The sequence below is a fragment of the Symphalangus syndactylus genome, chromosome 3 (genome assembly GCF_028878055.3).
Source record: "Symphalangus syndactylus isolate Jambi chromosome 3, NHGRI_mSymSyn1-v2.1_pri, whole genome shotgun sequence".
Taxonomy (NCBI): Eukaryota; Metazoa; Chordata; class Mammalia; order Primates; family Hylobatidae; genus Symphalangus; species Symphalangus syndactylus.
Window position 1 is genome coordinate 119,065,228 of NC_072425.2, and position 248,986 is coordinate 119,314,213.

General features: G+C 40.5%; 2 protein-coding genes, 1 non-coding gene and 1 pseudogene across 15 annotated transcripts; 2 read left to right on the forward strand and 2 right to left on the reverse strand.

Moving 5' to 3' along the window:
- Positions 1 to 7,250: 7,250 nt before the first annotated feature.
- Positions 7,251 to 46,112, forward strand: CFAP300 (cilia and flagella associated protein 300). Of its 2 annotated transcripts, none has more exons than XM_055272907.2 (7): positions 7,251 to 7,568; positions 7,803 to 7,884; positions 18,849 to 18,924; positions 28,690 to 28,856; positions 38,381 to 38,553; positions 43,729 to 43,795; positions 45,596 to 46,112. In XM_055272907.2, exons 1-7 carry the CDS (start codon positions 7,459 to 7,461, stop codon positions 45,722 to 45,724), a joined length of 804 nt encoding a protein of 267 aa, XP_055128882.1. In that variant the 5' UTR covers positions 7,251 to 7,458; the 3' UTR covers positions 45,725 to 46,112. The 2 variants fall into 2 exon arrangements, with proteins under 2 accessions (XP_055128882.1, XP_055128883.1); XM_055272908.2 differs by lacking the exon at positions 43,729 to 43,795 and adding an exon at position 39,869 and having other exon boundaries at positions 38,381 to 38,547.
- On the reverse strand, positions 18,275 to 18,378 carry LOC129479988 (small nucleolar RNA U13). Its single transcript, XR_008656902.1, has one exon. It is a non-coding gene; the product is annotated as a small nucleolar RNA U13 (small nucleolar RNA).
- A 10,622-nt stretch (positions 46,113 to 56,734) lies between the features above and the next one.
- Positions 56,735 to 56,862, reverse strand: LOC129480020 (uncharacterized; annotated as a pseudogene).
- A 15,697-nt stretch (positions 56,863 to 72,559) lies between these two features.
- YAP1 (Yes1 associated transcriptional regulator) lies at positions 72,560 to 197,518 on the forward strand. Of its 12 annotated transcripts, none has more exons than XM_055272894.1 (9): positions 72,560 to 73,302; positions 76,277 to 76,527; positions 128,836 to 128,951; positions 149,994 to 150,107; positions 170,019 to 170,212; positions 173,641 to 173,688; positions 187,713 to 187,843; positions 191,562 to 191,674; positions 193,793 to 197,518. In XM_055272894.1, the coding sequence occupies exons 1-9, from the start codon at positions 72,982 to 72,984 to the stop codon at positions 194,029 to 194,031; spliced, it is 1,527 nt and encodes a 508-aa protein (XP_055128869.1). In that variant the 5' UTR covers positions 72,560 to 72,981; the 3' UTR covers positions 194,032 to 197,518. The 12 variants fall into 12 exon arrangements, with proteins under 12 accessions (XP_055128869.1, XP_055128871.1, XP_055128873.1 ...); XM_055272896.1 differs by having other exon boundaries at positions 170,019 to 170,200; XM_055272893.2 differs by having other exon boundaries at positions 72,852 to 73,302; positions 149,994 to 150,113.
- Positions 197,519 to 248,986: the final 51,468 nt, after the last annotated feature.

Below are 248,986 nucleotides of genomic sequence, written 5' to 3' on the forward strand. Positions count from 1 at the left end.
AAGATTCTTGGCCGGGTGCGGTGGCTCACACCTGTAATCCCAACACTTTGGGAGGCTGAGGCAGGCGGATCACAAGGTCAGGGGTTTGAGACCAGCCTAGCCAACATGGCAAAACCCCATCTCTACTAAAAACACAAAAATTAGGCCAGGCGCAGTGGCTCACACCTGTAATCCAGCACTTTGAGAGGCCAAGGTGGGTGGATCACAAGGTCAGGAGTTCAAGACTAGCCTGGCCAACATGGTGAAACCCCATCTCCACTAAAAATACAAAATTAGCTGGGTGTGGTGGCACATGCCTGTAATCCCAGCTACTTGGGAGGCTGAGGCAGAATCGCTTGAACCCAGGAGGCAGAGGTTGCGGTGAGCCGAGATCGTGCCATTGCACTCCAGCCTGGGCAACAACAGTGAAACTCTGTCTCAAAAAAAAAAAAAAAAAAAAAAAGATATCTGTTTACTTGAAATATGGTAAGTATGCTAATTTAAGATGGACTATAATAAATCAAGGAGGCATACTGTAATCTCTAGGGTAACCATAAAAAGTTACAATAAAATGTTAAATAAAAACCTAAGAGGAGAAAAATGGAATAATAAAAGTACTTTATTATTCCTTCGATTTTGCCTACTTTTGGATAAAAGGAGAAAAGAATTAGAAAACCATGAGCAAAATGATAAGCTTAAACCTAACCATGTCAGTAACATAAATGGACTAAACAATCTACTTAAAAGACAAATGCTTGCTAAAGAATAATAAGCCCCAAATATGTGCCATTTAGAAGAAAGACTCTATAAATATAAAGATACAGAAAGGCTGAAAGTTAAAGGATGGAAGGACATATCATGAAAATACTAATCAAAAAAGGCTGTAGTAACTATATTAATACAGGTAGGTTTTCAAGCACAACTGTTACAATAGGCAAAGAGGGGTATTTCATATTGATAAAAGGTTAATTGCAATAGAAAGAAATGACTAACATTTTTATTGATTGATTGATTGATTGATTGACTGAGACACACACCTAAGCTGGAGTGTAGTGGTTTGATTGCAACTCAGTGCAACCTTGACTTCCTGGGCTCAAGCAGTCCTCTCACCTCAGCCTCCAGAATAGCTGGGACTACAGGTATGCCCCACCATGCCCTGCTAATTTTTTATGTTTTGTAGAGACAGGGTTTCGCCATGTTACCTAGGCTGGTCTCCAACTTCTGAGCTCAAGAGATCCTCTTACTTCGGCCTTGAAAAGAGTTGAGATTACGGGGCTAAGCCTCACACCTGGCCTATTTATAAATTTTTGTAAACAAAAAGTACACAAATCCGCAATAACCACTACAGATTTTAAACTTCCTCTCTCAGTAACTGTTAAGAAAAGCAAACTTAATACCTATGAAAACATAAAATATTTGAACAGAACAATTACCATATATATGACACCAAATTTAACTACAGAATATATATCTTTTTCAAGTGTACATAGATTAGTCATCAAAATAAACCATATGCAAAACCATAAGTCTCAATAAATTTGAAAGAACTGAAATCATACAGATTATGTTTTACGTTTTCTGACCACAGTAGAATTAAAGTAGAAATAAGTAACAAAATGAAAAATAGAAATCTCTAAATGCTTAAGATTAAACATATTTGAAATAACTCATCAAATAAGAAACTCTATTAGAAAGTAGAAAATATTTTGAACTGAATGTTGAAGAAAATATGTCATGTCAAAACATACAGGATGTAACTAAAATAATGTAAGCTATTTATTTATATCTTTTGTTTTGTTTTGTTTTGTTTTGAGACAGGGTCTCACTCTGGTTGCCCACTCTCGTTGCTGGAGTGCAGTGGCATGATCATGGCTCACTGCAGCCTTGACTTCCCACGCTCAAGCAATCCTCCTACCTCAGCCGCCCCAGTAGCTGGGACTACAGGTGCACACCAGCACACCCGGCTACTTTTTTGAAATTTTAGTAGAGTTGGGATCTCACCATTTTATACAGGCTGGTCTCCAACTCCTGGGCTCAAGAGATCCACCTGCATCGGCCTCCCAAAGTGCTGAGATTACAGGTGTATGCCACCTCGCCCAGCCTATTTATATCTTTAAAGGCATATATCATTTAAAATGTCAAAAATTGGCCAGGCATGGTGGCTCACGCCTGTAATCCCAGCAGTTTGGGAGGCTGAGACAGATGGATCATTTGAGATCAGGAGTTCGAGACCAGCCTGACCAACATGGTGAAATTTTATCTCTACTAAAAATACAAAAATTAGCCAGGTGTTGTGGCACGCACCTGTAATCTCAGGTACTTGGGAGGCTGAGGCAGGAGAGGCGCTTGAACTCAGGAGGCGGAGGTTGCAGTAAGCCGAGATCACACCACTGCATGCCAGCCTGGGCAATAGAGTGAGACTGTCTCAAAAAAAAAAAAAAAAAAGTCAAAAATGAATGATCCCAGCTTAGAAATTAATAACCTAGAAAAAGGTCAGCAAATTAAACTCAACAGAAGGATAAAACAATAAAGATAACTGAAATCAACTAAGTAGAAAGCAAACATGCAATACAGAAATTCAACAAAGCCAAAGTTGGTTGGTTGTCAAGAATAACATCAAGGCCACGGCCGGGCACAGTGGCTCATGCCTGTTATCCCAGCACTTTGGGAGTCCAAGGCGGGTGGATCACCTGGGGCCAGGAGTTCGAGACCAGCCTGACCAACATGGTGAAACCGTGTGTCTACTAAAAATACAAAAATTAGCCGGCGTGGGGGCGCATGCCTGTAATCCCAGCTACTCGGGAGGCTGAGGCAGGAGAATCACTTGAACCTGGGAAGCAGAGGTTGTGGTGAGCTAAGGTCGCCCCATTGCACTCCAGCCTGGGCAACCAGAGCTAAACTCCATCTGAAAAAAAAAAAAGAATAACATCAATAAACCACTGGCAAGGCTGGACAAGAAAAAAAGAAAATATATAAAGCATCAATATTAAAACTAAAAAAAATGCCATCATAGATTTCACAAACATTTAAAAGATAAGTGTTTAAATGTTAAGAAATAATATTATGCTAATAAAATTGAAAATCTAGATGAGGTGTTCAAATTCCTTAAAAACTATAACAGTCATAGATGGAGTTTTATTTTTGGCACAATTTTAAAAAGCATTTAAGAAATACATATTACCAATATTATAGAAAGTTTAGGCTGGGCACGGTGGTTCACGCCTGTAATCCCAGCACTTTGGGAGGCCGACGCAGGCGGATCACTTGAGGTCAGGAGTTCAAGACCAGCCTGGTCAACATGGAGAAACCCAGTCTCTACTAAAAATACAGAAACTAGCCAGGCATGGTAACGTACACCAGTAATCCCAGCTACTCAGGAGACTGAGATAGGAGAATTGCTTGAACCCAGGAGGCGGAGGTTGCAGTGAGCCGAAATCGTGCCACTGCACTCCAGCCTGGGCGACAGAGGAAGACTTCATCTCAAAACAAAAAAAAAAGTTTAGCAATAGAAAATTAGACAAAACTTTTCAACTCATTTTAGGAGGTCAGAAAAACATTAATAGTAGTAAAACTTAACAAGCATATAACAGGTAAGGAAAATCACAAACCAGTATCTCTCATGAACATAAAATCAAACATCTTAAACATGGTATTATCACATTTAATAATGTGCTTTATAAAAAGAAAAATATAACAAACTGGGGCTTATTATATAAATGCAAAGTTGGCTTCACAGTAACAAAAAAAATTAGTTTACTACATTAACAGAATAAAGAAGAAAAAACATATGGTCAATTTGGTAAATGTGAAAAAAATTAACACTTTTACATAATTTTTTAAATCTCAAAAAAAATTGATGGAAATTTTCTCAATTTGATAACAGGTATCAACTAAAACACCTACAGTTTATACGCTATGTAATGGTAAAAAAATTTTTTTAATCAAAAAATAAACATAAACACAAAAATAACCCAAAACCGAACATTTTTTGCTATGATGTTGTAAACAAAGCAAGAATGTCCACTTCTTTTTTAACATTATCCTGGACATCATAGCCAGCACCCTAAAGTAATTGGCGGCAGCTGGGTGGGTGGCACAAATATTAAACAAAATGAAATAAAGCTCTTCTTATAACCAGATACCACAATTGTGTATATAGAAGCTCCAAAAAAAACTAACAATCCATGAGAAATAAAAAGATAATTTAGCAAGGTGTCCGGATACAAGATCAATATACAAGATAAATTGTGTAACTATATAATACAACAGGAAGAAAATAAGCATTTTAAAGTATCGCTTATAATAGCACCAAAAAGATGCAGTTTTTTTTTTTTGAGACAGAGTCTCACTTCGTCACCCAGACTAGAGTGCAGTGGTGTGATCTCAGCTCACTGGAACCTCCACCTCTAGGTTCAAGTGATTCCCATGCCTCAGCCTAGTATCTGGGATTACAGGCATGTGCCACCACACCCAGCTAATGTTTTTGTATTTCCAGTAGAGACAGAGTTTCACCATGTTGCCCAGGCTGGTCTTGATTCCTGGCCTCAAGTGATCTGCCTGCCTCAGCCTCCCAACATGCTGGGATTACAGGCATAAGCTACCACTTCCGGCCTAACACAGGGTTTTTCAACCTTGGTACTATCAACATTTTGAGCCAGATCAGTCTTTGTTGTGGGGGCCTATCCTGTACATTGCAGGATGTTTAGCAGGATAGTTGATCTCTACCCACTAGATGCCAACAGCACTCCTCACCTCAGTTGGGACATATCTCGACATTGTTGAGTGTCCCTGAGGGAAGCCAAATTAACCTTGGTTGAGAATCATTGATATAATGAAAGATATCAATACTCATCCACTCAATACTATAAAACATTGTTGACAGAAATTAAAGATCTAAATACATAGATATTTATTATAGCTTGGAAGACAATATCGTTACAAGTTAATTCTCCTTAAATTCATCTAGATAGTCAATGCAATTCCAATTAAAATCCCATCAGATTGGCAGGGAGAGGTGGCTCACGCCTGTAATCCCAGCACTTTGGGAGGCTGAGGCAGGTGGATCACCTGAGGTCAGGAGTTCAAGACCAGCCTGGCCAACGTGGTGAAACACCGTCTCTACTAAAAATACAAAAATTAGCCGGGCGTGGTGGCGGGCGCCTGTAATCCCAGCTACTCCGGAGGCTGAGGCAGGAGAATCGCTTGACCCTGGGAGGCAGAGGTTGCCGTGAGCCGAGATCAGGCCATTGCACTCCAGCCTGGGTGACAAGAGTGAAACTCCGTCTCAAAAAAAAAAAAAAATCCCATCAGGTTTCTTTGATGGAAAATGATAAACCCAATTTAAAATTTATACAGAAATTTATACAGCCTGTGCAATCTTGAAGAAAAAGAGTAACAAAGCTAGACAACTTATACCATCAGATATCACTTCTTTATATAATCCTACAGTAATTAACATAATGTGGCATTTGTGTAAGGACAGTCCAATAAACTGACTAGAAAGAACAAAAACAGTCACTTGATTTTTTTTTTAAGTGCCACAGCAATTCACTGGATTAGAAATAGTCTTACCAACATATAGAGCTGGGTCTACTGAAAAACCACAGGGAAAGAAGTAATCTTCAGCTTTAAAAAATTATTTTGAGATGGATTATGGACATAAATGCAAGACTATCTTCTTGACTTTGTTTAGGCAGAAATCAAACCTGACACATAAAAAATTGATAAACTCAACTTCATTAAAATTAAGAATTTCTGAGCATCAAAGCTACAGGCAAGCTACAAGCAAAGAGAATGTTCGCCATATGTATACCTGGCAATGGGGTCTTATCCATATTATATAAAAACTTCCTAAACATTAGTAAGAAAAAGACTGACAACCCTTCTTCTTCCTAATGGACAAAACACTCAAATAGGCATTTCACTAAAGAAGATATACAAATGACCCAGCATATTGCAAAGTTGCTCAGCAACATTAACTATCAAGGAAATGCAAACTGAAATCACAATAAAAAATTAATACAACCTCCTTAGAATGGCTAAAATTTTAAAAGACTGGCAATACTATGTGTTAGCAAGGATGTTGAACAATGGGAAATCTCATTCATTGCTGGTTGGGAGGTAAACTGATCTTTAGAAAACTTTTTGACAGTGTGTAGTAAAGCTAGACATACTTATGCCATGTAACTGAGCAATTCCAATCCTGGATGTATTTCCAACAGAAATGGTGCATAAGTCCATCTAAAGGCATACACAGGAATCTTCATAGCTGCTTTCATAATAACCTCAAAGAGGAAACAGCCCAAAAGGATAAACTGTAGTATAGTCAAGTAACAGAATACTAAACATCAATGAAAAGGAATAATCTATCTATCTCTCCCTCTGTTTCTCTTTTTTGTCTTTGTTCCCTGTCTTTTCTTCTGCTAATGCTGTTAAAAAATAATCAAGGTCAGTTCTTAAGGGCTAGGGGAAAAGGAGAGAAAGCAACGACATGGAAAAGAACTATCCCTCCATTCTGAAGTCCAAATGCACAGCTATAAGGCAAAAATAAAAACTATAGAAACAGGCCGGGCGCGGTGGCTCAAACCTGTAATCCCAACACCTTGGGAGGCCGAGGCGGGCGGATCACTCGAGGTCAGGAGTTCGAGACCAGCCTGGCCAACATGGGGAAACCCTGTCTCTACTAAAAATACAAAAACTTAGCCTGTAATCCCAGGTACTCGGGAGGCTGAAGCAGGAGAATCACTTGAATCCGGGAGGCGGAGGTTGCAGTGAGCCGAGATCGCGCCACTGCACTCCAGCCTGAGCAACAGAGCGAGACACCATCTCAAAAAAAAAAAAAAAAAAAAGTAGAAACGAAGATAATTTTCAATAGAAAATAAGAAAAGTGTGTTTTCTATTAAACAGCACGCATACCAGAACAAAAGTGGTCTAAAAAAACAAAAATAAATAAACAGCATGTTGTACTGTGTATGGAAACTTTTTTTTTGGTCTTCAAATGTACATTTTAAGGAAAAAAAAAAAAACAGATGGTAAAACAGAATAGTTTCCTAAGTAGTCACGTAGACATTTGTCTTCCAAAATAGATAAACCTAATTAATTCAGAATAATCTTTTCTTCAGAAACGTTTGAGTCATCAAACGTAGATAACTGTAAATCTGAGGTTATAGCTCTTGAGACTAGAACATTAACCCATGCTGAGTAATTATTATTAAAAGTTAATGTCAACAAGTATCGATTGGCAATTTGTCTCCATTCCCGACCCCTAGTTTCCCTGACCGCCAAGCCCGGGGTGGGGGAGTGGAGTGGCACAAGCTCCTGCGAAAGACAGGCTGACCTCCCTCCCTGCACCCGTTGCGGCAAGGCCGGAACCCCTGGGTCCCTAGAGACGTGTGGCCCCGCCCCCGCAGCGTCGCTCCGACCCGACGGCCGCCGCGTCTCCATGGAAACGGCCCAGGCATCTACGCAGCCGAGAGCACTATGGCTACTGGGGAGCTCGGGGACTTGGGCGGCTATTACTTCAGGTTCTTGCCTCAGAAAACCTTCCAGTCTCTGAGCTCTAAGGAGATCACCAGCCGGCTCCGCCAGTGGTGAGGAACCGAGGCGCAGGGAGAGAAGAGGCCCTTCGTCTTCGCGGCTGTGGAGGCGCCGGCCGGGCGTCGAGGGGCCCGCGCGGGTCGGCGCCATTCTGAGTGAACCCTGAGGCTTCCTGAGTGAACCCCGAACCACCCGGGCAGGGCGGATACTGTGGGTGGGATCGGTTATCGGTGCGCTCTGAGGGGGTGCCAGCCCCCAGATGATTTCTTTTTCCTCCTCTGCCCCAGGTCCATGCTGGGCAGAATCAAGGCGCAGGCATTCGGCTTTGACCAGACCTTTCAGGCCTATCGGAAGGATGATTTCGTTATGGTTAGTATGGGGGTCGGAGAGTTCCCTGGGTCTCTGCCATTTTTAAACTTCCCCCCACGTTGGCATAGATACTTGTGAACACGCCATTCCTTAGTGACGTCGTTTTCTTGGCTTTTGGGAGTAATAAAAGGTGCAAATGATTTTTTTTCGAATCACCCATCATAAATTTGTCATTTAGTTCATTCTTTCTCTACTTTCAGCATCTTGTATCTTGCTTCAGGGAACTTTGCAGTTCTGGAAGATCGCGCGCTCTCTAGAAGATTAGTTTCTCCCTTTGTTTATTTTTGTTTCATTTTATTTTGTTTTATTTACTTATTTTTTGAAACAGGGTCTTTCTCTGTCACCCAGGCTGAATGAAGTGCAGTAGCACCATCTCAGCTCACTGCAGCCTCGACCTCCCGGGCTCAAGCTTCCTGGGTAGCTGGGACTTCAGGTGCAGGCCACCACGTCCAGCTAATTAAAAAAAAATTTTTTAGAGGCAGAGTCTCACTATGTTACCCAGGCTAGTCTTGAATCCCCGGGCTCAAGCAATTCGCTCACCCTGGCCTCCCAAAGTGCTGGGGATTACAGGCGTAAGCCACCACCCCCAGCCTCTCTTTTTAAATAGGCACACCTCATTTTAAAATACTTTAAATATTATCACACAGCTTTATCACCGCTTTATTTACTAGCTCCAAATTACTTTTGATTTTTTTCTCAACATCACACCCACTCTGAGAACTGGGCTTCAGGCTCTACCAGCAGTTCCAAATGAGGAATTCCCCCAAAAAAGTTTGAAGCCGTAGCACAGTGATTTGAATAAGTCTTTTGACTACTAGAGGTGACTACTTTGAGAGAGGTAAAACTCACTTGAGAGTTTTAAGTTTTGGTGTGTTTGTTAAAATTTAGTCCATTATTTTCAATCCTGTTTTTTTTTTCTCCTCAGTCAAATGGAAAATACTGTTATGGTTTATGAAATTATCTTCATTCTCTGCCATTCATGTCCTTCATGCATTGACTGTGGTTTATAGTTTGGCATAACAAACAATTCCTGAGGGCCTATCATGTGCTAGGAATTCCTTCCAGTGCTGGGGATACAAGGAGGAACAAGACAAGAGCCCAGCTGTCAAAGATTGTACAGGCCTTGGCAAGACTACAATAAATGAAAAAAAAAATCTGGTTATTTCATATAGTGATAAGGGCAGTAAAGAAAATAGGAGGAAATGGAGAAAGGAGAACATTAGGTAGGATTGCGTCATAGTTCTGGAGGCTGGAAGTCTTAAATCAAGGTGCTGGCAGGGCCATCATTCCTCTGAAACCTGTAGGGGAGAATCCATCCTTGCCTCTTCCTGGCTTCTGGCGGTTGCCACCCACACTTGGCATCCTTTAGTTTGCAGCTGCAGCACTTTCTTCTCTTCCTGTCAGTCCCATAGCCTTTTCCCTTCATGTGTCTACATCTCTTCTTCTTATAGAGACACCAGTCATATTGAATTAAGGGCCCAGCATAACCTAATCTTAATTAATTACATCAGCAACAACCCTAATTCCAACTAAGGTCACTTTGTGATATTTCAGGAAGGATGTAAATTTTGGGGGGACACTATCAACCCATAACAGAGAGTAAATTGGTTAAATCTATCTCCCTTTCCCTAAGATAGTGTTATAGTGCCATTAATAATGCTACTGATAATGACATTAATAACATTTCTCAAATACTCATGGTTAGATTATTGTGTAGTTTTTTATATTTTTTATTTATACCAGTACTGGCTGTCTATAATTTTTTTTAAAGATGAGGATTCGAGGTCACTGAATTTTAGAATACTGTAAAACTTTTAATATAATTCATTTATTCAATAAATAGTTGTTGAATATTTACTGTGTCCCTCTAGAGGGTATTAAAAATATGAAGAGACCTGATCCCAGCTTACAAGGCATGTATAGTTTGGGGAGCTAGAAATGTTAAGAAAAAAAAAAAGTCTGAGGCAGGGCATGGTGGCTCACAACTGTAATCCCAGCACTTTGGGAGGCTGAGGCAGGAGGATCACTTGAGCCCAGGAGTTTGAGACCAGCCTGGGCAACATAGTGAGACCCTGTGGCTGTTTTTTTAAAAATTTTTAATTAGCTGGGTGCAGTGGCACACACCTGTAGCCCTAGCTACTTGGGGGGCTGAGGTGGGAGGATTGCTTGAGCTGTGATCGCACCACTGCACCCTAGCCTGGGTGACAAAGTAAGAACCTGTCTCAAAAAAAAAAATTTCTATATTACTTTATGAAGTATTTTTCTATAGCAGTAGTGACTCCAGTGTGCACAGATTCAGCTTTCAGCACTTTTTATATTACATTTATCATTAATCTTTACAACAATCTGCCAAGTTTGGTGTTCTGACTTCCATTTTATAGCTTAAAATTCAGAAAGGTTACGTAATTTATGCAAAAACATTCAGCAAAGGGCAGAACCCAGGCATTTTGACTCTAGAAACCATGCTGTTTCTACTACAAAAACTCATTACTGAACAGAGGGTATTGTTTAAACTAGAATTCCAGATTTTGAATTTTCCCTTTCAATTTAAAAACAAATTATGTTCCAAAAATGTATTTGTGAGATGATAAATGGATGGAAGGAAACATTTATCTGGCAAACATTTCTTTAGTTCCTAGGTCTATATTAGATGAATAGACACAAAGCGAGGGAAATACCAAAATTTGCATTGCAGAGAGAGAAGTGATACAATACATACCAGAGGCATAAGGTACTTTGGTGGCACAAAAGAGAAAGTGATCATTTTTGACTGAGGTGGTCAGAAGAGCATTTATAAAAGACAGGACTCTTAAGGCGGGGCCTGAAAGATGAGTAGGAATTCATCAGGTAGATGAAGTGGCAAGGATAATGTTGGAGAGATGAGTGGGATAATATTTCAGAAGACCTTTTGTGCCATGCAAAGAAATTTTGACTTTATCTGGCTAAGAAGGAGAAGGTTTTAAGAAAGACTTTAAATGTTAAAATATTGAGATCACCTTGGCAGAAGTGTGGAGGGTGAGTTGTTAGGACTGAGTCAGGAAGTAGTGACACTAAATTGGAAACTGTTGTCCTCTAGACAGTTACATGATAATGTTGAGTACCAGTATGGCCCAGATTTAGGAGAAAGGCTTAAGGAATGGTAAGATATTGAGAGTAAAGGAGAGGGGGACATGTAGTATGACTCCCAAGTTTGTGGCTTGGTTGACTTGAGTGGCTGATGATGCCATTAAATGTGTAGAAAACACGGAAGAATTACAAGGAAAATGAGTTCAGTTTTAGGCGTGCTGAATTTGAGGTACATACAAGTGGCAGTATTCTAGATAGTTGAATATAACATTTAACTTTGGATTTCAAGAAAGCTCTGGGCTCAGTATATAGTGTTGACATCTTCACCATGGGACTGGGGATGATAAGGAGAATTTTCCACATAAACAACTGCAAGGAAGCGCCTTAATTTATAGAGCTTTCCTGGAAGCCTGCGCAACGCTTCTGCTTACATCTCATGATGAGAACTTAGGCATGTGACCAGAATTTAGGCCTCCCACATCCCAGGGAGGCTGGAAATGCAGACTAAGCTGAGCACATTGCTGTCCCAAATAAAAATGGGATTCCTTAAGGAAGAAAGAATTGATATTGAACTAGAAACCATCAGTCTGCCAGATAGATAATATAGTCAAATATATACTTAAATAATTTAGAAATATTGTCTGTCCAGTATGCATGCTGGATGTAAAAATTAAATTAATAAGAAAATTAAAAATAGAGAAACTTATCTTTTTTCCACTTTCACATTTTTATTTATTTATTTGTTTATTTTTAATAGAGACAGGGTTTCACTATGTTGCCCAGGCTGGTCTCAAACTCCCAGGCTCAAGCAATTCTCCTGCCTCAGCCTCCCAAAGTGCTGGGATTACAGGTGTGAGTTATCACACCCAGCCTACTTTCACATTTTATGAAACAAGTTTATTTAACATTTTCACATGCATTTTGACATCAGTATCTTTGTTATTACTGTAACTAGTTTAGGAATCATCTTATATTTTTCCAAAGCACAGTCAGCTTTCCTAAAGTTGAGATACAGAAAATCTCTTCTAATGCCTTACTGGAAATTCCATAACAAGCCAGAAATGCAATTTACATGTATTAGGACATTTTTTAAAAATTCACTTATTAGACATATAATTGTAATCTCAATAACGTAACTTGCATTGCCTTATTTGAGGGTCCCTTATAAAGACTCATTTCCTTTGGTTCTAGGTCAATTCACTGCAGGCCAGTTGACCTGCTGCTCCATTTATAATGACATCTAACATGTAACTGTTAAGTTAATAACCTCCAGGAATAATTACTAAATCTGAATTAAATTTTCTTTTTTTAATAGATTCTATCAGAAGGCGTAAAATGCATTCAAAACCAATATTAATTGAGGTTAATTCCAGTTTATGTGTCTTTTTCAAAATGTACCATTATATAAATTAAAATACTTGCGTGAATATTCTTTTATTTGAAAGACTAAAATGTCATAAGGCAACTTGCTTTTTGTCTAGAAATAACTTTGGGGAAAATTTATCTTTTTACAATTAAGTATATATGATACCTTTTTGAAAAAAAATGTGTTTACCTTTAATTCTTCACCACTAGAATGTAAATTCCATAAGAACAGGGACTGTGTCTGGCTTGGCATAATGTAGACATTTGTAAATAATCCTCAGCTCACATCTCTTCTCTGTTCTCTTTCTTGTTAAATAGCATTTATTAAATGTTTTTTCATGAAGAGAAATCCCAGGAGTCATCTTCCTTCTCCATTTGTTTCTTCCTCCTAAATAACATTAAATCCATCTACTTCTCTACCTCCCCACTTGGTATCTCCTTGACTGATGAGGACATCAGCTCTTCCATGATTACAACAGTAACCTTCCTCCTAGCCAGTGTTTTTCCAGCCCTTCAATTCATTCTCCACACTGCAGCCAGAATGAACTTTAAAGAAAAATAGATGATTCTGATAACTCTTTCCTCTGCTTAAAAACCTTCAGTCTGGCCAGCCTCACTGGCTCAAGCCTGTAATCCCAGCACTTTGGGAGCCTGAGGCGGGTGGATCACCTGAGGTCAAGAGTTCGAGACCAGCCTGACCAACATGGTGAAACCCCATCTCTGCTAAAAAACACAAAAATTAGGTGGCCATGGTGGCAGATGTCTGTAATCACAGCTACTCAGGAGGCTTAGGCAGGAGAATCACTTGAACCTGGGAGGTGGAGGTTGCAGTGAGCTGAGATTGCGCCATTGCACTCCAACCTGGGTGACAGAGTGAAACTCCTTCTCAAAAAAAAAATAATAATAATTAATTAAAAAATAAAATTTAAAAAAAGGCTGGGCACAGTGGCTCTCATGGCTGTAATCCCAGCACTTTGGGAGGCTGAGGTGGGTAGATCACCTGAGGTCGGGAGTTCAAGACCAGCCTGACAAACATGGAGAAACCCAATCTCTACTGAAAATACAAAATTAGCTGGGCATGGTGGCGGGCGCCTGTAATCCCAGCTACTTGGGAAGCTGAGGCAGGACAATCGCTTGAACCCGGGAGGCGGAGGCTGCAATGAGGCGAGATCACACGATTATACTCCAGCCTGGGCAACAAGAGCAAAACTCTGTAAAAAAAAAAAAAAAACAAAACAAAAAAAAAAACTTTCAGTGTGGCTGGTGCCATGGCTCATGCCTGTAATCCCAGCTCTTTGGGAAGCCAAGGCAAGAGGATCACTTGAAGCCAGGGGTCTGAGACCAGCTTGGGCAACAAAGTGAGACTCTGTCCGTATTATAAAATTGTAAAAGAAAAAAGAAAAAGAACTTCAGTGTTTTCCCACTGCCCTTAGATCAAAATACTGATCAAGATCTAGATCAATTTTAGATCAAGATTAAAATTCTTCACTTGACTACAAGGTCAATTTAACTCGCCAGCCTTATCTGACCATTGCTGCTTCTGGGTCACACCAAACCTCTTCACTTTCCTTGAACGGAATGTATCATCCCTTCTCACCTTACAGCCTTCACACTTACCATTTTCTCTCCCTTAAAAAATGGTAATTCCAGTGGCATACTGGAACCAGTTTAGGAGAGCCTGATTGCTAGACTGTCAGGAATCTTTGTTTGCTGGTTGTTACACTGTTGGCAACTTGAAATCCACCACGGAAACAGGCAAACGCTATAATCAGGGCTTTTTGGGGGAGGAAGAGTGGCCAGTTGTTAAACATTTACCAGTATACCCCTTTGCCCAGCTAACTCCTACTCAACTTTCTGATCTAAACCTAAATGTTCTTTCTATGTTAACATTTCTTCCCAATGCCATTAGATTATGTCTGCCCATTTTGTACTTTGATAGCACCTGCACTTTTTTGTAGTGTACATGGCATGTTACTGTGTCCTCTCTTACTATCTGCCTGCCCATGAGGGCAAGCACTGTCCATTGGATTTTAGTATTAGGAAGTCAAAGGTACTATTCATTACGTGATAGGAGCCGGAACCAGATAGAGAGGAATGAGAAGTAGATAAGAGAAGTGAGGCTGGGCTTGGTGGCTCACGCCTGTAATCCCAGCACTTTGGGAGCCTGAGATGGATGGATCACCTGAGGTCAGGAGTTCAAGACCAGCCTGGCCAACATGGCAAAACCCTGTCTCTACTAAAAATACAAAAATTAGCTGGGTGTGTTGGCGCACTTCTGTAGTCCCAGCTACTCGGGAGGCTGAGCCAGGAGAATCTATTGAACCCAGGAGGTGGAGGCTGCAGTGAGCTGAGATCGCACCATTGCACTCCAGCCTGAATGACAGAGCGAGACTTGGTCTCAAAAAAAAAAAAAAAAAGTGAGACAGTTTAGATTCCTCTCTCAAGAAGGTATTCCTCTCTCAAGAAGGAAAAGTGAGTGATCACTTGAAGGGAATGTTGAGAAAATGAAAGTATTTATTGTAACAATTTAAACAACAAAGAATAATTCATAGAAAATGTCAGTCTTATCCCAGTCTACTCCTACTCCCTACCCTCTCAACCCTCCTCTTACCACGAGTCTGTAACCACCACTTCCGAAGCAAGTAGTTTGATATTCTTCTTTTTTTTTTGGAGACAGAGTCTCGCTGTGTCGCCCAGGCTGGAGTGCAGTGGTGTGATCTCAGCTCACTGCAACCTCCACCTCCGGGGTTCAAGCAATTCTCCTGCCTTAGCCTCCTGAGTAGCTGGGATTACAGGCACGTGCCACCACGCCTAGCTAATTTTTGTGTTTTTAGTAGAGACAAGGTTTGAACATGTTGGTCAGGCTAGTCTTGAACTCCTGACCTCGTGATCCGCCTGCCTTGGCCTCCCAAAGTGCTAGGATTACAGGTATGAGTCAGCGCACCCGGCCTATGATACATATTCTTACATACTTTTCTTTATGCTCACATAAATGTATAGAGGTTTTATTTTGTTTTATCACATGCGTTACTCTTTTTTTTTTTTTTTGAGATGGGGTCTCACTCTGTCACCCAGGCTGGAGTGCAATGGTGCGATCTCAGCTCGCTGCAACCTCCACTCCCCTGGGCTTTAGCAGTCCTCCCAACTCAGCCTTCAGAGTAGCTGGGGCAACAGGTGCACACCACCATGCCCAGCTAAGTTTTTGTATTTTTAGTAGAGATGGGGTTTCACCAGGTTGCTCAGACTGGTCTTGAACTCCTGACCTCAAGTGATCTGCCTCAGCCTCCCAAAGTGCTGGGACCATAGGTGTGAGGCACCACACCTGGCCATACGCATTACTCTTAAACTACCCTTTTTTTTTGAGATGGAGTCTCGCTCTGTCGCCCAGGCTGGAGTGCAGTGGCACGATCTTGGCTCATTGCAAGCTCTGCCTCCCAGGTTCATGCCATTCTCCTGCCTCAGCCTCCCAAGTAGCTGGGACTACAGGTACCCGCCACCACGCCCGGCTAATTTTTTGTATTTTTAGTAGAGACAGGGTTTCACCATGTTATCCAGGATGGTCTTGATCTCCTGACCTCGTGATCCGCCCGCCTCGGCCTACCAAAGTGCTGGGATTACAAGCATAAGCCACCGCGCCTGGCCCTAAAACTACCCTTTTTTAACTGAAAGTATTTATAGTTTTTCCTCAAAATCAATACATAGTCTGTTCAGGGGATGTTTATTTAGTAAGTGCTATATGTTAGGCCCTGTTCTAAGTCCTGGGAGATAGCAGTGAATAAGAAAAACAGGACCCCTCCTCTTAGGGAGCTTACATTCTATTCTAATACTTCCTTTCCAATAGCTGCATTCTGTCTGATACAGATGGACTATATTTAATTCAACTGTTTTTCTACTGCTAGACATTGAAATTGTTTCCAAGTTTTGACACTACAAACAATACTATATTAAAACAAAAAACTCCTTATACCTAAATCTTATCCACTGGTGGTTTCAGAACCCAAAAGTAGAGTTTGTTGGATGAGATATGCATGTTTTTATTGTTCAAGATAATAGCAAATTACTTTCCCAAAGGGTTATAAAGATTCACACTTCTGCCAGCAGCTTGTGAAAGTGCATGTCTTCTGGTGCTCTCACCAAAAGTTACCAGTCTTTTTAAATCTTAGCAATGTAATGGATAAAAGTGGTATCTTCTGGATTTTATTTTCATGTCTTTCGCTGCTCTTGAAATTGAGCATCTTTTCCTAAAGTTTATTGGCTATTTGTGGGGTTTTTTTGTTTGTTTTTTGAGCTTTTGTTTTTGTTTTTGTTTTTAAGATAGTCTCACTCTGTTACCCAGGCTGGAGTGCAGTGACACAATCTCAGCTCACTACAACCTCCACCTCCCAGGTTCAAGCAATTCTCATGCCTCAGCCTCCCGGGTAGCTGGAATTACAGGAGTGTGCCACCATGCCCAGCTAATTTTTGTATTTTTTCAGTACAGACGGAGTTCGCCATGTTAGCCAGGCTGATCTTGAACTCCTGGCCTCAAGTGATCCACCCACCTTGGCCTCCCAAAGTCCTGGGATTATAGGCCTGAGCCACCACGCCTAGCCCTATTTTTATTTTTTATATGCCTATTTTTATCCTTTGGTGACATGTGCCACACTCAAATCTTGTGATGGTGTCAGCACATTACCCTTCTGACATGAAAAAAGAAAAAAATTATAAAATAAAAAAGAGCTAGGCTGGGTGCGGTGGCTCACGCCTGTAATCCCAGCACTTTGGGAGGCCAAGGCAGTCAGATCACCTGTGGTCAGGAGTTCGAGACTAGCCTAGCCAACATGGTGAAACCCCTTGTCTACTAAAAATACAAAAAATTAGCCGGGCATGGTGGCACACACCTGTAATCCCAGCAACTCAGGAGGCTGAGACAGGAAAATCGCTTGAACCCAGGAGGCAGAGGTTGCAGTAAGCCAAGATCGCACCACTGCACTCCAGCCTGGGCAACAAGAGCGAAACTCCATCTCAAAAAAAAAAAAAAAACTTTCATTCCAAGCACCAGCAGCTGACTCAAGCTGAAAAGGCAAAAGAAAATTTAGGTTTGTCAGTTTTTCTTACATTTGGTTTTTTTTTTAATCACTAGGATGTCAGTTTCTCCATTTTAACATATGTGTTGCAAATATCTTCTCTCAGTCTATTATTTTTCTTTTATTTATTGCTCTTCACAGACATTATGTTTTCTGGCTGTCCAGCACCTTTTGAACAACCATGCAATTTGGGGGTAACTTTTGGGAAGTCCAAGTGAAACCTCCCAAAATGCAAGGAACCCCCTTGCATCCAGATCGTAAGCGTGGGACCTAGGTTTACAGACAGACTCATCAGTGCAAGACTGGAATTTTGAAGTGAGCAACTTAAAGAAGGAGGCACACACAGAATTCATTTCTTTGGCAAAGGTAGTGGCAGAGACCACTTTCAGGCCAGACAGACCTGGCACAGCAATGGCCTAGGTTAGAAGGGAGTGATGGTGATGTCTACGGCCATACCACCCTGAATGTTGGAAGCTAAGCAGGATTGGGCCTGGTTAGTACTTGATGTTTATGGCCATACCACCCTGAATGTACCTGATATTGAAAGCTAAGTAGGGTTGGGCCTGGTTAGTACTTGAATAGGAGAAAGGGGTGATGGTGGCTTTCTCTAGTGTTTGATGGGGCTATCGCTTCTCAGCCTTTTGGCTAAGATCAACTGTAGTGCTTGGTGGGGCTGCAGCAAGGGTGACAGCTTCCTCATGAGGGCAGTTCTGCATATGATTTTGGATTGTTCCCGGGTCCAGCCTTCAACCTGATGCCCTCCACCTCCGGAACATTTTGTGGACTCCCTGAGATGCTTCTAATAAATTTTCTTCTGCCTTTTCAGCTTGAGTCAGCTGCTGGTGCCTAGAACTAAAGCTCTTTTTTATTTTATATATTTTTTTCTTCTTTCATGTCAGACTGACAATATGCCGGCATCATAACAAGGTTCGAGGATGGCACATCTCACACATACCTGCGAAAACCCAGTCATCATGCTCATAAACTACAAAAGGATCTGGAACTAAAACTCTTACCTGCTTTGTTGTCATTTGCCGTACAGAAAACGTTTCATTTTTAGGAAGTTAGATTTTTCACTTTTTTACATGCCTTTTGGAAAGAATTAAAGTGACAGTTACTTTTGGATTTAGATCTAGTATGTGAGTTGTTACTAAGGCAATTCAGTAAGCAAGATTGAAGGAAAACAAAGTTTTCAAAATTATATAACCCCCTAATGTTTACTGTATATCATTATTTTCTAAATTAAGTTCCAAAGACTTCTGTACTTGGACACACAATGTTCATACTGTTCCAACTCGAATGTAATAAAACTTCATTTATTTATAAACTCTTTATTACTCAGACATTTTACCAATTTAAAATTGTCCTTTCTATTTGAATTAAACGAGATTATAGTTATCTTATGTTAATTTTTACTATCCTTTATAATAAAATATCTAACTTATTCCCCTCAAATTTGTATTTTAGGCTTTTTTCAAAGACCCAAATGTTATTCCCAATTTGAAGTTACTTTCAGATTCTTCTGGACAATGGATCACATTAGGTAAATAAAATTTTCGTCTTTTCAGATACTATTTTACTATTATAACAAAATTTTGCCTCAGGAATTTTCATTATTAAAATATAAATTGTGAATGACTCATCTGTTTGATACATCAAGATCAAGTATGACTAGCTGTGCCAGTCCTGCCCTGCATCTCTTTCCTGGGAGTCTACTGCTACTATCCTGGCTTAACACATAAGAGAAATTTTTCTCTCTTTTTATTCATATAAAAGTATTGTGTATTTTCCATGTACTCTGCTAGATATAGGGAACATTAAGGTAAATAAGAAAACCTGTACTAAAGGAACTTGATATGTTAAAATGTGTGTGTGTGTGTGTGTGTGTACTAATGTGTCAAAGGTGCTACCATAGAAGTGTAGCCAAGGGCCGGGCATGGTGGCTCACGTCTGTAATCCCAGCACTTTGGGAGGCTGAGGCGGGCGGATCACTTGAGTATAGGAGTTCAAGACCAGCCTGGCCAACATGGTGAAAACCCATCTCTACTAAAAATACAAAAATTAGCCAGGCGTGGTGGCGAGCACCTGTAATACTAGCTACTTGGTCGCTGAGGAAGGAGAATTGATTGGACCTGGGAGGTGGAGGGTTGCTGTGAGCTGAGATTGTGTCACTGCCCTCTACCCTGGGTGACAGAGCTAGACTGCCTCAAAAACTAAGAAAAAATTAAAAAGTGTGGGCAAGAGTGGTCAGTTCTGCCCAGAGGGAAAAGATCAGGAAAGAGTCCACTGATATGGGGATATTTGGGCAAAATCTAAATTGAGATGGGTACATGGGTACATGGATTTCTCACAGAGGAATCAGCCAACCACAGGATTTTTTTTTTTTTTTTTTTTTTTTGAGACAGGGTCTCACTCTGTCACCCAGGCTGGAGTGCAGTGGTGCCTCCTGGGTTCAAGCAGTTCTCATGCCTCAGCGTCCCCAGTAGCTGGGATTACAGTCGTGGGCCCCCACACCCGGCTAATTCCCAGCTAATTTTTGGTTTTTTGCTTGCTTGTTTTTTGAGAGAGTCTCACTGTCACCCAGGCTGGAGTGCAGTGGCGTGATCTCAGCTTACGGCAACTTTCGTCTCCCAGGTTCAAGCGATTCTCCTGCCTTAGCCTCCCAGGTAGCTGGGATTACAGGTGTGTGCCACCACACCCAGCTAATTTTTGTGTTTTTAATAGAGATGGGATTTCGCCATGTTGGCCAGGCTGGTCTTGAACTCCTGACCGCAAGTAAATCTGCCAACCTTGGCCTCCCACAGTGCTGGGATTACAGGTGTGAACCACCGTGCTCAGCCTAATTTTTTTTTTTTTTTTTTTTTTTTTAAGTAGTGATAGGGTTTCGCCATGTTGGCCAGGCTGGTCTCGAACTCCTGGCCTCAAGTGATCCACCTGCCTCGGCCTCCGAAAGTGTTGGGATTATGGGTGTGAGCCACCGCGCCCAGCTAGATTATATTTTCATAATGTATTATTTCATAATACATTGAAAGAGCCAGAATTTTTTTTAAGAAAATTACCCAAACACTTAAACACTTAATAACACTCACTTAAGTCCCTTCCATAACTCTTGGGCCAAGGAAGAAAGCGGAGAGTTAATATAAGACTATTTTGGAAAAAAAAATATGAAAGCTTATATTTTAAATTTAGGTTGAGGTATCTTAGCAACAGAATGAATAAAAGCAACGTTCCATTTAGAAGGAGAATCTGATTGGTGATATGGATTTATATTCAATAAAATGCATTTTAAATTAGATTTTTTTTGTTTAGGAATGTATTTTGGTAAATTACACAAAAGTAACTTAAAGTATTAGTCAAGAACAAGATTACAAACAGTTCATGATGTTAGACTTAGTAGGTCAGATTTTATTGCTTTTGGCTAAAGACTACTGCAAAATTTATAGAGCAAAAAGCTGGTACAGACTACTCACAAAATTAAACTGAGTATCTGAGAGAATATATTTGCCCAACTCAAAATTTTCAAAAGGAAATAATCAGAGCCATGTATCACAGTGTTTATAAAACATGTTTACAGTAACTTCAGTCAATCTATTTGAAAAAATAAGGCTCACTGAAATAAGTGCTCAACCCTCTCCCCATGTTAGTATATACACAAAATAGCATTAACTTTTTACTAATTTTTGAAAAAATCATTGCAAAAAGAGGTTCTCAAATGTCTCATGTGCCTGACTTGATGAATTATAAATACTCTGAAAAATAGGACAGAAGAATAATAACACTATTTCAGAAGCAGAAGTTCTAGTGGAGTGTTAGTACTCTTCCACTAGCTCATTTTTATCTCCTTTTACTTTTTCTGCTATATTTCTTTTTCTGATATACCCCCCTCTTATTTTCCTCTGGGGCCCTTTTAAAGCAAAAGAAGCAGCTTTTTAAAATAGGTGAAGAGACATTCTTTTGGGAAGTGAACCAGTTCTAAAGAAAGTGATGATGGTTTGTCAAAGATCAGATAGTTGTAGATATGCGACATTATTTCTGAGGGCTCTGTTCTATTTCATTGATCTATGTCTCTGTTATGGTACCAGTACCATGCTGTTTTGGTTACTGTAGCCTTGTAGTGTAGTTTGAAGTCAGGTAGCGTGATGCCTCCAGCTTTGTTCTTTTGGCTTAGGATTGACTTGGTGATGCGGGCTCTTTTTTGGTTCCATATGAACTTTAAAGTAGTTTTTTTCCAATTCTGTGAAGAAAGTCATTGGTAGCTTGATGGGGATGGCATTGAATCTATAAATTACCTTGGGCAGTATGGCCATTTTCACGATATTGATTCTTCCAACCCATGAGCATGGAATGTTCTTCCATTTGTTTGTATCCTCTTTTATTTCATTGAGCAGTGGTTTGTAGTTCTCCTTGAAGAGGTCCTTCACGTCCCTTGTAAGTTGGATTCCTAGGTATTTTTTTCTCTTTGAAGCAATTGTGAATGGGAGTTCACTCATGATTTGGCTCTCTGTTTGTCTGTTATTGGTGTACAAGAATGCTTGTGATTTTTGTACATTGATTTTGTATCCTGAGACTTTGCTGAAGTTGCTTATCAGCTTAAGGAGATTTTGGGCTGAGACAATGGAGTTTTCTAGATATACGGTCATGTCATCTGCAAACAGGGACAATTTGACTTCCTCTTTTCCTAATTGAACACCCTTTATTTCCTTCTCCTGCCTGATTGCCCTGGCCAGAACTTCCAGCACTATGTTGAATAGGAGCGGTGAGAGAGGGCATCCCTGTCTTGTGCCAGTTTTCAAAGGGAATGCTTCCAGTTTTTGTCCATTCAGTATGATATTGGCTGTGGGCTTGTCATAGATAGCTCTTATTATTTTGAGATACGTCCCATCAATACCTAATTTATTGAGAGTTTTTAGCATGAAGCGTTGTCGAATTTTGTCAAAGGCCTTTTCTGCATCTATTGAGATAATCATGTGGTTTTTGTCTTTGGTTCTGTTTGTATGCTGGATTCAATGGGAAAAGGATTCCCTATTTAATAAATGGTGCTGGGAAAACTGGCTAGCCATATGTAGAAAGCTGAAACTGGATCCCTTCCTTACATCTTATACAAAAATTAATTCAAGATGGATTAAAGACTTACATGTTAGACCTAAAACCATAAAAACCCTAGAAGAAAACCTAGGCAATACCATTCAGGACACAGGCATGGGCAAGGACTTCATGTCTAAAACACCAAAAGCAATGGCAACAAAAGCCAAAATTGACAAATGGGATCTAATTAAACTAAAGAGCTTCTGCACACCAAAAGAAACTACCATCAGAGTGAACAGGCAACCTACAAAATGGGAGAAAATTTTCGCAACCTACTCATCTGACAAAGGGCTAATATCCAGAATCTACAATGAACTCAAACAAATTTACAAGAAAAAAACAAACAACCCCATCAAAAAGTGGGCAAAGGACATGAACAGACACTTCTCAAAAGAAGACATTTATGCAGCCAAAAAACGCATGAAAAAATGCTCATCATCACTGGCCATCAGAGAAGTGCAAATCAAAACCACAATGAGATACCATCTCACACCAGTTACAATGGCCATCATTAAAAAGTCAGGAAACAACAGGTGCTGGAGAGGATGTGGAGAAACAGGAACACTTTTACACTTTTGGTGGGACTGTAAGCTAGTTCAACCATTGTGGAAGTCAGTGTGGCGATTCCTCAGGGATCTAGAACTAGAAATACCATTTGACCCAGCCATCCCATTACTGGGTATATACCCAAAGGACTAAATGATGCTGCTATAAAGACACATGCACACGTTATGTTTATTGTGGCACTATTAACAATAGCAAAGAATTGGAACCAACCCAAATGTCCAACAACGATAGACTGGATTAAGAAAATGTGGCACATATACACCATGGAATACTATGCAGCCATAAAAAATGATGAGTTCGTGTCCTTTGTAGGGACATGGATGAAACTGGAAAACATTCTCAGTAAACTGTCGCAAGGACAAAAAACCAAACACCGCATGTTCTCACTCATAGGTGGGAATTGAACAATGAGAACTCATGGACACAGGAAGGGGAACATCACACTCCGGGGACTGTTGTGGAGTGGGAGGAGAGGGGAGGGACAGCATTAGGAGATATACCTAATGTTAAATGACAAGTTAATGGGTGCAGCACACCAACACGGCACATGGATACATATGTAACAAACCTGCACATTGTGCACATGTACCCTAAAACTTAAAGTATAATAATAATAAAAAAGAAAAAAAAAGAAAGCGATGATGGAACCTCCTTCACTGTGCTGCACTCCCTGGAGATTGCCAGTTGTCGGTGCTGTTTTATCCTCTCAGCCAGCCGCCATAGCTCCTATGTTTAGATACACTTTGTCTTTTTTTAATAACATTAATGGATGCTTCCTGTGTGCTCAGCTAAGGGCATCATACACATTACCTCCTTTCATTCATGAAACAATGCAAGAAAGGTAGTATTATATATCACTATTTTACAAATGAATAGAGGCATAAGCTAAGTAATGTGTGCAGTTTTACTCAACTGAGTGAGCAGAGGACCCAGAATTGAAGAGGTTCACCACTTCACTCTCCTGCCTCTGTCACTTCCACATTGATGGGGTTGCCATAAAAGTACTAACTTAAGACACCAAATGATAAGGAGGCACCCAGTGTTTGATAATGCTAGTACTAGGGGAAAACTATATTCTTTCTGTATGTGATCATAGTGATGCATTACATGTCTTATAAATGCTGGGGACATAATTTAATGAAATTCCTACAAAAAAAATGTGTTATGGAGTGAGTTGTGTCCCCACCCCCAAATTCATATGTTTAATCCCTAACCCTTCAATGTGATGGTTTTTGGAGATGGGGCCTTTGGAAAATAAATTAGGTTTAGATGAGGGCACAAGGGTGGGGCCCTCCTGATGGGATTAATGCCTTTATAATAAGAAGTAAAAGCACTAGAGCCATCTAAGTACACAGAGAGAAGACAGTTTTCTGCAAGCCAAGAAGAGTGCCTTCACCAGGAACTGAATCATCTGGACCTTGACCTTGGACCTTCTAGCCTCTAAAACTTTGAGAAATACATGTCTATTGTTTAAGCCACCCAGAATGGCATTTTGTTATAGCAGCCCAAGCTGGCTAAGACGGATCTTGGTACTGAGAAGTGAGGTGCTGCTGTAACAAATACCTAAGAATGTGGAAGTGGCTTTGGAACTGAATGATGGATGGAAGCTTGAGGTGCATGTATACGGACACTATGGGCAATTCTGGTGATAGCTCCCAAGGAAATAAGGGACATGTTATTGGAAACTGGGGTAAAGGTGATCTTTGTTATAAAGTGGCAAATAACTTGGATGAACTGTTTTCTATTGTTTTATGGAAGGTAGAACTTATAAGTGATGAAATTGGAGATTTAGCTGACGAGATTTCTAAGCAAAGTCTTAAAGTAATGTCTTGCTTAAAGTATGAAAGAAGAGAGATGAATTGCAGAAAGAATTGTTAACCAAAAATGAACCAACATTTGAAGATTTGGAAAGTTTTCAACCTATCCTTATTGTAAAAAATGAGAAAGTTTGTTCTGAAGAGAAGACTGTTCAGAACACTGAACAGCCATTTGATAAAGAGATCATGGGTATGACTCATAGACTTAATCAGCCATTTCAACAGAAGTCAGGAATAGAGATGGAATTATATCAGCAGCAAAAACTCTGCTAGTTTGAACAATGAGATGAGATGAAGGAAGGCTGTTGGACTTCTTAGATCCTGCAAGACTGTACCATAGAGCTATTGGGCTGTGAACACGCGCTGTTCTTCAAGAAAAGGTTAGAAAGACCCCGAAGCAATTCAGAGATCTTTAGGGCCATCAGGGCCACTGCCTCCATTTCAACAGGCCAGATGGCCTCCAACCAAAGCCTTGGAGGCAGGGCCACGCTGCAGAGCATACGGGCTAAGTTGACCCTGTGGAACCTTGGAGATTGGGCCACCCAGAGCCTTCAGGGCTCTACCGCCACCAGGGTAGAAGCAAGACTGCCACCTCAGTGGGTCCAGAGGCAGAGTATCAAGCCAAAGAAGATTATCCTTGAGCATTTAAGATCTAAAGGAATTTGCCTTTCTAAGTTAAGGGCTTGCTTGACACCTGTCACCGCTTTCTTATTTCCTGTTTCTCCCTTCTGGAATGGAAATGACTAGCCTATGGCTGTCCCACCTATGTATTTTGGAAACACATACCTTGTCCTTCTTCACAGGTTTACAGCTGGAGAGGAATTTTGCCTTGGGATGAATCATACCTCAAGTCTACCCATATCCAATTTTTATGATATTTAGAAGAAACTTTGTACTTTAGAGTTGATACTGGAGTGAGTGAAAATTTTGGGAGCAGGACAAGGTGGCTCACCCCTGTAATCCCAACACTTTGAGAGGCCAAGGTGGGCGGATCACTTGAACCCAGGCATTTGAGACTAGCCTGGGCAACGCAGCAGACGCTATCTCTACAAAAAATTATCTGGCTGTGGTGGCACACACCTGTAGTCCCAGCTATTCAGAAGGCTGAGGCAGAAGAATCACTTGAGTCCAGGAATTTGAGGCCACAATGAGCCATGATCACATCACCACACTCCAGCCTGGGTGACAGAGTGAGACCTTGTCTGAGAAAAAAAAAAGTTTGTGGCGCTGTTGGAATGGAATGAGTGTATTTTGCATGTGAGAAGAACATGAATTTGGGGTCCTAGTGGTTACATGTTACAGACTCAATGACTGAACTATGTCCTTCTTAATTCATATTTTGAAGTCCCATGACCATCCCTCCTTCTACCTCATTGAAACCCAATTATTTCCCAAAGGCCCCATCTCCAACTACCATCACGTTGAGGGTTAGAGCTTCAATATATGAATATTTGGCCATACAGTTCAGTCCATAGAAAATGCTATTTTTTATGTCTCAATATATGAATTTTGAAGGGATAGAAATCAGTCCACAGCAAATGCTATTTTCATATCTCTTATTAAGTGGTTTGAGTTTAATCATACTTTTTCACCATCCAAACCCTCCTTCCACTCCCCAAATCAGAGCTAGGGTAGGCTAATTAAAATGGCATGCCCGATGTCAGTCCCTTCTCCTGTGTCCACTGACCAGTCTTCAGAAACTATCGGGCTCTACACTGCTCTTGTTTTTTTGGTCTTTCAACATCACCTAGAACTCCTTTTATCATTTCCTATGGTCTCCTTTTTTCTTTATCTAATCCCTCAGAGGATCTTACCTCTAAACAAAGGAAGCTTCTTAGCAGCATAGCTTTTGCAATTACTGAGGCATACACAGTTCCTGGCTCCAGGCATCCTTCATGCCTCCACATGAGCCCAGCTCAGGACATAGAATAACAGGTCCTAGCATGACTCTCAAGTGGACAGCCAAAATAGCTAGTGTAAACATTCACCAGCATTACTTACTCTTCTTAAGCACAAGCTACTTCTCAGGTCAGAGATCCAGCAAATATATCCAGGGTAGGGATACACCGAGGGCCACCACACCTAGGTCTACAATGTTAGGACTTTGAACAAAAGAACACCACCCATCTTCTATCAGAATGAGAGTGTGTGTATATGTGTCTACATAGAGACTGATTCAGTGATCAATGGAGGTAATAATAAAAATATTCATTTTAATCTTTATGACTTTCTGTAATTTAATGGGACCTCTGGTAGCAGAAAATCCATTCCTGAATGATAAATTCAGGAAATAAGTGTGGGATAGGGGATGGAGGATAGGGGCAAAACTATGTCTACAAGAGAAAAATAGACGAAATGCTGTTATTTCAGTTTTCTGTAATTCTTAATTTGGGATAATTTGATTAGGGCCTGATTTGAAATTTACCTTCACTTAGAAAACCGTCTTTTGTAGTAAATACTATAAATGAGATCCCAAGGGAGAAATTTTTTGTTTGTTTGTTTGAGATGGAGTCTCATTGGGTCACCCAGGCTGGAGTGCAGTGGCGCCATCTCGGCTCACTGCAAACTCCACTTCCCAGCCTCCCGAGTAGCTGGGATTACAGGAGCCTGCCACCACATGCAGCTAATTTTTGTATTTTTAGTAGAGATGGGGTTTCACTGTGTTAGCCAGGCTGGTCTCAAACTCCTGACTTGGCTGGTCTCGAACTCCTGACCTCAAGTGATCCACCTGCCTCGGCTGTCCATAGTGCTGGAATTACAGGCGTGACCCACCACGCCAGCTAAGAAATTTTTAAATGAAGAGAAAATGTTTTCAAGATACAGTCAAGGACTTTACAAATGCTCATCAATTAAAATTTTTGTGGCCAGGTGCGGTTGCTCATGCCTGTAATTCCAGCACTTTGGGAAGCCGAGGCGGGCGGATCACCTGAGGTCGAGAGTTCAAGACCAGCCTTACCAACATGGAGAAACCCCGTCTCTACTAAAAAATACAAAATTAGCCAGGCATGGTGGCGCATGCCTGTAATCCCAGATACTCAGGAGGCTGAAGCAGGAGAATCGCTTGAACCAGGCTGGCAGAGGTTGTGGTGAGCCGAGATCACGCCATTGCACTCTAGCATGGGAAATAAGAGCAAAATTCCATCTCAAAGGAAAAAAAACTGAGTTATAAAGCATTAAGCTTAATAGGAATAAAAAATCATACGAAGCAATTCCTATGCTTTTGTAGGCAATTCTGATAATATATGCATTAAGAATCCTCTACTGCATTTTTTTATAAATGTATTTCATTTTTAAGTATCCTCTAATTTATATTCATCTAGTCCTGAAATGGTGAGATTTTGTTGTAAACTTTTTTTTTTTTTTTTGAGATGCAGCCTAGGCTGGAGTGCAGTGTCGCAATCTTGGCTCACTGCAACCTCTGCCCACCAGGTTCAAGCAGTTCTCCTGCCTCAGCCTCCCTAGTAGCTGGGATTACAGGTGTGTGCTACCACGCATGGCTAATTTTTGTATTTTTAGTGAGAGGAGGTTTTGCCATGTTGGCCAGGCTAGTCTGGAACTCCTGACCTCAAGTGATCCGCCCTCCTTTGCTTCCAAAAGTGCTGGGATTATAGGCATGAGCAACCATGCCTGGCCTTGTTATAAACTCTAAATGATTAACAGAAATGAAGAAGCTACAAAATAAGAATTTAATAAAATTCATAACCTAATATATATTTTAAATATATCAAAAATGTCATATTTGTTAACTTCTTAGAATTTCTGCATAGCGATTTATTTTGGAAATAGTTGAGAATACTAAATTTTTCTATCTCCATTCTTTTTAAAATATCTTTTTTCAGGAACTGAAGTGAAAAAAATTGAAGCTATAAATGTTCCTTGCACACAGCTTTCAATGTCATTTTTTCATCGGTTATATGATGAAGATATTGTACGAGACAGTGGACATATTGTTAAATGTTTAGATTCTTTTTGTGATCCATTTCTCATTTCTGATGAGTTACGAAGAGTAAGTACAGAATTTTAAAATTTTGCAGTGAAATTTTATTTCAGGAAATGCAAAAATGTCAAAAACTTTGCCTGCTTAAAGCATGAAATACCTTGTCATAAAATACCACTTATTTATAAGTAATGATCAGTAATAATCCTAACATTGGTAGATTTCTACTTAGATGGCACTTTAACCGTCAATTAATTATTTGTGTATTTTAGTAATTCTCAAATAGGTGCTACTAACATCTGATGGGTAGAGATGCTGCAAAACGTCATATAACTCACAGGACAGTCACAACAAAGTTATCTGGCTCAAAATATCTATAGTGCTGAAGCAGGGAAATCCTGGCCTATTTAATAAGGCCATTTTTGCTCAATGTGGGCCTTTTAACTTATCAAATGAATATTAAAAACATCCCGGGGCTGGGCACAGTAGCTCACGCTTGTAATTCCAGCACTTTGGGAGGCTGAGGCGGATGGATGGTTTGAGCCCAGGAGTTCAAGACCAGCTTGGGCAACATAGCAAAACCCTGTCCATAAAAACTACAAAAGTTAGCCAAGGCTAGTGGCTCACACCTGTATTCCCAGCTGCCCGGAAGACTGAAGTCCCAGCTCGGAAGGCTGAAGTGAGAAGATTGCTTGAGCCTGGGAAGTCAAGGCTGCAATGAGCTGTGATCATGCCAGTGCACTGCAACCTGGGTGACAGAACAAGACCTTTTCTCAAAAATAAACTTAGATAAATAAATAAAAACATCCCAGGAGTAAAAGAATCTTTTTATCTCATTGCTAATATCAACAAAGCCATTGTATTAACTAAATTCAATTTTGTTTTAGTGAAAAGTATACTGAACTTGGAATTAAAATATATAGATCATTTACCTGATTCCTGATTTATTATTTAGAAGATAATAATCTTAGGCAAATTTCTCAATCTTTTGAGCCTCAAGATCTTATCTATACAACATGAAGGTGAAAGTGCCCATTCTACCTTCTTCCTAAAATCATTGAGAAAATTAATTGAGGAAGCATTTACATGTTACCTTTTAGAAATATCAAATGCTGTTAAAATGAAATGTCAGCTTGGGCAACAGAGCAAGACCCCCATCTCTACAAAAATATGAAGAAATAAGCCAGGTGCAGTGGAGTGCACCTGTAGTTCCAGCTACTTGGGGAGCTGAGGTGGGAGGATTGCTTGAGCCCAGGAGTTTGAGGCTGCTGTGAGCTATGATTGTGCCACTGCATTCCAGTCTGGGCAACAAAGTGAGACCTTGTCTCTAAAAAACAGAAAAAAGAAATGTATTATTGATATTATCATTGTTCCAATTATTGAGAGTATTAAAGTAGTTAAAAATGAGGGCTTTCATGTCAAATAGCCGTATGTTCAAATCCAGTCTTTGTCACTTAGTAGCTGATTCTTAACTTCTCTAAGCTTCAGTTTCTTCATCTATAAAGTAGGCATAATTTGAGAATTATGTGAGATAATGCACTTACTTTGCTTAGCACAATGGCTGGAGCTTAGTAAGTTTTCCAAAATATTAGCAACTACTATTAATTACCACTGTTATTATTATCCTCAATTAAGAGAGAAGGGAGATGTACAAGTCTGATGTATTACAAATCCAGATAGCAGTGAACTAGGGAAGCTACTGATCCATCATTCCGGACACAGGAATCTTGTCTGTAGGAGAAAGGGAGGCATCCAACCAGTCTACACTAAGGCAATACCTAAAAGCACTCATTAACTTAGTTAAAGAAGAAAATAAAATTAACTTACTGAGAATACCCAAACACACACAATTGAATGAGACTACATATAGTTTGCTCTTAGGTAAATGAAGTATATCTAACATGAGATAATATAAATAATGTACATGGCCGGGCATGGTGGCTCACTCCTGTAATCCCAGCACTTTGGGAGGCCACGGTGGACAGATCACCTGAGGTCAGGAGTTCGAGACCAGTATAGCCAATATGGCAAAATCCTGTCTCTACTAAAAACACAAACATTAGCCAGGTATGGTGGTGGGTGCCTGTAATCTCAGCTACTTGGGAGGCTGAGGCACAAGAATTCCTTGAACCTGGGAGGCAGAGGTTGCGGTGAGCCGAGATCACACCACTGCACTCCAGCCTGGGTGAAAGAGCAAGATTTCATCTCAAAAGAAAAAATTAAACAAAACAAAACAAAAAATACTATGCAGTAGGGATCTCATATTAATTTCTACTTCTCCTTACCAAGGATTGGAAATTACTAATGAGGAAATGTTTGGTCTGGGCTTCCCTCCTTTTGGGTACTATTGGCAGCTCTTTTCTCTCACACTTCTTCTCTGGCATAAGGGTCTAAAGACCCTTACCTCTAATTTTAGATAATTCACTGTCACTTCTACAGAAAGAGCATCATCAGTGGACATTGTTTTTAAAAAAGAAGTATTAGTTTTCCAACAGAATACTCTGCAAAACTGCTTGCTGTCTGTCTTATTTATTGCCATGAATAACACCTCTATTCATGAAATGCTGGAGCTCAGTGTTTTTCTACTAGTTGCCTGTATGGCTTGCTCTTGGGTTCATTGCTACTCTGTGGCAATAGGGAGGAAAGGCTTTTAACTTGGTTGCTTTCTGGCTGATAAAAAATAAAACTAACATCCAGCTTTAGCCTGAACTAAAAAGGGTCCCTCATTGTGCAGCACTACAGATTGTATTGGCTCACTGTAATGTAAGTACTAATAACTACCACTTTCCTGACTGTGGCTCAGAAGTGTGACCTCTGTCTAAGAGCTACATAGCTGAAGAGATCTGTATGTGAATGGAGAGGGAGAAAAGCCATAGAATATTGTTTTCACATTCATTCCAAAAAATTTTTAAAAATTATTATATTTTTTAAAATTACACAGCCTAGCTGGGCATGGTAGCTCATGCTTGTAATCCCAGCACTTTGGGAGGCAGAGGCAGGTGGATCACTTGAGACCAGGAGTATAAGACTAGCCTGGCCAACATGGTGAAAACCCGTCTCTATTAAAAATACAAAAATTAGCCAGGCATGGTGGCACGCGCCTGTAATCCCAGCTACTAGGGAGGCTGAGGCAGGAGAATTGCTTAAACCCAGGAGGCAGAGGTTGCAATGAGCTGAGATTGCGCCACTGCACCCCAGCCTGGGCGACAGAGCGAGACTCCATCTAAAACAAGAAAAAAAATTACCTGGTCATGGTGGTGTGTACCTGTAGTCTCAGCTTCTTGGAAGGCTGGGGTGGGAGGCTTGTTTGAACTCAGGAAGTTGAGGCTGCAGTGAGCCAAGATGGCACCATCGCACTCCAGCCTGAGTGACAGAGTGGGACCCTGTCTCCTCCACCCCCAAAAAATTGCACAGTCTAATCAGTTCAATATATGAGAGTATTCACGTAAGAAATGTGTTAACTACTCATTCGTAAGTACTTTATTCACCTTTCTCTTAAGCCAGATCTTCAGATAGTTGCAAACATGGGCCTCAATAACACATCATCATTTTCTTACAGAGGAAGGGAGGGAAGGAGGGAGGAAGGAAGGAAGTGGAGATGTGCAAGTGTTGCATGTGGCACACCCAGAGAGCAATTAAGTATGGACTGCTTTCCCTTACCTGTATTTTCCTAGACATACCTAACCTTGGTTTTCATCAAGGCATTATAAATAAACTGTGTATGGACAACACCATAGAGTTGAGTTTTTTAAATACTTCTTATATGCAATGACCTGTTGGTAAGTTTTCGGTAGAGACTGTGAATGAGCTTAATCAATTTTCATAATTAAGTGCACTTGCTACTAGACAGTGATTGTTGTATAATTCATTGTATTTTCCTCTTTCCCTTGTATGGTAGTGTTAAGTGTAATGTACAATTTTGATAGCCTTTCTCCATCTAGAGTTCCTTTCTGTTTGTTTATTTATTTTTGTCTCTATTTTGTTTATTCGTGCTCTGGTATTTATTTCCTTATACTAACTTAGGTTTGTTCTTGCTTTTTTAGTTTCTTGAGGTGCATCATTAGATTATTTGAAGTCTTAGTACTTTTTTGATATAGGCATTTATTGCTGTAAACTTCTCTTTTAGCACTAATTTTGCTGTATTCCATAGGCATGGGTATGTTATATTTCCATTTTTATTTGTTCAAGAAAGTTTAAATTTTTCTTCTGAATTTGTTCATTGACTCACTGGTCATTCAGGAATGTGTTGTTGGTTCTCATGTATTTGTATCGTTTCCAAAATTTCTTTTGTTATTGATTTCTAGTTTTATTCCCTTGTGGTATAAGAAGATACTTGGTATGTTTTCAATTTTTTAAGTGTGTTGAGACTTGTTTTGTGACCCAGCATATGGTCTATCCTGAAGACTGTTCCATGTGCTGATGAAAATAGATATTCTGTAACTGTTGGATAAAATGTTCTGTAGGCGTCTATTTCGTCTAGAGTGCAGTTTAAATCCAGTGTTTCTTTATTAATTTTCTGTCTAGATGATCTGTCTGATGTGGAGAGTGGGGTGTTGAATTTCCCAACTATTACTGTATTAGAGTCTATTTCTTCTGTTAGCTCTAATAATATTTGCTTTATATATTTATGTCTGCTGGTGTTGGATGCATATATATTTAGAATAGTATATCCTCTGCCTGAATTGGCCCCATTAGCATTATATAATGAGTTTCTTTGTCCCTTTTTACTGTTTTATTTACAGGTCAAGTGAGTTTGCTATAGGCAACATATAGTTAGTTGGATCATGTTTTTTTTTTTTAATCCACTCAGCCAGTTTACACATTTTAAGTGAAAAATTTAATCTGTTTATATTCAAGGTTATTATTGATATGTGAGGGCATACTTCTGTCATTTTGTTAATTTTTTTGGTTATTTTGTATATCTTTTGTTCCTTTTTCTCTTTTTGTTTATCTTTGGGGTTTGATGGTTTTCTTTAGTGGCAATATTTGAATCCTTCTGTGTTTTCAAATTTTGCTTTCAGGTGTAGGTCTCCCTCAACCATTTCTTACAGGGCAGGCCTAATGATGATGAATTCCTCCATTTTGGCTTGTCTAGGAAATACTTTCTCTTTCATTTATGAAGGATAATTTTGCTGGGTATAGTATTTTTGGCTGCTAGTTTTTTTCTTTGTTTGTTTTCTCTCTCAGCACTTTGAATCATCCCATCCCCTACTGGCCTGTAAGGTTTCTTCTGAGAAATCCATTGTGAGTCTATTGAGGATTTCCTTATATGTGACTAGATACTGTTCTCTTGCTGTTTTTAGAATTCTTTTTCTTTAACTTTTGATGATCTGATGATAATGTGCCTTCAAGAAGACCTTTTTGAGTTGTACTTATTTGGGGATCTTTAAGGTTCCTGTATCTGGTCATCTAAATCTCTTGTTAGAATTGAAAAGTTTTCAGCTATTATTTTGTTAAATAGATTTTGTTTTATGCCTTTGGGCTTCTCTTCACCTTCTGGAACACCCATAATTCAAAACTGTGTTTGCTTTATGGTATCCTATATGTAATGTACGTTTTGTTCGTTCTTTTTCTCTTTTTTTTTTTTTGTCTGACTGGGTTACTTCAAAAGACCTGTCTTCAAGTTCTGAAACTCTTTCTTTGGCTTTATGTAGTCTATTGTTGAAACTCTCAATTGAATCTTTTATTTCATTCATTGAATTATTCAGTTCTAGGATTTCTGTTTGGTGCTTTTTAATGATATCTATCTTTTTGGTGAATTTCTCATTCATATCCTGAATTGTTTTTCTGATTTCTTTGTATCCTTTATCTGTGCTTTCTTGTATCTCACTGAGCTTCTTTAATATCATTAATTTTTTGAGAGAATTTTTTTTTAGGACTAGAGACAGGGTTTCACCATGTTGCCCAGGCTGCTCTCAAACTCTTGGGCTCAAGCGATCCGCCCACCTCAGCCTCCCAAAGTTTTGGGATTACAGGTGTGAGGTACCATGCCTGGCCATATCATTATTTTGAATTTTTTTCTTATAGCTCATAAATGTATTTTCTATTAAATCTGTTGCTGGAGAATTATTGTGTTCCTTTGGAGGTGTCATCTTTTCTTGCCTTTTCGTATTTCTTGTGTCCTTATATTAATATCTGTGCATCTAGTTTAACGGTCACTTCTTTGAATTTATTGGATTGCCTTTTTTAGGAGAAGACTTTTTCCCGAAGATGTACTTATGGTGTTGGTTGGGTAGAGCACTTTGGTTTTGTTTCTGGGTGTATGCAGTAGTGTAGTCTCCATATGATTTATTCAGGTGTACTCAGCATCACTGGTGTCTGTGGTTTCCTCAGTGGCTTAGGTTGCAATTATTAGTAGAGGCTGGAGTGAGGTTTTGCTGGGGACAGTTAGGCCAGTATTTGGGCCCCAGTAGTGGCAGCAGCTGGCCAAAGCACACCTGTCCTTGGGCCCCTGAGCAGTGTAGGCAGGCAGTGGTGTTAGCAGGTCCAAGCAGGCTGATTCTTGGGCCTCCACGCAGCTTGCTCATATGCCAGCAGTGTTAGTGGTGGGCTGGGTGTGTGGATGTGTGTTTGGGTCCTCAGGCAGTGTGCATTAAATGGATGATGGCTGTAGCAGTGGTGGCACAACCTTTGGGTTCCCAAGCAGTACACACTTATATTAGTGGTGGCTGTGACATGCTAGGCAGGCCAATCCCCAGGCCCCCAGGGAGCAAGTATGGGTGGGTGCCAGCTGCTGTGGTGGTGGCCAGTTGAGTAGGCCTGTGCTCAGGTCCCCAAGAGGAGTGCACAGATGTCAGCAGTGGTGGTGGTGGATGGGATGGGGAAAACCCCAGAGTCCTGGGTGTGCTTGGGCACTGGATGGGGGACAGTGCCAGGCCAGAGGGGCTGTCCTCAGGTCCTCCAGTGGTGCATACAGGTGGAGTCTCTTGTGAGTTGGGCAGGGTGATCCTCAAGCCCCCTAGCAAAGTGCTCAGATGGAAGCAGCAGGGGCAATGAGTGGAGAAAGCTCATCCTGAGGGCATGTGCAAGGGAGCTGTGGCCCTGCTGCAGGGGGTGGGGTGGGGTTGCTGTCAGTGGCTGCAGCCACTGGCAGGTGGCTCTTGGGTTCTGGAGAGCACACATTTCAGCCCCCAGCAACAGTGGCCATGGCAGTAGTGGCAGCAACAGTAGGGAGAGCCAGGCTTCAGGGCACATGCAAGCGTGTAGTGGCCCTGCTACCAAGGGAATGGGAGGTACAAGGTCGCTGCCAGTAGTGTATGCTTCAGCCCCTCAGCTGTGGGTGGGAGACCCCATCTTTAGGGAACATGCAAGTGCGTGGTAGACCTGCTGCTTGTGGTGGCAAGGTTGCTATCAGTGACAGCGGCCCCAGGTAAGTGGGTTTCAGGTTCTGGGGAACACACACTTTGTCTCCCTTTGTCTCAAGGGCAGCCTCCTCAGTGTACTGCATCACTCATTCCCCAGGGTACAAGACACCATGCAGAGTCCAGGTGGACATTTGGGGATGTCACTGGGGCTCTAGGGATGTGGAGATGCAAGGACTGTTGGGCCCCAAAGAAGGATGCGGTCTGGTAGGAGTTGGATTCTCAAAATGGTGCCATCCTGCAGCTGCTTAGAAGTTGGAGGTGGGGGAGGGGTGGTGGGTGGTGGGAGGCAGCATGAGCTCCTCCCTGGAGCAGTGCCATCGTGTGGTCTCCAGGCAGCAGCCTATTACTAGTCTCTGGGCCCATGAGGGTTGAGGAGCTCTCCCATGGTGAGGATTGCAGGAGTCCACAGTAGAAATGTAGACTGCTGGGGTCTTTCACTTACCATTTCCCTGCATTGGGAAGCCTCTCCAGACTCCCAGCCAATCCCAGCTCCTTCTGTGCTTGTGTGTTTCCTGTCACCTCTCTGTTGAATTCCAGTGTTCTCTCTTAGATGCCCTCTTTTTTTTTTTTTTTTTTTTTTGAGACGGAGTCTTGCTCTGTCGCCCAGGCTGGAGTGCAGTGGCGCAATCTCGGCTCACTGCAAGCTCTGCCTTTCGGGTTCACGCCATTCTCCTGCCTCAGCCTTTCCAAGTAGCTGGGACTACAGGCGCCTGCCACCACGCCCGGCTAACTTTTTTTGTATTTTTAATAGAGTCGGGGTTTCACCGTGGTCTCGATCTCCTGACCTCGTGATCCGCCCGCCTCGGCCTCCCAAAGTGCTGGGATTACAAGCATGAGCCACCACGCCTGGCCTTAGATGCCCTCTTTGAAGTGTGATTATCTACTTGCTATTTTGGTTCTACTTTGTTCAGGAAGTGAGTGCCAGATGCCTCTAGTCAACCATCTTGACATCCCTCCCATCTAAAGTTGTTTGTATGTATTTTTTTTTCTACTTTATTTCTTGACCATAGTTTATTTGTCTTTTATTATTTGGGTCTTATTATATCTATATTTTATTTTTAGCTATTTCACTTTTTTTTTTTCTCTGTCACCCAGGCTGGAGTGCAGTGGTGCAGTCATGGCTCACTGTAGCTTCAATCATCTTCTGAGCTCAAGCAATCCTCCCACCTCAACCTCCTGATTCACTAGGGCTACAGGCATTCACCACCACGTCCAGCTTATTTTGGGGGATGGTTTTAGTAGAGATGAGGTCTCACTATGTTGCTCAGGCTGGCCTCAAGCTCCTGGCCTCAAGCGATCCTCCTGCCATGGCCTCCCAAAGTGCTGGGATTATAGGCATGAACCACCATGCCCAGCCTTCACATTCTTTTTTTAAAATAGGGAGGCTGAGGCAAGAAGGTCACTTGAGCCCAGGAGTTTGACACCAGCCTGGGCAACATAGTGAGACTCCATCTCTAAAAAAAGAAAAAATAAACAAAGTAGGTAGGATATAAACAATCCAGTGGAAAAAATATATGTTATATCTTACATTGGTCACCTTTTTATACCCACTACAATTGATAAATGAATCAGTGGTCTGTATTTCCCAATGGCATAAGAAAATCCCCTACATCGGATCTAGTTTTCTGCTTTCTGTATGAGGTAGCAAGACCTCAGAAGAGCAAGAGTCGTTGTCAATAGGTGGTGTGTGAATTGATCTTACTAGAGGACAGCAGGAAAGTGAGAGCTGGATATGAGGCTCCAGCACCTGAATGGTTCAAAAAGGAGTACTTGTGGGAGTAAGAACAATAGTGATACAAAATCCATAAGAGGAGAGAGCTTAGAAAATGACCGTTTAGTCTCTGGGTAGAAGCCAAGATGGAGGCCTTATGGGATGGAGAAGTGTCCTCATTTATTTATGCTCCTATTTATTTCCAAATAATATTTGAGGTGACATAACACTAAAACAATTACTAAAAATATAAACTATAATAAAGAAATAAAGTGGAAGGAGGGAAGACTTAGCCAATGTGTTTTAAATTTTGATTTGTTCTTTTCATTGAATGTCAGTTCCTAGTGATAAAATAGAGGCAAATAAATGTAGATTACAGGTTACTCTCTTCAGTTGACTCAAGATTGGTTCTTAAAATAGGTGTAAGATTATTTTTAGGTATATAAAATGAAACCTTTGAAAACATAAAAGTTAAAATCTTGAGTTATGTTACATTAAGATGAATTTTATCATCTTAGGTTTTGCTAGTGGAAGACTCAGAAAAATATGAAATATTCAGCCAACCAGATAGAGAAGAGTTCCTGTTTTGTCTTTTCAAACATCTTTGCCTTGGCGGAGCCCTTTGTCAGTATGAAGATGTGATTAGCCCATATCTGGAAACAACAAAACTTATCTATAAGGATCTGTTGAGGTAATGTTGCTAGATCACAATATGTAAATCTCTAGTTAATAGAATAAATTATTTGTTTAACCATGATGGAATTACACAACATCATTCAGTGGTCATATTAACAACCAAAGCATATAAAAAGCTCTACCCTCACCCCCCTCTCATAACCTTCCCCCTCTCTTCCAGAATAGAAAGATTTCTGGATTGCTCTGTCATTTAGTTCTCAGTCCCCTCATTCTTCATCTAGCTCTTCTGCTTTTTTCCTCATTCAGACCTGTTACCAACTGCCATCTTCCAAGCCTTCTTTTTTTCTTACCAAGCCTCCTTTTAAATCTGAAGGGAACACAGGAGATCCCTCCAGATGTTTGAGTTTGCTTAACTAATAGTAAAAACAATTATTACCTTTGTTCCAAAGAAGTGGAAGAATTTTCATGTAGGTGTAATCTTTACCTTTTCAAATTAATCCCAGTGCTTATACAGTTTGAGGTATTCTAGTAGCATTTTTCTTTTTGAAGATCAAATGAGAATTAAAACCTTACAAATTTCTTATTCGTACCTTTCTTTTAACTGAAGTGAATGTTCTTTGGTTGGGTTTTTCAGTTATGAAGATGTTGGATCTTCTTAATAAGCAAAACAACAGAAAGCAAAAGGTCTTAAAAGTTAGTTATATAATTTTACTTTAATAGGAGAAAAACAGAATTAGCTTCTCATTGGACTCATAATTGTTTCTTTACTTATACTCAACACCTTAATTCTCATATCCATTCCATGTGTCATATAGCTATACAGCAAACTGCATAATTTAGTTATGCAATTATTTTATGGTTTTTAAAAACAAAAATGTTTCTATAATCTCTCTGTGATTTTAGTGAACAAGTTATTGTCAACACATACAGATTATTGGAAGAAGATATGTTAGAAACAGAATTTCAGAAAAAGCATACACATACTTATTAATATATCAAACATACTGTCCTAATTATTTGAAGTTCATGTAAACCTGCTAGACTGCTTCTAGCACTCCCTGAAGAGACTTCTCTGTATACCCTACACACACACACACACACACACACACGCACTCATGCATGTACACACCTACTACTACCACTACTACCACAACGCATTGTACCCCATCAGCCACATGAACCTGTGGAATTCCTCACTACTGTGTGCTATGGAGGAGGAGATTGTGTTGGAGATACTTGAAGTAGAAATAGGTTTAGAACCTACACATTGAAGAAACTGCTATTTTTCCCAACATTCCCTTCTCCAGATTCTCACCTGCGATTCTCTTCTACATTTTTGGATGCTAAGAAAAAGTATGACTGCTTTACAGTGTCTAACCTGCCCTTGCAGATAAATATTATTGCTAATCCATTCTAGCACAGTCCATCCCTTATGTTTGTACATGTTGGGAGCACACTACAGGGTATGATTTTAGGAGTCTCTAACTCAAACAAAAGGGTAAAAATGTTATTAAAATATTTTCTTCCTCATCCATTATAACAGGTCCTATAAAACACACCTTTTTTTATTTTTTAAATTTTATTTATTTATTTTTTGAGATGGAGTCTCACCGTGTCACCCAGGCCAGGCTGGAGTGCAGTGGCGCAATCTCAGCTCACTGCAACCTCCACCTCCTGGGTTCAAGGGATTCTCCTGCCTCAGTCTCCCAAGTAGCTGGGATTATAGGCACACGCCACCATGCCTGGCTAATTTCTTTATTTTTCGTAGAGACGGGGTTTTACCATGTTGGCCAGGCTGGTCTCAAAACACCTGACCTCGGGTGATCTGCCCACCTCAGCCTCCCAAAGAGCTGGGATCACAGGCGTGAGCCACTGCGCCCGGCCTATTTTATTTATTTTTTATCTTTTTATTTTTTTTGAGACAGGGTATCTCTCTGTTGCCCAGGCTGGAGTACAGTGGCACAATCTCGACTCACTGCAACCTCTGCCTCCTGGGCTCAGGTAGTCCTCCCACCTTAGCCTCCCGAATAGCTGGGATCACAAGCATGCACCACTACACCTGGCTAAGTTTTTCATATTTTTTGTAGAGACAGGGTTTCACCATATTACCCAGGCTGGACTCAGGTGATCCACCTGCCTCAGCCTCCCAAAGTGCTGGGATTACAGGTATGAGCCACTGCGCCCAGTCAGGTCCTTGTTTTTTAAAGTGTGCAGAGTTACTTAGAATAGTCTGGACACCCCGGAGTTTAGAGTCAATATGGGACTGATCCTCAGAAATAATCGCAAATGACATTGACAAGAAACAACTATATTATGTCCAAACCATTAATATAATTACACTTTAAAGAATATTATATGGATATTATGTTTCTTTATCCTTAAAAACCATGGTTTTCAGAGGATGGAGTTAGTGATGGATAAAGATCTGATATAATGCAATTATTAGTAGAATGCCATAGAGCACTATCACTTGAAATATCAGTATCACTTTATATTTCCTGTTCCTTTTTTCTTAAGAGATACAGGACAAGTGATAACTGTACTTTCTTGCTAGGCCTATAAAAAATTAGACAAATGATTTTAGAGATATTTTAAAGTAATACTAATATAGGATCAGAGGTAATAGAATAATATGATTTCTTTCTATTAGTAACTAACATCTAATAATGTACAAATGGTGGTTTCTTTCTAAAACAATACACTTGTTTTTGTTTTTGTTTTTGAGATGGGAGTCTCACTCTATCACCCAGGCTGGAATGCAGTGGTGCAATCTTGGCTCACTGCAACCTCCGCCTACCAAGTTCAAGCGATTCTCGTGCCTCAGCTTCCCAAGTAGCTGGGACTACAGGCGCATGCCACCACAGCCCAGCTAATTTTTGTATTTTTAGTAGAGGCGGAGTTTCACCATGTTGGCCAGGCCGGTCTGGAACTCCTAACCTCAGGCGATCTGCCTACCTCGGCTACCCAAAGTGCTGGGATTACAGGTGTGAGCCATGTGAGCCACCATGCCCGGCCAATATACTTGTGGCACATGTTTATATGTGTTAAGTGATTGTTCTAGTATCAAATACCAAATTTTCCTCTAAACTGATTTGATAAACACTTTTACAAAGTTTTTTCTTTCTTCAGATTTTTAAATGGAAATAATTTATGTATAGTAAAATGAATAAATCATAAATATACACACAATTTGGTGAATCTTTATGTATGTTTATACCAGATAACCACCCACAGATCAATACTTAGAATTAGATATAACCATAGATATGTTCTTTATATTGACCTAGGTGATTATGTAGGTGCATGCAAAGTATTTTATGTATAGTGGTTATAGTCATCCCTTGGGTAAGCACAAAATCTTAAAAGTAGTATTCAACTTTTAAGCAGTATGTTGAGCAATAGAGAAATCAAAAGAAAATGAACTTCACCTATGTCATAGAAATATTTGGAAATCAATTTAATCCTGGGTTTAAGTCTAAATGAAATATCTAGTAGAGATGAAAACCACCTAAGATTCTTGAACCCTGAAATGGCTATGGCTGGTCATCCCCAAAAGATACACAAGCTCAACCACACATACACACACACCGCTCAAACTGAGTCTTCCTTTTTCCTCCTCCTCCTCCTTCTTCTCTCCCTCTCCCAATTACTTTTACATATGTAGTAGATGGAGAAGCAATACTTACACCTAAAAAAGTAGAGAAGAGGGTATCTTCCTTTAAATTTTACCTATACATGTCACACATTAATAATACCTTTGATACATATGTATTAAATATTTATAGAGTGTATAGGTCTGGGATAAGGAGCTGAGGTGTAACAGAAAGATGACTGGACTCTGAGTCACCTGTATTCTATTCCCAGAAATACCACTTTTATTTAGCTTATCTTAATTATAGCATTTAGCTTCTTTAGTTATATTGTCCATAAAATTGACAAAATAATGCCTACCTCAATGAGTTGTGTGATCTTTAAATGAGATAATGTATATAAGGGTATTTTGGAGGCAGGGTGCAGTGGCCATCACCTGTAATCCCAGGACTTTGGGAGGCCAAAGCAGAAGGATCTCTTGAGGCCAGGGTTTCAAGACCAGCTTGGGCAATATAGCAAGACTTTGTCTCTACAAAAATAAAAAATAATAAAGTTAAAAATTGTGTAAAAAATGTTTTACAAACTGTAAGGCATTATAAATATAAGGTGTGTGTATATTTATTTATATGTCTGTAACAAATTATAAATATATATCTGTAGCTTATTTTCTCAATCCTTAGTTTGCTTTCTCACTACACATTGCCATAGGAAATCTTTTGTGGGGAGAGTAACTGAAAGAAAGCTACTGAAAAAAAAATATTTTTAATATGATATAACTTAGCAATATATGATTTAACAAATAGTTGTTTGGGTTTTTGGGGGGTTTTTTGTTTGTTTGTTTGTTTTTGAGATAGAGTTTCACTCTTGTTGCCCAGACTGGAGTGCAATGATGCAATCTTGGCTCATCGCAACCTCCGCCTCCTGGGTTCAAGCGATTCTCCTGCCTCAGCCTCCCGGGTACCTGGGATTACAAGCTACGTTTTTGTATTTTTAGTAGAGACAGGGTTTCTCCATGTTGGTCAGGCTGGTCTCGAACTCCCGACCTCAGGTGATCCACCTGCCTAGGCCTCCCAAAGTGCTGAGATTACAGCCATGAGCCAGCGCGACTGGCCAACAAATAGTTTTTATATACATTATCTCATTTGATTTTCATATACTGAAAGGAACATATTATTCCCAATTTACATGTGAGAAAATTGAGGCTCAGAAAGGTTAATCCTACTCAAAGTGAAAGAATAGGTCAGTGGCAGAACTAGCATTTGTATTTACATTAAGTCTTCAGTCTAGCATGCTTTTATCTACCCCATATGGCTGTTTACACTTCAGTCTGATTTTTACAAATCCCTATTTGTCCAATAATTGTCTCTGTAGCCTGGGAAGGTAATTTCATCATCTGAGTCTCAGACTGACCTTAAACCTTCTAACTGTAAGATTCAATTTTCTGCTATTTCAATTCAGTTGACCTTGCCCATTCTTGGATGAAGCCTCAGATGCCATTTTTTCAAACCACTTAGTTGGGTAGTATGTATTTCCATGTTCTATATGAAGAAGAACACTTAAATACTAAAAGGGATCACTACTGAAATGTATATGCCAATGCCTATTATATATTAAAAGCACTTTTTCTTCCTTTTTTTAGTGTTCGAAAGAATCCTCAAACCAAGAAAATACAAATTACCTCTTCTGTCTTTAAAGTTTCAGCCTATGTAAGTGTGAGAGAACTTTTGCAACCAAAGAATTTAATTACTTTTTATTAATAGAGTTGTTACAACTGGAGTTAACAATCAGGACAATGTTATGCCTAGGAGAAAAGACAATGTTATTTAGAGTTTTGTTAAAATTAAAAGTTGATAGAGTATGCTTTTGTTTGGAGAACAGTTTGAACTTTTTTCCCTGGCTTCCTTTCTGTCATCTGTATCTAATAACATTGCCTACTTATTTTAGAGCTAAATCTGTGACTCAGATGGAGTAGAACACTGTTCTCTTAGTCTGTCAAACCATCATTTATAGGGCAGATAAATAAGAATGCCATAAATGTCGCCAGGCCTGGTGGCTCACACCTGTAATCCCATTTTGGGGGGCCGAGGCAGGCAGATCACGAGCTCAGGAGATCGAGACCATTCTGGCTAACACTGTGAAACCCCGTCTCTACTAAAAATACAAAAAATTAGCTGGGTGTGGCGGCACGCACCTGTAGTCCCAGCTATTAGGGAGGCTGAGGCAGGAGAATCGCTTGAACCTGGGAGGTGGAGGTTGCAGTGAGCTGAGATCGTGCCACTGCACTCCAGCCTGGGCGACAGAGCGAGACTCCATCAAAAAAAAAAAAAAAGAATGCCATAAATGTGTCTTTATACATAGAATCTGGTACTTGAATTTCAGTATTATACAAAAGATATTATTACATTCAAAGCAGTTTCTAAGTATCTTCATTCGATCACTTAACAAGTATTTATTAAACATATACTGTGTATCAGCTATTGTGCTGGGCTAAGTCACAGTGATAAACAAAAGAAACATAGTCCCCACCCCGTGCAGTGGCTCATGCCTGTAATCCCAGCACTTTGAGAGGGCAGATCACTTGAGGTCAGGAGTTCGAAACCAGCCTGGCCAACATGGTAAAACCCCATCTCTACAAAAAATACAAAAAATTAACCAGGTGTGGTGGCAGACGGCTGTAATCCCAGCTACTTGGAGCCTGAGGTATGAGAATTGCTTGAACCCAGGAAGCGAAAGTTGCAGTGAGCCGTGATGGTACCAATACTGTACTCCAGACTGGGCAACAGAGTAAGACTCCAACTCCAAAAACAGTTAAAAAAAAAAAAAAAAGAGAGAAAACAAAGATAGAAAATTGCTAAATATAAAATTTTTGCAATATTAGCACTTTAAAAGCACTTTTTTTAAATGATGGGATTTGTCTTGGGACTATAAATTCCTTAAAGACAAAAATTATGCATGTAAGTATAGTACATATGTATTCCTATCATAGTAGACTGTGCTGTCCATAAATATTTTAAATCATTAGTTAACTGCCAATTTATTGTCAAAGATTTTATCCATGTTTCCTGTTTTGACAGAAAATACATAATAGGCAAATATGTTGATTATCACTTAAATGTAGTTGTATACTAACTAATTTAGGATTGGCCGGGCGGGGTGGCTCACACCTGTAATCCCAGCCTTTTGGGAGGCCGAGACGGGTGGATCACAAAGTCAGGAGTTCAAGACTAGCCTGGCTAAGATGCTGAAACCCCGTCTCTACTAAAAACACAAAAATTAGCTAGGCATGGTGGCACATGCCTGTAATCCCAGCTACTCGGGAAGCTGAGGCAGGAGAATCACTTGAACCCGGGTGGCAGAGGTCACCGTGAACCAAGATCGCACTACTGCACTCCAGCCTGGGCGACGTAGCAAGACTCCATCTCAAAATAAATAAATAAATAAATTAATTAATTAATTAATTAAATAAAATAAAAATAAAAATAGTAATTTAGGTTTGTCTTTTTCAGGATTCTGCTGGTATGTGCTATCCTTCAGCAAAGAATCATGAACAGACATTTTCTTACTTTATTGTGGATCCTATCAGGCGTCACCTTCATGTTTTATACCACTGTTATGGTGTGGGAGACATGTCTTAATGCTCTTTCAGATTATGTACCTCTACTATTTTTTATTTATCATTTTTCTATCTTAATACTAACTCATAGATAGACATATACTTTGCAAATTAATTCAAGAAAAATGTAAGGAGCCTACTTAGAGCAGAAGAAAGCAAACACCAAGATGCCGTTTTAAAAATTTGTGTGGAATACTAACTGGGGATCAAATTTCATCCATAATAAAATCTATACCAAAAAAGTTATGGAATTTTTACAAAAAGTTACAAGGAATTAGAAATCTAGTTCATATTTGTTGCATTGTGATTCAAGTGAATCCTCACCTTTCCGTGTATTTTAGTTTATAAGCTAATTAATTCTGGATTGAAAATGTAGCAGAAAACTAAACATTTCTACCACTGATCATTAATATGAATTGTTAGTTTATTTAACTTCTTTCATTTAATTACATTTCTTCATTGCACAAGCGTTTACATCTCTAAAGCTAGGCAAAGCATAACAATTCTTTTGCTTCATTTGTTCCATTTAAAAGCCTCAATAAAAAAGTAATGTTCTGGGGCCTGGCACAGTGGCTCACGCCTGTAATCTCAGCACTTTGGGAGGCCAAGGCAGGCGGATCACGAGGTCAAGAGATCGAGACCATCCTGGCCAACATGGTGAAACCCCGTCTCTACCAAAAGTACAAAAATTAGCTGGCTGTGGTGGCGTGTGCCTGTAGTCCCAGCTACTCAGGAGGCTGAGGCAAGAGAATCACTTGAACCCAGGAAGCAGAGGTTGCAGTGAGCCGAGGCTGCGCCACTGTACTCTAGCTCTGGCAACAGAGCAAGACTCCGTCTCAGAAAAAAAAAAAAAAAAAAGATTCTGAAAGTAGTCGTAAACTCTTTTATCACATAATAAATTAAAACTGCAGCTGTCCCACAGCTAATACAAGAGCTACATGTAAACAAAGAAAGTTGCCTGATGGCATTAATAAGTTGTTCAAAGAGTGAGAAGCAGATTATCTTAGTACTGTTCCTTATTTCATTCATAGAATGAATGTATAACCTAGATTGTTTTTGGTTTTTTTGGATGGCAAAAATCATTGACATATATCCCATGGGTCATGGGAAGCCTGTAAGAAATGTTGAGGCTTGAGGAGGAGCAAGTTTGAAAGATGTGTTTCTGTGTTGTGGGATAAAGATGATAATCTTGGACTTGAACCTGGATTTGAATCTGGAATGCAGCTGCCAATTTGGGTATAGAGCTCAGGAGAAAGAGTATGTTTTACTTCTAATACCTAACACAATGCCTTGGCATATTAAATGTTTATTGAATGAATAACTACTTTCCAGATATCCTCATAATACCCATAGATTTTTTTAAATTACATAAAAACATAAAATCAAGAACTGAAATGTCTGTTTGCTACCAGCTTTGCTGCTTACCTCACAGTTCCCTATGACCTGGAGACCCTTTCGATCAATCAAATGGCCAATCAGTAATTCTTTTTGAATACCAATTCTATGCAAGGCACTGGGCAGTTTACTTTGGGGAAACATACACTCCCTATAAACCTATTTAGGAAGGTAATCTTTAAGAGTGTGACTACCAATAGTGATTGTTGCATGAATTCAGAGATAGAAGAGATCACTCTGAACTAAGATAGGCTTAGTCTGGCTTCTATGGAAAGACTGGTGGGATATCAGCAACGGAAGAGAACAGCAGTTGAAGGGAGTGCATGATGTGGCAAGGTACTCTGGGCTTGGCCCTGGGATGAACATCCAGAGGCAAAAGATGGGAAAGTGATTCTGAGGAATTGCCACTATTTTTTCTCAGCTCTAAAGGTGGAGGTAGATAGGACCTTTGAGGAAAGATTGCTCCATTGTTTTGGAAAAATCATTTGATGACTCATTTGTGATTATGCAAATTATCAGTATTATAAGGCATAATAGAGTAGTGATAAAGAGTTTGGGCTGGGCTGTCAGGTTGCCGGGATTTTTTAATTTGCCATTACTTGCTGTGTGACCTTGAGCTGGTTACTTAACTCTCTGCGCCTTAATTGTCTTTTCTATAAAATGGAAAAAAATAATAGGACTACCTCGCAGGGCACGGTGGCTCACGCCTATAATCCCAGCACTTTGGGAGGCCGAGGCGGGCAGATCACGAGGTCAGGAGATCGAGACTATCCTGGCTAACACAGTGAAACCCCAGCTCTACAACAAAATAACAAAAAAAAATGAGCTAGGCGTAGTGGTGGGTGCGTGTAGTCCCAGCTACTCGGGAGGCTGAGGCAGGAGAATGGCATGAACCCAGCAGGCGGAGGTTGCAGTGAGCTGAGACCGCGCCACTGCACTCCAGCCTGGGTGAGAGAGCAGACTCTGTCTCAAAAAAAAAAATAAAGATAAATAATAATAATAATAATAGGACTACCTCATAAGTTCCCTTTTTTTGGAAAATTGTATTAATGAATACATATGTTGGTCTTTGAATGATGCCAGGCACATAGTTTAAGTGCTCATGAATTTTGGCTGCATTCTCTACTAAGGAAATATGAAGAAAAAAAAGAGAAACAGTTAAGTGTCTGCATAATAATGTAAAAAGCTGTCTTCTTGGGGCCAGAATTGCTTTTATATAGATTATTATCAATTTGACTGGAGAGATGGGAAAATTGGTTTTTCCTCTTTGGAGGCCCCAGAGAATGTAGAGGTCCTGAGCACAGACTCCAGGTATTTCTTTGGCAGCATTTGCACACTTGGAACTATTTGCTCAGCTATTTGTTATAATTTGTTTAATATCTTTCATGAAAACAAGTACTGTGTCCATTTTGTTTACCTTTGTGTCCACAATGCCTAGAACTTGAAAGACAATACATACCCATTCTCTGACTGACAAAGTACTGTTGGTAGAGAGAAACTGGCCTTTGAAGTACAACACTGGAGAGTGTGGAAAGTGAGGGAGGGGGAAAGGTTGGTGCTGAGGGTTATAGATCATCAGCATGGAAGCCTCCTCTGCAGGGGCTGAGCTGGTGGACTCTAGCAGCCTTTATACCTACGTGCCCACCTTAAATTTACTGTACAGTCGTCCCTCTAGTTATATTTCAACCTTTTGTTAAATTTTGCCAACTATTATAGTCTGGATTCATACTGTAGTCTGGATTTAGCTGCCCAGCATGGGATTAGATATGCAGCCCAGGAACATGCCTGTGGCAAAAATTGTCCCTAGAGAGCAGCAGCCGCAGCCTGTAGAAGCCAGCTTTGTAAAAGCAAACTGTGACCAACTGAGAGAAGAGGGGTTGTCTGGAGTGAGACAACTGGCCATGGTGACAAGTGACCACAGAATGGCTTTCTGAGACTTTCTGAGAGCATTCTTCAAAAATTTCAAAAGTAACTTAAAGAAGAGGGGTCTTGCAGAATTGTAATTTGGACATTAAAAAGAGGAACCTAGAGAAGTTGGGATATTTAGATCACATGAGCAAAAATAAATTCAAAGATACAAAAACATAAGGTGATTTGGGGGGACATGAGTACATTTGAGTAGTTAAAACTAATAAGTTCTGTTCCGGAGTTCTGGATAATAACAGGGAAGATAGATTACTGGGGACTTGGTCACTGAGAGCTGTGGGCACAAAGCTAAGAAATTTAAATCTTTTAAGTAGGTGATGTATAGCAATCATTAAGGACTTTTAAATAGGGGTAGTAGCATCATGAAAGTGATACTCTAGAAAGATTAGTCTGGCAGTGATAAATTGGGGTGAAAAAAGTCCAAAGTCCAAAGATCAAAAGAGGTACATAGTAGTTGTCAAAGCACAGAATTAACTGAACTGAGCTCATAGCAATTGTAACATCTCAAGGCATCATGAAGTATGGGACAACAGAATGCTCGATAGAAAAAAAAAAAATCAAATATGGCCCAAAAAAGGGTAGCTGACTGTGTGAATTATTAAATTTTAGTGTTTGAGGTACTAAGAACTGGGAAGTGGAAACTGTGGTAGGAAGCTGTGGTCAGAGAAGGAAGCTCCCTTGTCCGGAGTTCTCCTTGTATTCAGATTCACAGGTCTGTCATCCTTGTTCCAACTCATCTGCAACCAGCATTGGTCCTTAAAACTTTGAAAACTGGTCTGAAGGTTCTGGAAACTCACTGAAGGCTTCTTAAGGAAAACTATCTACCCTGAAGGCTTCTCAGTCATCCAGTAATCAACAAGAATTTGTAAAGAAGTGCCGTTCATTCTCATGCATGCTACAGGTGCTTTTTTTTTAAGTCGGAGTCTCGCTCCATCACCCAGGCCGGTGGCACGATCTCAGCTCACTGCAACCTTCGCCTCCTGGGCTTAACCCATTCTCAGGCCTCAGCCTCCCGAGTAGCTGGGGCTACATGTGCGCGCTACCATGCCTGGCTAATTTTTGTATTTTTAGTAGAGATGGAATTTCGCAGTGTTGGCCAGGCTGGTCTTGAACTCCTGACCTCAAGTGATCTGCCCACCTTGGCCTCCCAAAGTGCTGGGATTACAGGTGTGAGCCAGTATGCCCGGCCCCACAGATGCTTATTGATTACCTATTATGTCCTGGCCACTTTTGAGGCACTGCAAATACACCAATTAACAAAAATTTCTAAATTAGGGAGGTTACATTCTAGTGCCCATAACTGTGTTAGGTGCAATGAGAAAGAGAAAGACTCAATTACTCAAGAAAGTTGGTCTTGTTGGAGACATAAGGCATTCATATATGTTAGTATTACCAATAGTGCAAGACAGCATGTAAGTATCGGATGCCTAGCAGAGACCGTAATTGCAAAAAAACTTCAGGAGAAGAAATCATGCCTGCGCGAAGTAGTCAGGAAATTCTTCAAAATACATCTGGGAGTCCTATTAGATAATGTTTGTGAAGAAACCAAGAATGGGGAAAGGTACCTTGAAGAAAGGCAAAAGTTAAGGAAGATTAAACCCACAGGCAGAAGTATATTTCCAAAGAAACCTAAAATAAAGTTTTGTAGGGATTTCCTTGTCTTTTTCTCCCTTGTATTAACCGAATGGTTAAAATATTATTTGGCGACAAATCAGATTACCTATTTATTTCTATTTTATACTAGCAGCATTGTCTGACATTAATAACAGGAACAATCTAGCACCCCTTGTAAGTCAAAGGGTGTGCTTATAATTCTGGAAGTAGAAAGACAGTATTATTGGGTTTTTTTTTTTTTTTTGAGACGGAGTCTTGCCCTGTCACCCAGGCTGGAGTGCAATGGCATAATCTCGGCTCACTGCCACCTCCGCCTCCCAGGTTCAAGCGATTCTCTTGCCTCAGCCTCCCAAGTAGCTGGGATTACAGGCACCTGCCACTGCGCCTGGCTAATTTTTGTAGCTTTAGTAGAGACAGGATTTCACCATGTTCGTCAGGCTGGTCTTGAACTCCTGACCTCAGGTGATCCACCCGCTTCAGCCTCCCAAAGTGCTGGGATTACAGGTGTGAGCCACCACACCTAGCCTGTTGTTATGTTTGTTTCTAGTCAAAGTTAGTGCTTGACATGTCTTACTTTATTTAATCTTCTCAACTACCCTTTCAAAGTAGGTTAAGTCAGTAGAATCTTTGGGGTTATAAGTGAAAGAAAATTTGATCCAAATTGTCTTAAGCAAAAAGTGAATGTATTAGCCCACATAACTGAAAATCCCATAGTAGTTTGGCTTGCTTTTTGGCCTGATTTAATGCAAGACCCGTTTTCTCTCTCGGTTCATATTCTCTCTGTTGACTCCATTCTTAGTGTCTTTCCATGTACAAAAATGTTAGTATACCTGGCGGGGCACAGTGGCTCACGCCTGTAATCCCAGCACTTTGGGAGGCCAAGGTGGGCGGATCACAAGGTCAGGAGATCGACACCATCCTGGCTAACACGGTGAAACCCCGTCTCTACTAAAAATGCAAAAAACTAGCCGGGCATGGTGGCGGGTGCCTGTAGTCCCAGCTACTCGGGAGGCTGAGGCAGGAGAATGGCGTGAACTCAGGAGGCGGAGCTTGCAGTGAGCCAAGATGGTGCCACTGCACTCCAGCCCAGGCAACAGTGCGAGACTCTGTCTCAAAAAAAAAAAAAAAAAAAAAAAATAGTGTACCTAGCATACATCCTGTCAGTTCAAAAAACCAGTGGGAAAATAACACCTATCTCAAGATTCCCAAGAATCTCAACAAAAATCCCATCTTGTCCCAGTGGCTTAAGTGGGGTACCTTGACCATCTGTTAACTAATCCCTGTAGCCTTAGAAATGCTATTGGCCACATCTGAGATACATACTACTCAGCCAGAGGTGGAATCAACAACATGACAACCAGATGAAAGGAGTAGTGAGAACCCTAAACTCAAAATGAGGAACAGTTACTAGAATTAGAGGAGCAGCACTGTATATGAGCAGCATTGCCTGACATTAGAAAAGGAGTAAGCTAGCTTCCTGCATCAGTCAAGGGTGTGCTTATAGTTATGGAAGCAGAAAATATGCTATACATCCAAAAAAGTGGATTACCAAGGTTCTATTACATTTCCACTTTATATGAGGAGGCTAAAACTTAAAGAGGTTAAGTAATTTGCCGTAGGTCACAGGACAAGTGATTGCTGGGTCCAGGATTTGAACCCAATTTGGTCTCACTCCAAAGTAACAAATGGTTTACAATCCTGGCTTTGCTTGAGAATAATGAGGGAAGCTTTTTACAAACTGAGATGCTCCTCAACTTATGAGGGGGTTATGTCCCAATAAACACATTGTAAGCTGAAAATACCAGAAGTCAAAAATGCATTTAAGACACCTAACATACCAAACATCATAGTTTAATCGAGCCTGCCTTAAATGTGCTTAGAACACATATGTTAGCCTACAGTTGGACAAAATCATCTAACACAAAGCCTATTTTACAATAAAGTGTTGAATGTCTCATGTAATTTATTGAAAACTGTACTAAAAGTGAAAAAATGATGGTTCCATGGCTGCTTGAAGTACAGTCCCTTGGCCGGACACGGTGGCTCACGCTTGTAATCCCAGCACTTTGGGAGGCCGAGGCAGGTGGATCACGAGGTCAAGAGATCGAGACCACGGTGAAACCCCGTCTCTACTAAAAATACAAAAAAAAAAATTAGCCGGGCGTGGTGGCGGGCACCTGTAGTCCCAGCTACTCGGAGAGGCTGAGGCAGGAGAATGGCGTGAACCGGGGAGGAGGAGCTTGCAGTGAGCCGACATTGCGCCACTGCACTCCAGCCTGGGCGACAGAGCGAGACTCCGTCTCAAAAAAAAAAAAAAAAAAAAAAAAAAAAAGAAGTACAGTCCCTATGGAATGTGTATCACTTTTGCACCATTGTAGTCAAAAGATCTCAAGTTGAACCATCATAAGTTGGGGACTGTCTGTATAGATGACTGATCTCTACTTCTACCTCTGGTGATTGAATCAGTTCTGTAGTGGGTTCCAGATATTGCTTTTTTCTTTTAAATATGAAAAAAGTGCAGGGAATACATAACATACCCTCCACCCAGATTTGACAGTTAAAATGTTACCATATTTAACATTTTTAAATTAAAATTCTTGAGATAAATGTAGATTCACATGCAATTGTATGAAGTAATACAGAGAGATCCTTTGTACACTTTGCCCAGTTTCCCCCTTAATGGTAACATTGTACAAAACTGTAGTGTAATATCATAACTAGAATACTTACATTGATACTCACTGATCTTATTCAGATTTCTCCAGTTTTACTTATACTCATTTGTGCGTGTGTGTGTGTGTGGTATGTATATTACTTTCTATTCAGTTTTATTACCTGTGTAAGTTTCTCTATTCACTAGCACAGTCGAGATAATGAACAGAGGCTGGGCACAGTGACTTACACCTATAATCCCAGCACTTTGGGAGGCCAAGGCGGGAGGATCACTTGAGCCCAGGAGTTCAATACCAGCCTGGGCAACGTAGAAAGACCCCACCTTTACAAAAAATAACATTTAGCCAGGCATGGTGCTGTGTGCCACTAGTCCCAACTCCTCGGGAGGCTGAGGTAGGAATATCACTTGAGCCCAGGATGTTGAGGCTGCAGTTAGCCTTCTTCGTGTCACTGCACTCAGCCTGGGCAATAGAATGAGACCCTGTCTCCAAAACAAATAAAAATTTTTTTTAAAAAGGCAGGGTGCAGTGGCTCATGCCTGTAATCCCAGCACTTCAGGAGGCAGAGGCGGGTGGATCACTTAAGGCCAGGAGTTTGAGACCAGCCTGGCCAACATGGTGAAACCCTGTTTCTACTAAAAATACAAAAATTAGGCATAGTGGTGGGTGCCTGTAATCCCAGCTACTAGGGAGGTTGACACAGGAGAATTGCTTGAACCCAAGAGGTGGAGATTTCAGTGAGCCGTGATGGCACCACTGCACTCCAGCCTGGGCAATGGAATGAGACTCCGTCTCAAAAAAATAAATAAATAAAATATAAATAAATAAATAAATGAAAATAAAAAGATAATGAGCAATTCTAACACCACAATGATATCTCACATTACCTTGTTATAACCACAGTGACCTTGCTCCTGGCCTTACTTCAGATTTTCTTGAAGTTTTTACTCACAAACCATCTTCCTCCTTCCCTTTCTGGAAATAACCAATATCCTGAAGCCAGTGGGCATCCTTCTCCTGCATATATATATATATATATATATATATATAGCTGATATTTGTTATATTTATTTATTTATTTGAGACAGGGTCTCACTCTGTCAACCAGGCTGGAGTGCAGTGGTGCGAACACTGCTCACTGCAGTCTCAAACTCCCAGTCTCAAATAATCCTTCAACCTCCCGAATAGCTGGTACTACCTGACTAAACCTCCCGAGTAGCTGGGACTACCTGGCTAATTTTTTTTTTTTTTTTTTTGAGACGGAGTCTCACTCTGTCGTGGGATCTCGGCTCACTGCAACCTCTGTCCCCGGGTTCAAGCGATTCTCCTGCCTCAGCCTCCCGAGTAGCTGGGTTACAGGCACCTGCCGCTGCGCCTGGCTAATTTTTGTATTTTTGGTAGAGACGAGGTTTCACCATCTTGGCCAGGCTGGTCTTGAACTTCTGACCTCATGATCCATCTGCCTCAGCCTCCCAAAGTGCTGGGATTACAGGCATGAGCCACTGCACCTGGCCTTTTTAAAATTTTTCAAAGAGCGAAGTCTTCCTATATTGCCCAGGCTGGTCTTGAACTCCTGGCCTCAAGAGATTCTCCTGCCTCAGCCTCCCAAAGTACTAGGATTGTAGGTGTGAGCTACTGTGCCCAGCCCTTCTGTATATTTTATACTTTTACTACATATGTTTCTATTAACATTATATACTGTTATATATATTATATATTATACTGTTTTAAGATTTTTGCAAACTTTTATTACTCAGCATTTTTTCAGATTTTGTCTGTGTTGTTACAAATAACTCCTGTTTATCCTTTCTTTTTTTTTTTTTTTGAGACGGAATTTCGCTCTTGTTGCCCAGGCTGGAGTGCGATGGCGTAACCTCGGCTCACTGCAACCTCCGCCTCCCAGCTTCAAGTGATTCTCCCGCCTCAGCCTCCGAGTAGCTGGGATTACAGGCACCTGCCACCACACCCGGCTAATTTTGTATTTTTAGCAGAGACAGGGTTTCTCCATGTTGGTCAGGCTGGTCTCAAACTCCCAACCTCAGGTGATCTGCCCGCCTCAGCTTCCCAAAGTGCTGGGATTACAGGTGTGAGCCACAGCTCCCAGCCTGTTTATCCGTTTTAACTGGATGGCCTTACCATATCTATCCATCTCCCTGTTGTTAGACATGTTGGTTGCATGAATAACACTGGAATAAATATCCTTGGGCATATCTTCCTCTGAAGTGTTCTCTTTTTTCTTTTTTTACAGATGAGGGCTTTCTGTGTTGCTCAGGCTGGGCTTGAGCTCCTGGATCTCTAGGCTTCTATCTGATAGAACTGTTGGTTAGTAGGGTATATTCAGCCTTACTAGATATTTACAACTTGCTCTTCAAAATGATTGCACAAATTTATGCTCCCACTACTGATGTAAGAACTCCCATTTTACAACTTTCTAGATAACATTTAGTATATGTCAAATCTGCAATTTTTTTCAATATGATGAATGTGAAATGGTATTGTTTTTATTTTTATTTTCATTTTGAGACAGGGTCTCACTATGTCACCCAGGCTGGAGTGCAGTGGCACGATCTTAGCTCGCTACAGCCTCGAACTCCAGGGCTCAATCAATCCTCCCATCTCAGCCTCTTGAGTAGACCACAGACACACACCACCATGCCTGGCTAATTTTTGTATTTTTGGTAGAGATGGGGTTTTACCATGTTGCCCAGGCTGATATCAAACTCCTGAGCTCAGGCGATCCGCTCACCTCAGCCTCCCAAAGTGCTGGGCATGAGCCACCATGCCCAGTCTGAAATGTTTTTTGTTTGTTTGTTTGTTTTTGAGACAGAGTTTCACTCTTGTTGCCCAGGCTGGAGTGCAATGGCGTGATCTCGGCTCACTGCAACATCCACCTCCCGGGTTCAAGGAATTCTCCTGCCTCAGCCTCTCCAGTAGCTGAGATTACAGGCATTTGCCACCACACCTGGCTAATTTTGTATTTTTAGTAGAGACGAGGCTTCTCCATATTGGTCAGGCTGGTCTCGAACTCCTGACCTCAGGTGAACTGCCTGCCTCGGCCTCCCAAAGTGCTAAGATTACAGGCATGAGCCACTGCGCCCGGCCAAAATAGTATTATTTTAATTGCTCTAACTTGTTTATGAGATAGCGCATTGTTTTGTATATTGCCCTTTAAAATGTGTATTCATTCTTGTTGGCAACTGCAGGGTTGGGAATGACTGCTCTACTCTCTACTCCTTCTCTGGTTTAAAAAACCAGAGAGAAAGAGAAAGAAAAGAATAGATGAAAACAAAAGAACAAAGGAAAGAATAAAAGGGAAGTATTCTTTTACAGTGAAAGCTGCATTAATTAGCTACATTTAGTGCCATATTTAGCAGTGTCCCAATTGGTAAATTCTAGTAGCTGGTAAACCTGATATCCTCTAATGTAAGTCTTCAATCTGACTTGGTACACATGCCAAGTTCATTGGAATAAGCAGGCTGAACTTGGTTTAAGTAAGGTTGAAACTTAACCATTCCTGCTACACTTGATCTTAGCCAAAAGGCCGAGAAGCGATACCATTCCTGCTTATGTTTCTTTTCTCATGCTTCCTCTTTCTCTCTCTTTCTCTTTTTTTTTTTTTTTTTTTTGGCAAAGAGAAAAAAATAACCTCATGGGGCTTTAACAAACACTATGGATCTGTAAATTATATTCTTTATCACCTTTGCTGTTAGAAAGGTATGAGAGGGATATAGTAATGTAGAAACCATGTATGATAAGTTAACTTTTAAATTAACCTTTACTCAGCCAATTTTTTTTTTAATCAACTAGCACCCTTTATTCCCTTAACATATTGTAGAATAAAACATTTTGTAGAAAAAACTGGCCGGGCATGGTGGCTCACACCTGTAATCCCAGCACTTTGGGAGTCCCGGTTGGGTGGATCACCGGACGTCAGGAGTTCGGGACCAGCCTGGCCAACATGGTGAAACCCCATCTCCACTAAAAATACAAAAATCAGCTGAGCGTGCTGGTGGGTGCCTATAATCCCAGCTACTCGGGAGATTGAGGCAAGAGAATTGCTTGAACCTGGAAGGTAGAAGTTGCAGTGAGCTGCAATAGCACCACTGCACTCCAGCCTGAGTGACAGAGCCAGACTCCATCTCAAAAAATAAAAAGAAAAAGAAAAAGAAAAAACTATGTTTTTAAGTACTTAATAAATATAAATTTAAGGATATCACTGAAGTTCTAAGGGAACCAAGAGAGAGAGGTAACAGTCAAGGATGATCCATAGTCAAAGTCTTCCTTGGGAAGGGAATTGAGGTTTATTTTAAAAGAAATGACAGCCATGGATTGGCTTAGAGGGGGAAAGATTTCTAGGTAGAAAGAATGTTCCATGCTGTGGTGCAGAGAGGCAGGAAATACATGTGCAATTACAAACTTTCTTGAATAGAGCAAGAGATCTGCCGAAAGAGTAGATTGTTCAAAGAATGTTTATTGTGTGCCAGGCACAATGCTGAGCTTAGAGAAACAGTGGTGAACAAAACACATTATCATGGCTCAAAGAAACGTACAATCTAGTGACCAAAAACATAGTAAAATACATAAAGTAATTATAAATTATTATTTTACTAGGAAATAATAGTGGTAAGTCTGAGAAGATTCTTCTGAGGAGGTTAACATTTAAATTGAGACTTAAGCGTATGAATGTTCTCAAAAACAATTATAGCATATGCAAAGGCTCCAAGATGGAATTAATTTGTTATGTTCTAGGACCTGACAGAAGTCATTGTGGATGGAACAAGTCGGCAAGAAAGAAAGTGCCATGAATTGAAGTTGGAAAGATAGAAAGATAGATCACATACCTCTTGTAAGCCAATGAGGGGAGTTTGAAATTTAACTTAAGTGCAGTGGGAAACCAGTACAAGATTTTAAGCAAGAGAGTGCTATACATTTTTGAAAGATCAAAAGATCACTGTGGCTGTTATGTGGTAAATGGATTCAAGAGGACATGTAGAAGTAAGGAAACTAGCATCATGGTCTAATGACAAATGAGGGCAGCTTGGGCAAGGATGGTTTCGGTGACGATGGAGTGTCGTGAGCTGAACTGTGTGCCCCTGTCCCCCATATTCGTAGGTTGAAATCTTAATCCCCAGTACCTTTGAATGGGACTGTACTTGGAGATAGGGCCTTTGAAAAGGTAACAAAGGCAAAATGAGGTCATTTGGGTGGGCCCTAATTAAATCTGACTGCTGTCCTTATAAGAGGAAGAAGTTAGAACACAGCACAGAAGAACGATCATGTGAAGAAACCGGAAGAAGATGGTCATCTACAGGCCAAGGAGAGAAGTCTTAGAATAAACCAATCCTGCTGGAACCTCGATCTTGGACTTCTAGCCTCCAGGACTGTGAGAAAATAACTTTCTAATGTTTAAGGCACCGAACCTGTGGTACTTAGTTATGACAGCCTAAAGCAAACTAATATATATGGAAGGAAGTAGGTGTATCCAGATGTGCTTTTGGACCTGAAACCAATGTTACTTGCTGATGGATTGAATTGGGAAAGTCAAGGAGACTGTCAGCTTCCTAGTTATAAAACTTTTAGAATAGATCTACTTGACCTTTTTTGTTTGTTTTTTGTTTTTTTGTGAGACAGGGTCTCGCTCTGTCACCCAGGCTGGAGGGCAGTGGCACTATCTCAGCTCATTGCAACCTTCGCCTCCCGGGTTCAAGCAATTCTCATGTCTCAGCCTCACGAGTAGCTGGAATTACAGGTGTGCATCACCACATCCATCTAATTTTTGTATTTTTAGTAGAGATGGGTTTCACCATGTTGGCCAGGCTGATCTCAAACTCCTGACCTCAAGTGATCCTCCTGCCTTGGCCTCCCAAAGTGCTAGGATTTCAGGCATGAGCCACTACATCCAGCCTTGATGTACTTGAAATATTTAACAAGAAACAGTCTTGTGAAATAAAAGAGCAACAGTTGATTGAAGGCTTTGAAATCCAGAGAGAAGTACAGGAATTAAATGAAACAGGATGATGTGTGGAAGCCTTGAGAAAAGTGTGTCACACAAATGTAAGTCATTGCCGTTAACTTCATCGTGGTTGTTTTTAGTGTATGATACACTATATTGATCAAATACAGTTTTGAGTGAGTGAGCAAGGGTGAAAATGGTACTTGAGGGAAATGGCTGTAGAATTGAAGAAGATTGATAGAAACAGGAAAGGATGTATGCAGCCTGGGAAACCAGCCAGGAATTGGCTGCAGAAATTGAGGTATGAGCTGAGAAGTATCTGATGTCCCAGGGAAGGTCAAAGGGATTGGAGATATTTCAGTAAAACACATACACACGTACACATTTATACACATAAATGCATTAAATAGCTAGAGGCCAAAAGGAAAAATGTGACCAAACCGTATGTCATTTTCTGTATAGGCAGCAATCCTATTTAAAGTAATTTTCTTTTTTTTGAGACGGAGTCTCACTCTGTCGCCCAGGCTGGGTGCAGTGGCACCATCTCTGCTCACTGCAAGCTCCACCTCCCGGGTTTACAAAAAGTTTAGTCAGGCGTGGTGGCCGGCCCTGTAGTCCCAGCTACTCGGGAGGCTGAGGCAGGAGAATGGAGTAATTTTCTTTCTTTTTTTTTTTTTTTTTGAGACAGAGTCCCACTCTTGCCCAGGCTGGAGTGCAGTGGCACGATCTCGGCTCACTGCAACTTCCGCCTCCTGGGTTCAAGTGATTCTCCTGCCTCAGCCTCCTGAGTAGCTGGGACTACAGGTTCCCGCCACCATGCCTGGCTAATTTTTGTATTTTTAGTAGAGACAAGGTTTCACTGTGTTGCTCAGGCTGGTCTCGAACTCCTGACCTCGTGATCCCCCTGCCTTGGCCTCCCAAAGTGCCGGGATTACAGGCGTGAACCACTGCGCCTGGCTTTTTTTTTTTTTGAGACAGAGTCTCACTCTGTCGTCCAGGCTGGAGTACAGTGGCACAATCTTGGCTCACTGCAACCTCTGCCTCCTGGGTTCAAGCGATTTTCCTGCCTCAGCCTCCTGAGTAGCTGGGATTACAGGTGCATGCCACCATGGTTGGCTAATTTTTGCATTTTTGGTAGAGACGAGGTTTCACCATGTTGGCCAGGCTAGTCTCGTACTCCTGGCCTCAGGTGATCTGCCCACCTCAGCCGCCCAAGTTTCTGGGATTACAGGCGTGAGCCACTGTGCCTGGCCTAAAGTAATTTTCTTTTTAAAACCTTTTTGGAGCTAGGCAAGTGGCTTGTGCCTGTACTGTCAGCTACTGAGGAGGCTGAGGCAGGAAGATCACTTGACCCCAGGAGTTTGAGGCTTTAATGCACTCTGATCATGCCTGTGAATGGCCATTGCACTCTAGCCTGGGCAACATAGTGAGACCCTGTCTATAAAACCAAAAAAAAAGGCCAGGCACGGTGGTTCACGCCTGTAATCCCAGCACTTTCTTTGGGAGGCTGAGGCGGGTGGATCACGAGGTCAGGAGATCGAGACCATCCTAACACGGTGAAACCCCATCTCTACTAAAAATACAAAAAATTAGCTGGGCGTGGTGGCGGGCACCTGTAGTCCCAGCTACTCAGGGGGCTGAGGCAGGAGAATGGCGTGAACCCAGGAGGCGGAGCTTGCAGTGAGCTGAGGTCTCGCCACTGCACTCCAGCCTGGGCAACAGAACAAGGCTTTGTGTGAAAACAAAACAAAAACAACCTCTTTGGGGTCAGGATCCGTACCTACCACAATGCTTTGTACATAAATGTAATAAATGCTTGTATATTAGAGACGTAATCGCTCATATTTCATCTTATTTTAAAAGGTAGTAGATAGTACGGTGGGATATCTCTAGACCAGGAACTGGAAGTTCTGGCTCTGCCACTGGTTAATGATTTGCTTTGGGCAAATCATTTAAACCAGCACAGTCCAAGAGAAATATCTGTGATGAAGAGACAATTATCTATATCTGTGCTATCTACCATAGCTACTAGCCACATGTGTGGCTACTGAGCACTTGAAAAGTGGCTAGTGTTACTAAAGAACTGAATTTTTTGTTAAAATATGAGTAGTGGCTGCCATATTGGATGATGCAGATTAACCTCCCAAGCCCTTGAGTTCTTCTGTAAAATGAAGAAGTTGAGTTAAGTGATCTCCTTTGCCTTTTAGTTCTAAAGTGTTCTTTTTTGAATTCAGCACAACAAATACGTGGGCACAAGATAAGAACTTAAATTTTTATTTCCTAACCAAAAAAATATTTTTAAAGAATGTTAAATTATACACTTTTGACATATAGAAAATCTTCATAAGTTTTAATCAATTGTATACACAAAAATGATGTTTTGGACTGTCTGTAGCATATATCATGACATTAGTAAGTAGAGAAGAGGCCAGGTGTGGTGGCTCACGCCTGTAATACCAGCACTTTGGGAGGCCAAGGTGGGCAGATCACCTGAGGTCAGGGGTTCGAGACCAGCCTGACCAACATGGAGAAATCCCATCTCTACTGAAAATACAAAATTAGCTGCGCATGGTGGTGCATGCGTGTAATCTCAGCTACTCAGGAGACTGAGGCAGAAGAATCGCTTGAACCCAGGAGGCAGAGGTTGGAGTGAGCCGAGATCACGCGATTGCACTCCAGCCTTGGCAACAAGAGTGAAACTCCATCTCAATAAATAAATAAGAACGTGGACTGCTTGGAGAGGCTTCAGAGGTCTGTGAGATGATTAAAGAGTTGAGAAACAGACTGAGTAAAGGTTAAGGGACCCAGATTGTTCAGAAAAAAAGACTGAGAGAATAATGACTACATTCAAGTATATGAAGGGTTATTAGACAGAAATGGTATCCAGCTGTTCTCCACTTATTAGACAAAACACTAGGAACTTAGATCAAAGAGGAAATAGGTGGGTATTAGAAGGCACTTCCAGAGAGTTGAGAGTTGATATATTAAATTCTCAACAGAAATTTAGTGTTTTCTTTTTTTTTTTTTTTTGAGATGGAGTCTTCTCTGTCACCCTGGCTGTAGTGCAGTGGCATGATCTTAGCTCACTACAACCTCCACCTCCTGAGTTCAACTGATTCTCCTGCCTCAGCCTCCCGAGTAGCTAGGATTACAGGTGCCCACCACCACACCCGGCTAATTTTTATATTTTTAGTAGAGACAGAGTCTCACCATGTTGGCCAGGCTGGTCTTGAACTACTGACCTCAGGTGATCCGCCCTCCTTGGCCTCCCAAGGTGCTGGGATTACAGGCGTGAGCCACTGCGTCAGTGTAGTAGTTTCTACTTAATAGTTTTTTTGTTTTGCTTTTTTGATACAGGGTCTCTGTCTGTTGCCCGGGCTGGAGTGCAGTGGCACGATCTCAGCTCACTGCAACCTCCATCCCCTGGGTTCAAGTGATCCTCCCACCTCAGCCTCCCAAGTATGTTAGACTACAGGCATGCCCCACCATGCTTGGCCAATTTTTATATTTTTTTGTGGAGATGGGGTTTTGCCATGTAGCTCAGGCTTGTCTCGAACCCCTGAGCTCAAGAGATCCATCAGCCCCAGCCTCCCAAAGTGCTGAGATTACAGGCCTGAGCCACTGCATCGGCCTACTTAATGGTTTTTAAAACGTATTTGTGCAGCCGGCACGGTGGCTCACATCTATAATCCCAGCACTTTGGGAGGCCCAGGCAGGCAGATCACGAGGTCAAGAGTTTGAGACCAGCTTGGCCAACGTAGTGAAACCCCATCTCTACTAAAAATACAAAAATTAGCTGGGAATGGTGGCACGCACCTGTAGTCCCAGCTACTCGGGAGGCTAAGGCAGGATAATCGCTTGAACCTGGGAGACAGAAGTTGTGATGAGCCAAGATCGCACCACTGCACTCCAGCCTGGGCAACAGAGTGAGACTATGTCTAAAAAAAAAAAAAAAAGCTACATTATGTTGAAGATACATGTATGACAAAGCAGCAGTCACAGAATGCTAAAACTATAAACATGGCTGGGTGTGGTGGCTCACGCCTGTAATGCCAGCACTCTGGGAGGCCAAGGCAGGTGGATCACTTGAGGTCAGGAGTTCAAGACCAGCCTGGCCAACATGGTGAAACCTCATCTCTACAAAAATAGAAAAATTAGTCAGGCATGATGGCACATGCCTGTAGTCCCAGCTACTCAGAAGGCTGAGGCAGAAGAATCGCTTGAACCCAGGAGGTGGAGGTTGCAGTGAGCCGAGATCACACCACTGCACTCCAGCCTGGGTGACAGACTCCACATCAAAAAAAAAAAAAATTACAAACGAATTGGAGTCACTGCTTAAGAGATTGTCAGCTTTCAGGTAGGAGTCAAGACATCAGTTTGTAAGATCCTTTACAACATGAATATGTTACGAATGAGATAGATATTTTCAATTATCAATTAAATACATATTATACGCTAGATATAGATATTTGTGGGGAAAATGAGATTAAAGGATTTGTCTATAAAATGAAGACATTTACTTTGATATATAATGTTTACAAAGGATGATATTTAATATTAATAGAACAAAAACAGAATGTAGAAGATAATATACAGCAGTGGATCTCAAATGCCAGCATGCACCAGAACCACCTAGAGGACTGGTTAAAACCCAGATTGCGCCCGGCACAGTGGCTCATGCCTGTTATCCCAGCACTTTGGGAGGCGGAGGTGGGTGGATCACCTGAGGTCAGGAGTTTAAGACCAGCCTGACAAATATGGAGAAACTCCATCTCTACTGAAAAAACAAAATCAGCTGGGTGTGGTGGCACATGCCTATAATTCCATCTACTCGGGAGGCTGAGGCAGGAGAATGGCTTGAACCCAGGAGGCGGAGGTGGCGGTAAGCCAAGATTGCGCCATTGCACTCCAGCCTAGGCAACAAGAGTGAAACTTCATCTCAAAAAATAAATGAATAAATAAAAATGAAACCCCCCCCCAAAAAAAAATTACTGTGTGCACCTCCAGAGTCCCTGATTTCGTTGGTCTGGGTTATGGCCAGAGATTTTACATTTCTAACAAGTTAGTGATGCTGATGCTGCTGGTTTAGGGACCACACTGTGAGAACCACTGACAGATAATCATATATTTAGTATATTTAGAAGACATCTTTCCATTTTTAGTATAATTTAGTAAAGTATAGTAAATAATGAGATCTAGTAACCTTTATTTTCAAGCCAGGATGTGGAAAAGTACAAGCAGGAATTTGATAACTGGTATTGTATCTAGCATTTGAGAGGCTATTTAGGGGGCCTATTTGGTGCATGCCACACCCAGTTCTGCCCTAAGCCTGAAGGGCCTCATACTGCAAAATTCTTCACACCCGGCTATTCGGCCCAAATTTAATTTCTCTCATAAGGAAAACTTCAGCTAGATTTTAGAAGAAAAATAAATCTAATTGAAAAATAATTTTTACTGTAGCACATATGACTTTATATTTTTAAAAAAGAAGCTGATTAACCAAAATGCATCTATGGTTGGAATAATATGAAAATGACATATATATTTGAAAGGAGTAAGCCTTTCTGGAATAGGCCTAACATCTCCAACATACCAAACAAACAAGCAAAAAGTATTGAACAAATTAGCTCAATATACAAAGCAGTGTCAGAGAAGCCAAGTAAATGTTGGCTTTTCTTTTTCTTTCTTTCTTTTTGTTTTTTGAGACAGAGTCTTGCCCTGTCACCCAGGCTGGTGTGCAGTGGCACAATCTTGGCTCACTGCAACCTCCGTCTCTGGGGTTCAAGCGATTCTCCTGCCCCAGCCTTGTGAGTAGCTGGGATTACAGGCACGCGCCACCACGCCCAGCTAATTTTTTGTATCTTTAGTAGAGATGCGGTTTCACCATGTTGGCCAGGTTGGTCTCAAACTCCTGGCCTCGTGATCCGCCTGCCTCTGCCTCCCAAAGTGCTGGGATTACAGGCGTGAGACATCGCGCCTGGCCAACTGTTACTTTTATTCCATCAAAAACATTTGAGCATACAGACAAATGCATTAGCATTTAGTCAATTTTGTGATGCCTTGGAGATATATGGTATAGAAACATCTGTCTGGTCTGTGGAGGCTGAATTTTCAAAATTAGAGTCATGGCAGCAAGTTAGTTGTTTGAGATTCAACCGTATCTTCACTTTTGGACTCTAACATCTCTCTCCTTACCTCTCTCCCCTCCCTCTTTTGTACATTTCTTGAACACCTATTATTTGTTGAGCGTTGCTGTCATGGGGATATAAAGATGGGAGGTACTGTTGCAGAAGCACTCAGAGGAGTGCTGGGACACAAACATGCATATAAACTATTACAACAAACTCTGGTTAATGCCATGATGGAGGCAATAGCTAGATTCTTTGAGAGCCCAGAGGTGAAGCCCCTTGCCTACTCTGGGGTGGGGACCGATGAGCAGGGGAGAACCATGAGGGCTCTCTGTTAGAGGTTAAGTCTTGAAGGTTGAGTTTCAGGGGAAAGTATGTGAAAAGGAGGCAAGTGAGTTCCAAGCAGCAGTAAAAACATCTGCAGTGGCAAAAGGATGAGAGGAAAAATGGCTCACTCAGGAAACCACAAGTGGTTTAATATGTCTGGAAAACAAAGCAGACATAGATGAGGAGTGGCAAAAGATGGGTTGAGGAGAGCAGCAAGGACCAGAATGGTTAAAAGCCTCATAGGCCATTCTAAGGGGGCTGAATTTGTCCTGAATGGTATCACACCTTGATCAGACTTACATGTTGGGAAGCTCACTCTGACATCAGAATAGAAGTCTGATGGAGCCAGGTACAACTAGAAGCAGGAGGCCAGAAGCAGTAGCTCACATCTGTAATCCCAGCACTTTGGGAGGCTGAGGTGGGTGGATCACCTAAGATCAGGAGTTGGAGACCAGCATGACAAACATGGTGAAACCCCATGTCTACAAAAAAAATACAAAAATTAGCCAGGCGTAGTGGTATGCGCCTGTAGTCTCAGCTATTTGGGAGGCTGAGGCAGAAGAATCGCTTCAACCTGGGAGGCGGAGGTAGCAGTGAGCCGAGATCGCGCTACTACACTCCAGCCTGGGTGACAGAGCGACCCTCTGTCTCAAAAAAAAAACAAAAAACTAGAAGCAGGAACACGAGTTTGGTGGTTCTGCAAAAAAAAAAAAAAAAAAAAAAAAAAAGTGAAGTATTATAGACGTGAAAATGGGCATGTGGTTGGGTGGTAGACTTTCAGATATCCGAAAGAAAATTAACACAAATGAGTAATAAGTAAGTTGTAAGTGATGGTGAGAAGGTGATTAAGGGGACACCCAGTTTTCTGGCTTAAACAAGCATGTGGACCATGATGCCATTAACTGAACTGGTGAATCAGAAGAAGGATGTGGCTTGCGAGGTTGTGTACATGGCTGGTGATGGAGGAGGGTAGAGGTAAAGAGTTCACTTTTAATTAATTAATTAATTTCTTGAGACAGAGTCTCACTCTGTCGCCCAGGCTGGAGGGCAGTGGTGTGATCTCAGCTCACTGCAACCTCCACCTCCCATGTTCAAGTGATTCTCAGTGCCTCAGCTTCCCAAGTAGCTGGGACCACAGGTGTATGCCACCATGCCTGGCTAATATTTGTATTTTTAGTAGAGACAGGGTTTCACTCTGTGGGCCAGGCGGGTCTCGAACTCCTGACCTCAGTGATCTGCCTGCCTTGGGCTCCCAAAATGTTGGGATTACAGGTGTGAGCCACTACACCTGGCCAAGAGTTCACTTTTAGATGTGTTGAGTCAAAGGTAAATGAACAAAAAGTGAAGTGAACAGGCATGTGGATTGCTCTTTCCAAAAATGTACCTGTGAAGGGAAGAACTTGTGAGGATGTAGATATGTTTATGTAGGTCAGGGAAAGATTTTTGTTTGTTTTTTTTTTTTAGATGGAGTTTCGCTCTTGTTGCCCAGGCTGGAGTGCAATGGTGCGATCTCGACTCACCACAACCTCCACCTTCTGGGTTCAAGCGATTCTCCTGCCTCAGCCTCCTGAGTAGCTGGGATTACAGACATGCGCCACCATACCCAGCTAATTTTTGAATTCTTAGTAGAGACGGGGTTTCTCCATGTTGGTCAGGCTGGTCTTGAACTCCCGACCTCAGGTGATCCGCCTGCCTTAGCCTCCCAAAGTGCTGGGATTACAGGCGTGAGCCGCCATGACCAGCCAGGGAAAGACTTTCAAGGCTTTTGTGTATGGTGGCCTCCATATCTCTGAGCAACTGGAGAAGACGTCGTTTTCTGAGGGGCAGGGGGATAATGAATAAATGTGATGAGTTGCGTGACTAAGTTTAGAATAGCCATATCATACAAGAAAAGGCTCATTACAGATGCAAGGAAACATGGTTTGGTTAGAGACTATAAATGTGGAAGGACACTAATCCATTCACCTGTGAGATTCCTTTCCGCTGGCCCCAGAAACCAAGGTGTTAGCCAGGCTTCTTGGAGGCTGGAAGAGAGCTGACCACTTCTTGCAAGTTCCCAGTGTACTTAGCATGCCAGAATGCCAAGAGAAGGTTCTAAAACATGGGTATGTTTCAAATGTTTACACTTAACAAGTTAATACTTTTAACATGGGATAATTACAAAGAAAAATAATTGTGATATTCACCAGATAATTATAGAATGTACTTAAACGATTTTTTTTTTTTTTTTTAAATGGAGTCTCACTCTGTCAGCCAGGCTGGAGTTCAGTGGCGCCATCTCGGCTCACTGCAACTTCTGCCTCCCGTGTTCAAGTGATTCTCTTGCCTCAGCCTCCAGAGTAGCTGGGATTACAGGTGTGTGCCACCACACCCTGCTAATTTTTGTATTTTTAGTGCAGACAGGGTTTCACCATGTTGGCCAGGCTGCTGTCAAACTCCTGACCTTAGGTGATCCACCTGCCTCGGCCTCCCAAAGTGCTGGGATTACAGGTGTGAGCCACAGTGCCCGGCCTTTTTTTTCTTTTTTTTTGAGATGGAGTTTCGCTCGTTGCCCAGGCTGGAGTGCAATGGCTCCATCTTGGCTCACTGCAACCTCCGCCTCCCAGGTACGAGTGATTCTCCTGTCTCAGCCTCCCAAGTAGCTCGGATTACAGGCATGCGCCACCACACCCGTCTAATTTTTTTGTATTTAGTAGAGACAGGGTTTTACCACATTAGTCAGGCTGGTCACAAACTCATGACTTCAGGTGATCCACCCCCCTTGGCATCCCAAAGTGGTGGGACCACAGGCGTGCACCACCACACTTGGCCTACTTAAACTATTAATTCATAATGCATTATAGATAGTGTCATTTGGTGATGAGACAAAGCTTAAAGTTCTACAAAGAATGCCTCCTTGTAATTGTATAGTGTAGGCATATATTTGGGAAGGTAGTGTAACCTTATTTGGACAAAACATCAAAAGCTTTGATTGAAGCTTCTCATGAATGTGGGGCTAGGGCCCCATAAGCTTAGGTGTTGGAATAAAACACAAATAACTGGATTAAAACAGTTTAACAGATTCGGTTCATTAAAATCCATGAGAGAATGGGATTGAAGACATAGATAATTGTGACAAATTTATTTATTATTATTGTTTTTTGAGACGGAGTTTCGCTCTTTTGCCCGGGCTGGAGTGCAATGGCACAATCTCGGCTCACTGTGACCTCCGCCTCCTGGATTCAAGTGATTCTCCTGCCTCAGCCTACCAAATAGCTGGGATTACAGGCATGTGCCACCAAGCCCGGCTAATTTTTGTATTTTTAGTAGAGACAGGGTTTTGCCATGTTGGCCAGGCTGGTCTTAAACTCCTGACCTCAGGTGATCCACCCACAGCCTCCCAAAGTGCTGGGATTATAGGTGTAAGCCACCATGCCCAGCATGGGAAGTTTAAACAATGAATTATGATTTCCAAACTGAATGGCAAGAATGTTATCTTAGTCTGTTTGTGCTGCTATAAAGAATACCACAGACTGGATAATTTACAAATACTAGAATTTTATTTCTCACAGTTCTGGAACCTGGGAAGTCCCAGATCAAGGCAGCAGCAGGTTTGCTGTCTGGTGACAGCTGCTTTCTGCTTCCAAGATGGTGCCTTGTTGCTGCATCCTCTTAAAGGGATGAAGGCTGTGTCCTCACACAGCAGACAGATGCAAGGGCAAAACAGCTGAATGCTGTGTGAAGCCTCTTGTATAAAGTTCTTAATCCCATTTAGGAGGGAGGAACTTTTGTGACCTAATCACCTCCTAAAGGCCCCACCTCTTTAATACTGATGCACTAGAGACGTTTCAACATGAATTTTGGAGAGACAGAAACATCCAAACCATAACAGAAATAAAAAGGGAAGGGAGTGATAGGTTGCAGAAAAGGGAGAGGTTAAGGATAAATGAGGTGTGAGTAATGAAATAAGAGAACCAGATGATTATTAAGAATATGGTATACCATAGTCTGACTTCACTACTAGAGTATTTCTGGATGATGCAGAGTACAGACGAAGGGGCAGGTGGCTAAAGTGAAGTAGAGATGAGGGTCCATTTTAGTTGAGAGGTCAAGTAATCGGGATACGCGTGTTTTGAGATAGTGATCTACCTGGACATTGAAAACGATCCTGGATAAGGGTGGATCTTTATATGAAGAAGGTGACTCCCTATTTTAAGATGCTGTCAACGGATAATTGCTCCACAAAATGGGCAGAAGAGGAAGGGAGTAGACAAAGGATTGAATATGTTATCTTTATCCCCTACTACACTGTGGCTGAAATTGTATAAACGAGGAATAGTAAGTTACAAAATCTTGGTTGATGATACAGAAGTGCTTACAGAACATAGTCACTCCAAAGACCCTTTCACTCCACTTATCAAAGTAATGTTGTCCTCAGTTCAATGGCAGGTGAAACAAGAACAAAGCAGCCTCTGCTGTATCTGAAGCCCTCTAATTAGTGTTCATAGTAGTAAATGCTCTAGTAAAGGGACAGCTTCCATTCCAATCCCAGGTTTTCAATCACTTTGGTTCTTTTTTTGAGACAGAGTCTCGCTGTGTTGCCCAGGCTGGAGTGCAGTGGTGTGATCTCAGCTCACTGCAACCTCCACCTCCTGGGTTCAAGTGATTCTCATGCCTCAGCCACCTGAGTAGCTGGGACTACAGGAACATGCCACCACATCTGGCTAATTTTTATATATTTTTTTGTAGAGACAGGGTTTCACCATTTTGGCCAGACTCGTCTCAAACTTCTGACCTCAAGTGATTCCCCTGCCTTGGCCTCCCAAAGTGCTGGGACTACAGGCACGAACCACCGCATCCGGCCCACTTTGGTTCCTGAAGTTTTCTTTCAGGTACAGTTTTTAATGCATAGTTTCTGCCCAAAGGTTTTGTTTGTGTGGATTGATTATTGGATATGAGAGGAAGGGACTACCAACAGGGTCCCTGAGGCTGTGCTTAGAAAGAGAGGGCTGCTGCAAGGAGAGGCTATGTTACTACCTGTGAAGTAATCTGTGAATATGGGACAACAATGACAACTGACATTGATGTGGAACTCACTGCACGTCCCAAACTGGGCTAAGGACTTTATATCCATTGACTCATTTAATGCCCCAACAACTATGAGGTAGGTGTTATTACCCGATGCTAATATTAAAGAACAGGAAATAAATAACTTGTCCAAAACCTCACAGCTAGTAAATGGCAGAACTGGGACCTGAACTCAAAACTCTGTTAACTCCAGAACCTACAAGTTTGTCGTTAAATGTACTTGACATTTAGGAGTGGAAACAAATCCAAGAACTAGTCATGGGTGTCATTTACTCTGATCCTTTTTTTCAGACAGGAAACTGGGGGTTCAGAGTAGTTGATTGGAATCTTCTGTTAGAATTTTGAGTGTCTGAGGCCTGCTCCTTTGGCCGAGCCCTACCACACCAAGTGATACAGATCCTTCAGAATTCTCCTGGGCATGTTCTGGCTGGAGGAAGAGATTATCTTTTTGCTCACAGACTTTTTCCTTGCTTAATCCTACTTATACCTTTGTTTCACTAGCATTGTAGACAAAATCATTAAAACAAGAAAGCCAGATTTCCTTAGAATGGGCTTGTGCATTTAAAATTAGACTGATGCTGCACAATCCTATGAATATATTTAAAAAAAACACTGAATTGCTTAAATATACAAATATGTACAACTATTACAAAAACTGTATGGTATATGAATTATATCTCAACCAGGATGCTTTAAAAAAAAAACAAAACAGCAGAGTGTATGACTTAAAAAACATTTCTATTGTTTTTGAGTGGCTTCCAGAAGGGCTCCTTGTACATCAGGTGCCTGGGGTGACCTCCTTGCCCATTCATTTCTTATTCAGTCCACATTAACGGAGTCCACCCTCGGGCCAGGCATAGCAGGGGTAGGGACCCAGCTCCCCGAGGATGAAAGACAGGTACAGAGGAATGAATGCTTGCACCTGAAGAAGCACTGATTTTTTGGATTGCGGCTTCCAGTAACTATGTTGCAAATTCGAGTACTAAAAAAGTTGATGTGATTTCACTATTTGGAAAATGTAGTGTTTTTGTTTCTTTTAATAAGTTACACTGAGTCACAGACCTGGTCTCAAAGGTTCAATTACAGTAACCGTTTATCCCTTTCAAGTGAGTTTTTGCATACTAACAGATAAGTAAAACAGAATTACAAAATAAAGTTAATGCTGAAAACAATGGACCTTTATTAACATCAGTGCCGGCTCACGGTATCTATTTTAACTCCAATCTATCCTCGCAGCTTTAAGCTCGCACTGGCGCTCCGCTCGGTCAAGCCGGGGTAACGCGAGGAGGAGGAGGTGGGTTCGCATATCCTCTCTCCACTTCTTTCGGCCTTGGCCCTTTCGCAGGTCCAGGCGAGCTGGAAGCGCCTTTCCCGAGCACGGGCGGGGAAAAGGGGCCGAGCGGGGCGGAAGGACTTCCTGCAAGCCAAGGGCGCCCGCGTTCTCCGCAGACACCACAGTTCGGTCCGGGATTGGACCCATCGTTTGTGGTTCGCGGGGCAGAATACGGGGCACACTTCTGGCCCCTGCCTGGCTGAGCGCGGGCGAAGGGCGGACCGGGCCCGGGCGAGCGGGTCACGTGCGGCCGGGAGAGGCGCCGCGGGCCGGGAGTGTGCAGGAATGTAGCAACTTGCAGAGAAGTTTCCCTGCGCTGCCGGCCGGGCCGCGGTGCGGGCGGGCGCGCAGAGGAAGGAAGAGCCGAGAGGAGGCGGGGCCGCGGCGGCGCGGGCGGGCGCTTCTCCTAACTTTAGTTTTGGCGTCTGAGGCGAGTTTCTGTCTCAGTCGGGCGCAGCCGCCGCCAGGGAAAAGAAAGGGAGGAAGGAAGGAACAAGAAAAGGAAATAAAGAGAAAGGGGAGGCGGGGAAAGGCAACCAGCCGTCCGGCCTCCGTCAAGGGAGTTGGAGGGAAAAACTTCTCAGGCGCCGCAGGTCCGAGTCCCTCGCAGCCCCTCCCGAGGCGCAGCCGCCAGACCAGTGGAGCCGGGGCGCAGGGCGGGGGCGGAGGCGCCGGGGCGGAGGATGCGGGGCCGCGCCGCAGCCCCCCGGCCCTGAGAGCGAGGACAGCGCCGCTCCCGCCGCCCAGCGCCGCCCGGCCCGCAAGCCGTCGCCGCTTCTCCACCTCGGCCCGTGGAGCCGGGGCGTCCGGGCGTAGCCCTCGCTCGCCTGGGTTACGGGGTGCGCGTCGGGGGAGGCCGAAGCCATGGATCCGGGGCAGCAGCCGCCGCCTCAACCGGCCCCCCAGGGCCAAGGGCAGCCGCCTTCGCAGCCCCCACAGGGACAGGGCCCGCCGTCCGGACCCGGGCAGCCGGCACCCGCGGCGACCCAGGCGGCGCCGCAGGCACCCCCCGCCGGGCATCAGATCGTGCACGTCCGCGGGGACTCGGAGACCGACCTGGAGGCGCTCTTCAACGCCGTCATGAACCCCAAGACGGCCAACGTGCCCCAGACCGTGCCCATGAGGCTCCGGAAGCTGCCCGACTCCTTCTTCAAGCCGCCGGAGCCCAAATCCCACTCCCGACAGGTAACCTCGTCGCCCCTCTCCCCGCTTTCCCGTCGGGCGGGCCTCAGACCGGGGGGGCGCTCGGGAGCCGCGGCCGCCAGCTCTGGCCAGGGGAGGGGGGTTGCGGGAACTCTAGCTGGGGTGGGGGTCCGGAGGCGAAGTGGAGGAACTGGAGTCGTCCGCTCCGCCGCGGTGACCAGCTCTCCACTCCTCCCAGAGTCCGGGGCTGAGATTTGTTTTTCCCTTCTGAGTTTTTCTCTGCGGTTGCAGTCCCGGGGGGCGTGCTTTCCCTCCTTCCTTTCTTTCTTCCCGGGGTTCCCGGGAGGTTGGCGGGAGTGGAGGAGGGGTGGGGAGGAAGGAAGGGGGTGGGGAAAGTCGGGCCTGGGCCGCGGTGGGCTTGCACAATGCGCGCGCCTCCGCGCGCTCCGCACCTTCGCTCCCGCCGGGGCCGGGCTGGGAAAGGGGGAGGGGGGCCTCTGGCATTTGTGTGTGGGTGTGTTGCCAGCGGCGGCCGAGTTTGTGAAGTTGAGCCCTGGGCCCCTTTCCTTTGCGGCCTCTCGGTCCACTTCAGTCTCCTGGGGGAGTCAGATAATTGTTCTCGTTTTCCAGTGTTGATTAGAGGTGGGGGTAGAACCGGTCCATTTAGTTTCTTGCTCTTTCTTTCCTTCCCGTGTCCCGTTTCCCTTCCCCCTCTTCCTCCCGTTAGCGTTTATTTTCCTCGCGGCTCAGGCGATTTCAGAATACAGGTTTCGGGCTTCCCCTGCCCAGACTTTCCTGGAAGTTGTTTATGGAGTTCTTTCACCCCTGCGCTTTCCTTGTGTCTTGGAACTTGGGCCGGCTCGCTCTTATCAAACTTAGTAGGTCGCGTGTTGGTTTCCCAGTTGTAGACTATTATTTACAGTCGGCTGAAACGCTTTTGAATTAGCCACATCTGTACGTTGCGCAGGAACTGAGCTGCGCTTTACAGTACCGAGGTTTTAACACAAGCCTTTGATAACACACTGCAGGTTGACTCATAGGCTAAGTCCTGCCTAGTTCAACTGTGATTAAAAGTTAATGTTTGGGAAGCGATGACTAATTCTAGGATCGCCATTGCTTTTTAATTCTTATTGCGGATATGAACATGGCTGCTATTCCACATACACAATGTTCGATTATTTTGCCAACTTGATTCAGCATAGAAGTGAAACTATTTATAATGAGAGTGTTAACATTCCGATAGGTCCCAGTGGATTTGTTTAGTGTAGGGTTCTCTCTTTTTCTTTTTTATTTCTTCTTTTTTTTTTTTTTTTTAAGAACTTGCTTCAGGATAAACTTCAGCATAGAAACTTTGCCCAAAAGTTAATAGGTTTTCCAAATACTGCAATGTAGTTAGCCCACTCGGGCTGTAACTTGAGTGGAAAGAAGAGTTACCGCCCCCACTCCCATTCCCCCTCCTATTTGCAGGCCTGTTGTATAGTCTCCTGTCGGAGACCAAAGGGTTTTGGAACTCAGAAAAATTCACTTAACCTGATGACAAAAACCCGGGTTAAGGAGGAGGAAAGAAGGAAAAACAATTTAGCTGCTTGCTTAAACACTTCAATTTGTCAGAAGTAGACTTAGGTATGCTTTTTTCTCTTACCCCCCGAAGTGGGTTTATGGACTCATTGTGGGTAAATGTATGTTGGCATGCACCCTACAGACGGCACAGTATGTTTTCAAAGTATAATACACATAGATTGGATCCCCCATTTTGTGGCATCAGCCACAAAGAATCACAACTGGAAAGTGTACTTTTTCTTCTAGTAAATAATTTTTACAAGAATTTATATCCAGCAGTTCTAAAATTCATAAACTATTATAGTTTTGTTTGTTTCAAATAAGTTTTTAAGTGTTTTGCATCTGTAAATTCGACTTTTATTTCTGCTAATGATTTCCTAAATCATACTTATTCTGATGGGAAACTCAAAAAGGTATATCACTTTAAGGTATTAATGACTCCACTGAGTCCTTCCAGTTTCCTTACCTTTGTGAATCTAGAAATTCTAACTTTTTGATAATCAAACTCTAATTCTAATTAAAAACATTTTAAAAACTATGCAAGATTATGAATAGTACAAATCTAAGTTGTAAATACTGTTCACAACACAAACTGGTGACTGTAAGTTCTTTTATATACATCCATTTTTCCGTCATGAAAACTATTTTACAAACGAGAAAACAGGCATATGGAAGTTAAGATACTTGTTCAGTGTCACACTAGCCACCTTAGACTGGAACTCAGATCTTTGGGGTCTGAATGAAGAATTTTTTTTGCTTGTATAGAGTTGTGGATGTGTGTGAGTTCTTAAGTTATAATTGGATTGATAACATCTTTATTTTCTACATACAAAGATATAGTTGGGTTATTTTCCTCCTGTTCATTGTAGATGGCTTTTAAGAACATTTGGGCAGTTCAAATTTGTTGCTCTCATTAAAATTTGTGTAATTTGTTATGATTTCTTTATTGATGGCATTTTATCATGGTGGGAATAAATGACAAGGGCTTGTTTTTTCTTGGGCTTGACCTAGAAAAAAAATTAATTACTTAAAACCTAGTAAAAAATGTATATTCTTTGTGTTGTGTTTATACTTAGAACATTTTAGAACTTGTAAAAGCACCCATAACTACACTGACCTCTTAAAAATTAGGTTTTAAAATTCACTATTATCTTTGAAATGTTTTATTCATTCAGTACTAGTTGCCCTTACATGTCTAGTGTGGAGTAGGTGGAAATTCATTAGATGGACTGCTCATCAATAAAATTACAAACACTTATAAAATTTATATTAAAATTATATAATATTAAAAGTATCCATTTGAAAACCTGTGTTCTCCAGTGTTGAATATTAAGTGTTGAAATTTTCCTTTTACTTAGATATTCGGCTGTAATTAAGTGCTGACTGAGAAATTTAAAGGGACTCAGTTGTGTTTTTTTTTTTTTTTTTTAATTTTTCATCTTAATATTCCTAATAGGCCAGCACTGATGCAGGCACTGCAGGAGCCCTGACTCCACAGCATGTTCGAGCTCATTCCTCTCCAGCTTCTCTGCAGTTGGGAGCTGTTTCTCCTGGGACACTGACCCCCACTGGAGTAGTCTCTGGCCCAGCAGCTACACCCACAGCTCAGCATCTTCGACAGTCTTCTTTTGAGATACCTGATGATGTACCTCTGCCAGCAGGTTGGGAGATGGCAAAGACATCTTCTGGTCAGAGATACTTCTTAAAGTAAGTGAAATAATGGTGGGAGACAGTTATCTAAGAAAAATATGTATTGGAAAACACAGTAAAGTGGTGTCAAGATACAGAATATCATTTGTTTTTATGTTTAATATTTATGTTAAGCTCTGTAGCTCTGTTATATCTTCCATGTATATGTTTCAGTTTGGTATGACCTAAATACCTTTGTTAGTATGGGTAATATTTTGAAAGCTTTACTGAGTCTTGGTTCTGAGCCTCCTTATAATCTTTTCTTTTGTGGAAGTTTGGTTATTCTCATTTTGAGCTTGTGCCAAGCCTGTTAATTAGCCTAGCACAAAACAGAAAGAATACCATGAAAATTTTCAAATTCTGGGAATTACAGGGCTAGCAACGTCTTACGAAGTACGTATGGTGCTACTTGTATCTTTTTAAATAAATATTTTATTGGTAGAGAACTACAAAATAAGTAGGGCTTTTTGGGGAGTCTAATTTTACAGTATTTTGAATTGTGAAATGACAAGCACTACAGCCGAAGCTTGATGTGACTTACCAATATTTCCCCCAAAAATGTAAGGGGAAATATAAATTTTTAGGTTTCATATGCAGTCGCTCAGTGACAAACTTCTTTCAAGCTAATAGGTCTTCACAACAGAAACCCTCCTCTCTGGGAAAACAAAAACATGACCATTGGGTCATTTATTTTTTTTTCAGTCTTTCTGTGTTTAACAAAATGGCAAAATTGCACTAGGCTGAAAAGACCTAAATAGAATTTTCTCTCCCCTAATTTTGAAATTACAGATAAGCCCTCAATTTTTTTCTGGCTTGTTTGGATCAAGTATATATAAAATGTTGACTAAAACTAATTATGATAGACTGAAATTGATGTCTTTTAAAAAGCTCACTTAATAGTGTTTAATCAGGTTGAGATAATAAAGTGAAAAACAGTGTAAGTTTTGATTCAGATATGTCTTGACAGTCTACTCCTAAGGCAAATGTAACATTTATTTATCATATCAGATAATACCATTAAGGATGTTTGGTTGTGTGAATCCTAATATGTGTTTTATATTGTCTTCCAGGGTGGGTTGCTACTTTGTAATGTAAGATAGAAAGTTTTGTGACAGACTTACAGAAGAGCAAAGGAAAAGGTTTGATCGTGAAAAGTTCGTACAGTTTTTTTTGCCCCCTTTCCTGCAACTTTTTCTTTTCTTTTCTTTTCTTTTTTTTTTAATTCATTTTCTGGTGTCCTGGTATCCATTTCAAAGGATCAGGTTTCAACCAGAACAGTAAAGGGCCTGAGACTGGAAAGTACACACAAGTCTGGCAAACTCATCTGCATGAGCAAGATCATTTGTTCTCAAGCAGACATCCAAAGTAAATGATTGAAAGAGCTGCTAGCTGTGAAGGATGTGTCTTGAAGGGGAAGGGAGTGGAAACAAACCAGGTTGTTAGGAAGAAAAAGAAAGGCTGCACTTTTTTGAACCTCTCCCTGCTGGGTCACATGCTGACCTGGGGAGGTTTTTAAACAGCTTAATAGCCTGCTTGCCTTCTTTCTTTGGTTGATGCTGTGGCTAAAAGTATAAGGTTAAAGAGCAACATTTATGCTCTTCTTCTTAGTTCTTTGTATCTTGTAATAATTGCTTGTAGGTGATATCTGCCTACGATTTCATTATTTTGAATGAATGATCTTTTTTTGAGCTGTAATCAGTATTCTAGATATGGTTGGCCTTCCATATCTGTGGGTTCAGCATTCGTGGATTCAACCAACCTCTGATTGAAAATATTTGGAAAAAAATTACATCTGTATTGACTAATGTACAAACTTTTTTCCTTGTCATTATTTCCTAAATAATGTAACAACTATTTAGCCTTTACATTGTATTATTATAAGTAATCTAGAGGTGATATTAAGTATATGGGAGAATATGTGTAGGTTATATGCAAATATTATGCCACCTTATATGAAAGACCAGAGTGTCTGTGGATTTTAGTACATGTGGGAGGTCCTGGAACCAGTCCTTGACCACAGATGCTAAGGAATGACTATTCATTTTTCAAAGTTTCCAATGATTCTTCCTTTGTGAAGAAATGTTTCTCTTAAAGGTATTGATATATGTGGATGGATTAATGAAGGATATATACCTTCCAGCCCCAGTCACCTCAGTTCACCCCTGTCAACTATGGGCCTGTAAGGAAGATAAACCAGGCCAAAATAAATAAATCTCAAATTATGTCATAGGAGAAAAGGTTGCAAGGGTAGAGAGATATTTACCTGGAAAAGAAAAAACTGGGAGGAGGAGAGATAAGACATGATTGTTGTTTCAGTGTTTCTGGGGAGCTTTCATGTGGGATTAGGATTAGTCTTACTATATAAGAAATGTGAGGAATTTTGATTCCATGGAAGAATTTTCTTATATAAAACTTTTAAGAACTAGAAGAGTTTTCCTGGACAGGTAAATCTTGCTCAATAAATGTAGGTAAAATCATGGTTACTTGGTATCTGTCAGGGATTCTATGGAGGCCCCTAAACATTGGAAGTGGGAGAAGAATGCTGTGGGCTTATAAAATTTTGTATTTTAAGGAGTATCTGCTTTATGAACAATATGCAATTTGGAGAAATGTTATGAAATACGATTATTTCACCTTCTCCAGTTGGCTACTTCCATGATGTTATGGGCTGTATAGTTGTTACAACTTCTTTTTGTGTGCTGAACAGATAAATGAGATTAATATCCTAACCATTAGTCAAAGATGATGATAAACTAAGCTTTTGATGCCAAGTTTCTGTTGTCAAAGTTCATTTTTAGCCTGGTTTTGATGTTTTAAACTAGGGCTGTCTTTGTAATCAATATTTATATACTTTCTTCTTGTATCTAAAGAAGAGTGTTGTTGTCATCAGATGTAGAATAAAGATTTAAATTAGTTGCATATTTTACACTTGTTTTCGCAGTGAAACATTTTATTTTAATGCACCTTTTTAGATATTTGTTGGAACTGACTTTTAAGTTACAAAATCTGTAACTTATTGAGATTTGTATTTGGCATGAAGAGCCTGACTATAAATGGTCCAGACAGGCAAGACGATGTAATTTGAGAAAAAACTTAGAAATGTTGAGTTAAGAAACAACCCAGTTGTTGCCTTGTGACCATAGATGATTGAGTTTTTGAAGTTAGTTGGCCTATCATCTAGTTTCCAGGCAGCATGATTACTGAAAGATTATAGGCAGGCAATCATTTGTCGTTTTAAAGCCCTCCTTAGGTCAGTGAGATCTTGTGGAGAAGACTTGTACCTTACTTTGGCAAGTGATACGGTGGAAGTATGGTGCTAGCTACATTTATCAGTGGCTTGTTTTCAAGTTGTGGGATGAATGTGAAGTATGTAAACAAGGCTTAGCCATATAATATTTGTTCTACTGCATTTACTATTCAAAACTAATTTCTTTACCATTGCATTGAGCTTTCATTTTAAAAGAATTCATTCTCTTTATGACTCTGGGAGTTATTACCTTCTTCAGCTGTCTTACGGTTTTCCTACAGGAAATAGTTCTTCAAGTAGTTGGTCAACAACTTCCTATTTCTTTATAAGCTGCTGAATAACTTCCTGACTCAGTGTTCTATAATATCTCTGGTTTCAAGGAGTGTTTTTACTTGCAAGGTTATTTTATTGACTCTGATGCCTTGTAACTATTACCATGTTCAAGGATATATGTTCTTATATGTAATGTACCATGTAGGACCTTATAATTTGATCTAAGGAATCTGGATCAGTGATTTTAAAAGTTGGTACATTTGCATTGTTTTAATAATGTTCTAATAATTTTTAAATCATAGTTTTGTTTCATTTCCATTGTTAGTCATTTTCTGAATAACTGGCCGCAATGTTTTTAGTCTGCGAAGATTCAAGGTTTTTTGTGGCTGTGATTTGATTAAGTTATATTGAGTATCTTGGTGTACAATTTAAAAAGGATATGTTTTTCAGAGATTTTTGACATTGCATGGCATAAAACTTACCCATATTCCTATATTAATTTGCCTTGTAGATGTGATTGATCGCTATACATAGGCTGATTCTTTCTTTTTTCTTTCTTTCCTTTTTTTTTTTTTTTGGAGACAGAGTCTTGTTCTGTTGTCCAAGCTGCAGTCCAGTGGCGCAATCTTAACTCACGGCAACCTCTGCATCCTGGGTTCAAGTGATACTTCTACCCCGTCTCTACAAAAATACAAAAATTAGCCCAGTGTGTTGGCGCACACCTGTAGTCCCAGCTACTCAGGAGACTGAGGCCGGAGAATTGCTTGAACTTGGCAGGTGGAGGCTGCAGTGAGTTGAGATTACGCCACTCCACCCCAGCCTGGGCGCCAGAGCCAGACTCTGTCTCAAAAAAAAAAAAAAAAGACTATGAACATACACAGTGTATGTTGTTATCATATACAGTGTACCTGATATGTATACAGTGTATACGGAACATATACAGTGTATCTTCGTAATAAAGATTAGGTGTTTTTAAAAGGAAGTTTCACAAAGAATAAGACTATGCTGTTTCTTTCTGTATCAAGTATAACCCAGTTTCCCTTTAAAACTGAAAAGCTTGTAATTTTGCCATTAAATGTTAAGTTGCACACGTGCACATGTATACACAAACAAAAAACCAGTTCAAATTGCAATCACGAAGTATTTCCCTATTTGAGGGAAGGCCAGTCTCTGCTTGTTTGTCTTGCTATTGAGGCTGAGTGGAGAGAGAAGATGAAAGTACGCCCTCAGCTCTGGGGGGTGGGGGAGAGCTTACTTCTGCTCAGTGGGTGGGCATCCCGGGGAAGAATGGCACACAGTGCCACAGTGATTTAGGGAGAAAACCCTGGAGAAACTGTATTCACCAGTGGCAGGAGAAAAACAGTTGGAAGATAGTAGATGTGACAGAGTAAATAGAACATAGAGATTATTAACATATTCCCTGGGAAAAATAATGGAGCTTTTTTTAGTGTGAACTAAGAAGTTCACTAGAACTTCTTTGCATTATTTAATTTGCAACATCATTCAAAGAACAGACTATCACTTGGTGTGTTTAAAAAATTATGATTCTTAGTTCTAGAAAGAATTCCAGAATTATCTCTAGAAGTTTAAATGTAGCAGAATCAATTGACTGCAAGATGGTAGGCTAATTTTCTTTTTAAAGTCACATTAAAAAAAAATACCCTTTCCTAAAGCTTTATCTTAGCCATTTAAAAAAAAACCCAGACATCTAGGTAGCATTTAAATAGTCGAAACTTGGAAAAAAAAAAACCCAGGTTTTTACAACCCTAAGATCAGTCCTCTTTAGTTATGTAGAGAAATATTTTACTTTGTAGTTAGAAAAATAATGTGAATTCACAGCTTAAAATACTCATGCTATCATGACTCTGCATTGCCTTGTACCTTAAAGCTTTGAGGGGAGGTAAACTCTAAACCTTTTTATTGCCAAAATATATATAGAAATTTAGGCTTAGGACCAATCAAAGTGAAGTCATTTTAAAAATCAGTTGCTAAGATTTAAGATTATTCAAACTTAATGCTACCCTCTGTAATAGCATAATTTAGCCATTAATTGTGGCTTGAAAGTTTTTAATAATAGCTGAGTAGCATTGTATAAAGGGTGGTCTTAAAGAGCTGTGTCGTTCTATAACTGTGGTTACTAAGTGATGCACTTCTTACAAAAAGGGCTTCTGATTCTAGGATTAATCAGAACTTCAAACCATGAAAGGGACATTGCTGTTTCTATGAAGAAGAATTGCTTCATGCTTCTGGTTGCTCAAGTGCTGTAGCACCAAGTTTCCTGGGAACAAGTACTGCCACCGTGGAAGCACTTTTATTTACGTAGGGCTTGACCCCTTCTAAATGCAAACAAAGAAGTTTGGTTTAAATCACAGCAGTCCTCCCCACCTCCCCTTTAATATTCTAGACAAGGAAAATGGTCAGTATTTAATCCTCATTTCGCTCCTAGCATGAGAAGAATCATAATTTTTAAACACACCAACCAAGTGATAGTCTGTTGTTTCTTTGAATGATGTTGCAAATTAATAAAATAATGGAAATGGCAGTATCTATTATTTGGGTTTTCTTCCACCAAATATTTCCAATGCTTTATTTGTGATTAGTGCCATTACTTCATTTGCTGTCACTTTAATTTGTGTCTCTATCTCTTTATGGGATGTTAGTCACTCGACTATCAAATTCTTCAGCAGGATTCTCAGTTGGGGGTGGGCGAGGGGACATTTTATTAAAAGCTCCTTCCTTTCTCTTCTTGCAATTGATTACTTAACCTAAAGGGAGGAGGATTTTTGTTTGTTTTTAAAGTAAGGTATTTATTTGGCCAGTAAGTATGTTTAGAGAGTTGATATTTGCATGAAAGTTGCTGCAGATTTGATTTGGGATTTGGAGTAAAGATAGTGTGTTTGTTAAAGTGCTACTGTGTGCTTTGACAAAATGGAATGTAGTATAGAAAGTTGCTTGAAATTCAACCTGTATACCTTGCCACCTAGGAGGTGAAGCAAGATGTGGATTTTTGTTTCCTGTATATGGAAATAGATGTGGGGGTTCTTTTGTTTTATATTTATTAAACAGTCCTCCCTCACTCTTATTCCTTCATGTACGGTAGTCCCTCCCCACCATCCATGAGTTTCCTTTCCAAAGTTTCAGTTACCTGCCATCAACTGTGGTGTAAAAATATTAAAATGAAGAATTCTAGAAATAATTCATGGCCAGGAGTTGTAGCTCACACCTGTAATCCCAGCACTTTGAGAGGCTGAGGTGGGCGTATCATTTGAGCTCAGGAGTTCAAGACCAGCCTGGGCAATGTAGCAAGGTCTCGTCTCTACTAAAAATACACAAAAGTTAGCCGAGCATGGTGGCACCTGCCTGTAGTCCCAGCTACTCGGGAGGCTGAGGTGGGAGAATCACCTGAGCCTGGGAAATTGAGGCTGCAGTGATTGTACCACTGCACTTCAGCCTAGCCTGGGCAATGGGAGTGAGACCTTGTCTCAAAAAAAGCCAAAAACAAAAAACCAGTTCATAAGTTTTAAATTGCAGTGTTCTGAGTAGCGTGATGCAATCCTGCAATCTTGTGCTGTCCATTCTGGGATGTGAATCCTCTCTTTGGCCAATGCATCCACACCGTCTTTGCTACCTCCCACCCCACCACCCCATTGGTCACTTAGTAGCCACCTCAGTTGTCAGATCAAAGACTATAGTATATATATAGGATATAGGGTTTTGTACTATCCACTGTTTCAAGCATCCACTGTGGGGCTTGGAACATTTCCCCTGAGGATAAGTGGGGGACTGCTGCCTCTGATTTTAGGCATTTCTTTTAATAAGGTATATGATTTTTTTGTATTTGTTTGGTTTGAGACAGAGTCTTACTCTGTCACCCAGACTTGGAGTGCAGTCGCATGATCACTGCTCACAGCAGCTTCTACCTCCCAGACTTGTGTGATCCTCCCACCTCAGCCTCCTGAGTAGCTGGGGCTACAGGCATCCACCACCGTGCCTGGCTAATTTTTAAATTTTTTGTAGAGACGGGGTTTTACCATGTTGCCCAGACTGATCTCAAACTCCTGGACTCAAGTGAACCTTAGGCATGAACCACCACACCTGGCCAGGCATATGGTTTTTATTATAAAACTAACATTTATTAGAGAGAATCAGAAAATTCAGGAAAAGAGAAAGGGGGCCTGGTGGCTCATGCCTGCAATCCTAGTCTTTTGGGAGGCTGAGGTGGGCAGATAACTTGAGGCTAGGAGTTCAAGACCAGCCTGGTGAACAGTAAAAACTGGTCTCTACTAAAAATAGAAGGAAAAAAAATGGGCGTGGTAGTGCATGCCTGTAATCCCAGCTACACCTTTTGGGAGGCTGAGGCATGAGAATCGTTTGAGCCCAGGAGGCAGAGGTTGCAGTGAGCCAACATCACGCCACTGCACTCCAGCCTGGGCGACAGAGCCAGACTCTTTTCTCAAAAAAAAAAAAAAAAAAAAAAAAAAAAAAAACAGAAGGAAAAAAAAAAGAGAAAGGGAAGGAAGCACCAGATTCTACCAATGAGAGGTGTTTGAAGAACCTTGTTTTCATAGCCTGTGTATAAATGTATATTTTGAAATTTAATTTTTAGGGAAGCAACCTGTACATTGATTTAGAAAAATCCCTTAATACTGTAAGGTTTATAAAGAAAAAGAGCAGGCTGGGTATGGTGGCTCACACCTGTAATCCCAGCCCTTTGGGAGGCCAAGGCGGGTGGATCACCTGAAGTCAGGGGTTCGATACCAGCCTGGCCAACGTGGTGAAACCCCGTCTCTACTAAAAAATACAAAAATTAGCCAGGCATGGTGGCAGGCACCTTAATCCCAGCTACTTGGGAGGCAGAGGCAGGATAATCGTTTGTACCTGGGTGGCGGAGGTTGCAGCAGTGAGCCGAGGTCGAGACATTGCACTCCAGCCCTGGGGGACAAGAGTGAGACTTCTCTCAAAAAAAAAAAAAAAAAAAAGCAGTGACTGTCTATCTCTGGCTTGCAGCTTGCATTCTTCAGAGGCAAGCACTTTCCACTCCTTTTAGGTGTTTTTTCCCCGGTACTTTTAAAAATTCCATATTTATAAAATATATTAAATTGCTATTTCTTGAATTTTCATCACCCCTCAAAATCCTTCTTTTCTTAATCCTCCCATTATAATGACTATAATTATTTTGTTAAATATTTTTTACATTATGACAATTCATGTTGTGCCTGCAGCAGAGTCATATAATGTACTATGATTTTCTGGAAAATTCTATATTTCCTTGCCTGGCCAATTGTTAATTGCCATGATTTTTTGTTTTTACTTTTGTTGCTTTTTGCCCACCTTGGAGGTATCCTTAGAGTCCTTTGTCTTCCTGCTCTGTGCTAGACTTGTTGCTTCAGAATTGTCATATTAGGATGTTCCTTGGCTTTCATCCTAGGGAGTCTCTGGATCACTCTTATGGGTTGAGTACCCTATTTTTCTCTTTCTTTATTTGCTCACTCTTTTGAGTTTGTTCATCCCCTAGAAATTTGCAGAGGAAAGGGGTATGTGGGAGGTAGCTGTGTTGAAATCTCTTGTCTCTAAAACTATCTTTCTCTGTTAACATTTAGTGGGCAGTTTGGTTGTAGCATTTAAGGTTATTTTCTCATGAAATTTTGATGGCATTACTCCATTTTCTTTCTTTTTTTTTTTTTTTTTAGACAGAGTTTCACTCTGCCGCCCAGGCTGGAGTGCAGTGGCTCGATCTCGGCTCACTGCAAGCTCTGCCTCCAGGGTTCACGCCATTCTCCAGCCTCAGCCTCCCGAGTGCCTGGGACTACAGGCACCCGCCACGTCGCCCGGCTAATTTTTTTGTATTTTTAGTAGAGACAGGGTTTCACCGTGTTCTCGATCTCCTGACCTCGTGATCCGCCCGCCTCAGCCTCCCAAAGTGCTGGGATTACAGGTGTGAGCCACCACGCCCGGCCACTCCATTTTCTTTTTCTTTTCTTTTTTTTTTTGTTTTTTTGTTTTTTTGAGATGGAGTCTTGCTTTGTCACCCAGGCTGGAGTGCAGGAGTGCGATCTCAGCTTACCGCAACCTCTGCCTCCCAGGTTCAAGCGATTCTCCTGCCTTAGCTTCTCGAGTAGCTGGGATTATAGGTGTGTGCCACCACGCCCCAGCTAATTTTTGTATTTTTAGTAGAGATAGGGTTTCACCAGGTTGGCCAGGCTGGTCTCGAACTCCTGACCTCAAGTGATCCGCCCGCCTTGGCCTCCCAAAGGGCTGGGATTACAGGCGTGAGCCACCGCGCCTGGCACTCCATGCTCTTCTAGCTTCCAGTTTGCTAATTGAGTGTTTGCTTTCCTTGGGGATTTTAGTATTTTGTTCTTTATATTGGGGGTCTGAAATTTCATGATGTCTTTTGATATGCTCTTTTAAAATTCATTGTAAACAATGCCTGGTCATGTATCGGTTCATGTAAAGAAACTCGGTCTTCAATATGGATGATGCCCCTCAAGATTTTGCAGTACAGTTGCCCTAAAGTACAATGTCCAGGACTGTCTTTCAGGCATGGAATCTTTCAGTCCTGGAAAATGTTTCTTTTATTAGTTCCCGGGTAATTTCTTCCAGCCTGTTTTATCTGTTCTTTTTTTTTCTGGAATTCTTGCTAGTCAGAATAACTCTTTAATTTTCTTATCTTATCCCACTATTTTCTTTCACTTAGCATTTTGTTATGTTTTCTGGGAGATCCCTTCAACTTTAAATTTTTCTGTTGATTTTTGTTTTGTTTTGTTTCTGAGATGATGGGGGGGTCTCACTCTGCTGCCCAGGCTCAAGTGCAGTGGTGCGATCTCAGCTTACTGCAACCTCTGCTCCTGAAGCTCAAGCGATCCTCCCTCCTTAGTGTCCTAAGTAGCTGGGACCACAGATTGCGCATCGCCATGCCTGGCTAAGTATTTGTGTTTCAGGTAGAAATGGGGTTTCACCATGTTTCCCAAACTTCTGAGCTCAAGTGATCCACCCGTGTCTGCCTTCAGAAGTGCTGGGATTACAGGGATGAGCCACTGTGCCTAGCCAGATTTTTTTTTTTTTTTTTTTTTTGAGACAAGGTCTTCCTCTGTTGCCCAGGCTGGAATGCAGTGGCACGCTCAGGGCTCACTGCAGCCTCAATTTCTGAACCTCAGGTGATCCTCCTGCCTGAGCCTCCCCAAGTAGCTGGGACCGGCTAATTTTTGTGTGTGTATGTGTTGTAGAGACAGGGTTTTACCATGTTGCCCAGGCTGGTGTTGAACTCCTGGGGTCAAATGATCCACACACCTTGGCCTCCCAAAGTGCTGGGGTTACAGATGTGAGCCAGTGCGCCTGGCCTGATTTTCTTTTTTCCCCAAAAAGCTATTTCTCATTCTTTTACTTATTTATTTTTTTTTTTTTTTGAGACAGAGCCTTGCACTGTCACCCAGTCCTGGAGTGCAATGGCACAGTTTCGGCTCACTGCAGCCTCCGCCTCCTGGGTTCAAGTGATTCTCCTGCTTCAGCCTCCCGAGTAGCTGGGATTACAGGCATGCGCCACCATGCCTGGCTAATTTTTTTATGTTTTTAGTAGAGATGGAGATTCATCATGTTAGCCAGGCTGGTCTCGAACTCCTGACCTCAAGTGATCTGCCCACCTCAGCCTCCCAAAGTGCTGTGATTACAGATGTCAGCTATATCATGCCTGGCCTGTTTATCATTCTAAATTTCCAGTGAGTCTTTTCTGAGCTCATTGTTTGTTGTTTTTAATAACATGCTGTTCTTATTTTATGGTTGTAGTAATACAATATCTCCCTTAGGATATACTGTTTCTTTTTATATTTTGTGCTGATGCCTTCGTTGTCTAGGTAGGCTTCATTGGAGAGTAATACAACAGGAGGCAAGCCCTGAAGTTGCAGGGACTGCGAATGCCACTGTCTTAGTAATTTCCTCTTTTAGCGGCCATCACGTCTAGCTAAAAGTCTGCCAGTCTGGAGAGCACCAGTGGTGATGGGGGTTAGGACTCAATACCAGTGTTCTTGGGCTTGACAGTGTGGGGCCTCATCCCTGCTCTCAGCTATGTCATGTGTTTGAATCCAGAGTCCCCAGGTCTATTTTTCTGAAATCTGAATAATCAATTTCCTCCTTGGTCCGAGCAGAGAGGTGTGCAGTAGGTTTTTAAAAAGTTGTATGTAAGCTGAATTTTTGTGAATCCAGTTTATAATTACAGGTTGACTATAGAAAGTTGCCAATTTTCTAACCTCAAAACAGTGACTATTAGCCATTTTTTATGATTTGGTTTAAACATTACAACATCACTTTTTACTGAATCCTTGATATGGTTTGGCTGTGCTCCCACTGAAATCTCAACTTGAATTTTATCTCCCAGAATTCCCACATGTTGTGGGAGGAACCCAGGGGGAGGTAATTGAATCATGGGGGCCGGTCTTTCCCGTGCTATTCTTGTGATAGTCAATAAGTCTCAAGAGATCTAATGGGTTTATCAGGGGTTTCTGCTTTTGCTTCCTCCCCATTTCTCTCTTGCCCCTGCCACGTGAGAACTGCCTCTCACCTCCTGCCATGATTCTGAGGCCTCCCCAGCCATGTGGAGCTGTAAGTCCAATTAAAACCTCTTTTTCTTCCAGTCTTGGGTATGTCTTTATCAGTAGCATGAAAATGAGCTAATACAGTACATTGATACCAAGTAGAGTGGGGCATTGCTGAAAAATACCCCAAAAATGTGGAAGTGACTTTGGAACTGGGTAACAGAGGTTGGAACAGTTTGGAAGACTCAGAAGAAGACAAGAAAATGTGGGAAAGTTTGGAACTTCCTAGAGACTTGTTGAATGGCTTTGACAAAAATGCTGATAGTGATATGAACAGTTAGGTCCAGGCTGAGGTGGTCTCAGATGGAAATGAGGAACTTGTTGGGAACTAGAGCAAAGGTGACTCTTGTTACGTTTTAGCAAAGGGACTGGTGGCAGTTTGCCCTTGCCCTAGAGATTTGTAGAACTTTGAACTTCAGACAGATGATTTAGGTATCTGGTCGAAGAAATTTCTAAGCAGCAAAGCATTCAAAAGGTGACTTGGGTGCTGTTAAAAGCATTTAGTTTTATATAGGAAGCAGAGCATAAAAGTTCAGAAAATTTGCAGCTTGACAATGCAGTAGAAAATAAAAACCCATTTTTTGAGGAGAAATTCAAGCCAGTTGCAGAAACTTACATAAGTAGCAAGGAGCCTAATGTTAATCCCCAAGACCATGGGGAAGATGTCTCCAGGCCATGCCAGAGACCTTCATGGCAGCCTGTCCCAACACAGGCCTGGAGGCCCAGGAGGAAAAAGTGATTTTGTAGGCTGGGCCCAGGGTCCCTGTGCTGTGTGCAGTCTAGGGACTTGGTGCCCTGTGTCTCAGCCACTCCAGCTGTGGCTGAAAGGGGCCAACGTACGAATCAGGCTGTGGCTTCAGAGGGTGGAAGCCCCAAGCCTTGGCAGTTTCCACTTGGTGTTGAGTGTGCAGTTGCACAGAAGTCAAGAATTCAGGTTTGGGAACCTCTGCCTAGATTTCAGATGTATGGAAATGCCTGGATGTATAAGTAGCAAGGAGCCTAATGTTAATCCCCAAGACCATGGGGAAGATGTCTCCAGGCCATGCCAGAGACCTTCATGGCAGCCTGTCCCAACACAGGCCTGGAGGCCCAGGAGGAAAAAGTGATTTTGTAGGCTGGGCCCAGGGTCCCTGTGCTGTGTGCAGTCTAGGGACTTGGTGCCCTGTGTCTCAGCCACTCCAGCTGTGGCTGAAAGGGGCCAACGTACGAATCAGGCTGTGGCTTCAGAGGGTGGAAGCCCCAAGCCTTGGCAGTTTCCACTTGGTGTTGAGTGTGCAGTTGCACAGAAGTCAAGAATTCAGGTTTGGGAACCTCTGCCTAGATTTCAGATGTATGGAAATGCCTGGATGTTCAGGCAAAAGCTTGCTGCAGGGGTGGGGCCCTGATGGAGAACCTCTGCTAGGGTAGTGCAGAAGGGAACTGTGGGATTGGAGCTCCCACACAGAGTCCCCACTGGGGCACTGCCTAGTGGAGCTGTGAGAAGAGGGCTACCATCCTCCAGACCCCAGAATGGTAGATCCACTGATAGCTTGCATCGTGCTCCTGGAAAAGCTGCAGACACTCAATGCCAGCCTGTGAAAGCAGCTGGGAGGGAGGCTGTACCCTGTAAAGCCACAGGGGTGGAGCTGCCCAAGACCATGGTAATCCATCTCTTGTATCAGTGAGACCTGGAGTCACAGGAGATCATTTTGGAGCTTTAAAATGTGACTGTCCCACTGGATTTCGGACTCGCATAGGCCCTGTAACCCCTTTGTTTTGGCCAATTTCTTCCATTCGAAACGGTTGTATTTACCCAGTATCTGTACCCGCATTGTATCTAGGAAGTAACTAGCTTGCTTTTGATTTTACAGGCCCATAGGTGGAAGGGACTTGCCTTGTCTCAGATGAGACTTTGGACTGTGGACTTTTGGGTTAATGCTGAAATGAGTTAAGACTTTGGGGGAACTGTTGGGAAGGTATGATTGGTTTTGAAATGTGAGGACATGAGATTTGGAGGGGCCAACTGCAGCATAATATGATTTGGCTGTGTCCCCACTGAAATCTCAACTTGAGTTATATCTCCCAGAATTCCCATGTGTTGTGGGAGGGACCCAGTGGGAGGTAATTGAATCATGGGGGCTAGTCTTTCCTGTGCTATTCTCATGATAATGAATAAGTCTCATGAGATCTGATGGGTTTATCAGGGGTTTCTGCTTTTGCTTCTTCCTCATTTCTCTCTTGCCACTGCCATGTAAGAGGTGCCTCTCACCTTCCACCATGATTCTAAGGCCTCCCCAGCCATGTGGAACTGTAAGTCCAATTAAACCTCTTTTTATTCCCAGTCTCAGGTATATCTTTATCAGCATTGTGAAAATGAACTAATACAATCCTTGAGTGCTTTTAACAAGCAAATGCTTACTTCAGTTATATTTGTCCTTATCAGTATCACTTTTGCTAGCTTAACTTTTTGCATGTTAGATTTTCTTAAAGGGAGAATTAGACTGTGACACGAGAGTGGTTGTTAACATTGAATGGACAATCTAAGAATTTTTTTCAGAAGGTTTGGATTCTGGTCAGAGAGCCTGGAGACATAATTCCTATTCTTATATATGATAAGGGAGGTAGTCCTATCTGTTCGTATGCCATTTCCAAGTTCTTTGTCTAGTTAATATGCACAGCTTTAAAAATTAGGGCTTTAAAGTAAAACAGCCTTATAGAATTATTGGCTCTCTCTCTCTTCGTCTCTCCCTCTCTTCCTTTTTTACTTCCCTCCCTCCCTCTCTGTTTCCCTCTCCCCAAACCCTGTGTCCCCTCCTCAGTTTCCTGACACTGTCTCTCTTTCTCTCATCAGTATAGATGGTGGTAGGAAAAATGTTTATACATATCTAAATTGATCAGTAATTGTAAATATGGAGTATACTGTATAGGTTAACCCTGAGATGTATTTAACTGTTTTTTATCTCAGTTTCTGTCTGGCAAGTGGTGTTCATTTAATAGAGAACTCAAAAAAGTAGCCTGTGTTCAGTCCTTAATAGACCACTGTTGATGTCATAGAATAATTTTTTTTTTTCTATATACTATCATATGGTCAGGTAAGCATTTTTAGAGAATCAGTTTGAATTTCATGAAGACTGGGTTTAGGTTAAAATACATTCATCTGGGCCGGGTGCGGTGGCTCACGCCTGTAATCCCAGCACTTTGGGAGGCTGAGGTGGGCGGATCACGAGGTCAGGAGTTCAAGACTAGCCTGACCAACATTGTGAAATCCCGTCTCTACAAAAACACAAAAATTAGCAGTGCATGATGGTGAGTGCCTGTAATCCCAGCCACTCGGGAGGCTGAGGCACGAGAATCTCTTGAACCCAGGAGGCGGAGGTTGCTGTGACCCAAGATTGTGCCATTGCATTCCAGCCTGGGCGACAGAGCAAGACTCTGTCTCAAAAAAAAAATCATCCATAGATGATGGCTGAGATGTGTTAGGACCCTTTATTGTTTTTTATCTCAAGTTGAATTTCTCCAGGTCCCCCTTTTCAGTAGTCTCATCCTTGTTTAGGTCAAAAGTGGTTACATAGGAAAACGGAAGCAAACCTTTTTTTTTTTTGAGATGGGGTCTCGCTGTGTCACCCAGGCTGGAGTGATGCAGTGGCACTATCTCAGCTCACTGCAACCTCCACCTCCACCTCCTGGGTTCAAGTGATTCTCCTGCCTCAGCCTCCCTAGCAGCTGGGATTATAGGCATGCACCACCACACCTGACTAATTTTTGTAAAGATGGGGTTTTGAACTACTGACCTCAAGTAATCCACCTGCCTCAGCTTCCCAAAGTGCTGGGATTATAGGCGTGAGTCACTGTGCCTAGCCAGAAACCTTTTAAAACTGCATACAAGCAAAACCAGACCAGAGCACCATATAGCAGTCAGAGAAGAGGGTTTTCTGAGTCATAAAAGGTATTAAAATATTGAATGGTGTGAGGAAGAGTGGAACAGAATTGGTACACCTTAGTTCATGTAAAATAAGGAAGTGTGTTAGAATAGGCAAGTGCTAAGATTAGAAATGAGCTAAATAAATGGAGATTCCTGAGACCCTGCCTGGAACCAATTCTTACCAGTGTTAGGGTCACAGTTAAAATTTCCCAAGCTCTCCTGGATAACGATTGATTGATTGACAGGCTCTCATTCCAGTTGCCCAGGCTGGAGTGCAATAGCATGATCTTGGCTCACTGCAGCCTCAATCCTGTGGACTTAGGTGATTCTCCACCTTAGCCTCCTGAATAGCTGAGACTACAAGAGTGTGCCACCACACCTGGCTAATTTTTGTGTTTTTAGTAGAGATGGGGTCTTGCCTTGTTGCCCAGGCTGGAATCAAACTCCTGGACTCAAGCAATCTGCTCACTTCAGCCTCCCAAAATGCTGGGATTACAGGCATGAGCCACCACACCTGGCCTCTCCTGGATAACTACTTTTTTTTTTTTTTTTTAAGATTTAAAAAAACTGTTAAAGAGTTGTCCAAATACAGATGTTTCAGTTTTTCCTCTACACATGTTCAGACTGATATAGGTTATGTTTCCAAAATCATGTAGTTTGAATGGGTTCCAAATGATGTAATAGGATCACTTTTTTTTTTTTTTTTTTTTTTTTTTGAGACGGAGTCTCGCTCTGTCGCCCAGGCTGGAGTGCAGTGGCGCTATCTCGGCTCACTGCAAGCTCCGCCTCCCGGGTTCACGCCATTCTCCTGCCTCAGCCTCTCCGAGTAGCTGGGACTACAGGCGCCCGCCACCACGCCCGGCTAATTTTTTGTATTTTTAGTAGAGACGGGGTTTCACCATGGTCTCGATCTCCTGATCTCGTGATCCGCCCGCCTCGGCCTCCCAAAGTGCTGGGATTACAAGCGTGAGCCACCGCGCCCGGCCAATAGGATCACTTTTAACCCCTCCCAGCTGGAGGGTATGCAGGCTTTCCTGTTAGGACTAGTACAGATCTCTTCTTATGGGTGAGAAAATAGTCACTGTTTCTTCACAGTGATATATAAGTGTCATTGTCCTCTGTGTTTGAGGATAAACCATGCCCTTTTTGTACCTGTCTGTCTTCTTTGAGTTGGTGCCCATCATACTGCAGATAAGAATTTGCACAGCTTATCAATAAGCCAGTTCTCTCTCTTCCGTCAAATACTGGGTGGTTTTCTCAAAAAAGACCCACATGGTTCTGGATAAAGTGTTCGATTACTTGCTTTGATGTAGTTGTAGTTTCTAAAACTATAGCCCGAAAGAGTAGCCAATGCTTAGTCTTTAGTAGGCCATTGTCGATGTTGCTCTTCCTGCCGTTCTTTTTTTTTTTTTTTTTTTTTTTTTGAGACGGAGTCTCGCTCTGTCGCCCAGGCTGGAGTGCAGTGGCGCAATCTCGGTTCACGCCATTCTCCTGCCTCAGCCTCTCCGAGTAGCAGGGACTACAGGCGCCCGCCACCACGCCCGGCTAAGTTTTTGTATTTTTAGTAGAGACGGGGTTTCACCGTGGTGTCTATCTCCTGACCTCGTGATCCGCCCGCCTCGGCCTCCCAAAGTGCTGGGATTACAAGCCCTGCCATTCTTTTCTGTGAACTCACTGTAAGTGCTTTTGATCTCTTGATTTTATAAACACCTTGGTAGTGGTTTTATGTAGCAGGCGTTGTTCTGAGGGTTTAGTGGATCCCACTCTGTGTAGTTGGGACAAAATTAATAACATGCCAGTCTTGATGGACTGGATAGGTCTCAAAACTTCATTGTAAGTCATCTGTCTTGTTTGCCTTTTCATTGATAACTGTCCCTCATGATTGAGGCTATGAGGTCAATAAAGAGAGATCTTGCCATCTTTGTTCAGCATTATGTGTGTAGCTCTTGATACATTTATTGGCAGATGACATGCCATAGACTGCTCATTTATTTCAGAGTCCATTGGTCAATAGCCTTCCTGATTGATGACTGTAGCTTCTGCATAATTATGATTGCCCTTTTCACTCTTGAAAGTATTCCACAATGGATGATAAATTACATATGCGAACTAGAGTATTTACTATGTGTATTCTAAAGTTAATTTTATGAGTTTGAGATTATTTTTAAGCTTTAACAGGAACTATTAAGGGTACTGTTTGTCTTCTGGATATAAAGCAACAGTTCACTTTATGGTATTATAAATTTTGTTCCATGGACAGTGAACATCTGATTGCTTTAGGATTAAATGAGTAAGAAATTCTGTTGTAAAAGTGATACCAAGCCTGGCCAACATGATGAAACCCTGTCTCTACTAAAATTTTGTACTAAAAGTACAAAAATTAGCTGGGCATAGTGGTGTGCGCCTGTTGTCCCAGCTACTCGGGGGGCTGAGGCAGGAGAATCGCTCGAACTTAGGAGGTGGAGGTTGCAGTGAGCTGAGATGTCACCACTGCATCCCAGCCTGGGCAACAGAGTGAGACCCTGTGTCGAAAAAAAAAAGTGATACCGGTGAGCAGACAACTCTGGGAGGCTGAGAGAAAAGTCATGAGGTAGTAGCATGGGTCAGATAGTACTCAAGTCACGCTTAAGGGAGTTAGCATTTTCAACTAGTGATTGTGTGGACATTGGAGGAGTCAAAGACAGAGCTGCCAAAAGGTTTTCTGGTGAAACCAAAGGTCTTTTCCCTCCCCACCTTGAATGACATTGCATCTCAAGGGAGTCCTCGCTTGATGCTATTAATTAATTAATCTCAGTTTACTTTGCATTCTGACTTTGGGTATTTTTTTCATTTTTTGAAATACAGTTCTGATATCAAAGCAGTTGAAAGCCATTTAATGACTTGGTTTTATTCACTGTTTGAGACAGATTGTTTCAAAGTGAGGACTATGCATTACACGAACATAGTTAACTATAATTGTATCCTGTATACATTTTTTAAAGGTTTGTTTTGATGTTGGCACCTGTTTAAGATTTTCCTTTTTTGCTTCTTTTTGACACCATTTGTCAGAAAATGCTGGTTGAAAGGGATTGTTTGCATTTCATTTTTTGGTAAATTCAGCTTCATGTTCATTTGTTTACCCATAAACTTACTAGAATTGTGCAAAGTGAATATAAACTGTTTTCACACATTGGTTACTCCTGTTTTAGTTAGTAATTATCACTGCAAATTGAATTAATAGGAAAATGTGTAAAACATTACGATTTTTTACTTTTTTTATTTTTTACTGGCATAGGGGCCCGGCATAGTGGTTCATGCCTGTAATCCCAGCACTTTGGGAGGCCTAGGCAGGAGATCACCTGAGGTCAGGAGATGGAGACCAGCCTGGCCAACATGGTGAAGCCCCGTCTCTACTAAAAATACAAAAATTATCTGGGAGTGGTGGCACGTGCCTGTAATCCCAGCTACTCTGGAGGCTGAGGCAGGAGAATCACTTGAACCAGAGAGTTGGAGGTTGCAGTGAGCCAAGATGGCACCACTGCACTCCAGCCTGGCAATAGAGTGAGACTCTCTCAACAATAAATAAATAAATAAACAAACAATTTAGTTTAAAAAATACTAGGATTTTAAAAAGATTTTTAAACTCGACAATTCTTACTAAGCTCTAGGATTTTAGGTTTATTAATAAAACTTTTGTGACACACAGAATTTTTGGTCTTTTTTGGGACAGAGTCTCACTCTGTTACCCCAGGGATGGAGTACAGTGGCGATCTCAGCTCACTGCAGCCTCCACCTCCTGGATTCAAGCAATTCTCCTGCCTCAGCCTCCCGAGTAGCTGGGACTACAGGCACGTGCTACCGTGCTCGGCTAATTTTTGTATTTTTTGTAGAGATGGGGTTTCACCATGTTGCTGAGGCTGGTTTCAAACTCCTAGGCCCAAGTGATCCGCCTGTCTCGGCCTCCCACAGAGCTGGGATTACAGGCATGAGCCACCACACCTGGCCTACAATTCTTTATCTAATGTCAAAATTTAATATGGTTTTGGGAGGAAGTTATGAGTTTCACAAATGCTTATAATTAAGAAATAAGTTTAGATGACAATAGCATATTAGGCTGTTAAGATTTCAACTCTGCTGTTTATAGGAAGCCACATGGAGGTCATTTACGGTTACTGGTTATCTTAGTCAGCTTGGGCAGCCATTAAAAAAAAATACTATAGACTGAGTGGCCCAAATGAGAGAAATTTATTTCTTATAGTTTTGGCATGGTTGATTTCATCCTGAGGTCTCTTCTCTTGGTTTGTAGGTGGCTGTCAATCTCCCTGCATGCTCACACGACCGATTTTTGTACATACAGTAAGAAAATACACACTGTCATGTCATTTTTTTGTAAGGGAACTGATTTCATCATGAGGACCCCACCACCCTCATGACCTGATCTAATCATAATTAACTCCAAAGACCCTATCTCCAAATGTCAGCACATTGAGGGATTAGCACTTCAGCGATGACTTTTGGGAGGACACAGCTACTTAGTCCAAAACACTGTTTTAACTGAAAAGAGTTTGCATTATGGACATTTATGTTTGAAAAATCAGCTATTTAGGTAGTGGTGGTCTCTCACTTTATTTGCCATTGACTTGTTAGGGGAACCTTTTGCTTTCTCATTTCAAGGTGCTAGATTAGTACCTTATTATCATACTTAATCTGTTAACTATGATTTAGAAATATCAGGATGCTATAAACAGCATGGAATTATGTGCAGATATATGATTGAGAGTTGGATTTTTTTTACAACTCAGTATTGTTCTCCGTATTATTTAGAGGTGTGTACTTTGTCCTAATATGATATGATATGGCTCTTTTTTTAATCTATGAAAAATTAAATATATATATATATATATATATATATATAAAAGAATGCATAAAACACACTTATTCTAAATAGTGATTTTGATGGAAATACCCATCTAGGTTAACCACTCTCCAGGGGTTAATAAAGAGAATATTGCTAGTTCCTTAGAAGTCTTCCATGTACCACTCACAGATCACATCCCTTTCCCTCTATCCAGAGATGACTTCTGGCCTTTTATCTTACCTTTTTTTCAATTTGAGAGATAGGGTCTCACTCTGTAGCCCAGGCTGGAGTATAGTGGCCTGATCACTGCTCACTGCAGCCTTGACCTCCTGGGCTGAAGCGATCCTCCGGCCTTAGCCTCCTGGGTAGCTGGGATTGCAGGTACATGCCACCATGCCAGCTAATTTGTTTTCCTGTGTTTTTTTGAGACGGAGTTTCACTGTTTTTGCCCAGGTTGGAGTGCAGTGGTGCAGCCTTGGCTCACTGCAACCTCTGCCTCCTTGGTTCAGGTGATTCTCCTGCCTCAGCCTCCTGCGTAGCTGGGATTAAAGGTGCATGCCGGCTGATTTTGTATTTTTAGTAGAGTTGGGATTTCACTGTGTTGGCTAGGCTGGTCTTGACCTCCTGACCTCAGGTGGTCTGCCCACTTTAGCCTCCCAAAGTGCTGGGATTACAGCCTGACCATAATTTTTAATTTTTAATTTTTTGTAGAGATGGTGTCTCACTATGTTGCCTAGGCTGGATTATTTTTTAGTTTTACCATCTATATGTGTATTTCTTTCAGTTACTTACTACTGCATAACAAACTACCCTAAAATTTATGGCTTAAAACAACCATTTTATTGTATCTTACAAATTTGTGAATTAGGAATTCAGTCAAGGCACAGCAGGGTGATTCTTTTCCATGCAGCATTGATGGAGGTCACTCAGTGCCATTCAGCTGGCAGACTGGATCCAAAGATAGCTTCACTCATAGGTCTTGCTTGCACTTTGGTGTAGATGACTGGAAGGCTGGGCTTAGCTGGAACTATGTACCAGAGTGTGTGTACATGGCCTTTCTAGCATTGTGGTCTGAAGGCAGTTGGATTTCTTAAATGGTAGCTGAGATTTCTTAGAGAGGCAACTTCAAGAGGCTTGGGCAGAAGTTTCAAGCTTCTTAAAATCTAACCTTGGACATCCGATTGTATTGGTCAGGCCAATCACCAAAACCAGAATGGATTCAAGCCAAAGGAATTAGACTTCATTTTTCAATGGGAGGAATAGTAAAAAGTCAGTGGTCATTTTTAATTTGCCACAGTTCTTATAATAGTTCTAACTTTTAAAATTTTATATAAATGAAGTAATATCTGCAAATATTTTTGCAGTTTGCATCTTTTGATCAATTTTGTGGGACTCATGAATGTTAGTATAGTTCATTTTTATCGCTGTATAGTTATTTTCATAGCTGTGTGGCTCTATTGTATGGCTAGACCACAGTTTATCTGTTCTGTCATTGAAGAACATTTGTGTTATATAATGATGCTGCAGTGAACATTCATGTGTATGTCTTCTGTGCAAGGATTTCTCTGTGTACATACGTAAGAATTTTTCTAGGCTATGTAAGAGTGGAATTGCTGGGTCACAGGGTATGTGCATCTTAACATGACAATCCAGTGCATGGTACTTTTGCTGGTCTTCTGTGTTTATATTAGCATACCACTGTGGTTTTAACTTACATTGCTTGATCACCAGTGGATCTTAGCATATTTTCATATACACTTTGGCCATTTATTTTATTTCTAAAGTGCTTGCTCAAATGTTTTGCCCTCTGTTCTTTTGAATTTTTCCCCCTTTTTCCTGTATGATAACTGCTTGCTTTTAATCCTTTCATGTGCCTAGGACATGGAGCCATTTTTCCTTTTTTTTTTTAAGACAGGGTCTCCATTGCCTAGGCTGGAGTGCAGTGGCACAATCTCGGCTCACTGCAACCTCCATCTCCCAGGCCCAAGTGATCCTCTCACCTCAGCCTCCTAAGTAGCTGGGACTGCAGGTGGGTACTGCTACCATGCCTGGGTAATTTTGTTTTTGTTTGTTTTTTTGGTGGAGATGGAGTTTCACCATGTTGCCCAGGCTGGTCTCGAACTTCTGGGCTAAAGTGATCCACCTGCCTCAGCCTCCCAAAGTACTGGGATTACAGGCATGAGCCACTGTACCAGGCTCATTTTTCTATATTTGAAAAGTTTCATATGTATGTCTTTAATCTTCTCGGAATTGACTATGAATAGTATGAGTGTAGGAGTTTTTTTCTCAAATGGATGTCCAGTTTTCTTAGGACCATTTACTGAAAAGTTCACTCCTCACTGGTTAGTGATTGCACCTCTGTCCATAATAGTTGCGTAGATCTTTTACCATATCCTGTTTGCTGTCTTTCTATCTCTGTGTCAGTAGCACTGTCTTAATTATTAGAACATTAGAATATGTCTTGATAGTAGAGAAAGTCCTTTTATCTTGTCTTGGCTGTTCTTTGTTGTAGTTAAATAAATTTAAGAATTGGCCTGTAAAATTCCGCAAAGGACCTCTTGAAATTCTGAGATTGCAATGAACCTATAGAAAAATTTGGAGAATTGGCATCTTTACATTAAGTCTTCTAGTCTATGACAATGGTAAAAACATCTGCCTCCTTTGGCCCTTAATGTAAATGTTTCTATAATCTGAAGATGGAACTAATAAGATCTGAGTTGAAACCTCAGTTCTGCTTCTTATTGCCTTAGCACCTGAGGCAAGTCACATAAACTCTAAACTTCAGTTTTCTTATCTATAAAATAAGTGGTAATATCTACCAAGCAGAGTTATGAAGAGAATAGGGTATCATGTTAAAACCCTGAGTGTAGAAACTAGTGCATAATAGCTCTTAGTGAATGGAATTAGTATTATACTACATGTCTCTCTCCTTAAAGTTTGTGGGATATTCATTTTTAAACTGGGTGCCATATAATGTTTTAATATCCTTGTTAACAAGTTTATCAAAATAACATATATGGGTAGAATTTAGGTGATGGGTATATGAATATTAGCTGTACAAGTCTTCCAATTTTGCTGTATGTGAAGAATTTTCATAAAATTTTGAGGAAAAAACATATATGAAAAATACAGAATGTTTAAAAGACTTTGCTGCCTCTCCCTGCTCCATGTAAAATCACAGTAAAGCCAAGTTAAATCTGACTTTTTAGGTTAAATGTTTTATTGAAACTATTAGCACACACATGTTCTTGTGGGGTGATTTAGTTCTAAATATTTCACATGTTATTAGAGTCATTGAGTTTTTTTTTTTTTTTTTTAAAGTCATGGAGTTCCTTTTCTCAATATCATTAACCTTGTAAGATCTTCTATAAGTGTTTACAGCACAGCTCATAATTAACTGATTTTTGGAGAGGTGGAAAGGAACTAAGTTTTTTTTCTTTCTTTTTTTAAATTTCCGAGATGGAGTCTTGCTCTGTCACCCAGGCTGGAGTGTAGTGGTGCCATCTCAGCTCACTGCAACCTCCGCCTCCCGAATTCAAGCAATTCTCTTGCCTCGGCCTCCTGAGTAGCTGGGATTACAGGCGCGCGCCACCATGCCTGGCTAATTCTTGTATTTTAGTAGAGACGGGGTTTCACCATGTTGGCCAGGCTGGTCTCAAACTCCTGACCCCGTGAGCTGCCTGCCTTGGCCTCCCAAAATGCTGGAATTATAGGTGTGAGCCACTGTGCCCAGCCGATAGGGAACTAAGTTCTTTGGTTCATTGGTTATCTATTGCTGCATTCACTGACTATGCAAAATATTAGTGGCTTGAAATAATAATTCTGTCATTTGAGTTGGGCTCAGCTGAGCTGTTCTTCTGCTGATATTGCCTGAAGTCATGCATCTGTAACTGGCAGCTATACTGGGGCTGGAGGGTCTAGGAAGGTCTCTCATTCAAATGTCTGGTGCCAGCTCATCTGGGCCTTTCTTTTCACATGTTTTCACCATTCATCTGTTTAGTCCACGCTTCCTTAGGTGTTGCTGGGAACATTTCAAGGAGGAAGGTGGAAGCTTTAAGGCCTCCTGAGGCCATTGTACAATTTCACTTCTACCACATTCTGTTGTAGATTAGTTTAGGCATGAACTGAAATGGAAAAACTGTAGCAGAAATGGATCTTTTACTTTCTGGTACCCATGTTTCAAATTACTTTGTTGCTTTCTCTCCCTCCCTGAGTTCAATTAAGTTGAGAAAAGTGTTCATTGTTATTACTGATGGATTAGACTTTATTTGCTTTTCATTGAATGTTTCAGTTAATTTACAGACTAGTAAATTATCTGAGTTATCAAGTTACGTACGTGTATGTGGGTATCTATATACATAAATATAGGTAAAGTAATGCAGGAGGTGAATACTTGCAGTGGCTTTAGGATGATTGTTATATTCCTGTGGTTCCTGCTTCCCAGAAATGTTTTCTGTGATTACATCACATGTGTCCAGATTTCTTATGAATGAACACTTAAGGAGCACTGCTTCACTGGAGGGTAATTAACACATTCTCAGACATTTAATTTCAAAAGCAAAGCATATATGTCTTTTTCTAAAGGCCTATGAAAACAAGTTTTTTTTCTCTTCATGAAATTGAGTGATTATAAAAACTGATTTAATCCATTGTAATTTTTTTATCCAAAAGTGGAATTTAAACAGTGAATCAGATTTCGGCACTGTGATTCATACTCCCAAAATGAGTAACATGATTAGCAGGATATTCCTAGTTGTTCTCTTGACTTTAAAAAAAAAAAAAAAAAAAAAAGTCCATGGTGACTCCTCCATTTTTGGTAGTGGAGTTGTATTGGGTCTATGAAGAGGCTTTGCGAGAAAAAAGAGCAGCTATTTATGGAGCATTTCCTCAGGCCTGCAATTTGAAGCTATTATAGCAAAGTTGCTGAGCAAGTCCGTGATTGCAGGCCAACAGTCATTCAAGCCCCCATCCTGCAGCCTGTGTGGAGTGAGTTCAAAACTACTGCTGTGCAAAGTTTGCCCTCTGCAGTGTTTTATCAGTTGCCCACTTTGTAAAGAGCAGAGAGTTTCAGGCATTCTAAACCTGCTTTGTTAACTGGTAGATTATTAAGCAGTTATAGGATATAAGCTAGTTTTGGGTGTTCGGGAAATTGTTCAGCATTTAAGAAGGCAGTGATTCCCCCATCACCTACTCCCTTTTAGTTACTTAAAATCAAACCACCTTATCATAAAATGCAGACTTTTTCCAGCAGTTTTACTTATGCTTATAAAAACAGATGTTGGGTTGTCTGTCAAAGGAATTATATCCTGTAGACCTGGAATCTGTTTGAGGGGAATTTGATTTTAGATTTTAGGTAACTTTGTTGCCTACCTATGAAAACATCGTTTATTTCTGTGTAGGGTTTTGTGAGCTTTTTTAAAAAATGGTGACAGAAAATGAAAATAAATGGCCTAATTGTGTTTTTTTATCATCAAAGGATGAAACTGGCTTATCTGAATTTGGCTGGAAAATTTTATTTGGTATCAGCAAATGATGAACTGAAAATCAATGAGCTTTAATCTGCTCAGGATAATATTAACAGGGGTTTATCCTAAATAGGACTCTTCTAACCTGTGAATCTTACAACCTTTCCACTTTTTGGTGTCAAACTTTTAAAGCATAGTAGCTTTTCTGTATATAGTCTGATAGTGTAAAAAAAGTGGGTGTTAATTGCATGTTATTCTCTGTCCCTGTAAAAAAAAAAAAAAATCTGTATTTTTCCATTGTTCTGGAAAAAATTCAATTTCAGGAAAATATATAACTACTAGAAAATTAGTTTTTAGCAATATCTATGATTTTCATTTCAAGAAAGCAACAATTGATAGGAATTATGTTTTAAGGATTGAAATCTACTCTAAATTAAGATTCTTTGAAAGTCTTCACATTTGATACAATAATCTAGGATATTTAAAAGTCATATGGGCATTCTATAAAAGAGAAGTATTTCTTAATCTGTTTCAGTACCCCCCATGCCAACAAAACTACACATGATAGCAACACACACTAAAAAGAGAAATAACAGTGTCATTAAAGGATGTCCCCCAAACTACTAGGCCTTTTAAAAATGGCATCTTAGGCCTGGCGTGGTGGCTCACACCTGTAATCCCAGCACTTTGGGAGGCTGAAGCGGGCGGATCACGAGGTCAGGAGTTTGAGACCAGCGTGGCCAACATGGTGAAACCCTGTCTCTACTAAAACTACAAAAATTAGCCCCGTGTGGTGTGAGCACCTGTAATCCTAGCTACTTGGGAGGCTGAGGCAGGAGAATCACTTGAACCTGGGAGGTGAAGGTTACAGTGAGCTGAGATCTTGCTGTTTCGCTCCAGCCTGGGCAGTAGAGTGAGACTCCATTTCAAAAAAAAAAAAAGAGAGAGACATCTTAATCCCTACATTCTCTTGGGTTTCAGTAAGATTGGGTGAAACAGTGAGTTTCTTAACTATGGCAGTTGTAACTGAGAGAAATTTTCTAGTTGTGTTACATAAATTGAGATTGAGGGCATTTCCATTTCACTGAATGGTGGCTTTTGGGAAGTGGTCCTTAGATGTTGTTGCCTCACCTTTGTGCCTCACCCCCATCTTTTCCGGAACGACTTAAATGAAACATACATTCCCTTAAGATTCAGCTCAGATGTTAATTCCTCTAGGGAGTCTTCCTAGATTTTTCCTGTCCAAAGTCTGCCTTGGGAGTCCCTCATGGCCTTTTACAACTACGCTGCATTGGGAATACGAGTTTTCACTTCAGACTTGATGTTGTGTCTTGTGTGCCTAGCATAGTGATGCAGCACAATATGAATGCTCACCAAAAAGAAGTTGAGAACCATTTTCATGTTCCTAGTCATTTCAGAAGCATTGACTTATTTTTATCTGTTTTGGTGTCTTTATAAAGCTTCAGCACCATGCTCAGAGGTATGGGACAAGGATTGAGAGCAATGTAGTCCCTGTCCTCAGTTAGGAGGCAAGGTGGGTACAACGGTAAGAAGTGGCATGAAAAAATACCTAGTTGGCGCTAAACAATGTGGTAAGCCCTAAGTAATGTAGCTTAGGAACTCAGGGAGGAAAAAAAGAGAGACTTACTTCTGTGTTGGAATTCTTCGAGAAGTTTGGTCTTTGGTTGTATTTGAAAGATGGATAAGAATAGATAGAATAGGATTTTATTCTATGTTGAATCCTTTTGTTGACTTTGCTTTATCTGTGATGGTTTTATAACAACATGTAATTTTAGTATTTCTACATTTGGTTAAAAAAAATTTCCTCTCATTTGAATTTTAGCTGCCTGATTGCTTATTCTCCTCCACTAGATGTGGTAAGGCCCATTGGACTCACCATTGTGTCTTATGCACTTAGCATAGTGTGTCTGGTATGCAATAGATATTTGAGAACGTGGTGTGCCAGCTGATTTACTGACTGAATTCTGGAGCATTGTTTTCCTCATTTTTAAAATTCGGGGATTGGAATATGTGATTCGTAAGAACTTTTGCAGCTCTAAAATGCTGTGAAATTCAATAGATTTCCTGTGAGTTCCCAAGTCTATATATAAGTATTTTCTAGTGTGATAACATTGTATTTGCAGTGTTTTTCATGTAAAGTATAGTAAGTTTAATATATAAATGTTACCATTAATCCAGAAGACTTAGTAATGTTGGCAATAGGAGGAGTATTTTCAGAAGGATTTTTCTTACTGTGACTTAACTGATACTTTGGAGGAAAATGAAGAATAAAAGCTCTAACAGTGACATTATAGAATTTAGGTAGAAATTAAGAGGGAGTTGATATTTAGGGCTGAAAAAGAGAAGGCCAACCTTTCTAGAGAAAGAATCAATGATTAGTTTTTGGTTGTAGTTTTGGTAAGAATGCAAAGTAATTTTAAGCAATATTTGTCCTGTTTGAGAAAATACTAACATATCACAAATTGTTTATTATCTGTCAAACTGTGGAAAAGAAATTAAAGAAGTTTGACATTTTAACTTGCAGCTGTTTCTGATTTGTACTTCTCTCTTAGCATGAAGACTGAGGCAGTCACCGTTCCTGAGAGCCAAAAAAGGGCTGTCTTCAGCCTTCTGAGGGAAGAGCTATTCATTGATGTCAGAGCCATGGCATAGCCAGACACTTTCCATAGCTTTGAGAATCTATTCTTGACAGTTTTAGTTTTAGACTGTTTTGATTGTCAAGTACAACTCAGAAGTTTTGTGTGTGTCACTTTCCATAGCTTTCAGAATTTGTTCTTTACAATCAGTTTTAGTTTTAGATTGTTTGGATTGTCAAGTAAAACTTAGGATTTTTTTTTTATTTTATGAATAGGGTAATAATTTATACTTAGATTTAATTTCAAAGAACGATTTGTGGCTAATAAGGTATTTTCAAACTTTTTTAGTAATTGAATATTAAAGGAACTTCATTTTGAGCATATAACATTTGTTTTATGTCCTGCATTTGATATTACTGCTTTAAAGTGAGAGCAACTGTATCTTAAATACTTAGATGTAGTCTCTTACCATGTGTTACCTCTTTTAATCCTCTTCATAGTTATCTGTTTTATAAATTGGGGGTCTGCTTTGAAGAGGTGAAGTAACTTAAACAGGTTCACCCATCCAGGTCTGTGTCACTCCAAAGCAGGAGCAGTTTCTGTGACCCTATGGCTGCCTCTCTGCAACCGTTAAAAGGTTTCCTTTTTTGTTTTTTTGTTTTTGTCCTTCAACAAGTTTTGGCATAGGTTAAGAGAAATATAGACTTATATTGTGTTTTCTGTAGTGTCTTATATGGCATACTACTCATTTGGTGATCAGTAAATACTTGTTGAATTAAACTGGGTCACTTGCTATATTCCTTAAAAGAAGTGGCATCAATAAGGAAGAATTAAGTACTGATGCAAAAGCTCACCAGGTGATTCTGATGTATCCATCCACTTACCAAATAGTTGTTGAATGAACTGGAAAATTTTCAGATTCAAGATATGATTGGTATATACTTTTTCATATCATCAAATACATCCATCAAGCCATGAGATGGGTGGACCCTCATTGTACAGATGTGGAAATGTTCACCAACATTGGCCAGCACACCCCCCATCTCTGCCCCAACCCTCAAGTTTCCTTGATTATTTTATGTATGTGTGATAATGTGTGATACTACTACCACATAAACTGTAAAGGGCTATATATATGTTCCCCTTTATTACCTGACTATTGCTAACAGCAGATCACATAGTGTAGGCATGAAAGGAAGGCTACATAGCCATCTTGTCTTATCTGAAAACCAGTGTTTTAATCGAACACATTACTTGTTAGTACTTACATATTGAGTTAGAAGTTGATAAAAGATTTCATTTATGCTTGTGTTGCTCAGTTTTTGTATGATAACTGTGAAAACAGTAGCAAATTCAAATTGACATAACCTCCTTAATGGAACTGTCCTGCTTGGAATTTCCCACTTCTGGGAATGATAAGCAATAGGAATGATTTCTTTCATAGTACCTGATTAAGATAAAGTGGCCTTCATCATAAAGACGTGTAAAGAAAACTAAGCAAATGTAGAGGCTGACAGGTATTTGTAGAGGGCATTCCAGCATTGGCAGTCCAGCCTGAGAAGAGACAGGATGACCTCCAGGGTGCTTTCTGGCTCCAGAGCTGTGATCAAGAGTCCATAAGCATAGCTGATTGAGCACTGAAAGTAGTGATACCAGAGAAACCCATGTTTAATGAAAAGTGAAAATTATTGGCATTGTAGAAACGATCATTTATACCTATATACATAGAGAAATCCCAGTAATATTTTCTCAACTATGTGCAGAATTAGTTCAGGTTATATAGTTCTTGTCATGATCTTAGGGCCAAATTATTCCCATAGGAGTAAAGTACATATTCAATTGTATTATTTAACTTGGAGAAAAAAAAATAATTTTATGTAAAGAAAGTTACCTTATGCCATTTTAGAACCTCTGGTATTTAAAGTAAGTCACCTGTTGTATGAATTTGTAATGTGGCTTATTGATTTTTCTAGGATGCATATTTTTAAAGAGCAGAATAAGCTTCTGCTTTCAGGAATTCAGCCTAGTATTTCAGATGAGAGCTCATGTATTGCAACATTATTTATCTATTTTTGTAAAGGGCTGTTAATCACTTGGTGCCACCCTGTCTGAGTTGTGTGCTTGTAGATTGTTCACATGAAATCACTTGATATGGCATCTCATTTCTGCAAGAATTTTTTCTATATTTTTAGCCCACCAGCCTAGCATGAAGTTAAATTATTTAATAGAAATATTTAGAGACCAGAAGCTTACTTTTAATATTGCAAATGTTGCCTTACCCTTTTTGGAATAGGTTACTGTTTAAAAACGTGTCGATGTAGTTATGCAATATAATTCATTTATCCTACCTTTGGCCAAAAAAAAAAACACACACACACACACACTCATGCTCACACACACACACTCATTCTGTCTCTCTCTCTCCTTCTCCTTCCCTCCCTCTCAGCTATTTCTGAGCACAGAGTCTTTTGTTTAAAAGAAGGATTCGTATGTCAAATTTGTTTCTGTATTGTATTTCTGGGTTTGAAGTTTTACTGGATACTTGGTTTTTGGTAAGGCTGTCATTTAATGCCTCTTGAATTATTCTGCAGGAGTATTAGCAAGAGTTGTAAATCGGAGTTCATATGTGAAATGTGAGACTGTGACCTCTTGATCCAGAGGCCAGGACTGTTGCCAACTGAACCAAACCCTTCCTTTTCCTAAGAATAGAAGTGCTCTGCCTAATGATTGGAGTTCAGCTCAGTGTTTTTGGTGTTCTCCAGTAATTGGTTAGAATCTCACCAATTGTGTTTTGAGTGGCCAAGCAAGTATTTCTTTGTAGGGATAAAGAGAGGTACAATGTGAATAATTTCTTTAAAGAGTTCATGAAGGAATTCTGGTATATCAGAAATACCACTGATATGTATGACCTGCCTCTGCTCCTGCCCCATAGAAGTTTCTTGGAAACTTAAGTTCTATAAACTATAAATATTGAACTGAGAAGAAAATGGAAGGTAAAGACGTTATTAGGACAAAGAATTAGATTATTTGTGAGGCAGTAAATGTAAAATGTGACTGTATTTTATAACCTATTAGTTTGAACTGTTCAAAATCAGAACATAGTGAGCTTCACAAGTTTTCATCTTATGGACAGGATTAATAATACTTCATAAATTCAGTATTCCTGTTCTCACATCCAAGATGCCTTATATATATTTCTACTTTCCTTACTCCTTTGCTCACTCATTTTGCTCATTGGACTTTCCAGTGTTTGCAGTGTTTTGATTCCTGACTGTCTTGAAGTCTATCAGGACAAAAGTGGCTTTGAAGCTGCCGTCTGCCAGAGAGACTAAAAGAGAAGCCCTCTTCCTTGACCCAGATAGTAAAGGTAGATCATTTGATCAAAATTCACTTAGGTCAAGTTAGTTAAGTCAGTATGTCAAGGAATCAGTTTAGTTAGTTAAATTACATAAAAGTAATGTACTTGGACAAGTCATAGAACAACGACCTACAGATTAAGGTCCATAACCTGGCCCTGTATCACCTTTCTAGCCTCATCTCTCCCTCCCTCTTTTTTAATAAGACAAATAGAGACAGGGTGTCACTATGTTGGCTAGGTTAGTCTTGAACTGTTGGCCCCAAGCAATCCTCACACCTAGACCTCCCAAAGGGCAAGGGTTACAAGCGTGAGTCACCACACCCGGCCTCTAGCCTCATCTGCATCTGCCACCTCTTCTCCTCACTACTCTCTCCCTGCCCGTGAGACACCACCAATTGGGTGCACTGAAGAGATGCACCTCTTCTACGTGTTGTATATTCATGCATGCATTGGTAGCATTGTACATGCTCTTACTACTTCGGCTACTTACCCTGAGAAGGTCTTACACACCCCTCATTTTTACTTTATCGTTTAAGGCTCAGCTCTAACTCAAATGTGTCACAATCTTTTTCCTGTAGCTCGTACTAATAACATTTGAACCCCTCTCATCCCAACTTTTGTAGCATTACTTTACTCATTTTTATTCCTATAACATTTTCTCAACTCTAATATGTCTATTTTTTACATTTTAACCTCTGAAATTAGGGTACTTCTTATAATTCATGCGATATTAGTTTTGATTAAACAAGACTTCCATTCTGGTGGAGAATTGAGATTCTGTGCTTGCCCTGCTTCTGGAACTTGCATTCTTGGGTCCATATCTCTAATTCCTCTTCCAGCATGACAACTAATAATTTATGCTCAAATGTTGCTAAACGGAATTAAAATACTGTATCTGGCTTTTACTATATTCAGGGGAATTTCAAGGGCATGATTTGTTCTGAAATCTATCAACAATAACAATAATGACTAGCATTCAGAGAGTCCTTATTGCGTGCTAGTCACTGCTTTAATTCCTTTATCTGGAGTAACTCAGTGAGTCTTCACAGTAACTCTGTTATCTCTATTTTATTTCTGAGAAAGCTAGGGTACAGTTCAGCCAAAATCGTAGAACTAATAAGTGGCACACTTAGAATTCTAGCTCTGTTAATCTGGCACCAAAGTCCACGTAACCACTATTATATACTAAAATGTATTTGAATGTTTATTTAACCAGGTCTGCGCTTTGTGCTTTAGCTGCATTTTTTAATGTAATCCTCATTATAGCCGCATGAGGATTTATAGTGTAGTATGCCAGAACACTCCAGTAGTCATCTTTAGATGTAAATTCTAGTCTCTATTCTGATACTATGAAGAGATAAACATATTATAGTAAATTTCTACATGTACATGCTGGAGTTTGAGGGCTAATAAGATGATCTTTCTAGTCTTCTCTACTTTTGAAATTATTAAATTTAATTGCTGAAATAAATCCAGACTCTGGTGGAAATGAACTAACATTGAGCACCTTTTATGCCTTTAAGGCAGGTGCACATTATCCCTATTTATAGATGAGGAAAAGAAGTTCAAAGATTAAATAATATGACCAACTTACTGAACAAGAAGTACAGACAGAGTCCGTTTCAGCATTGAATTTCCACCCCTGAGGATGGCTTCTACACAGGCAGAGCCTCTGTGACATTATTTTTATTTTTGGGGTTTTTAGGAAATCTTTTTTCTCCACCATTTTTTTATTCCACCATTAAGTTATCTTAAAACTAGGTCATTAGCTGTCCTTTGCTTACGTATTTTAATTATTTTCAACAGCTTTTACTAAACATTTCGTAACCATGTACATATTACTTAATATTAACCACACTATTTCTCTGCCATCTATACCACGGGCTTTGAAAACTGGCATATTAGAGATACTAGAATGATAGTAATGTAAAAGGAGAAGAAAACGTCTGGTATGTAGATTTTAGAAATTATTGGAGTATATTGTGGAAGTTAAAGTTTTAGAAAGGATTTTGAAAGCATCTTTGAATTTTCTAGCTTTGTGTTAACTTTATGACTATCCTTGGTTATTTAGAATAATTAATACAGAGTAGTCTATATTAGACACTTAAGAATTTTGAATGCTTTTACTCTGTTTTAAAATTCTAGCCAGTTTCATAACATGAAATTAATAGAGCATGCTTAAAATTAGGAAACTTTGGTGTTTCTTAGTTGACTTGTAAGAGATTGCAGCTTTGATCTCTAAGCCGCAAGTAAACATCTGACTTGTCTATAAACACGTAGTTTCAAGGCTTTGGGGGAGCCTAAGAAGATCATTGGTTTGAAAGCTGAAATAAGTGTACATTTATGACACTTGTGTTTCTGCAAAAAGAGAAGCTTTGGATTAAGTTTATCTGAGAAATCTTGTGTAATAGACAAGTACTGAAAAAAACAAGAGCTATAACAAAGACTTACATGGTTTAGTGGTGGTTCACTCAGTTCAATAAATCCCGTGTACTTAACGTGTGCTACGCACTGATGGTTTTTGGATGGCGTTAATGTGCCTAGTTTAAGGATCCCATGAGAGTTCATGATACTCAGTATTGGTGTCAACTTGGGGGTAGCCATACAGCACTAGAATCATAAAGTATTTATTCAATATATTTTTAAGATAGTATTTATCTTACTGTTCCCTGGACAAGACATCAGTATCTGAAATGCCTTTCCTCACCTTCTGTCTGTTCTTGGTCATTATATCAATCTACTTTTAAGAACATATACAAATTATGCTTTTTATTGCACATGTAGAGATTTAATATAGGAGGAAATGTTTGAAAATATATAAAAGCCAAAAGAACAAATAAATGATCTCATAACCCATTGATAACATATTGGCTGTATATTTTCAGACTGTTTATAATCTTTGAATATTGCCAGACAGTTCTCTAGTACAGTTATAACTATTTGTTGTTCCACTAGCTGCATATGATAGAGCCTATTAAAATATTACTTTTTTACTGCTTTGTATGGTGTTCTGATATCTTTTACCTCTTCATGTGTTGCTATGTAGTTTTTGTTAGTTACAGTTTGAAATATGAGTTCCTTTTGCTTATTAAAGTGACATTTCTGGGCAAAACGCCATACTGGAGGATTTGGAGGAAATCTTGAAATTGTTCCTATAAAGCAACAAATTGAAGATATATTAATGCTATGTAACCTGAGCACATTTAGATAGGAGATCACCAGCCATTGGAGTCAATCTACAACTTCCTGAACAGGCATGTTTTAGAGCCAGGCTTTGAAGAAGCTGTAGGATAAGAGAAGGAAGAGACATGGTTTGTACAGGGAGATGAAATAAGATGGGTATCATATGTATACTGGATTGGAAATTGATAGGATACCTTCAAGAGAGAAAAGAAGCTGGTGAGATAAAGGGTTCAAAATGAATGTTAAGCCAGGAGATGGATGAAAGAGGAAGGCAGATTTATTGTCAAGGGAGGGGAAAGACTAACATCAATTATGTTTAAGGGAAGCTGGCCTAGCAACTTACATGGAAGTGGCTTGTGAGGCAGGGAGTATAGTTTAAGTCTTTTAAAGTATATGTGAAATGATTGACCAAACTTGTTATTGCTGAGTATAGAAAGTAAAAACAGAAATGATATGTAAATAACTTAATATTGCTTTTGTGATCATGGAAAAGTAGGAAGAATTTGTTTGGGAAAGGAATGATGAATACTTTTGTTTTCAGTTACATAAAAGATTAAATTTATTTTCCTCCTCTTTCTTGTTCTGTTACAACTTTGGACTCCAGTTGGAGACTGGATCTCCCTTATTCTGTACCTCACATCACCTGGCATGATGACTTTGCCCAAGTTGTTGCTCAGGAACATTCATTAATTAATTGCATATATGAAGAAATATAGATGACTGGAGCATGTCTTTCCACTGCTCTATTGATATTTGCTAAAAAAGAGATTTTGAGTAGTGTGCTTTTTTTTTTTTTTTTTTTTTTGAGACAGGGTCTTGCTCTGTGGCCCAGGATGGAGTGCAGTGGTGCTGTCTCGGCTCATTGCAACCTCCGTCTACTGGATTCAAGCGATTCTCCTGCCTCAGCCTCCTGATTAGCTGGGATTACAGGCATGTGCCACCACGCCTGGCTAATTTTGTATTTTTACCAGAGATGGGGTTTTACCATGTTGGCCAGGCTGGTCTTGAACTCCTGAGCTCACGTGATCCTCTCACCTCGGCCTCCCAAAGTGCTGGGATTACAGGTGTGAGCCACTGCGCCCAGCCTGCTTACTACTTTACACAGAAATTAGAAGTATCATTTTAGCATCCCTTGTCTTTTGTCTGCCAACCAAGAAGTTTCAGAATGTTCTGATCTTTGGCCAAGTAAAGTATTGCCAGTCAGTGTCTTGGGAGATTTTTTTTTTTATTTTTTTATTTTTTTATTTTTTTTGAGACGCAGTCTCGCTCTGTCACCCAGGCTGGAGTGCAGTGGCGCGATCTCGGCTCACTGCAAGCTCCGCCTCCCGGGTTCACGCCATTCTCCTGCCTCAGCCTCTCCGAGTAGCTGGGACTACAGGCGCCCGCCACCACGCCCGGCTAATTTTTTTTTGTATTTTTAGTAGAGACAGGGTTTCACCGTGGTCTCGATCTCCTGACCTCGTGATCCGCCCGCCTCGGCCTCCCAGAGTGCTGGGATTACAAGCGTGAGCCACCGCGCCCGGCCCTGGGAGATTTTAAAGTGATGACGAAGTGCTTAGTTATCTTACATAGCAAATTGTTGAGATATAAAATCTATTAGCAAATAGTTCAGTTACCAAGTTAAGCCCGCATTATATAATGTATTTGATTATCTAATGGTTTCACCCAAATCTTTTTCTCCCTTTAAATGACATCCTCGAGTGTAGGGGTTGTATCTTGTACTACTCATTTTTTAGCCCCCACATGTCTATAGAATTGTGTATGGCTTGCAGTAACTTAAAAAAATGTGTGTTGGCTTAATTTATGCTTTAAACCTTAAAACATGTTAAAAATATATTAAGTCATATTAAGAATATTAATAGAACCTTGTCAAAAAATTTTTACACATGCAAATCTTATTTCAATGAAAACATACACACAAATAGTTTTTTTTTTGTTTTGTTTTTTGGAGACAGAGTCTTGCTCTGTCACTCATACTGGAGTGCATTGGCACAATCTTGGCTCACTGCAGTCTCTGCCTCCTAGGTTCAAGTGATTCTCCTGCCTCACCTTCCTGAGTAGCTAGGATTACAGGTGTGCACCACCATGCCGAACTAATTATTGTATTTTTAGTAGAGATGGGGTTTCACCATGTTGGCCAGGCTGGTCTCGAATGCCTGACCCCGTGGTTTGTCCACCTCAGCCTCCCAAAGTGCTGGGATTACAGGCGTCAGCCACCGTGCCCAGCTGAACATGGTCTTTATTCTTAAGACTAGAATAGTACTTCTCAATAAGGGATGATTTTGTCCCTTTTCTTCCTGGGTACATTTGGCTATGTCTGGAGACATATTTGGTTGCTAGAATCATGTTAAGCCCTTTTTCAGCCAGTGGGGTTTAGTTGAAATGTACTTGGGTTCTCTCATTTAAGTGGTACAGAAATCACACCTCTGTAATTTAGCCCATGGTTTCCCCTTGCCTCTCTTTCAAGAATGCTTCTCCAGTCTCTCCAGCTGGCTAATTTTATAGATTATTCAGCACTGCCTTCAGAGGCTGTCACCTTTATGTGTCCTCCTCTGTATCGCTAGGTTGTACCAAGAACCTTTCCATAAACACCCTAAACCTTTTTCTATCCTCTATCATTTTATATTCATTTATAGATCATTTTATATTCATTTCTAACCTCTGTCATTTTATATTCAAGTTGTATCTTTATGGATCTTTCCCACTAGAAGATAAGCTCCTCCAGGTCAGGGATTATGTGTTACTCATTTTGATGTCAGCAGTACTTGGCACTTAGTAAGTGTTTAGTAAGTGCTTTAGACAAACTGTAGCTCAGATAATATTGTTTGGCTTAGGTTTAGTGTGGTTTTTTGGTGGTATGGAGAGGGTTGGGATTGTGGAGAGAGAAGCTGATTGACAGGAGACTTGAATTCTAGTTCTGCCTCTGCCACCCATTAGTGCCATCACCTCAGGCCTGGTTGAGTGACCATTATGAGTTTTAATTATGTACGGAGTGAGGGAGGATTGGGCTACAAGGGTAAGAGGAGCACTCATCCCATAAGCTGTGTGTCACAGCTCACTTAACTGAGGCCAGACAACCTTATTGAACACAGCTGTGTGTCCAGGAATAAACAGAAGAGGCTTCAGTGTAACTGCCAGATATTTTCCCCATAACTTAAGACAGCAAATTAGAAACAGTAGTTAATAGGAAATGCCAAACACCTGGGAGTCCAAATGAAGAGGTCCTTTCACTTATCTGTGAAGGAACTTTTGGTGTATACCGTCTTCATTGATGTCCTGGATGAGTGAACTATTGTATTCAATCTGGTTCACATATAGTCTTCAGTAACCATTTCTCACCTGGCTAATGAAAAGCTGTCTGTAAGATGCTGATGAAACAGCTTTGTAGTGAGTTGTTTCTCAACCTCTGAGTCATTGACCTGAAAGTAATCGTAGATGCTGCTTCTACCAGTGACCCCGAAGTTAGCAGTTGTTGGGGAGGTGACAGGTAAGGCAGTGGCCATGCAACTTTCACTCTGGCCTCTGTAGATTAGCCTCTTTGATTTAAGAGGTAAGTCTGGGTTTTGTCTAGGGAAAGCCAGGCTACTCTGTGAGTCTGAAAATACGAGTTTTAGTCTTATTGTGGGCCCTTAATTAAATGTCCATTTCTTTGTGTATAAAATGAAACAGTTGGTCAGGTGGTCTCCAAGTTTCCTTCTAACATTGTATTCTTCTGTGTAAGTTTGCCCTTCGATTTCGCAATTCTATTATTTTTATTTGCTTAATCACCAAATGAAGCCATTCAAAAGGTTAAACTGTTGTTTCAAAAGATTCAGATTATGCCTGGAACATAACTGAGTAATCTGAATATATTTTAGTGTTTGCTTCAATTAGTAGAAGTAACTTGTGCTGTCTTTGGGAAATTAAAGGGAAACTTAGCCTTTCTTGGAAATATATGTATTCTGGGTTTTTCCTCAAAAATACAGGAGAGGAGCATTGGATCTGTTAGCTGCTGTGTGAAGGCTGAGAGAGCTCAGGGAAACCTTCCCAAGAGCGGAATTTGAGCTGTCCTCAAAGACTGGACAGGAGAGGAGTGGGGATGGGAAAGGAATTGAAGGCGGAGATACTATGTGAACAAGGGCATGGAGACATGACATAGTGATCTATGGCTGAAGTTTCCTTTCAGGTGTGAAGTGTTTTTTATATTTTGAGAACTTTCAAATTTTCCTTTTCTCTTAGATTTTAATCACATCTGCACGTGGACTTCATCTTTATAGACTGAGGTGTTCCAATTCCAGTTAGGCCTAGTCTTTGTTCCATCCCTGAAGCCATTTTCATAGTTCATCTTTTGTGTAGCAGTTACATGTCAGTCTTGAGCAACAGTGACCAAAATTTTCCACAGTATCACAGATATGAGTGATTCACAGATGGTTAAAGTCACTGCCCACTCTACAACTGCTCCTCCCCGCCACAGTTGTAGTGGACAAAACATTTTACGAAAACTCTTACATGTATAGAACTTTGTCTTCTTTTTATAAAAGATAGCAGACAAATCATCTTTCTTTTATAATTCTTAGTTATGTCAGTCTTCTCACCTTAAAATGCAAGAGTGTTTTCTGATACAGCATTAAAGTATCAGTTATTTTCTATGTGTTTATTATATGTGAATTAGAAATTCAGTGAAGTGAGTTCTGTGGATAACCAAATTGAGTTCCTGCTTCTGGAACCTTTCTCAGTAATTATTAATCTTTTTAGTAATTGGAAGTATTTTGAAAAGAATTTCAGTGAAACTCCTAATATATTTGCTGTACTCAATTATCTTTCTTCCAATTTAGTAAACAGCCTTTTTACTAACCTTTTAGACTCCGAGAGCTTGAGTTTGTTCTTAGTGAGCTGCTAGGCATTTGACATCTGACATCTTAATGGGAGACTAGAAGAATATTCCTCTCCATACAGAGGAACTCTTAAAAAAAAGAAAAAAATCCGTAAGACCTAGAAACCTGTGAAGCCACCCTCTGTGTAATCCTCATGTAACACTAAAGATCCAGCCTGCTAGCATGGGTCTCATAGATTGAGGCAGTCTCTAAGTGATCATGTTAACTTAATATTTACAGTATAACCTTTTTATTAATTTCTTTTTAATGACCATGACTGTGACTATTAGTAACATTTTCTACCAATATCCATAAAAATCCCCCTCAAAAAGGTGATAATATATTTCATAGTATAATGGAATTTCATAGTCATTTAACTTGAGAGGTTCAAAGAAGAAAGCTGTATTTTCACTGACAGGATCACATTTCAGTTACAACTTAACAGAAAGCAAGTTGAATCCTAGTTTTCATCCTGAACAAATGTTCTGATTCTGGTGAACTAGGGAATTTAAAATATCTTTATATGATTATACCACACTGTGTTCTCTTGCTTTCTCTCTGTAAACATGTTAAATTCAGAGGAGACAGAAGGGAGAATGTAATCTGTATTTATAATTTGGTATTGAAAGACTACTGACTCTTCTAAGTAAGCCAGTCCTGTAAGCTTGATTTGTATGTGTCTAGCATTTATTTTCTTTTAAAAAAATTACACATGCATGTGTGTGTATATATGTGTGTGTGTATATATGTGTGTGTCTATATATGTATGTGTGTATATACATACATACAGAGAAAAACACAGCATGTTATAATCATACAAAGAGATATTAATGGATGGAAGAATGATGGGTGACTATTGCAGGAATTTTTGGCCATGATTGAAAGAATCCCACCACTGTTTTGCCACATACAAAATCCACAGATCTGGTAAACCACCTTAATATCTGTCATAGTCTTACATGTAAAATTTATTCATTAATTTATTATTATCACCAGTAACCTTTCTTTAAGCAAGGGTTCCCTTACTTACTTTAAATTAATTTGTTACTTATTGGTAATTTAACACCCGATGTGTTACTAACAGTTGAAAACTTGAATGTTGCCATAAATACGCAATGGATATGGTTTCAGGTTTGTAGCTAAGTATGATTCCCTCACAGCAGACATGTGAGCCAAAAGACTGAACAGTGTTGACATCAGATATTATTTTATTTACTTTAAAACTGGTTATATGGATAACATACTTTGTTTTGCACAACACAATAGGCAATCAATAGGTGAAGTATTTGGTCCTGTTTAATGGTGGCCTATTATATATCACAGCTGCTAAAGCAGAGGTTCAGAAAAGTCAAATTACTTCACTGAGATTGGGTAACCTAACTCCCAACTTAAATAAATCTAGTTCCTTTCTACCACTGTCCTGCCCTCTTTTCTGATTGTAGAAGGCCCTGGAAGGCATTACCAAAGTTTCAAAGTTACCTAAATAACATGTCCTAAAAATGACATCTAATGAATAATGAAACATCAAAGTAAAATAGATTTTTTGTATCATTTAATGAGTAGTTAAGACTAAGTAAGACTGTACTTAGTATCTATTTGTATAGAAACCATCTCATTATTTGACATACATTATGTATAGAATATGTAACAGTTAAATTGTTTTATGTTTTGAGGTCCCTCCCCAAGTTATTTTGCTAATTTACAATATGAATCTTTTTAGATGATTGAAGACATTCTGTAGTGTAGTGTTACCAAACTTGTTAAAAGTAAGTGGTAAAGAACACAGAAGTTTCCTTGACTGTTTGTATTATTTTCATCAAAATGGCTGGAGGAGGAGTGGGTGGTGTCAGCAGTTTATGTTACAAGTTCCATATACACTTTATTTTGATGAAGACCATTTGCCCACTTTGCTAAGAAGTGTTTAGTGTGGGCTGGGCACGGTGGCTCACTCTTGTAATCCCAGCACTTTGGGAGGCCGAGGCGGGCGGATCACAAGGTCAGGAGATCGAGACCATGGTGAAACCCCGTCTCTACTAAAAATACAAAAAATTAGCCAGGCGTGGTGGCGGGCGCCTGTAGTCCCAGCTACTCGGAGAGGCTGAGGCAGGAGAATGGCGTAAACCCGGGAGGCGGAGCTTGCAGTGAGCCGAGATCGTGCCACTGCACTCCAGCCTGGGCGACAGAGCAAGACTCTGTCTCAAAAAAAAAAAAAAAAAAAAAAAAGAAGTGTTTAGTGTGGATTTTCCTGACTGTCTTCCTGGTGATTTACCCTTTGGGAAATGTTTCCCTAGACTTGTGTTGTATTAATATTTTGGGTGGCTGAAGCCCTGTTATGTTGTTAACAGTTGAAAATTTGAATGTAACCATAAATATACAGTAAATGTGGTTCCAGATTTGTAACTAGATTCCCTCACTGTAGTCGTATGAGCCAGCCGACTGAACAGATCCTTATTGGAAGCCACTGGTGTCTGATGTGGCCACAGAATGCTGATTATAACTTTGTTTGACTGCCTAAACCTGTCTTCCTTCCTAGTCCTTGGTTGAGGGCATTACTCCTAAGACATGTCATGACAAATGAGGTCAGAGTTGGTACCCATCACATTTGTTTCATCTTCAGTTTTCTTTTTTTTATTCTGTGCCTAGACTGACAGTTATAAATGAAAAGATAATACTGCCAATGTCTGTAACCTGTATAAGAAAGTTCACTTCTTTTTGACATCTGACATGTAGTAGTTCCATTTAAAATAGTATTTGCTCAGGAATGTCAGTTTAAGCAAAACAGTAGAATATGAGAAAACCACCAACCATCTTTTGAAGAGGTTGAATTGCTATTTTGGCTCTTTTGGGTAAATAAATGTCTTATTGTATGTAAAGATCTGAGATTATGAAAAAACATGTAAAATTGCTAGGTCAATTATTTTCCTGAAATAACTATTGTTATTCGTAAAAATACCCACGTGCTAATAAGTCTCCCCTGCTAATTTTGATGCAGGTTGTTTGGGAACCACATTTTGAAAAACATTTACAGCAGACTTTCTGTAACTAAAATTTCTCAGGGCTGTTTTAAAATATTTTTTTATTTTTAGTTCTGCCATTTCTCTTTTTTTCCCTTTTCCCCATAAGATAATTATTACGAAAAGAGCTAGGTGGACCTTATCATTGGAATTCTAGTCTTTGTTTTCAATTCATGCTCTAATGACATCTGTCAATTTTCTGTATCATGAAATCAGGACAAATACAATTTTTGAACTTTTGGGAGGAATATTCTCAGTCACTGTGGCATTAGGAAAAGATGTTCAATTTTGCTGAACATAACTTCAGGTAAACGCCATTTGGAATCAAGATGGAGAGAACTGTGTTTGCTTCAGGAAGCCTCCATTTGAGCTTCGGCATTATTCTCACGGCTGGGCCATCCTTACCCCTTCCTTAGGGAATAATCATTTCTCAGGGGAGATGTATTATATATAAACATGTCAGCATGTCACTTTTTTTATTTGTCAACATGGTTAAGTTGTGTTTAAATTGGTTTCATGCTTACGGGCAAATGTTAATTTTATCAAACCTAAAGCTATAGGGTCAGATTATAGTGTGGTGTACAGTTTGTAGACTTATAATAAATGGTCATGTTTGCTTTTATGTATTTCTGCTCATACTTGTTAATAATTTTAACTCATTAACAGCCTTCAGTGATAGCTTAATTATTTAAAATTCAATTTAAGATTCTGGTTTCCTGTAGTGCAGAAACCGTATTATCATAGAGGCAAAATGTTTAAGTCTTCTCATGCATATCAAGGAAATACAGTATATGCATAATCACTGAATTTTTGAGGTTCCAGAAATAGTCCACCGTGGACATATACAAATATAAAAAGCATATAGTTGTGGTTTAGGAACTGTGGCTCATGGAAGGATTAGATTGAACAATGTGTCATTGTTCCTAGAGTCAATTAAGCGTGGAGGTTTAGCTAGCTTGGGAACAGCCTCTAGCATGTGACTCTATAACACTTGCACAACAAACATGGGCTTGATAAGTGAGCAGTAAATCCGGGCTGACTGCCCACTCCCAGTACTGCCATCATAGTATTTTGAGGCCCTGACAACAATATTAATAGCTTAAAACATTCTTCACACCATTTTGTATTATTCCTGGTTTTCCAGTTTTAATCTTATTGTTTACTAAAAGTCAATTTTTCTTAATAAAAAAAGATTCTTTAGTTGGTCACTTGATTTCTCATTAGATATTAGGCTTTGTGAGGTCTTACATATATTTAAGTTCAAGTTTTCTCACTTTTCTTCAGGGAAGTGGGTGACTTGGTTGTCCAAATGTCTCTTTTGGGCACATAAAGCACATTTTTGTCATGTTATCTTTGTTCACTTTTATCAAAAAAAATTCAGTGTCTGAGCAGGTCACTATCATCAAAAGTGCATGTTTGGGTTTTTTTCTCTTTTCCCCTTACAACACAATGAAGACAGTCTTAAAGGTGTGTTAGGGGCTTAAACACTTGACAGCTGCATTTTTTTTAAAGTTTCTAATTATGGTATTAGGAGTGTCCATAAAAGCTTCTATTTATAACGTTCGTAGATTGTATTAAATTCCTAACGCCTAATTTGTGCCATCTGACATCACGAAATCTTAGCACACTTGGAAGGAACCAGTTTGTTAGGTAGCTGTGCACAGGTACAAACAACTGAAGATTACACTCCTGGGATTTTGTGAAAAATCGGTTTTACAAGTTTTTTAGTTTAGAAGAAACATATTTTCAAAAACAGATTATGAAAAGAGGACAAAAGATACAATATAGTTAGGTTTAAGTTTAAAAACAGCTTCATTCTACTGATACTAGTTCTAGATTTTAACCAAGATGGAATCATTTTACAAATCGAGAGTTTCAGAGGATGCGTAACTCCTCAGATTAGTGGTTTTGCTTTATCATGGACACAAAATATTTACCCTTCAGGCATATGTCATTCTTAAAACAATGTAGGTGATCAAATCTCAAAGTAGTATCTAAGGCAGTGCTTCTTAAACTTTAACGAACATACAGAGGATCTCATTAAGCTATAGATTGTTCATCAGTGGGTTGGGTGGAGCCTGAGGTTCTGCAGTTTTAACTAGCTCTTGGGTGTGCTCAGTGCTGCTGGCCCATGGCCCACACTCTTGAGTAGCAGGGGTATGAAAGAATTGATAGTATCCATTCTTTGAAGTTTCCAAACCTTATCACAGTATCAGTATCAATGTTAATCTCTTTCTTAGTATATTGTTTTTAGTTATTTACTAACCTACATGAGCGCTAACCTCCTACTAGTGCTTTCACAAATTAGCATTATAAAATTATAATCCTAAACTTTGAAGATAGGTATAAGAAAGTCATCAGTGTTTTCATTACTATGAAACCCATTTTGATTATGTTGTTCAGTGTTCCTTAAATAAGGGTTATAGATTCAGCATTTGAAAATAAAACACTCAACCAAGAATTTGAAGTGTCTTAGAATTTACTAGGATGAGCTTTGGCTAATACTTAAGAAATATTGTTTATTCTTTGCTTTGGTTTATATTGACAGAGCTGACTATCTTATGGCTTAAGTAAAAATTGATTGTATGGAAAGGTTTTTAGCAATTAATATTTTGCAGCATTTGGTTATAGGGGTGAGATTTTTATTTTATTTCCAAATTATTATGTTGTTCCTCTTCCCCTAGGAGCCAGTATGTCTACACTTGCTGAGTTCCTTTTCTAGTTCATTCTCTGTCTCTCTCTGTGTTTTTTTTTGTTTGTTTTGTTTTTGTTTTTGCTGGCGAGGTGTTTATTGACAGGTTGCAGTGCCGCACAGGTCCTCAAAGCCCAGCCAGCCAGCAGGTACCCAGGGCGCAGTGCTCGGCCTGCAGCAGGATGGTCCCCGTTCACATGCCCAGGCTTCTAGTTCATTCTTTCTCTAAGCTGATAGCTCTCTGCAGGTTGAAGTAATGGTCCAGAAACATTTTTATCATTTCTGTTCCTTGCCTTCAAACCTGTGGCGTCTACCTACTGCATCTCTTCATTACTTACCGGTGAAAACCAAACTCCTATTAAAGCTCTTAAACTAGACCTGTCATCTTCACTTAACTGAACTCTTATCTAATTTTTAACAAAACATATTCTTGGCCCATTCACCATGAAGTTTTTCCTATTTTAAATATTGGGGTAGCAACAGAATGAAATATTTGAGGGCTTTTTGTGTACCAGGAGTCACAGTCCTGGTTGCTTTTATATATGTTACTGAATTTAATTACCTAAACCCTGAAAAGTAAATAAATAAATCAGTCCCACTTTATTGAAGGTAGAGCAGATTGATAAAAATTGCCCACACAATCCAGATTGTCATTGGCAGAGCTGGGATTGTAATATACGTCTGCCTGACTTTTCTTTTCCACAGAGGCGGCTTCCAAAAGGAGGAGGCTTCTGGGTCTTTAAAGGTTGGATAGAAATTAGGTGCTTTGTGGGCCAGTTGGGGAAAAGATTACCCCTGGAGGAAGAGTAGCCTCAAGAAATGTAGCAGACATTTCAAAAGAATCAAAAATCTATATTAAGTTTGTATAGCTGACAAAACCTGATTTACATAAAGGATTTTTTTTTTTTTTTTTTTTTTTTTTTTTTTGAGACAGAGTTTTGTTCTTGTTGCCCAGGCTGGAGTGCAATGGCGTGATCTTGGCTCATCGCAACCTCTACCTCCTGGTTTTAAGCGATTCTCCTGCCTCAGCCTCCCGAGTAGCTGGGATTACAGGCGTGTGCCACCACGCCCAGCTAATTCTGTGTTTTTAGTAAAGACAGGGTTCCTCCATGTTGGTCAGGCTGGTCTTGAACTCCCAACTTCAGGTGGTCCGCCCGCCTTGGCATCCCAAAGAGCTGGGATTACAGGCGTGAGCCACTGCGCCTGGCCCAGCATATTTTTTTAAGCTTCAAACCACCAACTTCCAGGCATAGAAATAGTAAGCATAATACTGCCATAACCAGTTTATCTCTTTACCAGTACTATCAGTTAACAAATCATGAACATTGTGTATTATGTATATTACGCGTAGCTTTCTGTTCTGACAGCAGAGTTTATGTGCTAGTTCTGGATTCGTCTTAATAGATGATTTGAAAAAGAAAGCATTTAAAAGGATTCTCTGTAAAAATTCTACTCGGCTAGTAGCAAACTATCATTTTAGAAAAACCGTTTTCTACTTTGAGACCAGTAAGATGGAGTGACAAGAACTCCTGAGCCAGAAGCTATAAGACGTGTTTATATTCCTGGTAATACCACATAACTGGCATTGCAGTTGCCAGTAATACGAGAATTTGCTTAACTTTCACCAGCCAATGAAGTTATTTGCTTGCTTTCTTACCTCCTATTACAGTGGAAGCAATGCTTGTATCCTATTCCTTCCTGCTCTCTGAAGGATGACTGTGCCCCATCAATAATCCCTTCGCACATCTTCAGCTACTCTGTGTTCACATTTAAACACTTGTACCCCTTCCTCTTGAAAAAACAAAAACTCATAACCGTCTAGTTAGCTTTTTATTTCCTGTGCACAACTAAATTTGTCTGCTTCTTTACTTCCTACTCACTGTACTCTCACTGTTCCACTAAAATGGCTCTTGACCAGTGTCATCAATAATTTCTTTTTTTTTTTTTTTTTTTTGAGACGGGGTCTGGCTCTGTCACCCAGGCTGGAGTGCAGTGGCACCATCTCGGCTCACTGCAAGTTCCGCCTCCTGGGTTCTCGCTATTCTCCTGCCTCAGCCTCCCGAGTAGCTGGGACTACAGGCGCCTGCCACCCCACCTGGCTAATTTTTTTGTATTTTTAGTAGAGACGGGGTTTCACAGTGTTAGCCAGGATGGTCTTGATCTCCTGACCTCGTGATCTGCCCGCCTCAGCCTCCCAAAGTACTGGGATTACAGGCATGAGCCACCGCGCCCGGCCGTGTCACCAATTATTTCTATATTACCAATCCTAGTAGGTCTACAATCCTTATTTGTAATTTCATTTTTTGAAAAGGTAGGTGTTGCTAAAGTCAGTAAGGCTACAAAGATGTTTAGAGAAAGTTTGTTGTTATGGCAAAAGAAAAGAGCTTTTTTTCTTTTTAGTAATTCATTTGATAAATATTTGTTGAGCAGTCTTCCAGTTATTGACTCTATAGTAGTAGATAAAATGGACAAAGTCCCTGTTTTCCTAGAGTTTTTGTCATTGGGGAAAACAGGCAAACGAAATAAGTAAAATATTATCAAGCAAAAATAAAGCCAAGCAGAGGGAGTTAGGAGTTTGGGTATGGTGAATTTTAGATGATATGGCCAGCGAAGGCCTTACCGAGAACATGACATTTGAGCGAAGACAATGAGGTAAGAGAAGGTACCATTGCAGGTATCTGGGGCTGGGGACGAGTGAGCCTAGCAAGCAGTTTGTTTGGTCTTAGCAAAAACAGTTCTTTCGTGATATGCAGTGTTTTTATAGAGTTCTTGTGATTAAAAAGAAGGATTTTTTGTGTGTGTACAGTTGACCCTTGAACAACATTGCTATGACCTGTATGGGTCTACTTATGTGGATTTTTTTCAATAAATATATTGGAACATTTTTTGGAGATTGGTGACAATTTGGAAAAATTCAGATAAACTTCATAACCTGGAAATATCAAAAAAATTAAGAAAAATTTAGATGTCTCATGAATGCATAAAATATATGTAGACAGTAGTCTCTTTTATCATTTCCTACCATAAAATATATATAAATTCATTATGAAAGTTAAAATTTATCAAAACTTTTACACACCCCTGAGAAGCAGAGAAAAGTCTTGACATTAGAAGAAAAAGTTGAATTGCTTGATAGGTAGCTGTGATTGTCACCATTTCAGACAAACAATTCATCTTGTAAACAAAGGATATAAACTTAATAGTATTGGTATTGACAGATACAATACAGTACTGTGAATGCATTTTCTCTTCATGGTGTTCTGTTCTGTTTTGTTCTGTTCTGTTCTGTTCTGTTCTGTTCTGTTCTGTTCTGAACTGTTCTGAACTGTTCTGTTCTAACAGCATCTCACTGTGTTGCCCAGGCTGGAGTGCAGTGGCGCGATCTCAGCCCACTGTGTAACCTCCACCTCCTAGGCTCAAGCAGTCCTCCCACCTCAGCCTCCCAAGTATCTGGGACCACAGGTGTGCACCATATGCCTGGCTAATTTTTTTATATTTTGTGTAGAAATGGGTTTTGCTGTGTTGTCCAGGCTGATCTCGAACTCCCAAGCTCAATTCACCTGCTTCAGCCTCCCAATGTGCTGGAATTACAGGTGTGAGCCACCATGCCTGGCCTTTTGTGGTTTTCTTAATAACATTTTGTTTTCTCTAATTTACTTTATTGTAAGAATATAGTACATAAATACAACATAATGGACTGTCAACAGTAGGCTGTCAGTAATTAAGGTTTTGGGAATCAGTAGTTACATGTGGATTTTTGACTGCATGGGAGGATTGGTGCCCCTAACTCTTGCATTTTCATGGGCCAACTGTATACTGTTGCAAATTGATAAAACATCGTTTCTTTTTCGTAGTTTAATCTTACAGAATAAATGAAAACAAAATATTCTAAAGTTAATTTTATTCCACATTTTCCTTGGTGTCTAAATGGGTGCATGTATTTTTTTTTTTTTTTGTCCGAGACAAAGTCTCCCTCTGTCATCTAGGCTGGAGTGCAGTGGCATGATCTCGATTCACTGCAACCTCTGCCTCCTGTGTTCAAGCAATTCTCCTGCTTCAGCCTCCTGAAAAGCTGGGATTACAGGCACGCACCACCATGCCTGGGTAATTTTTGTATTTTTAGTGGAGACGGGGTTTCACCATATTGGCCAGGCTGGTCTCGAACTCCTGGCTTCGTGTTTCACCCGCTCAGCCTCCCAAAGTGCTGGGATTACAGGCGTGAGCCACTGCATCCGGCCAGGTGCATGTATTTATAGTTGGAAATTTAGGCAATAGCATCTTTATTCCTTAAAGAGACATAGATCTTTTTTTCTCCCAGGCCAGGCACAGTGGCTTACACCTGTAATCCCAGCACTTTGGGAGGCCGAGGTGGGCGGATCACTTTAGGTCAGGAGTTCAAGACCAGCCTGGCCAACATAGTAAAACTCCATCTCTACTAAAAATACAAAAAAGTTAGCCAGTGTGGTGGCACACACCTATAGTCACAGCTACTTGGAAGGCTGAGGCATGAGAATTGCTTGAACGCAGGAGATGGAGGTTGTAGTGAGCCGAGATCACACCACTGCATTCCAGCCTGGGTGATGGAGTGAGGCTATCTTTAAAAAAAAAAAAAAAAAAAAATTCTTCTCCCATCTCTAATAAATAATATTTAAGTCCCATTCTAGCTAGAGCCTGTGATTCCTTCTTAGTGTATTAGTGATAAGATATAATTATTGATGAGATAGCAGTCTGGATCCATTTCAGGATAGTTAATGGCACAAAGTGTCATTTCTTTGCCATTTACATGGTTATCAATAGGATGATTAAAGAAGAGAGAACTCAGATTTGAAACTTAAAACAGCCACAAAAAAAACAGTGATTTGGCCATCCAGAAATAAACACTGTTAAAACATTTTTATGTTAATTCTTTCTATATACTTTTTTTTTTTTTTTTTTGAGACGGAGTCTAGCTCTGTTGTCTGGGCTGTAGTGCAGTGGCCCGATCTCAGCTCACTGCAAGCTCCGTCTCTCAGGTTCATGCCATTCTCCTGCCTCAGCTTCCCGAGTAGCTGGGACTACAGGCACCCGCCACCACGCCCAGCTAATTTTTTTGTATTTTTAGTAGAGACAGAGTTTCACCGTGTTAGCCAGGATGGTCTCGATCTCCTGACCTTGTGATCTTCCCGCCTCGGCCTCCCAAAGTCTTTCTATATACTTTCACTACACACACACACACGCACACGCGCGCGCACACACACACACACACACACACTAAACAATTAGCCTTGTCCAATACATACTGTTTTATAACCTATTTTTTAAAACTGTATTATTAATATTTTTCATATTATATGTTCTTCTAAAACATTTTCAGCAGCTGCATACAGTCCATCATATATATCCATGTTTATTTAACCAATTCCCTATCATTAAATGTTAACTGGCTTTCAAATGCTTGCTATAATAAATGATAAGAGATGGTTATATATAAGGTTTTTATTACTTCTGGCTATTAATGCAGAATACTTTTTAAGGTAGTTTTATTTGTATAATATATCTAGTTTTTCTTTCACTGAAACAGTGAAACTTTGCTACAAGAAAACTTAGTACTTCTTGAAAGTTTATATATCAGATAATGTGCTGGATGCCTTGCAGTCTTACGTTTCATGGTCTTTAGCTGTTTTAATTCCCAACTTTATAGATTAAGAAATCTATATGTATACATGTATTTCTCAGTAAGTTAACAATTACGTAGAAAATATTCAGCAAATATCAAAGGGCTTTGTGTAAGAACATGTTGTTCAGGAGCCACAGGGGAAAATGAAAACTTACAGAGGAAGTTTAAAGTTCTGCTTTGGCTTTGGAGTATATAAGAAGACGACTTTTGGGGTTTTGTGGTGTTTTATCTTAAAAAGGCGTTTTAGGCCTAAAAATTATGTTATTTGGCATTCTTATCTCTAGGAGAAAATAAGTGTATGATTTTCTTATGAATCTTGGGTTTTAGTGATATGGTTACTCTTTTAGTTTACAAACTACATTGTATCTTTGCATTAGAAGGGGTAATAATTATCTTACTAGTTGAAGATGATTTCTTTTCACTTAAAATTCGAGGCATAACTTTTTCAGATGTTGCACTTGTAAGATCTAAGAGGTGAAAGTTGAGTGATTTAAGGGTGAAAAATGTCTGTTTCAAAGGGAGGCTGGTGGGAGCAGTGAGATGCCGTGACTTAATGCTTTTACAGAGCTCGCTTGGCACCCTTTGATTATGAGCCCACAAGATAAGAATTGTTTTTGGAACCTGGTATTTGTTTCCTAATGCAGTGGTTTGTTTTGTCTTAGTCACATCGATCAGACAACAACATGGCAGGACCCCAGGAAGGCCATGCTGTCCCAGATGAACGTTACAGCCCCCACCAGTCCACCAGTGCAGCAGAATATGATGAACTCGGCTTCAGGTGAGTGAGACACTGTAATTACAGCACATGGAGTAATGCTTATGCATTGGTAAAAGTTGATGTGGAAAATAGTCATTACTCGTTTACAGAAACTGGGACATGGGTGATGTTTATTGTCTCTCCAGTTTCATACAGAAGACATAGTCTATTTTAAAATAACATAATCTATATTAATGCCTTGTATAGTCGTTAACGCAGAAGGGGGCCGATAACTGAAAGCCAGTGGTTCTTTAAGATTTGACTCTGAAGCGAGTATCTCAGATTTTTAGTTCTGTTAATTTTGACATAGTTGGTTTTATTCTGCTGCTTTCTCGTGTCTCAGGTATTTGAGTTGAAGTTACCCTCTTCCCTTTGTGGTTTGGATGGAAAGCCAAGCGATAGTGTTCTTATTTTTTAATTTTTCTTTTTTGCTATGGTGTTCTTAACCCAGCTTTTAATGTGGTTACTCATTCTACTCTGAGAATATCTGGAAGGCAGTAACTTTTGTAAACCCAAAAGAATATTTCTTATTCCCAGGGCTAGCGTGGATTATTAAACACATCTTCATCTTTTTTACAGAAGATGAACCTGAGTATAAATCTTTTTTCTACCTCTTATTTGGCAATTTACTTGAATCTGCAGTTTTTCTCATCTACATAACGGGGAGTAACAGTGCTCCTTGTGATAGAAGGGAGGATATGAAAGGAAATAATACAATTCATATGAAGCCTCTAGTAATTACAGAGTAGGTACTAAGTGAAAGTTTAGCTCCTTCATCTTCCTTATCAGATACTGTCTGGCCTCTTTCGCCTTTGTTAGGTGGGTTCAAGGCCCCAGTTAGCCCATTATGTACCTTTGTACATATTAGGAAAAGGTGCCCTTCCTCTGGGAAGATGTAACACTATGCCTGGCATCAGAGATTGGAGCATTTGGGCTGGATTTCTGACCACTCCCCCGGCCCCCACGCTTTACCCTACTGCTGAGTGCCCAGGTTCAGGACACAGATGGCAACAGTAGTATGTGGCAGCTCTAGTAGACTTGATGGCTTTCTCCACCGCCCATGCATTTTCCCTAGATAACAAGCTGACCAACATAATATTTAGTAGCTACACAGTAGATTTCTTAAACAGCAGTCTTTGGCAAGGGACTGTTGTGGTTGGGTGGGAAGGGTGGTACAATTAGTTGACAGGAGGGTTCCTTGACGAGGTGATTTCACAGAACTTGAAATGTCCTTCTGCCCCTCGTGCTGGAATGTTTCTGCTGTTACATACCTCTGCTCTTGCTTTTGGTGGATTGAACGTTTGAGTTCTAAAGAGTTAAGAGTGGAAAACAAAGAAAATGGCAGCATTTGGGATTGGACTTTTCTTGACATAGACTTTAAATTCTGAAGAAAAATTCCTTAAATCTAAATTTAACTCATTATAATATGAATACATTCTCAGAATCTCTTTTATATGTGACACTTAATTAAAATTTTTTTTTTTTTTGAGACGGAGTCTCACTCTGTCACTCAGGCTGGAGTACAATGGCATGGTCTCAGCTCACTGCAACCTCTGCCTCCTGGGTTCAAGCGATTCTCGCACCTCAGCCTCCCAAGTAGCTGGTACTACAGGTGCCTGCCTCCACACCCAGCTAATTTTTGTATTTTTAGTAGAGATGGGGTTTCACTATGTTGGCCAGGCTGGTCTCAAACTCCTGACATTGTGATCTGCCCACCTTGGCCTTTCAAAGTGCTGGGATTACAGGCGTGAGCCACCATGCCCGGCCCCTAATTAAAAAAAATTTTAAGACAAAAAGTGTACAAATATTAATATTTTTACTTGGCAACTATTATTTTTTTTAATTACCAAATTGTCAGGTAAAGTTGTGAAATCTGCCCTGTATTTATGGTTAAACAAGATGATTCACGTTATTCATTTTGTCATGCTCCATCTAAAAATTATCTAGGCAGTTAATGACAACATTAATTTAAACTTTATTTTGGAAGAGTAAGTATTTTGCGTCTAACAAGGTTGTAATTCTTTTAGAACATTGGTTTGGTTTTGTCCTATTATGTTTTCTGATGGTAATGGTCTAGAGAAATGAGAGTATTTTGGCTGAAATTTATGCTTTAAATCAAAGGTATGTATCAACTTGGTTTTAGTGGGTTTTTTTTTTTTAAGATGGAGTTTTGCTCTTGTAGCCTAGGCTGGAGTGCAATGGCACAATCTCAGCTCACCACAACCTCTGCCTCTCCGATTCAAGTGATTCTCCTGCCTCAGCCTCCCGAGTAGCTGGGATTATAGGAATGCACCACCATGCATGGCTAATTTTGTATTTTTAGTAGAGACAGGGTTTCTCCATATTGGTCAGGCTGGTCTTGAACTCCCAACCTCAGGTGATCCACCTGTCTTCAGCCTCCCAAAGTGCTGGGACTACATGTAGGCATGAGCCACCGTGTCCAGCCGGTTTTAGTGGGCTTGAAAATAATTGTGGATGTTTTATTTCATCTGTATGTCCTGGGCAGGTACAGTGGCTCACACCTATAATTTCGGCACTTTGGGAGACCAAGGTGGGAGGATCACTTGAGCCCAGGAGTTTGAGACCAGCCTGGAAAACATGAAACCTTGTCTCTACAAAAAAAAAATTAGTCTGTCATGGTGGTGCATAAGTGAAGTCTCACCCAGTTCTCAGGAGGCTGAGGTGGGAGGATGGCTTGAGCCTGGGAAATTGAGGCTACAGTGACCTGTGATTGCACCACCATACTCCAGCCCAGGTGATAGAGTGGGACCCTGTCTTAACAACAACAAAAAAATTTTTGTCTTGTTTGTAAAATATGAAATGTTTTAATATATTACATAAAAAGTAATATGCATATACGTGTCTAAATAATAGAGCTGTATGTAGTAAAGAGGTGACTTTGACACAGTTTCAGTGGAGTGGCCAAAAGCATGACTGGAGGGTTAGGAGTGAGGGGGAGAAGCATAAAGGAGAGGGTTGTGAGGAGAGAGTTGGAAGGAGGAACTGAAATGGGAAAAGCCACCTCTGAAGAGGCTTGAGCATGTTTACAGGGTGCTAGAAGGTATTTAACAATAATAATAGTATAATAATAATTCTTATTTGTATGCCAGGCATTCAGTGAAGGTCCATTTTGCACTGTCTCATTTAAGATCCCCTGTTCTTCAGTGTACGTTAACCAGGGTTAGGATAACTGACAGAGCGAAGCCTCCGATAAAGCAGAAGCGACAAGGAACCACTAACGAACGTCCTGGGGGCGCTATTTTTAAATACTATTAATAGTAGATAATATTGGGGAACTGCTTCTCCAGAAGGTGGTGGGTATGGAGATGATGTTTGCTTAAGGAGGCCTTGTTTCAAACAAAATACCATTCCCTCAAGAGAAGAGAATATTCAAAGAGAACACTCGAGGTCATTGCCTTTTATGGGGATGGTCAGACAGTATGATGGGGAAAGGAAGAGACTAGCTGACAGGTCCAAAACCAAAGGCTTTTTAAAACGTCAACAGCAACATTGATCCTAGGAGTCAGTCAAAACTTTCAAAATTAGAGTTAAGTCTTATCTTAAATACATATGAATTCCCAGAATCAGACAAGTTTATATCTGGATTATTCTGAGTTTGGTCATATGGAGGCCTGCTGGTCAAGTGCTGAGGGTATTGATAACATCTTTACAGCACATGCTTCTTTGTCCTGTAAATTACATGCACTTGTTTGTTGTCTTTTCTTCCATTTCAGTGGAAGCCCATGGTTTTGACATGCTTTGGAATGAATGTCACTGTAATCTTGATATACCTCATGTTCACATAGAATAGCCATAACATCATGGTAACATGTTAATAAGGTTTCAATAAGCAAACGGATGCTCTTCTCTACTTGGAAAAATGATCTTTTAAGGAGTTTTTAAAATCTTAGAGACAGTGAACAAGGACAACTGTGAGAGAATTTAAGTAAATTTTGAGGGCATTTAATGTAACAAAGCAGAAAATGGCTTCGGTGAAGCAGGGTATCTACAGAAAAGTGTCACCCTGAAGGGAGTGTCTTCTGAATCTGCTAACCTGAAGCCTTCACATGAAAGAGAAAGCTACACCGAGCTTTTGAAGCACTCTGCTGGGTTAATCATGCTAAATGCAACTTGATGTACATTTTTATTACTCACTATTTAATAAGGACTTCCTTGCTTTGCTTTTTTTTGAAAAAGAATTCTCGTCATTCATAATTGAGTCCAGCTTCATGTTCTGCTCTGAGATCTTGTTCCTCATCCGACTGCTTTCCTTAAGATACTGTAATTTCCTCTAGACTCCCAAACCTGTTTTCCGCATAATTTTCGTGGTTGACTAGGCTTAAAGATCTTTTAAGATTCTTTCCAATTCTTAAGATTTTATGAAACCCTATTTTGTTTTCTAATTTGTTTTAGCAAAAATGATCAGTATAATTATGGTTTTATAAGTCCTTTTTCAAAATATGAGGTTGAAATGGTGGATATTATGTATAGACTAGAGGCCAGTGGTTTGTGATTGGGCAAATTTCGAAGTATCTATAACTGAGAATCACCCAAAACAAAAGTGCACCTGGAAAAGGTTCTAGAGGCAACACTCAATACATCCTTGGAAGAAGATTAATTTATATTATTTAACAGTGCCATTTAAGTGGCAGGGTAAATGACAGCAAACTTTGTGAAAGAATTTGAAAGGTGAAGAAGAGGAAAATGGAAAAATAAGAGGAAATGGAATAATTTGGTAAGATAATGGTTGTATTTTACTTTATTCTATATTAAAATATTCAATATATAAATATATGTATGTCTAAAGTCTAGTCTATTAAATTACTTGAGGTGATTGTCCTTTCAAAGTTGTAATTTATAGCTGGGTGCAGTGGCTCACGCCTGTAATGCCAGCACTTTGGGAGGCCAGGGCAAGTGGATCATGAGGTCAAGAGACTGAGACCACCCTGGCCAACATAGTGAAACCCCTTCTCTACTAAAGATTAAAAAATTAGCTGGGCGTGGTGGTGTGCGCCCGTAGTCCCAGCTACTCTGGAGGCTGAGGCAGGAGAATCACTTGAACCCAGGAGGCGGAGGCTGCAGTGAGCTGAGATCGTGCCACTGCACTCCAGCCTGGTGACAGAGCAAGACTCCATCTGAAAAAAAAAGTTATAATTTATAAGGCTGGGTGTGGTGGTTCATGCCTATAATCCGAGCACTTTGAGAGGCCAAGGTGGGAGGATTGCTTGAGCCTAGGAGTTCAAGACCAGCTTGGGCAACATAGGGAGACCCCCATCTCTATTAAAAATAAAAATAAAAATTAGCCAGGCATGGTGGCCACACGCCTGTGGTGCCAGCAACTTGGGTGACTGAGATTGGGAGGATAGCTTGAGCCCATGAGGTCAAGGCCGCAGTGAGCCATGTTCGCACCACTGCATTCCAGCCTGGACAACAGAGTGAGACCCTGTCTCAAAAAAAATAAAAGTTATAATATAAATTAGTTGTATATAATAGCCTTTTGATGCCTGCTTAGGATCCGTAGTTTTTCTCCACGTATTGAGAGTTAGGTAAACGTTTCATGATTTTTGTGTTCAACATAGAAAAGAAAGCCCTGGGAAGTGAAAAGTGATAACTTCCTTAGCTCTATGTGTATGATATATATTAAATTTTTAAATAGTATACTTGTTAACACTGATCCACAAGATTGCTGCATCTTCAAGGGACAGTAAAGTCAAAGTATATTCTGTGATAATCCAGAAATAACTGTATGCCAAATGACTATTTAGGATCAATAAAAGTTATGTCTTGATTTATATTAAGCAGAATCAACGTATTTATCTGCTTTTGAGAAATTTACATTTGATAACAACCCAAAGCCCAAATGTCTTATTATAGGTACATTTTAGAGAATTCATTATTTATATGCTTTAAAGTTAGAAATTATTGGGATTTATTTAACAGTTCCCAACTCTACCAAGGTAGCACTTTCAGATTTCTCTACTTTGAAAAACTGTGAGGAATTCCTAGGAAGTACCTCAAGATGGGTGGGGAAAATGCCCTCTTGATCATGAAAGGTGATATATGTTAGAGGAATGTGCTAAGCACCTTCCTTCAAGTGGGGAAAAATGTTCAGAAGCAAGCAAAGTGAGTAGTATAGAGCTGACTTAAGGTTTGCCTCTTGTGTTCTCCTGCCTGCCTGTGTAATATCTCTCAGCACTGAAGATCAAATGAGATGATTGTTACCAAGAAAAATGAGAGAGCTAGAAAATAGATATGAAATATAAAAATGATGGGTAAATTACACATTGATTTAGGTTTTAACTTTAAAAAGCACAGAGAGGGTAAAGATGTGAGAAGCTGCAGAGCCGGCAGGTTTGAGGTGTTGGTAATTCCTACTTTATGTGCTGTAATTCATAAACTTTAAAGTTCTGCTTTTTCACCTTTGAAACTGAGAGACAATTTACAGTAAGGGTTAAGACCAAGGGCTCTTGAAATCCCATGGACCTGGTTTGAATCCCAGGCATCATTTATTGTCCATGAAATCTTGGACAAGTTACTGTATCTACCTGTATTCTTCACTTGGAAAAATGAGATAATAACTCATAGGGCTGTTGCAAGCATTAAATGACAGAATCCATATCACGTAGTTAAAATGTATTATTAATAGTGTACAGTGCCTGGTATAGTGTCTTGCATATATAATAGGTAAATAAATGTGATCTGATATTTTACAATTTAATCAGTTTGTAATACCTGGTAGCCACTGTTACTTTGTTAAAAATCTGTTACCACACTATCTTTGAAGTTATGTTTATCTCTGTAGGTTTTATCATCAAATTGAGGTCATTGGCTCTTCCAAGTAGTTGGTTCCTGATTCTTCTAAAAGTTCTGGATTATTATAAGATGGAAATTGTCAGTCTGAAGTCACAATATATGGGAAAAGACTATACTGACGGGAAACCTAATAGCAGTGAACTGTAACAAATAAAGTCAGAGCAATGAAGAGACAGCGTATTTGACTAGACTCTCAGGCTCGTATTCCAAATATCTTTTTTAAAAACTTTTTAAATAAAAACACTGTTTTTTTTTTAAACAAAATTGCTGTTTTCTTTTTCCCATCTAGAAGTGCAGGTAAATTAAGAGAAATGGCCCTATGAAATGGAAAAATAGTACAAGGAAAAGCATAATAATCCAGAATCAATATAACCAATCCTTAAGAAGCTTGGCTTGTTTTATATAGCTTGTGGCTTGATTTATTTGATGATTAAGTTCCTAAAAAATGATAATATAGAAACAACCACCATTTTTCTTACTTAAAACTATGGCCCATCCATTTCATTTTAATAAAATATGCCAATATGGAATATGAAGACTTAAATTTTTTCTTTTTGAAATAGAAAAAGTAATTCAGTTACAATATCCAAGTTGCAAATGGCATTAGCTTGTAATTATTGTATCTACTCTAGTATGGGAGTTCTTCTGAAGTCTTTGTTAAACCCCAGTGATGGCTGATAAATGGCACTTTCTAATCATCGCTCTTGACTTAGCCGCATAATGAAGATGCCACTCGTGTCAGGGCAACTAATGGCTTTGATTTTGCTCTGATGGTGAGAGCCTTTCACTTCCTCTCCACTGGGTATCACTCTGATGTTGTTTAATTCCAGTCATGATTTTTAAAGTATTAATTTATTCATTCTTTCTTTAAAGAAACCCACATTCATTATGCTGAGATGTGGGTATATAGTTACTTTGTTTTTCAGTAGCTGCAGATCAGTATTTTTTCTAATAGTGCCACATACTTTTAAAAGATTATTTCAATTTGAGTATCATGATTATCCACAATAACTATCTACATCTCAAATGTGTTGAGGGGTACTGTTTTGTATACTTAGTTACATGCTTGATTATTCCAGATAAGGTAATTCTTTCCTGTCCTCTTTGCTTTACTTTAGAGATTATCTTCTAAAAAGGGGGAAACATATAGAAACTCAAGACTGTTGAGTGCTCTTGACCTGATCTTAGAGCACAGATATCAAATATTTTTAAAAATTTACTAGAAGCCTTTGAAGTAATCATTTTGGATAGTAAAGTTCATTTACATTTTGAATGTTATTAAGATTTTAAGGTAGGCCGGGTGCGGTGGTTCACACCTATAATCCCAGCAATTTGGGAGGCTGAGGTGGGCACAGCACCTGAGGTCAGGAGTTCAAGACCAGCCTGGCCAACATGGTGAAACCCCGTCTCTACTAAAAATACAAAAATTAGCCAGGTATGATGGTGGGTGCCTGTAATCCCAGCTACTCAGGAGGCTGAGACAGGAGAATCGTTTGAACCCAGGAGGCAGAGAGGTTGCAGTGAGCCGAGATTGTACCACTGCACTTCAGCCTGGGAGACAGCCAGACTCTGTCTAAAAAAAAAAAAAATTTAGATCCATGAGTATCATTTCCACCAACTCTCTTAATAAATGACTTATTACATATTGGGGCATAAAAATAGAAGTATTTGTGTTCGACTTTTCTTCAGTGATTATTTGTAGATTTTTGGAAACTTTGCTCAGCTTTGGAGTAGAGAGAATGAGAAAGAGATTAAATTATTTCCATTTAAGAACCAGCTCAAATGCCTGTTTTATTCTCTTGATAAGTGTTGGAATATTATTTTTGTCTTTCCCACTGATTTCTAAATCCTTCTGGTTACTCTATTGCTACAATAATTTTATGACTCATAGGAGGAATATTTGTGTGAAAGATTAAGATGCTAATTCTTTAAAAATGATATTCATAGACTACCATATATAGGCAACATAAGTGAAATAGAATAAATCTTGCAACAGTAGTCACAGTTTTCCAAAATAAGGTTTTCTTTTGATGTTAGTAAGGTAGGGAAGTGGTAAAACTTTCTTTAGGTTAAAATCTTAATGAAAGGTATTTATTTGAGCAGTCTGAAGTCTAAGTGTGCTATTTGTTTTTCCTTCAGTAAAACTTTACAGAAAGCCAATCTTTCATAAATAAACTTAGTAAACGAACTCTAAGCCATTTCATTGAGTTAAAATCTAAAAGACTTAAGTGGCGCTGAAGAAAGTCTGAAGAGTTGCATATTAGTGGGCTCTCTGAGCTTACACTTGACCTTTTCTTCTAGAAAGTTCTTACAGCTATAACCTGACAAACAGGAAAATGATTTTTTAAACAGTTTCATAGTTTTACCTTGAGATAATTATCAGATGGTGAGCAATGAGACTGAAGACCACCTCAGAATGGCTTTGTGTCATAAGCTAAGAAGTTTGAGCCTTGTCCTGAAAATGTTGGGATACCATTAAAAATCTTCTTTAGGGGTCTTCCGCTATGGTTTCCCTATTTTTATCATTTGAATTTTGAAATCCAAGTGTCTCATTTTCTTATATTTAAAGCTACTTCCTTAGGTATAGTATACATGAATTTTTAATAAGTTTAATATATTATTGGAACAAAATGGTAGAACTGTTCTAAGAAAGAGTAGGGAACTGACGTTTAAGCACCTACTGTGAGCCATGACCTGTGTCAAACACGTTCTTTAATTCTCTCAACGATCCATTGAGTGTTCATCTCTGTTTTATAGATAAAGAAAGCATCAAGCAGGTTAAGGAATTTGCCCAAGGTTAGAAGGCTAATAAATATTGGATCCAAGATTTGAGCCAAGGTCTTTCTGAATCTAAACCCTTCATAGTCTCTAAACTATACTGTCTTTCTGGAGTTGAATATGAAACTAAAGTCATATGAATTTTATTTATAATGTATCAAATATTTTTTTTAATCAAGTAACCCAATGAATAGTACTTTTGCTGTATTGTTAAAGTTTGAGTTAATGGTAGCTCTAGAAAAGGTTTAATCAAACAAGCGGTCCTTGTTAGTCTTGGTATTCTAGAGTAGTGCTTCTTAATTTGTAATGTGTCAAGGAATTACCTCAGAATTTGTTCAAATGCAGTTCTTATTCATTGGGTCTGATTTAATAGGATTGGGACCTGAGATTCTGCATTTCTAACAATTTTCTGGTGATACTGATACTGCTGGTTAGAGGAGCACACAAATAGAATACCATTGAATGGCTTAAGCTTAAATCCATAGAAATATCACTAGAAATCATTTTATCATTCCCATTTTAGGCTGGAATGAAACGTTTACTGAGTACCTAAATACAAATGAGTGGTTCCATCATTTCATGAGCTCTTATTTAATATAAAAACCCTGCAAAATAAATGTTATCTGCATTTCTTAAATCTGTTATTTACAGGCCAGGTGCAGTGGCTGATCACGCCTGTAATCCCAGCACTTTGGGAGGCCAAGGCGGGCAGATCACGAGGTCAAGAGATCGGCCAGCCTTGTTTGAGACCAGCCTGGCCAACATGGTGAAACCCCGTCTCTACTAAATATACAAAAATCAGCTGGGCGTGGTGGTGCACGCCTGTAGTCCCAGCTACTCGGGAGGCTGAGACAGGAGAATCACTTGAACCCGGGAGGCAGAAGTTGCAGTGAGCCAAGATTGCACCACTGCACTCCAGCCTGGTGACAGAGCGAGACTCCGTCTCCAAAAAAAAAAAAAAAATCTATTATTTATAAAGGCACAAACTGAGTCTCTGAGAGATTGCAACTTCACAAAGACTGATCATACTTTTCCACAGATAGGCTCTTAATCATGTCAGCTCAGCAAACTTTGGTTGTATTTGGTGGCAGTGCTAAGTCCTAGGGATACAAAGACAAAAAAGTCAGTGTCTCTACTTCAAGAGCTTAGAGTCTGTTGAGAAAAGAAGGATGCAGGCAAATGATTGGGGTACAGGGAGGCATCTGCTACAAAGGGTACATGAACATAGTGGTTGGTGCACCAGTATGCCAGTGCATAGAATGCAGGTAAGTAGGAGTGCCAGAATTCCAATCTAAGCCTTCAAAATGTATGGTCCAGAGTTTCATCTTATTCTACCACATTGCCCATTGTAATCCAGAAGGGGCTTGGATTCATCAGCATGCTCTAGTAGTTTGGCAGAAGAGTCTTCTAGCTACCTATAGGACATGGGTGAACCTGAACTCAGGATGGGGTGGGCGGGATAGATTAGCCACCACTCCTAAATTTGTTTGCCCAAAGCTTATTTTCATCAGTATGTTTATAGTATTGTTAGCTTGGGAGGCCAAGGCGGGCGGATCACCTGAGGTCAGGAGTTTGAGACCAGCTGATCAACATGGTGAAACACCGTCTCTACTAAAAATACAAAAATTAGCCAGGCATGGTGGTACACCCCTGTAATCCCAGCTACTCGGGAGGCTGAGGTGGGAGAATTGCTTGAACCTGGGAGGTGGAGGCTGCAGTGAGCCAAGATCGTGCCATTGCACTCCAGCCTGGGTGACAGAGCGAGACCTCGTCTCAAAAAAGAACTCTTTCTTTTACCAAAACTTGATGTATAGACTGCCTTTTCTTCAGTAAATGTGTTTATTTTCCCATATTCCGCTTATCGAAGCCACAAAATAAGTTAGTGATAATAATATAGTCATATGTTGCTTAGTGACTGGGGTAAGTTCTGAGAAATGGGTTGCTGGGTGATTTCATAATTGTATAAACATCAGAGTAGGCTTACACAAACCTAGATGGTATACTGTATTATACACCTAGACTCAGTGATATAGCTTATTGCTCCTGGGCTACAAACCTGGACAGCATGTTACCGTACTGAAGACTGTAGGCAGTTGTAACACAGTGGTAAGTATGTGTATATCTAAATATATCTAAACATAGAAGAAGTAATACATTGCACTATGACATTACCTTATGACAGCCACGACGTCTCTAGGTGACAGGAATTTTTTAGCTCTATTATAAGTTTCTGGGATCACCATTCTATATGTGATCCATCATTGACTGAAATGTCATTATGCAGCAAATTTGTATATAACTTTTTCCATTGTGTCTGCCTAAAAATCTTGGTAGTGTGGGCAGAACTTGATTAGGGATTGTTTAAGGCATATATGGTCAAGCATATGAATTTCAGATATTTATGTTTATGGAAGACTCCTTTGTAAAGAAAACTAAAGAAGAATCAGAGGTGATGCATTTTAGTTCCTGTTTATTTTGAAAGCCAAAAATCTGCACAAATTGCAGACCAAAGTATCACAAACTACTAACAAGGCAGTGGTTTCTAATAAATGTTGCTATCTTTATCCTGAGCAACATTGCAAAACTGTACATTCTCACTCATAAAAAATGGAGAACTTTTCCCCTATATTCTAGGGCAGAGTGATAAGTTTTTCTCTTAGTTCCACATAGCTTATAGTTAAACTCAGTGTAGAAGAGTGATGAACACAAGACAGTACATACTGTATTCAAGAAATCAGAACAGGTGCAATTTCAATTTATAGGTTGGGAAGAGTCTTACTAGTGGGACAGATTAGAGAAAAGCTTCACAAAGATATGGCATAAGAATAGAGTAGAATTGAGTCGGGCACGGTGGCTCACGCCTGTAATCCCAGCACTTTGGGAGGCCAGTGTGGGCAGATCTCAAGGTCAGGAGTTTGAGATCTGGCCAACATGGTGAAACCTCGTCTCTACTAAAAATAACAAAAGTTAGCCGGGTGTGGTGGTGCACACCTGTAATCCCAGCTACTCAGGAGGCTGAGGCAGGAGAATCACTTGAACCCAGGAAGTGGAGCTTGCAGTGAGCTGAGATCACAGCATTGCACTCCAGGCTGGGCAACAGAATAACTCTGTCTCAAAAAAAAAAAAAAAAAAAAATTTCAGTGGGTTGAAAACAATGGAGGCTGGGAGGACACGGGCTTTGGGGTGGACATACTGAGAATGTATGGAGGTAGAAAGTGCATGACACTGCTAGGTACTAGAAAGACAGGAGTGAACAAACCATGCGGCTGGGAGGACTGAATGAATTACTAAAGTGATAGAATCGTCTTACCAGAGAGAAAGCAGCTGATGAAATAGGAGAAGAAACTATATGTAGACAAGTTATTAGGAAGAAGTGACATTCAGAGTGGGAAGGGATGAGAGGGAGTTAGCTAAGCAAAGAAGGTGGAGAGAAGAGTTCCTGCAGGGAGCAACTGTACTTGTGAAGGTCCTGGAGCTGGGAGAGGAGATGTTTGAGGAACTGAAAGAAGATTGAATGAGGAGGGATGTGGAATGATGTGGAGGAATAGATAGAGCCTGGCATGTTGGATGCTTTCAGTACCGAAGCAGTGCTATATAATGCCTGACTATAGAGGATAACCCGCTAAAAATTTGAGAATTTTCCTTTAGGGAGCTGAGCCTTCAGGCAGAGGACTTCCTCCTTAGAGGAGGTGAGGTAAGATGGTTGTGTGGCTGTGGTACATACAAAGTTTAATGTTGGAGTTGAATAAGACCAATTTGGAAGTTACTGCTAAAACTTTGTCATGGAAATGTAAAAGTTTATGTGAAAGTTTCAAGGTCAAGAGATCGAGACCTGCCTGGCCAACACAGTGAAACCCCATCTTTACTAGAAATACAAAAATTAGCTGGGTGTGGTGGCAGGCGCCTGTAATCCCAGCTACTCGGAAGGCTGAGGCAGGAGAATCGCTTGAACCCAGCAGGTGGAGGTTGCAGTGAACCGAGATTGCGCCATGGCACTCCAGTCTGGTGACAGAGTGAGACTTGGTCTCAAAAAAAAAAAAAAAAAAAAAAAAAAAACAAAAGTTTATGTGAAAGTTTTATTTGAGGGACAAATGGAAATGGCATTTTAAAGTAAACCCCACTCAAAATATGGGAACACATCTTGTGAGGTGTCAAATGTCCAGCTGGAGGAGAAAGACTAGTTCATTTACGTGAATATGACAAGCCATGGGATTTCATGAAAGTTCCAAGAAAAGAGGATTCAAAAAACATATGATTACTGTTTGTCATACTTGTGGTGTAGTATTCAAGAGCATGATTTCTGGAGAGCTCAACTATCAAGGTTTGAATCTCACTCTGCCACTTAATAGGTTGGGCTGAATGATCCTGGACAAGCTAACTTTTCTTTGCCTTAGATTCCTCATCTGTAAAGTGGGTATAATAATAGTACTTCCATCATAGGGTTGTTAAGTGAGTTAATATTTGCTTGCAAAGAACTTAGGAAAAGTGCCTTGTATATAGTAAAAACAGTTTGTGAATCATCATAAATACACGAGACCAGAATTTCAAAACAAGCACCAGGCAGAATGTTCCTTTAAAAGGTCATTGAATCTACTTTTCCAGCTACTCTTGTTACTTTCTAAGGAAACTACTTGATAATCCTGTACTTTGTACCACTCATCAGGGTGTGTTTAGTAAACTTCAGTGTCCTGGGTGACTTCTTTATTCCCAAATTGTGGGGCAGGTGATGGGGAGGTTGGTCCTCTTACTCGTGGTGTAGTTAATCAAGACTTTCCTGTTTGAATAGACATGGCAAATGGTTTTAGTTAGTCATTACTAATGCAAGAAGGTCCTTAGGCAAGAGCAGGAAGTTGATGGTGAGTCACCTTCAGTATTATGACATGGAGTATTTCTTTTTAAAATATCACAGGGAGTTGGTTTTTGCTGTAGCAGCTAAGTTGTCAATCAAGTAATACTAGTAGTAAATCTTATGTAAAAACTCGATTCCCTCAAGTTTAAGTAATTCTAATTTATGAATTATTTTATATATTGCCTACTACTCTCTTTCTGCTTATCCTGATTCAAATTTCTCACCCTCTGTCAATCTAATTTTGTGTTGCTATGAAGGAATAACTGAAACTGAGTAATTTATAAAGAAAAGAGGTTTAATTTGGCTCACAGTTCTGTAGGCTGTACAGGAAGCATGGTGCCAGTGTCTGCTTCTGGTGAGGACCTCAGGAAGCTTACAATCCTAGCAAAAGCGAAGTGGGAACCAGTGTGATACATGGTGAGAGAGGGTGCAAGAAAGTGAGTGGGAGAAGTCCCAGGCTTTTAAACAACCAGATCTCAGGTGAACTGAATGAGAACTCACTTATGACCAAAGGGATGGTGCAAAGCCATTCATGAGGGACCCCACCCAATGACACAGTCACCCCCCACCAGGCCCCACCTCCAACTTTGGGAATCCCATTTCACTATGAAATTTGGAGGGGACAGACATCCAAACCATGTCACCCTCTTTACGTCTCAATAAAATGCTGGCCTGTTTCTCTCTTCCTTTTTGCTATAGGACCTACTTTTAATCTTTTCTTCTAAAGAAGGCTTTGGTGTGGTGGTCAGGCATGATAGCCCAGCCTTGAAAAGCTTCCACATCTTTTTCACGTCTAAGGGCCCAGCTTTCGAGTGTGTAAAAGTTAATTGGGGTGAAAATGTGTATTACCCATTCTCACCAATCTAGAGGTTGTCATGAGTTTGGGGGATTGGAATTACTGTTTAATAATGGTAATCTCCGTTAAGTATTACCCATTCAACCCTTTACTGGTTGAAATGATGGAAGTTTTTCTGGTGGATTCTTAACCATAAAAACGAAGTGAACTGCTTATTCTGCCCCATCCACACGTAGTAGCCTCTTCATGCTTTCCCCTGCCTGGAATGCCCATGCCCGGAACGTCACATGTTTGGCTAGGAATGCATTTAGGTCAAAGCTTACAGGTCGCTTCCTGCCCTTCTTGATCTGCTTTTCTAAAAAACTGTTTCCCATTTTTCTTTTTCTTTCCCATTTTTCATTTTTCTTTCTTTGATGCATGCTGCTTTATTTATTTTTGCTGCACTTATCATTAGCCAGCATTGTACTGTCTTCTGTCTAGAACATAAATTCCATCAGATAGGGACTGTGTTGTTTATTGCTTCATCTCCAGGGCCTGAATACAGTAGGAACTCAATAAATACTTGTTGAATAAAAGTATTTGCTATATCCCTGTCCCTTCAGTTTAAATGACACATAAAAATAATGCAGAAATTGAGCTTACACAGAAAGAATGAAACAATATTTTGTTTTACAAGCATAGATTTTAACTGAATTTCATTTTGATTACGTTCATTTCAGCCAACATTTATTCTATTTTTTTTTTCTTTTTTCTTTTTTTTTTTTTGAGATGGAGTCTCACGTCCATCGCCCAGGCTGGAGTGCAGTGGCACAATCTCAGCTCACTGCAACCTCCACCTCCTGGGTACAAGAGATCCTCCTGCCTCAGCCTCCTGAGTAGCTGGGACTACAGTAGTGTGCGCCACCACACCCGGCTAATTTTGTAGTTTTAGGAGAGATGGGATTTCACCGTGTCACCATGTTGGCCAGGCTGGTCTCGAACTCCTTACCTCATGATCCTCCCGCCTTGGCCTCCTAATGTATTTCTAATTAGTAGGTCCTATGCTGGACAAAAAGGAAAATGCAAAATATATACTCCTGTGTTCAGGAATTTCATAGTGTAGCCAGGAAGAAAACATACATAATGAAATAATACTGAATGATAAATGCTGTGACATAGATATAAAGAAAATTTTTTACTAGCACAGAGAAAGAACTCTTCATCTGTATTGAGGAAGTGAAAACTTCTCAACTAAAAATGGTTTGAAGCTAAATGGCCAGTAGTAATTCTCGGCCAGGCGTGGTAGCTCGCACCTGTAATCCCACCACTTTGGGAGGTCGAGGTGTGAGGATCTCTTGAGCTCAGGATTTCAAGACCAGCCTGGGCAACATAATGAGACCCCACCTTTACAGAAAAATTTAAAAAATAGCTGAGCATAGTGGTGTGTGCCTGTAGTCCTAGCTCCCCAGGAAGCTGAGGCGGGAGGTTGCTTGAGCCCAGGAGTTCGAGGCTGCAGTGAGCCGGGATTGCACCACCGCACTCCAGCCTGGGTGACAGAATGAGACCCTGTCTCAAAAAAAATATAATAACTCCCGTGGGTCACATCTATTCTTCTTGCTTCCTGCCACCTAATCCTTATTTCTACCTGGTCGTTAAGGACAAATGTGAAATGAATTTTGGAGACGGAAAAAGACTCTGTCTCAAAAAAAAAAAAAAAAAAAAAAAGTACTGCCCTTTTGGTGTCTGTTTTGTCATGGTAGATTTGCCTAATTCTAGCAGACATGGCTGTGTACTATTCCCAGACCTGCAGGGCTTCATAGATCGATCCAAACTGCCTAAAATGAATAAATGTGGTTGTGTATAACTCAGATAAATTTAAGAAATACTTCTGTAATAGCTAAAGAATTCTAAGTGGTTGTGTTTTGTTTGTTTTTGTTGTTGTTGTTTGGAGACGGAGTCTCACCCTGTTGCCCAGGCTGGAGTGCAGTGGCGCGATCTGGCTCACTGCAACCTCCACCTGTCCGATTCAAGTGATTCTCCTGCCTCAGTCTCCTGAGTAGCTGGGATTACAGGCCCTCACCACCACGTCTGGCTAATTTTTTGTATTTTTAGTAGAGACGGAGTTTCACCATGTTGGTCAGGCTGGTCTCAAACTCCTGACCTTGTGATCCCCTGCCTCAGCCTCCCAAAGTGCTGGGATTATAGGCGTGAACCACCATGCCTGGCCCTAAGTGGTTGTTTTAAATCAGTGGTTCTCAAAGTGTGTTCCTTAGACCAGCATCATCATCACCTGGGAATTTTCAGGCCCAGTCCCTGGCCTGCTGAATCAGAAAGTATAGGGGTAAGGCTCAGCAACATGTGTTTTAACAAACCCTCCAGGTGATTCTGATGAATATATAGCACATTACAATCAGAATATAAATTGATCATAAAGGCATCCTAAATTTATTTTGGTCGAGCCCCTGTGGTCTCCTCTTACATTTATTTTTGTGGGAATCCTACATTTCCCCACTTGGACTTAACCTTCCTGCATCCTAACCCTAGTCCAAACAGATGATTGAAACACATTTTCACTAAGTGTAACTTCTTTCACTTTCAGAAAACATACCACTTTTTGCTTTCTCTCCTTTTTGTGGTTATTCAACAGTTAGCTTAGTTTAAGAGAATGACTTGGAATCCTACATTGAGAATCAAGTCACTGAATTTCTTCTAAGGACCACTTGACTAAAAATTCTTTTTTTGTGAGTAAAGCCTGGATCTGTATTGTTTCATTAACACTGGAAGATTTGTTTATGTTCAGTTTCCTCTATCTTAATTCTATAACAAAGATAGTGTGGTGAAAAGTTATTTAAAGGTGATCTTTTCTAATCTATTCCTTGCCTTTGGTGAGCAGCTTTCTTTCAGTATAAAGAAAGTATCCTATTTTGGGCCATCTCTTTCCACATAATATTATATTTTTTACCCAGAGAGTATTAAATGAAAGATAAAATGAATATAAAGTATTATTTTATATTTGGTATATATATGTTGGTATAAATGTTAATTGCAAATAATATATGTTCTATATGATTTTAAGCTTATAGAAAGTTCAAAATATTACTTAAAAGGCAAGACATTCATTCTTCCATCAAACATTTATTGAGCAGCTATTCAGGTATTAGCCTACAAGCTTGTAAAGATGAATGACTTGATCATTGCCAGGAGAACAGATATGTAAACAAGTAATTATAACTCTACCTGTTAAATGTTCGTGGAGAATGGAAGAGGAAACTAATTTCTGTCCAAGGTAATATGGACAGGCTGAATTAAAAAAGTGACATCTGAGCTGTCTCTTGCAGGATGACGAAGAGTTTAGGAGGCAGGGGATGCAGAGTATCTGTGATAATGGGAACGGCATATACAAGGAGATGGCATGATTTTGTGGAAAGTTGGTGGGAAAACTGGGTATCTGAAGAAGACTTCAGAAATGAGTCCAGCTAGTAAAGAATTTAGGCATTTTCCTCTTGATGGAGAGCAATGGGAATGTTCTTGAGTAAGAATGAATGACATGTTTAAAAGATGATTCGAAAATATTTTAAGAAGAGAAACCCCTGGTGACTGATAGAGGTGGAGTGAGAAGAGATGAGAAGCCAGTTACTGAGGAAGTGGTCAAAAAAGAGAGCTGGTAAGTATTGATGGCTGAGTTCCCTGAGATGAACTGTGACAGACCCATCAGAGAATATAAGTGGAATTTACAAAATGAAGTGAGTGGAGCAGGTAGGGAAGTTTGGTTTGTATCCTAGATGTCTCTTGTGGCTCTCATTCAGACAGCTAAGGTGGGGAATAATGTGTGTGTGTGTGTGTGTGTGTGTGTGTGTGTGTGTGTGTGTGTGTCTGTTTAAACCACACATATGAAATCCATATATTCAAGCAGGCTTGAAAGCTATGATGAGATCTTTTGGGGTTGTTGAGTTGAGGCTCCCAAAGGCATTCAGTGACTGCTGTTGACTTGACTTGTTCATCACCATGTATAGTCACATGGTATTTTCAGTACCTAAAAATTTTAAATACAGTTAGTTGTTTTGCAAAAGCATTTTATAATTCAGCCATTTTACAGCTAAAGATAGTAGCAAACCATTAATACTCAGTGTTGGAGTTCTGTCTTTCTGGGGAGGAAATAGAGCCCAAAATGACAGTGAAAGCTGGTGAGAAAAGGTTTGATATACATGTGTTAAACAGGTGTGCTTCTCATTCACCCTCTGGTAAACTTGGGATGCGTACAACAAATGCTACCTCTGGACTTGGTTAGTAGTGTGTACTACACATCCAGGACTGAAGGGGGGGAGCCTTCCTAAGGATTCTAGGCAAAGAGAAAACTAATTCCACACGTCTGCATTTCCTAACAGGATTTTACCCCATCAAAGTAGACCTTTGAAAATGCAGCTGCAAATTGATCTGTTCCTAATACGAAATGAAACTGGCCTAAAATTAGGACTTTGAGTCCCATGGGCCCTGTGTTAAGTGGTCAGTTTAACCAAAGTTACTTATTCAGCATCACCCACGAGACTGGTGTGGACTGCCAATACAGGAAGAAGGGAATTGTTCTATTTGTGCATAGGAGGCATACTTAGGCTCTGGTCATCTGTGGGAGATGAATGAAAAGAAGTATAGTTGTGAAGAGCAGTCAGTGGGTTAGGAATCACGCTGCCTGGGTTTGAATATCATTCCTGGTACTAACTAGCTTTGTGATCTCGTACCAGGCTGATCAGCCTGGCACTTTGTGCGTCAATTTCCTCATTAGAATAAGTAGTACTACTGCTTATGTCATTTGTTTACTGTAAGAATTAAATGAATTAATGTACATAATATATAAGAACAATGACTAGCATAAGGTAAGTGTTCAATTCATGTTAGTCCGCAGAAGAAAAGATTTTAGCCATGTACTGACTATCCCAGTTTGTATCTCCTGCCCTGGCTCTTTTGATTCCTGTTGGAAAGGGGAACTGGGGGAGTTGGGAGGGACAAGGAAATCAGGAGGAATTACGTTTGAATACTTTAGTTATTTATTCTGGGCCTCTCTTTTCATTGCTGTTACCTCCCAAGAGCAATTGTCTTGACTTCTCTATTCCTATAAAGATAGGAAAGTCCTTTTAGAGTTAACTGTATTCTTTAGTCCTATCTCTCAAATGACATTTCCTTAAAGTTTGCCTTCCAACAACTTTAGCACTTATCTTGCCTCCTCCCAAGCCTCCAACAAGCTTAAACTTCAAACTGCAACCCCCACCCATTAGCAGTTTCTGGTCTGCTTAAAAATAAGCTTTGTTTGGACTGTAGCTTTCTGTCTTACAGTTTTCTTGATGTGAGCCAGTCACATAAAACATGGAAATAAATAGAGCTTGGCTGTCTTAGCTAAAGTGTGCTTTATATTAAATAGAATGTTTATGATATTTTCGATGTTCTAAAAATACTTGCATATATTTCTTATTAATGAACCTTGGTGTTCCTAGGAAGGTATTGTCACAAAACTGATTGGATTGGATGGTAGTCTCTGAGCTGCAAGCTCTTCCGTGTCTTATGTTAACAGTAATAATAATTATTTGGGCCATGACTTCCGAAAGGATTTTTTGGAGAAAAATTTTTTTTCTTCATCTCTGTGTTGAGGAATATTCATTTTATTATTTGGTGGTTTCTTTTTAGTGGAGAAGAAGCAGGTATATAGGTTTACCTTTCTTCTCTGAACACAGCCTTAAATATGTTTCAGTGAATCGTTTTGTTAAGATGTGTTTTCTTTTTAAATTAGTACCCCCTCCCACTTTTTTTTAGGTGCACCAAATAAAAACCATGATTTTTTTTTTTTTCTGTATTATAGGTCCTCTTCCTGATGGATGGGAACAAGCCATGACTCAGGATGGAGAAATTTACTATATAAACCATAAGAACAAGACCACCTCTTGGCTAGACCCAAGGCTTGACCCTCGTTTTGGTAAAGGTTCATCTCAAAACCTTTTTAGATGCTTTTGATTGCTAATTTTTTTTGTAAATATACTTGGGAAAGCACATTTAAATAAAATCACATTGCTTTATAGTATTGAAAATGACCCTGCCCACCCAACGTTTACCAGTAGTGTTTTTATCCTTCTCATTGTAAACTTGAGAAATTTAGATCTGAATCAGATTTTTAAGGCTCCTCAGGTTGGGGTGGGGGAATGTCATAATGGCCAACTAACCAGAATCACTTGTTCCTTTCACATTTTGGGAGAAAAACAGTGATCGTATTTAAAATGATTTTTTTAGCTGCAATAATAATCAGGCTGTCATGCAACACCTCAGACCAGGAGTACCAGCTTTTGTCAGTGACCTGATGTCTGCTTGTGCTTAGCTTCTGAAAGTGATGAGTACCATCCTATGCCTGGGTGTTGTAGTGTTTCCCATCCTAAGGGGGAAAATGTCACCCCAGAAATGGCCCAGTGAAAGCATTTTGCCCCCTCTTCTGTCTCTCTTGAAAAATAAATGTTCTTTTTTTTCTTCATTCAGAAAACAAAGAAAGCCATATTCCCCTCCAGATCTTATGAGTAAATCACATTTGCACAAAGGAACCCCTCCCCTTCCAAATGTGTACATTTTGAAAAGGGTGTATCAGTGCTTTTTAAAAAAATGTGTGTGTGTGTGTGTGTGTGTGTGTTTTAAACTGTTTTCAGTTCTTCATTTGGGTTTCTGAGATATTTTTCCAAGGCCGTGGAATATGCATCTAAAAAAGAGCAGATAATTGTGGTTTTGAAGCTTCGTCTTGGACTAGATGCAGCTAAATGAAAACAATGTGCAGATCACTGAATAGGTCAGACTGAGGGGACTCGGAACCTTTGAAGCTTTACAGGGTTTGACCTAACAACAACTGTGGGGCCCTCACGGGAAAGAGGAATTAACTCTGTGAATGCCATCAAAACACAACCCTGTGGGGGGAAAAAAGAAAAAAACTCTTATCTGGAGCTGGTTGGATAAAATAACTTCTCCATCAAGAACATTATGAGCAGTTATTTTGTGTCTTATATATACCTTTAAAAAAAATTCAAGTTTGCCCCAAACTGACTGAACCCCCTATTCAAGTTAAGTCAGTGGTAGGATTAGGGCAGTGATGTCATTTTGACAGATAACCGGTTTGGCTTAAATACTAGCCTTTTAAGCTTTAAGACCTGTTTGGGTGTTAAAAAAGTAATGAGGTATGTTAATAATTTGCAACTTCAGATTCTGCTTACTATTTGAATTAGCCCTTGTGGTTGGAACAGGAAACCAAGTAAGAGAGAGAATTTAATAAATACGGCCATTTGTATGGACTGGAACAATACAGCCATGTTTCCTTAAATTATCTCTAATGAAATGAATTCAATTTCTCCACATTTTGGAAATTCTAAAGAATGGTGTTGCGGAATTTTTTTTCCCTGACATAAGGTTATGAAAGATGATGACGAACGCTTTACCAACTGCAGAGATCAGGAATTAGAACAAAGCTTTTTAAAGAAAAAAATTTTTTCCTTTAAAACAGTGAAATAAAACAACTTTTCTGTAAGCTTAAGTAAACTATTGATTACACACACAGCTTGGTCTTTTAAGAGGTGGAGGTACTTTAAAAAACACTACCACCCTCCAGCACGTTATGTACACACAGGCATACAATTAGATGTGCCCAGAAAAAGTTTCATAAAATGCTCTTACTGCATTTAGTTTCCCTTTTTGGGCCCACCGTGTGTATATTCCAGACAGGCTTGACAATATGCCAAAGCTTTTTATTTTGTGGCCCGACTTTTAATCTGTTCCAGACCTTTTCACTCAGAGAGCTCAAGTGTAACTGAAGGGGGGCAGGAAAGAAAAAAACGTGTGGGTTTCTCTGATCTAGAGTGACAGCAAATAGAGACAAGCTGTTAGCTGCTGGATTTGAAATTTTCCTTGAAATCAGAAGTTCTGCATAGTGGATTATGTTGTATCTCTGCCAAAGAAATATAAACCATCCCCTTGTTTCTGACCCTTTGGTCCATACAAACACAAACAAATGGTGTAGGATATTGCTTTCATGGTTGTGGAGTTTGCTTTTCTATATTCTTCAAATCTATATTAAAATACCAATTTTTGGCTTAAATCAAGTAGATGTGTGTCTTTCAGCATCTTAGAATGGGAGCTAAGACCCTAGAGAAGCTTAATTTTACCTCCTTTAAACATCAACCCCTTTTTATATGTTTATTTATCAGATGCTTTCAGATTAATTATAGTTAGAATACAGCCATCTGCTTTAAGATTAACCATATTTAGTAATTACACTTCATGTGCTGCATAATAATGTTTCAGTCAGCGGCAGACCACATATACAGTCGTGGTCCTATATGATTCTAATACTGTGTTTTTACTGTACCTTTTCTATGTTTAGATACACAAATACTACCCGTTGTGCTATAGTTGCCTACAGTGTTCAGCACACTAACAGGCTGTACAGTTTTGTAGCTTAGGGGCAATAGGCTATACCTTACAGCCTAGGCATGTAGTAGACTATACCATCTAGGTTTGTGTAAGTACTCTCTAAGATGTTTGCACAGTGACAGAATTGCCTAATGATCCATTTCACAAAGCGTATCCTGGTTATTAAGTGACACATGACTATATAGTATCAATCCTTCACATCTCACATGAAATTAATGTTATTTATGTAATTTTAGGGAATCAAAGAGTAATTTGTTGTGGATTGGGTTTTTTAATCTGATTTTTTTCTTTAACATTTAAAAGCTATTTAATATTTTAATTTTAGAGAATTCATTAGTAATTTATAACAAATCATGAAGTGACATCAAATGGCAATAAGGATGCACTGATGTTTATTGAGTTTTAAGAAAAATAGGGCTTTTTTGTTTGTTTTTTTAAGGAGTCATATTAGGAATGTTTTTACTCTTTGTTCAAGAAAATGGTTCCTTGAGTATTATGCAAGCCATTAAATTATTTCATATAAACACATGTGTTTATATGTGTTTATATTTCATAGAAACACATAGGAGATGATTTTTTTTCCATGGAGATTTTGTACTAGCAAACATGAGTCTCAGGTTTAAACGTCCCGTTGTATGTTGTAGATCTATTATTTTATATAATATAATCATGGACATTTTCCAGTAAAAGGCCTAATGAAAACAATGAAATTATAGTTGCTGTTCAGAATGAAAAAAGATCTTTAAAACACTAATAGTTGATAAACTGATCTTTAATGTTATTTTCGCTATTGTTTATATTATAAAAAGATGTATTAAAATATTGTTACCAATCTGTGTTTTAGAAAATAAGTGCTGATGGCACCACTGGGATAAAAATATTTGGTGTAAACAAAATATTGGAGCCAGAGATTTGGGGAAAAAATTACACCTTTGAATTTTAAAGCAAGTAATGAACAGTCTAGAGTGACAAAAACAGAATATTTAATTCCTAACTACAGTTCTGTGCACAGAAATTCTATGTGTAGAAATGTCAGAGGTATTAAACCTCATATGTTGATTTTGGTTCCTTTGTTTCAGTTTCCCAAAACTTGCTTTCTGTGCATTTATATACACATGTGTATGTGTTACTATAATGTCTTGAAATAAGAAATAAAAGGATAAGTAAAATACAAATACCTATATGCAATTTATTAAAATAAGACTAAAGCCGAAAGTTGTTGAGACATTTTTTTCATCAGAGTTAAATATTTGGCATTAATAATTAAATATCTATAAAAATTTTGAGACATTCATTAAAATTTTTTCTTTTTTAAGCCAAATATTTCTGTTGTTAAAAATTATATTTTCCTTTTGATGAAAATGCACCTAACAACCAACTAAATAACTAAGAATCCATCCTATTAGTGTTGGGGGAAAACCACTGAAGTCTCTAGAAACCAAATTGATAACTTCACTAATGGAGTCTTGAGCAAAGAGAATGTCAGCATCTAATTATTTAAATTTTATCAAAGCAAGTCTCTTGATAGCTATATGCTAAAAGTAAGGTTTTTTTTGTTCTGTTTTGTTTTGAGGTTTGGGGCTTTTTTTCCCCTTATCAACTCAAGTCTTTCCTGGTTATCCTGGGCTGTCAGTATTTGGTTATGGACTATATTAATTACTTAGTGTACAGAGGAAAAGATGTGTGTTTTAGATAAAAAGAGCTATTGCTAACTAAAAATTATTAACAGATGGCCAGGTGCGGTGGCTCATGCCTGTAATCCCAGCACTTTGAGAGGTCAAGGTGGATGGATCACTTGAGGCCAGGAGTTCCTGACCAGCCTGGCCAACATAGTGAAACCCCATCTCTACTAAAAATAGAAAAAAATAGCTGGGAGTGGTGTCACACGCTTGTAGTCACTCAGGAGGCTGAGGCATGAGAATCACTTGAATCCAGGAGGCAGAGGTTGCAGTGAGTGAATATCACGCCACTCTACTCCAGCCTGGGCAACAGAGTGAGACTCTGTCTCAAAAAATTAAAAATAAAAATAAAAATTAGAGGCCAGGCGCAGTGGCTCACGCTTGTAATCCCAGCACTTTGGGAGGCCGAGGCAGGCGGATCACGAGGTCAGGAGATCGAGACCACGATGAAACCTCGTCTCTACTAAAAATACAAAAAATTACCCGGGCGTGGTGGCGGGTGCCTGTAGTCCCAGCTACTGGGAGAGGCTGAGGCAGGAGAATGGCGTGAACCCGGGAGGCGGAGCTTGCAGTGAGCTGAGATTATGCCGCTGCACTCCAGCCTGGGCGACAGAGCGAGACTCGGTCTCAAAAAAAAATTATAATAAAATAAAAAAATAATAATAAAAATTAGTAACAGGCTGGATGCAGTGGCTCAGGCCTGTAATCTCAGCACTTTGGGAGGCCATGGTGGGCAGATCACTTTAAGTAAGGAGTTTGAGACCAGCCTGGCCAACATAGTGAAACCCCGTCTCTACTAAAAATGCAAAAATTAGCCAGGTGTGATGGCACACGCCTATAATCCCAGCTGCTTGGGAGGCTGAGGCACTGAGAATCACTTGAACCCGGTAGGCAGACATTGCAGTGAGCTAAGATGGTGCACTGCATTCTAGCCTGGGAGACAGAGCAAAACTCCATCTCAAAAGCTGAAGCAGATGGATCATGAGGTTAGGAGATCAAGACCATCCTGGCCAACATGGTGACACCCTGTCTCTACTAAAAATACAAAAATTAGCTGGGCTGGTGGCACGCACCTGTAGTCCCAACTACTCAGGAGGCTGAGGCAGGAGAATCGCCTGAACCTGGGAGGCAGAGGTTGCAGTGAGCCAAGATCGCACCACTGCACTCCAGCCTGGGCAACAGAGCGAGACTGCATCTCAAAAAAAAAAATTATTAACCGATAAAACTCACAAAATTTGGCCCTCGTAATGATTCCTCTAATCATCCTTTTTTCAGTGGGGAGAATGCTACTCTTCTGATCACTGCAGAACATTCAACATCCCTGGCCCGCTAAGTGCCATAGCACCACACAGCCATTATGATTCCTCGGACCACCAACACTTTTTTTTTTTTTTTTAATGCTGGAGAGTTAGAGAATATGGTCTAAAATCTGAGCTCCTCTGAGATCCAGGGAAATTATACCCAAGGTTATATAGTTAAATGACAAAACTGAAATTTGAATTTGATCTTTTGATACCTAGAATTTATAAGAAATTTAGATTGAATGCAGTTAATCTTTCAGAAATACCTACTAATGCTGATACATGAAAATTTGAGAGGGAGAAAAATAGTGGTTAATGCACTTGCATCTTGTATTGTGACTCATCTTGAATAAATTACCCAAAGATAATGAGTTTTTCTTTTCTTTCTTTATTGTTTCTTTCTTTTTTGGAGACAGGGTCTCACTCTCATCGCCCAGGCTGGAGTGCAGCATGACTCAATCTCAGTTCACTGCAGCCTCAATTCCTGGGCTCATACAAGCCTCCCACCTGTAGCTGGGACTACAGGCATGTGCCACCATACCCTGCTAATTTTTTTGTGTCTTTATTAGACATGGGGTTTTGCCATGTTGCCCAGGCTGGTCTCAAACCCCTGGGGCTCAAGCAGTCTGCCTGCCTCTACCTCCCAAAGTGCTGAGGTTACAGGCATGAGCCACAGGGCCTGGCCAAGTTTCTAATTACATAAGAGAATTTAAGATCTCTGATTGGAACAGACTTTAAAGGCATCTAGTTGAATTATTTACCCAATTCTTGCCTCACCAATCTCAGCTTTGACCTTTCCCTTTGCTAGTTTACTTCATTATAGTATAGCCCATTCTACTTAAGGAAAATTCTAATGACCACAAAATTTATATTTCTTGATTACCCAAAAATTTACTTCCTTTCACATGTGTGAATACAGCTCTAATCCCAGCAGTGTTCTCTTCTAACTGTGGTTTCTCTGGTTTTTCATGTGTTCGGAGTTCTTTGTTCTTTATCAATTTACTCACTTCTCTGGATGTCCTTCATTTTGCTAGTGCTTCTTTAAGTGTTATATTCTGTAGTGTTTCGTATGTACATTATCCTGTGAGAAAAATAGTTATGGCATTTCTCTGACCTGTCATTTTCAATCCCCTCCAAAAATCTTTCTTCAATCTGCAGTAGAGGCTAGCATTTCTTTTCCACATAATAGTTACAACAATGTACTTGATTCAACTGAATTAAATTGGGATGTAGAAAAAGTTACCTTCTCAGTTGGCAATCAAGAGACCCAAGTTCTGCTATCACAATATAACCAACTGGATCAGAAAGATACCTAACTTCTCTTGACTTAATTTGACTCATCTGTAAAATGTGACTGGATTAGACTGGATGCTCTTTAGAATATTTCCAGTCTTTAACTGAATACAATATGCTCAGTAACTGCTTTGGACCCCTGCTTAAGGTTACTTCTCAATAGCCTTTTTGATTTGAGTGCATTGAGGTTTCAGAGATACTTTTGAACTATTTATTGCACCATTTAAGTTTAACTTTGGTCCTCTGGTCACAGTGTGGAATTACTTTTGAAGAGGAGACAGGGAAATCTTCCAGCCTTTAATCTAAAGATAAGCCTTATCACATGGTGAGTATGTCCAGGCAAACAAATCTGATAGGGGGTGTGGGAAGTGCTGGGCTGAATAGTTAAGCTTTGTCCACACTCTTAAACTCTTGGAAGCATATGGGAGTTTAAACATGTTCATGTTAGCAAAGTTCAGCTTTATTGCCTTAAAGATGATGCCTTGTCGGTACACTTTGTTTCCAAAATTTAAAACTCCCATAAAGTTGCCATGACAGAAAGTCTAGTGTAAGCAGATTTGAAGCCTAGTTCCAGGCCATGTGCTTAGCAAAACCTGATTTAAGACATACTGATAGAGATTGTTACTAATTATTGCTTTCACTACATTTTCTTTTTCCTTCAAAAGCAAGCATTTGCTGAAATGAATATTTTAATACATAAGATTATAGAATAGATTTCAAAATTAGTTCCACACTTGAGCTCTGCAGTTTTTTAAATTTTATGTTAAATTCAATAGGATATATTCTAAAAAGTAAACAACTTTAGGTGTATTCCTCTGTCCAGTATGTCTCAACTATGTTTTGTGAAATTTCGCTGTTCCTTTTTAAAATGTTTTATTTTTTATGTAAAAATAAATACTTTGGTTAGCTAGGGAAAATATCCAGTAAGATAATTCCAAAATAGTTTATCAGTTATGGTAAGCAATCTCTCCTGTACTAACCAAGGCTGAGTAGACATATGTTAAGGAGGATAAACTAATAGGTAATTTCTACTTGATCAGTATTTCATTGATGCAATTAGTTAATTATACAGTGAAGAAACGTTTTTGTCTTTCTTTACATAATGAGTACATTGTTCGTACAGGATTTTTTAAACATGAAAGTTTAAGACCAGCAATGTCACTTAGATTATAGTTTAATGCCTTATTTGTGTTATTAAAGCCCCTATCAAACACACTCAAAAAGACCTTACATAGTTTTTTGGGTTTTTTTTGTTTTGTTTTTTTGTTTCTTTGTTTTTTTGTTTTTGAGACAGAATCTCACTCTGTCGCCCAGGCGGGAGTGCAGTGGCGCAATCGCGGCTCACTGAACTCATGATCCGCCCGCCTCGGCCTCCCGAAGTGCTGGGATTACAGGCGTGAACCACCGCACCCAGCCTCTTACATAGTTTTTTAAAAGGAAACTTTTTCAAGTTATATTTGTATTAACTCTGTATTAACAGCAAACATCTTATATGCTGGAAAAAAGGAACCATTTGGTGTTGCTTGCTACTTTTTGTACCAACCCAAAGATTCAGATACAAGAAAAAGAGATTATAGAATTATTGGAAAGGTCAAATTTCTGTTGAAAGTAATTGGTGTGATTTAGAAGGAGAGTGGTTCAGATTCTGTTTTGTTTTGTTTTATACTCATTTTGTTCTGCTACCCTAGTTGCTAAGGTCATTTTAGAACTCATTCTGGACTTGCTTCAACTTGGAGATTATCCTGTGCATTACTAATAGCATCCTCCTAACTAGGGAGAGAAACTATTTTAGGATTTACTTATTTATGCAACAAAAATTTGGGTGCCAGTTACATGCCAGGCACTGTACTAGCCACGGGTTGGGAGGAACAAGCTACTAAACAAGTAAATCATTATAAATGTATTAAGTATGGTAAAGGATACTAAACAATGTGGGGTGAAAGGAACTAGGGTGGTGGGAACCTGCTTGCACCTGGGTGGTCAAGGGAGGTTTTTCAAAAGGGCACATAGGAAGCCACCAGTCAAATTTCAGACCAGTTTTTGTGCTTTTCGGTAAAAACTCTGAGGTATGTATCACTTCTAAATTATAAATTATCCTCTATGAAAGAGCTTTACTAGTAATAAAGGAAATTAGAAATAAAATGTTATAATTGACCTGTTTATTCGTTAATCTAACATGAATTCATAGTGACAAGTATATTTTAAAGGATAATGCCCCTTTATTTTTTTAATTTTTAGTTTTTTAGAGATGGTGTATCTCTGTGTTGCTCAGTCTGGTCTTGAACTCCTGTCCTAAAGCAGTCCTCCTGCCTCAGCCTCCCAAGTAGCTGGTATTACAGGTGCAAGTCACCATGTCTGGCTGCTTCTCTACAGTCTCATTATCTGAACTTTCTTTCCTAACTAGACCTTAAACTTTATTTTCGTAGTGGGGAAAAACGTCTGGTTGTGCTGTGGGGACAAAGAGAGCTGAAAGCTAATTAGAACACGTTCTCCCTTTTCTGCCTCACCTCATTTAGCAACCCCTGTGTCCTGCCCTAAACTGCTTGATGAGGTGATGAGGAGAAAATGTTCTGCTGGATTTCTTTTTGTTTTCTTTTAGCTCCATTCATGATTGTATTGTTTGAAAAAGAACATTATAATGAATTTTTATGGTTGAAGGAGGGGGAAGTTGAATTGACTAAAGTATTGATATTTGCTACCAGTATTTTTGAACAGCTAAAGATGTGAAGACTTTAATCCAGTTCAGGGAGGCTGGGAGTTGGTGCTGGGGAAAAGGTTTGGCTGTGTCCCCACCCACATCTCATCTTGAATTGTAGTTCCCATTATCCCCACATGTTGTGGGAGGGAAAAGGTGGGGATAATTGAATCATGGGGGCAATTTCCCCCATCCTGTTCTCAGATAGTGAGTGAGTGCTCGCGAGATCTTATGGTTTTATAAAGGACTTCCCCTTTCCCTGAGCACTGGTTCTTCTCTCTCCTGCCGCCATGTGAAGGAGGACATGTTTGCTTCCCCTTTGCAATGATCATAAATTTCTGAGACCTCCCCAGCCATGCTGAACTGTGAATCTATTAAACCTCTTTTCTTTATAAATTACCCAGTCTTGGGTATGTCTTTATTAACAGCACAAGAACAAACTAATACAGTACATTGGTACCAGAAGTGGGGAAAGAAGTGCAGAATGTGGGATGGAGAGGTTACTTAGCAACTGTGACAAAACCTAGAGTAGGATGTTAGAGCAGGTGAACTGTCCCCCCATATTGATCATTAGGGAAATGCAAACCAAAACTATAATGAGATAACACTTAACTCCCATTAGGATGGCTAAAGTTTTTTTTTTTTGAAAAGATAACAATTGTTGGCCAGAATGTGGAGAAATTGGAATCCTCATACATTGCTGTTGGGATTGAAAAATGATGTAACCACTTTGGAAAATAGAATGGCAGTTCCTCAAAACATTAACCGTAACATTCCCATATGACCGAGCAATTCCATTCCTCGGTATAGAGGCTAAAGAATTGGGAACATACGTCTACACAGAAACCTGTACCCAGGTTTACAGCAGTATTATTTTATAATAAATAGCCAAAAAGTGAAAATAACCCAAATGTCCATTAGTTGATGAATGGACTAACAAAATGTGTTATATTCATATAATGGAATATTATTTGGCAATTAAAGGAAATGCAGTGCTTGATGCATATTAAAACATGGATAAATCTTGAAAACATTATAAATGACAATAGCGAGGCACAAAAGGCCATATATTGCTTAATTCCATTTTTAGAAATGTCCAGAATGGGAAAATTCATAGAGACAGAAGTAGATTAGTGCTTGCCAGGGACTGGGAGGAAGGGCAGTCGGTAGTGAACTGCTAATGGATACGGGGCTTTTTTGTTTGTTTTTGTTTTTGTGACTTTTTTTTTTTTTTTGAAGTGATGAAAATGTTCCGAAATTAGATCGTGGCAATGGGTGTACAATTCTGTGAATATGTAAGAACTAGCAGACAGTACATGTAACAAGGGTGAATTATCCCAGTAAAGAGAAAAAATTATTTCTAGGCATGATGTCGTTTAGGTATATAGCTTAGTTGGGAAATACCTTTTGTATATTGATCAGAAAAAGATGTATTCAGTCATTAGGTTAGGACTCTCGTCTTTTCCTTTTTTTTTGTAAAAGATAGCTTTTCAGTGTGAATTAAATAAGCAATTTTTACTGAAAAACTACATTTTATGTTTAAGTAGATAAATTACTATGCCACTTTATAGCGACTCTCTGTAGATGATTCAGTCCCCTTAGGTCATGCAGTAAACACTTAGAGCCAGGAGTGAGTGTTTTGTGTTTTGTTTTTACTGCTTTAAGACCCACAGATGGCCTATTAGTTTGTGTTTTTAGAAGAACATTAATTTCTTTTAACAAGTCTACTGTTTTATAGTTTTGAGTACACTCGTAGGTATGAGGAAAACCCAAATATTTCTTCTGAATGTTTTGAACAAGTTAATATAGCTATGCTAGTATGGAAATATTCAGTGTCTGAGATTTGAAAAAAATACTTGACAAAAGCTTTTGTTGTGGGAGAGTTGATGTAATGTTTTAATAGCTTAAGAATTGTTTCTTATTTTAAATGTATACCCAATAAGATTACTAGAATTAAATTTATTCCAAAGTTTATGACTAACAGATCTGTAATACATTGTTATAATCCAAGTTTTGAGGTTAAAAATGATGTAAATCTAAAAATTGTCTGAAGTTTGGAAATTCACATGTTTAGAGTGAAACTTGGGGAAGAAAACCTATGGTGTTGACCCCTTTCTTTTATTTTTGAGAAAGTAGTCCCTTATTTTTCAGTAATTGCTCAGTCATTGGTTTTCTACCATAAAGCTGTCAGGGCTGATTTGTTAAGCAAAACTTGAAACAGTTACTGTTTTGTAGTGCAAGAAGCACAGACTCGTAAATTTTAAAATATAGCATAATTTTTAAAATTCTGACATTTTGTGGGGTTTTTGTTTTGTTTTTACGTTTTAGAAATTTTACTAAAACTGGAAACATTGGGATTTCAATAGTTGATAGCCAGAGGAAGAAGTTGGTAATGCTATTCTTTTCTTTTCTTGCTGCCCTGCCCCCTTTCCCCAGGAAACAAAGCCGGTTTTGTTTCTTGCCTGCTTGTGAGGTCTCTGCTGCACCCCATGTGGGTGCACCGCTCTGTGCTTTGTTGAAAGGCTTAAGATACTCAGAAGGTAAAGAACAGGATGCTTCTGGAGAGGAATAAATCCCAGCGTCAGTAGATAAACAAGGTTGTTTGAATTGGTCATTTAAGTGAGTTCTTTATATGGAAACCTTGTAGTGCTGCTTGTATCCATAGGTAACAACATTTAGGTAAAGAAAGCCAGCAGTACTCACAATAGTCATCAGAGTATTTCTGTTACATAATTTTGTGCAACTTTCTGTTTAATTCTGTGGACTGGTTCTTCCTTCATCTTTTGATATCCTAACTAATTTTTCCCGTTCCGTGGTTTTGAATAGTCAGATAAGCTTAGATTTGAAAAAGACCTTACCAACCAATTCAGTTTGCCGTCAGCATTGGCTGTTGTCATTAATGATTACTGCTTATGGTATCTAATTCTGGGAAACCGGTGAGAAGCAAAAGATATTTACCACTTTATTTTTGTGCAATTTTATTGCTATTCAGTTTTTTTCACCAAGAATGTATGTTATTTCATAAATAACTTAATGTTATGTTATGTAATGAAAATATAATGGGGAAAGCTCAAAAGCTTATCCAAATGTTACTTAATAGATGAAGTATTTAACAGTGTGTATAGCTCTAGAATGTGTTTTGAAATCAATCATGTTTTATAATTCCAACCCTCCTCAGCTTACTAATGGGCTATTTTCTAGCAAGTTTTTGGGGTTTTGCTTTTTCATTGCTTGGAACCAAAAACATTTTTCCCCAATAGTTGTTTGCCTTGGGCCTCAATTTATGACATGTTCATTGTATGTGATGAATCTCAGATCAGCTCCCCAATTCATATTTAACTCATGCTCTCAAACCTGGCACAGCACACTGTAAAATGTTTCTGTGTGGAAATATGTTGAGTGTTATATTGAAACACCAAGAAGATGTTTCACCGAAAGAGAAGGATCCCCTTATGCCGTTGGCTCAATCTCCACTACCTTTTTTCTATTTAGACCTTGTAGGAAAGAGAAACATGCATATTTTTGTGAATCATAGGAATATTTGGAAACAGTAAATGGTATGATAAAATAGGAGGAGGAGCGAGAATGTATGTGTATGTCTATGTGTTTGTCTGTGGAGGAGAAGGAGAGAGGTATAGGAATCATCAAAATATGGAATTAGTCTGTAGGAGTCAAGAGTCTTTAGGTGTAGAAAGAAGTTCTGCAGAAGAGAGGGGACTACGGTTTATGGAGCACCCACTATTCCAGGTGTGTGATAGAATAATCAATCCTCATAATAACTCAAATGGAGATGTCAGTATCCTTGGTACGGATCAGAAAACCGAGGATTAAGTGAATTACTGAATTAGTATGCCCAACTCTAATCCAAGTTCATTTGACTCTGAAGGCTGTGTTTTTTATGATACCTGTCAATTATGTAACTATGTTGGTAACAGATAAGAGCAATTTTATTACATGAGGTTGTTGGTGCCTGAGAAATCTTAGGTCCCAAAAATTGTTGGCTTTTTTCCTATCCATTGCCATATAAAATACTAAACTATAACCTATAAGGATGAAAGTTTTGTCCATTTACTTTTTATAAAGCCATTTTCTAAGTCTTCATGAGCTAATAAGTATGTTTTTTTTCCATATGAGATTAATAAGGCTTTGAACAAGCTGGAGCAGTGTGTCATGTTTTGACATCCCTTCTCTCTTCTTCCAGACAAAATATTAAAACAAGATAACCAAAAAGACACAACTAGGGTATGAATTTTTAAAAAATCTCTATAGGTCAGAAAATAAAACCACATAAAGCATTGAGGGTAGTGCTAGAGGCCTGCCAGGTTTAGGGGCCATTTGGCTCCTGAGAAGAACTGTTAATAAAAGTATTAATAAGGAAGAGGACACACAAAACAGGCTCAATGGGAAAAGCCAGGCGTGCAGCTGACCTGGCCCTGGCCTAGGACAAACGTTTACAAGGATTGACCACATGTCAAGTCACAGAGTCACAAATTGTCTAGAATCAATATTATGTAGACTATGTTTTTCAAACCTCAATGCAATTAAACTCATAATAAAAAAGTTTCAAAAAACATGTCTTGCCCTACCAGCTATTAAAACATATTACTAAAGTTGTACTGTTGTACATATTGTACATACTAAATAATACATATCTATAACTTACATGTTTATATAGTATAAACATAAAGGCAGTACTGCCGTACTAGTATAAGAATAGTTAGATTAATAAACAAAAAATCTGGAAATAACAAAATGTCAAAATTTAGTCTATGATAAAGATGAGGGGAAAGATACACTGTAACACAGTGGTGTTGGGACTAATGGTTAGCATATGGAAGAAGATAAAATTAGATCCATTCATGTCATACACTAGAATAAATTGCAGTGGATCAGATTGAGTTGCCAACTAAATGAGAACTATAGTTTTTTAATTAAAATAGGTGAATTTCTCTGTAGTTTGAAAGTGAGGAAACGTAATTCAAATTTTTAAAAAGATTGATAAATTTGACTAAAGAATAAGCTTTTTTTTTTTTTTTAGACAAGAGTCTTGCACTTGTTGCCCAGGCTGGAGTGCAGTGGTGTGATCTCAGCGCACTGCAACCTCTGCCTCCTATGTTCAAGTGATTATCTTGCCTCAGCCTCCAGAGTAGCTGGCATTACAGATGCCTGCCACCACATCCAGCTTATTTTTATATTTTTAGTAGAGACGGGGTTTCACCATTTTGGTCAGGCTGGTCTCAAACTTCTGACCTCTAGTGATCCATCTGCCTTGGCCTCCCAAAGTGCTGGGATTACAGGCATGAGCCACCACGCCTGGCTAAGAATAAGTTCTTATGAAAAACAAGCAAAAAAATGACAAACTGAGGAAAATTATTGGTAACATATCACAGACACAGACTTCTTATCCTTAGTGTATAGATTGTATCATAAGACATAGCAAAAATAAAATTATACTGAGATACTACTCATCTTTCAGATTGGCAGGAACCCAAAATTGGCAAGTCTTTGGGGGCAAAAAAGCACTCTCTTACATAACTAGTGAGGATACATCAAAGTACAGCTCCTGGAGTGGGGCGGTGGTGTAAATTTGGCGATATCTAGCAAAATTATTTATGCTTTTAACATTCAACTAAGCAATCTCCCGTATAGAAATCTACCCAAAGATGTAGTAGCAGAAATACAAAATTATATATGAGCGTATTCTGTACAGTACTCTTTACTAATAATGAAAACCTAATAGGAAATTGGTTGAATAGAATATTAACCAGCCATGTCAATAGGAAAATGAGGGAAAATCTCTATATACTGCTTTAGAGTTATCTCAGGTTATATTGTTACAAACGCAAAAGCAAAGTGGAAGGAAGTATCCATAGTATGCTACCATATATCAAAGAAGAAGGGATGTGTATGTGTTTGCTTACATTTTTAAGAGTAAAGGAAATACTGATAGAGTTTACCTGTTACCTATTGGAGGTAGGAGGAAGCGGGTGGGAAATAAAGCAAATCTCTGAAATTCAAAGGCAGAATGTCATAAGTACCCCTGTATTTCAGGTGGTTGGCTAATTACAGAAGAATAATTTCAGGTGACTTTAAAGCACAGTGATTTTACTTTATGTACTTAATGGAATATCTTAAGGAGATAAAATTGCAAAGAAATCTGAAACTTGAATCATTTTAGTGATCATAATGTTATTTTTAGATGATTGCATACGTATAGAGGACAATACATATTAATGTTGTTAGAACCCAGTTTTTCAGCATGAGAAAAAACAGTTGTTATAAAATCAAAGTAAAAACCATGCATCCTAAATCTGAATTGGAAATATGCATTTTCTGAAGGAGAGTACCACCTAGAAACAGTTACAAAAAAGCAACAAGACAATAATAGGTACCCCCTAGTACGCAGAGTAATGTCTCTAAATACCATTTCCCACTCAAAGAAATCAGGGCTTCTTCAAAAAAGGCTGAGTAAAATTTGGGGCAGGGAAATATACTAGATGACCTTGGAACATCTTTGTGCCTAAAAGCAAACAACGAAGTAGACCAAGTCCATTGTAGCCATAGGAAAAAGATCCAGCTTGAAGGGCTTAACCTGGTCAAATATGGCACACTTTGAACATTGATCAGAATAACTGTGCTGGATTAAAACACATCATAAACATATTTTAAAATCTGTGGTTTCATTATGATTTTTTTCCCTCGTTCCAGGTAGCAGAGTATCAGAATGATTTTTTTTTTTTTTGAAATGGTGTCTTACTCTTTCACCCAGGCTGCAGTGTAATGGTGTGGTCTTGGCTCACTGCAACCTCTGCCTCCCAGGTTCAAGCCATTCTCCTGCCTCAGCCTCCTGAGTAGCTGGTACTAATGGTCACCCACCACCATGCCCGGCTAATTTTTTTTTTCTTTTTTTTTGTATTTTTAGTAGAGATGGGGTTTCACCGTGTTAGCCAGGATGGTCGTGATCTCCTGACCTCATGATCCGCCTGTCTCAGCCTCCCAAAGTGCTGGGATTACAGGCATGAGCCACCGCACCTGGCCGATTTTTTTTTTTTTTTTTTTTTTAAACCCTTATTGGCTACCTTTCGGAGGACTCTGGGACCAATTCATCATCCTGAAAATATACACAAAAAGGGAATGAATCAAACATTTATTCTGTATCTTACCTGTACAAATTATGTTTCAGGGTAACCAAATACTTAATATGGGAAAATTCTTATTTATAGAACTTCAAATAATACATGGGGAGGAATGATACCATGATTTTGTAACCTCTAATGAAATAATGAGTTTAGGTTTAAAAAAATCAGTGGTTGCTAAAAACCATTGGGTGAAAATAACCTAAAATGGATATAATAAGTTTACCACGTCTGCACCACTGATTCATCCTTATCATGAAGACAGTCATCTTGTGCCTTCTCTCCTCATGTAGTGCCACCAATGAAGTATTCTTGCCAAAAATTGTGATCAGCCCTCTATATTCGAACTTGTTTACAGCACATCAAGAAATGGAAAAGCATGCTGCATAGTAATATGGGGATGCAATCAGCAAAGTCCAGGCTGTAGACAATTCTTTGAGGCAAATGACACAGTTTCTTTGACAAATAAATGACAAAGAAAAAGCCAAGGGGTACCTGTGTATTAAAACAGTGGTCCTCAGAGCGCTGGCATGAATCGAAAGTCACTGGGAGGGCTTGTCAAAACACAGATTGCTGGCTTCATCCCGTAGTTTCTCATTCATTAGCCCTGGGTTAGGGCCCATGAATTTGCATTTCTAAAACGTTGCTAGGTGCTCTTCCTCCTGATGATCCAGAAACCGCAGAACGATATTAAAGAAGTCTTGGATTATGAATCAAATACAGTGTGTGGACCTCGTTTGGATTGTTTTGAACAAGCCAATTGTAAAAATAACAATAATTCCCTTGATAATAGGGAAATGTAGACATAGGATGGACTTTTGATAATATTAAGGAATTGGTAAATTTTGATAGTGTAACCATGGTATTATATTTTTCTTTTTTTAAAGAAGGCCCCATCTTTTTAGAAATACATGTTGAAATTATGGGTAAAATGCTATATTGTTTGCTTGAAAATAATTGGCGCTGAAAAGTAGTTGAGGATAGAGGTAAAAGAGATTGGCCATGTATTGACAATTGGGAAGAAAGTGAGTGATGAATACACAAGGATTCATTATCTGTATTAATTTTTCCACTTTTCTATGTTTATGGAAATTACCTTCAAAATGTAAAATATATGTTTGGAAACATAAAAATATATTCCAAAATAGCTCATGAATTAAATGTAAGTCACCATAGAAATTACACGTTTTTTGGAATAGAACAGTCATGAATTATACTATTTCAAAACGTGGGATGCAGGTAAAGCAGGACTTAAGCGTAAGTTTATTGACTTAAGTCTTCCAAAAAAAGATGTAAATGAATTAAGTTCAACTCAAAAGTTAGAAAATGAAATACAGAAAAGCTGTAGGGAAAAAGAGCAGAAAAAATAGAAATAAGTTAATAATGCAGTCATCTTTTATTAACAGATAGCTGAGAAGATTGGATTGAACTAAGGCATTATTCTAAGAGAGATTGGTCTGTAATATTCCTCTCTCTAATATCCTTGGTTCTGTCTCGGTGCTATGCTAGCCTGATAGAAGAATTGGGCAGTCTTGAGTCAGGTATGGTGCTCACCTGCAGTCTCAGCTACTTGAGAGACAGACAGTAGGACTGTTTGAAGCCAGACATTTGAGACCAGCCTAGGCAACATAGTAAGACAGAAAAGGAAAAAAAAAAAAAAGGTGTGGTAATGTAAAGAGAAATTAATAGTAGGACTTTTCTCTATTGTCTTAAATAGTTTCTGCCTCAGTGAGTAACTACTCAACTTATGTGGAAATGGCTCAGTATTTTTTCAGCACACACTTTGTGCCAGATGCTGTGCTAGGTATTAAGGACACATAGATGACTAGGATATGGCCCATACTCCTGTGGCACTCAGTCTTAGGGAGCATATGAATTTGTAAACAAAAAAATTAGAATCAGGCAAGAAATGTCAGTAGACAATATGGAAAAGTTCCCAGGCAACTCCTTGAGAGAAGAAAATTCTTAATGTATAGGATGGACCCAGCCTTGTGAGGTTTTCCTCAAGTAGTCTCCAAGAAGAAATGGCATTTACCAAACAGCCAGTCTGTTATAATGGGACACATTAACACATTAAAAATCATGAGGAGTTTGCTGTGTGACTAGGAGACCATTAAGTTATAAGAGCTGTCAGTGTATGTTATTTAGGATTTTTGTAGCAAGGTTTATATGAGAGATTGGCCTGTAATTTTCCTTTCTTTTAATATCCTTGTATGGTATCAAGGTTATGCTGGCCTTATAAGTGTTGGAAAATATTCTTTCCTTGTTGTGCTCTGGAAGAGGCTGTGTAAGATTGGTATTATTTCTTCCTTGAATGACTGCAAAGCCATTGGGACCTGGGGTTTTCTTTAGTCAACGTCTACTAAACATTTAGTAGAAACAGTGATCCAAAATTTCAACTTCAGTTGAATATGTATCTGAGAAAGTTTATTATTCTTACTAACATTTTCACATAAAACTTCCCTCTGCCCACTGAGGTTAATTCACAGTTTGATCAGTGTTGTATCAGTGACAGAAATTCACTAGTATAAAAACCCAGTCCGTTTCTAAACACCAAATGGTGTATTACAGCTTCAACTTTTTTTTTTTTTTTTTTTAAACTACCTAGGCTTTGTGCTGGAGGTACCATGGTGTCAAATGAGACAAATCCATGTCATCCAGATACTTGTGGACTCAATTTGATATGAGCAAGCATCAGATCATTTTAATCTACTTGCTTTATTGGGATGTGTATGTGGATATATTAAGGGCTGATTATTTTGATGGGCTTTGCTGTTTGGAATGCTTTGTCTTAATTTTTGTGGATGAATTTTTAAATTTATATATTTCAAAAGAAGTAATGAATTTGCATCATTCACACTTCAGAAGTTATAAATAAGGTTCTCCAACTTTGTCCTTTAGTCACCCAGTTTCCCATCTCTGGAGCCAAAAGATGTTAGTTGCTTCTTAGCTATTCATCAGTTTTTATATCCTCTGAATATGCAATATATATACTCACCCCTGTTCCCTTCCCCCACCCCCCCTTTTTTTTTAACACTTTCTCTTCTGCACCTTGTTTTTAATTTATAAGTCCTTAGAAACTGTTCCTTATTGCATGTTAAAACTACCTCTTGTTTCTTTTCTCTTATGACTTCCTTGTATCTTGTGACAACAGTAATAATAATGTAGTCATGGTGATATTGATGGATTTTTAGGTTATTTCCAGTCTTCCTGCCCAAGAAAGTTACAATAAATATCCCAAATTGCTTTTGAATAATTAAATCATCATTTTATCTTCCTTCGCTAGTTTTTTAGGACAGATTTTTTTTTTTCTTTTCATTTCAGCCATGAACCAGAGAATCAGTCAGAGTGCTCCAGTGAAACAGCCACCACCCCTGGCTCCCCAGAGCCCACAGGGAGGCGTCATGGGTGGCAGCAACTCCAACCAGCAGCAACAGATGCGACTGCAGCAACTGCAGATGGAGAAGGAGAGGCTGCGGCTGAAACAGCAAGAACTGCTTCGGCAGGTGAGGCCACAGGTTAGAAACCAGCCTTCCACTTTTTGGGGTTTGTTTTCTTAAAGTTGGGCAGATTTCATTTTAACATTTATTAGTTACAGAGGAATGTTGCCTTTGTAAAATTGAGCGACACAGAAGCATTCTATCCAGCTCTGTCCTTGTCTTAGTTTCGTGACTGTGAATGGCCTTTGATCAAGTTACAAGGGATGTGACTTGGAAACTTGTATCATGAAGAGCTGTTTTGGTCATGGTCATTGCAATTGAGCAAAAATTGAAGGAAGCAAGAATGCTTTCTCTAATGTACATGGAATTGTGGATTGCTGTTTTTCTGAGGATTTCACTAAAGGGGAAATTCTAGAACACCACTTGGGAGAAAATATCCTTTATTAATAACTTATGTGGCGGGATACACCAATATGACATTTCTCAAATGACAAATATACTTCGGTATTACTGAATCTAAGAATTTTCATTTAAAACAAAATAAATGTTACCTTTGGCCAGGTGCGGTGGCTCATGCCTGTAATCCCAGCACTTTGGGAGGCCAGGGTGGGCTGATCACTTGAGGCCAGGAGTTCAAGACCAGCCTGGCCAACTTAGCGAAACCCCATCTCTACTAAAAATACAAAAATTAGCCAAGCATGGTGGCACACACCTGTAATCCGAGCTTCTCTAGAGTCTGAGGCACAAGAATCACTTGAGCCTCAGAGGCAGAAGTTCAGTGAGCCAAGATTGTGCCACTGCACTTGAGCCTGGGTGACAGAGCGAGATTCTGTCTCAAAAACAAAAAGTTATCTTCAAGTTTAGAAGATGCCAGTGTGCTTTAAAATTACATGCTTATGGATTTTTTTTATGTTGGGAAAAGTAGGACATAGCAGTAGAGAGCTTGAAGCCCTTTAATCACCAATTCCATCAGCTTTCTTCCAGAAGGTACTGCTGGTCTTTATGTTCCTAATATATATAATTAATCTAAACATTAATTTTTACTTTGTCTTATTTCAGAGTGGTTAAATCTACTAAGTTCAGATATTAGGGATAAGGTCTTTTGTTAAGTAGTGTAGATATTTTTAAATTTCTATATAAAATTTTTTTGAGTAGATAATAGAAAAATGGTATAATAGTGATAAATGTACAGAGGTGAAAGTACACTCAGAATAAGATCCTTTCCCTGTTTTTCTAGTTGCCTAAATAACTATGAGTTTCTTAGGTTTTTTTCTTTTTTGTTAATTTTTCCAGAGATACTCTGTTTACATACATAAAATACATGTATCTATGTTATTTTTTCCCTACTAAATCACAGCATGCTAAGTATAGACGTTTAAAAATCGTCATACTCGGCCAGGCATGGTGGCTCATGCCTCTAATCCCAACACTTTGGGAGGCCGAGGCAGGAGGCTTGCTTGAGCCCAGGAGTTCGAAACCAGCCTGGGCAACATGGCGAGACTCTGTCTCTTGGAAAAAAAATTTAAAAAAAGCTCTACATTTCTGTTACCGGGAAGTAGGCACTTAAAGGTCTGTTTTTTGTTTTCTGTTTTAGGGCTATATTTTAAAAGTATCTCTTGAGTGTCAGTGAAAATATATGAACTCAGTACTACCTGAACTCTGATTTGGGGTTTGAGGAATTGGTAGTTCAGGAGTTAAATTAAGCCATGGCATCTGAGACAGGCTCACCTTGAAACTGTGCTTTGTCGGTAATCTGTCCATACAATTCTACTGTGATTGGCATGAAAGGTAAACCCTGATAGAAGAAGTAAGACAGTATGTGCCAACATACGATGTCAGGAACTTGTTGGGGCTCAGAAAATGATACTCCAAAATATGGTTCTTTGACAAACTAAACTAAGGAAGCAGCCTCAAGTTCTATGCCAAAGCACAGGATGAGGCTGTTCTTTGAAGTTCTTTTATCTACCTAGAAACCAGACCCACCAAAAGGAATACAATTGCCTTTGATCCCCTCCCCAAAATTTCATTAACCAGAGAAGACTGAAACTTGTATGACAGAGGAAAAGACTAAAAATTAAATATCACACCTAGAGAGCTCAGAGGAACTTTGCCCAGACTATTGTCTGTTTTCAGATCCCATTCAGTTTCCAAAGAGAATTATTTACTAACCATTGTCTGTGTACTGGGCTCATTCGTTCTTCCTAAAAATCATTTACTGCCCTTCAAAATGGCATCATTTCCCTCATGTCCCCTTCCCCTGTGAAGAAGGGTATTATATAGTATCTGGAACTCACTTGGTTATTGGGTAATCATTCTCTTGCAATTTCCCCCATGCTTATGCACCTTAAATAAATTTGTTTGCCCTTTTCTCCTATTAATTTGTCTATTATCAGTTCATTTTCAGCGAACCTTTAGAGGGCAGAGGGGAAGTTTTCCTTTTGGCCCCTATAAAGTGATCTTGAAAGAAATGTTTCTTTATTTGACATAAAAAAGGACGGAGAAAGGAAGCATTATTGTACCTCTGACTTTTCTAACAAATTACCATAAAGGAAGAATATTTTTCATCTACTGTTGTTAGAACACCATAGAACCATCAAAAATATAATTACATGACTAATAGAAAAAAAATAGAGCAATTTTAAAATATGTTTTATGTAGCCTATTTTCATTGTTTTTCATTTTGTTGTTGCCAAGTAGTAGTAGTTCTAAGTAAATACAGGTCTCAATTTCACTATGAATAAAAACTGTCAAAATCAAGAAACTAAAAAAAAAGTTCTTTAATTACTAATGTCAAAATCATACTGTTTTTAAGATAATTTGTAAAGTCTAGAAATGGGGCCATTTGCCATTTTGTTTTATGCCATAGATCATCCTGGGGTTTTTTGGTGGGCAAACGCTGCTATTTGTAAAACTCTTCCTTCCAAAGATTTTCCTAAATCTTTATTCTCAATCTTACTCTGGGTGATGGGTCCTGGACAGAATAGCTTCACTTCCCTTAAAGGTAACTTCTTTGTTTCATCTTTACTACCTACTGTGTCATCTTTTCTTATGTTGAAGTTGACAGACCTGCTCTTTTCTCATACTAATAAGACTGTTTTTTAGATTTTTTTTAAGTAATCACAATAAATTCAGTATATCTTAAGTCTTTTGGCTTCCTGTGAGCTTCTTCCATTGACAGTTTATCTTACCACTGAAACAAATATATTGTATATGCTTTATCTAATACTCAGAAGCAAAGAACCTACGTGACCAATATCAAATTTTATTTTTTAGTTCTGACACCTAAAGTCTTGCTGTCCTATCCTCAATGCTGTTAAAAACTTCTGAGGTTCCAGTTTTGTTATGTGGTGACTCCATTGGTCCTGTCTTCCTCAGTCTGCTTCTTCTTGGGTAGCTTGGGAATTCTGTGCTATGGTGATATGTCTGGATACAATTTGTAAGTCAGCCTACACAGCCAGACCATGTGGCTTAAAGTAATTTTTATCCGTCTTATTTTTTACTCTTAGGCAATGCGGAATATCAATCCCAGCACAGCAAATTCTCCAAAATGTCAGGTAGGCTCTTATCTGATGTTTTAGCACTGGAAAAAAAAAAAAAAAAAGATATTAAATTAGGAAAGAGAAACTTACATTCCAGGGTTCTGTCCTTATTGGACATTAGCCCAGAGTATAACTTTGAGCCATCTTTCTACCAAGATACTCAGGTTAACATTTGCCCTTCCAAGAAAGTCTACACAGTCTGCTCCCTCCCTGCTCCTCCTAGGGAGTTTCTGTTTATCTTGATTCCATGGAGGTCTTTTTTATTCTATATTTAAATGTATTGTGTCTCAGTTGTACATCCTATCAGCTAGGTATGCCTAATTTTTATTCAAATAGCTTAAAATAGTATGTATAATGATTTAAAGGAATTAATAAATCGAACAGCAACAAAAGCAGTATTTACTTGGGTAGACTAGTTTAGGAAATTTTAGAGTCATGATACTATAAGGAAGAGAAAAATTCTTTCTAGTGGACATTCCAAAGGAAAAATATCAAAATTATCAGGAGAGGATCTGCCTGGATAGTGTTTCAGGTTTTCTTGTTGGCTTTTATCATCATTCTCTGATGAACCCCAGGGAGCCCTGGTTGTGAAGGCATCTTATTTAGAAGGAAAGATTGTGGCCATTTTTCTTTCTAACACAGGCACTTGTCTGACTCGTGGGAAGAATCTCGTTCTTAAAACCAAAAAGAGTTAGGTGTTTGGGGTCCACAAGATAGGAAGAAATTCGGAGCCAGAGGATCATTCTACTTCTCTTGGGGCAGAAGCAACCATATAATGCCTCACCTTCTATGTAACTTACTCTGCACTAGGATAAATAAATACATTGTTTTAGAATCTGCTGTAGAAGTAGGAGTTGGCAAAATTCTACTCATTTTGGATACTGTTAAGTTGTCCATTGGAGCACCATGATGATAAAAGTCAGATACAGTCTTCATAGAGACCAGTTAATTTTGTGAGAAGGCAAATCTCTATTCTTCTTTATCTATCTCATAAATACCTCCATTAATCAAAAGACCAAGCAAGGGATAACTCATAATAAGCCATCTTCACCAAAGTTGAGCATAGACATTCTTATGATGGGGGTCACTAATATACCATTTGACTGTGAAGTGCAGGATAGCATTGGGTCTTTATAACATGAAGCCATTTTTTTCTTTGCCATTTCTCTGAAGTGTTTGTTTTGTTTTGTCTTTTTGGTTTTTTGTTTTTGTTTTTGCGACGGAGTCTCGCTCTGTTGCGCAGGCTGGAGTGCAGTGTTGTGATCTCAGCTCACTGCAAGCTCCGCCTCCTCGGTTCACACCATTCTCCTGCCTCAGCCTCCCGAGTAGCTGGGACTACAGGCGCCCGCCACCATGCCCAGCTAATTTTTTTTGTATTTTTTAGTAGAGACGGGGTTTCACCATGTTAGCCAGGATAGTCTTGATCTCCTGACCTCGTGATCTGCCCGCCTCGGCCTCCCAAAGTGCTGGGATTACAGGCGTGAGCCACCACGTCTGGCCTGAAGTGTTTCTGAAAGAAGAATTTTATTCATGATAAATGAAATAGAAACTAATATAGGAGCAGAAATTAACTCAAAGGAGATTTGGATTCAGGTAAAAAGTCCTCCGTGCCAAAAAAATGTTGAAATTGTTTCCTTTTTTCCCAAGGTCTTATACCCTGAATCTGATAAATAAGTTAAATTCTTCTTGATCTTTGTTTCCTACTTGAATAGAAAAGTAAATCTTTACTGTTATTAAAATTATCAGGAATTCTTAGATTTTTTAAAATAGTAAAGCTTTAGAAAAGGTGAGGCTTATTAGTAGTAAAGCTTCTAAGATATGAAGATTAGAGGTAATTACTTAGATTTGCCCAGACCAGAGCAAAAAACTTGAAAGAGGTTTTTAAAAATCTTCTTTGCATATGCTGGAGATTAAAATATTGGTTTGTTATATATGCTTTAGTTGTCAATGTTTAATATCTACCTGGCATAACTGTGGAAAGTTATCAGTAAATGTATGAAATTCAAGTATATATAATTGAAATAGCTCAGATCAAGAAATCTGGTAGTATTTGTATCAAGAAAGCATGTGTATATTTTTCTCATCCTATTATTTTCTAAATAACCTTCAGGTAGATGTCAGGAAATAGATCACAAAGAAGAGTCATATCTTTTTCTTTTTTTTTTTTGTTTTGTTTTGAGACGGAGTCTTGCTCTGTCGCCCAGGCTTGAGTGCAGTGGCGCGATCTTGGCTCACTGCAACCTCCGCCTCCCGGTTCAAGCGATTCTCCTGCCTCAGCCTCCTGAGTAGCTGTGATTACAGGTGCCCGCCACTACGCCCAGCTAATTTTTTGTGTTTTTAGTAGAGACGGGGTTTCACCATGTTATCCAGGATGGTCTTCATCTCCTGACCTCATGATCCGCCTGCCTCGGCCTCCCAAAGCACTGGGATTACAGGCGTGAGCCACCGCGCCCGGCCAGAAGAGTCATATCTTAAGTTAGGATGGCTTTAAGTAGTGTTTCTCAGAATAATCAAGAAAGCTAGAAAGGACTTTTCAGTCCCGAAGAACAGAGGCATATAAAGACATCACTCAGTATCTGAACACTAGACACTGTTGTTCAAAGTTACTGGGTTTTTAACTTATACTTTTCTATTAGATATTAATGCAGCTGAGTTAGCAAGCAACAGTGAGATCAGTGTCATTTTCTAATCATATACCTTATATGCTGTGGGATGTGGAAAGCCATCAGACTTCAAAATGCTTATGAATTACTACAAAAGCTGTCTTTAAGTACTTCCAATAGGATTAACAAATCATGTGGCTGTTGTAGGGTGCTGTGCTCGTGTACACTAACGTCAGTATGGGTGAGGTTAATGAAAAATTCCAAGATCCATGGCCCAGGTGATATTGAAATGTAAAATTTTGCAAAAAACTTTAAAGGCATTTATATATCTTCTTAGTTAAATATGGAAATTATCACCTTAATTTATTATACTATGTCGGCAGAATTTTGGAAAAATTCATCCTTACAGAGCTTAACTTTTTATTTTTATTTTTATTTTGAGACGGAGTTTTGCCCTTGTTGCCCAGGTTGGAGTGCAATGGCATGATCTCTGCTCACCGCAACCTCTGCCTACCGGGTTCAAATGATTCTCCTGCCTCAGCCTCCCAAGTAGCTGGCATTACAGGCATTCGCCACCATGCCCGGCTAATTTTGTGTTTTTGGTAGAGACAGGGTTTCTCCATGTTGGTCAGGCTGGTCTTGAACTCCCAACCTCAGGTGATCTGCCCACCTCATCCTCCCAAAGTTCTGGGATTACAGGCGTGAGCCACCGCACCCAGCCAAAGAGCTTAACATTTTAATTTCATTTTGATTACTTATGATTTTTATGTTTCAAAAACAATTTCCATTCTCAGAAGAAACTTTTTGAAACTGTAAACATCTTTGCTTTGTGAGATTGAGCAGTTAATGCTATTTTCTAGTCATATCTCTGTTACACATCAGTGCTCACTTGTAAACTGGAGAGACCTTTTGAGCAAGTGGGTTTAGGAATGCACTCTAGCTTCTGTTTTAAGGTCTTTTGAGAGAAGAACTTTGAGGAAAGATAGTCCCCCCTGAGGTGCTAACACTTCTACTTTCTCTTGTGCTTAAGAATATGGTTCTTGGACTGGGAGCGGTGGCTCACGCCTGTAATCCCCGCACTTTGGGAGGCCGAGGCGGGTGGATCACCTGAAGTCAGGAGTTTGAGACTAGCCTGGTCAACATGGTGAAACCCATCTCTACTAAAAATACAGAAATTAGCTGGATGTGGTGGCGGGCGCCTTTAATCCCAGCTGCTTGGGAGGCTGAGGCAGGAGAGTCGCCTGAACCTGGGAGGCAGAGGTTGCAGTGAGCCGAGATCGTGGCATTGCACTCCAGCCTGGCGAAAAGAGCAAAACTCCATCTTGAAAAAAAAAAAAAGAATTTGGTTCTTAATATCTGGGGTTCCCTGGTACCTATGAGATCAAGTTTAAACTCTGCAACTGGCTCATGGTCTGTGGTCAGTAGCCTTCTCACTCACTGGATCCAGTTAAGCCAGTAACTCTTCCATTAGCTAAGTGCACTCCGCTGCCTTGTTGCTGTTATTCTGCTCACAAGCTTTTCCCCATAGTGAGAACCTTGCTTATCCCCTTTCTTACCAGTAAAGATTCTTCATTTCTCTTTTAAGGCTTAGGGTGAGATTCATTCCCAAGTGCCCTTATGAGAATTCTTGAGGCAGGGCACAGTGGCTCACGCCTGTAATCCCAGCACTTTGAGAGGCCGAGGCAGGCGAATGACCTGAGGTCAGAAGTCCGAGACCAGCCTGGCCAATATGGTGAAACTCCATCTCTACTAAAAATAGAAAAATTAGCTGGGCTTGGTGGCATGCGCCTGTAGTCTCAGCTACTCAGGAGGCTGAGGTGGGAGGATGGCCTGAGTCTGGGAAGCAGCAGTTCAGTGAGCTGAGATCGTGCCACTACACTCCAGTCTGGGTGACAGAGTGAGACTCTGCCTCAAAAAAAGAAAATTAGAGAATTTTTGAAACTACCCAGAAATAAAAACAACACTGCTGTATAAAGATGTCTTAACTCAGTAGCCAGTATAATTCCAATTTAGGTGGTCAAAAGTATGATATGGGATTACTTTTGTTTCTGGGCAAGTAATTGCTTCAATCTGTATAGAAATTACAGTATAAATATTTTGCAGCTATTGAATAATGTGTGGTTGCCATTCCTTATGGGTGGTAATGAATAGACACCAAGGTCAGTCACTGGTTTAATGAATGATAAAGCCCACAGTATTGCTGTTGAGGATATTGTACTGCACCATTACCTCTCAACAGTGAAGAGGTTCAGATGTTCACAGTTGTAGTTAATGAGAACAAAATAATACCAATTTTCAGAGCTATATGAAAACAATTACCAACAACCATTTTTTTCCCTGAATTTAGTAAAAGTAAAGTATTTGGCTTTTTTCCCTTCAAACTGTCTTTCATGTTAGCTGTTTCAAAATCCTGTTAACACTTGTCTAACATTATCTTTCTCTTTGAAGTTCTAATATTAAATAAATAATAGATTTATTTGAAGGTTTTCCAATGAATATTTTATATTATATTTTATTTTTAATGGGTACGTTGAAAACTTTGTATAAGAGGGAAGATTTAGCCTTACACCCCACATACTTTTAACTGGTTATTTCATTTGTTTTATTAAACTTCCCTCTTCCTTCTTGTTTGAACAGTGCCATAATAACTTTGAGACCATGATTAAGTAATACAGATTACAAAAGACCTAATTCCAGAAGGCTATCAGAAAGAATGTAGAATCCTAGGATAATGCTAGGGAACACCAACCTGCCATCCTGTTTTGGATGTGATTTTTCAGAGTTTAAGATTATCATATAGTTCTCATAACTGTCCCCAAATCCATGTGTATACTTAATCAAAAAAGTTGTTCTAAAGTTAAAACTGCTTTGGTAAATGGCATAAACATTAAAAAACACAAAGTATTGGCTCAGTGTTTTAATGACTTTAGAAATAATAAAATGTTCTATTACAGTTTAAAGCTGTGTTGGAAAATGGGGTATGGCAAGACCTATATCTTAAACAGTTGGAAGAAATGGCATTTTTTTCTATTTTTAGAATTGTTGATATAAACTGCTATAACTAAGGCAAACTACCTACAAGACATATATTTTTAGAGTTATTCTCCATTTCTAAATTTGGATTTACAGTTCACTAAGTTAATCTTCCTTAAACAAATTGATTACCACCCTCCCTGCAAAAACCCCTTACTCTCCTGTGCCATATATTATCGAAAAAACAGATACACTTTTATATAATGCAGTATTTGCTAAAGACAGAATTTATTTAAGAAAGTAACACTGACTAGGTAGTTAGCTCCCCAAATCATTAATTCTTAAATGTTATTTATTTATTTAAGATGGAGTTCCCTCATCACCCAGGCTGGAGTGCAATGGCACGATCTCGGCTCACTGCAACCTCCTCCTCTTGGGTTCAAGAGATTCTCCTGCCTCAACCTCCCAAGTAGTTGGGATTAGAGGCGCACACCACCACCCCCAGCTGATTTTTTTGTATATTTAGTAGAGACAGGGTTTCACCATGTTGGTCAGGCTGGTCTCAAACTCCTGACCTCAGGTGATCCACCCGCCTTGGCCTCCCAAAGTGTTGGGATTACAGGCATGAGCCACTACGCCTGGCCTATGTTAATATTTTTATATGCAATGAACATAGTATGTTTCATTGGGTTCACTAAGGAAGATAAAATACGGTTAATATTTAAGGAAATTGCTAGACATGGGACAGGGAAATTGCATGTATTTATATAAGAAAACAGGCCAGCCTTTTTCTCCCTTTCATAACAATATGATATGTCTTTGTAGTTCAGTCTAGCCAAAAAACAACAACCCCTGCCTCCCATACAAACGCGCGTGCGAGCGTGAACACACTCAGATAACAAAGGTTTCAGGAGGCAGAAGTGAAATGGAAATTTCGGAAAGTATCCTACTCCATGCTTTACCTAGTCAGATTATGAAGGAGAATGACCATGAAGTTAGACAAATGAAAGAGTTTTCTCCTATAAGGTGTCCTGCTTCTGGGGAGGAACAGTTAAATCATGTGTTTCTATCGTGAGTAAGTTTTATAATTCCTTGTATTCTTAGCAAAGGATTGTAAATGTGAAAGTGAAGTTACCATAGGAAACTAAGAATTTTAGATGTAAAATAGTGAAAATTTGTTTCAGGGTTATCTAGACATTTTGCTAGTTACTTTAAAAAAAATCTTAATATGGATAAGCATGAAGTCAATCTGAATTTTTAATCAAAATATAGTTTATATAAATTCTCCATTTTATTGCATTTAAAAATAAGCCTGTATATATCTTATACCTGTGTTAAAAAATGCCAACTATATTTCAATAAAGTAATTTTATCAAAACACATTTTCAGTGAATATCAACATTATTTCATAATTGGGTAAATCTGGCATAGCTCTTTTGTAGACAATCCAATTATGTCCTGAGCCATAAGCCTTGGGACATAATTGGATTGTCTACAAAACTGATTTCAGTTGAAACATTTCATGTTGAAAGTTACGTCTATCTCTAAGAAGTTTTTGGATTATTTTATCCTGAACACAATGCCTAAAATTAGAATACTGGACTAAAAATACAAGTTTGTTAAACTTCTGTTTTCCCAAAGGTAACTAGGATAAATAGTTTGACAAACTTTCAAAACTGAGGAAATAAGTTACAGGAAATTCAGCCAAAACATAATCATGCTTCTGTTCTGTATTTCAAAGGTCAAATAGTTTTTTTCTAACTGAAGCAAGTATTTTTAGGCATTTTCTTCTGTAATAATACAAAAATGTGGTAGCTTTTCCCATTGAGCTTGTAAATCTTAGCTAATCTGGGACACATTTGGAGTCAGAGCTATCTGCAGTACAAGTAAAACTAAGGGTCCCAGTTTGTTCTGGAGGAGACTTTGCAGGGTGGTTCATAAAAGAAAACATGAGTTTGCCTGCTTTATTTAGTGGACTTCTATGGAACCAAGACCTAGCTATAAGCCATTGGCCCTTCTTACTACATTTCTCTCCTCTCATGTAAATAGCAATATAATTTCCCAGAAAGCAAAAAAAGATGCTAAGATCATGTATTTTTGGAAGTTAAGGTATGTTGGCCTTACATAAAATTGATGCCTTGGTCCACATCATTTAGAAAAATAATGAGAAAGGCAGTAAAAGTAGTCAGTAGTCTGGAAACACTTAGAATATTTTTAGGGTTTTTAAAAATTTTTAGAGTATCCAAGAGAAACGAAAGTATGTTTCTACACAAAGCCAAAATGTAGAAATAACTCAAATGCCTATCAACAGATGAATAGATAAACAAATGTAATATATTCCTACAGTGGAATACTAGTTAGCAATAAAAAGGAATGAACTGTGGATATAACATGAATGAATCCCAAAATTATCACACTAAGTGAAAAAGTACATGCTGTGTGATTTTATTTTAGAAAATTCTAGAAAATACCAACTAATCTACAATGACAAAAAGCAGATGATTAGTTTCTGAAGGTTGAAGTAGGGGAGGTGAGAAGTAGTGGGAGAAAATTTTGAGGATGATTATCTTTTTTTTTTTTTTTTGAGATGGAGTTTCATTCTTATTGCCCAATTTGGAGTGCAATGGTGCAATCTCAGCTACCACAACCTCCACCTCCCAGGTTCAAGCGATTCTCCTGCTCCAGCCTCCCAAGTCCTTCCAAGTAGCTTGAATTACAGGCACCTGCCACCACACCCAGCTAATTTTTTGTATTTTTAGTAGAGACGGGATTTCTCCATGTTGGTCAGGCTGGTCTCGAACTCCCAACCTCAGGTGATCTGCCCACCTCACCCACCCAAAGTGCTGGGATTACAGGTGTGAGCCACTGTGCCTGGCCGAGGATGATTATCTTGATTGTAGTGGCAGCTTCACAGGTGTACACACATTTCAAAACTCATCAATTCATGCACTTTATCATTTATTGTATATCAGTTATATATCAAAAAGCTTTTCAAAATTTACTTGGAATATCTAATCACCTGTAACTAAAAGTTTCAAAACTCAGCTGAGTATTTATACCTTTAGTATGCTATCCATAATCTGCATATATGTTGTTTGTATCATTGGCCTTGTTACATTAGAGTCATCCCTTGGGGGATTGGTTCCAGCAAGTCCCTTATATAAAATGGCATGCTATTTGCATATTACCTACACACATCCTCCTGTATACCTTAAATCATTTCTAGATTACTTATAATAATATAATGGAAATGCTATGTAAAGAGCTGTTATACTGTTACAACTATTGTTATTCTGTATTGGGAATAATGGCAAGAAAAATAGTCTATGTATGTTAAGTACAGACACAGCCTTCCATTTTTCTTCTCAAATATTTCGATCCATACTTGGTTGACTTATGGATATGAAAGGCTAACTATATTTGTTTTCATGCCAAATTCTTCCCTATTTGATTAATGATACACTCTCCTGCCACCAGTAAGTAAAGCGTCTTTTTTTCATTGATTCTTTCAAGTCTAATTTAGGTGAATCCTTAGGTTAGTTACTCTTAGTCATGGCTCAAATATAGGTTTAACGAGGAGAGTGTTTCCATAGCCCTTCAAGGGGTCGAATATCTCCTTAGGTAACTTGGAATGATTTCCCTGCTTACTGACATCTCTAAGTTATCTTTCTTTATAAATCTGCATAGTTGGTTCTGCAGTGTCTGCTGACATAGAAATTCAGTTGTTAAATGAAGTAAAAAGTAAAAATTTCATGGCTTCTAACAAACATAGTGGCCAAATTCAAAGCAGCAAGAACATGGAGAGTCTAGTCTGCACGTGATATTAGTTTTAACCTAATAAAAAGTAGGAATTTTATTTAAAAGGCTAAAATAAAAAGTTGTAAAAATACTATGAAAATTATAGCCAATTCAGTTATTTTAGTTATGACTTACAGGTTAGTGTTATATATTTGTTTTGTGCTACAAACATGAGCATACCTTCTTTGATAAAAAGCAAGTGAGAGTCTTTAGGATATTCTCAGATACTCCCATGTTTTGTTACAGAACCCTAGGCATCGGCCTCATCTGGAGCCTATAATTTTATTCATTTTAAAGTTTATTGTTAAATACATCCTCATATTTTAAGAGCAAAATAAATTCTTCAAGGAATTATAAGTTGTTTTATGCTCCAGAGTAATCCATTCACTCTGACCTTAGGGGGTACAGAAAAAATAATTACAATATTGTTTGATAAGTACTGTGTTCACGATGTTAAAGACATGACATGTGTGTGTCTAATCCAATCTCAAGATCGAGATGGGATCACCACGGAGTTTCTTCAAGAAGGTAGTGCCTTCACCAGGTCTTAAATAATATGGAAGAAAGGCATGGTATTGAGAGGATGTGTCCTCCCACAGACAGACTACAATGAGTGTAGTATCATTGTTTTAAAGTCACTTCTCACTTTGTAAGATGAGCATGGGAGGAGTCAAAAGTAGAAGATAGAAAAGAAATGAGGGACCCCCATACAACTACAAGAAAAGTTAAAAAGATGATGAGTATAAATGAAGTTACTTTTGAGGCGAGCAGGAAGAGGTGGCAAGAGGGGCCAGAAAAATCAAAGATTATACCTGATGGCCTGTTTTTTGTTTTGTTTTGTTTTTTTGTTTTGAGACAGAGTCTCACTCTTTCACCTAGGCTGGAGTGCAGTGGCGCGATCTCGGCTCACTGCAACCTCAGCTTCCTGAGTAGCTGGGACTACAGGCATGCGCCATCATGCCCGGCTAATTTTTTTGTATTTTTAGTAGAGACAGGGTTTCACCATGTTGGTCAGGCTGGTCTCTAACTCCTGACCTCAAATGATCTGCCCACCTCGGCCTCCCAAAGTGCTGGGATTACAGGCGTGAGCCACCGCACCCGGCCGATGGCCTCAATGTTCTAATGTAGTTGGAAAAGAAACAGACATGGACTTCACTGGCTGGGCATGGTGGCTCACGCCTGTAATCCTAACACTTTGGGAGGCCAATCGCTTGAGCTCAGGTCTTAAGACCAGCCTGGGCGACGTAGTGAGACCTTTTCTCTACAAAAAATTTGGAGGAAGAGAAAAGAAAAGAAATGGACTTTCCTGAATAGGGGCTTGAGATAGTATGCCATATTTGGAGTAGTGATCATGAGGATGTGAAAAAGAGCTGACCAAGAACAAAACAAAACAAAAAAAGCAAGAAATGGTACTAGGGTCCATCCAAAACCAAAGACCTTTAATTTGTAGTGATAACATTCTGGATAGTTGTGTGATTTCTTTTTTTTCTTTTCCCTTAGCATTTCTCAGCAATCTCAGTATGAAAACGGAACAAGTACACTTTGGCATTGCTTTGGGGTTGGGATTTGCTGGGCTGAGATAAAATTATATGTACATCAGGAATCTAAAAGGTGCTTCTGCTGTTTGGAATGATCAGTCATGAATTCAAGCTTATAGGGAAGGAGAAAAAAAAATAAGATACCAAAAGAGAGCCAATAGACTAGGATAGTAAGGAGAGATGGGTCTGGAGTCTCTGAGGTTGGAGGGCTGATATAGTGGATGTGAGTTTATGCAGGAACTGGTTAGAAAAAATGTGAGAAAGTAGGATAAGTGCATGAAAGATTTTGGGGAGAGAAGTTTCTAAGCCAGTTCCAGGGTATGACTGAGGGAATTAATGATTGAAATACAGTGATGAAGTGGTCAGTATCATTTCAGTGTAAAGGCGATCCTGGCATTTCAACAATGGGTTATTATATGGGTTTTATGCGTGGAGGTCATAATTCCAATGTGATGAATGCAGTTGGAATGAAGAGAAACACTGATCGTCGTCTCAGAGCATGACTTAAGATTTTAGAGTTGGTTTGGTTTGAAATAACAGGATCTTAGTGGCTGTGCAATGGGTGTTTGAGTGGAGTGGAGATGAAGGTCACTGGAATCCAGAAGGTTCAGGAAGCTGTCAGGTTAAGTGAATTGTCCATTGAATACTGAAGCATGTTAAGAGGCATGGCGAATACTTGGAGTGGCAAGAGGCTTTGACCAGGCTCCAGAATTTTCCCGTATGTAAGATGGAGTAATGAAGAGATCAGTAAATTCGAGTACAAGAAGCAGTTTACCTTGCAGGGAAGACAGGCAAACAATTTTGGCATTTGGCCAAGTCCCTAGGTTCCCTCTCAGGACATTGGTGTTTGTTTTTTTTCAATGTATAGGATTGAAAAGAAAAGGAATTTTATCGATACAGTTAACAAAATATTAAATAGAAATTTGTGATATAATGTGCTTCTTTTTAATGTATAAATAACAAGATCTAGGGCTGGGTGCAGTGGCCTATGCTTGTAATGCCAGCACTTTGGGCAGCCGAGGCAGGTAGATCATCTGAGCCTGGGAGATTGAGACCAGCTGGGCAACATGGCAAAACCCTGTCTCTACAAAAATACAAAAAATTAGCTGGGTATGGTGGTGTGCCCCTGTGGCTGCAGTTACTCATGAGGCTGAGGCAGGAGGATCACTTGAGCCTGGAAGGTCAAGACTGCGGTGAGCTATAATTGCACCACTGCATTCCAGATTGGGTGACAGAGTGAGACCCTGTCTCAAAAAGATTAAAAAAAAAAAATCTAGAAGCACATCTTATAACGTAACTACTGTAACATTGAAATAGCAATGATCATAAATGGTATTTTAAAATATTTGCAACAACTACAATGATATGAAAACATTTATATGTTCTATTGGTGAAAAGCTAGGTATAATGAATACTAATGATGCATACTACATCGGAGAAAACGTTGATAAAGTTAGTGAAAATTAATGTATAATTTTTTTTTTTACCCCATCAAAGTTCAGAGACTCTCTGAATTCTGTCTTGGTCCACTGGTTAAGAAACTCTGGTTTAAAGGATGGTATATCCAGAAGGCATAAACCTAAATAAAAATAAGTGGTATTTGCATGTAGGAGAATTATAGTTTAGAAGTGGCAGCGTAGAGCTAGGAGAAGCTTTCCATACTTCAGGACCCCATGACGGTTGTGGAGATGAGGGCTGGAGATGGTGGGGCTGTGCCTCAGTGAGCAGACTTGGCTCAGAAAGCTGTGTGGAAGGATGAGGGAGTCAGGCCAGTATCCTTTGTGATGAGAAACTGTATGTATTTCAAATCAAACCCAAAAAGTAGAGGGAAAGGAAGCTGATGGTCTAGTAGAGATGATGTTTATGATAGGTGGAGAGGCACAGTGAAAATTCTTAGGAGGGTAAGAAACAGTGAACAGATAAAGGAGAGAAAAAGGACAGAGTAGTGATGAGGGTGCTACAGATGGGTCACAGTGAGATGAACTGTTTTTGAGGTCCTAGGCAAATACAGGCCGAAACCTGGGATGTTTGGAAGCCCGTGAAGGCAGGCCTTCTGCAACCATCAGTGTAGCAGCCTACAGCCTTTGCTCAGGTTTCCAGGGAGAATCCTGCTGAGAAATTGTTGGATGTCCCTGAAGAAATTTTACCCCATTTTAAATACTATGTTTGTGGTGGAGAAGCCTTGGGTTTGTGTTTTAACTTCTGATGTCTTTTTATCATTTTCCTCCTCTCTACCTGCTAGAGGATAGAACATATTCTGTCCAGCTCAGAGTAGAAAAACCTGAAGTCAAAATGAGACATTTAATAGCAAAGTGTGAAATAGCGTTAGGGGTTGGGGAAGGGGATTGGTGTCCTACAGTAAAATCATCAGATGCTATTCTTCCTACTTCTTTTTTTTGTGTGTGTGGGTTCCAAACACACAAAACCATGTAAGAGTTGTCGAGTAAAAGCAAACTTTAAGAATTATTTTTTTAGGGCCGAGCGCGGTGACTCATGCCTGTAATCCCAGCAGTTTGGGAGGCCAAGGCAGGTGGATCACAAGGTCAAGAGATCGAGATCATGCTGGCTAACATGGTGAAACCCCGTCTCTACTAAAAAAATACAGAAAATTAGCTGGGCTTGGTGGTGCACACCTGTAGTCCCAGCTACTTGGGAGGCTGAGGCAGGAGAATCACTTGAACCCAAGAGGCGGAGGTTGCAGTGAGGCAAGATTGCGCCACTGCACTCCAGCCTGGTGACAGAGTGAGACTCCGTCTCAAAAAAAAAAAAAAAAAAAATTATTTTTTTAAAGACCAGACTTGCCATTCTATAATAACCCAAAGGAGGATTTGGGAGTTTCTTCCAGAGTGAGGAAAATAACAAAATGAAAACAAAGTAGCAAAATGTATATAGGGTGGGGGGGCGATTAATATGTCTAGACAGACTTTAAATATATGTAACTTAATTTTTAGTCATTCGACATGTATAGAATTAGGTCATTCTGACTGGGAAATGTATTAACTTTAAAGTAGATGTTTTTAATCTATCTGCATGGTTACTCTGATGAACGTTTTATTTCTTTAAACCTAACATTGAATGTGTTAATCAGTAGATTGATTCTCTTTGGCTTTGTTTTATTTTTAATTAGGAGTTAGCACTGCGTAGCCAGTTACCAACACTGGAGCAGGACGGTGGGACTCAAAATCCAGTGTCTTCTCCCGGGATGTCTCAGGAATTGAGAACAATGACGACCAATAGCTCAGATCCTTTCCTTAACAGGTTGGTGAAAGTTGCTACTGGTGAATATCTGAAAAGGATCATTGCTTTAAAATCATTCTGCTTAGTGCTTGTAATAGGCTATTTAGAACATCTGTGTGGGCCAAAAACCATAGCTGTAAATGAATCTCACTGTCAATGGCAAGTACATGCAGAGTTGAGGATTAAAAGTTGTCTCCTGTTTGAGGAAGTGAACTGTTCAGACTTGTACAAGGGATACTTATTCAGAGTCACAACGTGTTTGCTTCTGCCTATACTGTTGACTAACAGTTACTTAAAATTACAGAATCATGAAGGAACATGTGAATGCCTTTCTATGAAAGCAAATGAATTGCACGTTAAACCTACTTAGGATTGCATTGTAAGGATCACTGGAAGGAATTTTCCACATAGCTATTCAACCTAAAATGTTTCACCCAGCAGCACTGTAAGGCCTCATGTTCTTAAGGGCTGTAGTCCAAGGAGATAAAATGTAAGGTTGTGCCTCTTTCAAAAATGCACTAAGATTAACAGCAGTATTTGAAAATAACATAGCTTAGGGATACTTCTTAGTGAGTTACCACAAATCCTGGGTTTCAGACAGATTGCAATATTATATAAACTGCCGTTTTGAAGTCTGTAAGCTGAAACAGGTCATATTCTTTGCCTAGGAAGTCATTTAAGATTAAGATTTAACTAAAATTCATTCTTCTAGGTTGTAAAATATCTATGGAGTTTCAGACTTTTTAAAATATGGGATTAGTTTGCACTTTGGATTCCTTTTCTAACCCATTTAAATAACACACTTTCTTAAATACTCAAAGGCATTTTGCCTTAGGAAAACTATTACACCACCTTTTCAATTCTCACCAATTGAATTGGAAACTTAGTAATTCCAAGAGAAACCCTGCTAAAAGTATTTAGTGCAATAGAATTCACCATTTACTCAGTTTTTAAGATTAGTGCTGGTGGCCTAGTTGGAAGGTTTGATTTTGAAGACCATCTAAAATGTATTTTAAGTTTGTATTTACTCTTCTGACATAGTTTAAAGTTCTGTCTAAAAGTAAGTGTATTTATATAAGATTGTAGTTCTAGACTTAAACCGAGGCTAATTAAGAGAGGCATAGCCTCAGAACTTTTTTTCCAACAAGGAAAATTTCATATCCATGTAATTTCAGTACCTGTCTTGTTGAAGGGGCTATATTAATCCCAGGGATAAAAATTAGACCATTTTTAAAATGGATAGGCTGCATATCCTTCTGACAGTCACTTATGAAGATTTTTTTTCTTAAAACTTTTGATGAGAGCTGGGCTACAATTTGAGATTCTATTTTCTGGGAAGATCAGAGTGGCAGATAATCAATATTACTAATCTAAGGGCAGAATTATATATGCATTCTCTGCAGTACCCCCAGTTTCTAATAATAACATACATCTGACTTTGACTTTCTTTTTTTTTCTTTAAAAAAAAAAAAAAAAAAAACTCTTGGCTGGGCATGATGGCTCACGCCTGTAATCCTAGCACTTTGGGAGGCCAAGGCGAGTGGACCACCACCTGGGGTAAGAGTTCGAGACCAGCCTGACCAACATGGCGAAACCCCATCTTTACTAAGAATACAAAATTAGCTGGGCGTGGTCACGCATGCCTATAATCCCAGCTACTCGGGAGGCTGAGGCAGGAGAATCCCTTGAACCCAGGAGGCAGAGGTTGGGTGAGCCAAGATCATGCCGTTGCACTCCAGCCTGGGCAACAAGAGTGAAACTTCGTCTCAAAAAACAAAAAATCCTCTTGATGGTTTTTCTCTTGTTTACTATTTGATTTATATATATTCCTTAAGCTCTAAATACTTGTTCCCCCAACTTGCCATGGCATTGACTCTTAGTAGTAATGCCGAGTTCCCTTATCTTAACCCTTTTACTTTTGAGAACCCTCAAAGCTCACTCAGATGTCCCCCTCCATGAAACCTTTACCCTTTACTTCCAAGCTCCCTGTTTGTTCTGAAAGCACTGTGCTTACATCTAAGTTCATATAGCCCTTGTATATGATTCATTAGTATATTTGTTCATTTCCCTCCTTGAAGTTGTGATCCTCTCACAAAACATTGTTTGTAGGTGGTGGTGATTGTTAACCTCTTTATCCTCAAAGCCTAGTCTAATGCCTGTCATGTAGCAGCAGATGCTCAGTGAATGTTTATTGAATGAGTGGGGCCTGTAGGAGGTGGGGTTCTGCAGGGAGCAGTTCCTCACCAGGAAAGTGGCCCTGTAAACTCTGTCCTCAGGAATGCCCATGTGCCTCCCCTGTGGTTTGGAATGAACTCTGCACAACTCTGTAAGTTCAGCTATTCAGTAATAGACTAAAATGTCTGATGTGTGTCCCATGCTTAGCGGCCGAATAGAGTGATGACTAGGACCAGGCTCTTGTCCCAGATCAGGGCAGGCAAAATACAAACAAACCACATCCTGAGGCCTTCTCATACGTGGCTGCATTGTATACCAATGGTCTCACAGGCAAATGTGTGTTTTCTTGGATCTTTGTGAGGCTTTTGAGCCTTGGCAAAATCTGGCAGAAGCATTAGAGTAAACCAGTGATTGCAGTATATAGAATGAGGGGAGAGAGAGAACAAGGCAAATGCATTGCATCATTTAGGGAAGGCAGTTGGGGTACTGACTGAGCTTTTAGCTTTGAGCAGTTGTTAAACTTGCTTTTATTTTTTAACTTTTATGTAAGTTAAATAGCTGCTTATTAAATGTACAAGCTGAGAGAAAAAGTTCACACTCATACACAGACCGTTGAAGAATAACAGCTGCTTTGATTTTATGCATTTCTCTAAGATTTTCTAGAGTTAGTAGAACTCAGTGAATGCCAGCTGATGTCTAGATGCTACTAGCTTAGGAAAGTGTTCTATTTATCAGGGTAATGGTTATTTACCATACTTGAATGTAAATCTGGGAAACCTTACTTAGTCTAAAGTGAAAATCTGTATTGGGTCATTTTATTTTCAAGGGATGTGCCTTGCAGTTTTTTGTTTTGCTCTTTTCTTTAACTGGGGCTATATGATTTCCCGTTTCATTTCATACTGAAGTGTTTGAGGCTTTTTCTTCCCCCGCCCAAACACAGAAGCAAGGAGATCAAGCCACGAGTATTCTTATCTTATCGGCAGTGACTCATCTATTTTGGCTCAGTCCTAAAAGGAATTCTGGTGGTTTATTTGGGGTTGATTTTTCCTTGGCTTATGTTCTCTGCACGAGAGCTAGGAATTTAACTTGAGTCTAGTGCAGACCTGTTTCCTCGCCCACCTGGAGTTTGTGTTTTGACCTCTCTGTGCCACCACCACCTGGAGAATTGAGACCTTGGGACAAATAAGTTGTATGGGTTCCTCCCCACCCCCAGATTCAAATGATATTACAGAGAGAATACTGATGCAGAGAATTTTCTGTCAGCCAGGAAAACTAACTGGGGGTATCTTTTTTTGTCCCTTACTGTCACCAAGCACAGAACCTTAGGAGAAATCTTGGTTCCTTAGAGCTGCCAGCTTCAATTAGGATTAACTTGTCTATTTCACTTCATAGCACAAGCCCTGTCTATGGCCCTGAGGGAGAGCGCTTGTTTCAGACATTGCAGGGCAGGAATTTTCAGTAATCCTCTTTGAGAATTATGTTGCTGCTCAGCAGGTGTTTATTTTTACCTTGAATTGATTTTTAAAATTTTTTGTGTTGGTCTTTAACTGTCATGTTTTTGTAGTGGCACCTATCACTCTCGAGATGAGAGTACAGACAGTGGACTAAGCATGAGCAGCTACAGTGTCCCTCGCACCCCAGATGACTTCCTGAACAGCGTTGATGAGATGGATACAGGTTGGTATTCTTTATTCCTTTTAGTAACCTGACTTAACAGTCGGACATGTTATCACCAGGTCTCATAAGGTATTGTAAGCAAAGATGATTCAGAAGAAAACTAATTAAAATCCTGTAAATTTGAATTAAATTGATCCTGCTGTGTCTCTATATGGTGATTTGTAACTTGTCTTTTCCTAGTTTAAAAAAATATATATCATGGATTGGCCGGGTGCAGTGGCTCATGCCTCTAATGCCAGCATTTTGGGAGGCCAAAGTGGGTGTATTGTTTGAGCCCAGGAGTTCAAGACCAATCTGGGCAACATGGTGAAACCCCATCTCTATAAAAAAAAATACAAAAATAAGCCAGGTGTCATGGTAAATGCCTATAGTCCCAGCTACTCAGGAGGCTGAGGTGGGAGGATGGATTGAGCCCCGGTGGTCACACCACTGCACTCCAGTTTGGGTAACAGAATGAGACTGCTTCTCAAAAAAAAAAAAAAAAAAAAAGTCATAAGTTGGATATATTAGCTGTATTTGAGTAAAACTGATAACATGACTTATGTTAGCATGTTGATCTTAATTGGCAGGACAAACTGACAACCCTATTAGAACATCTCTCTCATTATAGATTAGTGTCCTTAATTTTGAGAGATGTCTACATGTAATTCAGTGTTTGTCTTCATCTTTTCTCTAGGAGTTTTTGGTCCACCTTAGGTGTTAACGGGGCTCAGGAAACCAGGTGGGAAAGACTAGGAGGTGGGGCTCACTTACTTTATTAGAATAGTTGCAGAAGGCCAGGTGCAGTGGCTTACACCTGTAATCCCAGCACTTTGGGAGGCCGAGGTAGCCAGATCACCTGAGGTCATACGTTCAAGACCAGCCTGGCCAACATGGTGAAACCCTGTCTCTACTAAAAATATAAAAATTAGCCACGTGTGGTGGTGTGCGCCTGTAATCCCAGCTACTCAGGAGACTGAGGCAGGAGAATCATTTGAACCCGGGAGGCGGAGGTCGCAGTGAGCCAAGATCACACCACTGCACTCCAGCCTGGGTGACAGAGCAAGACTCCATCTCAAAAAAAAAAAAAAAAAAGAATAGTTGCAGGGGTCTTGCAGGAGCTAAGAAATACCTGCCTCATAGGAGGAATTAAGGATGCATTTCTCCTGTGGCTTACCTGGCAACCATTGCCCTAGACTTGACAACTGCCAGAGTGCATGAACTGGCAGGGAAATGAAGCTGTTCTTTAGCTACCAACTCTTTACTAACTACTTCTATTCTGAAAGTGTTTAGCAAGGCTTTTGTGCCTGTACTCATCCAGCTCCTGGCTTTGATGCTTTCTAGAATCCACACTACCCCCTCCTCTCTGATTATCTAGATGTTAAATCATCCTTAGGATCCACTTCAAACCCATTTCACACACAACACGTTTCCTTACTCCTCTAATCTGTATTGCTCTCTTCTCCAGACTGCTATAACACTTAATGGTTTATATTAGTTTTTCTGAAAGTATATCCTATTGAAGCTCTGAGGAGTGTTAATGTTGTCATATGCAAAAAAGGCTCTGTGGCCAAGTAAGTTTGGGAAACTTAGAAGCAAGGCTAAGAAGGTGGATTTATTCAAAGCCCTCTGGGAAGCTTGTTTTGCTGTTAGGAAGGTGCGTCTCCTAAGGGTGGAATAAAGTATTTGTGCGGTCTTTCTATTTTAGTGTTTCCCAAAGTGTATTTAAGGCCAAGGTAGGTCTATACCACTCATTTTTATGTTTAGTCTTATTATGGTGGTGCTTATCTGGAAGACAGGGTAGTGATGCGGTTGTGTTGTGTACTTGTTGTTTCTCCCGCTGCTGCATATAATTTTTCAAGGGCTTTTTTATTTTTTTCGTGACTCCCTTTAGTGCTCAGCACATAATAGCAATCAAGCTGTTATTGGATATCTGAACAATGTTGAAGCAAAAGTAAACTTGGCATTGTTATTTTGTTATCTGTGAGTTGTTTGACCTGATAAAAATTCTAGGTATCAGTTTAGGTCAGTCAGGAGCGCTTTTCTTTCCCTGTGCATTTCTCTATGCTCATATGATACAGCCCTGATGTTAGCTTTTCAAAAAGGACTTTGTTATCTGTCTCTGTGTGTTTCCACTAGGTGATACTATCAACCAAAGCACCCTGCCCTCACAGCAGAACCGTTTCCCAGACTACCTTGAAGCCATTCCTGGGACAAATGTGGACCTTGGAACACTGGAAGGAGATGGAATGAACATAGAAGGAGAGGAGTTGATGCCAAGTCTGCAGGAAGCTTTGAGTTCTGACATCCTTAATGACATGGAGTCTGTTTTGGCTGCCACCAAGCTAGATAAAGAAAGCTTTCTTACATGGTTATAGAGCCCTCAGGCAGACTGAATTCTAAATCTGTGAAGGATCTAAGGAGACATGTGCACCGGAAATTTCCATAAGCCAGTTGCAGTTTTCTGGCTAATACAGAAAAAGATGAACAAACGTCCAGCAAGATACTTTAATCCTCTATTTTGCTCTTCCTTGTCCATTGCTGCTGTTAATGTATTGCTGACCTCTTTCACAGTTGGCTCTAAAGAATCAAAAAAAAAAAAAAAACTTTTTATTTCTTTTGCTATTATAACTACTGTTCATTTTGGGGGCTGGGGGAAGTGAGCCTGTTTGGATGATGGATGCCATTCCTTTTGCCCAGTTAAATGTTCACCAATCATTTTAACTAAATACTCAGACTTAGAAGTCAGATGCTTCATGTCACAGCATTTAGTTTTTTCAACAGTTGTTTCTTCAGCTTCCTTTGTCCAGTGGAAAAACATGATTTACTGGTCTGACAAGCCAAAAATGTTATATCTGATATTAAATACTTAATGCTGATTTGAAGAGATAGCTGAAACCAAGGCTGAAGACTGTTTTACTTTCAGTATTTTCTTTTCCTCCTAGTGCTATCTTTAGTCACATAGTGACCTTGATTTTATTTTAGGAGCTTATAAGGCATGAGACAATTTCTATATGAATATACTAATTATTGCCACATACTCTAGTATAGATTTTGGTGGATAATTTTGTGGGTGTGCATTTTGTTTTGTTTTGTTGGGTTTTTGTTTTTTTTTTTTTTTTGGTGGGGGCGGTGGGGGGGGTTGGTTGGTTGGTTGGTTTTGTCGGAACCTAGGCAAATGACCATATTAGTGAATCTGTTAATAGTTGTAGCTTGGGATGGTTATTGTAGTTGTTTTGGTAAAATCTTCATTTCCTGGTTTTTTTTTTTTTTTACCACCTTATTTAAATCTTGATTATCTGCTCTTTTATATACATACACACACCCAAACATAACATTTATAATAGTGTGGTAGTGGAATGTATCCTTTTTTAGGTTTCCCTACTTTCCAGTTAATTTTTAAAATGGTAGCGCTTTGTTTGCATTTAGAATACATGACTAGTAGTTTATATTTCACTGGTAGTTTAAATCTGGTTGGGGCAGTCCGCAGATGTTTGAAGTAGTTTAGTGTTCTAGAAAGAGCTATTACTATGGATAGTGCCTAGGGGAGTGCTCCACGCCCTCTGGGCATACGGTAGATATTATCTGATGAATTGGAAAGGAGCAAACCAGAAATGGCATTATTTTCTCCCTTGGACTCCCTTGGACTAATTTTTAAGTCTCGGTTGGAAATCAGTGAGTAGGTTCATAATGTGCATGACAGAAATAAGCTTTATAGTGGTTTACCTTCATTTAGCTTTGGAAGTTTACTTTGCCTTAGTTTTGGAAGTAAATTCTAGTTTGTAGTTCTCATTTGTAATGAACACATTAACGACTAGATTAAAATATTACCTTCAAGATTGTTCTTACTTACAAGACTTGCTCCTACTTCTATGCTGAAAATTGAACCTGGATAGAATACTATAAGGTCTTGAGTTAGCTGGAAAAGTGATCAGATTAATAAATGTATATTGGTAGTTGAATTTAGCAAAGAAATAGAGATAATCATGATTATACCTTTATTTTTACAGGAAGAGATGATGTAACTAGAGTATGTGTCTACAGGAGTAATAATGGTTTCCAAAGAGTATTTTTTAAAGGAACAAAATAAGCATGAATTAACTCTTCAATATAAGCTATGAAGTAATAGTTGGTTGTGAATTAAAGTGGCACCAGCTAGCACCTCTGTGTTTTAAGGGTCTTTCAATGTTTCTAGAATAAGCCCTTATTTTCAAGGGTTCATAACAGGCATAAAATCTTTTCTCCTGGCAAAAGCTGCTATGAAAAGCCTCAGCTTGGGAAGATAGATTTTTTTCCCCCCAATTACAAAATCTAAGTATTTTGGCCCTTCAATTTGGTGGAGTGCAAAAGTTGGAAGTAAGAAGTTTTAAGTACTTTCAGTGCTCAAAAAAAATGCAATCACTGTGTTGTATATAATAGTTCATAGGTTGATCACTCATAATAATTGACTCTAAGGCTTTTATTAAGAAAACAGCAGAAAGATTAAATCTTGAATTAAGTCTGGGGGGAAATGGCCACTGCAGATGGAGTTTTAGAGTAGTAATGAAATTCTACCTAGAATGCAAAATTGGGTATATGAATTATATAGCATGTTGTTGGGATTTTTTTTAATGTGCAGAAGATCAAAGCTACTTGGAAGGAGTGCCTATAATTTGCCAGTAGCCACAAATTAAGATTATATCTTATATATCAGCAGATTAGCTTTAGCTTAGGGGGAGGGTGGGAAAGTTTGGGGGGGTTGTGAAGATTTAGGGGGACCTTGATAGAGAACTTTATAAACTTCTTTCTCTTTAATAAAGACTTATCTTACACTGTGCTGCCATTAAAGGCAGCTGTTCCTAGAGTTTCAGTCACTTAAGTACACCCACAAAAAAGAATATGGAGATCTTCCTTTACCCCTCAACTTTAATTTGCCCAGTTATACCTCAGTGTTGTAGTAGTACTGTGATACCTGGCACAGTGCTTTGATCTTAGGATGCCCTCTGTACTGACCTGAAGGAGACCTAAGAGTCCTTTCCCTTTTTGAGTTTGGATCATAGCCTTGATGTGGTCTCTTGTTTTATGTCCTTGTTCCTAATGTAAAAGTGCTTAACTGCTTCTTGGTTGTATTGGGTAGCATTGGGATAAGATTTTAACTGGGTATTCTTGAATTGCTTTTACAATAAACCAATTTTATAATCTTTAAATTTATCAGCTTTTTACATTTGTGTTATTTTCAGTCAGGGCTTCTTAGATCTACTTATGGTTGATGGAGCACATTGATTTGGAGTTTCATATCTTCCAAAGCACTATTTGTTGTAATAACTATTTTCTAAATATAGTGCCTTTAAAGGAAAAATGAACACAGGGAAGTGACTTTGCTACAAATAATGTTGCTGTGTCAAGTATTCATATTAAATACATGCCTTCTATATGGAACATGGCAGAAAGACTGAAAAATAACAGTAATTAATTGTGTAATTCAGAATTCATACCAATCAGTGTTGAAACTCAAACATTAAAAGTGGGTGGCAATATTCAGTGCTTAACACTTTTATAGCGTTGGTACATCTGAGAAATGAGTGCTCAGGTGGATTTTATCCTCGCAAGCGTGTTTTTATAAGAATTGTGGGTGTGCCTATCATAACAATTGTTTTCTGTATCTTGGAAAAGTATTCTCCACATTTTAAATGTTTTATATTAGAGAATTCTTTAATGCACACTTGTCAAATATATATATATAGTACCAATGTTACCTTTTTATTTTTTGTTTTAGATGTAAGAGCATGCTCATATGTTAGGTACTTACATAAATTGTTACATTATTTTTTCTTATGTAATACCTTTTTGTTTGTTTATGTGGTTCAAATATATTCTTTCCTTAAACTCTTCTTTGTTGTTTTTAACAATTGATATTTGAAACTTTTTTTTTTTTTTTTGGCTTCTTACTGGTCTTCCAATAGAACAAGAACTGGCAATAAAAGGTGATTACAGGAGTCACTGGGAAGACAGGTTAAACTTCAGGTTCGTTTTGCTTTAAGTTAGGCTTGGCATTTGGAACTGTTGAAGTATGGATATATAATTCTTTTAATTTTGTGTTCTTACTCTTCACATACACCATCCTCATCCATGGTAGTGTCTAAGCAGAATTGTGTCTGCTTGATTCTTAAATGACTTCACTACATGTGACAGCACAGAGGACACTAAGAACATAAGAACATGGCACTGTCTTTCAGAATGGCCTTTGGTTTTACTTCTTTAATATATTCTCTCAGGCCAGGCGTGGTGGCTCACGCCAGTAATCCCAACACTTTGGGAGGCCAAGGCAGGCGGATTACCTGAGGTTGGGATTTCAAGACCAGCCTGACCAACGTGGAGAAACCCCGTCTCTACTAAAAATACAAAATTAGCTGGGTGTGGTGCCGCATGTCTGTAATCCCAGCTACTCGGGAGGCTGAGAATATATATACTGTTCTATTTTGGAGGTCATGAGAGAATATTATATATTAGTAAAAAGCATTACTTACTGGCTTATAAATTAAAAAATTCACAAATTGAAGTGGTAGGTCCTGACCTTTGAATAAGAAGTAGATTTGAGTATCTTTAAAGATGGCTGGATGTGGTGGCTCACGCCTGTAATTTCAGCATTGTGGGCAGAGGCTGAGGCGGGCAGATCACCCGAGGTCAGGAGTTCAACACCAGGCTAGTCAACATGGTGAAACCCCATCTGTACTAAAAATACAAAAATTAGCTGGGCATGGTGGTGCATGCTTGCAATCCCAGCTACTTGAGAGGCTGAGGCAGGAGGATCACTTGAACCCGTGAGGCAGAGGCTGCGGTAAGCCAAGACCAGGCCACTACACTCCAGCCTGGGTGACAGAGCGAGACTCCATCTCAAAAAAAAAAAAAAAATTGATTTCTGTGTTTGCGTGTATAATAGCTTCAATTATTGACACTATTGACACATCTATTTTGGTGAGGCAAATCTGAAAATGCTTCATATTTTACAATGTATAATTTCTTTATGTTAGAACACTAATTTTGTGTAGCTTGGAATTGATTATTTCCTTTTTGTAGTTCAGATATAGTGGTGGTACACCGTGGCTCAAAACCATGCCTTGTGTCTGTAGACATTGTGCTTGTTGCTCCACGGTGGTACACTTTGTCAGACGGTGTGAAGCCCGGTAATGTGAATCTGCCTTCATTCTGGATCTCTGAACCAGAGTTGTACCATCTTTAGTTAACTCTGAGTCTAACAGAATACTCAGAAAAATATATTTAGATTTGGGAATAGCCTCTAACGAGAACAAGGAGGAACATTGCAAATACTTGAGAAGTATAGTAGTCATACTTAAAACCTGATTTACATAACGTTTTTCTTAGACCCCAAATTAAAGTTCAACAGCTCAGTAGGTGAATTGCTCAGCTGCAGTAAGCAAGAAAACAGTCTTCCAGAGGGAGGGAGAGAGAAAACAGTAACTACTAGTGAAAGGAAACCTAGGTGACTACTGCAGAAGTGATCGGTAGACTGGGGGTTTTGTTTCATTCCCCAACCCCGATTTCTATTTCTTGACAGCTGAGGTTACAAAAGAAAGGCAGCCCCAAGGAGCCGATGATGTTTTCTTACCTTCTCTAATGGCAGCCAGACTCTCCCTGCTTCTGTAATCATCAGTTTTACTGACTGAAAACCTGGCTTTATTGTGAGTAAATTCCTGGCTCCGGGGTTCCACATGTGCTAAACCCTGTTGGAATCAACAGTAGCTCTGGCAGGATGTCTGCCATGTCATCCCCATTCAACTTTAAACTGTTGGCACTTAGTCTTTTTTAGCCATGAGAACTTTGTGGTAAACAAATCTTTTTTGATTTAAAGCTTAACTACTAAATTAAAACTCAGATGAGAAGTCGGTGACATTTAGTACTACAGTTTTTCCAAGTCACACATAAAATATGTTTTGCTACATTGAACACAAAAAGCTCTGACATAGGTAAAATGGATAATTTCTTAACCATAAACATAGCCTTAATACTGCCACAAATGAAAACAGTTGCAGAATCAAGACATGAGCAAAACAAAATGATAGTGAAAAGGTATTCTGAATTAAAGTCTGCCATATTTTAACAAAAAACAAAACTCCCAAAGTGACCTGACTTACAAGCTGCTATGATCCTGTTAGAAACAAAAAACCTAGCATCTTTGCCACTGAAAGCAATTATTTGGAGACCTCTTAGCAAAGAGTCTACTTCTGTAAAATTTTTGAACACCTAGTCTAGTTAACTTAAAAACAAACTTTAACTGTTAAAGAAACAAGAACTAGAGGTACTGTAACTTTGTGAAATTGGTATTGGTTTGCACTCAAACTTAGTGGACAGGGCTTGATTTTTTTGTAAAAGGAACTTTTAAAAACTTCTTAGGGTTGTGACATACCTTTCCTCACGTTTCCTTATGTCTTGTCCCAGGTATACTTTTGTGAAATTATAGTTCCCACGACCTTCATAGAATCTATATAAAATATGAGTTAAACTTCACCTTTTGGTTGTAATTTTATTTGGGATATTATTAGAAGCCACATTTCCGTTCCTTTTTTTTTTTCTTTTTTTGAGATGGGGTCTTGCTCTGTCACCCAGGCTGGAGGGCAGTGGCACAATCTCAGCCCACAGCAACCTCCACTTCCTGGGCTCAAGCAGTTCTTGTGCTTCAGCCTCCCAAGTAGCTTGCGCCACCCACCCAGCTAATTTTTGTATTTTTTGTAGAGACATGGGGTTTCACCATGTTGTCCAGGCTGGTCTCGAACTCCTGAGCTCAAGTAATCAATCAGCCCACCTCCACCTTCCAAAGTGCTGGGATTACAGGCCTGAGCCACCACGCGGCACCCCACATCTCAGTTCCTTTTAAAGCATTTGTTCTGTTTCAAATCGGGTTTTTATGTTACAGTGGATTTTACACAATTAAAATGATAGCATATCTGGCAAACTTAAAGAGGGACTAATTTTCTCAAGGATCTGCATTAAATGGCAGGATCTGAGAGAAAATCTCCTGTGTATCAGTGCTATCACCAAGAGCTACTGAAGCCAGCTTTGAGTACAAAGCTGAGCTTCAGTAGTGATGCAGCCATTGGGAAACCTAGCTAAAGACACTTTCTCCTCCTTCAGGGAACCTCTCAGCAACTTGTATTTGGCACTTTTTTCTACTGAATAAGAGGTAAGGCCGGGCGCGGTGGCTCACGCCTGTAATCCCAGCACTTTTGGGAGGCCAAGGCAGGCAGATCACTTGAGGTCAGGAGTTCAAGATCAGCCTGGCCAACATGGTGAGACCCCGTCTCTACTAAAAATACAAAAATTAGCTGGCTGCGGTGGCGGGCAGCCGTAATCCCAGCAACTGGGGAGGCTGAGGCATGGAGAATTGCTTGAACCCAGGAGGCAGAAGTTGCAGTGAGCTGAGATCGTGCCACTGCATTCCAGCCTGGGCAACAGAGCGAGACTCTGTCTCAGGAAAAAAAAAAAAGGAAGAGGAGGTAAACACATCTGCAGGCAGAGTTCAGCAGAGGCATCTACCTCATGGGCTGTAGCCCAGTGAATTCTAAATGATACTAGGATCACAACTAGATAAGACTGATCACTTGGATGACCATGAATTAAGACCTTAGATTTTATGAGAGATACAATGACTCATATTCAGGGACAGCCATTCTGTTAGGTAATTTGAAGTTACACCACAAAAACCACATGTGCATTATCTTCCAAAGGGAGGCCATTTGCTGAGGTGTTTTGTCCCTGAGCACTAGTAAGTCTCTTGAGCCCTGTAAAATAATCCCAAATGGGACTGCCCAGCGGAGAATGTGGACTTGAGATTTAGTTGTTTTTTTACAGTCCAAACCATTCAAAGACGGCATAGCTTTTCTGTATTCTAGGCCAAAGGAATTTCTATGGAATTCTGCTATGGGAGTTTCAGAAAACCAGCCTAAGCCCATTTAGTGTCATTCAGAAAACAGCTGATGCTTCATCGAGCGGCAGCGGGCGGGGATAGGGGTGAGGGGTGCTTAACAGCCAACTCACAGCTCACCTTCGAGGCTACATCTTTATCTGGAATTCAGTGGCAAACGCTACCCCAAATTCAGGATGTTGCTGAGGAAATTTTACACTGATTTGAGCTAAAACTTTGACCAAATCCCTATCAGTCTTCCAAAGTCACTGAAGAAGAATTCTGAATACCTGAACATCTCCAGTGTTCTCATAGTTTTGTTCTATCGTGGTCACTATGACAAATTTGAAATGCAGATTATTCCAATTAAGTTGATGTCCCACTGCCATCACTTACTGTGGGATTTGAAGTCTCTCAGACTTTTTCTCCATTGTGGGTAAAGTGAACGTATTACAATTTGCACTATCTCAAGACACTGATGAAGATCAAAGTGTTACAAGAGCAACTGGTAAACCATTAATATTCTGTAAAAGTGATACTGTATTTTAAAATCACTATGACCTTTTCTCAATATCATCTTGTTTAAAGACATAGTATTATTGAATAATTCAAAATAGTCCTTCAAACTTGAGTAGGTCTACCCAGGGCATCTGCACAAGTACATAAGGCTCTGTCTTGCTCTGTCATTAAGATGCACACCCTCTTCAATTTTGTATGTATGCTATTTGTTTTTCAGTATTTTAATATTCTGTAATTACTGAGATGCTCCCACATATGACCTCCTTGTTTGGTCATACCAAGATCAAATAAGACGTAATTATTACAATTCCTAATTGTGTGCCTCAAACCTAGGTTTAAATCCCACACTATGGCGGTGAGATGACTAGAAGTTGAGGGGGTAGCCCATAACTGGAAAATACTTTCCGTATACAAGGCTAACCGTATTCCCTGGGGCTCAATATTGTCTTCTCAGTTATGAGCTTCCCTACCTCTGGCCCCACTGCAGGTAGGACTTTGCTCTCCACACAGAGGGAATCCTAGGAAAATTGCCACGACAGTAAGACAATGCTCTAATAGGTTAGATCTTCCATCCATTTTAAAAAATCATGTACATTTGCTCAACAAACACACTTGGAACATATTCCAACTTGAGTAATAAGTGGCATGGTAACTTCGTCAGGGAGCTTACCAAGAGTAAAGGTAAGACTGTTAAGTGCTGAAGTTAGTTCACATAATGTAGTGAGAGAGCACAGTCTATGGGAAGATTACTTCCCTGGGATGATCAGGGAAAGCTTGTACGGGTTCTATTTGAGCTGGGCATTGAGTGGTTATGACTAACCCAACAGAAGTGGTCAGTGGCAGAGAAAGCACTAGGTAAGGAAAACTAAGAATAGTTGGAGGAATGGGGAGTGTATTAGTCCATTCTCACACTGCTATACAGATACTGAGACCGGTAATTTACAAGCAAAAGAGATTTAATTGACTCACAGTTCTGCATGGCTGGGGAGGCCTCTGGAATTGGAAACTTACAATCATGGCAGAAGGTGGAAGGGAAGCAAGGTACATCTTACATGGCAGGAGGAGAGAGACAGAGTGCAGGGGAAACTGCCACTTTTAAATCCATCAGATCTCGTGAGAAATCCCTCACTATCATGAGAACAGCATGGGGGAAATTGCCCCTATGATTTAAACACCTCCCACCAGGTCCCTCCCTCAACACATAGGGATTACAATTCGAGATGAGATTTGGGTGGGGACACAGAGCCAAACCATATCAGGGAATATTATCGTTTGGCTGAGCTATAAATATATAATGGATTAACTCATTCAACAAATAATTTGAGTATCTAATACATGCCAGGGAATATTCTAGGCCCTAGGAATACAGTAAGCAACAAAACAGACAAAAATTCCTGCCCTCATGGGGTTTACATTCTTGGCAGACCAGAACCAGGTAATTATAATGTCTTAAATGCCCATTATATGCCAGGCTCTTTCCCAAGCACTTTCTTATTAACTCATTTAATCCCCACAACAATCCAATAAGGTTGGTAGTATCCTAGTTTTGCTGGTTAAAAGATAATACAAATTTTTAAAAAACTTACGTAGAGGTCACATATCTGAGTAGAGGATTTGAAGAATCTGGCTCCAGAATCTGACCTATTACCACCATGTTCTGCCTATTGCTTGAATTCCAGAGTAAGAAATCTGAATATCCAATGAGAATGAAGGCCTTTGAAGGTCTGTCAAACTAGAGGACAATAATAGCAAAAATTATTTCAAGTCCAGGCTATTACATCACGTTTTGAGGAAATTATGACTGAACTTACCCAAAGGGTAACAAAAATGGGCTGAACACACAAGTAGAGAAAAAACACAGATAGCTGCATATACCTTTCCAGACATTAACAGTGAACTCAGAGTACCTCTAATTTGCTCCCATAATACTGTGGATCTGTTTTGTTTTTTTCTAACTGGCAAATGGAAGACAGGAGGAGAGGTGATGATTTCAAAGTATGACTGAACCAGTTTCCCCAATAGGATAATTCATCTTCCCATGTGGTAGGTTCTATAGAATGGAGATAACTTTGTTTTCGTTTTTAAGGCAGGGTCTCTTGCTGTTGCCTGGGCTGGAATGGAGTGGCACGGTCACAGCTCACTGCAGCCTCAATCTCCCAGGCTCAATTGATTCTCCTGCGTCAGTCTCCGAGTAGCTGGAACTAAAGGCATGCACCACCACACCTGGCTAATTTTTTTTTTTTTTTTTTTTAGAGAGATGGGGTCTCACCACATTGCCCAGGCTGGTCTCAAATTCCTGGGCCCAAGCAATCCACTCACCTTGGCCTCCCAAAGTGCAGGGATTATAGGCGTGAACCACCACACCTGGCAGAATGGAAATAATTTTGTGCAATTTATTGTACAGAGATAAAAATTAGGGAAGCTGCCATCTGAGCAGATTCCTGACTTGTGAAACTTACCTGAAGAAAAACTATGGAAAATCTAAATTCTTGAGGCTATCAAGAGCAGCTACTCAAAAGCCAGAGATGGCAAGCCCATTCAGGGGTCATTGAATAGGAATGGATCAACTAAAAGGCCTGAACAAAACTGAAGTCAGAAAAGGGAGATGCTTTGGCCTAGATTTTCTGTTTAGTCATATCTGTCACTGTTTGCTAGGTGCTTTCAATAAATACTTCAGCACCCACCACATGCCAAGCATTGGGCTAGGCCTGGAAATGCAATGCCAAAAAAAAAGTATGATCTTATGGTCTAGTGGGAAAACAGACCTCAAGGAATTAAAAGTATCATGATCATTGGGGGAAAATGCACATTCCAGTGGTCAGAAAATAGAAGCATAAGTTCACAGACTCCAAAATGTGTTGTGGGTGGCCATGCCAGCAAGCGTCAGTGGGACCCCCATATGTGCTAATGCAAAGATTCCCTCAACCCTTCAATGCCCAGGAGAGGTGGGTTGTTTGCACGGGAGTGATGTGCCATTGGTGTGCAGACATCATGAGCCAGTGTGAGCAAGCAACACTTCTTCAGTCGAACCCTGCTCTGGTGTGGTAACTAGACACCAGTGGCAGCAGAAAGACCAGGCTCACCGGTAGAATTCTGCTGTTGAAGAGGGTAGCTGCCATGTCAAGACACATTGTTCTAGAATATCTCCAAGACCCCCTGCCTGCAGGAGGAGGTGCAATGGGCAGAGGAGCTCAGTGTCATGGAGTGTTGCTTAGTCACTAGTATCAGCAATGGGAAGTCATTGAAGAGTGTTAAGTAGGGAATTGATGTGGTCACGTGAGTATGTTCAAAAGATGTTTCTAGCTGCTGTGTGACATGAACTAGAGGGAGGGGGTGAGCATGGTGGGGCCAAGTGGAAACTACAGTGGCAGTGCAGGGGTGAGGAGACGGTGGTTGTGGCAGTGGGAGAGAAAAGGCTCAGGCTTGGAACTGCCTAAGTGTGGGAGAGAAGGACAAGAAGTGGTGTAAAACAACAGAAGAGTGGGATCGGGGAAATATCCCACACAGAAACATGTGGGTGAAGTGCAGAGCACAAATAAAGGTTGCTGCCTGAGCCAAAAAGAGGTTGCTGCTCTGTCAATCCTGTGTTACCATAAAGGACAACTGATTTAGATGGTGAACTTAATGGGCAACTCTAGAGTGTGTTTGATCTCATTAAACTCTAACACAACACACAGGAAACCCCAAAAATAACAAGACCAGTCCACAACCCCTTTAAAATCAAGAGCAAGGCCAGGCACAGTGGCTCACGCCTGTAATCCTAGCACTTTGGGAGGCTGAGGCAGGTGGATCACAAGGTCAGGAGTTCGAGACCAGCCTGACCAATAAGGTGAAACCGTGTCTCTACTAAAAATACAAAAATTAGCCAGGCGTGGTGGCGTGCACCTGCAATCCCAGCTACTTGGGAGGCTGAGGCACGAGAATCACTTGAACCCGGGAGGCAGAGCTTGCAGTGAGCCAAGATCGTGCCATTGCACTCCAGCCCGAGTGACAGAGCAAGACTCCATCTTAAAAATAAATAAATAAATAAATAAAGCAAAATCAAAGAAACCAAAACAAAACATGCAACCATCCCAAATATAAATACAAAACATGGATTTAAATGATTTGTTACATCACTATTTTTAAATGCAGGGCGAATCCCATTAGAACCTTTCTCTCTGTGGATAAAATACAAATCCCTGCCTAATAAGCACAATAAGAGAATGTTGGCAATTCTGTTATTTCATCTCTAGCACGAATTGACCTCATTTCTCCAATTGGCTTTGTGCTTTGAAAAACTGACCAAAATGCCACGCATGTGTTTGATTAGCACTTCACACCTTGTTTACAGTGCACTAGAGGAACTGTCTGTTGTTGGCATCTGTCCAGCTGTTCCTGATGAGTTGCCAGGCTGAGAAATCTCCCTGGACTGGGACAACTGGAACAAAGTCCAGGCTGACTGAAAAGTCAGCTGAGGCTGGGCCTGGTGGCTCACGCCTGTAATCCCAGCACTTTCGGAGGCCAAGGTGGGCGGATCGCTTGAGCCCAGGAGTTCAAGACCAGCCTGGGCAATACAGCGAGACTTCATCTCTACAAAAAATAAAAAATGTAGCCAGGCGTGGTGGCACATGCCTGTAGTCCCAGCTACTCAGGAGGCTGAGCCAGGAGGATTGCTTGAGCCTGGAAGGCAGAGGTTGCAGTGAGCCAAGATGGTGCCACTGCACTCCAGCCTGGGTGACAGTGATACTGTCTCAAAAAAAAAAAAAAAAAGGAACGTTCAGATGGTCTTTTTTATTTTTGGTGGGATGTGGGGAGAGATGCCCCAAAGCCTGAGCTAGACTCCTAGAGCTCTTTAATCCCCAGAACCAGCATCTATGAAAGAGGAGACTTTTTACAGCCCTACGCTCTTTTTCTTTGGCTACCGTGAAGTGTTTTCCCTCTGAGCTAAGGTATAAATGGCAACTGGTTTCCAAAACCACTTATTCACATATCTAGTGAACCATTTGTGCTTGTACTGATAGCCTCCCCTGAACCATCCCAGGCATGGGGAGGGTTACAAGTGCTTCATGATATTTGTAGGTTAAGACCCTTGATACCCTGCCCAGGGCAGCCTGAGCAGGGTGGTTGAGAGTGACCCCATATGGTCAGGACTCGGGAGCCGGATCCGTCGGGATCACAGAAGCAGACAAAGAGGTGTGAGGCAGAGTTCAGCCAGGTCTCGAGATGAGAGAATTGCAGGCCAGGCACGGTGGCTCATGCCTGTAATTCCAGCAGTTTGGGGGGCCAGGGCGGGCAGATCACTTGAGACCAGAAGTTCAAGACCAGCCTGGCCAACATGGTGAAACCCCGTCTCTACTAAAAATAGAAAAAATTAGCCGGGCTTGGTGGCAGACGCCTATAATCCCAGCTACTCGGGAGGCTGAGGCAGGAGAATCGCTTGAACTTGGGAGGCAGAGGTTGCAGTGAGCTGAGATTGCGCCACTGCACTCCATTCTGGGTGACAGAATGAGACTCCATCTCAAAAAAAGAAACGTCGGGGGAGGAGGGGGAAGGGAAAGGGGAAGGGAAGGAGGAAGGGAAGGGGGAAGGGAAGAGAGAGAAAGAAGAGAAGGAAGGAAAGGAAGAGAGAAAGAGACAGAAAGAGAAAGAGAGAGAGAAGAGAAGAAAGGAAGAAAGAAAGAGAAAGAAAAGAAAAAAGAAAGGAAAGAAAGAAAAAGAAAGAAAAGAAAAAGAAAGAGAAAGAAAAGAAAGAGAGAGAAAGAAAGAAAGAGAAAGAAAGAAAGAAAGAAAGAAAGAAAGAAAGAAAGAAAGAAAGAAAGAAAGAAAGAAAGAATTGCAGAACTCTAGGAAGAAAAACAAGGCCCAGAAGGACAAAGTGACTTGCTCAAAGCCATATAGCTAACAAGGGACAGAGTCTTACACTTTTCACTCCCAGTGAATTTCTCCTATAGCTATATTGGTAAAAACCACAGAGTCAAAATTGCTCTCAAACTCCCATGACCTTGCCTGTAATACAGTTCGGCCAAAAGTTCACACTTTGAAAGGCACTTAGAGGGCTAAGAGCAATGGAAGAACAGCAGGTCCAGATCACCCATTTCAGGCTCACTCTGAAGCCTGTGCTTATTCAGTGGAAAGGTCAGTGGAATCGCCCAGGCTTTTAAAACGTTATTTCTGTCTTGCTCTCTATTTCTCTAGAATAAATGGTTTAATTTATGTATGTTAAATGGGTGATGAGGTGCTTGCTATATGTCAGGAACTGGAATGGACAATGGGGAGTTAATACCACTAATTATGGCTGGGCGTGGTGGCTCACACCTGTAATCCCAGCACTTTGGGAGGCTGAGGCCGGCAGATCACTTGAGGCTAGGAGTTTGAGACCAGCCTGGCCAACACGGTGAAGCCCCATCTCTACTAAAAAATACAAAAATTAGTCCAGGCGTGGTGGTGCCCACCTGCAGTCCCAGCTACTTGGGAGGCTGAGGCAGGAGAATCACTTAAACCTGGGAGGGGGATGTTGCAGTGAGCCGAGATTGTGCCACTGCACTCCAGCGTGGATGACAAAGATTCTGTCTCAAAAAAAAAAAGAAAAACTACTGCTACTAATAGCAGCTAAGCTATTAAGAGCTTAATATATGTCAGGCACTATTCTAAGAGCTTTGTTAACTCATTTAATACCAATGATGAATAAGCATGTTCCTTGCTTTCAAAATGCTCTTTGTCAAGGGAAGTGGTTCTAAATCCTGGCTGAATATTAGAATCTCTTGGAAAGCTTTTTAAACACCTTAATGTGTGGGCTCCACCTCCCAGAGATTTGGCTTTAACTGGACAAGGGATCAGGGGAGTCTGAGTGTCAGGGTTTTTGCAAAGCTCTCCTCACCACTTTGGTGTGCAGCCGGGACTGAGAACCACCAGGCCAGGATCAAGGAGACAGACATGTCGAGCGGCAGTGACACCTGAGGGTACCTCAGTCTGAGTCACCCCTCTGTGCTAAGGGAGCCCATATGTGACACACCTGACCCAGACCATGAGGGTCAGGAAGACGCTCAGAAGAAGAAGTGAGGGAGGGTCACTCTAGGCATGAGGTAAGGCAGTCTCTGTTCCTACCATGCTTCTTTGGCTCACATCTACCCACCTGGCCCTGGCCCAGCTGAAACGTTTAGTTTTAAGGACCCTGAGCCAATTAAAGTCAAACTAGCATTCCTGATGTTAAAAAGTACCCCCGTGAAGCCAGGCATTGGTTTCCACACCCAACAGGAGATGCCTGTTCTCTGACTGGGTTTGAGGTTCAACCAAGGAGCCTCTGTCCCCCAGGGCAACTGATGCATCAGGGCTGGACGTCAGGGAGAAGGGAACTGGCTTGTTTGAAAAACTTCCTCTTCTTGGCATAAGCCTCCATAGTTCTGTATAATCTTTAGGTCAAAAGTTGGGGTCTTGGCCACAGGATCACTGATTAGTATTGCAAGTGCACTATACATCAAATGGATTTTATGTGCTACTTTAGAGACTGGGAATTTTTTTTTTTTTTTTTTTTTTGAGACAGAGTCTTGCTCTTGTTGCCCAGGCTAGAGGGTGTGATCTCGGCTCACTGCAACATCTGCCTCCTGGGTTCAAGTGATTCTGCTGCCTCAGCCTCCCAAGTAGCTGGGATTACAGGCACTCGCCACCACACCTGGCTCATTTTTCTTTTTTTTGTTTGTTTTTGAGACGGAGTCTCGCTCTGTTGCCCAGGCTGGAGTGCCGTGGCGTGATCTTGGCTCACTGCAACCACCGCCTCCTGGGTTCAAGCAATTCTCCTGCCTCAGCCTCCTGAATAGCTGGGACTACAGGTACCCACCACCATACCCAGCTAATGTTTGTATTTTTAGTAGAGATGGGGTTTCACCATGTTGACCAGGCTGGTCTCAAACTCCTGACCTCAGGTGATCCACCTGCCTTGACCTCCCAAAGTGCTGGGATTACAAGTGTGAGCCACCGTGCTCAGCCAAGATTGGGAACTATTCATAACATTGCTTTTCATGGTTAAATTCATTCAGGTTCCAAACAACCAACTGGCAATAAATTCTTAGAGTATAATCCAATGATGGAAAACACATCTGTATACTATACATTATAATCCAAGGTAATCAGATCTGATCAAGAAAGTAGGTACAAAACACATTTATTTTAAAACTTATAATTGACCTAAGTACCTCAATGTGTCATACTACAACATTATTTAACACATGCAATAAAATGGGAGAGGGGGTGCTAGATGAAAAATTTTCTTGAAAACATTTTGCAAATGGACTAAAACATTAATTTTTTCAGCTTTCTTTTCCTTAAAATATTTAGAATATTTTGAAAGCAAACTACACACAAGTGACAGTGGATGGGACCCCTTGGCCTTACTAGAGGCAATCTATAGTCCTGGAGGTACAGAATGTAGCATCCACAGACCTCTGAGGCAGGGGTCAGAGCTTAGCAGGCCCTTTTGCTGCAGCACTGCAAGGGAGCTCGATGTCCCAGTATCTATAGGGGAAAGCAATGGCGCACCCAATCTGAAGTTATCTAACAAGCTTGCCAGTGGGTTCCACTTCTGGAACATTATCCTAAGAAAAGAATTCAGGGTGTGTACAAAGATTAAGCAAAATAGCAAAAAAATCTGAGAATAACCTAGATTTCAAAAAAAAAAAATAAAGGGAAACTGATTGGATTGTTATACCCACAAAATGAAATACTATGCAACTATCAAAAACAACATTAAGGTCAGGGTCGGTGGCTCATGCCTGTAATCCCAACATTCTGGGAGGACAAGGCGGGTGGATTGCCTGAGGTCAGGAGATCAAAACCAGCCTGACCAATATGGTGAAACTCCATCTCTACTAAAAATACAAAAATTAGCCAGGCATGGTGGCAGGCACCTGTAATCCCAGCTACTGAGACAGGAGAATCGCTTGAACCCAGGTGGCAGAGTTTGCAGTGAGCCAAAATTGTACCACTGCACTCCAGCCTGGGCAACAAGAGTGAAACTCTGTCTCAAAAAAAAAAAAAAAAGTTAAAAATGCATATTGAGGCTGGGCACGGTGGCTTATGCCTGTAATACCAGAACTTTGGGAGGCTGAGACAGGCAGATCACTTGAGGTCAGGAGTTCAAGAACAGCCTGGCCAACATGACGAAACTCCCTCTCTACTAAAAATACAAAAATTAGCCAGGCATGGTGGTGCACACCTGTAATCCCAGCACTTTGGGAGGCTGAGGTGGGTGAATTGCTTGAGCTCAGGAGTTTGAGACCAGCCTGGGCAACATGGGGAAACCCTGTCTCTACCAAAAAGTACAAAAATTAGCCAAGCATTGTATGACAGCTACTCAGGAACCTGAGATGAGAGGATCACTTGAGCCAAGGAGGTCGAGGCTGCTGTGAGCCATGATCATGCCACTGCATTCCAGCCTGGGCGGCAGACTGAGACCCTGTCTCAAAAAAAAAAAAAAGGGAAATATAAGCAAAGAGTAAGTATGGTGAAACAGTATGGATTTTTTTCTGGGCTGCCCAGCGAGAGGCTGGAAGCAGCAGTGGCTGGGGATAGGCAAAGGCACACAGGTTACAGTGTGGAGGATGGCTTGAAGGAAGGGCAAGTCTGGAAGATTAGTTAAGAGGCTGTTACATAGGCCAAGAGAGTGATAATAAGGACTGAAGTGGGTCCGTGGTAGTAGAGATGGTGAAAGGGCTTGAATCTAGAAATAATTAGCAGGTAAATTCACAAACTTGTAATTGATTGGAAGTGGAAGCTAAGGGAGATGAAGTCATCTAGGATGATTCTGGGTTTCTAATGGATGGTGGTGCCACATAAGGGAGACAGGAGGAGAAACAGATTCAGGGATGTGGTAAGTTCAACAGACTTGATGAGATCTTTAGATCACAGATCTAATCATATCACTTTCCTACGTTATACACTTGAGTGGCTTCTCATTACTTTTAAGATTTAGTCCCAAACCCTACATGACTGCAGGGCCTTGTAAAATCTTGTCCTTTCCAGTTCTCCCCTTCACTCCCCCTTCTCTAGCCATGCTGGCTTCTCTGTTCCTGAAACCTGCAAACTCCTTTCTATCTCACAGCCTTTCCTCATTCTGTTCCCTCTGCCTGGAGGACAGTTCTCCCAATTCCCCACTCATCCTTCAGGTCTTAGCTTAAATATCATTTCTTTAGGGAAGACTTCGCTCAACCCCTGGTATAAACTAGACCCCTGGCATGTGCTCTCAAAGCCCCTTGTACTCTTCTTTGTTGTACTTTTCATAATCCTAAGTAAAAAATTGATGTATTGGCTGGATGCAGTGGCTCACACCTGTAATCCCTCGTCTTCCTTTGGGAGGACGAGGCGAGCAGATCACGAGGTCAAGAGATCGAGACCATCCTGGCCAACATGGTGAAATCCCATCTCTACTAAAAATACAAAAATTAGCTGGGCATGGTGATGCGCACCTGTCATCTCAGCTACTCGGAGGCTGAGGCAGGAGAATTGCTTGAACCCAGGAGGCGGAGGTTATAGTGAGCTGAGAATGTGCCACTGCACTCCAGCCTGATGACAGAGCAAGACTCTGTCTCAAAACAAACAAAAATATTGATGTATAATTATTGATTTAATGTCTGCTTTTCCCTGTAAGGGAAGACACCGTGTCTGTTGTGTTTAGTGCTATATCCAGCACCTAGCATAGGGCCTTACATGAATGAAGCAGGCTAAGAAGGAGCAGTCAGGAGGCAGGAAAAAAACCAAGAGAAACTGATGTCAAAGATGTGCACAAAGAAGATAGCAAATCAAGACTTTCAAATAAGGCGAAAAGGTCCAGCGACATGAAGGCCGAAAACTGTCCATTGCATTTTGCAGCTAGGAAGTCACTGAAAATGTCGTCAAAAGCAGTTTCAGTGTGGGTGGGTGCCAGATTGCAGTGGGTTGAATAGTGAATGGAAAGCGAGAAATCCGAGGAATAAAACGCAACCACTGTGTGCCTCTGTACAAAGGAGGGGGAGGAAATGATTTTTACTTTTGTACCCTGACTCAGCTGTTGTTTTCCCCTTCCAACCTTCTTACTTCTCTACTAAATGCCACTGAATTGTTTCCTTCTGACTCCTGACCATCATCCGGAGATGTCAGGACTCATATGAGCTGTTAAGTCGAAGTTGTCCTGGGAGTTCTTGGTGGCTCCTGCTAACTTCAAAAGGGTCTTTCCTAATTTCCAAGGAAATAGAGATTTAAAATATAAATGCTATTTTTATTCATTTATGCAAAAACAATGTATATTGCCTCCTTTTTTGGTCATTTTCTTTGAATTCAAGCAAGATCAACAAATGTTATGCAGCCCCAATCTGTCTGGTACCCAGCCACCCTGGAATGAAAAATAGTTTGCAGTTTTCAAGGGTGCCTGTCTTAGTCCATTTTGTGTTGCTATAACAGAATACCACAGACTGGGTAATTTATAAAGAAATTTATTTCTCTCATTTCTGGAAGCTGTGAAGTCCAAGATTAAGGTGTCAGCCTCTTCTGAGGGCCTTCTCTGTGTGATCTCATGGTGGAAGGTGGAAGGGCAAGAGAGCTGAGAGAGTGACAAGAGAGAGCTGAGAGACAGAGCCAAGGGGGTGGAACACATCCTTTAATCAAGAACCTACTCCAGAGACAACTAACTGATTTACGAGGGCAGGGCCCTCTGACATATTCACCTCTTAAAGGGCCCACCTCCCAGCATTGTTGCATTGGAGATTAAGTTTCTAACACGTGAACTCTAGGGGACACATTCAAACCATAGGAGGGCCGATAAATAGCACATCTCTTTCCCAATTGGTTTTTGGGGAAAAAAAAAAACAAGAGAGAGAGAGAGAGAAAGAGAGAAACAAAACAAGGAAGTTGTATGAAAGCCAAAACATCCCCTTGTTTCTGCTAAAGGCTAAGTTGGATGTTGTAGCTTTGAGAGAGAGACAAACAGGCCTTACACTGGAGGCCTAGAATTAAGCAGACTTCCACACCCAGCTGCAAGCAGCTCTGGATCAGGGCAAGCTTCCTGATGGGTGGGCCCTCTCAAGGTAAGACTCAGACATGCAAGTAAAGATAAAAAGCACTCCTTGGGTTGCAGCACTCACTCAAGAGGAAGGAGGAAGGAGAAAGCCACCAGCCTAGCTTATGCTTCCCTGATTAGTAGATAAGATAAATCCCACCACCTCCTGGAAATCAGGATTGAGGGAGAAAGTGTTTCTGCCTAACTTTTCCCAAATTTTTCAGATTTTGGTTTCTTTTGTTGTTTTTTGTTTGTTTTTTGAGAAAGAGTCTCACTTTGTCACCCAGGCTGGAGTGCAGTGGGGTGATCTTGGCTCACTGCAGCCTTGACCTCCTAGGCTCCAGTGATCCTCCTGCCTCAGCCCCACCAAGTAGCTGGGATTACAGGCATGCGCCACCACACCTGGTTAATTTTTTTAGTTTTCAAAGAGACGGGGGTATCACCATGTTGCCCAGGCTGGTCTTGAACCCCTGAGCTCAAGTGATCTGCCCACTTCGGCCTCCCAAAGTGCTGGGATCACAGGTGTGAGCCACTGCACCTGGCCCAGATTTTTTTTTTTCTAACGCTTGTGGTTTCACCATTCACAGAAGTGAGGCTATTAACTTCCAGCTTCGTGCGATGGCTCGTCCAAAACTACTACTCCTTATTTGGGAGTCCTCCTGGAATCGCTAGGGGGCAGTATAAATGTCTCCCAAGAAGGCACTAAAAAAGGGCCCAAATGGTCCAAGTCCACGTGTTCCTAAGGCTAAAAATTCAGTCCCTAGTCCAAGTCAACTAGCTATGTTGTCAAACATAGCATACTGGAAGTTCCACAGTGACAGTAAATCTTGAAAAGAAGGTCCTCTGATAGTACTGTGCATAGATATACTCCAAAAATAAAAGGCCCAAAATATTTTTTAAAATGTCCCAAATGTGAATAGAAGCCCCCTCCCAATATGAAATTCCCAGGGAAAACTTAAAGTCCAAAAACCTAAGTCTCCTTGCGTGCTAAAGTTCAACGGCTTTAAAATCCAAATAAATTTTCAAGCCTGAAACAAATTGCACTTTAAATGTTCAATTGCTCTTTCTGCTCAACCTCAGTTACATGCTTCTCAAGTCTGGGTGAGATTTGAAGCTTTTTTCAACCGGGAAAGCCTGAAGTTTCTCTTATTTTAAAGTACATCATTCCTTCATGGCCTCAGAAGCTGCATTAATTCAGTGCCAAGTCTTTCATGAATGTTCCTTTTCAAAGAACCTGAGTTACCATATACACAAGGCAATCAGAACACTTGTGCTAGATCCATCCAATTTTTTTTTTTTTTTTTTTTTTAGACAGTCTTGCTCTGTCGCCCAGGCTGGAGTGCAGTGGCGTGATCTCGGCTCACTGCAAATCCCACATTCAAGTGATTCTCCCACGTTCCAGCGATTCTGTCACCTCTGCCTCCCAAGTAGCTGGGACTACAGGTGCGTGCCACCATGTCCGGCTAATTTTTGTATTTTTAGTAGAGATGCGGTTTTGCCATGTTGGCCAGGCTGGTCTCGAACTCCTGACCTCAAGACATATCTGCCCGCCTCGGCCTCCCAAAGTGCTAGTATTACAGTCATGAGCCACCGCACCTGGCCAGATCCAACCAATTTAAGAAACAAGCTATCTCTAGTCCCTAGAGCATCCCAGGCAAAATCATGGTCCTGGAATCCAGCACTCCCCTTTTTGCCTATTTATTTATCTAACACATTCATCTAGCTTTGTCTCATGAAGTATCCTATGGTGAGAGATACAAAATCAATACCTTCTTGGTCTACAAAAAACAGCCATTGTTCAAATACATCTTGTCTACCTTTAGTTCCCTCGGTTGGATAATTCCATCTGGGAAACATGTTTGCCTGTCAGGCCATCATCCAGTTCAGACCTGGATGCAATTTATCATTTTTCTTCATGCTCCTCTTTAATCTCACGTTTACAGAGATTAAAGGATTCTTAGGTTCCCTCAGGACAGTGACTCTGAACTCACTACAATAATTGTGTGTACAATGAAACTTACCAGTAATTTCACTGATTAGTGGTCAATCAGTGTACTGGTGTTACACTGATTTTGATCACTGGCTCTAACATTCTGCCACCATTTAGTATGGCTGTCCCAGTAAATAGGAGGTGGTGTCTCTATTATAATAATTTTGGATTTTTTCTTTAACTTGAGGAGACCACCTTAAATCATTCCCTGGTTGTTAGCCCCTCTGGGAGAATCATTCCAGACTGCACTCTGATACCCTGCTTTCTCTGTTAGACTTCTTTAGGTCCATCATTATTGCTGTTTTAGTAACTATAAGACATCTTTACCTTGTCTGATGCCATTTTTTTTTTTTTTTTTTTTTTTTTTGAGACAGGGTTTCACTCCTGTCACCCAGGCTGGAATGCAACGGTACCATCTCAGCTCACAGCAACCTCTGCCTCCCAGGCTTTCAAGCGATCCTTTTGCCTTAGCCTCCCAAGTAGCTGGGACGATAGGCATGCACCACCACACCTGGCTAATTTTTTTTGTATTTTTTGTAGAGATGGGGTTTCACCATATTGCCCAGGCTGGTCTCAAACTCCTGGGCTCAAGTGATCTGCCCGCCTTGGCCTCCCAAAGTGCTGGGATTACAGGTGTGAGCCACCGTGCCCGGCCGATGCTCTCTTTAACAGTAGTTTAGAAAGGAAAGCATGTCAATTTCCCTTTTACAGGCGCCTATCCCGGCCTTTCAGATCTGTTTGTTCATTTTGTGTCTGTCTAGTCTGTCTCCTACTGCGTGTTGAGGGAGGAGATGTGGCAGGGGCGGGAATGGTGGGAGTGTGACTCAGCTGCCCACATAACTTGCTCGTGCCTTCAGGACCTGCTCATGTCTGGTCTTGTACAGACTACTTCATCTTAATGATAGAATCTTCCTGGACATGCCCAATCATATAGCTTAGAGGGTCAGAGAGCATCAACTTGATGAAAGACAGGTCAGATTGCTTATGCTCCCAGTGTCCTGTGATAAGGCATTTATTTGCCACAAGCACCCAGTAGTAAAACAAGGTCTGTTTCTCAAAAGAATAGTAATTTGGGCTGGGTGCAGTGGCTTATGCCGGTAATCCCAGCACTTTGGGAGGCTGAGGCAGGTGGATCACCTGAAGTCAGGAGTTCGAGTCCAGTCTGACCAACATGGTGAAACCCCATCTCTACTAAAAACACAAAAATTAGTCGGGTGTGGTGGCAGGTGTCTGTAATCCCAGCTACTCAGGAGGCTGAGGCAGGAGAATTGCTTGAATCTGGGAGGTGGAGGTTGCAGTGAGCTGAAAGTGCGCCACTGCACTGCAGCCTGGGCAACAGAGCAAGACTCTGTCTCAAAAAAAAAAAAAAAAAAAAGAAAGAATAGTAAGAATAGTAATTTGCTTTAAAAATGTGTCTTTGTTAGGGATATTCACTGTGATTCTCCAGTAAAGACATCACAGGTTCCTGAAGGGCCACAGACACTTTGCACACCATCAAATCCACTGGCTCACAAGGGCCAAGTGGCAGAGCTATCTTGCGCTCCAACCTGAACCAGCTGGAGATTCTTCTGATGCTCCGGGCTCCGTTAGAGTTGACAGCCTTTTCAGGTCACTCAGCATGTCAGAGAGTGATGTGGGTTGACCCAAAATGTCCATTCTTCCTTTTTCCCATTATGTTTTAAATCTGAAGTTAAAATTTAAAATAGAATTTTAGCTGGGCAATGAATGCCCAGTCTATAATGCTAAATGAAGCATGTGAACAAGTATAACACCCCAGGCATAGCACAGCCACATAATTGAAGGACCTCGGGTCCCTGGATGTTCTATGGAGCATAGCTGTTCTACCAGGCTTGGGCCACTTACCTCAAGATTGTCTTGTGAGAGGCAAATACATTTCTGTCTTGTTTAATGCATTGATAATTTCAGTGTCGGCTGTTTAGCAGCCAAACCAATAACTTAACTAACATATTCAATACAAATGGACTGGAGAACAAATTACACATTTAATATGTGTTACCTCCAATAGCTAAAGGGCCACCAAGCTTTGTCCCCACTCCTCATCACTCTCATGCTTTTTCGTCTTTTTTATGTCCTCCTCTAATACAGTCCCTTCTCCACATATAGGCATCCTCAGCATCTTTCTGAAGTTCCTTTATAGAAATACAAGCAAATATAAACAAATATCCTCTTTATCCTTTTTCTTTCCTTTTTCCTTTTTTTTTTGAGACGGAGTCTTGCTCTGTCACCCAGGCTGGAGTACAGTGGCATGATCTCGGCTCACTGCAAGCTCTGCCTCCTGGATTCATGCAATTCTCCTGCCTCAGCCTCTCAAGTAGGTGGGATTACAGACATGCACCACCACGCCCAGCTAATTTTTGTATTTGTAGTAGAGACAGGGTTTCACCATGTTGGTCAGGCTGGTCTTAAACTCCTGACCTCAAGTGATCCACCCTCCTTGGCCTTCCAAAGTACTGGGGTCAGGTGTGAGCCACCATGCCCAACCCTCCTTTTTATCTTTCTTACACAAATAACATATATACACTTTTCAGTACCTCAGTTTTTCACTTCATAATATGTATTTTCTATAGCCGGTACATTAAAAAATTCACAGTTTTTTAAACAGCCGCACAGTGTTGTGCAGCTGTACCATACGTTACTTGACAGCTTATTGAGAAACATGTATTATTTCCAGTCTTTTGCCATTTAAAACAATGCTGCAACCATGACACACATACCATTTTGTACATGTGCAAGAATACCTATATTTGTAGGACACAGTCCCAGAGGCAAGAATGCTGAATTAAAGGATGTATGCATTTGTAATCTGATGCATATAGACAAATGTTAGAACATATAGTTTGTTCTATTTTTGTATTCCTGACAGTAATTTATGAGAGTCTCAGTTTCCCTACAACCTTATCAATAGAGTGTGACATCTTACTTAATTTTGCCAATTTGATTGGTAACAAATGGTATCTCAGTAGTTTTGTTTTGTTTTGTTTTGTTTTGATATGGAGTGTCGCTCTGTCGCCCAGGCTCAAGTGCAGTGGCGGGATCTCAGCTCACTGCAAGCTCCGCCCCCCAAGTTCACACCATTCTCCTGCCTCAGCCTCTTGGGTGGGACTACAGGGGCCCGCCACCACACCCGGCTAATTTTTTTGTATTTTTAGTAGAGACAGGGTTTCGCCATGTTGCCCAGGCTGGTCTTGAACTCCTGACCTCAGGTAATCTGCCTGCATCAGCCTCCCAAAGTGCCGGGATTACAGGTGTGAGCCACTGCACCCAGCTGGTATCTCAGTAGTTTTAATTTGTATGTCACTTAGGATGAATCAAGTTAAGCATCTTTCATATATTTAAGGCCAATCTGTTTTGTTTTGTTTTTTTTGAGACAGAGTCTCACTCACTGCAACCTCCGCCTCCCCGGTTCAAGCAATTTTCCAGCTTCAGCCTTCCGAGTAGCTGGAATTACAGGCACGTGCCACCATGCCCAGCCAATTTTTGTATTTTTAGTAGAGATGGGGTTTCACCACGTTGGCCAGGCTGGTCTCAAACTTCTGACCTCAGTGATCCACCTGCCTCGGCCTCCCAAAGTGCCGGGATTACAGGTGTGAGACACCGCGCCCGGCTGCCAATCTGTATTTCTTTTACTCAGAATTGTCTGTTCAGGTCTTTTTCTCATTTTACTATTGGGTTGCTAGATTTTTCTCATGAATATAAAGGGGTTCTTTATAAGAGATTAGAAGCTGTAGAAGAGTTTTCCAGCTTGTCACTAGTGTTTTGACTTTGCTTCGGATGTTATGTTGATGGAAATCTTTTTAATGGTTGCACTTATCAGTCATTTTAACCTTCACTTAGGAGAGAATCTCTCAATCTGCTCCAGACCTCTAGACCCTTAGAAACATGATGTGGTGTTGGGATCTTGTGTTTTTGTGGGATTTATCTTCCCTCCTGGAATGCAGGTGAGTGTCTTACTAAGCCATCTTGGTCATCTGCTATGTCCTGCAGTTGTGAATCTTTACATCACCAACAGGGTGGTTCAAGTCGGGCCTCTGTTCACCTTATCCTAGAGACTTTGTTTTTCAATTACTATACAGATCAGGCAGAACCTGCATGAGCTGCCCTGTAATTTGGTCATAGGGGACCCATAATCAATCACCTACTGCCAGGTAACAGAGATCAGACCATTCTGAAAATTACTCCGACCATGCTGTCTATTTTTGTAAGAACATCCAACATGCCTTTGCCTAACCTCCACCACCCTGGATCATGGTTTTTCTCCCCATAGAAATCAGGAAGCTCATTTCAATTTAGACATTTTTCTGATGGCCAGTATAGCAATATTCAAAGATGTTGGTGCTTCCCTTTCCAATGTTTCTCAAAGTCTTGGTGCACACTGGCCGGGCACAGTGGCTCACAATTGTAATCCCAGCACTTTGGGAGGCTGAGGGGGGTGGATCACCTGAGGTCAGGAGTTCGAGACCAGCCTGGCCAACATGGTGAAACCCTGTCTCTATTAAAAATACAAAAAAAATTAGCCAGGCATGGTGGCAGTCGCCTGTAATCCCAACTATTCTGGAGGCTGAGGCAGGAAAAGTGTTTGAACCCAGGAACTGGAGGTTGCAGTGAGCCAAAACCTCACCATTGTACTCCAGCCTGGGTGACAAGAGCAAGACTCCATCTTTAAAAAAGAAAAAAAGTATTGGTGAACACTGTCTTCTAGCTCTTTAAGGGACATATTTAGGTGAGGAGTGAGAAGTTCACCCATTAAAAGTCCACTCCAGCATTCCTATTTTCCTAAGCCTTCGAATTACTTCCTTTGTGTTATACTAAGGAATTTCTGGCACCTCAACTTCAATTAGCATGGGTAAGCTAGGGCAGACCACAAAGGAGACCAAGGTTTGTGCATTGGTGAGAATGACAGCTCAGACTTAGCTAAGGCTTCTCTCACTTGACTTTACAATTGCTTCAAAACCTTCACACATGATTAAGAATACGTGTTGGCGTGAGTAAACGAGCACCTCAGGATCTCCTTTTTAAAATTATTTATTATTATTATTATTATTTTTTGGGAGACAAAGTCTCGCTCTGTTGCCCACGCTGGAGTACAGTGGCACATTCTCGGCTCACTGCAACCTCTGCCCCCTGGGTTCAAGTGATTCTCCTGCCTCAGCGTCCCGAGTAGCTGGGATTACAGGCGCCCGCCACCACGCCTAGATAATTTTCATATTTTTTTAAGTAGAGATGGGGCTTCACCATGTTGGCCAGGCTGGTCTCCAACTCCCGACCTCAAATGATCCACCTGCCTTGGCTTCCCAAAGTGCTGGGATTATAGGCGTGAGCCACTGTGCCTGGCTGGGATCCCCCACTTTATTTTTTTGGAGATAAGAGTCTCACTCTGTCACCCAGGCTGGAATGCAGTGGCACGATCTCGGCTCATTGCAGCCTCGGCCACCTGGGTTCAAGTGGTACTCCTGCCTCAGCCTCTGGAGTAGCTGGGATTATAGGCTTAAGCCATCACGCCTGGCCAGGATCCCATCGTTAATTACAGAGGTGTACCCTCAGTTTGGTCGTCTCAACAGCCTTGCCAGAGTGATGAATTCATCAGGTCAATGGAGATGAGAAACATGACTGCCTTTGACGCCACTTTATGCTGTCCATTATTCAAGGGTCCCACCTATTTCCAGAAAATAAAAAAGAAAACTTGTCAGCTCCCTGCAGGGACATAATCTGGCTCCTGCTGTTTTTATGCCTTTCTGCATCCTCAGGCCTGCTTGCGGCTTTGTCGTTGCAGGTCTGGGCAATAGCTTGCCACAGTGGGCCAGCTGTTTTGTTGTTGTTGTTTTGAGACACAGACTCACTCTGTCACCCAGGCTGGAGTGCAGTGGCGCCACCTGGGCTCACTGCAGCCTCCACTTCCCAGGTTCAAATGATTCTCGTGTCTTAGCCTCCAAAGTAGCTGAGATTCCAGGCCCGCGCCACCATGCCTGACTAATTTTTGTATTTTTAGTAGAGACAGGTGTTTGCTATGTTGGCCAGGTTGGTCTTGAACTCCTGACCTCAAATGATCCTCCCACCTCAGCCTCCCAAAGTGCTGGGATTGCAGATGAGCCACTGCGCCCAGCCAATGGGCCAGCTTTTAAAATAGAAATGGAGCATACAACGAGAATTGCTCCCAGCTGTTTGATTTAGCCTAGCGATTTCAGAATCTCTGATAATTTCATTCACATTGATGATTTCAGCCTAAAGTTTTCATCTTTCCCACTTAATGTGGCGCCCTCAGAATAAACCTTAGGTAGCCTATTTTTTTCCCCTAATATAAAATAGCAAAAACTCTCCCCTTAGTCTGACTTTGTAATTGCCTCATTAGTCCCATCTAGGCACTCCTCAATCTAGTTCAGCTGACACCCAACATTAACCATCACACGTGCCCAAACTCATGCTACAGAGTGAGTCCGCTGGGCAGACACACACAGCCACTTGCACCTCTAACATCATCAGTTTTGGACAAGGACATGAAATGTCTGTTCCTGCAGCCTCTGGTAAGTGGCTGGAGGAGGGAGGCTGCCTGTGCCACAACAGAGGCAGTATGGTTTTTGCTTTTTTGAATCACTTGCTTCCAGTTCATCTGATGAATGGAAACTTCATGTCAATGTCTTTATTCTAGATTGCAAAGTAGCTTGGGAAAGCAAATACCCAGCATTCTCAGCTTCTGTAGTGGAGGTGTGGGTCTCTCCAAATACAGAAAGCAGTGTTTAAATGCTGAGAAACCAAAAAGAATGACAAATGGCCACTTTGAGTCGTATAACTTGACACTCACCAAAAGAAGAAATTTATCTCTCCAACTCCTCATCATTGAAAAGAGGCATTCAAGATCTTTTATTGGCCCGGGCTGGTGGCTGATATTTGTAATCCCAGCACTTTAAGAGGCTTGAGGCAAGCGGATCGTTTGAGGTCAAGAGATTGAGACTAGCCTGGTCAACATGGTGAAATTCTGTCTGTTTGGGAGAAGGAGATTGAGACCAGCCCGGCCAACAGGGTGAAACTCCGTCTCTTTGGGTAAGTGAGGCAGACAGATCACTTGAGGTCAGGAGTTTGTAGAGCAGCCTGACCAACATGGTGAAACCCGTCTGTACTGAAAAAACAAAAATTAGCTGCGCATGGTGGTGCAAGCCTGTAATCCCAGCTACTTGGGAGGCTGAGGCAGGACAATCTCTTGAACCCACGATGTGGAGGTTGCAGTGAGCCGAGATTATGCCACTGTACTCCAGCCTGGGGGACAGAGCGAGACTCCTAATCAAAACAACAATGAAAAAAGATATAGGCTCATGCCTATGATGCCAACACCTTTGGGAGGCTGAGGTGGGCAGATTACTGGAGGCCAGGGGTTCAAGACCAGCCTGGACAACATGGCAAAACCCCGATTCTACTAAAAATACAAAAATTAGCTGGGGGTGATGGTGCATGCCTGTAGTCCCAGGTGCTTGGGAGGCTTATATATTAAAATGTTTGAAAAATAGTAGCGTCATCAAAGAGAATAATAAAAACAGCCTCTTAAAAAAAAGTTTGATTCTTAATATTTGTTGGTACAATATACTAAACCCTCCTGGGTTTGTTTTGTTTTGCTTTAAGTAGAACCAATGATGGTCCCATCTCTTCGCAGGAAATTGGGTTCAGTGAGGGGCCGCTGCAGCCACACACAGTCCTTAAGTGGCAGTCCATTTCTAACTTGGAGCCTCTAGCCATCACACTAATCCTGGCAATATGAGAGCAAGAGAGCCAGATCAAAGACCATTTAGAGAAAAAAAGAAAATAATTCCAAACTGCTCCTTTGATGTCCCATTAGGCCATTAATATACATCACATCTGTTTAATTTAAAACTTCTGCCCAGTGCTGGTATGAGTTAATTGCACACCTCTCAAGACCCAGCATTAAGTTACTGTGTGCTTGAATGGGAAACATGATTTGTGTGGTAGTTAATGATGGGGTTTAGAGTCAAGTCCATAGTCATGCATTCTCTATTCTCTCCACCAGCCTGACTGCATGCTCCTCATAAATAACATTTTCAGTGGATGAGGGGACCGTAAATGTGTCCAGAGGCAGGACACTCTGTTCTGCTCTCTTCCAGGACACTGCCTTTTAATTCCCTAGAGAATAATGAGAAGTTGAAAAGTATCTTCTCAGTGGCCTATAGTCATTTCTGTCCTGCCTTATTCTGTGTTATGGAAGAGAGGAGAGGTTGTTAGGTTTTTGACAATATCTCTAACATACAACATATCATTTAGAATATCATTTCTATTCATATTCCAGGCATTTTAGAGCATGATCCTGTTTTTTGATTATAGAATGTTTTATTTTAGAGATTTTATCAAGCTTTGTGCAAAAACTGGAGGAGCTGAAATAATGGGGAAAAAATTAAAGAAGATACAAAGCTTTAAAATTATATCAAATATGCTGGGTGCAGTGGCTCACACCTGTAATCCCAGCACTTGGGGAGGCCGAGGCAAGTGTGTCACTTGAGGTCAGGAGTTCGAGACCAGCCTAGCCAACATGGTGAAACCCTGTCTCTACTAAAAACACAAAAATTATCTGGGTGTGGTGGTGTGTGCCTGTAGTCCCAGCTACTGCAGAGGCTGAGGCAGGAGAATCTCTTGAACCCAGGAGGTGGAGGTTGCAGTGAGTCGAGACCACACCACTGCACTCCAGCCTGGGCAACAGAGCAAGACTCTGCCTCAAAAAAAAAAAAAAAAGTATATAAAATAGCATCATCAACTATGTTTAACTTTAGCTAATGTGGGAAATGCCATATCAGCATTAGCAGATTTTAGCAGTAGACAGCTCCCGCCTTTGCCTCTTGTCTTTACAGTACAGCAGAAGCAGGTCTGTATTCATGGAAAGAAACTGGAAGAAGTAACTGCAGGTGCTAGAGAGGGAATGGAGTCATGTGAACAGGTGAGTCAGGGGTACAGGTGCAGAATGGGAGAGACTAGTGTGCATGTGTGTCCATGGATTAGCACTCTCAGGAAAGGGACCCCTACTATGAGAAAGCCAGCATGGTCTAAAACCATGGGCCTCGTAAACAATACTTGGGCATCTCTAGACAAATTTTTTTTTTAAAGAAAGAAAAAGTTCATAAGGATTTAGCACTCTTCTTGCAGTCCTGAAGTGCAGCCTAGGAAGAAAGGCAATCTTTAAAAAGGAATGTAGGCTGGACACAGTGGCTCATGCCTGTAATCCCAGCACTTTGAGAGGCCGAGGTGGGCAAATCACTTAAGGAGTTCAAGACCAGCCTGGCCAACATGGCGAAACCCTGTCTCTACTGAAAATACAAAAATTAGCCAGGTGTGGTGGTGTGCACCTGTAGTCCCTGCTACTCTCGGGAGGCTGAGGCACGAGAATCGCTTGAACCCGGGAGGCGGGAGTTGCAGTGAGCTAAGAGGGTGCCACTGCAATCTAGCCTGGGTGACAGAGTGAGACTCCGTCTCAGGAAAAAAAAAAGGGAATGTAAGTAAGCCTTAGTTGTGCCTGTTTTAGAGTTAGCCTACCTGGGAGACAGATGGCAGGTGGAGGGAAGAACCAGAATGATAAAGACCATAACACAAGTCAATGTTAGCTAGTTTTCCTCAAGGTCAGTGAGCTCTGACTAATGTCAACATATTAGGTTAGAGAGTATGTTAAACTTCCGCCAAACAATCCTGAAAAAAAGAAAGTGAATATATATCCTGAAGGTGAGAGGGCTGTTGGAGAGATGATGCTGGCACTGCAAACAAAAATTTCTTTAGAATTTGCTGTTTGATCTTAAAAATTCATACAAATGTTGCATTCTGTTTGGCTTTTAATATAAAATATTTTAGGCTAATCACCATTCAGCAAAATTGATCCTCCAGGCCGGGCGCGGTGGCTCACGCCTGTAATCCCAGCACTTTGGGAGGCCGAGGCGGGCGGATCACGAGGTCAGGAGATCGAAACCATCCTGGCTAACATGGTGAAACCCCGTCTCTACTAAAAATACAAAAAATTAGCCGGGTGAGGTGGCAGGAGCCTGTAGTCCCAGCTACGCGGGAGGCTGAGGCAGGAGAATGGCGGAACCCCGGGGGGCGGAGCCTGCAGTGAGCCGAGATCATGCCACTGCACTCCAGCCTGGGTGAAAGAGCGAGACTCCGTCTCAAAAAAAAAAAAATTGATCCTCCAAAAAAACTGCATCCCTGTTAGTCTATGATTTTGCAGTCTGTAGGCCATTGCTATGGGACTCTCTGAGGGGGCTGTACTGTCTGTCATTTGAGAAGCACATGAACAGCAATTAGCTCATTTCCAAATGTTGTATATGAAAATATTGTGACTTTTGTAAAGTGTATTCAATCATTTAGCCAAATATTTTAATAACCTGAAGAATCCCGGGGAATATAAAGTTAAACTTTGGCCTGTTCTGTTCTCAGTTGAGCAGACGAAGCTTTGCATGACTGCTTTCCTGCAGGAGATGCTTAGTTAAATCAGAGGCATTGCTCATTCTAAAAATTTGATCCAAATCTGGAGTTAGTGTTAAATGACACCATATGTTTCCTCTGGTTAAATAAGGTCAATAAATCATGCTCCTTCTTGTTTCAGAAAACTGAGATATTTTAGTCTATTCATGTTGAAAGAACACTAATTGTGAATTTTAAAAACGTGAAGGGGTTGTGTGGCCCTAAAAAACGTGGAGGGGGAGTGTGGCCCTAAGTCTGTACTTGGCCTGACCATCTTATCTTCAGAATTCTGGGGTATATGAGGTATTACTATAAAGATACAAGTCTGTTTTAAAAAATATATGTATCTTATTTTATTTTATTTTTTAGAGATAGTGGCTTTGCCAGGCGTGGTGGTTCACGCCTGTAATCCCTGCACTTTGGGAGGCCGAGGCAGGTGGATCACGAGGTCAGGAGATAGAGACCATCCTGGCTAACACGGTGAAACTCCGTCTTTACTAAAAAATATAATAAATTAGCAGGGCATGGTGGTGGGTGCCTGTAGTCCCAGCTACTCAGGAGGCTGAGGCAGGAGAATGGTGTGAATCCAGGAGGCGGAGCTTGCAGTGAGCCGAGATCGCGCCACTGTACTCCAGTCTGGGCGACAGAGCAAGACTCTGTCCCAAAAAAAAAAAAAAAAAAAAAGAGATAGGGGCTCCCTGTGTTGCCCAGACTGGTCTCCAACTCCTGGGCTCAAGGGATCTTCCCACCTTGGCCTCCTAAAATGCTGGGATTACAGGTGTGAGCCACTGCGTCCTACCACAAACATGCTTTGCTTTTCTTTCTTTTTTTTTTTTCTTCTTTTTTAACTTCTTATTTAAGAAAAAAAAGAGAGAGAGAGAGAGACAGGGGATCTCACTTTGTTGCCCAGGCTGGTCTCAAACTCCTGGGATCAAGCAATCCACCCACCTCAGCCTCCCAAAGTGCTGGGATTACAGTTGTGAGCCACCATGCCCACCTTGCTTTTCTTATGGCCTAAAGTAAAATAAAATGCTTTGAGAAATGATGGCACTGTTAAATAAACATATAACAAGAAAAGACAATACTCACTCGAATATACAAGTTAAAATTTAAAAATCATCAGTAACCAAATGAACGTCAGAGTTAAGCATGAATTCCTTCCTTCAAAAAATGAAAAATCACGCTCAGGCCTCTTTGATCATTAAAACGATCCCAAAGTCCCTATACTACCCGATAATTATTTTGCCTGAAAACATGTGGAGGAGGAGGGGATTAATAAAGATAAAAATCTCTTAATTGAATATAAACAATTTAACAGTTCCAGAATTCCTCATGTAAATTATATCTACATATGTGTGGGTTAAATGTGGGGGGAAAAGGGATGGTAGATGCAAAATGCAGTTATTTGCTTCAGAAATCTATCTGTGTGAGTAGCTCCAATGTATAAAAGATCAAATGAAGAGAGTTTTACCTGCTTGTTTAAAATGCCTCCGACTTATCTGGATGGATCTTCCCCTCTGACTCATTCTGGAACAGTCCTCCATAAGTCAAGGAGACAGTTTACAAGCTGGGGAGATTTCCCTTCGTAACAGCTAAGGGAACTTATTCTCTCCACTACCGTGGTTCAATGTGTCACGTACTGACATAAGGATAGAATGTCTCTGACCTAAGGAATTCACAATCTAATAGGGGAGACGGACAAATAAATAGGTAAGTTTAAAAATGTCAAGTTCCCTGTGAAGGTAGAAAAGTATAGGGTGTCTTGGAGCACAGAAGAGGGTGTCCAGAAAGGCAAATGCAGATCAGATACAGAAGCAAGGCGTTGGGGTCCAAAATGCCCAGGTGGATGTCCTGGTCGGATCTCCAGAGTCCTACAGAGGACCTGCTCCACACAGGGCGGGTCAGTTTCAACCCATGGGAATGAAAGACGGGGAAAACATGGAGAGCAGCTTCCAGCGCAGGGGGAGGAAAACATTCCCCAAGGAAATACTAGATTCCTGAAATATGTCCAGCCCTTGTGGAAAAGATGTAGTTCGGGCTGCAATTCAAGTAAACTTCGGAGAAGCTTCAAAAGCTCCGACTTGGCAATTCAACTCAAAGGGCTCTTCCAAGCTCTTCCTATTCAACTGCAACTTCTAAGGCAAAGTCATTGTTTACAGCCCGGCGGAGTTGGAAGAGTCTCCAAAAACACAACTTGCCGTGACAGTTGGAGTTTATAACCACCCTCGGACTTTAATGAGAGGCAAGTCTGAGAAGCTCCCAGCACCACTGCCTGACTGACTTCTGCGGGGCTGGGGGGAACGGTGGGTCCCAGATTTGGGACGACCCTTCTGCAGTGAACACCTCCCCCACATTCTCGTTTGCCACGCCTCTAGGCCACCTGGAGCTGAAGTTTCGCTGTTTTCCACGGCATTTCCGGAATGCCAGGGCATGCCCTGTCAATCCTGCACGCCCTGCGGCCCTGCTGCTTTCTCCACCGGGGGAGCGCTGAGAGTAGGCGGGGCATGCGGGTGGGGCGGGGCTCCAGCCAGGGTGGGTGGGGCCTCTGCACGAACACCTGCCTGTACTTGGGCCCGGAGCTTGGATCTCTGCCCAGCGAGCTCCGGCAGCCCCAGCCATCCCCGGCAATCAGGAGGCAGCGCCGCTCGGCTGCTGCAGAGGGCGTTGCCAGACTAAGCGACAATTTTGTACTACCTCCTCCATATACCTTGCTCAAGTGACTGGACTCTCGAGATTCAATTTCCTTATTCACAAAATGGGGTTGATGATCGTTAAATTTCACAGCTGTTTGAGGATTAAAAGAATGACGTCTCTGTATTGTTTGTGTGCCAAGCACTGACACGTATTCATTAGTGCTCGCTTCTTTCCTTTTTCTTTCCAAATTCAGTCTGATTCAGCAAGTAGCTACCGAGAGGGTCTACTTGTTTCCAGGCACTGGGGATTTAATGGCAAAATAACCCTCAAGAAGCTTATTGTCTAGTGGAAAAGACCAACAGGTAAACGGGCAGTGGGAAGTGCTGTGAGGGTGGAATTGCTGGGTGTTGGACAGGTAGAAGGGGCTGTGGAGGAAGAGCACGTTGCAGCTAGATAGAGAGGCAGGATGAGAGCAAGGACAGGGAGAAACTGGAAGTAGTACAGACCCTCTGGAAAGGTGAAGCTGGATCATGGGGCCAGATCGTGAAAGAATTCCTAAATTATAAATTCTAGTGGCTATAGATTTTTATCTTGAAGCAAAGAGGAAACATGTAAGTATCTTAAGCAAGAGACTATGATGTGATTTGGATTTTAGAAAGATTCCTCTGGGTAGAGATCACATCGATTAAAGGCACAATTTAGCTCCTAAGCTCATTATTAGCAGCTTCATTTGAGGGTCACATAAAGAATTCCCCTAGAGTCTAAATAAAGTATTTGGAATTTTTCAGGTCAGGCCATGTAATTCTGAATTCCAGAAAATGACTAGGATTGGTTAGTTCTTTCTTTATAACTAGAATTGAGTTGGGTTTTAATATCCCCTCTATAAACCAGGCTTGATTTCAAACCAAATTTTATTACTCAGTTGGAAAAAGAAAACTTTTATACCTACATTAGTCAACTACCCCTTTGTAAACTTGCTTTCTCACTCACCTCCACGTGCCTAGCTTCTGGGATCAAGAAGCCAGGAGGCAATGAAAAGTGTTATCAGACTTGCATTAAGACCAGCCCCTCCTTAAAGATGTTCTGGAGACAGAACTTAATCAGGTGGAGTTGGGCAGGGCTGAGGCTTCAGGCTCAGGCTTGCAGGCTGGTTTGGGGGATTAAAAGCCTAAACAAGTTAGTTGGGTTGTTCCTCTCCCATCATTTCCTGTTAGGTGATATGTGAGTTGGTTATGTTTTTATTTTAATGATTCACCCCTGAACATTGCTTTTGAAACAGCAGTTTGCAGGATTAGCGAATAACCGTGCTGTCATCCCTATTTAAACCCAGTGAACAGTGATTTAATCTCAGATGTGCTCAGTGCAGGCTTCAGGTTCTCTCTGTCTAGTCCTATCATTGCATGGGATCAGTGACTGAGCTGGTGTGGGGATGAATTAACTGGCTCCTCCTCAGAGTTCCTCCAGGTGGGCAAGTTCTAAAAGAGTGAGTCTTGTCAGCACCAACTCCTTTTTTGTGTGTGGCAGAAGGTAGGTCTGAAATTTTGCCCTGAGTTGCTCCTAATTTGTTCAGTGATCTGGAATTGCTGTTTCCATTCTTTGAGGCTTAGTTATAAAACAAGAGTTTGATAAAATGCTGGAAATTTCCTTCCAGCTCTAGGAGGATCCTGGTCATCAAATTTGATAGTCAATATCAAATTCCTACATTTAAAGGCATAGCGTGAAACTATAAAGAATTATCCTCAAACACTCCTCTGGGTCTACATCTTTGCCTGGCAAGCAGTCTCTTTGTCATTGCAAATTGATTTCTAAATGAAACTGCAAATCTTGTCAAATATACAGGATTACATCAAGCTGATGAAAGTAATAATGGAGATAGTAAGTTCTTTGCACAAACAGGGATCTTTTTTTTTTTTTTTTTTTTTTTTTGAGACGGAGTCTTGCTCTGTCACCCAGGCTGGAGTGCAGTGGCGCAATCTCGGCTCACTGCAAGCTCTGCCTCCTGGGTTCACGCCATTCTCCTGCCTCAGCCTCTCCGAGTAGCTGGGACTATAGGCGCCCGCCACCACGCCCGGCTAATTTTTTGTATTTTTAGTAGAGACGGGGTTTCACCGTGGTCTCGATCTCCTGACCTTGTGATCCGCCCGCCTCGGCCTCCCAAAGTGCTGGGATTACAAGCGTGAGCCACCGCGCCCGGCCTACAAACAGGGATCTTGCTAGGGAGATTACCTAAAAAGCTGAAGAAAAAAAAAATCAACAAGAATGATGACAATCTAAGTGCTTCAAAAGAGAATGATTAGATTAGCAAAGGATTAATAGAGACATTTTGAAAAAACTTGGTGAAGCCTATTTACATTTTTATAAAAATGACAAGTCAAACATGGTGAAAAATACCTGAAAAGCGATGTCAATAAAACCGTAAATACTTGATTTATTGGAATTATAAATAATACTTGTTTTATAATTTCATTATGTTTTTCAAAATGAAATCCAAACTTCTTTCTATGAAATTTTGGTTTCCCCTTTGTGTCCATTTTAAATGGCTTTTTGGGATATCACTATTTCCTTTATTAATCTTCAATCTTGTTTCAAAAGGGATTTAAGAGGTCTAACATTCTGCGTTGAATACCAGTATATTCTAAGCTCTGTTGCCAAATAAATCCATTTTTAATACCTCTAATGGTTCTCATTTTAAAAATATATTTTGCCTATTAATTGGCATTTTTTTCTTCTTCTTTTGAGATGGAGTTTCGCTCTTGTCGCCCAGGCTGGAGTGCAATTGTGCGATCTTGGCTCCACCTCCTGGGTTCAAGCAATTCTCCTCCTTCAGCCTCCTGAGTAGCTGGGATTACAGGCACCTGCCAACACACCTGGCTAATTTTTGTATTTTTAGTAGAGACAGGGTTTCGCCATGTTGGCCATGCTGGTCTCAAACTCCTGACCTCAGGTGATCCGCCCTCCTTGGCCTCCCAAAGTGCTGGGATTACAGGCGTGATCCACCGCGCCTGGCCGCCAGCAAATTTTTTTCTTTCATCTATCTTTTTTGTCTAGATATAGATCCTCTTTTCCTTTATCAGTGACTCACAGACTTATCTTTCCCAGTAATGATGAAACTAGCATATTTAGTCCTGGTGTGGTGGCCAGTGCCTGTAATCCCAGCTATTTGGGTGTTTTCAAACCACCATTTCCCCAATGACCCCAGCCAGAACTCTGAAGTTATCCTTGACCCTTACCTCTACCTTGTCCCTTCCATCCAATCATTGTTTCGATATGTATTTATTAAGGCTCCAGTAAGTGCCAATCACTGTTTCTGTATGTGGAAGGATAGAAGGGTGAACCAGACAAAGTCTTCACCCTAACACGACTCACATTCTCTCTCATTCTAGTGAGGGACACAGTCAACCTACAAACAAGTATAGATTTTATTGTCAGATGTTGGTAAGTGCTATACAGAAAATAAATAAGGGTTAGGAGATGAAGAGTGGGGGGGCTATTTTAGGAAACCTGACTATATATGTTAATTTAATCTCCTGAAAGCCTCCATACCATGTCTTTCCATTCCACTGACATTATTAAGGCACTTCATCATCCCCCGTCTGGATGGCTCTAACTATCTCACGCCCTTTACTACCTTGAGTCCTAAATCATTAGACCCATATCTGATCACGTTATAGCCCTGCTCCAAATACTTCAGCAGTTGTCTATCCCACAGAGTATAAAGCCTAAACATCTCTGCCCTCTTGGCTGATAACCTTTCCTCCTATTTCACTGAACGAATAGAAGCAATCAGAAGAGAATGTTCATATCCTCCTGATACCACGAGTACCCACCTTCCTGCATTTTTTGCCCATATGCTCTGCTTTTCCTTGTACTTTTAGGCATGCACTGTTCACACTCCTAAAATCAACACCTCCACTTGTATTCTAGATCCCATCCCTTCAAATGCCTAAGGATTTCACTCTTATCAGTTTCCACTTTCTCTTCTGCCTGATCAAATTTCCTCTCTTTATAGGAACCTTTCCATCGCAAACATCTTATTTCTAGCATTATAAAATTCCTTGTTGATCCTCTTCTTCCTTGGTTACAGCCTCATTTCCCCTATCACCAAGGCTCGACGTTCAGTCCTCTTGTCTCTTGTACATTTAGTCTCTTCCTGATATCGCCCGGTCTCATGGCTTTAAACTCCGCCTACCAGTATATGCTGACATCTCCTCTTTTATCTTCAGCCTAAAACTCCCCTTTGAACTACAGACTTGTATATCTAGCTGCTCTACAAAGCCTTGTCCTCTCTTTACATCTCAGTAATGATAATGCCATCTTTCCTAGATTCTGAAGCCAAAGCCTTGGAGTCGATCTTGAAGTTCTTTATTTTACGTCCAGCCCTCACATTCAAGTATTTGTTCAAATGTCATCTTCTCAGTGAGTCCTTCCTGTCTGCTGTATTTTTTAAAATTTATTTTAATTTTTTTATTTTTTTGACATGGAGTTTCACTCTGTTGCTGAAGCTGGAGGGCAGTGGTGTGATCTTGGCTCACAGCAACCTCTGCCTCCCAAGTTCAAGTGATTCTCCTGCTTCAGCTTCCTGAGTAGCTGGGACTACAGGCACATGCCACTACACCTGGCTAATTTTTGTATTTTTAGTAGAGACGGGGTTTCACCATGTTGGCCAGGCTGGTCTCGAACTCCTGACCTCCTGTGATCTGCCCACCTCGGCCTCTCAAAGTGCTGGGATTACAGCTGTGAGCCACCAAGCCCAGCCCTGTTTGCTGTATTTTAAATGGCAACTCTCTTCCTACAAGTACTGTCTGTCACCCTTCCCTGATTTATTCTTCTGCATAGCATTCATTTCCATCTTCCATAAAGAGTGTCACAAACGTATGCCATTCTCTGTGGATGAGATACTGTTTTTGGTTTAGTATCTTGGCTAGGGAGGAGGGAAGGGTAGTTTCAGGAGCTTCCCCTAGGCTACCACATTAGTGGATAGTCCTTACCTCACTGGCTAAGGACTCAGTGTGGGTTTCTGCTGAATATGTCTATTCTATTAACACATTTAGGGAGTAGGAAAATGGACATTGGAATGTCCACTGGAATGCAGAGCCATTCCATTTATTAATTAAGTTAAACTCCATTTATTATTTTATTGTCATATGCTTCACTCTACAAGGAGACTCACAATATTGCTTTGAGTCTTTGAGTATCAATTTCAAATCAGATTGGCATCCAGTGGTTCTTGAAATGCCTCTTCTCCAGTGTCCAGCTATGTGAGTACATGGCCACTAGTCTCTTGGGCTGGGAGAATCTTTACCATATATACTTGCCGTGGTGTTGCAGGGTCCTTCCTCTTGGAGACATACCCTCTCTTTTAGTTAGTGGGTTCCAAAGTTGAAAAACTGGCTCAAGCTTCAGTAATGGAGCCAGGCATGGTGGCTCACGCCTGTAATCCCAGCACTTTGGGAGGCTGAGGCGGGTGGATGACCTGAGGTCAGGAGTTCAAGACCAGCCTGGCCAACATGGTGAAACCCCGTCTCTCCTAAAAATACAAAAATTAGCCAGGTGTGGTGGCATGCACCTGTAATCCCAGTACTCAGGGGGCTGAGGCAGGAGAATCACTTGGACCTGGGAGACAGAGGTTGCAGTGAGTTGAGATCATACCACTGCACTCCAGCCTGGAAAACAGAGCGAGACTGCATCTCAGGAAAAAAAAAAGTGCAGAAACTTGGAAAAGCATTTTGACTTTTTATTGAGCTAACTGCTGTCAGCCTCCTGTTTATCCATCTTTGATTTCTTTGGATTGTACAGCTTGAGTTCCCCCTTGTTGGCTGCCCGTGTGGAGGCTGAGTTCTATTAACTATCTCCATAACTCTTTGGGTCAATCTTCCCTGGCTGCCCCTCTGATCTTGCCATTCATTACGGTAATTGTATATACCCACCCTTTAATAGCTAAGCTCTTCCACCTGGCCTCTGCTTTAGGATCCTAAAACCCTGTGGCTGTTAATGACCTCTATTCTGTAATGATGCCTCCTGATAGCAGCCCTGGCCTAGGGAGAAAAGCCACTACTGATCTTATTGGTGATTGTCTTAGTCCATTTGTGCTGCTACAAAAAAATACCTAAGACTGGATAATTTATAAAAAATAGACATTTATTTCTCACAGTTCTGGAGGCTGGGAAGTCCAAGATCAAGGTGCCAACAGATTTGGTGTCTGGTGAGGCTGCATCCTCCAGAGGGGCAGAATCCTGTGACCTCACATGGCAGAACTGAAGAGCAACCTAAGGTAACGCTGTGTGAAGCCTCTTTCTTAAGAGACTTAATCCCATTCACGACGGAGGAGCCCTCATGGCCTAATCTCCTCTTAAAGGCCTCACTGCTTAACACTATCACGTTGGCAACACTAGAAATCTGGAGGGGACACATTCAAACCATGGCAGTGATACTGGGGCCACTCTCATCAGCACATTCTTTGTTGCTTTGGAAATTGATATATCTATTGGGTAAATGGCCCTGCCATGGAGCATAGTCCTCTGATTTTTTTTTTTTTTTTTTTTTTTCTGGCCTTATATCCTTACTTGCATGCTCATTTCTCTGAGCCTTTTTTTTGAGACAGAGTCTTGCTGTGTCACCCAGGCTGGAGTGCAGTGGCGCAATCTCGGCTCACTGCAGCCTCTGCCTCCTGGGTTCAAGTGATTCTCATGCCTCAGCCTCCCGAGTAGCTGGAACTACAGGTGTGCACCACCATACCTGGCTAATTTTTGTATTTTTGGTAGAGATGGGGTTTCACCATCTTGGCCAGGCTGGTCTCAAACTCCTAGCCTCCAGTGATCTGCCCGCTTCTGCCTCCCAAAGTGCTGGAATTACAGGTATGAGCCACTGCACCAGGCCTCTCTGAGCCTTTTAATACCTTCTGCTTTCCAGCACGTCCACCTCACTTAGTGTGGGCTTTCACTTTTCCCTGCTTCTAGGAGCCATCCTAGTAGCCTATCTGCAACACTTCTGGGGGTCTTTTCCAGGTCTTAAATGCTATATTCTGCTCTGAGTTGATAAACTCTAACTTTCCCTTATCCACTATCCTTTCCCTTATCCTTTCATGTTTCACTCTCCTTAGTCTAATTCCACCTATAGTCTCTTGGCTGCTGCCAGTACTTGCTGGCTGGGACCTGCAGCTTCTTTGTATCAGTTCCTTTCCTTCCTTATCAGACCCAGCATGACCCCATCTGGGTGATATTGTGACTTAACCTAGTTATTAGCCTTGGGGCCAGCAGGTTCTGTGGGGACTGATCTTGTGGTGGAACAGGGTATTTTGCAGTATATAAAAATCCCTATTAATTGCCATATGATTGAGCCAAGATCTATCTTCCAGAGAAAACTGAAGTTTTAAACTATAAACAGTGTATATAATTAAAATTCCCTGTCCTAAGACTGCTTTGTGCACTGATGACATTTTTTTCCTTTTTTAAACCTAAAGGCAATGGAAGACTTTTCTTTCAAGTAGTTACCTCTGCTTTTACCTGTTTCTACCTGATTTTCATTTCCCATGTCATCAGCCATTTGTTCTCACAGTAGGAATGTTGCATGTATGAATGTTTCCTGTCATCATATACTTTTTATTATTTACGAGAAATGGATAGCCTGTGGACTTATTGGCAGGCAAGGAAAACATTGTGAAAGTTGATCTCTGTTGCTACTAACTAGCAAATTGGTAGTAATCACTTAATAGGAGTGGAAAAGTACAAATTGTATTTGATGCAGCAAAGTGGTAATTTCTTCAGACACACAGCATCACTTGTTTGTCCTTATTGTGAAGTTAACTGAGACTGGCACCCACATTGCTTTAAGCCCTGGCTCACCATACCACATCCCTCAGCACAGCCAGTTCCAAACTACAAATGGGCTATGTTCCAAAAACGTGGTTGAAAATCAGTTTAAGACTCAAATCACTTTTTCCATGGAAACGATGTAATAAGTAAAAGTCCAGTCAACTGGCTGGTTCCCCCAAAGTCTATTTAGCACACAACATGGCTGAAGTTGAGCTGGCGGGAGTAGTATTCTACATGGCCTCCTCCTCTGCCTGCACCTCTAATCCTATCTGCTCTCCACGCAGCGGCTGCCAGTGATCTTTCTAAACTATAAGCCTCATCATATGACTCAGTGCTTAAAATGAATCCCAGAACCCTACATCAAATCAATTCTCAGTTCTATGCCCTGAACACTTCTCTAATCTTAATGTTTTTCTCCATTCCCATTGCTGTGATCTTAACATAGGCCGTGATCTATTCTTACCTAGACTATGAGAGTAGTCTCCTAACAGCTCTCCCTATGTCTAATCACATCACCTTCCAATGTGTCCATCATGCTGCTGCCAAACTCTGGAACTTGTCAGGCATGACCTCTCAGTCCTGTCACAGCCCACTTTCAGAGCCTCATTTGCTTCCACACCGACTCACATACTTCGGCACATTGTATTTTCTTTACTTGGTATTTCCTGAGAAATTCCTGATCAAAGCCATGTGTCAGCTTCTCTGGGAAGTCCTTCCCTACAGCCAGAAAAAGGAAGTCACTCCTTCCCCGCTGCTTCCACAGCACTCTCAATATTGCCCACCATGTGCTAGGTGCGATGGATAATCAATGGGAATATCAAGGAGGCAAATTCCCACCACCTGCTCTCAAGTAGCTCACCATAGACAGAAAAAGAAATCACTAATTAGAAACCATTGTGAGGGCTGGGCACGGTGGCTCACACCTGTAATCCTGGCACTTTGGGAGGTTGAGGCAGGCAGATCACCTGACGTCAGGAGTTCAAGACCAGCCTGGCCAACGTGGCAAAACCCTGTGTCTACTAAAAATATAAAAAGTTAGCAGGGCATGGTGGTGGGCGCCTGTAATCTCAGCTACTCTGGAGGCTGAGGCAGGGGAATCGCTTGAACCTGGGAAGTGGAGGCTGCAGTGAGCCAAGATCACACCACTGCACTCCAGCCTGGGTGACAGAGTGAGACTCTGTCTAAAAAACAAAAAGAAAAAGAAACCATTGTGAGAAATCTGTTAGATAGGCGTGGCCAGGCGTGGTGGTTCACGCCTGTAATCCCAGCACTTTGGGAGGCCAAGGCGGGCGGATCACGAGGTCAGGAGATTGAGACCATCCTGGCTAACACGGTGAAACCCCATCTCTACTAAAAATACAAAAAATTAGCCGGGCATGGTGGCGGGTGCCTGTAGTCCCAGCTACTCCAGAGGCTGAGGCAGGAGAATGGCGTGGACCTGGGAGGCAGAGCTTGCAGTGAGCCGAGATCACGCCACTGCACTCCAGCCTGGGCGACAGAGGGACACTCCATCTCAAAAAAAAAAAAAAGGATAGGCATGTCTTGAGTGCGGCAGATCTAAGGACTTTTACTTACCTAAGGGACCCGGCAGTCATTAAAGAGGTGGTGGTGATTTGAGTTGACTTGTGAAGGATGACCAGAGCTTCATGGAGTATTCCAAGGGAGAGGGCCTTAGAAGTAGAGAGATGAGTAGTCAGCTCTCCACATCCATGAGTTATGCATCTGTGGATTCAACCACCTGCATATGGAAAATATTTGGAAAAAAAAATCATATCTGTACTGAACATGTACAGACTTTTTTCTCATTCTTTTTTTTTTTTTTTTTTTTTGACAGAGTCTTGCTCTGTTGCCCAGGCTGTAGTGCAGTTCGCCTCCTGGGTTCAAGCAATTCTCCTGCCTCAGCCTCCCGAGTAGGTGGGATTATAGGTATGTGCTACCACGCCTGGCTAATTTTTGTATTTTTAGTAGAGACGTGGTTTCACCATGTTGGCCAGGCTGGTCTCGAACTCCTGACCTCAAGTGATTCACCTGCCTTGGCCTCCGAAAGTGCTGGGTTTACTGGCGTGAGCCACTGCGCCTGGTCTTCCTTTTTATTATTTTTTAAACAACAGTATAGCAGCAATTTACATAGTATTTAAATTGTAGTATGTATTATAAGTAATCTAGAAATGATTTAAAGTATACAAGAGAGGCCAGGCATGGTGGCTCACGCCTGTAATCTCAGCACTTTGGGAGCCTGAGGCAAGCAGTCGTGGTGACGCACACCTATAGTCACAGCTACTCAGGAGGCTGAGGCACAAGAATCACTTGAACCCAGGAGCAGAGGTTGCATTGAGCCGAGATCATGCCACTGCACTCCAGCCTGCGAGACAGAGTGAGACCCTGTCTCAAAAACAAACAAGCAAAAGTATACAAGAGGATGTATGTAGGTTATATGCAAATATTATACCATTTTATATCAGGGACTTGAGCATCCTTGAATTTTGGTATCTGCAGAGGGTCCTGAAACCCCGATGGATACCAAGAGACAACTGTATTTGCAAAGGCATAAAGGCTTGGGAAGGTTTGGCATATTTGGAGAATTAAAAATAATTTTGTATGGCTGTAGGACAGGGTGTGTATGATAAAGCAGTGGAAACCAGGTAAAGACGATCATTAAAGGCCTTACCAGCCAAGGTATGAAGTTTCCATTTTATTTTATACAAATGTCTATTATAGAGTTAAGGATTCCAGGTCATTCCATCTTCATATCACCTCTGATACCTAACATCATGCCTGGAACACAGTAGGCCTCCTCTTTACGCTTTCTAAACTGATTTAAAATAGTTTTTGCCATCTCTTAAGTGATAAAATCTGGGAAAATAGAGTTAAAACTAAAGTTAAATCTAATACATTTGCAAACAAATTTCTTATTTCCATGTGTTTACTTTCATTATTTTAATACCCAAACAAATCCGGATATACAAGAAAATGAGCTATTACTTTTTCACTTTAATTTTATGTTTCTCCATGGTGTAAACATTTTAAAAATCAAGTTCGTTTACTTTTGCAATTTAAAAAAGCTTATGTTTTGTTAATAAAAAAATACAAGCCTAAATATTGAAGGTAAAAAGTGATTTCCTCATTAATTTACATTCCCTCTGAGATTTATTGCACAGTAAATTAGTTAATTGCAAATCTTCTAACAATGTTTTACTCCATTATAGATTACTTTGGAAAAACAAATTTGATTTTTCCCTCTTGAACAATGAGTGGTTTATTTTAAAGTAGGTGAAAGGTAATGTGAAGGAAAAAAAAAACCAGCTTCACAGATGTATAGTTTAAAGTTTGCCAAGTACTTAGCGAAGGGTTACACTAACTTCAAACGGTTGGAAAGTATAATGTGAGAACTCGAAGGTCTTGTTTCTCTTTCAGCTCCCACTCTCACTCAGTCCCCTGCAAACCATCGGCATAAAGAGCAAAGTTTCAGAGATCACATCCCCTAGTGGAGAGAAAATGAACAAAAGGGGAAAGAGAGACGCGATGAATTGCACGTGCGCTATTATATTTGCAAGCGGGTTACATTGTCCTTGGATAAGAATTTTATATTCCCCGTGAGTCTGAGACTCTGTCTGTGCTCTGAATTACTATGTTGCTCAATTCAAGCGATGATCCAAGGCCAATGACAGTATACCGAGCTATCATTTCTTGGCAGGTTGAATAATCATTTGTATATTTTATGTTCCTTATAAAAGTTAGGTAATATAAATATTGGTGATATGAAAGTTGATATTTTACATAAATTGTCAATTGCTAGTCAAACACTTCAAGGTTTTTTCTTCATGTGGTGGGGCTTTAAAATCTCAACAGGGAGTTCTTTGAGTTTGAAGTGTCTCCCCTAAGCTTTCCATTTCAGACACTATTTTTTTCCAAAACAGGTCTCAGTGTGTTGGTGTTTCCAAAGTGCAGATGATTCCTGTTCTTATTTTGTGGCTCTTCTTGCAGAATGCTATCAGCCCCAGATCTAGGGTAGTGGACAGCCTTGATTGGAGCCTTTGCCTGTTACAATGCATGATTCCACCACAGGCCAGCTGTGACCATTCCACCCAGTGACAGCGTGGTTGTCTTTCCTCATAGGTGAAGGAGGTGACTTCTTATGGGACATGATTTCTGAAGCAGAAGTTTACCTGAGGTTCCTGGAAGAAATGTTTTCCCCACCTGTTGGCTCCTTGAGTATTAACATTCCAGATGCAAAGCTTCATTCTATTAAAATGCAAATGAGCCCAACAGAGTAGTAAAACAGTTTGCTGCTAGAAGTTATTTACAATATAGTAAGAGTAACGCTCTTATTCACCCTAAGCACAGGTTTTAATAAAAAGTGGAAGGGATTGCAAGGGTATTGAGATCTCAGCAAGAGAAGGAAAGGGAAAAGGTTGGTTTAAAAACAATATTAATAGAAGACATAGCATATAGAGAGAAAAACGCAGGCTGTGCCTGTTCAAGATAACTTTCAGTACAATTTTGCCTAAGCCAGGATGAATGCAAATGTTTCAGTTTTAACAGACTGGATCATTCATTCAAAAAGCATTTATTGAGTGCCTTCTCAAAAAAGAATGATAATTAGATTTTTTAAGTTATGAAGAAAATATAAAACCAAAACTAGAGAAATATATGCCAACATTTTTCCAATGGTTCCGTTGTCAAAGTAGAATTAGAATATAAGTGCAGAGTTAAATTCCATTGTCTATCAAGAAGTAATTGTAAAGGAGTTATGTCTAAAAATGTATCTTTTCAGTGATTTTTATTCTGAACAATCTTCTACCTCATATACATTTTGGATCTATGATTTGCAACCACTTTTTTTTGGTGGGTCAAGATACCAGCACTGTGACTTTAAGAAGTTCATCATTAGTATTCATTTAAAAAAATGTACCAAGTTAAAAAAATAGAATAAATGTACATCTGTCTAAAGCAGGGGTTAGCAGAGTACAGCCTGCAGGTCAAATCCAGTCTACTGCCTGTTTTTTTGTTTTTGTTTTTGTTTTTTTTTTGACTATAATGTTGATACATTTTTAAATGGCTGCAAAAAAAAAAAATCAAAAGAATAACATTTCATGACATGTTAAAAATTGTCTTAAATTCAAATTTCAGGGGCTGGGTGTGGTGGCTCACACCTGTAATCCCAGTACTTTGGGAGGCCAAGGTAGGTGGATCACCTGAGGTCAGAAGTTCAAGAAAAGCCTGGCTAACATGACAAAATCCCGTCTCTACTAAAAATACAAAAAATTAGCAAGGCCATGTGAAGTGGCTCACGCCTATAATCCCAGCACTTTGGGAGGCTGAGGAGGGTGGATCACGAGGTCAGGAGTTTGAGACTAGCCTGGCCAATATAGTGAAACTACATCTCTGATAAAAATACAAAAATTAGCCGGGCATGGTGGCGCATGTCGGTAGTCCCAGCTACTCGGGAGGCTGAGGCAGGAGAATTGCTTGAACCTGGGAGGTGGAGGTTGTGGTTAGCTGAGATCGCACCACTGCACTCCAGCCCAGGCAACAGAGCAAGACTCCATCTCAAAAACAAATCAAAACAAAAACAACAAAAACAAATCAACAAATCCTGAAACCTTTCTTCCTAGCATTCCCTATCTACATTTTCTGCATTATTTAGCTTTATAGTATTTCTCATTAACACAGCCTACACTTTACATATTTTTAAAAAATTGTGTATCACTCCTTATTAGAATATTAATTAAATCCCAGGGATTTTTGTCTTTGTTTACTGTTGTATGCTGGAACCTAGAAGAGCATATGACTCCTATATATTGTAGTCAGTACTTGTTTGTTGTGTGTGTTAGTGGCTGAGCCAGGGCTTGCTGCAGACCTGCTTCCATGGTCAGGGAAGCTGGCAAGATAATGGAATGAATGTGAGATTTTAGCATCATATGTGTTTGGGTTCAGATTCTAATCCCAGCCTTTAGTAGCTTTTGTAATTTGGAGTAGATTTCACCCAGATATCGGTGATATAAACAAGGAAAATGTTTATTCTTATTATTCTTTTGTGATAAAGAGGTCCAGCGTTGATAGAGTAACTCCACAGTCATCAGGGACCCAAGCTTGTTCCACACCCCTTAGTATGTGGTTTCCAATGGCCAGGCATGATGGCTCGTGCCTGTAATCCCAGCAGTGGGAGGCTGAGGCTGAGGATTGCTTGAGCCTGGGAGTTCAGGACCAGCCTGGACAACATAGCAAGACCCCATCTCTACAAAATTAAAAAAAAAATTAGGCCGGGCACAGTGGCTCACACCTGTAATCCCAGCACTTTGGGAGGCTGAGGCGGGTGGATCACCTGAGGTCAGGAGTTCGAGACCAGCCTGGCCAACATGGTGAAAACCTGTCTCTACTGAAAATATGAAAAATTAGCTGGGCTTGGTGACGGGCACCTGTAATCCCAGCTACTTGAGAGGCTGAGGCAGAATAATCGTTTGAACCTGGGAGGCGGAGGTTGCAGTGAGCCGAGATCGCGCCATTGCTCGAGAGTGAAATTCTTGGGCAGCAAGAGTGAAACTCCGTCTCAAAAAAAAAAAAAAAAACTTAGCCGGGAGTGATGACACGAGCCTGTAGTCCTAGGTACTCGGAAGGCTCAGGTGGGGGATTGCCTGAGCCCAGGGGGTCAAAGCTGCAGTGAGCTGTGATCATGCCACTGCATTCCAGCCTGGATGACAGTGAGACCCTGTATGAAAAAAAATAGAATATGGTTTCCATTCTCAAGTTTTTTCCTGGATATGGGAGCTCAGTCATGATGTCTGTGTTGGGGTGGGAGAAAAAACTCAGCTTCCTCTATTTAGTCTTCCCAGTGACTTCTGCTTCTCTCTCAGTGACTATGAGTAGGCTGGGAAATGTAGTAATTAGGGTGGGCATATTGCCAACCCAAATAAAACTTTTCTCTGTTGGTAAGAAAAAAGGAAAGGGTGGTAATAGGTAGATGACTAGTAGTCACTGACATAGTAGCTGCCTAACTTAGGCACATTACTTAATGATATCTACCTTGTGGATTGTATTAGATTTCCAGGGCTGCCATAGCAAATTACTACAAATTGGGTAGTTTAAAATAATAGAAATTTATTCTCTCACAGTTTAGGAGGCCAGAAATCCAAAATCAAGGAATCAGCATGGTTGCTTCCTTGCCAGAGGCTCTGAGAGAGAAATCACTCCAGGCCTCTCTGGGTCTCTAGGGATTTCTGGCAGTCCTTGGCCTTCCTTAGCTCGTAGGCCCTTCACTCCAATCTGCCTCATCTTCTCTGTGTCTGTGTGTGTTCTTCTGTCTCTTACAGTGACAATTTCCTTGGAGTTGAGGCCCACCTGCCTCCATTATGATCTCTCCATTCTTACCTTAATCGCATCTGCAATAACCCTATTTCCAAACACAGTCATATCCTGCGATTCCAGGTAGACGTGACTTTCTGTGGGGTACTATTCAGTGTACTACATAGAGTTAGTATGATAATCAAAGACTCTGGGTATAAAGTGCTGGCATAGTCTGTCATATCAGGAAAATGGATCTTTTTTTACTGACAAGTCAGTATGAAACTACATGTAAATCACAAAACTCTTTTTGGAAGTTATAACATCAAATGGGGATAGCTTTTTTCTGCCTTTTTATACTTGTTTATATGTAGCTTCTTGCACATATCATAGGCATTTAGTTCCATTAACTGAGTTAAGCCTGAGGATTGCATTTGGAGAAAAGTAGGTGTTGGACTTAAGCAACATCATTCATCTGTACCGCGATGAGGAATGTTAGGAAAATGAGTCAAAGTGCGTGCGGTAGTTGCATTTTGGGTTGCACACCCTGCTCAGAATCATTCCTCCCTTTCTAGGAACTGCCAGCAGCTGGGACACTCCTAGCAGACTGCCCAGAGGCCATAGGTGATTAGTCTATGGATGAATCCTCATCCTGGCCTATCAGATCATTTTTTTAAAAAGAGACTGGAATTTTGAACTACAGATGTAAATAGGGGGTTACGGGGCCTGAGGCTATTTGATGCAACCTCCTGTTTCTGCTTCCTGCTTACTCCAAGGGAAACCTACATCCTTCCGATTAATTTGTGCTTTGGGGTTTGCTGAAGCTGGCACAGGTCATTTTCTGCAACTCAGAGAGCCTTAATTAGTAAAATACTGAAGTTACAGGATAGTAAACCCAAAACACAAAGAATAGTAAACAGATCTATCTACTTTCATATGTTTTCTATTTAATTTTTTTGATCTTGAAATCGTTGACTAACGGCACAAACCTGATTTTAAAGCAACCTTTCATTTTATGGATAAACATTAGCACATTAAAATGTGCCAGTAGGGGACTGGATGTGGTGGCTCACGCCTGTAATCCCAGCACTTTGGGAGGCCGAGGCGGGCAGATCATTTGAGGTCAGGAGTTGGAGACCAGCCTGGCCAACATGGTGAAATCCCATCTCTACTAAAAATACAAAAATTAGCCCGGCGTGGTGGTGCAGGCCTATAGTCCCAGCTAATCGGGAGGCTGAGGCAGGAGAATCGCTTAAACCGAGAAGGCAGAGGTTGCAATGAGCTGAGATTCTATCACTATACTCCAGCCTGGGCAACAGAGCAAGACTCTGTCTCAAAAAAAAAAAAAGTGCCAATGGGACCAAATCTTTCTAAGAGGGTCAGTGGACCTTTAAATAGCAAAACTTTGGTTGTTCTGAACTCCAAGAATATGGAGCTAAATAGCCAGAAAGATGCCAATGAAGCTGGCACAGCCGTTAGGATTTCTATTCAGTTCTGCATGTTCCTTTACTATCTATTATTTGGCTTGAAAAATCTAGGGCCCAGACTATAAGAAAGACAAAACAGAATGGAAGCTAAGATGGCCAGTTTTTATAGTAAAAAATCTATTCCAAGGGGATGGGTTGACACTTTCTCTATTTGGAAATAGAGAAAAGTAAATTAAAGAAGAAAAAGCCACACAAGGTATTTTTTTTTCTGAACATATGTATTTAAAAATTCGTCACTGCATTTTGACTTATTCAAATTGTTTAATATGATATTTGTTGGTTATATTTTTAGTAAAATAGAATTAAAGGCAGTTTGTATTTTGGCAACCTATTTTGTTCTGGTATCTTGGAGAGTGGAGTAAGGGGAAGATGATCTGAGAAAATTCTGGCATGGGGAGAGATGAGGAATGGGAGTTCTTTTTCACCTTCTAGTGTTCTTGAGAATGCATCTCTTGGGGCTCAGGAAACAATACCCCAAATATGACACTTTGGCCTGCTGAGTACTTTGATTTTGTTTGTTTGTTTTTTTTGCGATGGAGTCTCACTCTGTCGCCCAGGCTGAAGTACAGTGGTGTGATCTCGGCTTACTGCAACCTCCACTTCCCAGGTTCAAGTGATTCTCCTGCCTTGGCCTCCCAAGTAGCTGGTGTTACAGATGCCCACCACCAACACCCGGCTAATTTTTGTATTCTGAGTACTTTGAACTAAAGGAGATTGGAAATCCTCAGAGGCAGTTTAAGAAGCAAAGTCTCAGTGGCTCACGCCTGTAATCCCAGCACTTTGGGAGGCCGAGGCAGAAGGATCGCTTGAGCCTGGGAGTTCAAGACCAGACTGAGCAACATAGTGAGACCACATCTCTACAAAAATTTTTAAAAATAGCTGAATGGGGTGGCGCATGCCTGTAGTCCCAGCTACTTGGGAGGCTGAGGCAGAAGGATCACTTGAGCCCAGGAGGTTGAGGCTGCAGTAAGCCCTCATCATACCACTGAGCTCCAGCCTGGGAGACAGAGCAAGACCCTGTCTCAAAAACAAACAAAAAACCCCCCAAAACAAAGAAGCAAAGTGTTTCTCTGATCTTCTCCCACCTGCCTGTTTCCCATCCACCTTTCTTCCCTGAAGTGAGTCATAGAAACCATAATTCCTCTTCCCCACTTTGGGTCATAGAAATTAGAATCCCTCTCCCTGCAAAGTGAGCCATAACATCTAGAAAGGTTATTCTCTCCCTTCTCCCTTGAACACCCTCATTCCAGAGGGGTCCTGCCTCATACCCGGGAGGGAAGAATGCTGCACAGAGAGGCCAAGAAGAATCTGAACGGACAGGACTTGCTGGGTTTCGCTCCCCAGTCTCTGACTTTCATCCAATCACATTTCTACATGGCTGTCCATTCTTCGTCAAACCTAAGAATAAAAATAGAAAGTTTTTTATGGGTCTTTGGGTCTTCTTTTCTGAAGGCTCCTGTGTCATCACAAAATACTTTGATTAAATAAATGTGTTATGCTTTTCTCTTGCTAATCTGTCTTTTGTTATAGGAGTTTTGGCCATGATCCTTATGGTGGGTGAGACAAAGAACTTGGAAATGGCATACAAACAGATAGGACTACCTCCATTATCGTATGTAAGAATAGGAATTATGGGCCGGACATGGTGGCTCACACCTGTAATCCCAGCACTTTGGGAGGCCAAGGCCGGTGGATCGCCTGAGGTCAGGTGTTGGAGACCAGCCTGGCCCACATAGTGAAACCCCATCTCCACTAAAAATATAAAAAATTAGCTGGGCATGGTGATGGGCACCTGTAATCCTAGCTACTTGGGAGGCTGAGGCAGGAGAATTGCTTGAACCCGGGAGGCAGAAATGGCAGTGAGTCGAGATCGCGCCATTGCACTCCAGCCTGGGCGACAGAGCGAGACTCTGTCTCAAAAAAAAAAAAGGGTTATTAATTTTATTAATCACATGATGGAGGCTTTCTGGGGAGAACAGGGTGGCTCCCAAGCAGGTCCAAGCATGGCTTGAGAGAGCAGGGAAAGAAGACTGACTCTGCTTTTACTGTGATTAGAGGGTAGAGTTCTTACTTGGCCAAGGCTTGCATGATTTGAACTCACTTTCAGTGCCAAAGGAGGAAGCACTCAGGATTTCTTATCACCTCGCCCAGAGGTGGGGCAAGGAGAAGGAAGTTGGGAGGGGGCGGGGTTTGAAAACTGTCAGCAAACATCAAAAATGGAGTCAGACTATGAGAATAAAAAGAGTTGAAAAACCTCCTGGTTTTTTTTTTTCTCTTTCTTTGAAATGGAGTCTCACTATGTTGCCCAGGCTAATTTTGGAACTCCTGGATTCATCTTTTCTACATTAAAAGATAATTTTCATTTAAAAAGGGAACAAGTAGCTTAGTGTATTGTATTTAATTTTGGCCTCCAAGTTTGAAACACTGAACTGTCAATTAATGAGGTCTACACTACTGCTATGAGACTTGAGACTTGTCTGTCCCTGGTTAGAATGTTTCACTAGGGAGGAGATTTCAGAATCTCTCTTGTTACTGTTAAATAGTAGCGGGCACATAGTAGACATGTTACAAATATTAAATGGATGGCTGGTGGATAAATGGATGGATGAGTTCAAGAGAGTTGCCACTAGATGGCACTGTTTATTTGGATCTGTGTTGCAAATTTTCACAAGCATCTGAACAGTCCAGGGGAAGGTGGTGGCTATTCTTCGCGATGACTTCAGCCACGTATGTCTGAATTCCCCTGATCCTGCCCCGTTATGGCTGCTCCTTCATCCCCCACCAGCCCTCAAGGGGGTTGAGAATCATGAAATTTTCTCCTGGGAAATAATCTCAGGTATTATCTATTCTATTGCAACTCCCCAAATTTTCAGGCTAACAAAATGGAGGGGCAAGCCATGAAGCACTGCAGTGGGAGTGTGGTAGCTGTCAGCAATTGATTTAGTTCAGATGTCTCAAACTTAGGAGCCAAAAATAACGATAATATGCTGAGCTATTTGTTCATTCAGAATAAAACAAAAACCAAAAAACAAGAATTTCCTGCAGCGGACTTAACACCTGCATCCTGCACCCACCATGATCCAGCCCCTGCAGTTACCATGCCCCTACCCCCCCAACCTCCCCCGACTTCCATCTGTTGTAGCAGACCCAGAAGGTCCTTCCCTAGACTTACATCTAATATTTATGTTTCACTCCCCAGAAGCTGTAAGTATCCCTTGCTTTCTGCAAATCGACTAGGTCTGCCATTT

Bases quoted from the DNA above. Each gene is read 5' to 3' on its own strand.
- CFAP300 (XM_055272907.2), top strand. From the start codon at position 7,459: ATGGCTACTGGGGAGCTCGGGGACTTGGGCGGCTATTACTTCAGGTTC. The intron at 7,569-7,802 runs GTGAGGAACCGA...CCTCTGCCCCAG, and splicing joins ACCAGCCGGCTCCGCCAGTG to GTCCATGCTGGGCAGAATCA. The intron at 18,925-28,689 runs GTAAATAAAATT...ATCTTTTTTCAG, and splicing joins TGGACAATGGATCACATTAG to GAACTGAAGTGAAAAAAATT.
- YAP1 (XM_055272893.2), top strand. From the start codon at position 72,982: ATGGATCCGGGGCAGCAGCCGCCGCCTCAACCGGCCCCCCAGGGCCAA. The intron at 73,303-76,276 runs GTAACCTCGTCG...TATTCCTAATAG, and splicing joins CCAAATCCCACTCCCGACAG to GCCAGCACTGATGCAGGCAC. The intron at 150,114-170,018 runs GTTCATCTCAAA...TTTTCATTTCAG, and splicing joins TGACCCTCGTTTTGGTAAAG to CCATGAACCAGAGAATCAGT.